At 44.9% G+C, this 286,210-nt stretch overlaps 7 protein-coding genes and 2 long non-coding RNA genes across 19 annotated transcripts in view; 6 read left to right on the forward strand and 3 right to left on the reverse strand.

Annotated features, from left to right (window-relative positions):
* Positions 1-3,343: 3,343 nt before the first annotated feature.
* Positions 3,344-22,659, forward strand: Wnt2b (Wnt family member 2B). The gene is made up of 5 exons (XM_021634215.2): positions 3,344-3,946; positions 9,868-10,088; positions 11,218-11,495; positions 13,114-13,378; positions 17,156-22,659. Exons 1-5 carry the CDS (start codon positions 3,765-3,767, stop codon positions 17,383-17,385), a joined length of 1,176 nt encoding a protein of 391 aa, XP_021489890.1. The 5' UTR covers positions 3,344-3,764; the 3' UTR covers positions 17,386-22,659.
* A 16,733-nt stretch (positions 22,660-39,392) lies between these two features.
* St7l (suppression of tumorigenicity 7 like) lies at positions 39,393-105,001 on the reverse strand. 4 transcript variants are annotated; one of them, XM_060392937.1, is made up of 14 exons: positions 104,234-104,992; positions 101,852-101,934; positions 98,594-98,759; positions 95,830-95,884; positions 94,378-94,493; positions 86,729-86,807; positions 79,069-79,223; positions 76,860-76,957; positions 76,063-76,177; positions 73,888-73,960; positions 72,294-72,396; positions 48,335-48,389; positions 44,820-44,912; positions 39,393-39,812 (listed from the first exon to the last, which is right to left on the reverse strand). In XM_060392937.1, the coding sequence occupies exons 1-14, from the start codon at positions 104,445-104,447 to the stop codon at positions 39,634-39,636; spliced, it is 1,584 nt and encodes a 527-aa protein (XP_060248920.1). In that variant the 5' UTR covers positions 104,448-104,992; the 3' UTR covers positions 39,393-39,633. The 4 variants fall into 4 exon arrangements, with proteins under 4 accessions (XP_060248920.1, XP_021489903.1, XP_060248921.1 ...); XM_021634228.2 differs by having other exon boundaries at positions 48,335-48,485; positions 104,234-104,984; XM_060392938.1 differs by lacking the exon at positions 44,820-44,912 and having other exon boundaries at positions 104,234-105,001.
* A 9-nt stretch (positions 105,002-105,010) lies between these two features.
* On the forward strand, positions 105,011-145,953 carry Capza1 (capping actin protein of muscle Z-line subunit alpha 1). Its single transcript, XM_021634230.2, has 10 exons — positions 105,011-105,193; positions 123,746-123,809; positions 126,136-126,187; positions 130,214-130,277; positions 130,978-131,184; positions 135,823-135,902; positions 136,486-136,564; positions 140,801-140,872; positions 143,415-143,477; positions 143,786-145,953. The coding sequence occupies exons 1-10, from the start codon at positions 105,155-105,157 to the stop codon at positions 143,924-143,926; spliced, it is 861 nt and encodes a 286-aa protein (XP_021489905.1). The 5' UTR covers positions 105,011-105,154; the 3' UTR covers positions 143,927-145,953.
* A 4,701-nt stretch (positions 145,954-150,654) lies between these two features.
* Positions 150,655-172,702, forward strand: Mov10 (Mov10 RNA helicase). 5 transcript variants are annotated; one of them, XM_021634223.2, is made up of 21 exons: positions 150,655-150,846; positions 151,082-151,264; positions 160,144-160,347; positions 160,621-160,856; positions 160,994-161,255; positions 163,415-163,549; positions 163,758-163,926; positions 164,960-165,114; positions 165,386-165,562; positions 165,683-165,830; positions 166,134-166,292; positions 166,510-166,613; positions 166,780-166,877; positions 166,966-167,182; positions 168,817-168,934; positions 169,094-169,285; positions 169,415-169,489; positions 170,286-170,411; positions 170,489-170,577; positions 170,829-170,950; positions 171,033-172,702. In XM_021634223.2, the coding sequence occupies exons 2-21, from the start codon at positions 151,128-151,130 to the stop codon at positions 171,116-171,118; spliced, it is 3,009 nt and encodes a 1,002-aa protein (XP_021489898.1). In that variant the 5' UTR covers positions 150,655-150,846; positions 151,082-151,127; the 3' UTR covers positions 171,119-172,702. The 5 variants fall into 5 exon arrangements, with proteins under 5 accessions (XP_021489898.1, XP_021489897.1, XP_060248923.1 ...); XM_021634222.2 differs by having other exon boundaries at positions 150,790-150,945; positions 151,047-151,264; XM_060392940.1 differs by having other exon boundaries at positions 150,831-150,846; positions 151,047-151,264.
* On the reverse strand, positions 171,800-177,605 carry Rhoc (ras homolog family member C). Of its 2 annotated transcripts, none has more exons than XM_021634226.2 (5): positions 177,467-177,605; positions 174,298-174,461; positions 173,690-173,810; positions 173,299-173,429; positions 171,800-172,361 (listed from the first exon to the last, which is right to left on the reverse strand). In XM_021634226.2, the coding sequence occupies exons 2-5, from the start codon at positions 174,451-174,453 to the stop codon at positions 172,188-172,190; spliced, it is 582 nt and encodes a 193-aa protein (XP_021489901.1). In that variant the 5' UTR covers positions 174,454-174,461; positions 177,467-177,605; the 3' UTR covers positions 171,800-172,187. The 2 variants fall into 2 exon arrangements, with proteins under 2 accessions (XP_021489901.1, XP_021489902.1); XM_021634227.2 differs by lacking the exon at positions 177,467-177,605 and adding an exon at positions 176,452-176,700.
* Positions 177,606-177,619: 14 nt separating this feature from the next.
* LOC132656939 (uncharacterized) lies at positions 177,620-179,496 on the forward strand. The gene is made up of 2 exons (XR_009594769.1): positions 177,620-177,960; positions 178,211-179,496. It is a non-coding gene; the product is annotated as an uncharacterized LOC132656939 (long non-coding RNA).
* A 79-nt stretch (positions 179,497-179,575) lies between these two features.
* Ppm1j (protein phosphatase, Mg2+/Mn2+ dependent 1J) lies at positions 179,576-185,776 on the reverse strand. 2 transcript variants are annotated; one of them, XM_021634214.2, is made up of 11 exons: positions 185,675-185,773; positions 185,064-185,592; positions 183,676-183,772; positions 182,970-183,257; positions 182,736-182,848; positions 182,384-182,468; positions 181,736-181,854; positions 181,471-181,534; positions 181,201-181,308; positions 180,930-181,081; positions 179,576-180,780 (listed from the first exon to the last, which is right to left on the reverse strand). In XM_021634214.2, exons 2-11 carry the CDS (start codon positions 185,384-185,386, stop codon positions 180,630-180,632), a joined length of 1,500 nt encoding a protein of 499 aa, XP_021489889.1. In that variant the 5' UTR covers positions 185,387-185,592; positions 185,675-185,773; the 3' UTR covers positions 179,576-180,629. The 2 variants fall into 2 exon arrangements, with proteins under 2 accessions (XP_021489889.1, XP_060248924.1); XM_060392941.1 differs by lacking the exon at positions 180,930-181,081 and having other exon boundaries at positions 185,675-185,776.
* A 2,898-nt stretch (positions 185,777-188,674) lies between these two features.
* Positions 188,675-206,619, forward strand: Tafa3 (TAFA chemokine like family member 3). Its single transcript, XM_060393339.1, has 7 exons — positions 188,675-189,044; positions 190,128-190,232; positions 191,709-191,797; positions 191,913-192,028; positions 192,777-192,926; positions 193,716-193,840; positions 206,389-206,619. The coding sequence occupies exons 4-7, from the start codon at positions 191,914-191,916 to the stop codon at positions 206,617-206,619; spliced, it is 621 nt and encodes a 206-aa protein (XP_060249322.1). The 5' UTR covers positions 188,675-189,044; positions 190,128-190,232; positions 191,709-191,797; position 191,913.
* Positions 206,620-279,479: 72,860 nt separating this feature from the next.
* LOC132657069 (uncharacterized) overlaps positions 279,480-286,210 on the forward strand; it is a 7,944-nt gene continuing 1,213 nt past the window's right edge. The window contains exons 1-2 of one of the 2 annotated variants that reach the window (XR_009594913.1): positions 279,480-279,609; positions 285,212-285,446. This is a non-coding gene — a long non-coding RNA (uncharacterized LOC132657069). Of the gene's footprint in view, positions 279,610-284,775; positions 284,863-285,211; positions 285,447-286,210 lie in introns of those variants that run through there. The other variant, XR_009594912.1, reaches the window with a different exon arrangement.

The raw sequence follows: 286,210 nt of genomic DNA on the forward strand, positions 1-286,210 counted from the left end.
GAAAAAGAAGGCCATCGCCAACTAGGGCCCAGGGAAAGGGGGCTTTCTGGAAGATAGGCCAGGGTGGGGGCAGAGTTGTTTACACACCGCAGCTTCCCTTAGCTCATCTCCACTCTCATCCATGGGCCAGGAACACTCTAAAGCCACTCGGCCACACAAGGCTGATCACAAAGCAAAGGAAGAAGCTTAACCCTACATGGCCTCCATAGAGACCAGAACATGAAGTGAGCATGAAGCCGAAAGTGGAATCTCCTCTTTATGGACTCATTTTATAAAGGCCAGGAGGCTGTGATGCCACTGCTAGGTAGACAGATAGCCTGGAAGTTATCTGCAGCAGGTCCCAAGGAATTCAGAATCGTGTGTGTGTGTGTGTGTGTGTGTGTGTGTGTGTGTGTGTGTGTGTGTGTTGAGGTAGGGTGGGAAGGGGCAGCCTGGGATTCCTTTGGTCTCTGTGAGTACTGTTGCTCATTATAGCTGCAGCATACAGCCTTGGATCCAAACAGAGCTTAGAGACCACGCTAAGGCTTTCTTCTCCTTCTGTGTCTATTAGGATGCCCTCCCCAGTGGTAGGAACATAGCCGGTGCCTACTTAGTGTGCATGCAGGACCCTCCAGGCCAGTGTCTGACTCGCAAATCAGAGACTTCTCCTTTGGGCTCCCATGACTCAGAGGGGTTGGGGATAAGCTAGAGGAGCAAGACAGAGCCTCCAGCCTTGACCCTCTTTCTGGAAGGGCCCATAACAGGCCCTTGCGTGAGGAGCTGAGCTCTCCAGTCATGTCTGGGACCTTGAGGCTGGAAGTTTATTTTGAGTTTTGAAGCTCCAAAGTGGCAGATCCCAGAAAACCTCTTCTCTGGCTCCGCAGTTGTTCTCCAGTTAAGTGGTTGAGTGCTCTTGCAGTCAGCTGGCTCCCACAGCCTGGGGATCTTGGGACAGGGTAGAGGGGGAGAAGGAGTGGAAGGAACAAAGTCTCTTCTAGGTTCCTACTACAGGGCAGAGGTGGCCTGTGAGCTGCAAGGGCTCTTGTCTCCTCAGTCCCCTCCCTTCTTCCTGGAGCTGCTGATGTTTTGGGCTCATATAAGAAATATACTTTAACAGTTGAACATCTGTGTTGTGCCAAGACATGGTCCCACTCAGCTATGATGGTAACTGAAGCCAAAGAAGGGGCCTCGGACGTGAATGTGGGGCCCATGTGGGTGAGTCCACCCAAGGCTAGATGCAGTCATCTCTCGCTCCCACCCCGCAGCCCAGGGCTCATATGTGCAAATGAACACGAGGCCAGAGTCACACCCAGGCCGAAACACACAGGGGAGACTGGGGAGCAGCCCACAAGCTGGGAGACAGGCCCTGCAAAGGGGTGGAGCTGGGCTGGGAGGAGGTGAGAGTGGTCCAAGGAAAGGGCTTCAGCCAGGAAAGAGCCTAGACTCAGTCCCTCACCTGGCCCTCACAGGAAAACCGGCCTTACTGAAGACAGCAGGCTAACAGAGCCTAACAGACGGCGGGAATGAGGGGAGGGAAACGCTGCTGGCTCTGGGAGCTCTCTGAATTCATCCTCTCCTCTTTCCCAGTCCCACTCCCACCCACACAGCCCAGCGATGGTGGGCACCTTCTCGCTTCTCCATCCTGACTGTCCCCCCTTGACTGGTCTGAACGGACTCTTCCTCCCTAGCGCACTCTGCTGCATTTGGCTGGCCTTTTGGATGGCCCCTGTGTACCAGCTCACTCCAGTTGGGGTGTGTGTGTGTGTGTGTGTGTGTGTGTGTGTGTATCTACTAACTCTTTCCTTCTTGCAGTGCTCTACACCGCAACCTCCCGGCTTATTTCCTGCCTCCTCACATCCTCCCTTCATCACCAGTTATCTTTTGCCCTGACCTGCTTCGCCTCACCTCTTGGCGCTTACCACTTCTCATGCTTATTATCTTGTGCAGTAAAGTGTAAGCTCCATGAAGGCAGAAACGCTTTTTTTTTTTTTAAATCCTTGTGTGTGTTCTCTGAGCCTAGCACAACCCTATCAGATGGAAGAGAATAATATCTGTGGGACTGATGCATAACTTGGCCTCTTACCACACAAACTGCGGGCGGAGGACTGAGTTGTGGGGAGAGAGGATAAAGGCCCTTCTGAACTTCTCTCTCTCTCTCTCTCTCTCTCTCTCTCTCTCTCTCTCTCTCTCTCTCTCTCAGATGTCTGCAGCCAGCTGTGCCCTGTCCTTCACACTCTGGCATCTCTAACACCCCCACCAGACAAGGACTGACAGTGAGTTTGGGGTTGGGTGGGCAGTCACCAGCATGATGTTTACATCAGGACTTTATGGTTTAGATAAAATCACGAGAAGAGGCATGAAAGACACCTGGGAACGGGAGGCCAGGCAGGAGAAACTGAGGCTGGGTAAAGATCTGTCTGTCTGCCCCTACAAGGTTTCTACTTCCTACACAGGGAAGTGCCAGCCCTTTGCGAGGTGGAGGCGTGGGGGGGGGGGGAGCATAGATAGAAAGGGAGCAAGGGGTTCTTTCAGCCCACAACACCTCTCCATCTTTTCCCAACTTCCCACACCCGCCCCCCCCCCCCCGGGCTCTGCGGGACCGAGGGAGGGCCAGTGGAGAGGAGGAAGGGTGGAAAGGGAGGGAGAGAAAAGGCACCAGGGCTTCCACTCTTTCCGCAGGACCCCCACTACGGCCTCTGGTGCGGGAAAGCCGCCCAGCTGTTTCTGATTCTTTCCTAGTCGCAGCTCCGCCCGAGGGGGTGGGGGACGGAGATAGCGGGGAGAGACCGAGCTCTGCCGAGCCCCGGCCACGGCGCGGGCGGCGGCGTCCCGCCCGCCGGCAGGTGTGTCTCTTGGGCGACCGAGCTTCCCTGAGCTGGGCAAAGCACCAAGGTGGATAGGAGCCGGGTCTCAAGGACGGGCAAGCCAAAAGGACGGTGTCAGTGCAGCGGATGGGAGAAGCTGGAGCGATGAGCCCTTAATGAGAGGGTCCCCCGCCCGAGGCTGACTGCCCACCGCGCCCCTGCAGACGGCGTGGCCAAGGGAGTCCCACTTTTCGACAACTGCTGGCCGGGTGTCTGTCTACCAGTGGCTCAGAAGCCCAAGGGTGGGAGGACGGGAGCGAAGCGCATCTTCGGCGTTTAGCTCCGGTGCCACCGTCCGTTCGAGGAAAGGGAAGTGTCCGCAACGCCCTCTCTCACCGGGTGCGCCTTGCCACCCAAGCCGGCGGTCCCCGCGTTGCCGAGTGAAGGGCGCTAGGACCCGGTGGCGTGGCGTGGGGTCGGTAGGGACAGGGGGCTGCAGACGGGGAAGCGCCCCGTCGCGGGTGGCGGAGCAGGTGGGGGTCCGGCGGAGCGGCGCTCCGGAGACCCGAGGGGAGGAGCGGCCGCCACACCTAGGGCGCCGCGGAGCACCCGGGCTGGCGCGGGCGGAGCCGCGCCGAGGGCCGCGCGTGTCGCCGGCCCCGCCCCGCCCCGTCCAATGAGAGCTTCGGCCGCAGGGGCTGTCGGCGCGCTCTGCCCCCGGCCGCACTCCGCGCCCCGGAGCCGCTGACACCGCACCGGAGCGCCTCCACCCGGCTCGGCGCCGCTCGCTCTCCGGGCCCTGCGGCTCGCGCGCTCTCGGGAAGCCTGCGCCCGGCTCCCGGACTCCACGTGCCCCGAGGTCCCCGGCCGCCCGTGGTCCCCATGGCCACACTGTGGGGCCGGTTAGGAGACGCCTGAGGAAGCCCAGCCAGCGCCCGTCCACGGCCCTGCGGGCTGCGCGGCGGGAATCTGTGCGGAGCTATGCTGAGCCCGCGGCGTGCGGACGAAGCCGCGCAGCTCGCCCCTCGGCGTGCCCGCGTCCCGGTGCCCGCGCCCAGACCCCCGGCCCCCGACGTGCCCCCAGCTTCCGCCCGCCTGGGTCTTGCCTGCCTTCTGCTGCTGCTGCTGCTGACTCTGCCGGCCCGCGTGGACACATCCTGGTGGTGAGTGGGTTCTCAGGGTGGGTAGGCACACTGAACCGAGGACGTTGCTTCGGCCACCGGCTGCTCAGGCACCAGGTAGTTATCTGGGCGGAACTGGAGGTGAACAGTCCCAGAGGTCTCCAGCGGCTGGTGAGGAGAGAATGAGGCGCCAGAGAGGGGAGCGCTGGGCATTTGGAGCGAGGTAGCTGGTGGTGGAAGTCCTCTAGCTTGCTACACTGTGCCCGTAGGGCAGAAGCTACTGAGTCTCTCTCAGGATAGGTTCGAGGAACCAGTAGCCTCTCCACATCCTGCAGTGGCATAGTCACGGCCCTCAAAAGGCCTTCAACAACCTAAGGCCCCCTGGGTACACGGAATAGGAACCATTTGGCTGGGACTCACATCCCTCTACTAGCGTAGCCCACAAAATGAGGCAGTAGCACCCACAGCAAGGCTTAGAAGTGAAATTGAAGCACAAACTACTCCCTTCCCCTTAATTCCCACAATTGAAACAAATTAAACACTTGGGGTTGCATAACCCAGGCATTTGTCACCAGCCTTGGCTTTGAGGGTATAATTTGGAACACCGATGTCCCTTTTTGCTTTCCTGTCCCAGATGACATAACCCCCCACCTTTTCCCGCCAAGGCCCAGAGGCTTCTAGAGTCTCAAGAGTTTTAAGACCCTCTCTTCAGATCTCTTGCGGGCCTTGGTCTTCAGATACCTCCAAACAGCAGCTGAGGCAAACACGTCCAAGGAGCCACTGGGTGCCTGCTGTGTTCTTTGTAGAATTCTCTACCCAGCCACAGGACTCCTCCAGCCCCTAGGATACTCATCCTCTTTCCAGAAAGGTTAAAGTGAGGGGGGTAGAATTGGACTGCAAAAAGATTGTTTCCTCAACCTTCCTCCTCACCCCTCCAGTCAAATTGACCTCTTGGGCTGGGCTCGCGCCCCTCTCTAACAGGCAGCGTCCCCTTCTGCCCCCCCTCTGCTCCTCCCCTGAAACAAGCACCCTCTCTGCACCCCCACCTCTGCTCCTACCTCCCACAAAGTGAGGTCTCCTCTCCTCCTGCACCCTGTAGCTTTTCTCCCCTTGACTAGGAATCTGGAAGGGTGAGGGGTGGCTGGCTGAGGGGCGAGCCAGCTTGGGCTGCAGATTCCTATCATTTCAAGATGCTGCTCTCCCCACCCCCACCCCTGTTTTCCTGTTAAGGAAAAAAATCTTTCTTTTGGATCTTTTTTATCTCTGCAGTGTTGGGGAAGACAAGGAGGGGGGTTCAGATGAGGAAGCGGAGAGGCCTGTATCTTACATCTGGCTTGAGACATTCCTTTAGAAAAGAAAAGAAGGAAGATGGGGGGAAAGCCTTTCAATGACCATAGCGAAATCAACCCCCCCCCTTAACCCTCAGCCAAACTCAGTTTGGCTGGGGACATATATCTTCAGGGTCCCTGTGAAGAAAGTATAGAAGTGCGCAGAACCTGGTACCCAGCTTTATCTGGCCTACACAGCAACTGGCTTTTTAAAACTCTTGATAGCCTTTTACCAGTTTGAGACAGTCTTGGTGACCTAAGGATGCTTAGATGAGGAAGTGTCACTGTGGACATTTCTACATCCTGATAGCAGTTACTAAACACTCACCTGCAGCTCTTCTAGCCTACATTTTTACCCTTGACCACCACTCCCTCTCTCATTTCCTTTCTCCCTCTCTCCATCCCCAAGTGGTTCATATGAAAGATCTTACAGAAGCTATGAGATGAAAGAGCTAGGTAGGGATGGAGGTGACAGAGGGACTGAGTGGTTCCTATGTCCCTGTGAAATAGAGGAAGGCAGCATTAGGATCAGGGTGAGTATAGGTGCAGAGCTCACTTCCATCTCCTTGCCCTCAACTTGTCACAATAGATGTCTGTCACAGTGGGTCACCACTTGCAGAAGGAGGAAACCTGAATCCTGAAGGCAGGTCTGACCGCCAAGAGGATTATCTCAAGCCCAATGAGACTAGTACTGGAAGAGATGAGTGCCTACTGACTCATTGTGACTATGTTCTACTCCTGAGCAGGCCGTCCCTATGACCAACCTACAGTCTGACCTCACAGCCCCAGACTCTTCCCTTCCCCTCCAACAGCTCCTTCTGCCTCTTCTAACTAGAAGAAGAGACAAATGATTTCTTCTTAGTCTATGACAAGAAATGTGGCCATATGGAGACCCATTAGGACTGGGTGTGTTCTTGGGCTCATAAAGAGAAAGCAGAGTAGGGACACATCAGTACAACTGTTACGTAACACACACCCTTTATTCGGCCCTTATTAAGTTCCAGCACCATGGCCAAGCAACTTATTAACATCCCCTTTAATTTCCACTGAGGTAGGTGAGGTAGTGACGTTGGTACTGTTATAATCCCTGCCTCGCCAATGAAGACACTGAGAGACAGAGGAAAGAAAAACAAAATTTGCTGGGCTGCTGCCACACGCCTTAAATCCCAGCACTTGAGAGGGAGAGGCAAGTAGATCTTGGTGCATTCTAGACCAGCTTGATCTGTACATAGCAAGTTTTAGGCCAGCCAAGGGTACGAAGTGAGACACTACTCAAAAATGAGAAAAAAAGACTGTTCAGCTTTATACTAGTCTCAGAGTCATATGGTTTTGTTTCTAATCAAACATTGTGTGCATCTCTTCCCCTAGAATAAAAATGAACCTTGGCTGGGTATTATGGCTCATTCCTGTAATACCTCAGGAGGCTGAAGCAGGGGAATCGTAACTGTGAGGTCAGCCTTGGATGTATAGTCAGACTCTGCCTCAAAAACAAACAAACACACACACACACACACATACACCCTTGAGTTTGAAGTCAGATGGCTGCCTTCCTCCTGGTTTTCCCCCAAGTGTCCCTTCACAGAGTGAGGTTTCCATCAATATTCCTGAACCCACTAATGTAGACTACGATTTCCCTGCCCTGCACCCTGTGGCATCATCTTGCTAGTTTGCTGTTGGTCCCTGGCTGCCCTGGAACTCCATACAGACCACACTGGCTTCAAACTCATAGAGCTCTGCTTGCTTCAGTCTTCTGAATGCTGGCATTAACTGCTGTTGCCAGCTATGTATTAGAATTTTTGTATGGAATGTCCTGTGGCCTGTGTACCATGCGAAGACTGTGGTTTAAGAACAGACCTGGGGGCTAACAGTCTTCTCTGCATTGTAAGTCCTGTTTGTGTTGGCTTACACTAATGGGTAGACACAAATGGAGTTGGGGACTGCTGCCTCTACTAAAAGGACAGAAACATAAAGTGTCTGCAAAAGGACAGGCAGTGTTGACAAGGAATCAGACTAACTGAAATAGAGCTGGTGGCTGCCTGGGAAGAGAGGGAAGCTGGGGATAATCAGTGCCAGCAGGTACTTATCAGTAGCCACTGAACACCAACTATGTGCCAGAAGCTCTTCTTAGCACTGGAGATACTGACATACATATTCAGCAGCCATGGAGAGTCAAAGTCTGGACTCTTACAAATCCTGAGAAGCAGGGGACTTTGACAGAGGAAAGAACGTGAACTGGTCAAAAGCCAGTAAAGAGATCTCTCTGGTACAGGAGGCTGGGGAGGAAATGAATTAATTTCTGAAGGGGAAAACAGGAAGTCAGGACTGAGGCATCCTCTCCCAGACAATGAGCTGAAGGAGAAATGTCATGACGTCTTTGTGCCCTAACAACTAAGCTCAGGGACAGGCATGTGGCAGGCGCAGTGCAAGCAAGTGTTGTGCTGAGGGCAATGGGTTCAGCTTCAGACTCGTATTCTTGGTGGTTCCCACGCTTGGCTCCAAGGTTCCGAGAACACGCAAGCCCCATGCACGGTCTTGAAGCAGTTACTTAGGAAGTAAGCATGGTAGTAGGAAAACCTAATTATCTTCCCAACTTATATACTGAACAGATGTTCCCATGCTCATTGAGAATGTAATAATAAGATCAGTGTGGGCTACAGCAGAATAGATTAAAGTCAGACCACAGGAAGGCCTTTTTTACCAGAGTTTGGCCTAGCCCACTCCAGACTGTCTATGAGGGCTGGATTATTGGTCTGCCATTCCCATCCAACCTCCTTCCCCCAAGCCCCAGATAAAAAAACAAACACCCATCGCCTCGATCAGTAATCTGGGGCTGAGTTGGGGAAGCAACACGGTGGTGAGACAGGGACGAGCTCCAACGCCAATGGTTTCAAGACTCCAAACAAAGCACCAGGGCAGTGGGTGTAACTCAAAGCTGTGCGTCAGGCAGGCCTTTCCGGCCTGGCCCAGCCTGGGGTGTTTATTTTGTTTGTTCCTGGAAGCTGCTGCCCTGATGGACAGTGCTGGGGATGCTGATTCCATGGGATTTGTTCTGGGAGGAACAGCCCTCTCACCCTTCCTTCAGGACAGATGGGGCTCATCAGCCCTGCTGAGTTCCCAAAGAGGCAAGAGCCTCCTCGTGTTTGCCTGAGTTACTGTCACTAGTGATGATCCAGTCTGGGGGTGAGGGCTGGCTGTGGGAATGGATAGTGGGGGCAGGGGGCAGGCCTGGTTGGCTTGCTCCTCCCTTGTTGGCTGCCTTCCCTTCTCCTCACTCACTTCTAGACCCACTCTGGGGCCATTCCCAAACCACTGGCTCATTCATAGTTCAGACCAAAGCTTTTCCATTTGCAGTAGCAACTGATCACTTCGGCTCCCACCTGTTCCCAACAGGAGAGAGAGTGGAGCTCCATTTCAGCGCCAACACAAGGGAATAGAACATGCTAAAAATGCCAAGGGAAGCACTGTGTGTGTGTGTGTGTGTGTAGGGTATAGGGAGAACAGAAAAGGAGAGAAGCTGACTCGGGAGGAAATGAGTCTTATGTCTGTGGGGGACTTTTGGGGGTGAAAGGCTGATATGCTCCTGTTTGCTCTCCAGAATTTCCTGAGGCCATGGTAGTGTCCAGGGGTAAGAGTGTTTGCAAGGAAGGGTCAACTGCCTTGAACAGTTTTGAATGATACTGGCAGCCCACCTGTCCTTCAGTGGCCATCTTGCTTGACCTCGTAAATTGTTCAGACTAGAGACTCTACCACAGTGTAATTAATTAATGAATCAATTAAAAGAGACAGCTCTCACTATGTGGCTCTGGCTGGCCTAGAACCTTCTATATAGACTAGGCTGCCCTGGAACTCAAAGAGAGCTGCCTGCCCCCCGTCTCCTGAAGGCCAGAGTAAGAGGTGTGTGCTAGCCTGCCCGTTAGACTCTTACTACTCTGTCCGATTGAGGCTTCCCGCTGCAAACAGCTCTTGTCCATGTAGAGCCTTCCTGGACACGAGGCTTATAGGTTGGGGAAATCGGTCAAGAAAAGCTCTAGGGCCCGCAAGTAAAGGGAATGAGGAGGAGGGTAAAAGATAAGGTCTTGTTCTATAGCCTCAGGATTAGAAGCGGGGACTTTAGCAGAAGTGTAAACAGTATTCGGAACTGCCCACGGTGTCTTCTCCAGCCCCTCCTGTCTTCCCCCTGCTGCGGCCACGCTATCTTCGTGGGCCAGCCTCTCCGTCGCGCCTCTTACATGTGCATGTGAGAGTGTTGTCTCAGATTCTCATTTTGTTAGTTTATTTTTCCGTGAGGCTCTTAATGTTTATTAAATAAACAGCCAGTGGGTTTGTATTACATGCCCACAGCTTCTGTGTATATGACACATGCCTGGCCTGTGTTCTAGAAGTGTGTGTCACTTTGGCCTTTGGCTAGGGAACTGGTAATGGTAGGAGACCACTCAATTACTCTTTCTGCAACTTTGTAGCTTTTTTTTTTTTTCCAGAGATTGTGGGTAATGGTTCTACCCATCAGCCTCACTGAATGTCTTGAGAGGGGAAGAAATCTCTTTAAGGTCTAGATACCAAATCACCCCCTTTTTATCCCTCTGCTGATCCTACCTCCTTTCAGGGTGCTATGCCAAGACCATTTCCACTCTACAGGTACATAGGGGCACTGGGAGCCCGAGTGATCTGTGACAACATCCCTGGTTTGGTGAGCCGCCAGCGGCAGTTGTGCCAGCGTTACCCAGACATCATGCGCTCAGTGGGTGAAGGTGCCAGAGAATGGATCCGAGAGTGTCAGCACCAGTTCCGTCATCACCGCTGGAATTGTACCACACTGGACCGGGACCACACTGTCTTTGGCCGTGTCATGCTTAGAAGTATGGTTCTCTTCCAAGCTTCCAAAGTCCCTTCTTTTCCTATGCTTGGGGTTGTGAGTTAGAAGGTTAGGCACGATCCCTTTCATTTTCCTACACACTACTTCATAATCTGAGAGACAATTTTGGGCAAATCTAGGAGGTAGGAACAGCTGATCACTAGCCTAAATTTGTGAGCCAGGGCCCTCTCAGCCTAAGTTTTAATTAAGATTGTGGGTCAAGGTAAGTGGGCATCCATGAACTATGGCTAAGGACTAGGACCAGGTCCTCTGCCTCTTACCAGCACAATCACCACTGTCACCCAGTCACCCTAACAATTCCAACTTATAACAAGGGACACAAGAGATAAACAGAAGGTGATATGTAAATATTCTGAGAGCCAGTGGCTTGTCCCCAGTTCAGCAAAAGGGTTCAGCAGAGCTAGACAAAAAAGGAAAAGAAAGAGAGTGAGATGGGACCATGCTGATGAAGGAGAACTGGAGGTGAGCAACATCGGTCTCCAAGGGCAAGGAGAGGACCAGAAGAGATTGTTAGTATGTTTCTCTGGACATGCTGACCCCTGGGCAGGGGTCCACAGTGCAGGGGAACTGTCCAGCAGAGGAGGCCTGAAACCCCTGGAATGTTGACCAAGGCAGCTGTAGCTGCATCAGGACCAGTGCTCTCTCCCTCTCCCCCTACTCTGTGTGTGGTGCGTGTATGCGCATGTGCATGAGAGAGAGAGACCTAGGGAAAACAAGAGGAAATAGAATAGAGGTCAGCCCAAAGTCAGTGGAATAGTGAGGGAAAAGGAGTGGAATAGTGACAGCTGGATGGGAGGAATGTTCTCAGAAGACAAGGACACTGATGTGGGGAGTGGACTCTAGAAAAGCTGAGGAGACTTCTCAAGTTGTGTGAACTGAAGAAAGGAAAGGGATGGACATAGTTGGGTATGTGGCCTGTCCCTGCAATCCTAGCACTAGGGAGGCTGAGAAACGAAAAATCTCAAGTTCAAGGCTGAGTTCCATAACAAGTTCCAGGCCTGGACCATTGAGTCAGGCACTATGAAAAACACGCAGATGTGTGTGTGGGTGTGTGTGGGGGGAAGTCATAGGCAGGCCATTCCTGTAATAAATCTCTGCCTCTCTCTGTGTAGGTAGCCGGGAGGCAGCGTTTGTCTATGCCATCTCATCAGCAGGAGTGGTGCATGCTATTACTCGGGCCTGCAGCCAGGGTGAACTGAGCGTGTGTAGCTGTGACCCATATACCCGTGGTCGGCACCATGACCAACGAGGGGACTTTGACTGGGGTGGCTGCAGTGACAACATCCACTATGGTGTCCGCTTTGCCAAGGCTTTTGTGGATGCCAAAGAGAAGAGGCTTAAGGATGCACGGGCCCTCATGAACTTGCATAACAACCGCTGTGGTCGCACGGTCAGTACTCATGTCTGGCTCTGCATGTTCATGTTTTCCAGTGTAAACCAGTTAGGGTGACCACAGGCTGAATTCAAAGGTGGAAGAGCTGATGGCCCCTGGATCAGTTCCAGCATCCCTAACATTGGCCACAGAATGCAAGGGAGCCTGGGAATGTATAGGCTCAACCAAGTTTTCATAAGACAGAAAAATAACTTTCGTTTTTCTCTTTCGTTTCTTTTGTCTTCCCCCTCACTTTTTTTCCTATCTCATCTCCTTTCCTTTCGTCATTTCCTTCCTGTTTGTTTTCTTTTGGTTTGTCTGTGGGGGGTGGGGTGGGGTCAGGAGTGTCGTTTCTTTTTGAGACAGGGTCTGTGTAGCCTTGGCTGGCCTTGAACTCACAGAGATCCACCTGCCTCTGCCTGATTGGTGCTGGCATTAAGGGCATACACCATGGCCCGTCTTTTTTGTTTTGTTTGAGACAGGGTCTTATTCTGCCTATAGCCTAGGCTGTTCTCAAATCTGAGGCAGTACTCCTGTCACAGCCTCCTGAGTGCTGGGATTATATGTGTGTGTGCCACCATGCCTGACTAAAATTTAAATTTTAAATTCTTACAAGTGTGATCGTATATGATTGCATGTGCACATGTGTGGATGTACATGGCTGTGCCCTGTCACACAGGCTGGAGGAGGATGTCAGCTGTCCTGCTCTGCCTCTCTCCACCTTATTCCCTCGAGACAGGGTCTGTCACTGAACCTGGAGCTCAAGCTCCAGACAGCTTCCTGTCTCCAATCCTCCTGTTTCTGTACCCCAGCCCCCACCACTGGGATTACTGGCCATGTACTCCCACGCCTGGCTTCTTACATGAAAGCTGTGAAGATTTAAACTCAGGTCCTCATAGGGACTGTAAGAACTCTTCCATATGGAGTCATTTCCCAAACCCCAAAGTAGCTTTACTTTTTTAAATTTTCATTACTTTGTTATTGTTGTGCAAGCATGCATGCATGATATACATGGATGATATACATGGATGATATACATGGATGATATACATGGATGGCCCCATGGCATGGTGTATGTGTGAATGTCAGGGGACAACTCTGTGGAACTAGTTCTCACCTTCCACTTACATGTGGGTTCTGGGGATCAAATTCAGGTTTCCAGGACTGCAAAGCAAGTGCTTTTCCTTGATATCAGTTGGACTGGCCCCAAAAGTAGTTTTGTTGTTGTTGTTGTTGTTGTTGTTGTTGTTTTAAGAAGAAAAACTTCCTTCATAAAGACCAAGAGATTTACGTACAGCTTTAGGCTACTCACTACCATTTGAGAATCTGCTGTATCCTGTGCTGAGAGATGGCATGAAAGCAGAAGGCATGGCACCTGGCTCCTTAAAAGGATGTTCGGGCTATAACCAAGAGCAGACTCCTGTGGCTTGACAATCCAGCAGGCAGTCATGAAAGGCAAAGCACTGTTGGTCCAGGAGGAGTTCCTAGAAGAGATTCTCTGAAGTGGTCAGGAAGAGTAGGTGGGATCTGATGTGGCAGAGACCCACCCAGGGCTCAGCCAGAACTCAGAGCGCTCCTGCTCTTGACCCCTGAGATGACAGAATCCTGTCCTGACCTGCCTCCTCCCGCCCCCCAGGCTGTGCGGCGGTTCCTGAAGCTGGAGTGTAAGTGTCACGGGGTGAGCGGCTCCTGTACTCTGCGCACCTGCTGGAGGGCACTCTCGGACTTCCGCCGCACTGGGGACTACCTGAGGAGGCGGTATGATGGGGCCGTGCAGGTGACTGCCACTCAGGATGGCGCCAATTTCACAGCAGCCCGCCAAGGCTATCGCCACGCCACCCGGACTGATCTTGTCTACTTTGACAACTCCCCTGACTACTGTGTCTTGGACAAGGCTGCAGGTGAGAAAGACGCAGGCAGAGAGAGACATGGAACCTAGATATCAGTGCAGGTACCTCTGCTTAATCAAGGTCTGTCTAGTTTGCAGGAGTTAAGGAAAGGAAAGGAGTCAGTCGCCTCCTCACATGAAAACCTGGTCTTGAGAGTTGTGCCTCAGGCTGCCAGGCCTGAGGTTGCACAAGAAGGTCATTACTGTAACCCTGGTGTCTGGGATACAGTAGGGACTTCTCAGAGAACATTTAAATTAGCCACCTGCTTTCAGTTCTGGGCGAGATGTGAGCTACACACACACATATGAAAGAGAGAGAGTAATCAATTGTAACTACAAAGAAAGGTGACTAGAGAAGTCAAAGAAGATTTTTTTTTTTTGAACATGTGGAATCTAAGCTGTTTCTTTTGTTTCATCACTTTTTGTTTTGTTTTTTGGTTGGTTGATTGGTTTTTTGGTTTTTGAGACCAGGTTTCTCTGTGTAGCCTTGACTGTCCTGGACTCGCTTTGTAGACCAGGCTGGCCTTAAACTCACAGAGGTCCGCCTGCCTCTGCCTCTGCTGGGATTACAGGCGTGCGCCAGCACACCCAGCTTTCAAGTTGCTTCTTGATGTGCTATCACTGCAGATTACAAAAGGAGTGAGGGAGACAGGAGGTGATCTCTGGGACTGCTGGTGAAGTAGCTAATGCTTGACAAGCAGAAAGCAGCTGCTCTTCAGTCTGTTCTAAATATGGGTGTGTCGGGGGGAACACCGCAAAGTGATAAGGTGTTTCTATGAGAGAATGGAAGCTCCCAACTTAGCTGATAGTTTCTGGTCCAGATAACTAAAAGCAGGGACAATGTGCAGCTCAATGCAGCCACTTCTCTTCCAGTTCCTGTCATGGGGCTTCCAGGTTCTTTTCTACAGATCACGAGTCAAGATTGAGTAGAGTAGAGCCCTATGCTTTGGCTGGCTTCAGTACCATTTGTTTTTGCTCACTATCATTCTTAGAGTCAAATGGCTCAGAGCCCTTCAGCCCACAGGAAGAAGGTGGTGTTCCACCTGGGTAGTGGAAGGCATATGTACTTTGTAGAGTACTAGAAGTCAGAAAGGTTTGGGGGGTGCCCTCTGGATCCCCTAGTGATTTACTGTCACAAGGTAGTTTTTCCATGTGGTCTCATTCAGAGGGTTCATCTCTGGATGCCTGGGAATAATTCCACACATCTGAAGTATAGACTCTTCTACACATCTAAAACGTGCTTTTGGAATTAGGAGTCAGGATGCATCATATGCTTATTCATTTTTCTCAGAGGCATCAATTTAGGTCCCATAAACCCCAAAAATCCAACCAGTAAAAGCCACGCTAGGAGTATGGCAGCAGGTATAATCTAGCAGGTGACTCACATAAGCCTCTCTTATCTATGGGGGATGTGCTCCAAGATCAGGGGATGCCTCAAAGTGCAGATTGTACTGGAACCTTATATATACTATGCTTCTTCCTGGACGTACACGACTGTGGTAAAATTAAATTCGTAAATTAGGCATGGCATATGATGAATGACAGGACAAATAATAAAATAAATAAGTGATTCCTTCTCTCTCTCTCTCTCTCTCTCTCTCTCTCTCTCTCTCTCTCTCTTTGTGCTGCTGCTGATCTAATCTAGGGCCTTGCAACATGCCGGGCAAGGGCTCTACCACTGCATCACAAATAGGACAGTTTTAATAACACTGTGATAAAACATAAGTTTTAATCATTTATTTTTAGATTTTCCATTTAATACTTTTGGAGCTACAATTGATGCTGTGTAAGAAACTACAGACAGTATAACCATGAGCAAGTGTGATGGACTACTGTAGAGTTGGTCGATTCAGAACCAACCCTTTCTAGTTTAGCCACTTTTAAGTCACTGAATTTAAGAGAACATGTGCAGCTAGTAGCTACTGCCCTGGAAAGCACAGCTCCAGACTGTAGAAGAGGACTCTGGGATTTGAGACCCGGGCCCTGGAGTTGGAACAACAAATAGTAGACTTCACAGCTGTTCACTAATATTTTGGATTCTATATTCTTGCTGTAAAACAGAAAATGGAGGGAGTGGTGAGGCAACCCAGTGGTTAAAAGTGCCTGTCACTCTTCCAGAGGACTTGAGCGCAGTTCTCAGCAACCACGCAGGCTTCTCAGAACTGCCTGTAACTCCAGCCCCAAGGGATTGACGCCCTCTTCTGCCTTATGAGGGCACCCACATGCAAGTGTGCATACACACAGACACACATATATGAACACACAAATACATAAATAAAACTTTAAAAAACTGAGAGCTAGAAAGATGGCTCAGCAGGTGAAGCTGCTTCTGCCAATCCTGTTGGCCTGAGTTTGACACTACCCCTCCCTCCCAGTGCCATAAGGTAGAAGGAGAGAACCAACTGCCACAAGTTCTTCTCTGACTTCTGCATGCATGTGGTGGCCTGTGTGTGTCCATACACATATATTCACACACATATACATACATACATAGGAAATTTTAACAGAGAAAATCGAGCATGTACCTCCACTGTATGTTTGTTTACTTAGACATTCTACTCATGGGGCTGTATGTTATAGTATAAGAGAGTCATGCTATCTATATTCTTGTTGTTGTCCTCATTATTGCACTGCTGGGGATCTAATCTAGGGTCTTCATGCGAAGCAAGTTCTTTACCACTGACCTACACTTCTAGGCCTAAATCCCAGATTTTAAACCAGAAAGTTGAAACACAAGGATTTCTGCATATTCTCCCCGTAACCTAATGGAATGTGGATATTACTGCTGTTGAAATCAGTTGATCCATTTTCTTTCTGTGAGTCTCAGGCTATGGGTCTATGTTACTAGGAAAAAGGTTGATAGGATCTTTTGTGCTGACATCTATTCCAATGAGGTCCTGAGCATCCCTGTGCTATCCTACTCTTCAAGAATCCCTCTGAAAGGGGTTTCACACAGTAACACCTTAGAGATAAGCCTTCAGCCAGTCACGCCAATTAGCCCACTTCTGTTGGACAGCAATGATAAATACACCATAACAATCTATTACATTAGATGTTGAGTTGTTTTGTTTTCCTGAGACACGATCTTGCTATGCATTCCAAATTGTCCTGAAACTCACTGCAGAGCCCAGGCTAGCCTAGAACTAAAGTGACTCCCCTACCTCAGTATTTTGCATGATGGGGTTACAGGCACCTGGCTAGGTGTTATTTTATATATACTTTCATAGATGGAAAATGGGGCCCAGACATATTCTTTAACTTCCTAACTAGCTACAGCTATTAAGTGACAAAACTAGAATTTAAATCCAGATAATATGACATTATAACTCCCATGAACTAGACTTCATTTTCAAGTTAGGTTCTGAAGAGGACATGGCAGTGTGCCTTGGCAGGAAAGGAACTGCAGAAGAAATAGGCAGCCTCTGGGGAGCTTTGATGGGAAACAAATGAACCTGGGCCACAGGGTAATGAATGATCATTTTGGTTATTGGTTATATTTTCAGAAAAAAAAAAAAAAAAAAAAAAAAAAAGAGATTGTTTCTGGCTTCTTAAGAGTGTAAGAGTAGCCAGGCAGTGGTGGCACAGGCCTTTAATCCTGGCCCTCAGGAGGCAGAGGCAGGCAGATCTCCGTAAGTTCAAGGCCGGCCTGGTCTACAAAGTGAGTTCCATGACAGCCAGGGCTACACAGAGAAACCTGGTCTCGAAAAATGAAACAAAACAAGAGTGTAAGGATACCCAGACTGGCTAAAACAAAATTAACTTGGTTCTCACCTCTTCTTCCCCGACACAGGTTCCCTAGGTACGGCAGGCCGAGTCTGCAGCAAGACTTCAAAAGGAACAGATGGTTGTGAAATCATGTGTTGTGGCCGAGGGTACGACACAACTCGAGTCACCCGTGTCACCCAGTGTGAGTGCAAATTCCACTGGTGCTGTGCCGTGCGGTGCAAGGAGTGCAAAAACACTGTGGATGTCCACACTTGCAAGGCCCCTAAGAAGGCAGAGTGGCTGGACCAGACCTGAACACACAGACACCTCATGCTGCCCTCCACTTTCCAGCCTCTGATTCAAAAGCACGAGATCCTTGCATGCACACCTTCCTCCACCCTCAATCCTGGGCTGCTACAGCTTCTGTTACAGACTTGGAGAGTGGTCCAGAGGGAGCCCAATGTCCCTGCTGGTTCCTTAGCCCTAGGAAGGAGTTGATAGGGGATGGATATAACAGACTGAGTGGCTCCCTGATGATCATCTGAGGTTTGAAGGGAGAGTAGAAGAGGTAGGAGGCTGTCTTCAGAGTGATTTGAGTTGCACTAAAGTCAAGACTCATTTTCCCCTTCGCTTGCACTGACTTTCTGATACTCTTTGGGTATGCGACAGAAAGGGAACTTGGAGGTAGCTTCCTTTTTTTGATCCTACTCTAGCCGAAGATAGATAGGATAGAGAGAAAACTGCCTGTCCCTTCACTGGAGACGGTTTGTGCAGATTCTAGGCTATAGTGTTCTGCTGAGACCCTGAGATAGTTAGATGAGTTAGCCATGGTGAACAAGGCTCCACATCATTTTATGAAGCTTATAAACTAGTGGTTTTGTGAGGAGGAAAATCACATAGCTGTACAAATACACATTCTTCCTGTCTCCCTTTCCACCTACATCAGACAGCAGCAGCCTGCTTGCTGGCTGCTGTTCAGGAGGTAGCTTGAAGTGGTTCAAGTCTTAATAGACCATCCAAACAGTACTGTGAGAGAATAACACGGCAAGCCTGGCTACACCTTGGGACCTTCCCCCATCAATCTTTCTGGAGATTTAGTAGGCTTGGAAAAGACTAAGTAAAAGTGGGTAACTCATGGGAGAGGGTAAGCACACCTGATCTCAAGGGCTATATGAGGATCAGTGTATACTAGGAAGGTAGAAATCTCTCATTTTTGGCAGTTCTTTAGGAGAGGATCTTCAGATCTTCAGCTTTGAGGTAGGAGCAAAAGCAAGTAGCTACACAGAGAAAGAGAGCCAGTGCTGGAGCAAAGTGGTAAACATCTTAGAAGGCAGTAGCCTTCCCCATTTATTTAGCATATCTTTGTGTGTGTGTGTGTGTGTGTGTGTATGTGTGTGTGTGTGATTCTCCAAGTCCTACTGATAACTACTGTCCATTCCATGACTAACTTAAACAGGGAGGTTCCCTCTATGCTACTAACCACTGTCTAACAAGGATATGCAGGAATGGAGTATACAGTAGGCATAGTGAGCTAGAAGGTAGGACATGGGGTTTGAAACCTTGATGGCTTAGTTTTATGTGACCTAGACAGTGGCCATCTTCTTGCCTACTGATAACTAGTATAGGAATCTGCAGTTACAACAGACCTAGGTTTAATTCCAGCTATTTTCTCACTCACTGTATTTTTTTATTTTTAGCGGGACCTTTAAATTCTCCTGGTACACGTTTTTATCTGCAAAATAAGAGTGCATGCCTCACTCAGATATTGAGAGATTTAACTGTGTCCTAAACTCCAGCCAACTGATACATGTCACCAAAGCTTCTGACTTGTCAAGTAAATCCTAACTTCTCTAGGAACTTCTAATTTAGGACTGTCTGGTCTTGACAACTGACTGTAGGTTAAGAAGCTTTCACAAGGAATTCTTGATTTAGATCCTCTTTCTTTTCTCAGGTTCTTCTTCATCCAATTGGGCTCTCAGATGTTTGTGGAGCAACTTCATTCTGCCCAGGCAGCAGGAGGCTGGGGAGGGGGGCTGCTCTGGCCACCGAGGCAGATTTATTTGGATGATAGGACTAATATTTGTGTAACCTGCTGAGACCTGTGTGGGAGAGTTTAGGGTGGTTTTTCTTTTGGTGAGGGGATTTACTCTGGTTTCACATCCATTAACACAAAACATGAGCTAGTCAGGGCCCTTGTGGTCTGTGGTGAGGGGATGACTGGAGAAATAGGACTGAATGAGTCAGGCCTAGAGAATGTCTTCCTTTCAGACTAGAGTCAACTGGATAACTGATGAGCCAGTGGTGGGATTAGGGCCGGGGAATGGGAGGGGAAGAGGAAAAGGAGAGAAGCTTTGGAGCAGGGTGAGAACACCAAGTTGCTACATCTATGATGGCACAGGACTTCTATGGGAAGGCAACCTGAGTTAAGTCGACCTGTGCTGTATTCTCTACTTTGAGTTTGGGTTCTTAGAAGTGGTAGAGCTCCCTGACGTCTCATATTACTCCATGCTTCTCCCTGGGCTCCAAATTCTAGCTGATAAAGATGTACAACCTCATATAAATGGTAACGAGAGAAATAGCTGTCCAGGGAGTGAGAAGTTTCTGAAGTGAGGTGTTTATGTGAGAGAAAAGATGTCTATCTGAGCCCTGCCACAGAAGCTGTGTGGCCCTAGGAAGGAATGACGGCCAAGCAACGCATTTTGCCGTAGAATTTAGCTTGTCTCCACATTCCAACTGGCTTTAGACAACTGGCGTTCATTCTGCACTATACAAACAGAAACTGATTTATTTGGAACAAGCAACAAAACAAGAACTTTATTTGGTGCCGGGGCTCCACATAGCTCTGCTGCTACCCCCTCATCTGTTCTGAAGGCCCCTTCTTCCATCTAGTCTCTATATGGTAGAGGCTGTCATCCGTCTGAAGTGGCTTAGCCTCCTTCCTCTTTTCCTTTCCCTCTTGTTGGTCCTCATTTCATCTTTTGATAAATATTTAGGACAGTGTATTTCAATAAGTGCTATTTGGATACAAGGTGAACATAAAAGACACTGTTTCTATCATTTATGGATAATAGGATCTTTTTAGAGAGATCTAAATACCTCAGCTGCATGTCCTGCAGCCAGTTTCTTTTCAGTAGAGGAGCCAGGGTGATGGCTCACACTTGTAATCCCAACACTCTGGGAGGCTGATGCAGGAAAAGTGCTGGGTTTATGATCAGTGAGCTCCATGTTAGCCTAAGAACAGAGTTAGACCCTATATCAAACAAACAAACAATAGAAAGTAAGAATGCAGGCCATAGTCCCATAACTTAGCACTGCAGAAAAGAACCAAACTTTAGTTTTCAGTTCTGAATGATGGCATTGATTCACATTCTTCATTAGATAGAGTAAATGTAAACCATGAACTTCAGATTAAAAGACGAAAACACTGTCCTATGGGTATGTTTGCAAAAAGCTTTGTAGATCTAACTTATGAGCATTCTCAGCCTCATTTTTCTTCCTCTCTGTTGCAGGAGGCTATTCTTCTCCTTTCTCTCACATCCCTTATCAAGAACACCAACTACCAAGCCCCTTGCCAAATTCTTAGACCCACTTAGGACATAAGTTTCTGCATGGCTTAATAGAAGACAGATAATCAGGATCCCCCTGCCCCCGCCTTTCTAAAAATCTCTATTTAAATGCTCTCAGTGGTCATAGGGCAGAAGCCCAAGCTAGCTGGGGATAGGGGAGGCCGCCAGGGAGAGTATGTTTCCCATCCCTGGGAGGCATTCAGCCTAGCTCCTGCAGCCAAATTACCGCAGCAAAGAACAATGCAGTGCATTCCTGGGCAGGTCGGTGGGCCCTGGGCGCCTGGGTCTGGTGGAGAGAGGTGCCAGACACAGAGTGCTCCATAAGCAACCCTGCAGAGCTGGCCCTGGGTGCAGAAATGAAATACAGAGAGCTTCACATTACACACCTGGTTATTGATGGCCTTGCTGGAGGCCTCTGCCCCCACCTTCACTTGGGAACTGCCTGTACTGCGGGGGTTGGGCATCTTTGAGGCAATGTTGGAAAATAAGAAAGACATGCTTCCTTTTTACTCTTTGCCCTTCCTGTCAGCCTGAGCACAAGCGTGAGGATACACATATACACACGTGCAGAAGGTGCACTCAAAATGGACTCAGCTTTTCTCAGGCTGCGGGGGAATTATAGTAGTCTCACCTCTCCAACAACTAAAAACACGCAACTAGATCCCCCAGAAATCATACCAACAACAGGGTCAGCTACAAGCAAGGAATGTTTCAAAACTACATTATCAACATGCAATGCAATGTTTGTTTTGGGAATTGGTACTCTCCTGGGAGGTGGCGGAGGAAGGACAAAGAAAGGGCATGGAGAAAAGAGATCAAGGGTGGAGAATTACCACCCAAGCAGAGTGGCTGAGGCTATACAACTTCTCAAACCTGGTTTGCACTGAGGACAAGGAGGAGTGCATCCTATGTGTTCTGAATGATTGGCCAGGCTCCTTGTGACTGCTTTGAGATACACACAATCATTGAGCTTGCTGCTTGTGACCTGTTGTTTTAAACTCTTGCCAGACTAGAAAATAGGATACTTTTGATTCCAGGAATGATCTCTGGAAAGGAGGTGCTGGAAAAGCACAAGCAGTGGCTTTACAAGGGTAAATACATAACAGTTGCTGACTGAACTAAGCTTTCACAGGAGCGGTTTTCATCTTTGGATGATTGACAGGTTTCAGGAAATAGACCTGAACCTAGCCTCTAAGTAAAAAGGGATAGGAGAGTATGTAAACTACTTTCCTCACCATAGCCTGGACTATCTCTGAGCATTGCTGTAGCTATTTACATAGAACGCTGTAGTCATCCAGGATTTGAAAATGCAAGATAAGCAATCTTTGCTCTGTCCCTAAACTCTGAACTATTTTCTTTGTTCACTTCCATTTTGCCCATGAATCTGTGGACAGAGCAGCTGTACGTAGGAGTTCTTTAACCAAAGATGGCAAAATCTGATGACATTTTGTCAACACTACCAGCCCCTGTAAGCAGCCATGGCCAAACAGAAGAGCCAAGCCAGTTTCATCCTTTGACAAATTCCAAGGTGGGGCTTCCACAAGAATAATAAAAATGCTCACAAATGCCTTTTGAACACAAAATGCTTGGGCATGTATATATAGATCTCACAATCACCCCAGGGTGTGTGAGTGGGGATTACTCTATTTTATGGAGCCATTCAGCCATAACGCAAACCTCGCTTTCTTTAGCTTCAAATACTACGTAAGCATCTCAAAGTCTGAGGATGCTAGGACTAAGAAGAGGGGTGCTGAGTACCAGCACTTCAAAACAGAAGTTGCTGCTAACAGGCCGAAGCCTTTAAGGGTTCTAGGCTGCCAGTGGAGGATCAAAGCAGAACTTGCAAAGGCTGGGCCTACATCCTCCTAACTTCGTCAACATGTCTTGTTTGCACTTACTTTGTTGCTGTCACCATTCAGTGCCTACTCTACATAGAACTGTGCTCTTCAACAGCTTTTGCTTCTCGTTCTTTGTAGCCCCACTCCATCCTTCAGATTAAAATTAAAATTTTTGTTTTACTGTCTCTAAGTTCTTTTCTAGTGGTGCTTAGTGCATAGGCAGAGGGGAAGTAGTCCTGAGGAGAAATGACTACACAGTGGGCTTGTACTGAATTTCCTTTGAGACTTCATTCTTTTAAAAAATCACTACCAAGTCCTTGGTGGGAAAGCTAAGACACCATCCCACCCAAGCCCACTCAGGACCTAGCATAAACCTCTGGACCACTAGCTGAGCCAGGCAATTCACCTACCAGCTGTGTCCAACCTTGACAATACAACATCTTCGTTCAAGAACTGCAGAAGGGTCACAAAGCCTCTCATGTTGTAAGTAAGCGTATGACTGTCATTTTGTGTTGTTCTGCATTTTAGTTACTCTCTGCCATGTGCCAGCAGACACATGTGGCTTATTGGCTACAGGCAAGGGAGATCTATGATGCAGAGGAAAAAAAGTTGAGGCAGATAGCAGATTTCGTATCATTAAAAACTTGCTTCTCTCAGTTGCTTCTGCCCTTATTCAAAACTGGGGCTGCAGTTTAATCGAAGACACAAGAAAAGGCAGCCCAGACAACTGTTCCCTGGCCTGCACTGCAGTACACTTGGTTAGAAAGAGCGTAAGCCCTCAAATACCCTATGCATCCCACTGGTGTACCCCAACTGAGAACTCAGAAGGAAAGCTGCAGAAACACTGTACTCATCAATCATGGACTGGGACATTACAGCTCTCTGCCTGAGCTAGGGAAAGAGCATCTACCTATAGTTAGGATTTCTCTGCAGCAAACCTTAGTCTGTGGTCCATCCATCTTGGCTCTCACTGCTCTCCTGCTTTCCACCCCCAACTGCCTCCACATGTGGGCTCAGAAGTCATCATCTAAAGAATTCCACTGCTCACCTCCTGCATAGCAGCACAGCCCCATGAGGCCGCACACCAGATGGAGGGGATAAAAGTACGAGGTCATGGCTTCTAGCAAGAGGTTTTTCTTAAACTAACCCTGACTCCTGGAAAAGAGTCAGAGCAGGAGTATGTCTGGTGAGCTGCTGACAACAGCAGCTTCATAGCTCTTGTGTAAAGAAGGAAAATTCTAACTTGGCTTTCAGTGGAAATTTCCCTACTTCTGTCTTTGGGTTCTTTCCTGGTCTATGTCTGTAGCTTGAAGGTGTCTGAGAAGAATGCAGGGATGGACAAATCAAAGGGTTAACTATTTCCTAAATGTAAGGACCTACCTGCTGACATGGAGGCCCAGTCCTCAACAGATTCCCTGTTTCTCCAGGAATACAACTATACAGTAAGAAGAAAGGGGATGAAGGTGCAGTAGGACCCTGAAGACATTGAAAAGGCTATCAGCAGGCCTTCAAAGAATGAAAAAAGGCAAGGCAGTTAGAGAATGGTCATCATTGTTAGCATCATGATTGTTGGGAGACAACATACAGAAACAGCAGTTATACAGAAACAGAGACTGGGAAACACATCTTAGAAAAAAAAGGAAATGTAAATGAGCTCCATCAGAGATGTTTTTTCCAAAGGAGGTGCTTAGAGCTGGAATGTTATAAGATAAGGCATGAACTGCTAGAGGGCAGTCAGAGGAAGGCATTCTATGTTGAAGGAACTGGTATGTGCTGTTCAAGCTTACAAGCAAGAATGTACAAGCAATGTATAAGGAATTTCAAGAAGGTATATACTATATACGTTGGGGAATATAGAGAAATCAGAATGCTGAGCCCAGAGCTTTACTATGAGGTGGCTATGCCGAAAAGTTCAGAGTTCCGTAAGAGTAACACACAGCCATGTCAGTGAACTCCAGGGTATCTATGGGAAACCACTGGGATGAATTCATCTGCTACACACATAACAACTCAAAAAGATGGGTGTTTGTGAAATCCACCAGAATGTTCTACATCATTAACTACAGATCCTTATCATTTGAAACGCCAGGTTAATCAAGTGATATTAAATAACCAGAGCTATGATACATGAATGTAGTTTTAGGCATAGAACCTGACATTAATCAAGTCAAATACATCAGAAATCAGAATGTAGAAAAGGAATAATTTATAATAGAAAATACATTTCTTTCCTTCACTCTAAACCTTGAAACTTGACTGACTCATATTCCATTTGGTACACTTGATTTTTGTGGCTACACATTTATCATATCTGAGGACACAGTGGAGAGAGGGAAACTCCAAAAAACTCTCGAGAGCAGAAAACAAGTTGACTGATAAATGAGAAGACAGTTCTAATGCTCTAGAGAGAACTGAACCAACAGCCAAAGATGGACACATTCTGAGCCATGGTCTCCAACTATGTCTGTGGTTGGTTAGATCTGTGGTTGGTTAGGTTGATAAAAAGAGCTGTTTAACAGCTTTCTGTCATACTTGACAGGCTTTCCCTAACTTACATGGACAAAAAGCACAAGGGCAATACTGTTCCTCTATTCAGTTTCCTGATACCACTTTCAAAAACAGCATAAATACTGGTTTGCACGCTGGACCCAGTGTGGTGCTCTGTACATGTATATTAAATGCTTCTTGAATAAGCTCAAGGGTGAGCAGTAGCTTAGGTTTCTGCTTCACCTAACTGGCATGAGTAGGTGCTAGAAGAAAGGCAGCAACTTCACAGCGATAGTGTTTTTTAGTGTCATCTGTTTTTTTTCCTCCTCTCCTAGGCAGTTTAATAAAGGTGATTTCTGAAACCCTTCACAAAAGGAAAGCTCAGGGGGTTATATTCAATTGTGACACCACTATGAATTCATTAAGCAGCATGTTTCAGGTTGCACTATAATTTCTCCATGTAATGTAAACCCATGGAATCTGACATAAGCTGATTGCTCGTGCTGGTTATTTTATTTACATTTCTGAATGGAGGGGATTTCAATACTCATAAAATATCTAACTGTCTTATTTTTCATCTGCTCTTTCAGGGAAGCTATTATAAAATAGGCCTACAGACAGAAGCCTCAACTTGCATGACTGGTTAAGCAACAAGGGAAAAGTTATTGCTCAAAAAGCAATTTTAAAAAATTCAGTATGGAATTTGAGGCTGAAACTCAGATATGGTTACTCTTAATGCCATCCAGAAGATAAAAGTTCAGGGAAAAGGCTAAATAACCATGTTCCTTATCTTGGTTCCAGTGCTGTGAGAGTGGGGAGTAGCTTTCCAGAGTTCAAAGGGCTGGAGTTAAGTCTTCCTAGAGACCGAATGCTAGCAGACACAGTGAGTAGTGTCACAGAAATGCCTGGGAGTGGGTTCCCTACCACACAGAAAGATGAGTGTGCCTTCTTACCATGTTACAAATTAGAATCTGCCATCACACATCTTACTCTCTAGACATGGACATTCTGTTAACTTACTCAGAGAGCAGCCGTTTCTGCTTATTCCAGTCGGTTCGGCAAGTAGAGAGAGACTTCCAGAGAAGTAACAGTCACCAGGAAATTCTAAAGCCTCTATCTTCTGCCTTCAAGTCATTGCTCAAATTATCTGGTTTCCTTTCTTCTGCTATAGCACTGAGTTACTTCAGTATATTCTTCAGCTCTCAAGTATAGCTGCATACTTCATTTGATCAGTTTCCATTTTCACTGATTACATAATCCACGCTTGTATAAACTCACAGGATCTGTGTCTATTTTATACCATGTACACTGTCATTCAGGAGGCTGAAGCAAGGACTGAGATTTAAGGTCAGCCTGGGCTACACAGTGAGACCCTGTTGCAACGCCCAAGCATTCTAAGGTCATAACCTCGGGAATCCAGTTAGTACATATTACTTGACTGGGGCAGCATAGTAAAGATAAAAACTATTTTCACTTACTTGGAAAGCAAATCTTAGAGATCCCTCCTATAAAGAAAGACTTGTGCAAGATTCAGAGCTGAACAGAAAAGTTCAGCTTGGAAGAGAAGACAATAGGAACTTACTTAATGCTGCATCCCAATGTCCTGTTTAGTTTTTTAATTTGCATGGCACATGCCTATTTATCAGAACTAGTGTCTTAGGAGACAGCTATGGGTGAGTGTGTGAGCTCTGGGAGATGTAGGCAGTGTCTCCTGTCCTCTTCCCCACATAAACAGAAGACAGTAACTGGTTCTAACTCACTAGTCTGCTCCCATGACATCGTATTATTTCATTTTCACCTGGGATGTCCTTCAGCCATTATTAACCTGTCACTATTAGGCAGAAGATGATAAGCCCGGTGTGGTGTCACATGCCTTGATCCCAGCACTTGGGGAGGCAGAGGTGGGCCTCTCTGTGAGTCTGAGGCCAGCCTGGTCTACAAAGGGAGTCTAGGACAGCCAAGGCTACACAAAGAAACCCTGTTTTGAAAAACAAAACAAACAAACAAAAAAAAGGAGTGAGATGATATAAAAGAGGAAAACACAGGGTAGGAGCGTTTATGGAAGTTACTATGTGACTAGGAGGTAAGACTTTTCTTAAATGTGTCATTGAGGAGCTCTTGGTTATGTCTTAAGTCCTAAAGTACCCATACAGACATTATACTTAATATTACATTTACAAAACTATGAACTTAGGCAGTGAGGTATAAAGATGAAAATATTCCATGTTGCATCTTTGAAAAAGAATAAAAAACTTCTGTACCTTGTTGGACTTAAGGACTTGGCCAGATGGGTTCTGAAAGGAGGGCCCTCTGTGAGTCTAGATTGACTTTTTACTCATTTTGGAGGCAACTGAAATAACTTGTCAGCTATAAGCAAACTAAAATGGAAGGATGCTCTCTCTACTATAGCACTAGTTCCTACCTCATACTTCCACGTCTTCCTCCCCTGCTCAGCCCTCCACCACAAAACTATGAGCTGTTTATGAACAAGAATTAGATCTTGTACTTCATAAAGTAAACCAAGAAATATTTGTTTATTGCATTAAAGAATTAACAAGTATGGGTTGGCTCCATAGGAAAAGTGCTTGCAGCATACACATGAAGACCTAAATTTGAATCCCTAGCACCTAAGGAAAAAGCCAGGTAAAGCAGTGTGTGCCTATGAGCCCAGTACTAGGAGGGTGAAGACAAGAGTCTAGCCAGATTAAAAAAAAAAAAAAAAGTCTAGCCAGTTGGTGTGTTCCACGTCCAGTAAGCAATGCTATCTCAAAATGGGGAGGAAGAAAGGAAGATATTCAGCGCTGGTATCTGGCCTCACATGCACACACTAGGCACTGACACTGCATACATAAACACACACACACAAAAGACAAAACAAAAATTAACAAACAAATCCAGTAGTAGTAGTACCTTGATGCAATGAATTTGAAGTGCAAAGATTTATAGTGTGCTTAATTGTTAGCATATTCTTTTTAATGCTAAGGCTCTTTTAAAAGTCTAAACTTTGAAAACAAATTAAGATAAGCCTTTTGGAAATTTTCCATTCAACAAGCTGAAAATGAAAGGTCTCCCCCTCCCCAAGGTATCCAGGACTCTCTGAACTGCATGTTCTAGTGTAGTTTTTGTTTTGTTTTTAAAAGGTGGCATTACAATAGCTAAAATAGACCAAGAGCAAATGAACAAGAACAGTCAAGGCTTAGCTAAATTAGAATCCCTGGGCTCCCAGTAAAGGCTAAACCCCCGAAGGGATCAGAGTCAAGTAAATAAAAAATCCAGCTGAATTTTATCAGAGGGCAGAGTTTCAGCTTCCTGTACCCAGCAACAGAGGATGAATTGCCTTTATCCACACCCCAGTCAGAGAACATTTTTCTATCTTGCTGTGACTGAGGGAAAAACAGCAATGCATTTGCCCGCCAAGAACAGCTGTGGCTGTATTCTGGATAAAATTTAGTTATATGCTGCTGCTATTGGGAGTAAAAGATTCAACTCTGGCTTCAGAAAGAAATTAGGATAGAGTTATACTGAACAGATAAGAACAAGAGGCAGCATGCTCCTGCTTAACTTCTTAACTTCTCAAGTGGCTTCTTTCTGACACACTGGGCATAGACACCACACACATTTCACCTCCAGAATGTTTGAAATTTTAAGATGCAGAGAACTCCCATAATATTCTTAACTTTGTTGAACATCAATGTGAAACCCAAGTAATATATTTCCTTGAAGCTCCTTACCAACAGGATGGACCCAAGACAGTCTTAAAAATTATGCCTATTTTTAAATTAAAAATATTGCATGTCTGTGTGCATATGCATGTATGCATGTGTGCACTTCTCTCTCTCCCTGTGCATGTGTGTGCGCACGTGTGTACCTGTGAGTGAATATGCCCTAGCAACATACACATGGAGGTGAAGGGACAACTTGATAGGATCAGTTGCATTCTTTCTTCTTTTACATAGGTTCCAGGGACGGAATTCAAGTCTCCAGGCTTATGCAGCAAGCACCTTTACCTGCTGAGCCGTCTTTCTGAAACCTTAAGGCAATCTTTCTTGTTTGATTTTCAGACGTTTTTCTACTTAGCCCTGGCTATCCTCTAACTCATGATATCCTCAAATTCACAGAGATCCTCCTGCCTCTGCCTCCCAGAGCTTTGGGATTTAAGGCTCGAACCGCCATACCCAGCCCCTAAGGCAATCTTAATGTTATTAATGACAAATAATTCATTCTCTCTCTCTCTCTCTCTGTATCTTTCAGAGACAGAGTTTCTCTGTGTAGCATTGGCTTTGTAGACCATGCTAGCCTCAACTCAGTGATCTACCTGCCTCTGCTTCCTAGAATGCTGAGATTAAAGGCATGTGCCACCATGCTTAGCTAATTTTCTCTCTTCAAATTGGCTAAATACCCATAAACACAAGCTTTTTTTTTTCTGAGACCCTATCAGTAGTATGAGCACATCCACTGATAAAACAATTAGAAGTCTAACTGCTGCCTGAAACCCCCATTTCAGCAAAAGAGAAAGTGATAGTATTTTAGGCCAAAAGTTTATTCTCTTCAGCTAAACTTAACCCCATAATCCTGCACAAACATAATTTGGGAGAAGTTTCATATTAAAATATAAGATATGCATTTATATTTCATAGTAAAACTTTGTTGTTTTTTGAGAACAGGTTTTTCTGTATAGCTTTGGCTATCCTGGACTCACTTTGTAGACCAGGCTAGCCTTAAACTCACAGAGATCCACCTGCTTCTGCCTCTCTGACTGCTGAGATTACAGGCATACACCACCTGGCTGTAAACTTTTTAAAACAGGGCTGTTGTGTAGCTCAATGACAGAACATTCCCCTGGAATGCACAAAGTTCTGAGTCCAAGCATGTACACAAGAATGAGTATGTGTGTGTATGTGTGTGATTTTAAACACAGGCTAATCCCAGTAGTCTAGAGGCTGAATCAGGAGGATTTCTGGTAATCTAGAATCTACACTTGGGCAGATAGATGCTCTATTACTGAGCTACCAAAATTACCAGCTCCAAAATTTGTTTTTACTCTTTGAGTTAATCAAATTCCTTTTGAACTGTTAAAAGCCAAGAGCCACAGTTTCCGTATACATTCTGTATATTTTAAGCAGAGACACTGAAGTGTTCATTTGGTTATGTACCTGGTGTAAATAGACAAAGAGCAGTCTTCATTCTTCAGTAGCTGATTAACAAGAGGATTGAGGTCTGAGGCAGACAAGCAAGTGTGCAGTCTTTATTTTAAAGCACCAGCGCTCAACAACAAACTCATAGATGGGAAGTTTCCCCGGCAGTGTACTGACCTATGGGGCTTTGTCTTGGAGTAAGCATTTCTTGAACCTAAATACCCTTCCTGTTTTTCTGACAATCCACATCAGCCTTGTATGTAAAATTCTTCTCTATATTCTACCCTCACAGGGAGACTTTTCTAACACACCCGTTTGTCAATTACCAGTTTGTCTTTTGTTGTTGTTTTAAGATGGGATCTTATGTCGTTCTGGCTGGCTTGGACTCACTGTATAGACCAGGCTAGCCTTAGCCTAACCTCCCGTGCCTCTGCCTCCTGAGTGCTGGGATTGAAGGTGGGCACCACTGTACTCAGCACCACTCAGCCATTTGATATTCCCCCATATTACTCTATTTGGTGTGAAATTTAATCTTTTCTACTTGTTTTGAGGTAGGGTGTATGTGTGTGTCTGTGTATTGTGTTTGAGACAGGGTCAAACTATGTAGCTCACTCAACTCCTTCCTCAACCTCCTGAGGGTTGAGATTACAGATACACATCACTTATGATATATTACTAAAACCAAAAATATACATCATGACTAAATGTAGCAGGCTGTCTTACATAGTATGAAATTTTAGGCAATTCACTTTTATGACTCAAATTTCCCAGCTATAACACTATAAAAGAATATGTCTTCCAATAAGAATATAACTATAATGTCTTTAAAAACAAAAATATGAAAATTAAAGTGTTTACTAACTTAAGTAATTTTACTAACTTATTTCTTTTGAATATTAGAAGTGTGATTTACTGAGTAAAGGCATGAAATTCTACTCTAAAAGAGAAAGCTAAAAGATATTCCTCAGGATTATAGATTTCTTTTATATTCCACTATTCTCTCCATTTGAAGAATGCATCTGCAAGACAAAAACATTTCAAAACAAAAAATAAGTAGATTTTCTGAGCCTAATTCCAATATAGGCAGCATGCTGAGTGTGGGATAAGCAACTCCTATTAATGTCTAAGTGCAAGTCTTCTCAAAACTGCTAAGCAGTACGCACAGCCAAATATAACTTAGCAATAGTGACAGGGTGTCCTAAATGTTCGTACTGAGGCTCATTTTGATTGAAGAAATGATTAAATACACTGCCAAGAATATTTGGGGATCACTTCTGAGCCTCCCATTTGACAGGTGTATGTGAAGAAGGGGCTCTCCATAAGCTTCAGATTAAGCCAGGAGGAAGTAATCTGCCTGTGACACATTATTCTGTTATTCTTTTTTCCCTGCATTCAAAGATTTCAGTACTTGAAAATTATGAAAAAAAAAAAAACAAAACAAAAAACACATGCAATTACATGAACATATAAGTCTGAATATTTATTTATTTACTGTGTGATGCATCTGTGTATATGTTTATGCGCAATAGGGGTCAGAGGTCAATGTCAGGTGTCTTCCTCAACTTCTTCCCATTTTATCTTTTGGGAAAAGGTCCCTTCACTAGACCTGGAGCTAGGCTAGCTGCCAATGAGCTCCAGGAATCTTCCTGTCTCTGCCTCCCCAGTATCAGGATTGCAGCTGCACCCCTGTACCTGCTTTAAACACACACACACACACACACACACACACACACACACACACACAAAACACACAGACCCAAACTCAGATCCACAAACTTGGGTATAACCCCTTACCAACTGAGCCATCTCCCCAACCCCTCAATCTGGACATATTTGAGGGAACACAATGAGAACGCAGCATATGAAATTTCTCACAGGAAGCAGACAACATCTTTTTGTTTTGCTAAGAGATCACAGAACTAGAGCTATAGCTCAGTGATAGAGTATTACACAGCATGAACAGGACTGGGTTTGGTTCTCAGCACCAGACTCAGAAAGGGAAGGAGGGAGGGATGGAAGGGAGGAAGAAAAGGAAAGAGAGAGGGGGAGAGAAAGAGAAAGTTGGATATCAGACTATCCAATTAAAGAATTCAGAGGCAATAACAATGGAATAAAATTGTAAACATTTAAAAATTTTGAGCTGGGTCTGGAGAAATAACTTAGCAGTTAAGAACATATACAGTTCTCATAGAGAACCAAGTTCAATTCCCAGCACCTACGTGGGTAGCTTACAACCACATGTAACTCTAGCTCTAGCTTAGGCACCTACAGTTATGTGCACATACACACACCCATACCATCACACACACACACACACACACACACACACACACACACACACTTTAAAATAATAAAATTGAGGGCTGGAAAGATGGCTCAGAGGTTAAGAGTGCTGGCTGCTCTTCCAAAGGTCATGAGTTTATTTCCCAGCAACCACATGGTGACTCACAACCATCTATAACGAGATCTGGTGCCCTCTTCTGGCATACACGTGTGCATGCAGACAGAACACTGTATAATACATACATACATACATATACACGTTAGATAAATAAACAAATAAATATTTTAAAAATAATTTAAAAATTGAAATCTCTAAAATTAAAAAAAATTGATGTGTCACACCATAGGCTCAGTCTGTTATCTCTAGAGTTTCTGGGGAATACCTTAGCTGCATTACTGTAGATTGCAGAATTATAGTATAATTACAGAATACCATTTTGCAGGAATGTAAGTTTAAAATATTTAGAAAATAATTTCCAAGTAAGTGAGGAAACTTTATTGGTCAGTTTCATGGGGGGGGTGGGGGGCAAGGTTTCATGTAGCCCAGGTTTGAGGCAAACCTGATATGTAGCTTAGGATGACCTTAAATTTCTGATCCTTCTGCATCTACCTCCCAAGTGCTAGGATTAAAACCACCATAGCTGTTTCATACAGTTCCATGGATCAAACCCAGGGTTTTGCTTATATAACTGAGCCAGATCCCTGGCTAGGGATCTTTCACACTTTTGAATATATCCTGCAATATTAGCAAAGAGGTATCATCTGTCTTCAGCATTAATTAGGTCAAATGAAGAATATAGGAAATATTCTTTCAGCTATTAATTCTTTCAGCTATTAAATATTCTTTCACATTATTGGTTATGATGATTAAAAAAAAGCCCAAACTAAAAACCTTTCAAAATAGTCATATATATTTTTTGTTTTACATACTCATATATGGTTATAATTGTTTATAAACTTCCCTAGTTCTTAAACAGATCTTTGCCCCTGGGAGGGATAATAAGAGATAGTGAATAAACCTTCCCCAAAGTTTTTGTTCAGTATTTGGCATTTATACATGCTTATTATTTTTTAAAATGTAATTTGGGAAGAAAATTTTTAATTATTTTTAGGAAGGGCCCAAAGAGTCCCCAGTGAGGCATTTTGCAGAGAGGTCCTTTGTTAGTGTAAGAACTGACCTTCTATATCTTTGGAAATCATACAACTTGGCTAATGTAGTTCTTAAGAATTAATCAAGCAGACTGTAAGGCCCTGGCTACAGTGGAGCCAGCCAATTATGAGTTCCTCTGAAATTCATCACTGGTACATCCAACTGCATTTTCCCACATAAAGATTAGTGGAAGTATGTGGAGACAAGGTCTGTTCCCACCCCAGTACAGCTACAGTGTGCTCTCAGTGAAAGTCAACAAAGTAAAGCTATATATTTGGTACTCTTTTTGATGCTTGCCTTAAGCCTAATACCTTTTTCTGCCAACATCACAGTGACTGTCCTGTTCAGTTAAAACTCAATGACGGACTTTGGCATTCAAACACTTCTCAATGCAAAGCATGAGAACCACAGCCCCAAGCCTGAGCTCACCGGGAAGTCAGCAGAATCCCCAAAGACCATCTTTATGTCTTTTGTGAAGACACCCTCTAATCCTTGCTAAGAAGAAAGCTCTTTCTGCAGCACAGAACTGGAAGGAGCCAGAGTGGGTGAGGCTGGCTTGCTAAGGAAAGGGTAGTGCTGCTCTTAAATAAAGACGCTCCTTTCAGATAAGCAGAATCAGATTCCCAGAGCTGGTTTGCTGGCTACCCTTTCTTTGAACCCTCATATTTAACCCAGCAGGCTTCAAAGCAGGTGAGAAAATGACCTACCACTTAAAAGCACTTTTTCCTTTTTCAGGAATCCTGGCCTTGGAGAGTATCAGCTCTGGTATCAGTACATTCCACGTCTCCAGGGATTCATGCAACCTTTCCATTGCTCTGTGCGTAATGTCAGACAAGGTTTTTATCTCAGCCAGGAGAAAAATATCCCAACTTGCTGAAAACTAAGTCTAGTTCCACATAGCTTTACATTGTGAAAAAGGGGAGAGAGTGCTCAAACCAACAGTCACTCTGGCTCATTCACTCTCTTCCATTTCTTTAAAACTGATACACAGTGAAATTATTAAGAATCATTAATCTTAGGGCTGGACCTATAGCTCAGTTTGTAGAGAGCAAACTTACCTTGCTCAAAGCCCTAAGAACTCAAGCCATCCTTAAATACACAGTGAGTTTCGGAATGCCTGGCTGCACTCCACCTTGTCTCAAAACCAAAGTACCCCAAGTCATTCATCTTAAGTGCCTGGCAACATAAAAACACATTTTTGTAACAAACATATTTTCAGAAAATCAAATAGAATTTGCTTTAACATGTGAGCTGACACAAAAAAGATACTAGAGAAAGAAGATGAAATGGTAACAACACTGTAGATTTAGTCAGGCATGGTGACATATGCCTATGGTCTGAAGGCTGCGGTTTGAGGATCATTTAAGCCCATGAGTTTATGACCAGCCCCAGGAACAAACTGAGACCTATCTCTAAAAACAACAACAAAACAGTGGGTGAAGTAAAAATGTGGTAGGGAGATGAAGAAATAATAATAATTTGTGAGTTTTCTTAAGTGTCTTTGCCTTATGAAAAAGTAGGACAAACAGACTTCATCAGTTTCCACGTTATATTGTCATTGCAGATCTGATCTAAGTGAAAATTCCTTCCTTGGGCCAATATATTCTGTTCTAAAACAACACTTTGTCAGTATTAGGAATTATAAACATTTTTTCCTCTTGTAATTAACACACACAAGATGTATCATCTGCATATTCTAATTATTTAAATGACATCCAACTATCATTTATACTTTAACCACTGTGGGAAAACTTATTTTGAGCTTATTGTTATCCTCCAAAAGTAAAAAGATAGGCTTTCCCACTGTGGTCTCTCCTTAAGTAGTGACAATGCTGGCAATGAGACAGAATAATATCTACTTACCCCTGATGGTGGAAAAACAAAGTTCTAAACACTTGATATTTGTTAAGCATTTACCCTCAACAAAACCTATGTAGTACTATTTCTCACTTTACAACTAAGGGTGGAGAAGGTGGCATAACTTACATTCTGGTGTTCCAAGTCCTCTTATTGGTGGTATAAGGTGGTGCAAGGCATCTCAAGCTTTAAATGTGCATGCAGGATGAGCTGGGTATCTTGTTAAGACACAGACTCTGATTCAGGAGGTCTGCAGTGAAGCCTGAGCCTGTTTTTTGTTTTGTTTTGTTTTGTTTGTTTGTGTTTGTTTTTTTTTGTTTTGTTTTTTGTTTTTTAATAAGCTCCTGCAGGAAGGTGGTGTTTCTCCACACTTTATAAAGTGGTGAAGAACAGCAGCCTCTATTTCCTTGCTGCATGTCTGCTGTCAAAGCGTTTTAAGTGTTGTATATTGTAAGAAGCAGGCTGCCCGCTTGCAGTCATTTCCACTGCCTCTTACACACCTGTCTTTGGAATAGCTGCCACATACTGATGTGCAGCTCCCATCCATAAGTATGTGGCTTTTTTTGTTTGTTTTTTGTTTTTCGAGACAGGTTTCTCTGTGTAACTTTGGCTGTCCTGAACTCACTTTGTAGACCAGGCTGGCCTCAAGCTCACAGCTCCCTCTTCCTCACCAAGTGCTAGGATAAAGGTGTGTGCCACCATGCCCAACAAGTATGTGGCCTTTAGAAATCTAAAATACAGCAGGGCTGTGGTGGCATATGCCTTTAATCCCAGCACTTGGAGGCAGAGGCAGGTGGATCTCTGACTTTGAGGCCAGCCTGGTCTACAGAGTGAGTTGTATGACAGCCAGGGCTACATAGATAAACACTGTCTCAAACAAGAAAGAAAGAAAAAAGAAAAGAAAAAAAGAAAGAGAGAGAAAGAAATAAAAAGGAAAGAGAGAGAGAGAAAGAAAAAGGAAAGAAGAAAGAAAGAAAGAAAGAAAGAAAGAAAGAAACCTAAAATACACATGCAAGAGCCATAGGGATAGTATGTGGCTGTAAAAGTACTTGCCAGCAAAAATACAAAATATGGTATAAAGATATTTATTGTTCAGCAACTTAATAATAATAATTAACTTTTGGTCTAAAAAAAAAAATGTCTATTTTATGTAACCTCAGGCCTCTCCTGTTGCCATTAGTGACCTCTTCAGCAAAGGCACTACAAGAATTTAATGGATTGAGTAGAATACAGTCCACATTCATCTCAGCCACATCTTCGGAAATACACTGTTGATTGCTATATCTCTGTTCCAGGTTGCAGAGCTCTCTCCTTGCTGTCCTCTGTTTTTCCTCATTCCTACTCCACTGCCTTAAGAAAAATTCAGGAACCATTTCTCTCATTGTGTGCATGATCTTTTTAAAAATTTATTACAATTTATTCACTTTGTATCCCAGCTTTAACCCCTCCCTCATCCTCTCCCAATCCTGCCCTCCCTCCCTCATCTCCTCCCATGCCCCTCTCCAAGTCTACTGATAGGGGAGGGAGGTTCTTTGCCACTTCCATCTGACTCTAGCCTATCAGGTCTCATCAGGACTGGCTGCATTGTCTTCCTCTGTGGCCTGTTAAGGCTGCTCCCCCCTCAGGGGGTGGTGATCAAAGAGCCAGCCACTGAGTTCATGTTCCCCTTACTAGGGAACCCACTGGAGACTGTGTTTCCATGAGCTACATCTGTGCAGGGGTTCTAGGTTATCTCCATGCATAGTCCTTGGTTGGGAGTATCAGTCTCAGAAAAGACCCCTGTGCCCAGATTTTTTGGTTCTGTTTCTCTCCTTGTGGAGCTCCTGTCCCCTCCAGGTCTTTCTATCTCCCCCTTCTTTCATAAGATTCCCTGTACTCTGCCCAAAGTTTGGCTATGAGTAGAATCTGGGTTAAGTGCCTTTTTCTTCTTCCCCTCTAGCTTTTAAGTGGATAGGATTCCCTTTCTGGTACTTTTTTTCCATGTCCTTACACAGTGAGGTCATGACAGTTTGAGATGCACTCACTCCCCATCAGCACCACTGTGGACAACAGTAAAAGTCATTACTAAGCTCCCTTTCTACATTAAGAGGAAATGAAATAGTCAGTCTGCAACCCACACATCTGTACTCCCTGAGCAGCACTTGGAAGTCATCTATCTTGGACTCAGACTCCTAGGCCTATAGCCAGTGGCATCTTAACACATTATACAGTTGACCTTCAAACACTGAAGCCATATGAACTAACTAATCCATAAAGTACAAAATAAACTATTCTTTTTCTGTTTTTTGTTTTTGTTTTTGTTTTTTCCTGAGACAAGGTTTCTCTGTGTAGCCTGGGCTGTCCCGGAACTTGCTCTGTAGATCAGGCTGGCCTTGAACTCAGAGATCCACCTGCCTCTGCCACCTGGCTCTGTGTGTACTACTACCACCTGGCTTAAAGTAAACTATTCTTTGTTTGTTGGTTGTTGTTTTTTTTCTTCTTCTTCTTCTTCTTCTTTTAAAAAATATTTATTTATTTCTTATGTGTACAGTGTTCTGTCTGCATGTATACCTGCATGCCAGAAGAGGACACCAGATCTTATTATGGATGGTTGTGAGCCACCATGTGGTTGGTTGCTGGGAAATGAACTCATGACCTCTGGAAGCACAGCCAGTGTTCTTAACCTCTGAGCCATCTCTCCAGCCCTTAATAATTTATTTAATTTTATTTTATGTGCATTAGTGTGAAGGTGTCAGATCCTTATATGGAATTACGGACAGTTCCATGTGAGCTGCCATGTGAATGTTGGGAACTGAACCTAGGTCCTTTGGAAGAGGTCTTAACCAGTCCTCTTAACCACTGAGCCCTCTGTAAAGCCCAAAGTAAACTATTCTTATGGCAGGAAAAGAAACTATGAGAAAAACAAGGAGTTACAATGGAATAAATAAATAAATATAGAAACATATATACTATTTCTATTATTCACATATATATATAGGAAAATAAGGCTGAGTAAACTGGATCTTCTGTGGCTCTCAGTGCAGGTTTTGTGTTTGGGAATATAACAAAACAGCACTTTCTTTTGGGTTTTAACCCATTACCTGGTAAAGATACTAGTATGTAAAAGGGATATACATTTCTATTTATTTGCTTGTGTGTAATTTATTATTATTGTGTTTGCATGATGTAGGGTTCACATGCATCATGGCATGTGTTTGAAAGTGGAAGACAACTTTGTAGACTTGGTCCTCTCCCACCTTTACATGAGTTCGCACTTAGATTGCTTAGATTAGACTTAGCAACAAGTACTTATCTGTTAAACCATCTTGCCAACTCACAAGAAATGTGCAACATTTTTAAATAAAAAAATTATTAAGAGAAAAAATTTTTTGGTGACATAAATTAATACATTTGTGTAGAGGAATGAATACCATTTAAAATATCAGTCCTCAGCTGGACTGTGATGAAGCACACCTTTAATACCAGTACTTTGGACTCAGAGGCAGCCAAATTTCTGAGTTCGAGGCCAACCTGGTCTACAGAGTGAATTCCAGGACAGCCAGGACTACACAGAGAAACCCTGTCTCAAAATAAATTAGATAGGCAGACAGACAGACAGACAGAAAGATAGATGATAGATAGATAGATAAATACATAGACAGACAGACAAATGAAGTGCCAGTCCTCAGTCAAGAAACAGAGAAGCAGTTCAAAATTAAAGAGTTCAAATTAAAATAAAGACTGACACATAGTTCTATACTTAAGACCAGAAAGGTCAATAAAAGGATACAGATACAAAAACTAGGACCTTTGAGCCAAGAAGAACATTCCATGCACAGGGCAAAAGTCCCACCTGTGCCTTTTACATATTTATTCCCTACCACAGTTTTATTCTTGAGTTAAAATCAGCAAATACTCTGAACTCATGACTTCATTTAAGTGAAAAAAAATCGAAAGGTTTGTTTACAAAATTAATACTTTTTAAATACCAATGAAAACACACTAATGATAAAGAAAAATTGTATCATTCTTTAGTTGGTAAGGAATGCTGTATTAATCACCAAAAGTAATTACACAGGCCAACTTCATAATGTTATAGCATTGTACTCTTAAACTTTTAAGCAACGGAAGTAAGTTCACATCACCAGAATTCATGTTTGACATATTTATGGTAGAATCTTTACAAACCAGTTCTTGCCTTTCACAAATATCTTTCACTGCCCACGTGGGGTAGCACAGACAGATCAGAGACGCTTTCCTCCGGTGGTTTATAAATACTCCACACAAGTCCTTGAGATCATACTCACAGCTTTTGCAAAAACACCCATGACTTCAGGAAACTGGTGTGTGAGAAACGCTATCATTGCTGTAGAAGAACAGAGTCCTGCTGTAAAGTGGATGAAAAAAGGAAGCTCCTTCTTTGGATAAACAGAGACATGATGAAAAGCTGCAAGGAAAAAAAAGTAAGAGGGAGTTTTATTTCAGCATAAACCGGTCTTAATATTTTAAAATTAATTTAGCTTTGAAAATTAAATATGTAGTTAAAAATAAGAGACAGCTATTAAAAGTAAGAGACAGCTATTCTGTGTATCTGCATAGTCAGATGACTGTACTGGGGTCTGGGAACAAGGTGGCATCGTGGGAAACAACATGGACTATAAAGTCCTGCTGAGGTGGTTCTGAAAAAGAGCTTTGTCACTTATTAGCTGTGCACTAAACACAGACGTTGCTATGGAGTTGTTATGATGAACAGTATAGGCACTTAATAATTGTGAGTTGTTATTAATTCTTGTTCTTTGAAAGCTCAGCAAGTAGTGTAGAGATAAAGAACAGACATGTCTTGGGAGATTGCCCAGAAGCACTGCTTAATAATTTTACACAGTTATCCCTATGTTCTATGTGTGACACTTCACCAAGTGCTATGGAAACAGAACTAGAAAACCAACTAGCAAACGAAGTCCTTTGGCTTATTTTATCACATCTATATTCATAGGTATTATTTTTCTAGTGTTTGAGAACCTCATTATTAACTTTATTCAAGCACTTATGTATTAATCAAAGTGCTTGGACAACAATAATCTGGAGCTAAGCCTTTTAGCATGGCCAATGCACAGTAGGTGCTCAATAAATTTCTTTTAAACTGAAAGCTATGTGAAGACTTCATTAGTCAAAAAGTTGACTGCTAGGACACCAATCCAGGAATTCCTGATGTAATATCCTGCAGCAGTAAGGAATGACTAATTCTATGCTGAACCAAGGTCAGCTATAAATTTCACTTTTTAAAAAACATAACGATTAAGAGAGAAGGTAATACCCAAGTTTCCTTCAATGGCTACAATATTTTATATATCTTTAACTATATTTAGAAAGGATATAACAAAAACTAAATTCATTTAAAAAATGCAGAAGATTTCCAGAGCCTCAAGCCACAGTTTGTATAAAAGCACAGCAGCACTGAATTTTATAAAGTCTAAAATCAGAAACTGCTAATGTCATTTCTCATCATCCCAAACCAGCAATCCCTCCTACCCTACTCCTCATACACAAAAGGCTGACTTCATCCAACAAACAAAGAGAAACAGACTCTGGTATTTCAGAAGACAGGGAATAAGACAGTAAAATTAATATTAGCTAAAGTGTAAAGCACTTAATGGTTTTTAAAGTTCTCGTTTAATTGTTGAAATAACTTTAGATAGTAATATTTTCATGTTGTAAGGTAGAAGACTGTACAACTTTAGTTAAAAAAAATTCCTAAAATACGAGACTTTCTATTTTAAGAGACCTAATTATTTCTTTTTGGATTGCTTTCTGTAGATTCACTTGTCAGTCAATGTTTGGCTAATACATCAATATAATGGATGACTGACTAGTACAGAAACACCCCCTTGGAACGAAACTTCAAATTTCATCACTGGCTTGTAGAGAAAAATTTAGCAGGAGGCATAAAAGATGACAAAACAGCTATATGAACTAGGGGGAATAGTTCAAGTCTCAACTTATGAGTCTATAAGCAAATTCCAGAAAGCTGTAAGTCATATCAAGGCCAAAGGAGAATTAAAAACAAGAACCATTAAGTACTCATGGGTATTAGGACTCCACATTATTAAAATTTCTTCATTCTACCACAGTCAGAAACAGGAAAATAAACTCTAAGGACATACACTGTAGCAATAAAGCCCTCCAGCAGATCCCTCTATGTCCTGGAGGTGCAAACCCTGTATAAGTTAAGACTTAAGACTTAATGAGTTAAGGCTCATCAAAACAAAGAAACAAACAAACAAAACCCACAAAAACAAACAAACAAGCCCTAACCAAGAGCTGGAGACATGGCTAGTGGCTAAGAGCACTGGCTGCTCTTCCAGAGGGTCCAGCTTCAATTCCCAGTACACACCTGGCAGCTCACAACCATCTGTACCTCCAGTTCCAAGGAATCTGATGTCTTCTTCTGGCCTCTTCAGGTATTGGGCATGTATGAAGACATACATGCAGGCAAATACTCATACACATAAAAATAATTTTAAAATTTAGAAATATATATTTTTAAAAACCCTGTGTGATCTTTAGCTTCTGGCTCTGACATAAGAAGTATTAATATGTATAGTTGGCCTTCAATAATAAAAATATACCTGTAATGCCAGCATTCAAGGAGGCAGAGGTGTGTGGATCTCTGTGAGTTTGAGGCCAGTCTGGTTTACAAAGTGAGTCCAGGACAGCAAAGGCTACACAGAGAAACCCTGCCTTGAAAAACCAAAACAAACAAACAAACAAACAAACAAACAAATTATAAAATATAAAGGAAGGCATTCTTTTAATACAAATGTATTATCCTTTGCAATAAAAAAAATTGTTATTTGATTGTATGTTCTGAGACAAGGCCTTGCTATTTGTAGCCCAGGTTGGTCTCAAACTTACACCCCTCACTCTCCAGCCTCCCAAAGGCTAGGATACAGCATGTGCTACCATGCCTGGGCATAACACACTTGTATACTGACTGACTTAAAAACTGACTTCTTTGCCCTAAAATATGTTTCTTTTAAAATGGAAAAATAATAGCTAACCCTACCCTAAGGAGGCAAATGCAATTGCTCTCCTTAATGACCTCCTAACTGCCAAAGTCAATAGATTGTTCTCAGTAATTGCCTTTCCTAGTGCCTCAGCTGCTCCCTCCTCCTCACAGGGAAGTTTCCTGCCGTTAATTTCAAGGATATCTAGTTCTTGACTCTTACTACGCCACCACTAAATCTTCACCCAGTTTCTTGCCATCAGCTCCTTAGAAAATTCTGTGCACTCTTGGATCCACCCTTGGGTTACTCCTCACACAATCCATTGCTCCTTCTAATATCAGCCTCGTACAGGACTCCTTGATCTCTTTCGTGAGATACGGAAAAAGAAATGTCAGGGCTCCGGGTAATTCTATTCAAATAACCTTTTCTGTTTCTGTATACAGCTTACTTGATGAGGCATGAACACCGAGATAAGGTATAAGCTCTCAGAGAGCAGAGGGGCTGCTCACATGGCTTAGTAAATGCTGTACAAGCATGAGCACCTGAGGTCAGAGTCCCAGCACCCACATAAAAACCCAAATGCCACATGCCTGTAATTCTAGAGCTAGGAAGGCACATCTGTGGTGCTCGATGGCCAGCCAGCCTCACTGAACCTGAGCTCTAGGTTTAGTAAAAGACCCTGCTTGAGAAAATAAGATGGAATGTCATTGAGGAGGATATCCAGTATTGACCTCTGGCCTCCTCATGCACATGCATACACCAATGTGAACACACACACACACACACACACACACACACACACACACGAGCTGCAGAAATGGGTCAGAAGTTAGGAGTGTTTGCTCTGGCTTGCAGAGGGCTTTAGTTCACAGCAGACACATCAGGCAGCTCACAACTTCCTGTATTTCCAGCATCCTTTTCTAGCTTCTGTGGACACCTGCATAAACATGTGTGCATCTATAGACATATAAGTAAAATAAAATGAAAAAATAAAAACTTAAGATAAAAACACTATGGTTTGTATCCTTTCACTATTCCTAATTGTCTGAGAAAGTGCCAGATTGATTTCCAAAGTGGTTGTACAAGTTTACATTCCCACCAGCAAGGAAGGAGGGTTGCCCTTTCTCAGCATACTCTCTAGCATGTATTGTCACTTGAGTTTTTTATCTTAGTCATTTTGATGGGTGTAATGTGAAATCTCAGGGTCATTTTGATTTGCATCTCCCTGATGACTAAGGACATTGAACATTTCTTTAAGTGATTCTCTGCCATTCTATATTCCTCTACAGAGAAATCACTGTTTAGCTCTGTACCCCACATTTTTAAATTGGATTATCTGATTTGTTGCTTTTGAACTTCTTTAGTTCTTTATATATTCTGGATATTAGCCCTCTGTCAGATACAGGGTTGGGAAGATACTTTCCCAGGGGAGCAACAGAACCAAAATATTTGGGTGTAGGGGTCTTTTCTGAGACTGATACTCCAACCAAGGTAACCTAGAACCCCTGATCAGATGTAGCCCATGGTAGCTCAGTATCCAAGTGGGTTCCCTACTAAGGGGAACAGAGACTGTCTCTGACATGAACTCAGTGGTGGGCTCTTTGACCACCTTACCCCTGAGTGGGGAGCAGCCTTGCTAGGCCACAGAGGAGGACAATGCAGCCAGGCCTGATGAGACCTGATAGGCTAGGGTCTTATGGAAGGAGAGGAGGACCACCCCTATCAGTGGACTTGGACAGGGGCATGGAAAGAGATGAGGGAAGGAGGGTGGGACTGGGAGGGAAAGAAGGCGGGGGCTACAGCTGGGATACAAAGTGAATAAACTGTAATTAATAAAAAACATAAAAACTTAATTAAAAAAAGAAATTTGGTCCCTCAGGGTGGCACTATTATGAAGTAGAAGCTTTAAGAGATGTGTCTAGTAGGAGGACCCTGTCCATCAGAAGAGACTGGGAAGTAAGCCTGCCTGCCTTTCTTTCTCTCGCCCCTTCTTACTGGTTCAAGATAGAGGCACTTGCTTATCTGCACAATGCTCCTGCCCTTGCTAGCCACTTCACTGGCAGATCTGCCAAGGGGCAGCCCCTACTGAAAGCCCAAGCTTCACCACCTTTGTAAACTTTGAACCTCAAAACTCAAGCTCAATAATCTTTCCTCACAAACCCTGTGTCATGTATTTCATTATAGTAACCAAATGGCAACTTATGGGACACCCACCTTTAATCCCAGCATTCAGAGGCAGGTGGATCTCTGGGAGTTCAAGGCCTCCCTGGTCTACCTAAGCACCAGACCAGGGATACATAGTGGACCCTGTCTCAAAAACACAAAACAAAACAACAAACAAAACACACAAAATGAAACTAACAAACAAAAAGGTGACTAACACAGAAACCAATCTAAAAGTAATCCAAATAATTACTTGTAAGTTGAAGAACACAGCAATATTTACTTACTGGGCAATAGCTCTCTATCAGCAGTCTCTGTGCAGCTGGGATAAGGGTAAAATAGATGTCCTTTCTCTAATGGGTATGGAATCATTCTAAAAGCTTAGGGGGAAAAAAAAACATTAGCAATCAATCTTATCTCATTTGCTATCTATGCTATAAATCAAAGCTATTCTGCAGACACATTTTTATAATATTTTTCACAAAACATTTTGTCTTCCTATCTGGAGAGATGTTTTAGATGAAAAAAAAAAAGTGACTAGAAGAAGAATGCACAGGAGAATGAAGGAGATTTACTAGAGAACAGTGAGTGGTCCGGTCTGAGTCACAGGGAGTAACCGCTAGAAGGTGACGCTGGCTGGGTCTTCCTTTGCGCCAGTCTCTTCACCACAATCAGGGTCTTAACTCCACAAGTATACATTCTGCTTCCTAGAGGAACCTTCCACAAATTTTGCTGTGTATAATTGTTGTGGCTCTGAAGCTAAAAGAGTTCACGCTGGCTTAGCCCTCTCCTGTGAAGCTCACTTAAGAACTTCTGCCAGAATGCAGACATATGCCCATACACATACAACAAATTACATTTTGAAAAAGAAAGGATATTCATATCCGATTCAGGCATCATGAAAGTCTTTTCAGTGTCATTCAGCAATCAGTGCTAACATAAGAAAAAAACCACTCATCAAGATGCACGAACTGCAGCATACGTTCTGTGCTTGGTGACAACCTCTCGAAGACCAAGCAGAATACCAGGCAAAAGAGAAATACACAAAATGAATGAGAAAGTCCCTGGGTTTGAGGGCCTTTCAGTCAACTGGAAGAAACCCAGAACTACTCAAAAGCATTCAACTCTTCAATTGCACAATTTCAATTTGATTGAATTCTCCATTGCCAATGTCAAGCACAGTACATGACTGCTGCTAATAAGTGGTTAATTCGGAGATTCCCAAACTTATTAAACAGGGGGTCCAAACAACTTTAAAAATCTATGTTCTAAGAACTCAGGAATATTAAAAAATAGACACAAATTCAACAATTTTATTCTTACTTCATTTTGAACTAAATAAACTTTCAGCTGGCTGTGGTGATTTGAACCTGTAATGTCATCTACTCAGGAGACCAGGGTAGGAAGACTGTACAAGCTCAAATTCAGTGCTGGCCCGAATGGCAACATAAAGCAATCCATCTCAAAACAAAACAAAAGGTTTCTTAATAGTAAAATATATTTAGGAACCCCTTGGATGCTGTGTAGTTTCTCAGCCGTGGGACTGGCTCAGACACCACCATTCTCACTTCCTGCTCCACACTGATTCCTGTCATGTTCCTTCTTTTTGTCATAGCAGCTTACAAAATGAAAGTGCAGAATTATGAAGCCCCTGGACAGAGATGGACCTAATGCTGAAACTGATCTCTCCCTGAGTTAACGGTTTGGGTAGTATCTCACAGATGCCAAGTGCTCCCATTAAAAATATATAATAGACTTCTAGTAGAGCGATAAAAAGAACTGTCCAGTGGGAGTGGCCTTTGGTAGCCTACCTCTGGGAGCTAACACTGTCCACTGGAGTAGTGAAGAAGGGAAGGAGGGGTAAAGGAAAGGTTCTTCGCTGGCATTTTATAGCAAGAACATGGTTTCCAATTATGACCACAGGTTTACATGTGCAATTTTCATAACGTACTTGGTTGACAATGTATGGCCAAAAGAAAAAAGTAGAGCTATAAATTAGCTAGCTTGTTTGCATGTTATAATGCAAAGAAACACTTTTCAGACATAGAATCAAGTTCTAGAGCAGCCAGTGAGATCCTGTTGCAAAGAAAAGAAGAGGAGGAAGATGTAAGAGAGGAGGAAGCAGGACAGGCTAAGTGCTAGGCCAGCTAGAGTGAGACTCTTGTCACAAATGAAAGAGCAAAACAAAACACAAATCAAAAAGTAGCAGAATACTGACACATACTACAACACTGACAGACATTGTTGATATTACATTAAATAAAACAAATAAAATACAAAATGGTAATTACTATGCAAATGAACTATAGGAAGTACCTAAACTCATATGCCAGAGCACAGAACACTGCAGATGGCCAGAATGATAAAAATAAATTAACTATTTCTGTGTATAGAATTTCAGTTTGGGAAGACGAAAAGGTTCTGGAGATGAGTGCTCATGATAGGTGTTCAGCAATGTGAACACATACAATATTGAACTGGACACAGAGCAGTCACAGCGATAAACTATTATACCACAATTACAAACTGAAGCCAGGCGTGGTGCTACATTCTCACAGTTCTAGTACTTGGAAGGTAGAAGCAGGAATCAGAAATTTAAGATCATCTTCAGTTACACAGGAAGCTTGAAGTCTGCCTGAACTATATCAGACACTGATGGAGAGACAGAATAAATAGAGTTGCTACACTGGCTAGTTTTTAATTTCAACTTGACACAAATCAGAGTCACCTGAGAACAGACAGCCTCCATTGAGGAATTGCCTCCATCAGACTGGCCAGAGGGAATGTCTATAGGACATTGTCATAATTGCTAACTGATGTAGGAGAGCCTAGTGGTGGTGTCACCTCTGGGCAGGTGAGTCTGTGCTGTGTAATAAAGCAAGCTGAGCAAACCACAGGAAGCAACCATGTAAGATGCTCCTCCTTCTGTGGTTTCTGCATGAAGCTCCTGCTTTGAGTTTCTGCTTTGGCTTCTCTCAATGATGGACTGTAAGCTGTAAGATGAAAGAAACCCTTTCCTCCTCAAGTTGTTATTGGCTACAGTGTTTATCACAGTGACAGAAACCAGAACAGTTGCTGTAGGTTATTAGAAGAATGATTTCATGTTATTCACATCTAAAAACAAAAAAGACCATTTTTATTTTTTTGAAAGAGTTCTGTGTGTATGGATGCTTTGCCTGCATGCGTGAGTGCATATCAGTGTATCTCTGGTGTCACTGGAGGCCGGAAGAGAGCAATAGATACCCTAGAACTGGGTGTAGGGCGGTTGTGTGCCACTGTGTGGACGCCGGGAACCAAACCCAGGTAGGTCCTCTCCAAGGGCAACAAGTGCTGAATCACCACTCCCGTTCCATAAACCAGATTTCTTTTTTTGAGTGTGTGTTTGTGTTTGTGTGTGTGTTAAAACAGGACTGAGTGCACAGCTCAATGATACAGCATGTGCTATTAGTATAATTAAAGCTTTCATTTCAACCTCCCCCACCTCATCACCAAAACAAAACCAAACCAACCAATCAACGAAAAACAATAGCAAAACTTAAACACATTTTAAAAGCTTATAAGCTAAAAGGTATACAATTTCATTTTTTCTCATTGGAAATAATACTCTAACATTTTCTTATTCTGCTTTTCCTAAACGTGGCACCAATATACATTAAATTATTTATTTCTTGTACAAAATATAATGCCACAGAGATCAATCAATGCAAGTCCTCCTGAAACTCACAGTCTCATTGAAAAGACTGTCTGTGGATACAATGAGCAGTAAGAGAGCTTAGCATTGCATCTGGCAAGGAACACTTACTGCCTTCCCACGTGCACTGCAGGAGACTCAGAGCACCTTCTATTCGTTTCCAGTGCTGCAGATGAAAGAAAGCATAGGCAATTGCTTCACTATCTCCTCGCTTCAGAATGTGCTCCGGAGGCAAGATTAAACTTTTCATCTCTAGTAAGTACTGCAAAAACAACACATCCATGCCAAGAATTTAAATTGTGTTAAAAGCAAACATCCACAAAACATTTACTCAAATGTTACAAATTGGTTTAAACACACACATTAAATCTGTTAAAATGACATGCAGTTCCAACTGAAAACCTGTTTAAAGTATTTGTTATACTTGCAAACCTCCTTTTCCTATAGGTAAAGACAAAGTGACAAACAGCTTATGCAACCTTGCAAAATAAAAATGGAAAGTTAATTTGAAGAAATAATGTAAGTAAATACTTTGCAAAAAGCAATTAAATATAAAATTATAAAATATGGTTTCTTGAAAATACTTTGTGTCAGACTTACAGGGCTGCTTAACTATAATTGAAATCTAAAATTTAAAAAACTACCCAAGCTCTTGTTTTACTTAAAAAAAAAAAAAAACTAATAGAAAAAACTAATAGAAGCTTTTCAAAAATCACATAAGCTAATCCCTTCTTTTTTTTTCTTTATTAATTAGACTTTATTCACTTTGTATCCCCCCTGTGGTTCTGTCTCTCTCCTCCCGTCCCAATCCCTCCCCACCTCCACCCTCTGCTTGCATGCCCCTCCCCAAGTCCACTGATAGGGGAGGACTTCTTTTCCTTCCTTCTGATCCTAGTCAATAAGGTCTCATCAGGAGTGGCTGTGTTGTCTTCTTCTGTGGCCTGGTAATGCTGCTTCCCCCTCAGGCGGAAGTAATTAAAGAGCAGGCCAATCAGTTCATGTCAGAGACAGTCCCTGTTCCTATTACAATGGAACCCACTTGGATAGTGAGCTGCCATGGGCTACATCTGTGCAGGGGTCTTAGGTTATCTCCATGTATAGTCCTTGGTTGGAATATCAGTCTCAGGAAAAACCCCTGTGCTCAGATTTTTTGGTTCTGTTGCTCTCCTTGTGGAGTTCCTGTCCTCTCCCACTTCTTTCCTAAGATTCCCTGTACTCTGCCCAAAGAGGCTTTTCCAAGGATAGTCCTTGCACTTTATTTCCTGTTGACAGTCATGTTTGGCATTGGAAAATCAGCTGTAGCAGGGATGTATGAAAAAAAAAAACAAAAACAGGTTAAGAAGAAAGAACACTGACAACTGTATGGGGTTGAGGGAGTTTTCACAACTCTACTTAAAATGGAAAAACTGGAGCAGACATAGATTTTCCCATCATTCTCTAAATAGAGTCTTCCCTCTTATCTACCATTATTTTATCTGCCCAGGATGCAAATATTGGAATGTCTTGTGCCCACATGTGTACATACACAAAGACATAAATGTCGGATTTCAGACCCAGAACAAGCCGCTGAGCTGCCTATTTAACATATCAGAGCAGACCTGGCCTCTGGATTCTCCCAGCATCCCACCCTGGCTAACTGTTACAGGGCATGGCTGGCATGCCCTGCCCTATATGCTGAACTTTCCAGCCCAGGGGCTGGGCTTCCACTTCCCCAGGGGTTCTTCACTATATAACTCTCTCTCTGTCTCTTTCTCTCTGTGTGTGTGTCTCTGTCTGTCTGTCTCTCTGTCTCTTCTTTCCCTCTCTGTGTGTGCAGGCTCTTTCTCCCTTCACCCCTTCTCTGTCCCCCTGTTTGTATGGCAACATCCCTGGCCTTGTTCCTTGGGAACTGTGAACCTTCCTGAGAACCCATCAGAGAGCTGCCCCCAATAAACATGCCTTTATACATTAAAAAAAAAAAAAAAGAAAGAAAAAAAAAAGAAAATACTTTGTGTCATCATTCAGTCCTGTTTTCTTTTATTTCCATTTTCTGGGTAAAACACTTAACTGTGGGGAAAGTCAATTGATTAATATTCACCAACTACAAGACAATATACTCAAACACCAAAAAAACTAAACCCACATCATAATGAAACATGCAGATTTCTTTAATAATTGTAATCAGACTGTGGTGGGGACCTTATCAATGTATAAGCAATTGAGCTGAGTGCAGAGGCACAAGCTTGTAATTCCAGCATTCGGGGAGGCAGAGGCAGGCAGATCTCTGTGAGTCAAGGCCAGCCTGGTCTACAAATCAAGTCCAGGATAGCCAAGGCTACAGAAAGAAACCCTAACTCAAAAAACAAAACAAACAAACAAACAAACAAAACCCCACAAAACAAACAAAAAAACCCAAAAAAAGTATAAGCAGTTAGTATGTGGGTAAAAAACTACCAATTTTATCAAGTTTTAAAAACAGCTTTGTTGAGATATAATTCATATAGCATGGAGTTAGATTATTTGAGATAAACAATTCAGTGGTTTTTATTATAGTCAAAATCATGTGCATCGATCACCACAGTCAACTTGTCACATTCTCATTACCTCAGGGAGGAACACTGGACCTTGTGATATCTTTCTCACCGCCTCTTCAGAGCCAAGCATTAACCTATTTTCTATCTTCATAACTGTCCATGTTGAACATTTATACAGATAAAAATATAATATTACACTAATGCTGTTATGATAATGTATAATATATGCAGAAACTTGTGACTGGTTTATTTTATTTAGCTCAGTTTGGAGGTTCATGTAGGTCACAGAATGTGTCAGTGCCCCATTCCTCTTTAACATCAAATAACATACCATCATAACTATACCACATTTACTTACCCAGTCATTAGCTGTTAGACATGTGTCCTCTCCACTTTTTGGCTTTTAGAGATAATAATGCTGGGCTGGGACATGGACTAGCTGGTTGAGTGCTTGCCTAGCATGCATGAAGCCCATGGGTTTGATATCTAGCATAAACCACATATGGTGGTGCATGCTCACCTGTAATCCTAATACTCAGGAGGTGGAGGCAGAAGGATCAGAATTTAAGATCATCCTTGACTATACTGTGAGCTCAAGGCTAGGGTGGCATACATGAGAACTTGTCTCAAAAACACAACACAACTCAGAAAAAGCAAGCAAACAAACAAAACAAATGATAATGTTAAGTATTCATACACAAGCTTTGGTATAACTATGTCTCATTTCTCTTGGGTCTCACCTTGGAGTGGTAATGCTGAGATATACAATAACTATATGTTGATTTGAGTTCATATTTAAAGATGATAAGAATATGGATCATTACACTGGGCATGAGAAGATATGAGAAGTCACATTCAAAGCACATGGCCATTATAAGTACAGGCAAGGCACCAGAAAGCACAGAGCATCACACATTAAAGGCATCAGTGAAGTGCCCATTATAGGGTCTTTTTTTACATATGAAACAAAATTTTATCTCATGCCATTCATACATTCATTCACACAGTCACTCACTCACTCATTCATTCATTCATTCATTCAGAGACAGTGTCTTAACTATGTAGCCCAGGTTAGCTTCAAACTTGTAATTCTTTTGCCTCAGCCTGTTAAGGGATAGGACTATAGATATGTACCACCATGCCCAGCTTATCTCAATGTCTTGAAGAAAACATTCCTTCTAATTTTGCAATCTATAGCAAAAACATGGGGCTTGAGGTTCAGCTCAGTGGTAAAGCACTTGCTTGGCAAGTTCAAAGCTCTGAGCTCAATCTTTAGCATGTCAAAAGAAAACCAGAAATACAAAAGCAGACACTAAAATCAGTAAAATCATAGTTATTACATTAACCAAGTTTATGACTTTTGGTAAGAAAGATATAAAAGTAGCCACTGGTGCACCAGATCTAATATTAAGTGGATGACTTTAAACAAAACCTTAAAAATTTAGTGAGCTAACTGTCCTAAGACTGAGATCTGTGCACTTTCCTTAAAGCAGGTCTGAAGCCGTCTCTGAGCTTAAGTAATTTGCTCCTAACAGATGTGTCATGAAGTCATATAGTAAATTCCATTTACTATATAAAATAAAAAATGTGTAAAAGAGGGTGTCTTAAAAGACATAGTCAGATATTTTCAGAGTATAAACTGTAAAGAACATAGTTAAAGCCGTTAATTTTTAAGCTTTCTTGTAAGCAATAAGATACAGGAAGAATCTTAAAAATAGAAGTTACAAGGATTTAAAAATTTAAGCTGTAAGTAATGAACATGCTCACTGCACTAACACACCTAAGATGATACTTCTCTGTTTACGAAGGACACCTCTCCGCGCAGTGCAGAGCTGACTGCCCATCTTTAATTACTCTACTCTTGATGTTTCTGGCTCAAGTGTAAGAATGCAGTCTGCTCATCAATTTATTTTAGCAGATGTCACAAACTATGAGATTATTTACTAATCCAGTTTGGGGACTTAATGTTTCCTATTCAGTGTCTTAAAAGGAATGCAGCAGAGGTTGGTCTTGGCCAGGGAAAGCCCATTTGCTGCCTGGTTGCATTCTCTCTCTGCAGCGCCCTGCACCTATATTCAGGAGGGTAATATTCTTTCTAATCCTTTCTAATCCTGGCCCATTTTTTTGAAACACAGTAAAAGATCACTCACACCAGGCAGCTGTGGGAAAATGGACTCCACTGCCTGACCTCTGACAGGATTCCGCATGCTCCTTGAACTGCACTAAGAGCTTCTTCAGGAGGACGCAGACAGTATAAGCACAGTAGGATGGCATCTAAGACTAGGTCACAGCTCCAGAGGAGAACTGCTAATTCTTAAATCAGGGCCACGTCTACTAAAATGCTAATTTAAAAACGTGCAGGGGGGAGAGGCAATCATTTCCATGAAAAATGTGAAAGCTTTAAACAAAGCTTATGACATGGTATTTAGTGTATGAGTACATGTAGGCAAAAGATATTTGGTTAATAATTCTATCAATTTAATATGTCCAGAAAATTTTTTTGAACAGCAACTATATAGATTTTCACTGTCAACTATTCTCAGTGTCAATGCATAGTACAGAAATATGACACACTTAATAGAAAATTGTAATTCAGAAGTTTATATTTTAAATTTTTATTTGTATTTGTTGCCACTGTTGTTGTTATTGTTTTGGGTCAATATTGCTATGTAGCTCAGGCTGGCTTCTAACTATAATTTTTCTGCCTCTGCCTCCCCATCGCTGGGATGAATGGCATATACCACCATGCCAGGCTCAAGTTAATGATTCATTTAAGTTATTTTATTTTATTTATATTGGTGTTCTGCCTCCATATATGTCTGTGTGAGCATGTCAGATACCCTGGGACTGGAATTACAGACAGTTGTGAGCTGCTGTGTAAGGTGCTGGGATTTGAACCTGGGACCTCTGGAAGAATAGACAGTGTTCTTAACTGCTGAGCCATCTCTCTAGCCCTGCCCCCAAGTTAATTATTCATAAAAATCCCTTTGACTGGGGATTTAGCTCAGTGGTGCTTGCTTACTACACATGAGGCCACAGATTGAACACTCAGTGTCACCAAGCAAACAATTAAAATGATGCACTGAACTTTCCCTTACACTTCTGATGTTTCATTATCATGTCATATATACCAGCAAAAATCCTTTTTACTTCTCTCAGCGTGTGCATGTCTGTGTGCCTGTGCGTATGTCTGTGTGTGAGTGTGTTACTGGGAATGGAACCCAGGATGCCCTGTGCGCTACATAATAACTTTTACCACTGAGCTAAATCCTCAGCCTAAATGTCGTTTTCAATTTGACTTTAAAGCAAAACATTTCTTCAGTTTTTACCAAAGTAAAATTTGGCTCCAGGTACTAGCATCACTTATTACCTGGTGCTAGTGAGTTAGCTCAGTGGTTAAAACACTTATTGCTCTTTCAGAGGATTTGGGTTTAGTTCCCAGGAGCCACATGGCAGCTCACAACCCCCTATGACTTCAGCTATATAACTTTAGTCTTTGTGGAGATCAGGAATGCACATGATGCACACACTCCCACACAGGAGAAACACTCACACAATTCTAAACAGATAAATCCTGTTTTTAACATACTTAATGGGCCTGGAGGGCAGTGCAATGCAGAACACGTCCTCAACACATGCCAGGCCTTGGCTTCAATCTCTAGCAAAAAATACAAAAGTGCACTTAAAATAAGATAGAAGGGTATTACAATACTTATTTTATGCTCTTCAGAAACTGCTATTCAAGAGTTCCTGCTATCCAGCTGCTATACAGCTTAGGCTGTAAATTAATGCACAACAGAAACTATCCTTCATACTTTCCTACAGTAACAAGCACATTCTACTACCTAAAACAGTCACTGAAATAGTGAACTAAGCTGATCTGATATTTACAACTAAATGTTTTCAAACTCATATATCAGTTTTTACTCAGAGACATTTTGAATATGGGTGTGTGTGTGAGAGAGCATGTATGTGTGCGTACATGTGTGACTGTAGAGGCTAGAGATCAATGCTAAATGTCTTCTATCACTACTTTCAAAATTTTTATTTACTGTTGTAGCTATTGTTATGAAGTAGTAGTAGTAATGTATGTGTGTGCATGTCTGAAGGTCATCAGAGAACAACTTTGCGGAGTGGTTTTCTCCTTCCACCTTTACAAGGGCTCTGTGCTGTGAAGCTCGCAACATCAGCAAACTTTACCTGCAGGACTATGTCATTGGCCTCCCCAACTTACTTTTTGAGACAGGGTCTTTCTTTGAACCTGGAGCTTATTGTTTTGGCTAGACTGGCTGGCCAGGGAGCCCCTGGAACTTGCCTGTGTCTATCAGACTTGACAACCCTCCCCTTCCCTTGTTGGGGTTGTGGACATACCTGGCTTTACATGGTGCTGGGGATTAGAACTCAGGTCTCTGTGGCTGTGCAATTAGCATTTTACCCACTGAGTCATCACCTCAGCCTTGAGAAATGCACTTTCTATCTCTGAAGAAACAAAACCAACACAAACAAATAATACAATAAGGAAGGAAAGAAGGAAAGAAGGAAGGAAGGAAGGAAGGAAGGAAGGAAGGAAGGAAGGAAGGAAGGAAGGAATCCATTCTGCTACCCAGAGTTAACTTTTATAAGGAGAATAAGGTGAAAAACTGAAAGATGATTTTGAGTCTTTTTCTGCTTAGAAAAGTACACATGTGATATATAAACCTACAGATATTAACAGAGCTATGCCAGGAAAAAAAGAAAAGTTTCATGTTTGGAGAATAAAAAGAAAAATAAAGATAATGTGTCCACATGCATAGAACATGTCTCGGCATGGTGCTGGAGACTGAGCACGAGACCAAGCACATGCTAACGAGCACATGGTAACTGAGCTATGGTCCTTGCTCCTATACCCACTATACTGACTGCTGGCTCAAACTGTCATTACTTCACACAGGAATCTTCTTCTATCTTTTCTTTCTTTCCTTTTATTTTATTGGTTTTCTTTTTTTTCTGAGAGAGTTTCTCTGTGCAGTCCTGGCTGTCCTGGAATTTGCTCCGTAGACCAGGCTGACCTCTAACTCAGAGATCTGCCTGCCTCTGCCTCCAGACTGCTGGGATTAAAGGCGTGTGCCGCCACCACCACCACCACCCTGCTTCATACAATAATCTTACATATCTCTTTCTGCATATATACAGAAACAACATTTTAATTAATATATAATTGTTTATTAAAAGTTGAACTATTTAATAATGTTAAGAAATTACATCATGCTAGAATTACACTATTATCCTTAAAAGTAAAATAAAATATTAAACAAAGTTTGTAAAAACTTAAGGAAATGGCTTAAAATATTAATAGGCATAAAATGCTGATCCTTATAATTTTTTTTTTATTTTTTGCTATGTGTTTTTGTTGTTGCATTGTTTTTCAAGACAGAGTTTCTTTGTGTTGCCCTGGCTGTCCTGGAATTCACTCTGTAGATCATGCTGGCCTCGGAACTCAAAGATCCACCCGACTCTGCCTCCCAAGTGCTGGGATTAAAGGTGTGTACCACCACCACCCAGCCTGATCTTTAAATTTTTAAAACATATAATGTACATTTATTTACCAATATTTACTGTGTTTTATATAGTAGGTAGAACACTGATACTAAACAATAACTAAGACAAGAGGCTATTTCATTTTTTAAGACAGTTTTCTGCAATGTATGAGAACTGGGAATTTTTTAAGGTTTATTTATTTTATGTGTGTTTTGCCTGCATGTATATTTGTGTACAACATGCATGCCTGGTACCTTCAAGAGGTCAAAAGAAAGCATCAGATCTTCTGAAACTGAAGCATCAGATCTCCATTAACTAAAGTTATGGATGGTGGTGAGCCACCATGTGGATGCTTCTATAAGAGCAACAAGTGCTCTTAGTTGATAGTCCATCTCTCCAATCCCCAAAAGGCCTTCTTCTTACTGACAGGGAATAGGGGCATTAAAGAAGGACCCCATCTGCTAAAATGTGACTGGGGTACTGAAGGAGCAGAGGACACTGAACCATACTGTATTCATTAGTTTATGCTACTCTTACCAAAAGCCTTACAGAAGCAACTAAAGGGAAGAGAGGTTTATTTTGGCTCATGATTTGGGGGTACAGTCCACCAGGGCAACGAGCACAGTGGCTGAAACATCAGGATCCACACCGGGGAGGCATGGACTGTGATATGGCTTGCTAAATCGTGAAGGGCTAGGAAGCAGAGAGTTCCAACCAGAAGTAAAGCCAGCCTAGAATCCTCAAGCCTCCCCTACAGCCTATGTCTGCCAGCCTCATGTTCAGAAGGTTCCACAACCTCCCAAATAGTGCTCCTAGCTGGGGAACAAATGCTCAAACATATAAGCCGGGGGGGGGGGTGTCATTTCACATTCTAACAATCGTATTCCTCTCTTGGCCCCTACAGGTTCATAGCCCATCTCATAATGAAAACTGCATTCATTCCAATTTCAAGTTCTCCACAGTCTTATAATTCCAACACTATTCAAAAGTCTAAAATGTATTCTAAGACTCAAGAATATCTCTTAAATATTAAGGCTATAAAAAAAAAACAAATTATAGGCTTCCAATGTACAACAGCACAGATTAAATATTAAACATGCCCAATCAGGATAGGAGGATAATGAGAAAGAAACAGACCAAAGCAAGCCTGACACCCTATGGCAAGCACACACAAACACTACAGTACCATTTCTGGCATCTAGGGTCCGTGGTAGCAGCATCTGAATCCCGACAGGCTCGGGTGGTCGCACCACTACACGCTATTTGCAGCACACATGGCCACTGTCTCGGGCCAAATCTACTGGGTGTCTGCACCGTTCTTTGATAAATATTTTATGTTCCTGGCATTTCTAATGGGGTCTTTGCTGCAACTTAAGCTTCATTTTCACAGCTTCACACATTGAGTTCTAGGGGCATCTGTGAAAACCGACCCTGTTCCATATTGCCTGGCTTTGGAGTTTTTCTGGAATTGTGTGTTGCAGACTTCACTCTCATGTCCTGCATGCCAGGAAAAGCAGCAACACAGGAAGGGTGCCAAGTTTTGCTGCCTGTTTGAGAGGCAGCCTCAAATTAAACCTGCTAGACTATGGCTGCAGTGACCTCTGCATGCCTATGTGGCTGAACCATGGGAAACATTTTCCTAGGTGGCTGTCTTCAGCACAGCACACTGAAGGTAGCCTTTTCAAACTCTTCTTTCATATGTTTTTTAAATGGACTCCAGTTGCCCAGTGGTGGTGGCATACCTTTAATTCCACCACTCAAGGCAGGGGAGGCAGATCTCTGAGTCTGAGGCCAGCCTGGTCTACAGAGTGAGTTCCAGGACAGCCACGGTTACACAGAGAAACTCTGTCTCGTAAAACAAAACAAATGGCCTCCAGTCTATACCCTGGTCACTTTAATGTGTGGGGTTTTAACTAGTACAAAGGGTAAAGCCTTTCTTTCAAGGTGGTAATTTCTTTTAACAATTATAGTGGCCACTTTGTCCTCACTAGCCTTGTCTGCAACCTTAACTGAGTTCAAGCTCCACCAAAACGCAGGTTTTCATACTTTTCTGCTCTACTTTTTGCTTTCTTCACTGTGACTCTGGAAGGAAACAGGGTGTGCTGATTATATCACAGCCTAACTGCTTGCTATGCTATCTTAAAATTTCCTCCATCAAACAAATTAATCCAGTACTTAAAATTTAAAAAACAAGAAGTCACCAGCTGCAGGATGGAGAGATGGCTCCATGGTTAAGAGCACTGTCCGCTCTTCCAGAGATCCTAAGTTTAATTCCCAGGAAGCACATGGTGGCTCACAACCATCTATAAAGTGATCTGATGCCCTCTTCTGGCATGTGGATGGATATGCAAACAGAATACTAATATACATAAAATAAATAAATAAATCTTTAAAAAACATTTGTTGTGTTTATTTATGTATGTTTGTGTGTGTGTGTGCATGCATGTACATGTTACAACACATGAATGGAGGTCAGAGGACAATTTGTAGAAGCTGGTTTTCTTTCCACCATGTATGTTCTGGGGATGGAATTTAGGCCATCATATTTGATAGCAAGTGTCTTTACACAGTGAGCAATTTTGTCAGCCTAGTCTATTACTTTTTAATTCAGTCTCACTCATATTTTCTAGAAATGGGCAAGTTGTTAGCCAGATCTTTTGTCAGAAATGTAACATGAATAGTCTCTAGTTCAATTTTCAATAGTCCTTATTCCTCTCTGAAACTTCATGAGCTTGGTCTTTATTGGCTGCGTTTCTAGATATGCTGATCTTCCACAATGGCCCATTAAGCTCTTCTAATGTCATTCTAAAACTTCTCTAGTCCATAGCTCCAAAGTTTTCCACATTCTCCCTACAAACCAGCTGTAAAGACATGGTCACGTTTCCCACAGCAAAGACCCATTGTTGGTATCAATTTTCTTTATTAGCTCCTATCGCCATGACCAAAATCTGAAAGAAGCAAACTAATGGAGGGGGTGTATTCTGACAGTATGAGGTTATATAATGTATTATTGAAAGGAAGGCATAATGGCTGATATGGCTGGTCCAGTTGAAGCAGGAGGTTGAGATACAGCCTGTTGCATCTCAGAACAGGAAGGAGAGAGTTGGAGCTGAACTAAATCAACCTACAACTCTCAATCCCTAGACTCTGCTTCCAAAAGGTTCTGTAACCTCCTAATACAGTACCAGTGGCTAGGGACCAAGTGATCAAATTCAAATACATGATCCTGTAGAGAATGTTTCATACTTCAACCAGAACACATGCTTTAGCTTATCACACCAACAAAGACTCCTTTAAAAATAAGACAATGGGTGATCGAGAGCTTAGAGAATGACTGATGGAAAAGACAGTGGAGATTTAAGATACCTAATCCAGGTACGCTGACATGAGCTAAGAAGCAGAAGGGGTGGTAGGAAGGCAGTAGGTATTGTAAGCAGACTGAAGAGCCCCCATCAGTGTAACACTAAAGCTTTGATTCTCATCCTTAACAAGGAATAGACAGAAGTCTTGAAGCAAAGTGAGATTTGTTAGTTGGGTAGAAAACTGGCAATACAGTGGAAAGGGGCTAACAGCAGGAAGATCAGTGGGTAGTTTGTCTAGTCATCTACACAAAAAATGGTCATGTTTTTGAGATCACTTCTATAAGTTTAGAGATTCATATAAAATACTTGGCAATTGTGTGGAATACTTGTAATCACTGTCCTTGGGAAGCTGAGGCAGGAATACCATGAGGTTAGCCTCAGACTTTTTAGCAAGCTCAAGGCCATCTTAAACTACATAATGAGATCCTACCTCAGGAGGGTGGTGGGGGAAAGGACAGGAATAGAAATGTCTGATAACATATACAATGAGCAAAAATAATGGTTACTTCCAAAATAGAAGTTCACCAAATAATTTTTTTTGTTTGTTTTTTTACTTTAGACATTTTTGAAATATTTATATTGGTTTTTCTGCTTGGTCAGTTGTTTTGTTTTTGAGGTAGGTTTCTTTGCGTATCCCTGGCTGTCCTGTAACTCACTTTGTAGGTAAGTCTGGCTTCAAACTCAGAGATCTGCCTATCTCTGCCTCCCAAGTGCTTTATAAAAGTAGGTAGTAAAAGTATATAATACTTAGTGAGAGTGGCGATGACTCTATCTGAAAGACGTTTTAACGATTATGCTAGTCTTTCGGAAAGGGTAGAGAAAAAAATTAGTGTAGGAAAGCCAGGCACAGTGGCATTCTATATGCACTTAGAAGGCTGAGGCAAGGGAACTGTTGTAAGTTTGAAGCCAGTCTGGTATACATAGCATATCCACCATCATCACTGTCTCTCTCTCTATCACACACACACACACACATACACACACACATACAAAGGATGAATGAAAAGAATGAAGTCATAAAATGAAGAAGAAAAAAATACTTTAAAATACATTTTAAAAATTTAGTTTGAAACCAAAAAATATCTGAAAAACTTTTATAGGATATAAATACAAGTCTGTAGCTGAGAAGCAAACCAGCATTAAAAAATATAGATTTGAAGTGGGCTTGATGGCACACGCCTGTAATCCCAGCACTCAGGGAGGCAGAGGCAGACAGATCCCTGTGAATTCAAGGCCAGCCTGGTCTACAAAGGGAGTCCAGGACAGCTGAGGCTACACAGAGAAACCCTGTCTCAAAAAACCAAAATAAATAAATAAATAAATAAACAAATAACTAACTAAATAAAAATATACAGACTTGGAAATTGTTAGCAAATAAAATACAGCTGGACACAAACCAAAGCCAGCATCCACTGTGTGCTGCTGGACCTCCTACATGACCTCAGAATGACCCATTGCTGTACTGGTAAATGAATGAGAGAAATGCCTGGCACCAATCTGGTTACTAAATACCTATTTTAGTTCCTTGTTTTTCACCATACATATCAAAATTAAAACTACTCTGGAAGCTATAATTAAAAGGCATAATGGTGTATGGGTAGGTATTTGCTCTCTGTCCCTCTCCCCACTTTTTCAGAGCTTGGGGATCGAACCCAGGGCCTTTCCACATGGGTGGTTTCTTTAAGAGTCTAAAACCATACCTAAGCTTACACTCAAATTCACTTTAATTTTCAACTGCTTTGATCTTTATAATTTATCCTTAGATTACTCTTTTCTATTACTTTGTAAGTCTTACAACAGCTTTTGACCAAAAGCAATATAATTCTGACCTGAAGTAATGATAATGCTTTATAATCTTCCTCTTCAAGGCAGAGGTTAAAGAAAAATCTCTCTGAAGACATCTGAAATTAAGGTACTTTGCTCTTGATCAGTCATGCACACAAAGAACCAATTTATCTCTGCAATTAGTGTTCTCAGTGCACATTCTATGAGATTAGACAGGCAGGATGAATGCAGAGTCTGTGTATATGTCCTGGGAATTAAACATAATTCCCATAGAGAAAATAAACAGAACTGCTATGTGAATAAAGGAAAAAAAAAAAAAGACACAATACCTACTAGCAGCAATAAAGAGGAGAAAGGGAAGGGAGGCTATGGAGGATTCGACACCTATGGAGGACACTTGGAAAACCACATCACCCTATAGAGGCAGAAGATTTTATAGTCCAACTCTCCCCTTTAGGCCACACTGCTTCATTATGGAAAGGCAAAAGTCTCATTGGCTGTAAATATGGACAATAGACTTCTACACCACTTCCCTATTTCTCCCTTTTCTCCTACTGTGCGACCTGGAATCTCGACTCATTGCCATATATAAAACCAGTGAGGTTTTATATATGCTGCTAATATGCCCACTTTAACTAATGAAATACAAACTAAGGAGGTACTATCTTCTACACTGGATGAAACTCAGAACATCCTACAGGATTCTATTTCTGATCTGCTGTGAGGATTTTACTTTGTTATTTTCTTTTTTACTTTTTTGAGATAGGGTCTAACCATGTGGCTCTGAGCCAACAGAGACTAAGCGGCTTTTGCACTGTGATTACATGTATACACTTCTATGCCTGGCCCAGAAAGTTTTTCACTTTCTGTTTATCAATATATTTCTTAAAAAACTCCTGTACTTACAGAAATTTCTAGGTGTAGTTTGCTCTTTTGGAAAGATAACACTAAAACCAGCTTGATTTGGAAAATAAGAAATACCTTTTAAAAGCTACAGGTGTCATATGTGCTCAGAATACAGAAATGTTAAGTTTTTATTACTGGTTTTATTTTTATTATATATTTTATTTTTGAGATAAGGTTTTAATCCCAGTCTGTCCTCTCAAACTTGCAATGTAGCTGCAGATGACCTTTTCATTTGTGATCCAGGCATTTTAAACTATAGTTTAATAAAGAAGGATCTGGTTCATCATGGAAATCACCAGGATTGCTGGCATGGGCCACCACATGCACAGTTTTTCTGGACCCAGGGATTAATCCCAAGATTCCATTCATGCTAGGCATTCAAATGACTGAGGTATACCCTCAGTCATACGTTGTTTTCAGGCAGGGTGTCCATACATAGCTCAGGCTAGCCTCACCTCAAGATCTTCCTGCCCTGGCACCATCATTCCTAGGTTGTCTAATGTTCTGCTCATCTCCTAACCCTAACAGCTTCTCCAGCAATGCACAAATAAACTGTCCTCAAGGTATTAACTAGGTGAAATTGGTTAACTGCTAACTCTCTCATTACTATGTTTACCTTGTCCCTCGTTTCAAGCAATCCCCAAACTTTTACATGCTAAAGTAGAAGTGCAAAAATAATAGTCACATGGAAAGAGTACATACAGGAACAGACAAACCAGAATGAGGTAATGAATCAGAAAGAGAAGGTCTTAGTTAGGTTTATATTGCTGAGATAAAGACCATGACTAAACGCAAATTTTGGAGAAAAGGGTTTTATTCCATCTTCTAGGTAACAGTCCACCATGGAGAGAAGTCAGAGCAGAAACTGAAGTAAAACCCACAGAGGGATGCTGCTTACTGATCTGCTCTTCAGAATTTGCTTTCTTATACCATCCAGGACTACCTGCCCCAGAAGTAGCACTACTCACACTGAACTGAGCCCTCCAACATCAGTCATCAATCAAGAAATGCCCTAAAGACATGCTTACTAGACAATCGGATGAAGGCATTTTCTCAAGATTCCTGCTTGCCAGGTGACCCTTGCTTGTGTCAAGAGACATATAAACTAGCCAGCACAAACAAAGATCTTTACCACAGTAATCAGTGCTACTGGTTGACACTCACACACTACATTAAGTACTTCATATACTACTGCATTTAGTAAGAAGGCATGTTTCTTTTACAGTGCTTTCCATCATGAGTCTGGTTCTACTTCGTTAAACTGTAATTTAAAATACACATATCTTAGACATGCAGGCCAATGACTTTCAACAAATGTGGTCAAGCAACACCTCAGAGTTATCGTATCACTTCAGAAAGTTCTCCTCTGCTGTCAATTACCTATCCCAAACTCAAGAGGCATTTCAGCCACCAGAGACCACTGTCTACCCTTTCTTGAACTTCCTGCCCCTGGAGCCCATCAGTGTACTCATTTCTGTATTATATTTTTAAGTTTCACCTGTGTTTTTCTACTGTGGAGTGAATTGTAGCTGTTTATTTTGTTAATGGGCAATTGAATTGTTTCCAGTTTGGCATTATTATGAATAAAGTTCAATTGCTAAGTGCATCCATGCCCAAGCCTTTTTGTAAACATAGGTTGGGGTATGGGGCTTGTCGCAAACCTAGTGAGCTGGCTTCAATACTTGGAGCCATATACAGGTAAAAAGGGAGAACTGACTCTATAAATCTGATCTCTGGCCTCCACACCCGAGTCATGGCAAGTGTGCCCCCTCCCTCACACACAGAGACACACACACATACACATTAATACTGCTATGAAACAAGGTCTCACTGTGTAGCCTTGGCTGGCCTAGAACGTACTATGTAGACACAGAGGAAGAAAGCCATGCTGGCACTAAGGTGCTGAGAAGAGATGAGAAGCCATGTGGCAGAATGTACATTAGTATAAATGGGATAACTTAAGAGCTAATTGGGGAACAAGCCTAAGCTAAGGCCAAAGCTTTCATAAAAATAAAGAGTCTCTCTGTCACTATTCGGGAGCTGGTGGTCCAAAGAAAATCTTGTTATACTTACGGACTGGAGGATGGCTCAGCCGTTATGAACACTGGCTTCTCTTTCTGATCTAGGTTCAGTTCCCAACACCCACATAGCAGCTCAATAACAAACACTCTCTAACTCTAATTCCAGGGGATCGGATGCCCTCTTTTGGCCTCTGCAGGTGCCAGGCGTGCATGTGGTGCACATACATACATGTAGGCAAATACTCAAACACATGAAATAAAAAATTTAAAAAAATCTTTAGAAAAAAACGCCCCAGCAAATTATTATAGCAAGCTACAGCTAGCCCCTAAAGTTGAACTATACTATTCTAGCTAGTAAAGTATCATAAGAACAATTCTATCTACAGTAGATCACTGAATTAGAGGATTTAACACTTACAATTCCAGTGATCTATGATAGTTTTGCAGGGCACAAATGGTCTGTCTTTGAGGCTTGTGCACAAATGTAAATGCCTAACCAAGTGAAACCCCCAAATATACATAAACAGAAGTACACACTGTTTTCTGATCTTCCACTGATGTCAGTTTCAAGAGACAAAGTAATCTATGGTGATTGTTGGCAAGGTTATAGGAAAGGATAATTAGTACAAAAGAACTTTCTATAGGTGGAAATTTTCCAGGTTTGTGTCTACAGCTGTATCTTACCTAATGAAGCGGCTTATCAACATTTATGTCATCAACATTTATGTCTAACTCAGAAAACCTATTTGGAGGTTTCATGGGTGAACATACATGTGATTATGAGATTCACAATGACATGAAACATATTAATTAAGAGTATAAATGGCTTCCCGTAAAAGTAATTCATGTTTTTTTTGTTTTTGTTTTTCTTTTGTTTGTTTGTTTGTTTTTTGAGACAGGGTTTTTCTGTGCAGCCATGGCTGTCTTCTACTTTGTAGACCAGACCGATCTTGAACTCACAGCAATCTGCCTACCTCTGCCTCCCTGCACGCTGGGAGTACAAGCATGTACCACTACACCCGGCCATTTTTTTTTTTTTTAAAGACAGGGTCTCTTTGTTGCCTAAGCTGGCCTCAAACTCACGAATCTCCAGTCTTTGCTTCTTTCTAAGTGCTGAGGTAAAAGGCGGGCAAGGCCACACACTGCTACCATGTTAAAGAGTGTCATCCACAATAAAAACAAATATAATACTTTCTATAAAAATGATTTTTTTAAAATAAAAGCCAGCACTTGGAAGGATGAAAAGGAACTACTTTTAGTTCCAGGTCAGCCTGAGCTATGTGGTGAGTTCTAGGACAGCTTGGGTTTCAGTATAGAATCCTGTCTCCAAAACACAGAAAAAAAAAAAAAAAAAAGAAAAAGAAAACCTGGGGTGGAGATTGAGAATTTCCTCAGAACAGCTAAAAGCCAAACCAACCCAAACCCCAAATACCAAAAAACAAGGGAAAAAATGTACAAAGAACTTGAGAGGATAGCTCTTTAAAAATAATACATATATAAAAACACTGAGCCAGGTGGGGTGGTGCACAGCTTTCATCCTAGCAGAGGCAGGCTGATCTCTGAGCTTGAGGCCAGCCTGGGCTACAGAGTGGGTTCCAGGACAGAGAGGACTACACAGAGAGACCCTGTCTCAAAAAAACCAACCAACCAAAACAAAACAAAACAAAAAGGTGTTCAAATCACTGGTCATTGGGGAAGCGGAAATTAAAATCATAAGGTCCTATTTCACTTGGAATAATTGCAATAAAAAAGACGGACAATAACAAGCATGGGCATGCCAAGTAAAGAATGAGAATCTTCAAACATTGCTGATAAGACAGTATAGTCATTTCAGAAAAAATAATTTATCACAAAATTAAGCCCAGAACCACCATACAAGCTATCAGTTCCAGTGAAGAGAATGAAAAAGGTACTCACACAAGCATTTGTACATGCTCACAGCAGTATTAGTCACATTCACCAAAAACAGAACCACCTCTAATGCTGACTGAAGAAAGCATAAACAAAATGTTACATGCTCATAATATAACAGTATTTATACATGAAAACAATTGAAGTACTGATACATTATGCTGGGACAAGAAGTCAAGCACAGAAGCCATACACTGTATAAGACTACTAATCTGAAAGGCCCTAAACAAATAAGTGGCTAGAAACAGAAAGTAGAATAGTGGTTGATGGGGACTGGTATGAGAAATGGGGAGTGACTAAGAATACAAGGTTTCTTTCTGGAATGATGAGTATGTTCTAGAATTAGATAACGGTAATTATTTTATAGTCAAGAGAATATGTCAGAAACTACTGAATTCTATACTTTCAAAGAGTAAATTATATGAATTATCTCAATAAAAAAATAAAATTATTTTATGGTAATAAAGACTATGAGGCAGGGACAGAGAGATAGCTCAGTGATTAATAGTAATGGTTTCTCTCCCCTAGGACCAGGGTTTGATTCCCACCAGCCACTGGCAGCTCACAAGAGTCTATAAGTATAGCTTCAGAGACCCAACACCCTCCTCTGGCCTCTATAGGCATTACAAACACACATGGTACACAGACATACATACAATCAAACACCCATACACATAAAAAATAAGTAAAATAAAAAATATGAGACATTAAAAACTAATAAAACAAAGCTGGGAGTGGTGGTACATACCTGTAAACCCAGCACTAAGAGAAGCAAAGGCAGGTGGATCTCTGTGATTTTTGAGGCCAGCCTGGTCTACAAAGCGCGTCCAGGATAGCTAAGGCTGTCCTGAGAAACCCTGAGCCAAGAGAAACCCTGTTTCAAAACTCCTACTTCCCAAAAATGAATAAAACAGAATGCTGTGTTATATGTAAAATATATGAAATAATTTCTACTAAAAATAAAAACATTTGACTATTCCTATAGTAGCTAATATGTTGAACCAAAGCCATAGAAAGGTAACAAAGAACAAGTCAAAAACCATGAAAATATGCTGACTATTTTACTATAGTACTATTTCATAGTTACAGTAAAATTCATACAGTAGAAAAAAAGCTATATAAACAATCAATATTAATGAAATACCTCAAAGCAAATTCATAGCCTAAAGAGATTTATATCATCTTTCTGTTGTGCTTCTAATAGCTTCCAGCTTTAACAAATTGCACAGCTCTAGCCATTTCATTATGTGGAAAGATGCCAGAAAATATTTCCTGCTTAAACACTTTCATCCCATCATTTTACTGCTAAGACTCATATAACTATTTGACAAAGCTGCATAATAAATTTGTAAGACAAAAGAAAATTTAAATGTATATATTTACTAACATAATACTCTTCAATTGTAAATAACTTATTACACTCCATGGTTGAAGTCTGAGGAAAAAAATCCCCTAAAGCCCTTAATGTTTGCTTGCTTCCAGCTGAGAGTCAGGAACACCCTATGACAAGAGAAAGAGCTGTGTCTACTTCATCACTTATAAAACCTGGCAAAAACAGCCACAAATTCCACATCTCTTCCAGTTCATATGACATCAATATTATTTGAGTGGGATATTACTCAAGTTGTTAGGGCTTACAGTTTCTCCAGAAAATTTTAACTATCACCCTGCTGATACTCAGTTTAAACCATCAGACTATAAAGAAAAAGTTTTCAGCACCATTATATTTAGCTGTATTTCCTGACAGAGCTGAATTGTCAACTGCTCTGACAGTTGGTTGAGGGAAACTAATTTCTACCTATAAATTAAAAATTAAAGTGTTAAATGTATATACACAGTCTTATAAAACATATACTTTACATATGATGAAAATTCACCATTGAAAAAACAACAGTAAAGAAGATAATCCCAAGAACTGACAAATAGCATTACATCAAATCAAGACGCTTTTGCACAGAAAAGGAAACAATCCCTGGAGTGAAAATACAACCTACACAACAAGAAAAATGTTTGCTAACCACACCTCAGACAAGCAGTTAATATCTAGGATATATAAAGAACTGCAAAAAATGAGACAACCCACAAATCCCAAAATACAATTGTGAATTATATTATATGACATAGTTTCTATTTGGCTACATATTAAATAAAATGGAATTTTGGGGGGGTTCTTAATATATATATATATTAACTCAAATGCATTTTGTATTTGTTCTTCTGAGAAATAGATGAGCAGATTGTAGCTTTCTGTTTTTACAATTTTTTTTCTAATTTTTTAAATTTTTATAATGTCCTCATTTCTTTTTTTTATAACTTTTATTAGTTATACTTTATTCACTTTGTATCTGAGCAGGCCCACCACAACAATGACCCCATCTAGGAACTGCCGGAGCAAGTGAAAAGGCTAGTACTACAGATCCAAAGCTGCAGGATCTTCATGACACATAGCAACACAGGGTATCTAAAAATAAGTCATGGTGAGGATCCAGTATTAATAGTATAGCAGAAGCCAGAAGCCTGGAGCCAGACCAACGACTCATTGCAATGAACATTTGCAAGAAAAGAAGTGAGGAAAAAGGGTACACTGTGTGATACACTGTGACGTTCTACAGCCTCCACACCAAAACACTTTTTTCTTCCTCCGGAGCAGGGAGAGGTTGTTAGGGCAGAGGCCAGGTATAAAGGGATGGGGAGATAAGGGGACTGGCGTACATGATGTGAAATTCACAAAGACTCAATAAAAATGGTTTAAAGATTACAGTGTACCATAGAGATTAACAGTATTAACACCATTTTTGTAATGCTTCCTAAGTGCCAGACTCTCTTTCAAGCACTTTGAACTATGAACTATTAACCTTCATCACATCTCTATGAAGTAGAGGATATTATTTTCACTTCAGGCAGGAGGAATCTTGCCAGGCATTATGGTGCACACCTGTCATCTCAGCATTTGGGAAACAGGCAGGAGGATTGGGAGTTGAGGCTATCCTCAGTTACACAGAACTGAGTAACTCATGAACTGCACGAGACCTGGTCTCAACACACACACACACATATGCAAGCATGAGAAAACTTAAGTAAAACAAAGTGAAGTAATTCATCCAAAGAATACAGCTAAGAAACAGTGGAGCTGGAATTAAAACTCCAGAAGTTTGGTAGTGGAATTCATTCTTTTAACTCTCCTGAAGCAAAATAGTGGAGGATTTAAAAAAAAATATTTATAGACTTGTATTTCCAGTAATGAGGGGCTGAATAATTCTGATCAACCCTTCCAGAAAAATTAGGATGAAAATAGTAAAAGTAAACGCACAAGGATTAACAGCACATGAATTACCCGACCACAGTCCACAGACAAATAACCAGACATGCAAGCAAGAGTTGAGTTCTCTTTTCCATGGAGGACATTCCAAGTGCGTGAGATGGGTAAAAAGCCATTCAGCATTGTCAGTTTCATAAAGCCAGGGGAGGGGTAACAGTGCTTTTCAGCAGTGTAGGTGCAGCTAAAACTAAGGACTAGAGCGAGGCCCTGAATGGCTGAATCCCAGGAAGAAGAGTGAACCAGGAATAGTTTCTAATTCATCAAGGTGGTCCAGAAAACAATCATCTCTTAGACATAGTGATTACAGTAATCCTTTCTCACTAGTACTTCTTGCAGCCATCTAAGAGAGAAACAGACAGGGTTTCAAACAGCCTAGCCTTGAACTCACAGTAATCTGCCTACCTCTGCCTCCTGAGTGCTGGAATTGAAGGCGTGCACCACGACACACAGCAGCTCATAGCTTTTTAAAAAGAAAACACCAAAAGCAGATGGTTTTATCAGAAAGGTCTACTAATCATTTGAGGCACAAATGTTTATCATTTTGTATATATTTTTCCACAGAATAAAAAATAGAGAGTCTATGCAGAATGCCAAGCTCTAAATAGGACATTTATATCACACCTCTTCCTCTCGAGGCTCAGGGATCATCACAAAAGAGGTAGAAACACAGAAGAGCCAGCGGTGATGGGTGACAACAGCAATGTATTCCAGACATAACAGGACAATGAAGTCAGCAACTGTGCAACAGACAAAATCCCAGCATGGAATGGGGAGGTGGTCATGAAGTGCCACCTCTAGCTTAGGAACTACTGGCGACTGATAGCTGCTGGGAGAGTGTGTTTTATTAAGGCTGTAGCCCTCAAGAGGCTACTCAAATTCTAGTAGATGGCTCTACACCCCGGCACATACTGGCAGCAGCACTAAGTGGACTCTGGTTTAAAAAACAACAAACAAACAAACCATGGAATTGGGAGGAAACAGAGGTGTAAGGAACAGGGGAAAAGAACTGGAGTAGAGGGAATGGAGGGTGGACCTAATCTTAATTCATTTATAACACCAGCAATAAAAGGAAACAAGAATAAGTATGTAAAGAAAGAAGGCAGTCAGCATAATTAATACTAAAATAGTTGTTATTCTACATAGGGAGGAGGTGTATATGGGGAAAAGCAGTCAGGTGGGCATCTGGGGGTTGGCACTATCCTGCACTTTACCTCAGAGGCAGTGTCCCACTATCTACTACTCAGCCCTGGGTGTCAGACATTCTTTTCTTCTTTTCTTTCTTTCTTTCTTCCTTTCTTTTCTTTCTTTTTCTTGAGTTATATCTCAATATGTAGACCTGACTCATAATTTTTCTGTCTTAGTCCCTAAAGTGCTAGAATTATAGGCCTATTTTACCATGTCCAATTCATTAACTTACTTCATCTATCTTTACTTATTCTAAAAGGTTTAGAACTTCTTGAAGATTTTCTTTTATAGTTTAATGTCTGTTTGTTACATTGTTTCTTGTGTCTGTGTATGTATAATTACATATGTTGAGGTAGGAGGACTTCTTGCAGGATCTGGTTCATCAGACTTAGCAGCAGGTACCTTCACCTGCTTGCTACCTTGCAGGCCCTTGGGTTAATGTCTTTAATGCCTACAACGTCAATTAACACTTACACACTAAATCAGGGCTGTACTTTCATAGAGTAGTAAGGGACTCTATTCCTGAATAGTCTGTAGTTTTTAAAATGAAAAACTGTTTGCAAAACCTGAATTTTAATCTTGGGTTTGAATGTTTCAGTATTTGGATAATATTACATAGATTAGCCAATCATTTGTATAAATGTAAGTTGTACAGTATAAAGACAAATGAAGCAGACATCATTAATTAATTAATTAATTAATTAATCTGAGTCTCAACAGACATCAATTTAGTTTCTCTACCTGGAGCAACCTATTCTTGGTTAATTTCCTGGATTTCAGTTTTTGCATACTCAGTTCAAAACCCAGCCATGCATCTGGAAAAGCCTTTTACAACACAGGAAAATTGATTCTGTGATCTGAAATGTAAATGATCTTCTGTAGCAATCTAGTCATTTAATTGTTTCTTCTCTGTAACTATAATAAAGACCAATTAAGTGGGGCTGGAATGCAGCCAACGATAAGTGCTTGCCCAGCGCATGCAAAGCACCGAATTCATCACCAACACTGAGGAAGGAGGAGTTAAGTACACACAGTTCAGAGTTTATTCTGCCAGCAATTACAAAGCCCATAGGGAACTAAATGCTTCTAACCAGGTTTTTTTTTTTTTTCAAATCAGGTTTCTTTTAATTTTATTTTTTTAAAACAGGGACTGAAGTATTATAGGCTGGCCTCAAACTCACTGTATAGTAAGTAGAGGGAGAATGACCCTGAACTTCTGATCCTTTTGCTTCCACCTCCCAGTTACTGGGATTATAAGCACGAGCCATCATGCCTGGCTTTTGATAACAGGCATGAACCACAACGTTTGGCTTTTGTGACACTGCAGATTGAAGTCAGAGCTTCATGTGTGCAACATTAAGCATACTACATTCCCGGGCCCTAATTGTTTCTGAATGCCTTATTCATATCTATCTCTTTTAAGATGAACAGTGAGTAAAGCAGGCTAAAACAATTCTGACCTAATGTATGGCAAACCATACATTTTGTTCTACTGAAGTAAGTTTGTTAAATTTAAATAAAAGTAATATTTTTTGTTACAAAATTTCTTACTTTTGGAACATGGGGATTAAATTCCACAGCTCTATGAATTGCTTCCACAGCATTAATTTCTGCTGTGCTTAACCCTCTTCTGGAGGCTGTTTCTGGAGAGAATCTGCAAGGAAAATCAGAAAATGGAGAAATGAACGAACCACATGTACAGAGTCTATTGGGAACTATATACATGGATTCACATTACAATACATCCCCCCAAATCAAACACATTTCTGGCAATGGGCAAAAAGAAGACCAGATAACCAATAAAAATGAAAGTAAGGCCTCTGGTTCAACATGCACACAAGGTCACAGCCTCAAGTACAGAGGCCATTGGAGAGAGCCCATTGGCCCACTGTGAGAAGAGTGGCCACAGTAAGAAATGCCACCAAGGGATCAGAAAATGTCACCAGCACAATACAGAATTTATAAAATGTTAGGTGACAAGAATGAACTGTGACTATTTTATTCTAATATATATCTAAAGGTAAAAGAAAGTGAGCACCATTTGGTTGGTTTCTGGTGCTGTTTGACTGTTTGTAGAGAGAGTGTCTCATCACTGAATGTGGACAGATTCTGAATAGCTCAACTTTCAAATAAAGAGAATGGACTAAGGACAGCCAAAACTGTAAGGAAGACCGAGTAACTTCCATGGTGACATGCGGTCAAGAGGAAACCGATGCACCGCTCTGTCACCAGCATCACTGCCTGCTTTTGTTAGTTTTTTTGAGTTTTTTTGTTTTTTTTTTTTCTGTTGTTGTTGTTGAGCCATATATAATCCAGGATGGCCTTTAGCTTACTATGCAACCAAGGTTAGCCTTAAACTCCTGCTTCTTCTCCCCAAGGCTGCCATTACAGATGTAAGCTCCACACTCCGTTCTCTGTGTGTTCTTTCTTTCTTGAAATTCCTATAGTCATTTGACACATATGCTCCTCACACAACCACCCTACAATATTATTCTTTTTTTATACTTTTATTTTCATGTGCATTGGTGTTTTGCCAGCAAGGGTGTCTGTGTGTTGGAGCCCAAGAACTGGAATTACAGAGAGTTCTGAACTGCCATGTGGGTGCTAGGAATTGAAACCAGGTCTGGAAGAGCAGTCAGTGCTCTTAACCACTGAGCCATCTCTCCAGCACCCAAATATTATTCTCAAAGAAACAACTTGCCCAGCTACATCTAGTATGTGGTAGAGTTTGAATTTGAGTACCAATTTACTTAACTCTAAAAAGTTCTATCATCAGGCTGGAGAGATGGCTCAGAGGTTAAGAGCACTGGCTGTTCTTCTAAAGGTCCTGAGTTCAATTCCCAACACCCACATGGTAGCTCACAAGCATCTACAGTGAGATCTGGTGCCCTCTTCTGATGTGCAGGCATACAATTGTATACATTTGTATACATTTACAAATAAATAAATCTTAAAAAAAAAAGCTCTGTCATCAAACCACATGCAATGTGAAGGCTCAATGTCACAGCAGATCAAGGGTTACTCAGAAGGAAATAGAAAGAAGAAAGATCATTGTTTAAAAGTTAGTGGAGAGAAAAACTTATTAAATGTTTAGCAGTCTTTCCAAATTATTTGAAAATAATTATTTGGTTTCATAAGCACTTACTTATCTGAGACAGTCCTTGTTTTCAATAGTGCTGCTGTGTAGCAGATGGCTGCTGACTTTGGAAGGCTTATATCTGTAACAATAATTGTCAACTTAGGTAAGGATTAAAAATTTTCACTCGTAGTACAAATTGATCAGCTGTAATACAGTAGATTAGGCACCTGGAATCATTGTTGGAAGGTCTGAGTTTGATCCTAGAGTCTTACTATTTATTAGTGGCAAATCCCTGGGCTAGTAGCAACTTTATTGATCTCTTTTTAAAATGAAAAATGGCACTTCCCAGTAGAGATTAAATTATATTGATGAAAGTCCACTGTATGATGGCAACAGGTATTCAATAAATGTCTATCATATTCTATTTACAATAAGACTAGTCAGAGAAAATCCACAGTATAATTAAAAGAATGTAAAAACTACCATTAGAAAAAATTTAAATCTTTAACTGCTATTATATCTAGATTGATTTTAACTTTTTCCCTAAGTTTTTGTCTTGTCTACATTTTCTGTGGCCACATTTCATAAAGTATAAAATTAATCTGAGATCATGAACAATATAAATCTTTTTTTCAGAAGGACACCTAAAATAGGAGAAAATGAAACAATCTCATGACATTCTCAGCCCCAGACTTTCAGAGAATGGAGATCCCAGGAAGTAAGCCAGTTTCCAACAACTTCAGGTCTGTGTAGTGATGTGCAGTGAGACCCGTGACTAACATCACACAAGCATACCAAACGAGGCAGGTTCTATTCGTTTTAGTGGATTTTACTTTATTCTAAACAGATCAGGTTTATTTTAAATAAGTCAGGCCTTCTGACTTTTTACATTCAGTCCCTAAGCTTCCACAGCACAAATATCACAACAGCTACACATCCTGTCAGTTACATATGGAAAGAATTCTTCACAAATTTCCCCATGAGCCTAAGCTAATATGAAGATCTGCCTAAGAATTCCAGATGTTTAAAAGAAATAAACTTCATCTTCCAAATATATCAAACTTCAACTTTACCAAGGTACAGGGATTCCTAAACTAATGGGTAGGAACCTTCAACAGGACAAATATGAGTGACTTTCCACATTCAGATGTAATGAAAGATATAAGCAGAAATATTATAAGAGCTAGGAAATTTGCATCATAGACTTTCACTAACTGTATATTAAAACTGAGAGTAAAATCAGAATAAATCATGACAGAAAAACTCAGAAGATCTGGACCAGGTTTATTAAAGTAAAAATTATTTTTAAATAAACTTATGAAGACCTAAACCTTAAGAAATATATATACATTAAAAATATATCTTAACTGGGCATGGTGTCATACATCTTTAATCCCTGGATTTGGGAGGTAGAGGCAGCTCTAAGAGGGAAGCAAAGTAAGTTGATGTCTTACTTTGAATGAGGACAGCGTGTTTAATATTGTCCCAACTCCATTTTAGTCAACTATTATTGTTATAACAATACAAACAGCTATGCACATGGAATTATTCTTACAAAATGACTAGCAAACAAAGAAATGAAACAGCTGCATTAAGATGCAGGTTTGTCACTCATTCCCTGGGAAACATTCCCTAGTATTAAGCCTTCTCAAACCCCAGTTTCCTAATTTAAAGAGTATAAGCAGTTATCCTACCACTTTACATGTTTATTATATGGATATAATATAAATTACCTTTTGTAACTAAAAATCACTATAAAGCTGTTACTCTGAATTATTTTTATAAAAATTATTATGCAACTTCTGTTGGTATTCTTTACATGCCCAAATCTGTGAGGTGCACCATTATGTACCATGCCTATGCTCTTCCAGTTTCCTCTCACTGCATGCTACCTGCTGCGCACTGTCCAATTCTCTGTGTGTTCCACTAAACCATACATACTATGATGGCTAAATCTGAATTTTCGTGTTTACTGTTACGTTCTGAGTGCCTCACACATATTACATACTCGGTTAATAAAGGATACATCCTCACCCAGGAAACACCCCTTCTTGTAATCTTCTGATGCTGGAAGGACAGATAAAGAAGATGCTGCGCAGCAGCTATAACTATAATTTGAAAACTGACTGCTAAGCCTGGAAAGAGCCAATACAGAAACACTAGAAGAGGCTGAACTGCTTTTTACACTATTGAAAGGGGTCCTATACCCATGTATGTATTAACACACACACACAAACTTACCATCATATTTTGCCAGGACTGCCTGAACATCTGCATAGGCCTGCAATTCCAGAAGTGATTCTAAGAGATTTTCATGGATGTTCAACATGGTAAGAGGAGGAAATTCTTTCATCAACTGTATATTAACAGGAAGAAAAAGAGACTACAATCAAATAAATCACAACAAAAAACTCGAAAGATCACAAGTATAGAGGTAAATGCCTCATTATTTTTACAAAAAAAAAAAAAAAAAAAACTCAAAAGAGTTGAACCAGTTTTTTTAAAATATAAATTGTTTTGCTTTACAAATTTACAAAGATCTAAGCCTTAAGAAATGTATACACACTAAAAATATTTGCCAGGTAATGCTGCTGCATGCCTTTAATCCCAGCACCTGAGAGGCAGAGGACAGAGGATCTCTGTGAGTTTGAGGCTAGCATGGTCTACATAGTGAGCTCCAGGGCAGCCAGGTGAGACCATGCCCTCAGCTAATACATACATACATACATACATACTATCCTGTTAGTAGGATGGGCAAATGAAAAACAGTGATTCGGGGGCTGGAGAGATGGCTCGGGGTTAAGAGCACTGACTGGTCCTCAGAGGAGTCAGGTTCAGTTCCCAGTACCGACATGGAAGCCCACAACTGTCTGTAACTCCAGTTCCAGGGGTTCTGACACCCTCACACAGACACAAATAAAAATAAATTATATTTTAAAAGATAAAAACAGCAATTCTTCATTAAAATAACTGATTAACTTAATATTTTTAGTTTGGGTAAGAATAAAAATAATGGTTCAGTTATCAAACTTACTTACATCTCTCATTATTTTCACTGCTTCTCTTATTCTTCCCAGTTTTCTTGCACACATTGCTAATCTCCTTTTAATATATACAAGTACATTGGTATCTCGCCCTATTTAAAAAAATGACACAACTATAATTTTTGTATTATGGCCTGACATTTCCTTAAAATATTACACACTAATTTTATTTTCTTATTCTGGAAAACTTAGTAAAAATTAAATTACATCAGAATGCATTATTATTAATGAATGCTAAATGTAGGTGATAAATAATAAATGTCCTCTATTTTTATGTATGCTTTCTCTATTAAAATCTTAGAATATGTATTTAATTAGTTTTTCCTCTAGTAGTAAGCAACTTGTGTGTAGTATATACAATTCACTTGATTGATGAGTTTAATACTGACAGAAAACAACTAGATATTAATAGGAAGATATATTTGTTTATCCCAAGTTTTGGCATAAACAATCTATAATCTTAGTAATATTATTTTAACTCAAATACTCTAAATGTCCTGAACAAAATTTCCATGAATAATATAAACTTTTATTAAGTTAGTAATTAATTTAAAAATATTTCTGGAAAGGGCTATGAGAAAATCTTCAACATGGACCAATGAGACAGCTCAGCAGGCGAAAGACCCTTGCTGCCAAACTTGGTGACCTGAGTTTGATCCCTGGGACCCATATGGTAGAAGGCGAAAACTGACACACCAGCTGCTTTCTGACTTGTATGTCTACATGTGCATGTACACATACACACATTCAAATATGAATACATAAGTAAGTATAATTTTTAAAGTTAAGAAATTCCACAACACAACCACATTCAATATTATGCAAGGACAAATAGCAAGAGGCTTTTATAGATGCAGTTTCATTACTTCCAGGCTGCAGAATTAACTATTCCCATAGTTTTGTATAATAACATGCCTTAATGAAATATATTGTAAACACAAGTATTTAACTGAGAGAAAACATTAGCCAAATTTTAATTTCCATAAACAAAAGCTGTAGAACTTAGCTGCTAAGAGATAATGCCTTGTATAAACATATTTCAATTTATTGCCTAGTATCTGCCAAAATCATGAAACTAACCCCCCCGCCTCAAGCCACACATCTCAGCCAGAAACAGCAACACTGCCGATTCTAACAGCTTTGGTAAATGTCGCAACCCTAACCAGAAGAGATCTACAAAAGAAAACAGTCCCCATGCCTTGTCTGATCTCAAGCACACTTGAGAAAAATCAACCAAAGAATCAATGTCACATGCAAATAAATGGCAGCATGGGCTAAGAATCAGATGGTGTAAAAGGAGTGATCCCCAAAAGGATCCCATCTTCAGAAACAACCTGCGCTATAAGGCAAGACCCTGCCTTAAAAACAAAAACAATAGAAGAAGAAAGGAAGAAAGGAAGGAAGGAAGGAGGGAGGGAGGGAGGGAGGGAGGGAGGGAGGGAGGGAGGGAGGGAGGGAAGGAGGAAGGAAGGAAGGAAGGAAGGAAGGAAGGAAGGAAGGAAGGAAGGAAGGAAGGAAGGAAGGAAGAAGAGCAGAGGAGAGCAAACAAAATGATGTTTGGACTGGGGATGCAGCTCAGGGTTAGATATTGCCAAGCATGTGGGAGGAAGTCCTGGATTCCCAGAAATGCAGAAAAGTACCACTCCCATTGCTCTAAACAAGTATCAGGGCAAAGACCATGTTTATTGTCTAGGGAGAATCTCGGTACTACCTGTATCATTAGAGGCCTCCCTTGAATGTTAAAAAGTGCTACTTGTCTAGTGACCAGCCAGTTCTTATGGAAAGAAAACACTTAGTCTCAAAACAGCATTATTTTTTTTCTGATTGACCAAAGCAGAATATTTTTTTTCTAGGTGACCAAAGTAGATCTGTTCCCTTCTACAAACATTGTCTGGATATTATATACTTCTTTCTGTGTTGTTAGCTTGTTAGTATTAACAGACTAGAAAAGAATATATCAGTTGTTTCATGAAACTAGCAAGTTTTTATATATTAATTTTTATTATTATTGTTTTATGTTTTAAACACAAAAGACACAAGTTCAGAAGTGAAGGACAGAATCTGGGCCTAGTAGCACATGTCTAGAATCCTGGCTCAGGAGGGAAGATAGTTCTGGGCCATCTTCATTTACATGGCAAATTTGAGGCTAACACTTAAGAAACCAAAAGGAAAAAAAAATAATAGTCAGTTCAAATGTGCTTACTCAGTTGAGCTTCATGCTGAGGACTCTGGTGCTGGCACTGCTGTGAGCGTCTATAAATTATCTCTCCTGCCCTGAGGGCCTGCTTAAATAATCTTTCAGCATCTACTATGGTTGTTGCTTCTTCTTCGGCCAGTAGAACATAGGCAGTGGCACAACTGTAAAGCAAGCAAGTTGATGCATGTTAAAAACAGTGGGGAAGTCCTCATTTCTCTTGGACAGGCCCCTTGTTATGGAATGTTTCCATTATCCCTACCTACACTTTCCATCTTTGAGGAGAAAAATAAAACATTATTCAGTGTTTTAACTTCTTAGGGATACACTAATACATTCATTATGTCCAACCTCACAATGTTTCTTCCACTCTTTATTTTCTGTCTTTTTTAAATTTCTATCTCTGTTCTCTGACCCTTTGTTTTCTTTTTGTGGAAGGGGGAAAAAAACTGAGCTACATTAAAAAGTTGTTTTGAAGAGTATTTGTAAGGACCACACCACCCACTGGTCACACCTGTTCCCAGGCACTGCCTGCTCTGTAAGGTCCTTATCACGTGGGCAACTCTGGGAGTGCAGACTGGGAAGACTCCCTTAGCTGGGAACCTCAAGTATCTGATCAGAAACAGTCCTACACTAAGCCTTTCTACAAACCCAAGTGCTCGCTCTGTGCCATGTCTTGAGCTTAACCACTACAAGTCTGCATTGCGATCCCTCCTCTCACATATCTAGGCTCACCCACACACCCATGTTTACCCCACACTTCCTTCTCTTCACCCTGCTGAAACACAGAGATTTTTGTTTGTATTTTTCAAGTCAACAGATGGCCAATAAAATAAACTGCTTCTTGGCTTTGGACAAGAAAAAAAAAGTTTCCCTTTCATTCAGATAAAGAGAACATTTAGTCTGAGGACAATGTATTAGTTCTGCTTGTCTAAGCCTGCACAGTCCAGCATTCAAGTCGGTAGCTACAGGTAGTTACTGAACACTTGAAATGTGGTTAAAATGAACTGACATGGTATACTAGTATATATCAAATTTTTTAAAAATGAGAAAATGTAAAATACTTCATTGATTGCTGGGCTTTTAAAATATTGATCACACATGAAAACATTTTATATTTTGAATATATACAACTGAAACACTCTAACTTCTTTTTTAACTTTTTAAATATGGCTACTAGAAAATCTAAAAAGTTACCACACATACTCCAATTAAACAGCAATTACTGGCAAAAAACGCAAGGGTAGGCACAAAATACAGTGCTGGTGAGTAGCTGTCATCCACACCTGTAATCCCAACGCTTAGATCCCTGAGGCAGGAGGACTGTGAGTTTGTGGACACTTTCACTATACAGGGTACCATGAACTCTGGGCTCTATGACAAGACCCTGTCTATTATGAAGAATAAAAGGAAAAGGTAGCTATCTTCAATTAGGGTCAAGAAGGGCCTTTCAGATATAAAATTGCACCACTGAGGCATTTTTTAAATAGTACTGCAAATTTATATACATAATAACTTTACTAATCAACACATTTCTCCAATATATTACATTAGATTTTTTATAGGATATTAGATATACTACTGGTTTAAGCACTAAATATCCTACTTGCCATTCCAAAAACAATTTCAAATTCTTGTTGTTTGGAACAATTATGTTCTGCAGTCCAGGCTAGCCTTGAAGTCTCATTCTCCTGACTCCACTTTCCAAGTGCTGGTGATTACAGATGTTTGTCACAGTGCTCATCATCAAATATCCATATCTACTGCTTTGTTTCAGATGCTTTTAAATAAACAGGATAGAAATATTTTTGTAGGACTGGGGATATAGCACAGTGGTAGAGCACTTGCCTAGCATGCTTGAGGCTCTGGGTTCGATCCCAGCACTGCAAAACAAAACAAAACACCACTTTTATAAAGACCTTGATAGATAAAATTGATAAAAATAGAATCTAAGTATAAACATAATTTTATTTTATTACTTAGTTTTGTGGTGCTGGGGATAAAACTCAGGAACTCACTTGATAGGCATTGTTTACCATTAAGAGACAACCCCAGCTTCTAACATAAATTTAAATTACAAGCCAGGTTTGGTGGCACAGGCCTGTAACCCCAGCATCACCGAAGGCTGAGGCAGGAGAGTCACAAGTTCAAGGACTGCCTAAGCAAATTAATAAGACTCTGTCTCTAAAAGTGGGAAAAAGAGGGGGAGCTAGAAATGTAGATCATGGATAGAGCACTTCTCCAGGATGTGCAAGGACCTGGGTTCTACCCCCATTACCACCAAAACCACAACAAATCACGTTATAGTTTATAGTTTGTGCTCCTTGGCAACTTTGCCTTCTATTCTTGCATTTAGATATGTTATTACAAGAAATTAGTTCTATGCATACCTAATGACTTTCTTTGGCTTAAACTGGGGTTAAATTCACATACCCGTGTAAAACTTATTTTTATTTCATGTATTTATTTTTGCTTATTATGTGTGCCTATGTGTACACCATAGCAAACATGTGGAGGTCTGATGATAACTTGTAGGATTCGGTTCCCTCCTTCTACCACGTAGGTCCTGGGGACTGAAGTCAGATCATCAGCTTAGCTCCAGGCACTTTTACAAGCTGAGCCATCTTGCAGGCCCACCACAGTAATACATTTTCAACTGCAGAACTCTGAAATGTTTACTATATTCTCAAGGTTGTGCAGCTGTAACTAGCCCATAAAGCATGTCCATCCCCCCCAAAGCACCATAACCATTCAGCATTGCCACTGTCTCTCCTACGTCCCCACCGACAGTCACAAATCACCCCTTTAATAGGTCCTTTGATACACAGAGGCTTTGGTTTTAATGAGACATGTTTACCTTTATTGCTTGTGCCTTTGCTGTCTATTAAACCACTGGAAAATCTAGGTGCATAAGACCTCCCTACCTTTTCTCACCTCCCCCTCCTCCCCTGATTTTCTCCCCACCCCTTTTCAGGGCAAAATTGCAGGGCCTCAAGCACACTAGGCAAGTGCTCTACCACCAGCATACATCCCTAGCCCACTCCATGTTTTCATACAAGAGTTTATAAATTAGTTATTTAATTTTTAATTAACTGATTTGCTTATGTGGGTAGGGGTCCAATTTCCAGCTTGTAGACGTGACTATCTAACTATTTTAGTAGTATTTGTTAAAAACATCTTCTTTTCTTCCATTGAATAGCCTTGGCACCTCTATCAAAAATCAACTAAAAGTCCATAGACATATGAGCTTATTTCCAGACTCCCAATTGGCATCCATCAGTCTAGGTGTGTAACCTTCTGGTTTAGCCATCTAGTTTTGTAGTAAGTTTTTAAATTGGAAAATATGAGTCCTCTAATGCTGTTCTAGGAATATTTTTGGCTACTTAAGAGTCTCTTGCAACAACACGCAAACGATAAGACCAGCTTGTCCATTTCTGCAATTTTAATTATTTTTTATTTTGTAAATGTATCAGTGTTTTGCTTGCATGTATATACCACATGCATGGAGACCAATAGAGTGTATTGACTCCTGAGGACGTGGCATCAGATGATTATGAGCTGCCATGTGGGTGCTGGAAACCAAACCAGGGTCCTCTGGAAAAGCAGACAGTGCTGTTAACCACCAAGCCATCTCTCCAGCTCCAGTAGTTGTAATTTTAACAGGGGCTACATTAAATCTGTAGACTGGAAGAGCACTGACATTTTAGTTAATGATAGTTAACTTATATTATACATGAACAGAAGATTCCTTCCTACTTGTTTAGGTCTTTTATTTTAACTATTTGAGCAATATTTTGTGGGTTTTTAAGGATTTTTAAATTACTTTGCAAGTATAGGTGTGGTATACTTATGCACTGTATACATGTGTACAGGAGTCAGAAGGTGACTGCTGGGAGGTAGCTCACTCACTTCCAGGGTGAAGCTTAGGTCAGCAGACCTTCATCTCCACACCTGTCTTCCAAGTCTCTAAGTCTCACACTTTCTTGGCTAATTTACCCCTCACCACATTATTATGCTTAATGCCACTGTAAATGGTACTGTGTTTATCACAACTGTTCAGAAATGAAGCTAACTTTTTACTCATACATTTTAAACCTAACTTATATGCACCAATAGGTTTCCGTTTATGTGAATTTAAGGCTTTCTAAACATATGATCACATCACCTGTGAATAAAGACAGTTTACTTCTTCCTTTCAAATCCAGATGCTTTTTCCCCCTTTTCCTGTTCAACTGTCCTTTTTAGGATTTCTAATAACATGTTAAACAGAAATAGTGAGGGCAAACATCCTTGCCTTACTGATTTTAAACAAAAAGGTTTCTTTTGTTTTCTTTCATCACTAAGTGTCCTTAGGTACAGCCTTTTTTATAGATTCTCCATTATTTTGAGGAAGATTCTTTACATTTATGATATTTTCTTTAGTATTTATCATAAAACAATGTTGGGTTTGTCAAATACTGTTTTAATGAACTGAGACAACTTTTGGGTTTCACATTTTGCTCTATTAATGTGGTGTGTTACATTATTAATGCAGTGCGTCACATATTTTCATCATGACATGGTATTGAATTGCCAGAGGCTTTTTCTGCATCACCTGAGATAATCATTCAAATTCTTTCCTTTATATGTTGAAATTCTTCAACTGTAGCAAACCCCACTTGGTTGACATGCATAACACTTTCCAAATGCTGCTGGGTGTGGTGGCTATTACCTTGGTTTTGGCCATTATTTCTTCAAATATTATTTCTGCACTGTTTTTTTTTTTTCTCTCCTATATTTTGGAGACTCCAATTATACACAGGGTGGCATGAATGTATTCCAAAGGTCTCATATTAGATCTCCATTTCTCTTCATTCCTTTAATGAAAGTTTCCTATTTCTTAGACTACCCAAGCTCAAGTGACCTCACACAGCTTTGCAGACTCTCTGTCTGCTCAGATATGTCACCAGAGCTCCTGCAGAACATTTTTATTTCAGTTGCACTTTCAATCCTAGGATTTCCTCTTAGTTCCTTATGTGCCTAGAAGCCCTTGCTGGAATTTAAAAATTGTATTGATAATTTTCTGATGATGAAACATCATGAAAGACCTTTCTTGTGGTCCTTTTTGCCTTTTGAACAAATTTAAAATAGATGATTTAAAGTCTATCAAGTCAAAAGTCCAGATTTTGGGGACATATTTCCATGAATACCATTTCCATTTTTGTTCTATTGTTCTTTGAATGCTGTGTTTTGTTGTTTTATTTCATAGCTGTAGCCCAGGCTATCCCAGAGCTCAGTTACAGCCTCCTGACTACTGAGATTAGAAGCCTGTACCACCAGGGGTAGGGAGATGGTTCAGTAGCTAGAAGCACTGGGTGCTCTTCCAGAGACCTGGGTTCAATTCCCAGCACCCACATGGCAGCTCACAACTGACTATAACTCCAGACCCAGGGGATCTGATACACTCTTACAAAGACATGCATGCAGGGAAAACACAGATGCACATGAAATAAATAAATCAATCTGAAAGAAAAAAAGAGGTATATACCACCACACCCACATTCTTTGCATGTTTCATAATTTTTTGTTGAAAAATGAAATTTTTAACTCCAATATTCTGGCAAATCTAGAATCAGATTTTCTATATTCCCTCTTGTTGCTCTTATTGTGGTTTTTTTACTTAGCAGCTTTCCTGACGATTTTGTAACCTGTATATTCTTTGTTTTGTGTGAGCAATGAGCTTTGTGTTTGGTTAGCACAGTGATCAATTAATGATCAGATAAAGATTTCTTAACTATCTACAAAGTACAAAAACCAAGACTCCACAAGTAGGCATTTAGTGTATGTATGTAGTGTGTGTGCATATACAGAAGTGTGTGTGTGTGTGTGTGTGTGTGTGTGTGTGCGCGCGCGCGCGCGTGTGTGAAGGCACAGATATATATATATTTGTGTGTGTGTGTGTGCAGAATCCTGGTCAGCATGTGGCTGTGACATCAGATACCACACCAACTGGGTCCCTTGTACAAAACAGTCAGTATGCCAACCTTACCCCCATGCTTCAGAATGTCTTGGGTGCCAAGGGGGCAGGGTGGTCACTGTCTCCCTTACCTTCTTACTGTAGCTCCTTTGCTTTTGTCTGAGCTGCAGCCTGGTGAATGGCCCTGATTTTTATACAGATCTGTACATGCCAGTGTAAGAAAAAGAAAAAGCAGCGTCCACACAACTTTATTGCAGAGCAGAGCTCATCTGGGTTGTTGCGACCATTCCCTTCTTATTCTTCTACCCTATGTCCACACTAGGGCACACTTGCAACGTTCACTCAGGTATTTTACTACTATCATAGCTTTCATTTCTTACTTGTGTCCAACCTAAATGTTATCCAGACAGGGCATTCCTTACATAGTTAACATTTTTTAGTATTTCTGTCATAAAATGTTGTTGGATTTTATCCATTTTTTTCATGAATTAAGATAATATATGGGCTTAAGAAGACTTGAAAACCAAATATTTTTTTCATGTGCCTAACTGTCAAAAATTGGGCCTTTGAGGCTCGCAGGAATTTGTGGAAGCTTTTCAAGGCCCTATTTACCAGTGTCTCATTCCCTAATCGTTCCTCATAAACTTTCTTGTTTGTCTATTTTCTTGTCCCTCTGTTTTATCCTTGGCATCATCAGACAGATATGCCTAATAACACATATTCTCTCAATATTTTCACCTTAGTATGGTCAATACAGAGAACTTCAAGGTAACTGAAATAAAGGCAAACGCTTTGAGCTGGTGCTTCAAGAACCATCATATTAATAAAAACCAACAACAATAGCTCTGTTCCCTGGGATAATAAACCTATATCTGGCATGCTCATTTTGTCTTCAAGTATGCCACTGAGCTAGACAATAGGGCAGGAACTCCCTTATATTGAGGTAATTTCTACTTGACTTAGCAATCACTAGGTTACTTCAGTAAAGCTCTGATTATTTTACAGTGCCAAAAGGTCACTCACTCTCTTGTCAGCTGGTCACTAGCATTATTTTGCTCCCTCGTGAGGGTCTTCTTACTGGTGATAAAAACGCTTCGAGAAAAACTCTAGCTTCATATTAGCCAGATAGCATTCTTTGAATGATCCCATCTGACATTCATTTAGGAACTACTGCACTATATTACTGTGGATAAATGGCACTGATCTGTGCCATGCAAACACTGACTTGGTGTTTTATATTTCTGTCTTAAGATATAAAGATAATACAGTGAGCTATGAAAGTAAATGCTGTTAACATGAACAAAAAAATTGACAGAGCTATTTTGCTAATTTTGAATCCTCTTTCCATGTCTCATAGCCCATTGCTGAGTATAAATTCCCAGGACTGGTGAGTGCTTTAAATGAATGATTTAGATGAAAAATAAAACAGTGGCATAAACATTTAAGTGTCCTTTTAACTAATAAGTATTATTAGCATTCTTTATTAGTACTCTTTATTTAAAAAGAACTTCTAAAATACTTTTATGTAAAACCATACAACAATTTATACTTTCAAAAGAAAAATAGAGATGTCAGAAAACACTGCAAGCCTTATCTCTAGTGTGCAAGATAAGAATGGAGACTGCCAGTGTTCCGAATCTTATGAGCAGATAAAAGGAAATACAAAATTATTTGCCTGGTTGTTTTTAAAACAAATTTATGTTTCCAACTTACTCATTGTTTAACTCTAAAGCTTGATATGCTGCTTTGATGCGAGCTGGAGGATTTCTTTCCCTCCATGCCTTCTGCATAACTGTGGGAAAAATATTTCAAAGAGTGGATGAGATGGTAAACATAAATCATCTTACGTAAAATGCATGAAGAATGAGCTAAAATAATAAACAAAGCTTTAAATATCATGTTTTTAAACATATGAAACTGGGTTACTAGCTCACATTTACATGAGAATTTTATATTAAATCTGGATACTTTCCTTATAATAAGAATATGATCTATTTTCTATGATCTATTTTCATGATAACATATGAAGTACTTAACTGAATTAATCACATCATTATTACACACGAACATTTATGTATCTAAGTGCATGCCAAAATTGAGTTTGAGTGACATTAGATTATAATAAACATCAAAGTGCTACTTTCATCATTCTGAAAAGGGTATATGGAACCACTAAAAATACACAAAAGCTTAAATAGTCGTTGTTTAAACGATGATTCAGTATAGGAAAAATGTGTAGATGTGTATTTTCTATGAAAACTTGGAAGGAAGACTGGGATAATTTAGAATACAGCACATCTCTGGAAAACCTCACTAACCTAAGTTAGGATTTCTTTAGAATAATGGGATGGGTTTTGCTATCATTTACTGAACCAAAATGAAGACATCACACTACATGATGTCACTTAAAAGCTAAACAAATACACACGCAAAGTAGATTTTCAAAACTACCTGGTTTAATTTACATTTGATAAGAAAAATGGAGAACTTATGAATGTTGACTTTGGAACAAAACCTCCAACTGTCCAGAAAGAAAAACGTGGAAAATGTTTGAGTTTTCTTTTGGAAACAAAATATTAGTCTTGGCTCAGAAAATGAGACAATATATTCCACATGTGCAACAAAAATACATTTTTCATATCAAACATGTCACCAGCTAGCTGACAGCTAATGCTTCCTGAACTTGACAAATTGATGCAAGGCAGCAACGCCTGATTCTGACCAGGTACAGAACATCAATCTGCCACAGCACTAAAATAGGATACAGAAAGAGACTGTGATATTAGGCTTGTGAACCTGTGATGATAGGATTCTCTTCTATGAACTCTATATCAGCATTTGAGGTGATTATACAACATTCTAGTATATAATCATAGTTTATCTAATTAATCCCCTTTCAATGGAAAGTTATTCCGAGTGCTAGCCTACTATAAAAACATTGTAGGTTATGTATAAACTTATAACCCTAAATCTTGAAAGATGAAAGCAGGAGGATCCAGAGTTCAAGGTCATCTAACATATGCAGAAAGTTTGAGACTAACCCGGGCTATATGAAACCCTGTCTCAAACATAAAAATCAACAATAGAAAAACCATTGTGATAACTATCTTTCAGCCAGGTATGGTAGTGAAAACTCTTATTCTGGTACTCAGGATGTTGAGACAGGATCACTGTGAATTTGAAGCCAGCCAGGATTATATAGCAAGTACCAGGCTAGCCAGTGCTACAGAGCAAGACCCTGACTTAAACAAATAAGCAAAACTGTCTGGGAATAAAGTTCAGTGGTAAAAAAAACCTTATATGTGAGGTTAAGGCTCAGTTCTCAGTACTGCAATACAAAACACCAACAACAAAAACACAAAACAGACAAAAAAGCAATCTTTTAGTTTCTTTCTTTGTACAGCCTACCAAATATTTCTTTGTAGAACAGTTTAAAATAGGTACAGCCCTTAAAAGATTTTGTCTACATACTCTCCAACTCCACTCAATAAAATTAATTTGTACTTCGAGTCAGCATAGGAAAGTGACGATTTCCCCAATTTATTACCCTTCAAGCCATGTTGAGCATCTCAATACAAAACTCCAAAGTACAAAACAGGAAAGCAAAAGTAGGGAAATCAACACCTGACTTCACAGGCTAGGCTGCAGTCAAGATGGAGGTACAATAAGAGGCCTACAGTAGCACAGGCTGTAACCCCAGAACTTGGAAGGCAGCGGCAGGTGGATCAAGACCAACCTTGGCTACTTAAAAAGTAAAAGGCTAGTCCAGATTAAAGAAGCTCCCCCCCTCTAAAAAAAAAAAAGAAATCACTTTCCAACTTTGTGTATAAGGTATATATGAAAAAAGAATTCTGAGTTTAGATTTGAGTCCTGTTCTCAAGATATATCATTATGCACATACAAATATCTCAAAAATTAAAATCTAAAAACCATGTCTGGTCCCTAGCATTTCAGACAGTGGATACTCAGTCTGTATTATCAATCTTAATTTAATGCATGAAGAAAATATCTTTTGTAATTTTATTTCTATTGAGTCTATATAATCCATCTTTAAGCATTTTTTTCTTATTCTTGTATTTTCAAATCCTCTATCATTCCTGCCTTTCAACTCAATCAAGGTGTTTCTAAGTCTAAAGTAAAAGGGGAAAATACAAGTTAAAAAATGTATATATTTCCAGGCACGCCTATAATACCAGCACTCAGGAAGGCAGAGATAGGCAGATCTCTGTGAGTTCGAGACCAGTCTGGTCTACAAAAGGGACCAAGGACAGCACTCAGCTAAACAGAGAAACCCTGTCTCAAAAAAACAAAAAGGAGAGAGAAAGAAAAATGTCTGTGTGTGTGTGTGTGTGTGTGTGTGTGTGTGTGTGTGTGTATGGCCTGAGAATAATTTAAATCAAAATGCTGAGCTCATGATATGCTTAAAATAATTAAAACATCCATTAAAACCCAATTCACTCAGACTTACCTATTTTTCAATTAATATCTGCAATATTCTCATAAGCACAAAAGAGAGCTGCACCTCTCTGCAGGTCAAGGCCTACAGATGTAAATGTCTACGAAATACCAGAAGGAACAAAGTGCCAGGAGCACACACACTGTGTGAGCAGAGCCGCCACTCAGCACTAGCTGAGCAGTGACAAAGGTCCACTGCTACATTTCCCAACTTTCTTCAAAGCATAAATTTGAATGCTAGTAAGAAATCTCTTGGGGTTTTTGCTTGTTTAATGTTTTGTCTTGCTTTTTGAGACAGGCCACCCAGTGTTACTGGATGTATCCTCCCACCTCAACTTCTTTAGCAGCCGGGACAACACGTATCTACAGCTCAGCTCCTGTCCTCATTTCTAAATATTCAATATGAAAACTGATCTTTCAAAGTGCCCTGCTGAGCAGCCATTGAGGGTATGCTTATTTTCAGACTTAAACCAGCAAGTCAACGAGATGAGAGCCAGCACTAATGACAATAGGTCAAGAGAAACTTGCTGCATCTTACTCACATGAATGCATAAAAATTACTGATGTACATACAACATTGCTTTTATGTGAGTGCCTGAAGGGATGAAAAGGAAACTGACAGTTCACCTGAATTCTCACTCAGCAAAGTCCACCTGTGAGTTCAGAATTTAACTAGATTACGCACACCTCTGGAAGTACATAAAACTACAAGGATGACATAGTACGTAAAACCAAAATGACACATGTGGTCTTAAGAAAATCGATATCAAAAGCCTCAACTTATTAAAAGTTACATGACTCTTTCCTATAGCTGACAGAATGTGAAAAAAATTCTCCTGTGACTAGCCTATTTATCCCTTCCTACCTAACCATGATCACTGACCCCCTCTCCTGAGAGGTGTGCTCACTTCCAGCTTACAAAAGAAAGGCTTGCTCCTTGGCCATTCTAAATCTTCTTAGATTCAGTGTGTATGAACAGCTCAAAACCTCTAAGGGTTGAGAATACAATGCAGTTTAGATTTGGAACAGTCAATTTGGGTGATGGGGGTATTTATTTGTTTGTTTATTTCTGAGGTAGAGTTCTCCTGCCTCAGCCCTCCAAATATTAGGATTACAGGCATGAACCCGGCTGAGGATAGCCATCCCAAACCCAGGCACCTGAGAATCAGGATTCCTGCCTTTTACTTGTCTTTGAGTAGTGAAACTCCGCAGTGAGGAACAATATTCTTCCGCATGGAGGTGTGGCTTTCTTGCAGGCTGCCGAGCATGCAGGAAACCCTGCAGTCAGTGCCAGCACCATGCAAAGTGGGTGTAATCCTAGCACTCAGGTAAATGCAGAAAAATAAAAAACTCAAGGTCATCATCAGTTCGTAGGGAATTTAAAGCCGGCAGCCTGAGCTACATGAGACTCTTTTAAAAATGAGAGAATGAGAGAGAGAGAGAGAGAGAGAGAGAGAGAGAGAGAGGAATATTTGGTTCCTAGAAGCTTTGAATTAAGGAGTGATAACCATGTGTATTAGTCCCATTAGCACCCCTCCTCTGTCATTTAAAAAAATGCATTACTCCTAAGGGAGGGTCCTTACAAGATGTCAAAAGAGTGCACTGGCAAGGAGTAACAGAATCAAGTGACAAGTATTAGGCAAAGCTCAAAAAATTCATCTTCTCATAATCTTAATTCAGAGCTGGGTTTCACAGTCCTAGAAACCTGGCTGAGGACAACTTGGGCTACAGAGAAGACCCTACCTTGCACAACAAAAACAAAAAAAAGCAAAAAATTTCATACGTAAGAGAAATGGTTAATGATGGAAACGTTGGCATGTCTATATGAACTGAAAAATAGAGAATAGGGTAAAATTTCTCTGTCAGTATGATTTGATTGACTGGCTTGAGAATGAAAACACCCAATTAGGTCATTAAAGGGCATATTCCATTTTTTTTAAGATTTATGTATTTCATGTGTATTAGTACTCTGCATGCCAGGGAAGTGCATTAGCTCCCATTATAGATGGTTGTAAGCCACCATGTGGTTGCTGGGAATTGAACTCAGGACCTTTGTCTGAGACATCTCTCCAGCTCCCTTAAAGGGCGTATTTTAAAGAGAAAAAAAAAAGAGCTAAGTATATAGCTGTTAAAGACTTGACAAGAATATAATTAAAGTATATCATAACAGTGAGAGGTGGTGGCACACCCCTTTAATTTCAGTATGTGGGAGGCAGAGACAGGAATATCTCTGTGAGTTCAATGGCTATCCTGTCCTATATAATGAGTTCCAGGACAGCCAGAGCTATACTGTGAGACCTGCCTCAAAACAAAACAACAACAACAACAACAACAAAAAACAAACAAAAAAGAAATACACTATAACATTCAGAATCTTATGGCTAAATATAATTCAAATTTATCTAAAATGGTTATGTGGAAAAGTTGCAAGAATAGTAAGACTCCCAAGCATAAACTAATTAAAGCTATTTATATATTCACATACACACACACACACACACACACGAGATAAGCATTCAAGAAGAAAGGAACTTACACTGGCATATATTTGCAAATTCCAAGTGTGTGGGAGGCTAAGGCAGGAGGTTCTAAAAATGTGAGCCAATCTGGACTATGTAAGAAAGCCCATTCATAAAAAACAAAAAGAAAAACAAAAAAAGACTTGTATAAGGTTTACTACTATTAGAGTGCTTGTTCCTATAGTTTTCAATGGAAAATGGTCATTATCAAATTCTTAGCTATAACTCAGTGAGAAATGCAAGCATCTATTCTGGCATGCACACACAGGTAAAACCTTCTGATTTTCATGGTATACATTAAAATACAGGGAATACTGGTTCATTTTTTTAAATGTCTGTATTTTCTAATATGCCAAAATTATATTCATTGCAATTATTTAACCTTATGAAGCTTAAAATGTGTGAAAAGGCTCACATATTTTCAAAATTCTCTGTGGAACTGTTCAAACAGAAATGGTTTAAAAAGCCCTGAGGGCTGTCTGAGGGTTGTTTGCAATTTGGCCTGTGAGAGGAGATGAGGTTTGATTTTCTAACATTAATGGACAATGCTGATGCTCAACTGCAATTTCCCTCAACACACACACTTGTGCTGTGACCATAAACAGTGAGCAGTCATACAAGAAGCACTTTTCTCCTCTTTTTGTAATTAAACCAGCTTATACACTTCGCCAAAAATCCTTGGCTTTTCTGCTGCCACCAATCCTTAGCATAGTTTATTCAGCAACAATGGGACAGAATGAGCTCACTTCAATGGTAAGAAACTGGCTTTCTTCAGACGCTCACTGCTGATTCCTCTTCTCACAATGCAGCCAGCTGAAGCTGAAGCAGTGCAGTGGTTGAGAGCTATAACTGAGTTTGAAGTCCAGTTTTATCACTTAGTTGTGGGTGCCATGTTACTCAACCTCCTTTTGCCTCAGTTCCCATTTGCTCATTCATTCATTCATCCATCCATCCATTCATCTGGGATTGAGAGAGTCTTACACTATAGCCCCAGCTGACCTAGGACTATGCAGCCCAGGCTGCCTTGAACTTCACACAATCCTCCTGCTTAAGCCTCCGGAGGACTAGGATTACAGACATAAACCACCATATCCAGCTTAGCTGCTTCTTTTTAAAAGGCCTCTGATAATAGCTCTTTATCTCATAATGTGACTGGGAAGATTTAGCACACATGCTATCCATGTGTTAATTATTATTAATGAAATTACTTAAGTGTGTGATACCAATGCCATCCATCCATTCATTATTAATCCATTCGTTCATAATTGCATCAAAGAATATATTAACATATACTATATTATAAGAGCTTTCAGAGGAGGCATCTTTAAGAATCTAACTAGTGATTCATCATGCAGATAAAGCAAAGATATTCAAAGTAGTGCAAAGTTGAGGGAAATGGCTCTGTCTTTAGGTTGTATACTCCCTTTGCCACTCCCTGGTGCTGATCTCAGACCCACGGCTTCACAAATGCTATGAAAGCCCATACCACTAAGCTGCATTCCCAGCCCGTAATACTGTTCTGTAGGGAACAGCTTAGAGAGATCTAAACACAAACACTTCTATAAGCTACCACATTACACGAATCTTCACTCTTGACTAGAATAAAGCATACCGTATGTTTCTTCTACCTATCATTCCTCAACTGTCATATCCTCCCTCTCCGTTTGTGTGTGTGCACACAAACATTCATGAGTACATGTGCCGAGGTCAGAGGACAATCGTGGGTGTTGGTTCTCACCTTCCACATCGTCTATGGTAGGGTCTAATTGTTCTAGCTGGCTTTTGAGCTTCTGTGTATTCTCCTGCCTCTCATCTGCCCAGGGGAGTGGATGGATCACAGGTCTGTGCAGGACTATGTCCACCTTCACACAGGTTCTAGAGACCTCACCTCATGTGATCAGATCTGCACACTAAGCACTTTACTCACTGGGTAATCTCCCCAGGCCATGCTCTATTGTCAGGTAATTGTTTCCCAGACCAAAGCAATGTATACTATTTTCTGCTATATTTGATCTAATTTTTTTTTTTTTTCCAAAACAGGGTTTCTTGTATACACTTGGCTGTCCTGGAACTAGCTCTATAGACCAGATTGGCCTTGAACTCAAAGAGATCTGTCTGCCTCTGATTTCAGAGTGCTGAGATTAAAGGTGTGCCCCACCACCATCTGGTTCTGAAATTGTTTTTTAATTAATAAAATCACATAAAACATTTAAAATTCTTATAAACTAGTCATTAATTTCATTTATAAGCATATTTTAGTTTAATTTAAACTGAATTTCTTATCTATAACATAAATAATTTCAAAAAAGTAAATTTATATTATCATACACAGCTCTAAGAACACTTGAAATAGTTTTCACAATCACTATCTGTAACATGAATACGTACCTGTGTCTGAAGGACGTAAAAAGTCTGTTTCACAGGTGAAAAAGGTCTGGTGATCCTGGGCAGACAAGTTCATGTCATAGTAAGTAAGTGGCTCTTTACCCGTCACCCAAGTGTATCTGTAGCAAACACAAGATGTTAACAGACACTTAAGTCATAAAAATAAGTGATTACAAGTTCTATTTCAGGGTGTTTTTAAAGCTTATATCAGTAAGGGGTAAAAAAGTACTACTCTATGGTTCAATAGTAAAACACTAAAACAGGAAAAAATAAATAGTTCAGCCTGGCATGGTTACTCATGCCTATGAGTTTGAGGCCAGCCTACACCACATAACAAAATTCAAGATAGCCTGAGTTACAATATGAAACCTGTCTCAAAAACAGAATAAACCAGTAAGTTATTCAGCAAAATGTTCTAAAAACTAGATACTAAATATAAATGTTTCAAATAGTAAGACATTCTCATAAAGATTAATATGAAATGGATACTATAAAAGGAGGCTCCAGGAGACCCTGTTTTGGCTGGGCATGGTGGTCCATAACTTTAATTCCAGCACTAAGAAGGCAGAAGCAGGTAGATCTCTGTGATTTTGAGGCCAGCCTGGTCTACATATTGAGTAACAAGACAGCCAGGGGTATATAGAAAAATTTTGTCTCAAAACAATAACAACAAATACACAAACAAGCAAAAATGGTCGTGGTAAGCAAATGCACTCTGATGTGGCAGAGACAGATAGATTTCTATGAATTCAAGGCCAACTTGGTGTATATAAGCGTTCCAAGACAGCCAGAGTTGCAGAGTGAGCCTCTATCTCAAAATAACAACAGAAACAGAAGGGAAAAAAAAAAAAAAAGCCCCAGGACCTCTATCACAGAAGAGAAGGCAGAAAAAAACTGTAAGATCTGAACAATAGGGAAGAGACCTGTGAAATGCTGTCTTACGGCCATGATGCTCATGACTGGCATAAGACTGAGTCAATTAACTTTCAGTCATAGATGAGAGAGGGGCTAATGGACCTGTCCTGCCCAGAGGAGTTAATGGCAGTCAAGGGCTTGGGGAGGAGCCACTGGTGACTCATGATCCAGTGGATAAATCCAGTGGGTCACAAAAAAAAAAAAAAAAAAAAAAAAAAAAAAAACATGGAAGAAGAATTGAGACTTAGTGGGAGAAAGACAATAAGAGAACATGAAAGGATCAGCCTGACCACCTGACCACATGTATTATATACATTTATGAAAATGTCAAACAAGAAGTTTTAAAGAGATGTTATTTCCTTTAATATTAAAAGAAGTAAACACGGTGACGATGATACCTACTCTTAAGCTAATCGTTCACTTTAATATAGTCATTATCTCCAATTAGAAAAGGCTGTGATCTATTTATAAAAACAAGTGCTTCACAGAACTTTTACTCTAAGACTCACACCACATTTATACTGAAAGGAAATGTCTTACCTTCTATATTCTGCTCCTCTAAAGAGGTTTAAAGGGTTTCTCCAGACCTTACACTCTAAAAAACAAGACGAAAGAGTAATTTAATCAAATACAGGTAAATTTCCATTAACCAACACTGTTGATTCTTTGCTCTAAATATAGTCCAATCACAGACACCACAAATATGAAAGAGGTATAGTTCACCCTTGCTCTCTGGAAGCACAGAATCAAATACAGTTATTGTTGTATTTCTGTCTCAACAGTGTTTAGTTTATAATTCAGTTACAACTCTTACTGTTTAACAATGTAGTTATCAGTTCTTTTCAGTTTCCTCTCTAAAATAGGATCTACTAAAACTTCATCTACTTATATTCCTAGATCCTCTCACAGATTCCGGAACTAACTTCTATAGCATGAGAATTTGTCACATAAACAACTACCTGAACTATGTGACATGTACTATACTAGACCTGTCTTATTCCAAGACCCAAGACCTTTTAAAAAAACAAAAAAAAAGTAGTCTATCACAGAAGATTTTAGAGCAAATGACATTTGAACTAACATTAAAAACCTAAAAGAATTGGAGCTGCTCTTAATTCAGTGGTTAAGAGCACTGGCTGCTCTTCCAGAGAACCTGGGTTCAATTCCCAGCAACCACATGACATCTCATACCTGTCTGTAAATCTAGTTCCAGGGCTTCTGAGACCCTCACCTAGATATATATGTAAGCAAAATACCAATGCACATAAAACAAACAAAAAACAAAAACAACAAAAAAGCCTAAAAGAAGAAGCTTCCAGACACAGAACATTCCAAGCTGAGGAAGTATAAGCTATACATTGGGCCTAGAGAGATGGCTGGTGTGTAAAATGTTTGCTGTACAAGCATGAGGACCCAAGCAGATCCCTCGCATCTGCATAAGAGTCAGATGAGGCAGCACGCTTCTGTAACTCCATACTAGGGAGGTAAGACAGGTAGATCCTGGGGGCCTGACAGCCAGCCATTCTGACCTAAATGATGAGCTCCAAGCACATCATGAGACCCTATCTCAAAAAATAACATGTAGGGGGCTAGAGAGATGATTTGACACTTGCTACTCTTACAAAGAAGCCTGGTTTGTTTCCCAAGACCCATGCGATAACTGACAAACATTCATAGTTCCATTTCCAGGGGATCCGATGCCTTCTTCTGATCTCCTTGGGCACCAGGCACACACATACCTGCATGAATGTCTACATATTAAATATTAAAACAACATAAATAAATCTAAAAAAATGAGGTAGTAACCTATAGGTTGTTTGTGCATGCATGTATGGGACACCTATGCACACATACATACATACATACATACACACACACAACTGTAGAGCATGCTAAGGAGGACCCGTCATGGTGGCTCACATCTGTAATCACAGCAATTGAGTTGTCCATATTTCAGGCATGCATCTCAAAACTCTTCAGCCCTAGACAGACTTAGAGATAGTAGGTTTTTTTGCTGTCTTTGAGAAGTAGTGAGACGGAGAATACTCTCCCCTTTCTCTTCTTATAACAATCCTATTAGATTAAATGTTTACCTTCATGATGTTATTTAACCTTTATCCTCTTGTGTGAAGACCAGTGTTCCTTCAAACTTAGCTAAGGATGACTTTCAACCCCTGATCCTTCTGCCTCAATCTCCCACATGCTAAAATTACACAGCTGATACTTTTTGTTTGGTGGTGTTGGGAACTGAACAGAGCCTTATTTATGCAAGGCACTTCTGAACAGTGTAGGCTGAATTAGGAGAAGTGAGGGTTTTTCTTTTCCCTACTGACTAAAAGGTAGATATTATGGCTAAAACCAGAACAAGTACCTTGGACCACAAGTTAAAAACTGCATCTGGGGGGCTAGAGAGATGGGTCAGAGGTTAAGAGCACTGGCTGCTCTTCTAAAGGTCCTGAGTTCAGTTCCCAGCAACCACATGGTGGCTCACAACCATCTATAATGAGATCTGGTGCCCTCTTCTGGAGTGCAAGTGCACTTGCAGGCAGAACTCTGTATATATAATAAATAAATAAAATTTAAAAAAAACTGCATCTGGCTGGGCATTGTGGTGCATCCTTTAGTCTCTAGGGGTGGAGACAGAAGGATCTCTGTGAGTTTGAGATCAGCCTGGAATATAGAGAGCGCCAGGCCAGCCAGGGCTACATAGTGAAACTCTGCTTCATTGAATAAACAAACAACTGTATCTAGAGATGACAGGCTACAATTAGACTTTGATGATAATTGTGCTCTATACTACGCACGGGTTAACTATATTTATAGGAAAAAAGGCTGTCTCTGTGTTTTTTTTCCATTTGGACTACTATGACAAATTATCACAAACTGAGTATCATAAAAATAACAGAATTTATTTCTTTAATTTATTTCTTTAATAAATTTAATTCTTATACTTTTGGAGGCTGGCAAATCCACATTCAAGGTGCTGGAACATTTAGTGCCTAGTGCTAGGCACTAAAGATTCCCTTTCTGGTTTGTGAATGGAACTCTCTTGCTATTTCCTCATAAAGTGACAGGAGTAAGTAGCTTTCTGGGGTCTCTTTCCTTAGGATATGAATTCTATCCAAGAGAATTCTACCTTTGTGATCTGATATTATCCCAAAGCCCCTATCTTTTAACATCATTACATATGAAGAGGACATGAACACAAAAACTACTGTATTCTGTGTTGAGACTGACTTTCTTATCCTCTGTAATGAAATCAATCTTAATTACACAGTTCTAAAAGCACCAAAAAAGTAATCACCTGATAGATGGTGGTGTCTGAGGGTTTCACTTTCTCTGTTGCTGGCAGGAGAGCCCGGCTCTGAAATGTTACTCTCTGTTCCTCCCATTAGTGGTCGCAAATGGCTTATAGATACTTGCTCAATAAAAGATGTGCCATGCTTATGGAAGTACCACCATTCAAATATCTATGAGGAAGAGAAACATTTTCACTTGAAATGTAATTCATAAATTGGAATGAAAGAGATGTTCCTATTCAATTCAGCACTTTAAATGCATAATCTGTTCTTGGGTGGGTGAAGTGCAAGTAGAAGAAAAAACCCAAACCCAAGATTCCCTAAACACAGAATACAGATGCGATGTAAAAGTGAAATACCTTTCTTATGGATATGTCACGAAGTTCAGACAAGCTTAGGCAACATTCTACACTTGTTAAAGATATTAAAGAATACTAAGAGTGAGTCAGATGTGATAGCACATGCCTTTACTCTCAACTCTTTTAAAAATTTATTTATTTTTTATTAATTATAATTTATTCACTTTGTATCCCAACTGTAGCCTCCTCCCTCCTCTCCTCCCAATCCCAATCTCCCTCCCTCTTCTCCTCCCATGTTCCTCCCCAAGAGTGCAGGGAATCTTATGAAAGAAGGGGGAGATAGAAAGACCTGGAGGGGACAGGAGCTCCACAAAGAGAGCAATAGAACCAAAAAATCTGGGCCCAGGGATTTTTTCTGAGACTGATACTCCAACCAAGGACCATGCATGGAGATAACCTAGAACCCCTGCACAGATGTAGCCCATGGCAGCTTAGTGTCCAAGTGGGTTCCCTACTAATGGGAACAGGGGCTGTCTCTGACATGAACTCAGTGGTTGGCTCTTTGATCTCCCCCCTGAGGAGGCGGGCAGCCTTACCAGGCCACAGAGGAAGACAATGCAGCCAGTCCTGATGAGACCTGATAGACTAGGGTCAGATGGAAGGGAGGAGGACCTCCCCTAATCTCAACTCTTATGAGACAGAGGTGGGAGAATCATAAATGCCAGGCCAGCACAGGCTACAGAGTGGGACATTTCAATACAGAAAGAAGAGTATCTAATAGATAATGTAACTCTTCATGCATGTTTCACTGTCATCTGATTTGACCTGCAGCATAATTAACAACCATTTTAAAGCAATTAATACTAAACTAGGATCAAACTTCCAAGCTTTATACTAGATCCATTATTTATTAACTGTGTGTATTGGGCAAGACAATTAATCTCAAACATCTCAGAGCCTCAGTTTCCTCACCTAGTAAATTTAACTAACAAGAATCCTAAGAAAGTGCTTTCTGAACCTAAAAGTACTGGTCTAATGATATGAACATGGGTTGAGACAAGTTCTTCCCCAGGCTGAACTATTTAAAAATCAGGATATTTATTCATTGTATTTCTGTTTCTTATGCTCATAAATACAAACTAAACTCTGTTTTGAGACCTTATCTCAAAGATTTTAAAAAGTTAAAAACATACTGTACTTTCTACTAAAGCTGTATAGCACCACCTACAGATGAGAAGAAAGAACAGGAAAAATGGCATAATAAATAATACTTTCATATGTAGCAGAATTTTCCCAAAGCATACAATAAGAAACACTAGACTGTAAAGATGCTAATGAAGAACATATTTTTCAATATTTTTTAAATTAAAAGTAGTATCTTATTGAAGCAAAAGAAAAAAAAAGTTAAAATCAAATGGGGTCTCTTATTGTGTGACTTCCGGAATAACAGCCAAAATTCAGTCCATGCTCCCTGAGCCTAATTCTATATTACAAACTTCTACATGTATTATCTCGATTAGTTCCCACTGTGAAATGAATACTATTATTTCCCCATCTACAGAGAAGATATTGGGTCTTCACTAAGTGAATAAGTGAAGGCTAAATTCCAGACACAAATTATAGTCTGCCCAATGCTGTCAAAATTAAAATGTTGCAAGATTTTAAATAAAGCCTGCATATTCAGGGGCTGGGGATAAAGTTCAGTTGTAAAGTGCTTGCCTTGTACACACAAAGCCTTAGGTTCTGGCCCCAGCACTGCACAAACTGTACGCGATAGGTTATACTTGTGTAGCAAAAGGAAGACCAGGCAGTCAAGGCCACCCTGGACTACAGAGTAAGTTCAAGCAAACTAGCTTACAAGAGATCCTGTTTCTAACATAAATAAATTCTGTACATTCAGATTCTCTTGAAACCATTTGAAAAATCAAAAAATTTGGTAACAGTAGTTGTACATGACCCATTTCATTAATTCCAGTGTAAAGGATGGATGCTGACATATATGTGTATGTGTATGCACATGTGTGCAGAGGCCAAGTGTCTCTTCAATTACTCTCTACCTTACTTTCTTTTTTTGTGGGGGGAGGTGAGACAGGGTTCCTCTGTAGCCTTGGCTGATCTGCCTACCTCTGCCTCCCCAAGTACTGAGTGGCCCAAGGTGGGCACCACCACACCTGGTTTTCCCTTACTTTCTGAGATAAGATCTCTCACTTAATCTGGAGTACACTCATTTGGCTGGTTTAGCTGAGAGTAAGCCCCAGGGACCCTCTTGACTCTACCTCCCAGAGCTGGGATAACAGGTATGCAAGCATCCCCAACTTTTTATGGGAGTCTGAACAGATCTTCATGTTTATGTAGCAAGCATTTTACTAAGTCATTTCCCCAATCCCTCATTCATTTTGAAATAATAATGTAGGCCCTTTGATCCATCTCAACCCAGTATTACAGTATACAGGTCTTTTTAACAATTACACTGGGGTGTGTGTGTAAGCATGCAAGCAAGCATGAGTGCAGGAGCTGGCTCTCTCTTTTCACCATTTGTGTTCAAGAGATTAAACTCAGGTTGTCAGTCAGGCATGGCTGCAAGCACCTTTACCTGCTGAGCCTTCTGCCATCCCTGGATACAAGTATTTAATACATAATAAATGAAGTCGGGCATGGTGACTCACCCTTGCAATCCCAGCACTCAGGAGGTAGAGGCAGGAGAACCACCTTAAGTTCAAGGCCATTAGGCTACATAATGAGACCCTATCTCAAAAAGAAACCTAATATATAATAAGTACTACTTACCACTCTCTAAAAGAAGAGAAGGAAACATGGCATTTCTCAAACTTGTTTCTCTAGGTAACTTTTTCCAAATATCAAACATATTTTGGAAATCCTGGTGAACACTTATAAATTTATACACACATAAATGACCTTTAAATGAGAATCAAAATAGGGATGAAGAAAATAGAAACTACTTACAAATATTAGTCCAGATATCAAAGAAGATGTCCCTGTGAGTGCCACATAGAACTTGGGCGTCAGTGAACTTAAAAACCCTGTCACTGTTAAGAAAGAAAAACAGCAAAGTTTTTACAAGGTACAAATTTGAGGTACACTGCAATTATGCAAGGATCTTTAGATGGAAGTAAGTAATACAGATGTTTGACTTCTGGTAAGGTTATGTCCAATTAAGCTTATAAATTAAAAATGCTGCAAGGAAAAACTGTAGGTTACATCTTTAACCTTACAATTGCCACAGCTTAGCAGCATACTGCCTTGGCCAGCACTGGGTGTTTACTCTCCACATTGATGAGCGGGGAGTGGGAAGCAGTGGCTTACTGCTGCAGCCCAGCATCATAGACATCATGTTGCTAGTTCAGAAAGAGATCAAAATTTAAAAATTCTACCAAATACAGATGTTTTTCCACTATTGCAGAGCTCAAAAATTCTAAGCTGACCACCCTGTTAGTAACTGCTTATATTAATACATAAAGTGAAACTCATTTGGAAAAAGTTATAAAAACAAAAGGTATAAAGTGACTTAAAATCCCCATTGTTTTATATCTTAAGAATCTTCTCATGTATATAAAAACAACTACACTGTTGCTTAGTTAAATAAGAAGTAAATCATAATAAGGCTTAGCATGTATGTGGCCCTAGGATCAACCTCTAGGTTCAAAGAAAGAAAGAGAAAAAAAAAAAATCAAAAGTCAAAATGAGATCATTTAGCCTGCTTTTCTAAAAATCTAAAATACAAGTCATAATTTAGACTAGAATTTTATCAAATACATAGGATAAAAAACTAAACACATTTACAAAGTGGTCTAATATAGCAGTCCAAGTTGGTCTCAAATTCACTATGTAACTGAGGACAACCCTGAACAACTGATATTCCTGTATCTATCTCCAATTACTGGGATCACAGGCATGCATCAGCATTCCTGGTTTATGGGTGCTAATGATCGAACCCCACAGTTTCCTGCATGCTATGGAAGCACTCTACCAAGTGAGCTACATCCCCAACCCCAATTTTGAGTTTTAAAAGAAACAAAAATCTGTAATAGTCAACTGCTTTCATCTAAATGGTCTATGTAGTTAAAAGGTAGAAAATAAAACCAAAGTTAGAAGACTTTGTAGTTCAAGCCTACAATGCTAGCATTCTGGAGGCTGAGACAGGAAGGTCTCCAGCTTGAGGATATCCTGGACCATACAGAGATAAAGTTTATAAAAATAATTTCTTTAAGCCAGGCTAGTAGTATATGTCTCTAATTTCACCACTTAAGAAATGGTGCTCAACTCAGGAGCTCAAGGCCAGTCTTGGCTACAACCTGGCCTCAAAGCAACAATAAATAGAAAAACAAATGACAAACTCAATGCATAGCATTTAAATGAGCATACAAACTACCATTAAACACTTCATCCACCTGTTATGTGGTACCTATGTCTAAAACATCCAAAGCATTTTAAAACATCATCCTGCAGTCTTTCATGTCATCTCATGGAATAGAAAAGGGAGACTACTGCCTTCTCAAGGAACAGAAAACTTAAAAGAGTCACCGTCTAACAGAAATACTTCCATCTTCTGAGGCTGCAAAAAGAAATACTGCAATAACACCAGAAAACGTCCAGGACCCCATTCTTTCATCCTACCTATGGCTATGGAATAGTATTTGCAGAATCCACATGGATCAACATTGCTTACAAGTCTTTATCTTGTAGCCCAGGCTACATAACACTGTACAAATGCTGAAAGAACATATTAAACAAACCCACTGTTATTTGTGCTTCTCTCCCCTCTCCCTTTCCTGTACCATATTTTTACTCAAGATGAAGTCTGAAGGATAAAAATATTACAAGTAACGTTTCTTAATAGAACCGTTTTACAGTAAAAGTATGATTCCACTAAAATCTTAGTATTTTTCTATCTTGTATTATGGATGTGCTTATCTTGATTTTCTGGGTGTGGGTTCTTGACAGCTGGAGACTGAAAAGGTACGATTTTCAAGGAGACCGGCAAATTATAACAACGTATATAAATCTGTGTGTCCATATCCGGGAATGCTCTCTTCTGCCTTACTACCTGAAGCTTGCAGCTTGTCAGGTAGCTTTCCCTGCCGTAACGCACACAGAACCGAGAGGGCGAACCTTCCAAGCTCTAGGGAGGGGCCGATAAACTGCAGCACAGGTTTGACAATCAGCTGCCGGGTTGTTGAGGCCCGAGGGGGGAGGAAAAAAAAAAACAAACCTAACGCACTGGAGCATGCACTACCCATTCCTTCTGCAAAAGCCCTCCATGACTCCCTGAGACTCTCTGATCTTTGGCGCCAGCCCACGACCGTCCAGGAGGTTTGGGCCTCTCACCCGCTGTCACGTTGTCACACAGCCTTAGCGGGACCCTCAGGGCGTAAAGCAGCCCCAGCCCCGCCAGGAACCACAGCGTGGACCCTGAATTCGCCAGCCCGGCTTTCAGCCGCTCTTTCCAGCCCAGCGGCGGGCCCAGGCCTAAGCCGGGAGCAGGTGCATGGGGACAGCCCACGGCTCGCGCGGCTTCCGCGAAGTAGTCTCCGTCCGCCATCTTGCGGCTCCGGCAGGCGCCGGGACCTGGGAGGGGAGAAGGGCAGGAAACCCGGAGTTGGGAATCCTGGGATAGTGGCGGACTTGAAGCTGGCCTCCGACAAGACTCAGTCTTGAGGAACCGGACGGAGACCCGGAATGTGGCGGAGCGCGGTGGCCGACCGAGGGGCTACCTAGTCCGCTAGGAGGGCGGGGAAGATTCCGATGGTGACACTCATTCCGCAGGAAACGGACTCAATGTGGCGCCGGAGGGAAGTGGTTTTGGTTCCCTACGAGGTTGTGGGTCGCCTTTCGCCCCGTTCCGGGGTGGAAAGGTACTGGTGTCTCCTAGAGCCGAGCAGCTCTTAGCGCACCGGACTCGGCTGCCCACGAGACCAACGGGACCAGGAAAACAAGTAGGTGTAGCAACTGCTACTTGGCCGGAGGGATCCCAGGCACCACGAGACACGCCGCCACCCTCCCGGAATGAACGGGGAAATGCCTGAAACTCAGTGAGAAAGATGTCGAGACTGCAAGACGTTGAAGGCAAAGCCACTTCCTAGCGCGCTTCCCGCTCTAGGCTGTCACGCCCGCGCGGAACTGACATGGCGCCCTCTTGGCCGGAGCTTCCGGGCGGGTCCTTCCGACGGCCCCCTCGGTGATTCCACCACTCAGCTTCCTTCCCGGCCTGCCTCGCGCCGGCCGCCGGGCTGGGCCAGAGCAGCCAAGATGGCCGACTTCGAGGATCGGGTGTCGGATGAGGAGAAGGTAAGGGGTCCGCCTCTCTCTTTCACCTCCACCCCCGACGGGGCTCAGGGGTCCGAGCCGGCCGCAGTGGGAAGCCCGGCGGGGTCCCCAGGAGAAAGAAGGTCGTTTCCCGGTGCTGGCATATTCCCCCTGCACCCGGGACGCTTCCTTCCTTAAAGGGGCTTTCGTTTGCCTCACGGTGGCCCCAGTTCCCCATTCCTCAACTCTTCTTTTCATTCTGGACTGAACACAGCCTTCCTTCAAAAGAGGAAACACTTTTAACTGGTCGACTTTTGACTGTGGAGTCTCTTCTGTAATTATAAGAGGGGAGGTGAAGGTGATGTCGGGACGTGTTAGGCAGCAGTTGTTTGACCGCCTTTGGCTGTTGGGGCTCACCCGTTCCCCCCATATATAGGAAGGATTGGGGCTAGTTGAGGACGAGTCACTTCCTGATCAGAGTGACCTCCTTAACTTCCCTTTTGCTCCTCCTTCTTCAGGAAGTGATTTTTCTGTCAGGACTCCTTGACAGGGAGAGGTCCTCTGGTGCTGTCTGTCCACCTAACTACATACTCTCATCTTTTCTCAGCCACTGACGATTGAACTAATTCAATAAAAATAAATCAGCATATCTCAGGGCACTTGCTTAAGAATTTGACCAGCACCTTTATTCCTCTTGATACTCTGTGTGTGCACATTTGGCCCCAAGGTGACACCATCCCTTCTCTCTTAATATTCTTAACTATAATTTTTTCAAAGTAGTTTTTGGCTTTCTGTTAAACAGTGAGAAGTAGCCAGTTGACTGGTTTTGTTTTGTTTTGTTTTGTTTTGTTTTGTTTTTTCCAACTCCAGGAAAGTTATGTAGTAAATTACCTCACATTAACACATTCAGTTTAGGTGAAACATCCCAACCCTTTTGATGACCTTTATAACTGGATTTGTCAGAGTGGTTTGTGTGCTTAGATTTTTGCAGGTGTCTTAAATACAAGGGTGTGTTCTAAATCAGATGGGAGAACTTTTTTTCTGACAACAGCATCATTTGCTAAACAGTTTGTCCAAAAAGGAAAGAAGTCTCTGGATCTTCGGTAAACACAGCATCTAACTCCATGTGGGGACAAAAATATGTCTTTTGTTTTTGCAGTAATTATTAGGAAGTATGTGCTCTCCAGTGTTCTGTAAAATCTGCTTGGTTTCTTATAATAGAAAAAAAAAAGAAGAAGAAGATTGTTGAGGGGAACCAGACTGTTTTTGATCACTTCTCCATAAAGAATAATTTAACATACACCTGTGTATGTATGGGTCACCATCTTTAAATGCTGAAAATGGGGCTTAACACTGTTACAAACCACTTAACATCTTTACAAACATCTTAACAGGGTACAGGATGGCAGTTTATTGGTAAAGCACTTAATGTGTGGAATGTCCTGTGTTTGAACTTCAGCATCACAAAAAAACAAAAACAAAACACCAAATAACACTTTAGCATTATTTTCTCTTATTTGGACATTGAGCATTATAAATGTTAATGACCTGGGAACAAAAAGACATCCCAAAACTAACTCTGGAAAGAGAACGATGACAATGTTTATTCTAAGGCAAATACTTGTGGTTCACATAACATTAAGTTAGAGTGAGATTTTATTATGTTTCTAGAGACTGGGTCTTGTGTGGTTCAAGTAAGCCTCTAACTCACTGTATAGCCAAGAATGACCCCGACCCCTAATCCGCCTGTCTGCACCTCTCAAATACTGCTGTAATAGGCATATACCGTTCACACTTACCTTTGTTGCTTACTTTTAATAACGATAGAACAAGCTATCATAATTTAGTAAGTCTGCCCCAGAAGTACTGATAAATTTTAATCCTATTTTCTAAAGAAATTTTTGTTTGTTTGTGTGTTGTTTTGTCATGTATTGGGATAGAGTCTTCCTATGTAGCCCTAGCTGGTCTGGAACTTGTTCGTTAGACTTGTTCGTTAGGTTGGACTGGGCTCCAATTTGTTCTGTCTCTGCCTTTCTTGTGTTGAGATTATAGCTGAACCCCATAATGCTGGGTATAATAGAGTTCTTTTTTTGTTTGTTTGTCAATTGACTACATTGTCTTTACTGTAGATAATGAAGTATAATAATAAAGTAAAATCCTTATGATTTGAACCAGGCATGGTGGTGCATACCTTTAATCTCAGTACTCAGGAGGCAGAAGCAGGTAGATCTCTGAGTTTTGGAGGTCAGCCTTGTTTACATAGTGACTTCTAGGACTACATAGAGAGACCCTTGTAATTTGAGATTCCTGTAGTTTTATTAGCTTCCTTTCCCCAGAGCTAACAGACACACTCATACCTCTCTAGATCTATGAGTAGAAAGAAAGGGCTGCTGGGTAGTGGTGGTGAACATCTTTAATCCCAGCACTTGGGAGGCAGAGGCAGGCAGAACTCTATGAGTTCTAGGCCAGCCTGGTCTACAGAGTGAGCTCTAGTACAGCCAGGGCTACACAGAGAAGCTATCTTGAAAAAAATGGAGAGGGAGGGAGGAAGAAGAAGGGGCTTTGTAAGACTTCTTGATTTTTCAGCTTCTTACGTGCTTTTCTTTCTAATCTTTAGATTTATTTTAACTGAAGTCAAGAATTTAGAAAAGCTAGGGGAAAGGCTGGGCCTGAGGGTGCCTGTCTGTGATACTCTCTGGTCATGGGAGGTAAATGCAAAGAGGATTCGGAATTCACTCACACTCCTCCTTGCCTACATGGATGAGACCCTTTCTCAGAAACCTGTTTTTAATTTTATTTTACTGATTTAAATGTCTTGAGATTCATAAGGAAGTAGCCCTTGATGATTTTTGCACTGCTTATTTGTTTATTATTTTGTGTGTGTGTGTGTGTGTGTGTGTGTGTGTGTGTGTTTTAACTGTCCTAATTCTGTAGCTCAAGCTAATCTGTAGCCAGACTTAACTCCCAGTGACTCTTCTGTCATTGGGTTCTTGGGTCAGGTTTATAGTCGTGAGCCACCATCCCAGCAGTACAAACTAATCCTAAAAATCAAAGTAGAAGATAGTTTTAATCTTTTCTGGCTTGGTGACCCAGGCCTGACATCAGTTTAGGAAGCTGAGACAAGAGAAAATGTAAGGTCTGTTCAGACTACAGAACAAATTGAAGTTCAGCTTGGAAAAGTTGGTGCACCATAAAGACATTAAAGCATTACAGACTGTCTCAGAAATGAAAGGGAGGTGGGACATGGGTTGGATACACAGGTCGATGGGAGAGCATTTGCCCAGCATCTGCAAAGCCTCTAGGACCAGTCCCCAGGACTGCAAGATATTTGAGCATTAGGTTCTACTTTGAGTCCTTGCAGGAAATCCAGAGTTTTCATTTCCTTCTTTCTTGTTGGAGACTTCAAATGCATTTGATTTGGAATAGGTATGTTTTGTTTTTATTGTTCTGTTTTGTTTTAAGTGTTATGTTGTGGTGCTAAAAGGAGTAATTTAATATTCTTTTTTATCTTTGTTATGTTTTCTGAAAGCAGTAAACCCTGACCTAAGTTTGGCATGTGAGGTCTTTGATTTTCTTTCAAGCATTTCTATAAAAGCAAGTAAAATCATGTTTATAACCAGCTGCTAGAGCTTTTATCACTTCTAAAGAGGAAGTTGGTTTGGCTTGGTGTTTTTTTGTTTGTTTTTTATTTTTTGTTTTTTCACTTCTGCCGTTGTTACCTGAAAATGGTCAGAATGAGCTGCCTAAAGAAAGCAGGAAGTGAAAAATATGGTAACAGGCAAATAAATGCTTCTAGTCTTATACTGGAGTTGTTTCTGGAATCTATTCTAGGTACTTACACTCTTCAGTTAACTCCATTCTAAATGCTAACCAAGACCAAGATGGCCTAATTAGGAAGTTTGAATCGTGAGATGAATTCTTTGTTTGGGTTCTCTACTTATCTGTTTTCTTTATTTCATGATTCAGCATTGATTTGTTGGTTTTTTAATGCTGTTTTTTGTTTGTTTCCAACAATGTAAAGAGAATTCTAAGACTTAAAAAAAATGATTAGACAGTGTTATCCTTTGTAAGTCTTTGTTCCATTTTATGTTTGAATTTTGAAACAATCTCATTCTGCAGCTCAACTTGTCCTCATACTCTCCGGGTATTCCCAATTTAGCTTTGTGGGGTGCTGAGATTACAAGTATGTAGCTATTATATCACACCTGATGCTTAAAGGCATTTTTTTTTTAAGCTTTTTTGTTTGTCTACTTTGTTTTGCTTTTAGAACAAGATCTTAGAATATAGCTCAGGCCAGCCTAGAACTGGTTACATAACCAAGGCCGGCATTGAAATGTCATCCCATCTCAGCCTCCAGAATGCTGGAATTACAAGTGTAACTGTTATGCCCAACTATATTTCCTCCTCCTCCTCTTCCTGCTCCTTTCTCTTCCTCCTCCTTTCTTCTAGAAACAGGTTTATCAAACTGTGTAATCAAGATGTAAAAAATACAAATAGGCCAGCGAGAGATGGCTCAGTGGGTAAAGGTGCTTGTTCGGCACACCTGGTAACTTGAGTTCACTCGCTGGAACACATGTAAAGGTGAAGGGAGAGAGATGACCTCATAGAGTTTTCCCCTGACATCCACATATGCGCTTTGACAAATGCATACCCCCTCCCAACTTTAATAATAGCAACAGTTTTTAAATCTTGTAAATAGAAGCTAGGATTTAAGATTTGTTAAGAGTTCGTGAACATCTACTTTTAAGCTGAATATCCTCAATTATATATTTTACTAAATGAGTTAAATCTTTGTAGGATGAAGTAAGCTCTCAGTCTTATTTGCCAAGACTTTCTAAGAAGTCATCAGTTAACATTCTTTTTATTGTTTTCATCTTCATGCCCTTTAGTTAGCTCTGCTGTTGGTAGTAGTCTTATAATTCATTACAAAATCCTGAACCAGAAAAATAAATAAATCCTGAACCAGAACACAAAACCTAAACAGCTATAACTCATGTGATTATAGGTTTATTATTTCTTCTAGAATGCCAAACTGTTTTATTAAAACAAGCTTTGGTGTATTAAACGGGGTAGTATAATAACTCATAAAATATAGACCCCAGATTTGTCTGCTTCTCGGCCATTGCTTTTGTACTACACCATTTCTTATGATCTGTGAGCAAAAAGCCAGTGCTGAGCAATGGTGATGCTCACCTTTAGTTCTAGCACTAAGGAGGCAGAGGCAGGCAGAGCTATGTGAGTTCAAGACCACTCTGGGCTACAGAGTGAGTTCAAGGACAGCAAGAGCTACACAGAGAAGCCCTGCCTTGAAAGAAAGAAAAAGAAAAAAAAAAAAAAAAAAAGAGGAGGAGGAGAATAAGGATAGAAAGATAAACCAATCAAATGATTATTTAAGGAATTATAAATGAGGTATTGTGATGTAGTAGAAAACAATGATTCTAAATGTTAGGAGTCTGTCAGTGGGCCTCAGTTTCCTTTTGAAATGAGAGGAATTTGAAAAGAGTGTTCCAACAAAGCTTACTGAGCTTTCTCAGTCTTATAAAGAAATCTCACTTTAAAAAATTGAAACATTAAAATGTTCTGGAGGTTCTTAGATTGTCTACATTCCTGAGCTTGCTGTGATAACAAGCAGAGTTAGTTTTTTTGTAACTGGAATCGTGCCTTTTTATCTGGTGCTTAGGACAGTACCAAGAACACAGTGTTGTTACAGTTTTAACTGGATGAAAAAGAGCCTTGCTTTGTTCATTCCTGTATTTCTTGCTCAGCTCTTCTGAAGTACTCTTTCCCCCAGGTATTTCTGATAGTATCTATGATTTGAATACCTTTTTGTGTATCATTATATGTGAGCACTGTTTCTGATGCTCTGCCATGCCACTGCTGGGAACATTGAATGCTGCCCCCGGCAGCATTTTCCTAATAGATTCCATAAAGCTGCAACACCTTGTGTGTGCCACTGTGACTATGTATGTGCACCTGCAGTAGCCTTGCAAAGACCCTCAGGGAAGTATTGCCTTTGATATGAGTCCTTTCCTTCAGAGCCTAATAGAAAAGACTTAGAACCAGGCATTCTTTGCATCTCCTTGCCAAAAATGAATAAAGTCCTTATATGGATTATGAAATTAAAAACCCTAGATAGAAGAAATTATAGTCATAATATTGAAGACAAAAGACTACTTGGAAGGGGAGGAGATGAGGGAGGGAGGATGGGATTGGGAGAGAATGAGGGAGGGGGCTACAGCTGGGATACAAAGTAAATAAACTGTAACTAATATTAAAAAATAAAAATTTATAAAAAATAGAAAAAAGACTACTTGGGTGTTTTAAAGCTAGATTTTAACATTCATGTACTATTCCTTTTCTCTTTCCTGCTGCATGTGATCAGGGTCTGGACCTGGTGTTTCCAGGTTCTTGGCATCTTATTCAAGGAATTGAAATAAACGCATGAAGATTTTCAATGGAAGAAAACTTAATTCAAAAAGGAAACCATCATACAGATCAGGAAAAATAGTCACTCTACATCTGGCCACATGAGTGAGACCACTCAAGGGCCCCAGATTACTTCCGGGGGCTGCATTTATGGTTTCTAAAGGAGGGAAGAGTTTAGGTACTAAGGGGTGGGCCAAGAGGTTTCCTGTTTTGATTAACAGGCTTGCGTTATGTGAATCTGCACACTGGCGTGTCCCATCCCATGATACTTTTGATTTTTATTTATATTTATGACCAATTATTCTTAGCCATAAGATGATAGATTTCCCCCAAACGTTAACTTGGAGGTTACAGATTACCTTATTGGAAACACACCCAAAACTAGTTAGGTCTTATCAACTTCCTATCTTCCCTACCTGAAAGGAGTTTTTGATGATTTGCCAAGGGGAGAGAAACTTACTTGGAGCGAGTGGGAGTCCTAGTTGGCCAGCAAGTTGCTAGGTGAGCTGTTGGAAGATGGATGTGTGTCTAGTTGCTAGGTGAGCTGTTGGAAGATGGATGTGTGTGTCTAGCACATTCAGGTTAAGGGTCTGGGTTGCCGGCTGTGCATTGATAGAAAAGGAGTCCATATAGGCTGGGCATGGTGGTGAATGCCTTTCTTAACACTCTGGAGGCAGAGGTGGGGAGATCTTTGTAAGTTCAAGGTCAGACCAATCTACGTAGCATTTTCCAGGCCAGTGAGATTCTGTTTAAAAACAAAACAAAAACAACACAAAGGTAAGTTTTTGTAGCCCAAGGCAAGTGGAGTTCCAGGTAGCAAAGCTATTCCTTATGTTTGTCTGTCTTATCTTCGTTAGAGCCTTCTCTGGAACTTTGCCTTTCCATTCATCCCTCCATCATTCTCTTACTTGCAAAAGAACACAGAATACATTTTTTTGTAGTACTGGGGATTGAACCCTGGGTCTTGTGAATACTAACGAAGCATCCTACCACCAAACTATATCTACCGTATCTCCAAACCAAGAAATCCTTTTTCCTTTGTTTTTTTGTTTTTTGTTTTTTGGAAATGGGAGTCTCCTGTAGCCAGGCTGGCTTGAAATTCAATGTATAGAAAGGATGATCCTCCTGCCTTGTCTCAGTTAGGTTTTCTATTGCTGTGAAGAGACACCATGACCACAGCAACTCTAAGAAAGGAAACTATTTAATTGGAGCTGGCTTACCTCTTAATTTGAAGGCAGCAGGGAGTGACAGTGACACTTCTGAGACATCAAAGCCAGCCCCTTTAGTGACACGCCTTCGCCAACAAAGCCACAGCTACTCCAACAAGGCTACATCTTCAAATAGTGCCAATCCCTATGAGCCTGTGGGAGCCATTTTTATTCAAACCATCCCATGCCTCCACCTCCCAAGTGTTTGGGATTGTAGGCATTCACTACCGTGCCCTACCTCTACTTTTACTTAACCTGTCCACACTCCCTTTGCCGTTGTTTTCCTTGGGGCCTTTTAGTTTTCATTGTTTGTTTGGCACGCACTCCACCACTGAGCTATATATCTCCAGTCCTTTTTCTTTGTCTGTTTTTGTTTTTCAAGACAGGGTTTCTTTGTATAACAATCCTGGTTATTCTGGACTCGCTTTGTACATCAGACTGGCCTTGAACTCACAGAGCTCCACTTGGAGCTGCCACCCTGAGTACTGGGATTAAAAGCATGTGCCACCATGCCCAGTTTAAAGGTCTTTTTTGTTTTCGTTTTGTTTTGTTTTTTTATTTTTTGAGAAAGGGTTTCTTTGTGTAGCTTTGGCTGTCCTGTATTCGTTTTAATCTATTTTGTTTTTTAACTTCTTTTTACAGTGTGTGTGTGTGTGTGTACCATGACAAATCAAAGACGACAATTTGCATGATGTTGGTTTCTCCTTCCCTTGTGTGAGTTCCAAAGATTGAACTTGAAACATCAGACTTGCCAGCAAGTTCCTTTTCCCACTGAGCCAACTCCTTTGCCCTTTTGGTTATATTTTGTAGCCCAGGATGTCTTTGAATTCACAGAAATCTGCCTCTGGCTACTTATTTATTTTGGTTTTTTAACAGGTTCTCTCTATTACGTAGTCCTGGCTGTCCTGGAACTTGCTGTGTAGATCAGGCTGGCCTCAAATTCACAGAGATTTGTCTGCCTCTACCTGCCTCCAGAATACTGGGATTAAAGCTATACATCACCATGCCAGGCTCTTTAACAACAGTTTATGACTTATTTTCATCATTATTTGGGAGGAGGAGGAAGGTATGTGCACATGAGTGTAGTGTCTGCACAGAGTTGGATCCCATGATAATTCCATGTAGTTGGAATTACAGTCAATTGTAAGGGCCGCTACCCCACTCCCCATGGAAACCAGAAACTGAGCTCAGATCTGCAAGACCAGTCTGTACTCTCAGCTGCTGAGACATCTCTTCAGCCGCCTTTACAGCATTCTTAATTGTTCGCTGCCTCTGGCAGAGGAGAACAATTGTTCTCCTTTCCAGCTGGGTTACTATAATTCTTCACAGCTATGTTACTCAGTTTTGAGCAATATGTAAAGTTTATCTTTATTATTGCTTGTGTGTGCATATTTTAAGTCATTGTGAGATGCAATAGGCATCTGAGTGAACCATACATTACTGTGTAAGACAAAAGCAAGAACGCTGCATCAAAGAAAGATGGTGGTGTTTTTTTTTTTTTTAATGGAGAGACTTTGCTTTGTGATTGTATTGCATTGAAATAACCTGTTCGGTGTTTATTATGTGTTAAGTCCTTCATAAATATGCATTCCTGTCAAAACATCCCTAGGAGTAAATTGAATGTAATACTAATATAATAATAATAATAATAATAAATAGAACCAACTGTCCAGAACTAATAATTAGTAGGGTGGATACAGTGTTGATAATCTGTTTTCAGAGCTTGTATCCTCCGTAGGACCTTGGCTAGGTAGTAGGTGAAGATGCTGAGCAGTTCTTCTGATACAGTGGCACAGCAGACCAAGTTGATACCATGTCAACACAAATACCTTCATAGCTATTGAGACATCCAGATGCTCTGGTAGCATCATAATTATTGTTAAATCAAGGTACTGGTCTTTTGAACTTCTTTAAGCATGCCACCAAAAATTATTACATAAAATGTGCTAAAAAGACACTTTGAGAATCATGGCTTTACAATTGGAAAGATGATGAAAATGGCCATAGGGACCGGCTTCCACCTTTAATCGTAGCACTCAGGGAGGCAGAGACAGGCAGATCTCTGAGTTCAAGGCCAGCCTAGTCTGCAGAGTGAGTTCCAGGACAACCAGGACTACACAAGAAATCCTGTCTCAAAACAAACAAACACACAAACAAAAAGTTTCTTCTGTGGGTACCAGACATGCATGTGATGCATGTACACACATGCAGCAGAACACTCATGCACATAAAATGAGTCCTCTTTTAAATAAAGCTTTGTGCTGTGATGGTTGATTAGAACAGTGCTTGCCTACAGCATCATTCTGGCTAACTTCTTTCAAAAGCAAATTTCAGTGTTCTAATGATTCTTTGTAGAGTCAAGAAACAGTGAACTTGCTGTGGCTCAAATCTTAATTTTCCTGTTATGCTAAGTAGTATGATTGATCAGGGTACTAAATCCATCTTTTTTGGGTACTCATTTAAGTTGAAGAAACTAATTATAAAAATGAAATAATGCAGGGGATGGAGAGATGGCTCAGAGGTTACGAACACTGGCTGCTCTTCCATAGGTCCCGAGTTCAATTCCCAGCGACCACATGGTATCACACAGCCATTTGTAATGAGATCTGCTGCCCTTTTCTGGCAAGCAGGTGTGCATGCAGGCAGAGCATTGTATACATAATAAATAAATCTTTAAAAAAAATGAAATAATGCTAAGTGAATACAAAAGAAGCTAGATTTCTTCTAGCTTTGTAGGCACGTGGGAAATTATAATTTTTAGCATACAGCTATATTTGTTCTATAATATATATATATATTCCATCCGTCCCTGTAGTGCTGCATATTAAACCTAGGCCCGTGTTCATATTGTGGAAGTGCTTCACCACTGGTCTGTACATGCAACCCTTTTTTAAATTTTATTTTTATTTTGTGTGGTTTGCCTGCATGTATGTATGTGCACCATATGTGTGCCTAGTACTTGCAGAGGCCAGAAGGGGTCAAGGATTTCTTGGAACTGGAGGTTACAAACTGTTTTGAGCCACCATAGGTTCTGGGAAGTGGCCTTAACTACTGAGCCATCTCTCCACGTTACCTCAGTGCAAAACAAAGATAGCTTTGAATTTGTGGTCTTTCTGCCTCTCTCCTAAGCAGTTAGGATTAAACCTGGCCTCACAATACTTTAAACTTTTTGAATATGAAATTAGAAATAGGGAAGATATTTATGTGATCCAAAAAATGTTAATAGTTAAAATGTTTTATAAAGATTTACCAACATGTCCCCACAATTTTTCTTTGTCTCTGTAATTCTGCCTCAGCTCTTTAAATATTCAGGTGGATCTGCTAATTAAACCACTAGTGTCCTTTCCACCCTTCTGTACATACTTGTCGCATTTATGATAAGATTTGACTTTTCTTAATCTCCACTGAGATTTAAATTTTATTTACTTAAAAAAGTGGATGGCTTAAGGCATAGCATTTACTTTAAATGCCTAAATGAACATTTAAGATACATGCTCAGAAATCTTACTAAAATTCTGGGTGTTTTAGAGCCCAGAATGAGAACTAGGGGATGATTTCCTTCTAACTCAGTGCTTAGAGACATAAATAAAATGAAAATGGTTGGGAACGATAACTATAAAATAGACAGCTGTTGTGTTTTGTTTGAGATGGGGTCTCTCTCTATGTAGTCCTAGCTGCCCTGGAGCGTACTATGTAGGCCAAGCTTGCCTCAAACTCACAGACATCCCCCAGCCTTCTGCCTCCTGAGTGCTAGAATTAAAGGCATGTGCCATCACGCCCAGCTTTTTTCTTTCTTTTTAGTAAACTTTTATGCTTAAGTATGCCATTTTTAGGCAGTATGATATGAACTGGTATACAGTGTTGACTTCTATTAAGGAAAAAATATTTGGTATGCGTTAAAATGTAAAACACTGTGCAAGATTGTTGCCATGAAAAAAAGAGTATGCTCTACTCCTAATGCAGTAAGGACAGCTAGGGTTTATAGCCAGTGGGCAGAGATTTGGGATCAGTAGATAGAAAATCATTAGAAAGACGTCAAAGACAAGGCAATTCTTGGTGAAGGCAGGCCAAGCTTATATGTAACAAGGCAGTGCAATGAAGTGCTTGTTAGTAAAAATGAAGATGAAGTTTAATAGAAGACAACAACTTGTGGCAATCACTTCTCCCACCATGTGTGTCCTGGGGATTGAACTGGGATTGTCAGGTGTGGCAATAGGAGTCCTTATCCATGGAGCCATCTTACCACCTCAGTTCTGAAGCAAAATGATCGTTTTGACTTTTAAATTTACTATTTATTGTTTTACATATCCCTCCTTCCCATTTTTCTTAGAGCTACAGATTTCAAAAGCAAAGCTTTGAGTCAATTTTTACCAAAAGGAGGGGAGGGGACATGACACATCATAGGCCAGAAGATTGTCACAAGTTCAAAGCTACCCTGTGCCACAGAGCAAAAACCTGCCTCAACAAAACAAAAATAACCCAAAAACAAATTTTAGCCAAGCATCATACTCTCTCTTTCTCTCTGCGCCTCCCTCTTCTCCCTTCCAACTCCCTCTGTCTTTACACATACAACATAAAAAACTAAAAAGGCAAAACAGAATCTATGACACAAAAATACTCTGGATTTTTACTCTCTGTTAATACGTATTATAGTCAAATGCCTAGACTTCAGTTTCAGCTCACCCCCTAGACTTAGACAATCTCAGATTGTGGTCTCTTCCTGCTTACCTTAATAAAGATCAAAAGAAAAGCTTTAATGAAAGTTATGTAAACATAAAATGGTATTCATTTGTTTGCATTAATATAGGGCACTCACCAGGACAAACATAACACTTTGGCCAGAAGTTTGTATACCATGACCCCATGGGGCAAATCCAGTCTGCTGTTTGCTTTTACAAAGCCTGAAACAAAACCAAAAGAGTATTATCTCTTGATGTAAAAATTTTGTGAAATACACATTTTTGCATACAAAGGTTTTTGATCAGTCATGTTTGTTCACTTTGTGGGACAGAAAACGTGACTAACCATCCCGAAAGCACTTACCCTCTGCCTCCTGCATTAGCTATTTGTTGACCCCTGCTGTGCTTTGCCGGGGGGGGGGGGGGGGGGGTGTTTAGAGGAACTGGGCAATAAACAGTTATATGTTTAGCCATGACAAGTTCCTTAAAGAAAAAAGCAGGTAAATGGCCTAGAATTGAATGGGCAAGAAAGGAACAACAGTTAATTTATATGTAAGGTAGAAGAATGTACTGTATTAAATAAATAACGTTAAAAGAGAGCCTTTTTTTTGGCAGTTCTGGGGATCTTTGTATGTAATGCAAGTACTCAATCACTCAATTTCTAAGATAGAAATTAATGACTATGCAGTCTAGAACAGTGATCCTCAGCTTTTGTAATGCTGTTCATGTTGTGGTAACTCCAACCATAAAATTATTTTCATTGCTACTTCATAACTGTAATTTTGCTGCTGTTATGAATGTAATATCTGATATGCAGTTGGTGATCCCTGTGAAAAAGTTGTTTGACCACTCCAAGAGGTTTGCCCCACAGGTTGAGAACCACTGCCCTGGTAGCTTATTTTTGGCAAAAAGCAACAAAACTGCAGGTAGTTCTGAGACAGGTTCAAAAGCTAAGTAGTAGGAAATAGAGCTGAGGAGGAAGAGGAGCCTAATAGGCCATAGATCCAATTTTAGTGTTCAGTTTAGACTGGGTATATAAATTCCTACTACTTTGAGCTACTTTTATGGCATTGCATTCAAAGAATGAAAAATCAATTTACACTTGAAAGGCTGTCGATATTCTTGATGATCTCAGATGCATGGCGGTTGCTTTTTTCCAGCACTTGAACCAGAATTCAATACTGCTACTTGATGTTCTCCTGTCACTGTTACACACTTGAGCTCTTTTCTTTAGAAAAAAAGAAGAGAACCTTTGGAGTACTTTTCTCTTTAAATGTAATCTCATTTAGCAGCCTCTCAGCCTAAATTTCCAAGACCCTCTTTAGATAGGAAATGAATATGGCAAGCTCTTGGTCGAAGAGACTATTTTACCTTCCTTGCTGCTGTCAGCATGCTGACATACCTTCTTTCAGTCTTTTGCCTTCTTTGATGATTTTTATGTTTGTTTTATGTCGTGTGTAGAAGTGTTTTGACTTATGTAAGTACACCATGTGCATGCAATATCCAGAGGCCAGAAGAGGGCATCAGAACCCTCTGGAGCTGGAATTACCAGAAGATGTCTCTGAGTGGCCATATGGGTGCTGGGAACCAAATCTGGCTCTTCTGCATGAGTATTAAGTAATCCTAGCCTCTGATCCTTTTTCCAGCCTTTCTTAGTTTATTTTGATTTTGAGACAAAGTCTCACTCCGTAGTCCAGGCTCAAACAGCAATCCTCCTGCCTCAGCCTCCTGAGTGCTGATATTAGGGTTGTGAACCACCACATGTGCAACTTGGTTCTTTTCAATTTTGATGCCACTCATCTTTTTGTTTGGTTTTGGTTTTTGGGTTTGTTTGTTTGTTTTTGTTTGTTTGTGTGTGTTTGTTTTTTAAGACAGGGTTTCTCAGTGTAGCCTTGGCTGTCTTGTTGTAAACCAGGCTGGCCTTGAATTCACAGAGATCCACCTGCCTCTGACTCTGGGATTACAGGCGTGTGCCACCATGCCCAGCAAAGGAGGCAGATGTCTGTGATTTTGAAGCCAGCCTGGTCTGCGTTGTGAATTCCATTAGGAGCAGGACTACATAGAGAAGCACTCTTTCAAAAAAAAAAAAAAAATCAAAACAAAAAAAAAGGAAGGAAAGAAAACAGATTTCATTGTTCAAAAAATATGTACTAATTTCTTAACTTACTGATATCAACAGTCAATGAGTGCTTAATATTTCTGTGCCCATCAACCATTGTTTTATATACTGAGGAGGATATACATTAGAAAATAATATTTCAGCATTTAATCTTTTAGTTTTGTTTTTACACAGTAACTGGCTGGCTTGGATGTCACTAATGTCACCCAGACTATCTTTGAACTTGAGGCGATCCTCCTGTCTCAACCTTCCAAATGCTGGGATTATAGGATCAAATGAGCCACTACATTCACAACTACATTTAGACTTTTTGTTTGTTTTGTCTTATTTTATTTTAAGTTTTCCCGTTCGTGATTTAATTTTTAAAACATTTCATTTACTTGTTTCGTATGAATTTGTATGAGTAGTTGCAATCCACACAGGTTAGCAGACAATTTGAGGGAATGGTTCTTAGCTTCCACTGAGTCTGAATTTCAGGGATTGAACTCAGGTCTTCAAGCTTGCCATTAAGTGCTTTCTCTACCCACCGAGCCATCTTTGTGGCTCCCATGTAGGTTTAAGTAGTGTACTAACACATTCAGCTTCCAGCTTATTTTCAAAAGGCTTGTGGGACTGTTTTTTGTTTGTTTTGTTGGGGTTTTTTCCTGCTTAAGAATGACTTGAAGACCTGTGAGATAACCCAGTGGGTGGAGGTACTTGTGTACAAGCTGATAACTTAAGTTCTTCCCTGGATCTCACAACGTGGCAGGAAAGAACCAACTTCGGAGTTATCTTGTGAGTTCCCTCCACATACCTTCCATAACAAGTGCATACCTGTGCATACACACACACACACACACACACAATGACTTGGCTTTCATATAATCATAAAGAACTTAAAATTGTATGAAAGTGCAAATCTGGAAATAGGAGCTGCCTTACCTGTTAGATAATCATCTTTGCTCTACTTCAGGAAATTTAACATCTTCTTGAGTGGCACATTAAATATTAGGGAGTTTTCACTGTCGTTTTTGCCATAGTATGTTAGAACTATCCTGAGAAATTCCTTTGAAGTTAGGTATTGCCTTAGTCAGGGTTTCTATTGCTGTAGCTAAATGAAACACTATGACCAAAAGCAAGTTCTTCATCATTGAAGAAAGGCAGTGCAGAAAACTGAAGGCAGGAACTGATGCAAAGGCCCTGGAGGAGTGCTGTTCACTGGCTTGTTCCTCCTGCTTTTTTATAGAACCAGGACCACCAGCCCAGGTATGGTACCACCCACCCTGAGTGGGGCCTTTCCCCAGCAGTCATTAAGAAAATGCCCTACAGGCTTTCTTTCATACAGCCAGACTTATGGGGGCATTTTCTTAGTTGAGGTTCTTTCCTATGTGTTGACTCCAGCCCATGTCCTGTTGACAAACATTAGCCATTCCAGGCCTGCTAATTATCATCATTCCATCATGACTGTCACTATCTCGATCTGTGTGCAGATATTGTCAAATGCCAAATAGAAGCACATCTAGAGGAACTGCAGGAATAAGGAGAAAAGACCTAGAACAGCCTTAGCACATCCTAATTAAGGGATTGCTATCTAGCCTTCCATTTACACAAAGCTGTAGGCAAAAATAGCATTTATTCTCAAAATATAGCATCGAGAATGAACACTGAGCTAGTCAGAGTGTCTCACACCTGTCTCACATCCCAGAATTCATGTGGCTGAAGCAGTAGTTCAAGACTAATCTGAGCTACATACTGAGTTTGAGGCAAGATTGGACTAGATGAGATCCCATCTCAAACCCTTTTCCTTTACCTACCACACCTCCAAAAAGGCCAGCAGCCCTACAGGTGGCCTACTGCCCTTAGGCCTATTCAAAAGATCAGGTGTTCCTGGAGGGTGTGATGGCACATACCTCTGGGAGGCACGCAGGTGGATCACTCTAAGTTTGAGACCAGCCTATTGTATTTACATAGTTAGTTCCAGGGCAGCCTGGGCTATACAGAGAGACCCTGTCTAAAAAAAAAAAAAAAACAAAAAACAAAACAGAAGCAGCAAGTTTTCTGTTAAAAGAACTAGGGACAGGTTATATAGGTCAAATGAACAGGAAAGCTAAAAGGAGTGCCAAACAAGGAGAGCTGATATTCTCAGAGAGACAGTTGTACATACTTAAAAGGAAATCCCTAAAAATCAGGAAAGTAAAAACTTGGGAGTCAAAATAATCTGAACAGCAAACTGGGCACAGCTGAAGAGCATGTTAGCAAACTGAAAGTGAGCTGCTCAAAACATAAAATGAAGTTAAATATAGAAGAAAGAATGAAATGCACGATCGATTCTAACACATTTAGAATGGCTTAGGTTGAGCTTAGAAGGAGGCCAGAAGAAAGTTTCTCCATAATGCTTTATTCCTGTAATGAAGAGTTTGAATAGAACAAATGATAGGAGTCAGCTTTGTCCTGCCTTTAAAAATGATGCTTAATTTTCCTCATTATGTGGGTTGCTTTGGAATTCTAACCAGTTATCAGATCAAGGAAACTTATTCTGACGCTTCCAAAACCTAGTAATTTGTTGGTTTCTAAGATACTTAGTGTTGAGTTTTATCATCTTCTTTGGAGTAAAATTTAAAACAATCATGTTTTTGCTCTTCCTCCTCCCTCTCCTCCCCATCCTTGAACTCACTCTGTAAGCCAGGCTGGTCTTGAACTCACAGAGATCCGTATGCCTCTGCCTCCAGAGTGCTGGGATTAAAGCCACCACTGCCTGGCAGTTTTGTTCCTTTTAATTTGTAAATCACATTGTTAGTACTAAATCTTGCATTTAGATAAATGCTCTTTGATATTGGTATTTACTTGAGAGATCATAGATTGCTTTATTTGTGATTGTTTTACATTTTGACCAAAACTGATTAATCAGTTTTTAAAAGAAAAAAATTCAAGAAGCTGGAAATACGGCTCTGTGGATAAAGGTATTTACTGCTGTTGCGGAAGACCCACCTTGGCTCATTCCCCAGCACCCATGTGGCCATTCACAAGCCACCTGTGAATATGCCCTCTTCTGGCCTCCTCAGCCTCCAGCACAAATGTGGTACACAAAAACATGCAAACACACACATATTTAAAAATAAATGTTTTTTAAAATTCAAAGTGGCTGATAGCACATATATTATAAAATATATCTGTAATTGATAGAAATAGCTTTGGCGTGTTTGTGGGAAAAATCTAAAGGCTTCTAAACAGTTAAGGTTTAAATGAATTTTTATTTCAAGAGCTATTGTAGGCAGGGAATGTAGCTCAGTTGGTAGAGTGTTTAGTGTGCAGAAAGCCCTGAGTTATATCGCAGCCCCACATAAAGTGGTTGTACACACCTATAATTCTTGTAGAAAGAAGGGTAGGCAAGATCAGTTATATAGCAACTTTGAGCTAGCCTGAGCTACAATGAGATCATGTTGCAAAAACAAAAAGCAGGAGAGATAGTTCAGCTATTAAGAGTCTTTGCTGCATCTTGCAAACAAAGATGAATTACTGGTTATGGACAACTTACAGTTGCCTCTAACTACAGCTCCAGAGATCAGACAACCTCTGCTGGCCTCTGGTACCAGCACACAAATAAAGATAAATAAATCTTTAAAACAAACAAACAGCTGGGTGCGGTGGCACAGGCCTGTAATCCCAACACTTGGGGAGGCAGAGGCAGGTGGATCTCTGTGAGGTCAAGGCCAGCCAGGACAGCAAAGCCAGTCCAGGACAGCCAAGTTACACAGAGAAACCATGCCTTGAAAAAAACACAGTTGCTGGAAAGATGAGTCAGTGGGCAATAGCACTGGCTGCTCTTCTCGAAGACTGGTATTTGCTTCCCAGCACCCACAAGCCAGCTCAGCTGTCTATAACTCCAGTTACACGGGATTTGACAGTCTATTCTGGCCTGTGGGCGCTGCATGTGTGTAGTGCACAGACACGCATGCAGGGAAAACACCCAAACATGTAAAATAAAAATAAAAGAGGGAAAATTTTTAATTATTTGTCTTGTTTGGCCTTTTTCCAGGGTGGGGTGTAGATAAGGCTCCATATATGTCCAGGCTGCCCTTAAACTCAAGATGTTTCTACTTGTGCTAAGATTAGATGGTGCCCAGCTACATCCAGCTATGTCTTTTCACAGTATACACTTATTATAAATTTTATTTTTCTGTAGGTACGCATAGCTGCTAAATTCATCACCCATGCACCCCCAGGGGAGTTTAACGAAGTATTCAATGGTAAGTAAAGATTAATATTGAGCTGTTAGGAGTCCTCCTTAATCATTGTCATTATTTAGCTTTCCCTTTTTTTATTTTATTATTTTTTTTCCTTTTTAAATTTTTATGCCATTTATTTATTTGGGGGCGAAGGGGGACCAACTTGTGAGAATCGGTTCTCTTTTCTACTGTGTGGGCCCTAGGAACTGAACTCAGTTCTCAAGCCTAGCAGCAAGCTCCTTTATTTGCCAACCTGCCTCACCAGCCCTTTCTCTTCTTAAATTTTGCTCTTTTGTGGCCCAGGCTGGCCTTGACCTCTAGAATGGTGGAACATGGGCATGCATCAACACACTTACCTGTGTGTGCTTGCTGTTTCCGATAATTACAGCCTGTTACAGCTTTCCTGAAGAAATCAACATTCAGAGACATTGAAATAGTTTGTTCAAGGCCACTCAGCCACTGAATGTGGCCAGTTGTAGTGGCGCATGCCAATAATCCCAGCACTCTGGGAGGCAGAGGCAGATGGCAGATTTGATCTCTGGGAGGCAGAGGCCAGCCTGGTCTACAGAGCGAATTCCAGCACAGCCAGGGGTACACAGAGAAACCCTGTCTCCAAAAACTAAAAAAAAGGAAAAAAAAAAAAAAGGACTCAGTTCTAGGTTTGAAGCATGTACTTAGCTTTGCCAAGTCCATCAGTTAGGATCCCACTCTCAGGTGAGGAAAGACTTAGGTAATTGACAGCTCACATGTGCAGTTCCAGTGCTGGGGAGGCAGGAGGATTGCTACAAGCTCTAGTCCAGTCTGGACTAAAGGCTGTCTTAAAACTAAACATAAATGAAGAGATTTAAAATAGCTTCATGTTTTAAAAGAATGACAAAAAATTGCCTTTTAAATTTTTTCACTTTTTGATTCCGCCTATGCCTTTAGTTTTATCACAAAAGGTAAAAGCTTCAATTCTCACTGCCTTTCCTCAAAAAGTCTATACTACATGACATTTCCCAGGACTAATATGGCAGAACTGATTGAATCTGAAGTTTATTAAAATTTCAGATTTACTTGGACAGTGGTAGCACATGTCTTCAATAGAAGCACGTGGGAGGCAGAGGCAGTCAGATTTCTGAGTTTAAGGCTAGCCTGGTCTACAGAGTTCCAGGAAATCCAGGGCTACACAGAGAAACCCTGTTTCAAAACAACAAACAAACAAAAATAAATTCAGATTCATCCAGAAGTGGTAGCCCATGCCTGTAACCCCAGTACCTAAGAGACAGAAGCAGAATTACTCTAGTTCAGACTAGCCTAGGGTACACAATGAACCTTTGCTTCAAAAACAAAAACTAAAGACAAAATTAATTAAATTACAGGCCCACCTTTATTTTCTCCTTAAGATTTTCATTTATTAGATCTAATATTAGGTGAGTATGGTGGTACATACTTGTAATCCCAGTACTTGGGATGGATGCTGAGACAGGAGCATTATAAATTTAAGGAAACCTGCTTACTACATATTGAGACCTGGTCGCAAAACCAAACTCAAAACATGAAAAGAGGTCTTGGTTTTCAGATGGTTTCTCTGTACCAGGTATGGTGGTGTACACCTATAATCTGAGCACTTGGAAGGGGGAGGCAAGAGGATCAAAAGTTCAAAGTCTTGCTTGTCGGAGGAGGCCTTTAATTCGAGCACTTTCGAGGCAGAGGCAGGTGAATATCTGTGAGTTTGAGACTAGCCTGGTCTACAGAGTACATTTCAGGATAGCCAGGAGAAAGAGAAACCCTGACCGCCCCCCCCCCCAAAAAAAAGAAAAGAAAAAATACAAAGACAGAGAGGCAGACCAAGAGTTCAAAGTTTTAGCCTTAGCTACATAGTAAGTTTGAGGTCAGCTCAGTCTGCAGGAGACCCTGTCTCAAACAAATTCACAAAAATTTTCTAATGTAGTTCAGTTGGTAGAGGGCTTACTTAGCATGCACAAAACCGTAAGCTCAGTCTCTACCACAGCATAAACTGAGCATGGTGATCATAAGTTCAAGATCATCTGTAGCTGCTATGAAAAGGGAGTTTGAAGCCAACCTGAGTTTGAGATACTGTCAAGAAGGAATGATGGGGAGCAGGATTGAGAAATGAATAAAGTCCATGAGAATTTTTGTTGGATTATGATAGCAGACATAATTCTACAGGAACCTATGAACACTAGTGTTCATTACTTGTTAGCATGTTTAGAATTTCCACACGTGGAATGTACCTGAAGACTCATCTTGCAAGCCCTGAATTTTTTAAAAAAAGTATTCTAAAAGTGGGCTAAGATGTTTTGAGTTTGTTCTGTACTCAATATTCCAATGCTTTCCTCCTCAGATGTCCGGCTACTGCTTAATAATGACAATCTCCTCAGGGAAGGGGCAGCACAGTAAGTACCTCTTAAATCGGCGGTTGGGAATACAGCTCAGTAACGGCGTGGCTGGCCTGCGTGAGGTACTCAATACCATTCCGCACTGTAAACAAGTGTGAGGTACTCAGTACCATTCCGCACCGTAAACAGTCTCAGTCCATCCCACCTACAGTGTTGTTCTAACATTGGATCAACTGGCGAGTTTTATTAATCCACAGTTCATAGCCCTGTTGATTCTGGTCCGGATGAGATAGACCATCATGGTGTCATAAACATGTGACAGAGATTTCTTGCCTAATGGCAAACAGAAAGCACAGACAGACAAACAAGGCCTCAGACAAGATACAGCCCCCAAGTATGTGCCCCTAGTGACCCACCTTTTCCAGCTAGGGCCTACCTCCTTAAGTTTCTAGAAACTCCTAAAATCACTGCCAACTGTGGACCAGGCCTTCAAAACCAAGCCAAGACGGTCTTTTTAGCTATAGAAAACTGTTTTAAGAGCTGTTGCCTAGGAAACATTTGGGGACCTTTTGTGGTTAATACTTCGTGTCCAAACCATAAGTCTTGTTTGCCTTTCTTTTTCTTTCTTTCTTTTTCTTTTTTTCCCCTCTCTCTCTCTCAAATTTATTTTGGTAGAGGAAACATGTTCCCCCTAAAATGTTTGCATCCTTAAAACTTAATATATAAAATTGCTTTTTAGTTTTGACTACATTTTTTTGAATAAAGCAGAATGTTTGTAGTCCATTTGGAATTTTTTAGTTTTGGAAGGCAAGGTCTCATTATGTAACTGTAGGAGCTCTGAGCTTGCTATGTAGACCAAGCTGGCCTCACTTGCTCTCAAAGCAATCTTGCCTCTGACTCTGCAGTGCTTAGATCACAGGTGTGCACCACCACGCCTAGACGTAATGTAAAATCTTTTTAAACTACTTACAGAAAAATTAGCCTGCTAATAAGGATTGATGAAGCTTTGTTGGCATGCTTTTTAAAAAAACTTTTATTAATGTTTCTTATCTTTTTCTCCCTACTCCACTCCAATCTCTTTCCAACACTAGGTAGGAGAGAGAAAAGGTTAGTGGGAGAGAAGGTATAGTTCTCTTAGCTGCTTCTTGCTGGTTAGGGTCGTAGAGTTTCTTGGAGCCGGTCCAGTCCTCCTTTCAGGAGATCTCCAACTTTATCTCAGAAGCAGCAAGGGGGAAGCAGGGGCAGCATTGTTCTTTCTCGGAGCTCCCACACTCTCTGGGTTCTGACATTTAGTCTCTCTCCAGAGTTCTCAGATTTAAACTATCTGCAGCTGGCAAAGAGCTCCTCTCAGAGCCCACATGAGGCAAATAGTCTACTACTGTGGACCATCTGAATCATTCCCATATCCCACACCTCAGACCAAAACAAAAAGATGTTTATATCTACAACAAAGCTTCACAAACTATAGAACTAATTATAGGATAAAATCATGATTATTCTCTCTGGCTACAGCATCCTGTGACCAAATGCTGGCAGGCTAGCCTTCCAAAATACCATTTCCAGCCAGGTAAAGTCGGGTGTGCCTGTAATCCTCACACTTACAAGGCAGAAGCAAGAGGAAGAGGAGCTCAAGGCCAACCTCAGCTACAGAGCAAATTGTAGGCAGATGAGATAAGTGGGATGATGTCACACACACACAATATTATTTTCATTCCTTGTCCTCAAAAACATAGTGGTGAGGCTTGTTTGGTTTGGGGTTTTGTTTTGTTTGTTGTCTAAAATCAAATGTAAACAGTGTGGCTTTCAAGGATCCTTGATAGCTGGAGTTGTCAGTTCTTTCTTCTTCCCAAAGTTACTGTTTACCCAACTGGCCTAGAGTCTTTTTGTAAAGAGGAAATCTGAATTGGATATTGCTGAAAAGAGGTGGACTGGGGAGAGCAGGAGTATATACATGCAAAACACATAGCTATCATAAAGTTGTTTTGGTTTGTTGTTGTAGTTACTGAGCAGGGTGCCACAAGAGCCATCAAAGCAGTGGTACCTCCTTCCTGCTCCATCCTGCAGCTGCCTACCATACGGTACTACCACAGAAACTGCCAAGATGGCGGCACTTCTTTAGCCCACAGGCCATCATGGATGCCCTTGCATTGGGACACAGTCCCACCTTAGAGCTATGTGGTTCCTAGACTCCAAACCCTAGGATACCTTTCCTCAGAGCTTTAACAGTTTCATTGGAGAGGCCTTCTCTCCTCAGAGCTGTGTGGTTCCTGTGTTTTCAAGTTCCAGGATACCTTTCCATTCAAGAAGGGAGGCCAAAAGCTACATCATTTTAATTTTGGATATAGAAAAGTGTTTTAACACTTGTTGCTTAGTAAACAGTCATCTGCCTTGTCTATGCTGCTTTTGTGAGTAGAGTCTGTTAACCTAGGTTTTCTAGACCATCACTATAATTCAGATCATGAATGATACTGTAGTTGTAATTTACTTAGCAAACCAAGGAACACATTGAAGATAGTCTGTATATGACTTGACAGATTACCACTGATACTGGGGTGGAATGCCACTCAAGTGATTGAAGGCAACCATGGTATTGCAAGCTTGTAATCCCAGCATTGGGTAGTTGAAAACAGGATGATTACTGTGTTCAAGGCTAGCCTGGGCTAAAGAGTAAAACTCTTAACTCAGTGGTTCTCAATCTTCCTAAGGCTGAAACCTCTTAATATAGTTCCTCATTTTGTGCTGACCCCCAACCATACAATTTTTTTCATTGCTACTTCATAACTATAATCTTGCTACTGTTGTGAATCATAATGTAAAATATCTGATAAGCAAATAGTCATAGGCGATCCCTGTAAAAGGGTTTTGAACCCCACCCTTCCCAAAAGGGGTCATGTCTCACAGGTTGAAAAAGGCTGCCCCAACTTAAAACAAATGCAATAATTGTCCTGATTTCTAATTAGGACTGGTAGCCAGGTGCAGTGACACAGCCTGTAATCCCAGCACTTGGAGAGGCAGGGGCAGGTGGATTTCTGTGAGTTCAAGGACAGCCTGGTCTGCAACTTGATTTCAGGACAACCAAGGCTACACAGAGAAACCCTGTCTCCGAAAACAAAACAAAAGCATGATTATGTCCCTATGTAGTTCAAATGATCCGGCTGTTTTGATTGCATTGACAAATACTAAAGCTGTGTGTGTTCATGTTCAAATTCTTACAGATTTCTTGGAGAACCTACTTTTTAAAGAAAATTTTTCAAGAGCCCAAGTCTGTACTTATATATTTATCTTTATTTATTTATTTTTAATATTTTAATAGGGATGAAAAGTTTATCTTTAGCTGGCCAGTGGTGGCACATACCTTTAATCCCAGTACTTAGGAGGTAGAGGCAGGTGAATCTCTGAGTTTGAGGCCAGCCTGGTCTATAGAAAGAAGTTCCAGGACAGCTGGTGCTATAGAAAGAAACCCTGTCTTGAAAGAAATAAGAAAAGTTCACTTTTATCTGCAATGTAATGCTCCAGTCTCTTGGCTAGACTCTTCATGGTGCCAAGTACATGTTATTTCAGTAACCCTCACCATCATTATTGCATCCTTTATAAGCTGAAGGAGGCTTTATTATAGTTGGGTATAAAATATGCATAGATAATCCATTAGATCTGCCTAGCATTTACTTTCTTTCCTTTATTTTGGCACCAATGCTTCTTATCGTAGATCCTTTCCCTGATAGTGCCTAGCACTTCTGGTATAAGTAGAGTGTTTTAGGTCACATTAAAGAGTGCGTTTTGAGTAAGCTGACATTGTTAAGAGTGTTAAACAGAGAGTGACATGAGAGAAAGGACTTAAGGTTTAGAATAGTCACCAGCTATGTATTCTGGTAACCGTGTAAAGAGGCAGAGGCTGAATTAAGGCAAGGCAGTAGTTTAGATGCGGTGGGCATGCAGAGTCAGATTTTGATTATACCCATAGAACTGGTGGATTGGATATAAAACGTCTGAGAAAGAAAAGTTAAAAATGATCCCAAAGTTTTTGAATTAAGTATCTCGTAAAATGGAGATAATATTTGCTTTTTTGATTCTTTTTTTAAATAGTGCCTTTGCCCAGTATAACATGGATCAGTTCACACCTGTGAAGATAGAAGGCTACGATGACCAGGTAATAACTGCCTGTTACATAGTCTTGAAGATAATAGAGATGTAAAAGTCAAAGCAGATAGGAAAGTAGGTGCTAAATATATTTATTTATCTTAGTTTTTAAAATAGTCTGCATATTAGGAAATTCTTCCTCTTTTTGGTAATACCAGGTGGGTTTGTAAGTAGAAAAAAAGAATGCCATTTACTTGCTATGTAGCTCAGTCATAAATTGTGTCTGTGCAACCCCTGGGTTCCAGAGAGGTACAGAGAAGAGTCTAACAAAAACACCAGAAGACATTAAATTTGGACTAGCCTAAGTTACTCAGTGAATTTGTTGGTTAGGAGATAGGGATGAGAAAGATTTCATTTAATACATTTTTGAACCATGTATCTATATTATTTAAGTACTCAAATAATACAATAGCCCTGAAAAAAATCCATAAAGTATGTGAAAACAAATACATGGGAGTTGGTAGTATAGCTAGAAGTAAATGCACACATGGATAATACATTAGATTGAAATCAAGATGTGAAATTTATTGTTGGGAGGAGGAAAACACATTTTTATGAGAATAAAAATGATACATGGTTTAAAAGTCAATGTGGAAAAGAAATTAAATGAAGTTAACTTTTTTCATAGGATATGTATTTATTTTGCAAAACATGATGAGAATTGTCTTTTTTAAATAGAATTACTCATATTTGTAATTCTTTTCTGAAAGGTCTTAATTACAGAGCATGGTGACCTCGGTAACAGCAGATTTTTAGATCCAAGAAACAAAATTTCCTTTAAGTTTGATCATTTACGGAAAGAAGCAAGTGACCCCCAGCCAGAGGATGTGGACGGAGGCTTGAAGTCTTGGAGAGAGTCCTGTGACAGTGCTTTAAGAGCCTATGTGAAAGATCATTATTCCAACGGCTTCTGTACTGTTAAGTATCTGTTCCTCAATGAACCATTTGGACTTTTTTAAAAATTTATTTATTTAGTTCACATCCCTATTGCAGCCCATCTCTCCTCTCCCAGTCCCACCCTCCCACACTTCTTCCCTTTTCCCCCCTTAGACTTATTTTTCTTACATTTACCTTAATGTTTTGAAGCTTTGGCCCACCAGACATTGCTACTCTTGGTTATGGTCACCTCAGTATTTTATTCCCTAAATCGTTTCTAAAGGAATATAAGTATGTGAAAAAACCTTTCTTAAATACTTGCCTTTTTAATTTTTTAAATTTAAAACTAAAACATTTTACCAATAAATTAAAAAAAAAAAAAACTTTAAAGTTTTTTAAGACAGAGTTTCTCTGTGTAGTCTCTGCTATCCTGGAATTCTCTCTCTGTAGACGAGGTTGGTCTCAAACTCACAGAGATCCGCCTGCCTCTGCCTCTTGAGTGCTGAGATTAAAGGCATGTACTACCAACACCTGGCTTAAATATCTACTTTTACTATTTTTAATTATATATAATTGAGGCAGAGGCTGCCTGTGACTTTGGGTACCCCTGGAGGCCAGAGCCATTTGGTCCCCTGAAGATGCAGTGCGGGTGTTTGTGAGCCTCCTGACATGGATCCCAGGGACTGATCCTGGTCCTCTGCTAAAGGAGTACCTTCTAATTACTGAGCCATTTCTCAGCCCTAGAAAATTTCTTTTTAAAACCTCAGTTCGTAATAGTTTAAAATATTCATATATTATAGTTTATATTTATTTACTTACTCACAAGAAATCACTAGTACCCATCAAGAAGTTTTAAAGCCAGGCTTGATGGTATATACTTGTAACCCCACAACATTTGGAAAGTTGGAGCAAGGGCATCAGGAGTTCAAGGTCATTCTCCACTATAAAGAGAGTTGGAGGGCAGCATGGACTGTGAGAGATCTGCTGAGAGTGAAAAGTGGGTGATATTTAGAGTTGGTTACATCATGCTTAGCTTTATTGTGTTTTAAACTTTTTTTAAGTAAAGACTGACTCTAGGAGCTGACACATGCTGGGCAAGCACTGTGCCACTTGCCTGTATCCCCCGTCTTCATTATAGTTTTTTTTTTGAGACAGGGTCTCGCTAAGTTGCCGGGCTAGCCTTGAAACTTATTCTATAGTCCAGGTTTGTTTGTTTCGTTTTTTTAGATAGCAGTCTGGCCTTGAACTTCAGATGATCCTTCTGCCTGAGACTTCTGGTGTGCTGGTATTACGGGTTTAAGCCACCACACCTAGCTAATGTTTGTGTGTGTGTGTGTGCGTGTGTGTATATGTATGAACACAATCTATTCTCAGCAGTCTTCAACTATACAGTACATAGTTACTAGTTAGATTTTTAAACCTGTGGTGATGATGGGTTTAATAAGAATATAGTTAAGAGCACTTTGAAGTCTGAGTGGTTTAAATCCTAACCAGGTCAAATAACTAGTTGTGTGACCTTAGGTATAAATTACCTAACATCTCCCACCTCAGTTTCCTCATTTATATAATAAAACAAAGTATTGTTATGAGAATTCAGTAAGTTAAGGAAAGATGTTAGAACAGTGTCTGGCATAATGTAAGCTATACATTAAGTAAAAGGTGCCATTATCTTACAGGTTTGCTCTTTTCTAAATAACAGAGGAAACACATCATTGTGACTAAGGACAGACTTCCTTTTCAAACATTTTCCAGGAAAAGAGAATACATTCTCTTAAAAATCAGCTATCCAATATAAAGATACTTGCATTTTACCATTTCTTTCCATTCAAAGTTTATCAGCATTTTTGTTTAAGACAGGGTCGCACTGTATAGCCTTGGCTGAGCTGGAACTCACAATGTAGACCATGCTGACTTCAGATTCAGAGGTCTGACATGCCTCTGCCACCTGAGTGCTGGAATTAAAGGCCTGTACCACTCTATCTGGCCATTTACATTTTTATTCTGGAGAGCTCAATACCAAAGAACCCCCCTGAGACCTCTTTTTCATTTCTTTTAGTTATATGAGCAACTGAAGGTAATAGAATTGCCCTAAAGCTGCCTGCAGTATCCTAGTAACCTTCAACCTTAGCCTCCTCAGAAGCCCCTAATTTCATCTCATTCTGTGTTGAGTTTTCTGTACAGTGTGTTCCAGACATTTTCTATTGTCTGATGAGCATCTAACCTCCTACATCTAATTAGAATTGAGACTGCCTGAAATCTTATTTCTTTTTCTTCATACTGAGAAGCCTTATTTATTCTTCCTTCCATTATACTTGAAACTGAGGCAGATGGATCCTTATTCTTGATTTTATATTCTCCTGTGTCTTCAGCATAGCTGTGTGTACTTTATTTTCTCTTCTGGTGGATTCCCCATTGCCTAGGTATAAGGTCTTGTTTTTGTTTTTGAAACAGTCCATTGTAGGCTTTCTTCCATCTTCCTGTCTCTACTTTCCAGGTACTGGGATTACAAGCATGTGCCACTCTGCCTGAATTTAGAAATAGTCCTATCTCTCTTGTCTTTGAAGGGAAGTAAAGCTGCCTCAATCACAGTAATTACCTGTAAAGTACTTGCTTCTTTAATCTCCTCTTTCTACCTCTTGTTTCATACTCTTCTTTGCTTTCTCCTTCCCCCAGGTTTGCACCCTGTGTTCCACCAGGAAACCAAGGACATTTTTCCCTGCTAGTGTATTTAGTCATTAGCAGTACAAGTCTGAACCTTTGACTTTTCACTATCTTTGCCAGTCTGTACAAACTATTTTCTGAGCATACTAGCATACTGAACCAGCATTGTCTTTTGGATCCTTTTTTTTTTTTTTTTTTTTGAGGCAGGGTTTCTCTTGGTGGCCTTGGCTATTCTGGACTTGCTTTGTAGATCAGGTTATCCTCAAACTCACAGAGATCTCCCTGCCTCTGCCTCCCCGAGTGCTCGGATTACAGGCACGTGCCACCACACCTATCAGGGTCCTTAATTTCTATATAGTATTTCACACTGAACCCAACCACTTAGTTCTAGGAATAATCTTTTGCTTAGGTTGCTTGTCAATACCATCAATTCTAGTTACTTTATAACTATTGCTTTTCTCTCCTCCCAACCCCCAGTTTAGGCACTCTCCAGAGTTGCAATTCTCTGTCCTGGAGGTCTATAGTTTAACCAGGTATCAGGGCTCATGGCTGTAATTCCAGCAATTGGGAGCTTGAAGAAGGAGGATTGATGTAGGTTTGAGGCCCAGCTTAGTATACACAGTGAGTTCCAGGAGTAAGCAACAGACTTTATAGTGCGGTTTGTATAGGCAAAACCTGAACATGGGACTCAGACCTAGATTCTCAGCACTTGCAGTGAGGAACAGGCAGATTGCCAGCCAGGGTCTTTATTGAGTGAGACCCTGTCTCAAATAAACAAACGAAAAGGAAAACACATTACAAATGCATTTGAGATTCTAAAGCACCATTTTTTTTTCTTTAGTTATTGCATTTCTAGTCACATCTCCACTTCTTCTAAGAGTTGATACTTCTAAATGAAAGTTAGGCCTCTCATCTGTGTTTCCCAATCTGCTGATGGCACCATGTTGGTCCACATCATTCAGGTGTAGAAATACTTTGACTTCTTTTTTCCTTTGCCCTTTGATTACAACATACAACTAGACTTCCGAATTAGCTACAGTTACCACTGCTATGATGAAAAACAAGGTTAGTGGAAAAGGTTTTGTTTGATTTATGCTTCCTCATCATAGTTCATTATTGAAGGGAGTCAAAACAGAAATTTACACAGGTCAAGAACTTGGAGGCAGGACCATGAAGGGGTGCTGCTTACTGGCTTGCCCTGCCTGCTATCTTATAGAACCCAGGACCACCAATCCAAGGATGGTACCACCTGCAATGAGCTGGGCCCTTCTCCATCAATTGCTAATTAAGAAAATGCCCTACAAGCGTTCCCACAGCCTAATCTTACAGAGGCATTTTCTTTATTGACGTTCCCTCCTCCCAGATGACTTTATCATGTGTCAAGTTGACATAAAACAAACCAAAATACCTTCTGACTCTACTTTTACATTCTGCATAATATCCTTTCTTTCCATTCGCATTCACAGTGCCCTAGACTACTGCCTAGGTTGATTTGTGGCCTCCTAACTGAACTCCAGCTTTTTTTTTTCTCCCATTTTATCCTCTGTACCAGTATTGCTATTTCTAGACTTGTTTTGTTGTCTCTTGTCAGTAGAATATAGTCCAAACTTTTTACCTGCTGTGTAATACATGGCCTAGTTTTTTCTGTTTTGTCTCTCACTAGTAGACCTCACACAGCTCCACTAGCCTGGCAGAACCAATAGCCAGTTAGTTAGCACATCCTTGTTTTCCTCCCTGAGCTGTTGACTGTCTTTAGCCCAGTCTATGTCTGTCAAAGTTGCACATGTTCTGTGAGGCCCAGCCTACCCGGTATCTCACAGTATAATAAGCCAGAAGAGTCACCTCCTGGGATTCACTGCAGCCCTGTTCCTTCTGTGTTTTGTGTTCACATCCCAAGAAGGTCTGTTTTATAATCCTCTGACACTTTGTCCCTTCAAGGATTTTGATTTAGTGCACTGCTTTTATACAGTTTATTATGGAGTAAATGTTTTTCATGTCTGTTTTTCCCTCAACAATAGGTTTACGCTAAAACTATAGATGGGCAGCAGACCATTATTGCATGTATTGAAAGCCATCAGTTTCAGCCCAAAAACTTCTGGTAAGAAATAAGATGCTCTCTTCTTTTGTATCTAATTTATATTGGAAAGAAACAAGTGACTAAATTTTGATTTTAAACTATCTTGTGATAGATTATTTGATTTAGAGATTTTAGTTCTCTATCTGTAAAATGAAGGATTTAAACATTGTTTAGATTATTTCCATTTCTAAGACTTTTGTAATTGTATCCTTTTGAAAAATAACTGTAATACGGAGTGAGAACATATGATTTACAAAGTATTCAACTGAGAGTCTTGGGTTTCCTGGGTTAAGGCTACCCATTCCTGGGGCTAATTGTACAGTGCCATGCTACCAAACAGCCTCTCCGAATGTGAGAAGAACCTTCTGTGATCAGGATAGGTGAGCCTCTACTTAAGAGTGCAGGAGGAAAAGTAGAGTCCACAGACCTTAGAAAGGCTTGTTTATCATTAGCCACTTGGAGATAAACTTTTATGCAGTGACGATCTTGACTTTGTCACATTGAGAATGGCTCCCACAGCCACCATTGCAAACTTCTGTGTCAGGTCACCTTTTGTGCCTGCTGCTAATGCTGCACTATTATGTGTGTGTATGTGCTTTTATAGGAATGGTCGTTGGAGATCAGAGTGGAAGTTCACCATCACACCACCTACAGCCCAGGTAGTTGGCGTGCTCAAGATTCAGGTACAAGTCCAGTGTTTATAAATGATGGTTACAGTGTTATGTGTTAAAATAAAGGTGCCACTTGCTCTTTGTTCTGGTACTAGGAATAAAGACTAATAGAGCACTTCCCTACCAAGAGCAAGGCCCTGGGTTTGATCCCAGTGCCACACAGAGATTAGAGGAATAAACTGTATAGTGATGCAAAAAAAAACAGAAGAAGAAGTCAGTGGCAATGAATAGAAGTTAGAAGCCTCCTTCCTGGGAGTTACTTGAGGAAGAAGCTATTCTGGGTTGATGAATACTACCAGACCCCTTTTTTTCCTTCAAGGATTATAAGATTGTTAGGAATAGTCAACTCGTTTTAGGAAAGACTAAAATAAGTGAGTATTAAGTAGTTGAGAGCTGGTCGTGGTGATGTACACCTTTAATCCCAGCGGGGGGAGGGCAGGGGTGGGTCCCAGTGAGTTTGAGGCCAGCCTGGTCTACATAGTAAGTTCTAGGACAGCCAGGGTTATGTAGAGAGACCAAGTGGGTTTTTATTTTGTTGTTGTTACTTTATTTTGTTTGTTTGTTTTTATTGGTGGTGGTAGGGTTCTTTTTATAAGTTTTATAGTTGAATTTTCATTTTTTCTGTTTTTTACAGAAACGTTTTTAATTAAATAATATCAAATTTAAACAAAAGCAGAGGGATTCTAGAGAACTTCCAGATGTTGTCATCTTCTGAAATAGCATTAGTCAACCAGAATAGGTTTTTAAGGCTGGTGTCAGGACAGAGGCAGCTAAATGGCAGCTGTTAGCTCCTTTGCTATCTGTCTGGACTGAAGTCTCCTGGTATCTTTGAAGAGATTTGACACTCTAGATGGTTTATTTTCAGTCTAGCTAATAGGTCATAGTAAATAATTCTGATAAATTAAACAATCAGTATCTAATCATACCTATATTATATTGTGTTATCTTTAATAAAAAATTAGCAAAAGTCACATCTCAAAGTATGATTTAATCAGTAGCATGCTTCGAGAACAAGGGCATAGCCCAGTGGTCGAGGTCTGACCTAACATGCACAGGCCCAGGTGCTATCAGCATTCATCTTTACTACATGTGCAGTATTATCTACTTCCTTACCACCCTGGCCTCAAGAATATACCCAGCCAAGGTAGACATAGTAGAAACGCTGAATCTTTACTCTGAGAACGGTCTTCAGTGAAACCCAAGAGCAAGAAATACAATAGCCTGTAGCCTGTAGGTGGAACAATACTGGGAATGTTCTGCTTTGTCTGCCAGTTTGGTGCCCACAGCCTACCAGCTCAGCAGTTTACTTGCAAAACTTCCTTCCTTAACATTACCTCACAAATAAGCTACTTCCCCTCAAATCTTTTTATTAGGGTCTACTTCATTCAGAGCACAACCAAAAATAGCATAACTATCTTTGTTTTTTTATAATTAAATATACTGCATGGCCTAACACTCCAGACCTTTTACAACTGTGGCATCAACTTTAATCTGGCAAATTGCTATATATTTATGTAAATATTTCTTTTTCAAACAGAAGTAGTTTTTGTGCATTATCTTTCCCAATGTAAGCCTATAGTTGAAACATGCAGAGTGACAGCTCCTGACAAAATGTATGACAGGGCCTAATGCCTCTTTGCTTACACTTGCTTTATTTGTTGTCTTTTTGAGACAGGTCTCCTATAGCCTAAGCTGACCTCAGACTTGCTTTTATATAGACTAAGATAACTTGGAACTGATCCTCCTGCCTCATCCTCCTGGGATGTAGGTATTGGCCACCAAGCAAGGCTTACTTATATGTTTGGGATGAAATCTAGAGTGCTAAAAAAAAATTCTCTACTACTAAGTACTTCCCAGCGCTGAGTTTAGGGATTGTTTTGGTTTATGTGTTCTGTTTGTTTTGTTTAGATAGGGTCTTTTGTATTCCTCTTTTGACCTAGAGCAATTATAAAACCTGAATACCTGATCCTCCTGCATCCACTTCCAAAATGCTGAGATTGCAGGCCTGTGCCACTACATGGCTTGTTTTTCTAATTTTGAGATATTATTCCATATACACAATCTCATGCCTTGCCCTCCCAAGTTCTAGGAGCTGGAGTGTCACTTACTTACCTTTTAATAGTCAGAATGAGCACTATCAAGATGGGTCAGCAGATAAAGGCATCTGTTCTCAACTCTGATGGCCTGAATTTAATACCCAGTTCCACAGGGTGGAAAGGAGACCTAACTCCCACAAGTTATCCTTTGGCCTCCACACATGTACACATATATGCTCATTAAATGGTTTAATTACTTAAATAAAGTAAAATGTCATATATGTTGACTATTATTTGGAAAAGTTATTGAGATACTTACCCTTTATATTTTCCATTGACAAATTTGCTATCTTACAGGCAAAAAGTAATTCTGAGAAGTAATAATTTCTGAAAACTTAAAGCAGTCACATTAAAGTTTTATTAGTCAATGGGACTTTGTTGTGTTTTGGTTTTGTTTCATTAGGGCATGCTCGTGAAGATGGTTCTGCTTTAGAGCGAGAAGAGTTGAATTTCTAAAACTGCATCATTGATACATGAGCTCATAGAACTGGTGTCTTCATATTTTCTTTCTAAGTTTGTAACAATGAAGCTTACTGCCCTTACCTTCTTTTCCATATTGTAGTTCTTAAAAGCATAACAAGTCGCTGTGACCCAGGCCTATAATCCCAGCTGTTCAGGAGGCTGAGGCAGGAGCTAGACAGTGAGACTTTGCCAAAAGAAATTAAAATAAAAAGACTGTCACAAATTCAACTAGTTACATGTTCTCTTGTTGCTGTTTTGTGGCCTGGGGTTTTGGTTTTTTGGAGGTAACGCTGTGGCCCATGCTACATGGATAGTCCGTGTTGGCAGCAGTCCTTTTGCTTTAGCTTCCTACGTATTACACCATACTTCCCCTTTTCTGTTAGCTCTAAACACATGTCTTGGCCTTGCATTGTAGGTCAGTGGCAAGGTGTTTGCTTAACATGTGTGAAGCCCTATGTTTGATCCCTAAGTCTAGAAAAGAAAAAAAAAATCATTGTTGATCTTCAGCTGCAGGCAGACTAAGGGAGGCAGAGGCAACAATGGTGGGCTTGAAAAAAAAGAAGCAATGATGTGTCCTTGCTCAAATGTATGCCAGTAGTAAAGACTGTATATGCTGTAACAAAACACTTCTGATTGGTAATTTATGAACAGCAAATTTTTTGTTCCCACTTGCATTAGTTGCTTTTCTCTTGATACAACACCAAGACCATAGGCAAGAGTCTTTACCCACTAAACCATCTCAATAACCCAGCACTTATTTTTGTAATTTTGTTTGCTTGATGTTGGTTTTGGTTTTTCAAAACAGGGTATCTATGTATAGCCCTGGCTGTCCTGGAATTTACTCTGTAGTCCGGCTGGCCTCAAACTTTCAGAGATCCACCTGCCTCTGCCTCCTGAGTGCTGGGATTAAAGGTGTGTGCCACCACTGTTTGGCTTACTTTTGTAGTAATTTTTTTTAATTATTTTTATTTTATGTGTATGAATATTTTGCTTACAAGTATGCCTGTGTACCTTGTTATGTGCCTTTTATCTAAGAAGGTCAGAAGAGGACATTAGATCCTTTATAAATTGGATTTATGGATTGTTCTGACCCACCATATGGGTGCTGGAAACAGAACCCAAGTACTTTTCAAGAGCAGCAAATACTCTTAACCACTGAGCCATCTATCTCCTTTTTTTTTTTATAATTTACTAATAAAATTTTTGGTTCAGGCCACTCTTTAACCTTCAAGCTTTTCCTGAACTCAGTGGGATTTACTTGGTAATAATAATGATCACATAGATAGAGAAAAAGCTCAGATGTTTGGTACTAGGGTACTTGATTTTCATAGAGAAAAACTATTGCTCAGTGATTCTTATATTAATTTTTTGTGTTACTGTTAGACTAGGATCTTGTCATTTGTGGGACAGTGTAGGATTACCTCAAGTTCTAGGCCAATCAGAACTCTATCAAGACTGTGTAAAAAAGAAACAGAATATTAGCTATGTTTATATGCATAATGTGTAGCCTAGCACCTAAAGTGGAACAAGCATACATTTATTAAACTTAGTAATCCATTTTCTTCTGCTAAAGAGATTTTTTTATTTCTTAAATTTATTATGTGACTTTTCATACCATTACAATTGTTCTTTCAGCACTGTGCTTCTGTATTAACTATACATAACCCTTCTCAAATATTATCTCTCACAGGTTCATTATTATGAAGATGGCAATGTTCAGTTGGTTAGTCATAAAGATGTGCAGGACTCAGTAACTGTTTCTGTGAGTATGAAGTGTGGGATGTTGACCTTACTTGTCTTTTTCTGAAAAATTAACTTTGCATCTGACAGACAACGGGTGCAGATTTTAACAGTTTCTGTTCGTGTTTTTTATTACCAAGGGTCTACACTGGTTTAAAGTCTTTGACTAAAGGTGGTTGTCATGTGTTAAAAGAACTTCTTTTCTTTGGTTTTTTTGGAGCGTGTGAGCCAGGATCTTTAATATCCTAGGTTGTCTCTGAGCTTGTTTTGTAGCCATTGATGACTTAACTCCTGTTCTTCCCGCCTGTGCCTCTCCACTACTGGGGTTGCAGGCATGTGCTACTAGGCCTAGATTGTAAAGTTCTGGGAATGGAACCCAGGCCTTATGTGTACTAGGCAATCACTGCCAACTGAACTGTGTCCCTGCCCTATTTTGATTTATTTATTATTCATTTATTTTTGGTGTGAGATTTTATGTAGCCAAGGATGACTTTGCATTCCTAATCTTCCTACCTCTACCTTGTTAGTTTTGAGATTTCAGGTAAATGTCACTGTGCCCTGCTCTGGAAAAAAAAAAAAAATGTGTATTCTTTCTTTTTCTTGCTCTTCCTCTTTCTCTTTCTTAGTTTTAAGATTTGCTCAAGGACAGAAATGCTTCCTATCAGTAAATGTGAGGTAAATGAACAGTTTGTCAAATGAATCCTGTAGGACTATATTCAAAAGACGAGAGGATTCAGGCAGGAAGTATTGTGAAAGGAGAAGTAGATGTTCTTTAATTCTTCCTTTCATTACTTCCTTTTAGTCTTAAAAATATTACCCAAAGAGCTTTTGGTTATGTGTTATATTTATCAATATTATGTTATTAAAATATAAAACTGCTGGACATAGTAATACCTGTAATCCTCACACTCAAAAGACTGAAGCAGGATTGTTGCAAGTTTGAGGCCAGTGTAGGCTACAATGTGAGATATTTTCTCTGTAAAAAGAATAATTTTTAAAATGAAAACAAGCAATGTTAAAATACTCAGTTAAAAAGAATGAAACTAGGTGTGGTAGCACAGGCCTATAATCCCAGCATTTGGAAAGTAGAAACAGGAGTTCAAGGCTTGGCAATAGGAGACCTTGTCTCAAAACATTGAAACAAACCAACCTAAACTACAGAAGAACTTTAAGGTAAGCCTAGGCAACTTAGTGAGATTCTCCCAAAATAAAGTTTGAGTTTGTGGCTAGCCCAGGATTTGCAAGTCTCTCAAACAAAAGAAAAAGATTCTAAGACATAAGGCAGGTGTGGCAGCCATACTTGTACATATAAGCCCTGCTCTTCAAAAAGCTGAAGCAGAAAGATTAAAAAGTATCTCTCCAGGGCTGGAGAGAACAGTTCAATGGCTAAGATCCCTGAAACTCCAGCTCCAAGGGATCTAGCACACTCTTCAGGGTCCACCACTTAAACATGCGTAGGCCTGCATACAGATGCACACAGACGCACATAGTTAAAAATAAAGCGACTCCTTTAGCAAGTTCAAGGCCTGCCTCAGCTGCATAGCAGATCTCATAACTTGTGAGAGGAGATGGGATTGGGAGTGATGGCTCTCAGCAAGGAGAGATGCTTGCCGGTAAGCCTAACAACCTGACTTAACAACTGGAACCTACATGGTGGCAGAAGAAAGCTGTCTCCCATGGATTGGGATTACAGAGGTGGCTCACAACCACATGTAACTCCAGCTCCAGAGGTCTAAACCTTCATTTGGCCTCTAAAGGCAAATATGCACACACATATACACATAAATGAGAAAATAAAAAGGGGACGGAGAAACTGAGTGTGGTATACACTTGTAATCCTAGTGCTTGAGAGGCAAGGCCAGGAGGATCAGGAGTTATGGTCATCCTTGGCTACACGGCAAGTTCAGGGCCAGGCAGAAATACATGAGACTCTGTCCAAAAAGGTGAAACAGGAAAAGGCGCTGAGGATGTAGGTCAGCAGTACATCCTTTGCGTAGCATGCGTAAGGTCTCTGGTTCAGTCCCCAGTATTACACACTACACACACAATTTCACGACAGGATGCTATGTTTGGGGAGTATATAGTGGTAGAATGGAAAGAACAAAGATTCTTCTGGCAAAGTCTTAGATTTAGGTCCCATCTTCCCCACCCCCATTGTTAATAAGTTAATTTATTTGAGGGTGGTAGAGACATCCCATGTGTGCAAAGGTCAGAGGTCAATCCATGGGAGTCAGCTTTGTAGGTTCCAGTTGTTAAACTCAGGCTGTCAGCTTCAAGAATCTTTACCTACTGAGCCATTCCACCAGTCCCTATTACTTATAAGCTATATAATTTTGGTTAGGTCACTTCAGAATGTTCTGTTTTGTCATCTGCCAAATGAACATGCTGATAATAGCATATCCACTTCACAGTGTTTTCTTGGGAATAAAAAGAGATGATGTGTATACGAACACTGGATAAAGTAGAATCATCATACAAGTGTTAGTTCATGGAGTAGGCTTTTCAGTGTCTTTTCATTGCTTACATTTTTTTTTAAATATTATTTTCCTCTTTGCTTTCATTAGAATGAAGTCCAGACTGCCAAGGAGTTTATTAAAATCATAGAGAGTGCAGAAAATGAGTATCAGGTAAGAAGGTTTGGAAGTTATTTCTCTGTAAACATAATTTTGTTCAGTCCTTTGTGCCCCTTAACATCAAGCATACACTGCTGGGTGTTACACAGTGTGAGACTTCACAGACCCTGCAGTCTGGCTTCTGTTTACAGTTAGGAGACTGCAGCAGTACAGGTGAGTTTGATTTGCTTCCAAGATTGCAGAGGAGCTCAACATACATACTGTTCTCCTGTGTCCTTTCTAGCGTGTCCTTTGATCCCTTCCTATGCACAGACAATGCTATTTCTATTCAAGCGACTCATCATCACCCTATCTTTTTGCAGACAGCAATTAGTGAAAACTATCAAACTATGTCAGACACCACATTCAAGGCCTTGCGCCGGCAGCTTCCAGTTACCCGCACCAAAATCGACTGGAACAAGATACTCAGTTACAAGATTGGCAAAGAAATGCAGAATGCTTAAGGGCCGACTGTACAAGTCTCCAGTACATGGAAAGAAAAGGATTCAACACGGTGTGGTCATGATAAATAAGTGATTTGTAAACAAACAAGAGTGATATTTTGCTAGTTAACAAAGTTAACAGATCTTCTAGCCTCATGGAATACTGTTGAACCTACAGCACTGTCTTGATTCTTTTGTGTGTGTTCTCTGCCTTGTAACTTTCTGTTATCACTATATCTACTTGTAAATCTTTTGTTTTTACTTCTGCTACATTTAATGTTGAAGAGATCTGTCCTGAAGTCATTTTACTGTTTAGAAAATTTCCTAGCCATGAAGTCCTATTACTGGTTTTTTACAGAGTATCTGTTCAGTAGGTTTTTACCCCTATGCTTTAAAGCACTTCCAGTGTTCTGTGGCTTTTAATGATCCACCAGTTGCTAAAGAGGCTACACTGCAAACTGTAGCTAAGTGGACAACACACTCCTTCTCTGTCTGACTGCTTTGATCATTTAGAGCATCTCACAACTGTAGTTATTAGACATTTGGATTGGGGCCTTTGGGGTCCTTAGGAGGCAAAGGAAGTTTCCTGGAAATTCCATGGCAGCAGCTTCTCTGGGGCTTGTTTTTAAATCCAAAGACTTGAACCACATCCCCTGCACATGATCATTTGCTTATTTTCACTTTCCTCCCATCTACTTCTGTTGTAGCCGTGGATGTCTGTAGGAAGCGCAGCTTAGAAAAAACATTGGGGGAAACAATTGCCAATCATGTGGAAGGGGAAATGATTGATGCCTCATCACTGGAATGCTGGTATGATCACACAACCTAGTGATGCTTTGCTCTTTTATTAGGAGCCAGCCTGCACATGAATCTCCAGCTCCATCCCCTCCATTCTGAGCGTTGTTTAGGCCCTAAGGCTGAGCTTTGTCTTTAAGAAGAGAACCTATGCCTATTACATATCCTTCCTCTCTAGGCTCTAGCCCTAAGGTCTGCTTATCAGTTGTTAGAATTCCTTCCTATTAAAGGCCACAGGTGCTTTACTATTTTGCAGGGGAATTTAGATGTCACCAGCCCTGAAGCTTTGTTATGAGATTTGTCACAAGGAAAATTTCCCTTAAAGTTCTACTATATTTAGAGATGTGGAGAAATTAAAACACAGAATCAGATTCTAGACATCTTGATTCACTCTGACCAAGTCTGGCTGCACCAAGTTTTCATTCTTATCTCTCCTCCACCCACTTTCCTGCCAGTAGTAACACATGCAGGGACGCCTCATTAGATTTCAGCATTTTTAGAAGAGTTTTGCCCATTTGTATTTCTGTTTAATATTCAAGATCTGGTGACATACTCTGGATGTAGTAGAGTATAAAACTTGAAAAAAACGCAGAATTGAAGGAATAATATGTATCTGTGCTTTAATGCTCTCTGGCGGGATTATTCAAAGCAGATGAATAAACAGTTATGTCACTCACAAAGCTGGAATGAACCAAAGTGAAAAGGAAAACTTCCAGGCAGTGTCTTTCTGCCATAGCCTGGGATTTCAGCAAATGCTAGTGCTTTCTTCTAAACAGGATGTAGAACTCATTCCAAATGATTCTTACTCCATCATCCTGCCTGCCAAAAACTCATAAGATAACTGTGATATAGCTACCTTCCCAGGTATATTGGCAGGTATGTGTGTGTATGATCTCAGAACACACAGGTAATGTGATATGACCTATGACAACTGGTAATGGTGGATTCATTTACATTGTTTACACTTCTATGACCAGGCCTTAGGGGAAGGTCAGTTTTTTAAAAAAACCAAGTAGTGTCTTCCTAACTGTCCCCAAGTACAAGTAAAAACAGAAGAGTTTTTGCTTCAGCTTTGTTTTTTGCTCAGTAATACAGTCAAGCAGGAGTTTGTTTGCAAATGAAAGCTGTGTAAGCATTTTTGTTTATTTCAAATAAAATATATTTGTATTATTTGTCATTCATACTATCCATCCATGCCACACTATCTTCTGTATTAGGTAGTCCAATAGAAATATACCTGTTTTGTTCTAAAATTGTGTCTGTCCTTTCTGTCCTATCAGCCTTTGTTCTCAAGGTAAGATATTCCACTATAATCAATCTATTTGTTGAAAAGTCTTTAGAAGTTCTGAAATTGTGTCCTACTTTGGACTGCTATGGACTCGGTAAATATGCAAAGACTTGCAAAGAACAGTTCCTTTTTAGGTGTGAATAAAGTCTGTGAGACTGAGGCAAGAGGATTGTTGAGTTTGAAGCCAGACAAGGCTATATAGTGAGTTTCAGGTCAGTCTAAACTACAGTGTGAGGCCCCTGTTTCCAAGAAAAAGAAAAAAAAAGAGGTGGGGGTGGAGGGGAGCTAGAGAGACTACTCAGCTGTTAAGAATGAACACTGGGGGGGCTGGAGAGATGGCTCAGGGGTTAAGAGAGCACTGCTTGCTCTTCCAGAGGTCCTGAGTTCAATTCCCAGCAACCACATGGTGGCTCACAACCATCTATAATGAAATTTGGTGCCCTCTTCTGGCATTCAGGTGTACATGCAGGCAGAACATTGTATATATAATTAAGTAAATCTTTAAAAGAAAAGAGTCCACACTGCTCTTGCAGAGGACCCTAGTTCTTGTTTCCAGCACCCATGTCAGTGGCACACAACCACCTGCGACTCCAGCTCTTGGGCAGCGTCTGGGAATCACCCATGTGCGTACACACAAACATATTTGTAAAAATAAATACTAGAGAGACCAGGCAAGGTTGCACACACCTTTAATCCTAGCACTCAGGAAGGAGGCAGAAACAGGCAGATTTTTGAGTTCTAGGACAGCCAAGACTACACAAAGAAACCTTGTCCTGAAAAGCCAAAAATATTAAAAAATAAATGCTCAGAGTTTTATTTAAAAAACAAAATTGTAAATTTTACCACTCTCCACCCAAAAGCTATCAATGACTCAAAAGATTTTGTTTGGGATTTCCACCAATGTCAAAAGGAATCTGTTTATGAAAAAACAGAGCTAAATATGAACACAGTCACTAGGCAGGAGGTAAAATCGGAAGAATCCTGGCAGCTTAAGCCTGTGCTATTTCACAACGGCTTAACCTTAAATGTTTTTCTCTCTTTCAAGTCTGGTTAGCTACTGATAGCCCAAAGAAAAGATTTTTATCTTGATTCCCAACAGAAATAAGGGATTTCTATGCTTTATCTAAGATTCCCTCCTTTTGCAGGAACATTTAACTGTGTTCCGTTTTTGTAAAAATTAAAATATTTTTGCCTGTAACTTGTAACCTCTACTAGCCTTTTCCAAATTTTAGCCATTGATTTCCTTGTTCCGGGAAAACTAAAAAAGTTGACAAGTTGGTGAGATGCTTAACAGGTCAGGGTGCCTGCCATCAAGCTCATAGGCCTAAGTTTGTTCCCAGGACCCACATGGTTGAATAAAAGAACCAGCTCCTAAAAGTTGTCTTCTGACCTCTCTACTTGTACAGTTGTGGATTTCTTAACATAAACAAGAGGAAGTCAACACCTTGCCAGGTCCTCAGAAAATCTGACTTCCTAACAATTGCTTCATTTTATCATGTTGGAGAAATCAGTCTGTGGTGGCCTAGACAGAGAACAGGAGTTTTCTGTGAAGCCTCTGGTGTTTGGAGCCTTAGGGACACTGTTGAACTTTGCTTCTTGGTCATCTGAACCACCAATTGTTCTGTTCATTCCCTAATTCTAGTGCCTCGTCTATTTTATAATCTGAAATTTTGCTGCTGGACTCACTTAAGTTCATGGCACACTCCAGATTCAAACAAGACAAATTCACACATCTGAATACCAGTTTATAGTTTTTTCGTGTGTTTATAATTGTACTGTGTTTGAGAGAGGATCCTGCTATGTAGCCCAGGCTGGCCTTCTAAGTGTTTATACCACCATGCCCAGACCTAGTTTAGAGTTCTATGTTGGGCTACCTAGTAAACCAGTCCATGACCAGCCTCTTGTTTTTGAACAACCCACCAGTGAAATGCAAAAAAAAGTTTGTACATACAGAGTAAAACTGGATGGTCCTAGAGCAGTTAAGATAAATTCTCCTTTAAACATACGGTGTCTGTAGAAATAGAGCTGTTCTGAGGATAGAAATGAATTGCATACCTCTTTAAACCCAAAGTATCAAAAGCATTCCAAGGCTGGTGGTGGTGGTGCACATGTGCAGTCGGCAGGAGCATCACTGCAGCTCGCGGTCCTGGGGGAGAGGAGGGAGAACTGCATAGACAGCCCTCGCCATTCAGGGTAATTCTACCACATGTAAAGTCACTGAACACTGACTCAGTGAATGAAACTATTTTGAGACAGTCTTCACCCTCCTCCTGAATGAAGCTATGTAACAAGAACTTCATAAAACTTTCTATACTTAAAAGAGTATTAGACCACATTTCGACACTACCCACGGGAGCCATTGGTAAGCAGTAAAATTACCACCAAAAAGCACAAAAGGGCAAAAGCCATGGCATCGAATAGATCATGAGAACAGTTGTTTATGAAGGCTGAAGCAAGGAGACAGTGCTCCATCTCAGATAGGGACATGGACACAGAAACTGCTTTGCTGCTGCTCTGTAGGCTTATTTCTTTATAAAATGAAAGTGCTCTGATGGTGGGCTTGGGTTGCAAATAAATGTTAGTGAGTAGGTAAACTTGCTCTTTAATGAAGACCACTGTACCTGCTATGGCCTTCTCCTTGGTATGTGGTAGGCGAACCAATTTCGGTATTCTCATTTCAGAGCTGTTTTTAGTTGCTTTGGGGAGTATACTCTAATATGAATATAAAGGTTAGAGAGAGACTACTCAAATGATGGTTTATAGAATCCCCCCAGAGTAGTAAGAAAAAAGGTGAGTGTGGTGGCACACTCAGGAGACAGGCAGGCAGATCTCTGTGAGTTCAAGGCCAGCCTGGTCTACAAAATAAATTCTAAGACAGCCAAAGCTATTACAGAGAAACCTTGTCTCTCAAAAATAGTTAAGAAAACAGAAAGCTGCCTTGAGGAGCTGTGATTTATTCCACATGAGGTTGGTTGGTTAACTTTCACTCGCAGGCTGCTGCTGCTGCTGCTGCTCTTCGGACTCAGCGCAATCAACATTACTACTGGGAAGTGCAATGCTTATGAAAGCTTCAGGAAATTGCTGAGCTGATTTTTAGTGGGAGCAGCCACTCTGGACACCTAGAACTGTATGCATGCAAACAGTAACTTTCCAAGTAGAGCCCTGCAGAAGACATTTAGAGAGATCCCGTTGTAACCAGAGCCACTCACCATAAAATGCTTACCTAGGTTTTTACATGGACAACCATCTGAGTTTTGAGAATGTTCAGGAGATGGGCCTGACCAGAGAAATGGCTGAAGTCCTCCTGTGGCCAGATTTGCTGGTCAGAATTGTTAGCGTGTGGAAGTGTGATAAGCACAATTTAAAAAAAAAAAATGCCTTTTTAGACACAGAAATAGCTCAGTTTAGGAATCATGGAGTTCTATTAGTCATGTGTCTGGTTATCTTGAGTTAATGATGTCACTGGATTCTAGTTAGCAGGTGTAGCCCTGGGTGTATTGGGTGTATTTTTGTATGTCTAAAAGGCATTTTTATTGTGTTCATCACAGATTGTGGAGTTTTGAAATGGTAGACAACAGCAATGTTCTCAAAAACAGGATGTTCTCAAAAACATCCTGCTAGGTAGACCAAAGTGGCTCAAACTCAGCAGTGCAGCCGCAGCCTCCCAAGAAGTGGGGTTACAGGCTTGGGCCACCATGACCCAGTAGCAACAGCAATTTTTAGAAGTCTATTATCTTTGCTCTCTGGGGTTCATCAAGTGAAAGGGATGGAGGAGGTGTGACGGTGGTAACTTGTTTTTTTTCCTCCAGTTCACATAATCAATTTCCACGATGTCAAGTTTTCCCTTGCTCCGCTCGCCCATCCCTCTAGACCTGATTCATGCTCAGATGGCATTTCTTGCCGCTAAGGCCTGTTTATCCCTGGCCTTCTTGGCGGTTGGCTTAGAAAAAGGTAGTTAACCCAGCTGGAGCCTGACCCTGATCAGGACAGTCCTACACTAGGTTAGACTGTGTGGCCCCTGTGAGGGACCACTTAAGGACAGCAGCAGCTTTGATGCATGTGGAACTCTGGTACATTCAGTATCTTTCTCGCTGTCTCGTTCTTGCGTGCGTGTGTATTTCATTCCAGAGTAAATAGGTGCAGAAGGCTTGTTCTGCATTTGTTGTCATGGTAGCCCCACCCCCTTTGGTTTGTCTAAGCACATTGGTCTTATTTCTTTTCCTGGTACTGATGCTGTTGCTGTGTTAACCATTTATTGCCTAACATGCCTTGCGCTAGGGGTGCTGGGGTGCTAATTTTTTTTGATGGCTGGGCAATCATGACTTAACCACTAACAAGTAGTGAAGAGTAACACTAGCCGAGCGCGATTAAGTTCCCAAATACATGGCTCAAGGGCAAGAATTTCCATTCTTGAAATATAGTGAAGCCTGTGTGGCCCTAGAAAAGTAAGGACTGGATCTTGGCAGAAGCTCTTGTCCCACTCTCCCACACGCGTGCACCTCCATCTAGATAGACATTTGCTCTCCCTCCTACCCTCCAACTTTGATTTCTGCCTTCCTTCTGTGTCGGGAAGCCGGAGCAGGGAAATGGGGGAGGGGGCGTGCCGCTCGCTTCCGTACTGGTTTATGTCTCTGGCAGTCTGGGGGAGGTGCTGGACGAGCTGCCCCAGTCCAGCTGCAGCCGACCCATGTCCGGGGCCCTGCCCTTTGCTCTTGCAGCTTTCCTAAGTCCCGAGGCACTGGAGAGTGGGCGTGGGAGTAGCCCTAGCTGAGGCTCCAAGGTCCTCCCGGCTGTTTAGGGGGCCCCAGGCGATAGCCACGTTCGGATCCTGGCTAGCAGCCAGGGGAGGGAGCTTGGGGTAAGGGGAGGGCCCTGAGGGAGGGGTCAGACTCCTTAGGAAAGAGTTAATGCGAAGAGGGGGAGGGGATAGGACGAAGAGACCGAAAGGAAGGCTCAGGTAGGAGAAGGACGGAGGAGGGGAGGCTGGCGGGGAGAAGGTGGTTGGCAGGAGCAGTCGTCAGAGGTAGGGGTCTTTTCCCCTTTGCACCCTCACCCCAGAGCAGCCAACTCTAAACCGCGGCGGCGACTTTCAGTTTCATTTCCACGGACCCTCCTGCCTGGGCCGCAGCGGCCGCCGCGATGCCCAGCAAGTTCAGCTGCCGTAAGCTCCGGGAGGCCGGCCAGAGGTTCGAGAGTTTCCTGGCCGAACGGGGACTGGACCTGGAGACAGATCGCGAGCGGCTGCGGACGATTTACAACCGCGACTTCAAGCCCAGGTACGGGCCGGCCCACCGCGGGCCCCAAGGCGCGAGGCCAGCGCCCGGGCGGTGGGGCCACCTTCCCGCCCGGGGCGCACAGGGATGCAGCCCCGGGCCGATCGGGCCGGGTCGGTCCTGGCAGACCAAATGCGGCGCCTGCCCACGCCCAGCCAGCGCCACCCCAGCCCGCCCGCTCCGCAAAGCCCGGCCCGGCGGGGAGGGGTCGGTGCCCACGCGCGGCTCGCAGCGGCCGGGGCTCGGCGGTGGGGGAGGGGAGCCCCACAGGGAAGGGGCTGCGGGCTAAGCGGGGATCCCCGCCCCCTCGTTGAGGGGCGGCCGCCTCCAGGGTCCACGCTGCGGGAGAACTGAAGAGGCCCAGGGTAGGCGGGAGAATCTCGGGGAGCTTCAGGGAGAAAAGAGCACAAACTGCGTAGGCAGTCAAACCTCCATTAGCACCTGTGGCTTCTCCATGGAGACCCAGGGCCAGGGACAGCCTCCTGGAGGCCCCTTTTCCCCCACGGCTGAAGATATTTGGTTTCCTTTTCCTGTTACCACCCAAGTGAAAAATCAAAGAGACTTCTGTCAAACCGTAGACTGTGCTTCAGAAACACCTCTATCAACAGGCTGCTGCCTTGGATGGAAGACCGAAGAAGCAATTCAGCTGGGATGAGTGTAAAGAGTCGCACTAATAAATAGGGGAATGGGATTGGGGCTAAGATTTTGAGAGATCAAAAAGCCAGTATGGGTGAGATGTGGCTGCTATGATTTGGGGCGAGTCTTAGGCGGAATTAATAATGGCAGTGTGGCTTGAAGTTAGGGGAGAAGGTAGGGGTTGCGCATGTTGAGTCGAGTTTTACTGTAATTCATGAACATGCGTCTTGAGCATTAAGAGGGCTGAGCAGCTTCTGAAAAAGAGGCAAAGATGGTGATGACCTGTTCGCTGCTCCACGTTGTGCTGGGCACTGTGGGAACACACAAATGAAAACTCTGCAGTAAACCACAAAGGTTATGGATACGCATACAGAGTATAGTCTAGAGTGGACCATACCGCACGGTGAAATGATGCTAACGATAATATGGGAAATGTTGGAGGATAGTCGGCACTTCCCTACCCACGTGTTCACCCATGTCCACCAAGTGCGTGGTGGCTCTGCATGCAAGTACTCTGGCAGCCCGGGGAAGAGCTTAACTCCAAATACACCAGATTGCTAGGGATTCTCTGCAGATGGCTGTGCGTTGTTTGCCGAACAAGCACAGTTCTTTCCACAAGCAGGCCAGAGAGTTACATATCAAAGGTGGAGGGTGCGAAGGCTGACGGGATCGTCCGAGCGCCGGAGCCTCTCACTAGGCTAACTTACCAGGCTTCTTACGAAAACTGAGATAGGCAGGATGAAGGGTTGTAGGGAGGCCAAGCTCAAGGCCTAGTCAAGAAGAGGAGTCTTGTCAGCTCCAAAGCTAGTAAACTGTTTCAGTACCTGGCAAAAGGCAGCTATGCTAGGATGAAGAAAAAAAAACTATGCGTGGTAGATAAAAAATTTTGCATATTTATTTTAGTCCAGTTTATTACCACCCAGGCTGGCCTCAAACTTACAGACTTAAGTGGCTCTCTTGCCTCAGGCACCCAAGTGCTGGAATAGCAGGTTTGACCTAAACCACCGTTCCTGGCTTCTATACTGTTGGGTTTTTATCTTTGTTGATAGAGTCTGGTGTTTTAAGAATTTTTTTTTTTTTTTTTTTTTGCATGTGCACACTCTCCCACAGAGGCCAGAAGAAGGCCTCCGAGCAGTTTTGAGCTGCTCATCATGGATGCTTGAGAATCTAACTCCAGTCACTGAGCCGTCTCTCCAATCCCGTTTGGCTTTTGAGACAGGATTTTTTTTTCCCCAGACAGGGTTTCTCTGTGTAGCCTTGGCTGTCCTGGACTCACTTTGTAGACCAGACTAGCCTTGAGCTCACAGGGATCCACCTGCCACTGCCTTCGCCTCCCAGAGTGCTGGGTTTACAGGCATGCGCCACTGAATCTAGCTTGAGACGGGATTTCATGTACCCAGGCCAGGCTTAAACTTGCTCTGTAGCTGAGACTAACCTTGAACTTTTGGTTTCTCCTTCCTCCGCCTCTTCTGTGCTAGAATTGTAGGAACACCCCACCACAAGTGGCTTTGCACCTTTTTTTTTTTTCCAATTTATTTTGCAGTGCAGAAGCTTGAACCCAGGGCCTTGCATTTGCCAGGCAAGCAAACATTCCACCACTGAATGCCATCTGTAGCCCTAAGGGTGACTCTTTGTGCACTTGTATTTTACCCAAATAAAACAGGGGAGACTGGCCTTGGCCTTGAAGGACAGATAGTCTTTGTGCACAGAGGAGGAAGAAAGCCTTGAGCGTTGGATTTGTAAACTGTCATGAGACCTATTCAGCAAAACCGAGGAATCTATGACTTGGGTATTTTAGAGGCCAGCATGATGGGTAGAATGTTCCCCGCATCACTCCAGAAAGCAGAAGTAGCAGGTTTTCTTGCCTGCCCCTCTCACCCAGCTGGCAGAAATTCCTGCTTGGATGAAGGCTAAGTTTTCTCTGCATCCCCACCCCATTTTAATAGGGTCCTTTGTATTTCTGACCTTGAACTCCTGCTCTTACTTCTCCAGTACTTCGGTTCTACTCATGAGGGCTTTTCATGTGCCCCGCGAACACTCCAATGCAGTGAGTGTATGTGTGTCTGTATGTCTGTGTCTGTGTGTCCGTGTGTCTGTGTGTGGACTGAACCTGAATCCTCAGGTTTGATAGCAAAGCACCATGTTCCCCGGTCAGCCATCTCCTCTGCCCTCCTCTGCATTCTTTAAACCCAGACCATGACTAATCGTCTTCTTCTGGAGTCGCCTAGCTTACTCTTTCCACGTTGAGTATAGCGTGTTTACAACTAAATTACGCTGTGCTTCTCACTACAACTCTCCTGCCGCCTTCCCCACCACTCTTTCAAGTTCCCTGCCTTGAGTCCTGTGTCTCTCTCAGTCCTCAACATAGAGTCTGTATGTAGAAGATGCCCAGTAAGTGCTGGCAGAGTCCGCTTGGATCCAGTTGACCAGGAACTGGCTTTGTTTTGTTAGTCTGTCGTTGTGGTTAATTTAAGGTATGGTCTAATAATCCTTATTATTAGTGCTATAATTATTGTGGCAGTCCGTCTAACCCACTATCATAATCAGTAAAAGACACAGACACCTGATAGATAGATTCTAGGATAGCCTTATCTTGCCTGAAGCAAGACAACTCCTAACCCTCAACCACCTTTACCTCCCAGCCCCTCCCAGGCCACTTCCCAGAATTCCATAAACACTTGCTTAGTCTCTTGTCTGGGACGCTTCCTCCAGCCATGCCAGACGTGTGCTTCTCCCACCTAAAACAAGGCAGCTCTCCTCTCTCCCTCCTCCCCTTCCTCTCTGCTGTGATCCTTCCGTCTCCCGAGAACCTTAGCCACGCCTACCTCCTGCCCTTCCCAGGTATAGGCCTTTTAATCAGCCAATTGGGGATAATTGGGTAACATTCCTTCTCATCACATGGTTACAGAAGCTAGTTCAACATTATAATACCCTTGGCGGGGCGGTAACCAGATCTCAAGGTACTGAAATCAGCATTTTAATACATAGCACCAGACCGACCACAGTCTTTTTTTTTTTTTTTTCCTGTACTTGGGAAGAAACCTAGGACCATGCATGGGGCAGACAAACACTCTCCAAGTGAGGTACACCATCCGTTCTGTTGTTACTCTTTTTCATGGGTGAGGGTGGTGAATTGGGCCTGCTAGGCTGGCCTGAAACTCACTGCGAAGCCCACATTGGCCTCAGATTTGAGACGATTCTTTTGCCTCAGTCTTCAGTCTCTTAGCTCAACATCCTGAGCCCTACTGGGATTAAAGATGGAAACCTTCATTTCCAAATAGAAGACTGACAGCCTGGCCTACTGTCACCTGCCTGTAATGCCAGCATTTGAGAGGAGGGGAGCGGCGTGATCGGGAGCTTAAGGTTGCCTTTGGCATATAGCAGGTTTGAAGACTGTGTCTCAGAAAATCAAAAGCACCTCCCCAAAGCTCAGGGAACATCTTAGAAGAGGGGTGAGAAAAGCATGCGAGTGGGAAGAGAGGAAGGGTGCTGTGAAAGACTGTCTTCTGGACATAACAAGACCATGAACTCACAGGGGTGGTGGGGACGGGGTTCAGGAGGCCCCACTTCTAGCTGAGGGTTTATTGGAAATTGGTGGCTGCTGGACAGGAGAGACTCCTTTTTTAAATTTGGGGGCAGTGGTAACTGGTAAGGTTGCACATGGTTCCAGTGGGTGGCACCACATTTGTGCCCATATGAGACTCGGTCTTTTTAAGGTGGTAAGCAGTCTGCAGAGGTGGCTCCGCTGGTTAAAGGTACTTTAGTGCCAAGCCTGACAGCTCTGAGTTCAATCCCCGGGACCTATTTGGCGGAAGGAGAGAACCAACACTCACAATTCTGTGAGTTGGCCTTTCACACTCCCCCAACACACACACATACAAGAAAAGTGAATGTTTAAAAAAAAATTATTTTTTTTAATAAATAGGCTTAAGAGGAAGATACGTTGGTAGAAAGTGCAGGGAGGCGGAGTGGGGGGCAGATACGATCAAAATATATTGTATACATGTGTGAAATTCTCAAAGAATGAAAGTAATTAATCAAAAGTAGGGGCTGGAGAGATGGCTCAGGGGTGAAGACCACTTGATGACTGACATAATCAGCGTTTTAGAAATAACATTTCCTTGGCTTCTTGTATGGAGGGTGGTTTGGTGTCTTTCCCTCCATCCCCAGTGAAAACATCACTGTGCTTGGTGGCTTACTTGTATATACAACCTGTGTCTTCCTTAAAACAAAACAAAAAACAACAGTTCACCAGGCAGTGATGGTGCACACCTTTGATCCCAGCACTCAGGAGACAGAGGCAGATGGTTCTCTGTGAGTTTGAAGCCAGCCTGGTCCTAGGGAGTTCTAGGACAGCGAGAGCTACACAGAGAAACCCTGCCTCAAAAAAGCAAAACAAAAAAATATATATGTCTGTCTGAAACAATAGTCATATACTTTATTCCTTTTATGACTCCTGATTGTATGTGTGTTCGGCAGGCAGACAGACACTAGGGCTACGTAATGTAGGTTAGGCTCAAACTGGCAACAGTTCTTCCTCAGATCCCTAAAGTGCTGGGATGCCATGCATGACTCACGTCTATAACTCCAATGGTTGGGAGGTAGAAGCAGAAAGAGAACACAGGTTTAAAGCTAGCCTAGATTACATAGCTAGGCTTTGTCTCAAAAATCCTAAAAAATACATTCAGCCTGGTTTTGACCCACTCACTACTGAGAACTGTAACCTGAGTTTGTATAGCTAGATGTCCCTTTAAGATCGCTTGCAAATCTGATACTAAGTTGGGCTGGCTTTGGCTTTATTTGAACAACAAACAACAGAGGCAAAGGGCAGGGCAGTGGAGACTAAGGATGTCTGCAAAGAGGGGAAAGCCTGCTAAGGAGCTGTGGCAAGAGGGGCTGGGAGTAGCTAAAGTTCTTTGTGGGATAGGTGGCTTATCCGCACGTGTGGCGATGATGGGTGCTTTCACAAAGGCTTGTGAGAAATAGATGACCCATGCACTTGGTGACTTAGCACAGCACTCAGTAAGTAATCGAAAGCATTCTGCTGGTAGAGATGACGTTACTGCACTGGTATTGTCATGGTAGCTGTTAAGTGTGACCTACCTACGGGTTAGCTGGGTTTGTGCAATATGGAGTCGTCCGTGGTTGGATCTGTGTTTGGTAATCCTGCCTGTGAAAGGGATTGACAAAGCATGGGAGGGGAGATGTCAGAGCAGAAGTAGGGTCAGCAGTTAACAGAGCCTAGAAAAAAAAAAAATGACAACAGATACGACAGGCAGCTGTCGGAGGCAATACAAAAGACAAACTAGGCGGGGTTTGTGTATGAGGTAATCTCATCACTTGAGCTGTCGCAATAGGACAATCTGCAAGTTTAAGGCCTGTCAGAGCTACATAATGAGACCGTGTCAACGAGGTGACTGACTGAGGAAATAAGGATTCAAATAAGATACCTTTTAATTTAAAAAACAAAATGTTAACAGATGGCGAAAACTAGCCAGTCATGTGTCACAAGTTTGGTAGCAGCAGGAGGATCAGAAATTTAAGGCCAGCCTGAGCAACAAGAGACCTTGTCCCAAAATGATTTTTTTTTTTAAAAAAGACTAAAAAATTTAAACGGTTGAAATTTTGTAATATTAGGGACTGGGGGAAGAGCATTCTGAAATCCTTACTAATGAGAAAATAAATTTGTACAGCTCTTTTTAGGAGGCTTTTTTGTTTGTTTGTTTCTTTGTTTGTCTCTCTGTTTGTTTTGTGTTTTTGAGACATGGTCTATGTGTCCCTGATTGTTTTAGACTCGATTTGTAGACCAGGCTGGCCTCGAATTTACAGAGATTCACCTGCCTCTACCTCCTGAGGTGGTCTTCAGCCTTTACCTCCCAAGTGCTGGGATTATGGGTGTGAGCCACCATGCCTGGTTCTACCAAATTCTCTTCTGATTCTCCTTCCTCCCTGGCCTGGGTTGACCTTTGCTGTTTGAAGACTGCTGGAACCCAGGGAAGGTTTGAAGCATGGGTCCGTGGTTGTTAACTACCACCAGGGGACTCCTTGATGTTCTTAGACTCTGACCTTGACTATGAGGGGTGAGCTCTCCGCTCATGCCTCACATAACCAGAACTCGCCTCCGTCTTTCCATTACTCTCCCTCCTGTCAGCCACCAAATTCTGCTAATCTGTATTCTGAATAGGATCAGATCTGCCCCCTCCTCTCTTTCTGCCACTCCCTCATTCGGGCCTTTGGTGTCTTTTAACCAGACAGCTGCAGTGGCCTTCTTCTAACTGGTCTCCCTGCCTCCAGTCTTGCCTCCAGCATATCCATCCTCCAATCCTGATGCCAGAGCGATCTGAAATGCAAATATGATCTTGCCACTCCCCTGCTTAAAACCCAGCAGCCCAGTGGTTCTGTACCCACAGGGTTGTGGGCTAAAAGTAAGTCGCTGTTGCTCCTCCCCCCTGCCCTGATTAGACCTCTTCCACTAATACGGTACTAACCGTAGCAGCTAACAATGACCGAGCATTTCTCACCGTGCTTTCAAAAGACTCACCACCCTTTTAAAAGAAATAAATCATGGCCTCTTTGATGTTATCTGAATTGCACTGCTCCCCTTTCTCGGGATGAAGGAGAGAGGCAGAGTCACAGGTGTGGGACACAGGGAGATGTCCTGAGCCGCAGGACCTTACCGTGTGCTCTTCCAAGCTGGTTGTGGCCCCAGGGGTGGGTTAATAAGCATCACCAAACAGTTGCTAGGCTGTGCTAAGAACCCCACTGTCCCGACAAGCATTGAGGGAGGTTATCATTCCTCCAGAGCTTGACTGTGTTCACTGAGTCACATATTTGGGAGCATCCTCAAGCTCCTGGGTACCAGGAAAGGGAAGTGAAGGGATGCTGAAAGTCAGGGTCAAGTCCAGGCTCCTTGGCCTGCCCGTCTCTGCCAGCTCCTGTCATCCCTTTCTTTGAACTTTTCACTGTAGTGCAAACCAACTATATGTGACACTAACCATCACTCTCCCTTACTGAGGTCTGCTTTGTGCCAAGCACTCGGCTAAATGGTTCCCTGCAATGTCAGTATCTCAAGTGAGCCTCATGGTGGTTCTTTAAGGCAGGTCTTCAATCCCTATCTTATTCATTTGGTTTTTGGTTTGGGGGTATTTTGGCAAGGGAAGGATTGATTTTGGGGGGTGGGGTTGGGTTTTGTTTTTCTTTTTTTTTTTTTTTTTGTTGGTGCTAGGGGTTGAACCTCAGGCCTCACAAATGCTAGGTAGCACCCTTACCGCTGAGCTCCATAGACCTCTGTTCAAGAGAGGAAGAAAACAAGGTGCTGGTGGGGAAGCCCAGCTGAAGTAGCTGGGATGACAGCCCCGTCATACACACCCATCAGTTTACTCACCCTGTGCCTCCTTTTGCTGGAGTGATTCCTCAGAGATCACCCTTGCCCCAGACAGGCCCTCAGTACCCCTGGCTCAGTGAGCTGCTCTGTGCAGTCTCAGCAACTATGCTCCATCACCATGCTGGAATGTATAGTTTTCTCCTCAAGGCTGGAGTAGGCCTGGCAGCTTGGAACCACCCAGCCTCAAGTGCAGCTTCTGGCACCTAACATGCCTCGGTCAGTGTGTGTGGAGTGGAATGCGCTGAGCAGCCAGGTGCTCAGCCCTGAGGTTGTCCTGCTGACCGCTCTTCCTGTCTTCGCCCCTCCAGGCACAAAGCCAGGCTATTTGATCTCGGGAGAAGGATCCTTTCCCTTCCTGCTTGGGTTCCACCTGCACCCTTTGACTTCCGGTGGAAACTGCTGTCTGATCCGCCACCTTGCCCACACTCTGGACATCTCTGCTCTCTCTGACCTCCTTTCTCAGCCCTCCCCACAGCCTGGGCCCTGTCCATTCCTATGAGCCATCTTTCTCAACTTCCCTTAGCCATAGCTCTTTCCACTGCACTTTTTTTTTAATGTCCCCAAAATAGTCCCCCTTTAAAAAAAAAAAAAAAAATCTGTTTTTCTCTTTGTCTTCCCAGCCAACAGCCCAATATTGGACTTTTCTTCACGGTGCTATTTAAGCCGATTATTTTGTGTTGGAAAGCCCCAATGCCTCGCTTTAAATTGTCAAAAATTCCTACCATCCCTAGCTGGAGTCCCATCCTGCCTTGAAGCAGGGCTGGTGTGACCCTATAACAGAGCAGCCTACAGGCCTTCCCCAGCACCCTCTCCATAGCCACCCTGCCTTCCCTCACTTCCCAGTATCCTCTGCTTCTGGCAGCTATGGGACCCCTGCCCCTGGCTTCTCCTCCATGCTGTATGGAATGAAGATTGCAAATCTGGCCTTCGTCACCAAGACTCGGGTCAGGTTCTTCAAACTAGACCGCTGGGCTGATGTGCAGTTGCCAGAAAAGAGGCGAATAAAGCCAGGGTCGAGTATCAGCAAGCAACACAGATCACTGTTGGCCAGGATCTTTCATGACAGGTGTGTGAGCGCATGCCCCGTAAGTGGGCAGGAGGGCAAGGGGAAAGGGATATCTAGCTTTAAAAGCACTGGCTTTCCTTGGGCTGTGGTAAACCCCCACCGCCTCAAGAAAGGAAGAGAGGCAGGCAATTAATCCAGGGTAGAAGTGGGTTCCCAAGCAATCCCATGCTTGACGAGGTTCCTAAGCCTGAGACCTTCCCCAGGGCAATTCCCAGTCCAAGGTCCTCCCTCCACATTCTTCTCCCCTCCCCCCTTAACACCCACTTTCCCCAGGGCTGAATATCTTCATGGGAAGCATGGGGTGGCCGTGGAGGTCCAGGGACCCCACGAAGCCCGAGATGGGCAGCTCCTTATCCGCCTGGATTTGAACCGCAAAGAGGTACTAACTCTACGGCTTCGGAACGGAGGAAGCAAGCCTGTCACCCTCACTCATCTCTTCCCACTCTGCTGGACACCTCAGTTTGCCTTCTACCATGGTGAACAGGACCTTCCCTGTCCACTGAGCCCAGGTGAGTGGTCTGAGGAGAAATAGCCCTTGGGTAGTCAGAGCTTCAGAAAAAAACTACTGTCTCCATCCAGTGGATTCCTGCCTTGGAATGGGGGTGGTGGGGTAGGGTCGATACCTCACTCAGTTTCCTTCTTCCAGGTGAAAGCTATGAGCTCCATGTCTACTGTAAGACCAGCATCGTGGGTTACTTCCCAGCCACCGTCCTCTGGGAGCTGCTGGGACCTGGGGAATCGGGATCCGAAGGAGCAGAAACTTTCTACATTGCCCGCTTCTTGGCCGCCGTTGCCCACAGCCCGCTGGCTGCGCAGTTGAAACCCACAACTCCCTTCAAACGCACGCCCCGGCTCAGTAGAAACCCTGTGTTGACCAACCGGATAGAGGAAGGAGAGAGGCCTGACCGGTAACTAGATAGCTGACAGCGTGGGCGCTTGGGGAGACTTCCAAGCGAGGAGACAGGGCCCCCTTTCTGAGCTGCAGGTTACTCCCTCCTGTGGGTCTCAGCTCCCTGCCATCTTAGAGAAGGGAGCTGCAGGAGAACAGCAGATCCGAGGACAGTGTGAAAGCTCTGTGTAGAGAAATGGCCAAGTAATGTTTTACCCCTGAGCTACACCTAATCCCTCCCCATTTGTTTTTAAAGGCTTTGTTGTTTGTGTGTGCATGTGTGCCTGTGTGTCTGTATCTGTGTCTGTGTGTGTCAGAGGCCAGACCAGGGTGCCAGATTCCCTGAGCTGGAGTCACACGCTGTCGTGAGCCACCCCACAGCTTCTGCAAAAGAAGCAAGTGCTCTTAACTGCTGAGCTATCTTTTTGTTATTTTCCTTTTTCTCATGACAAGGTCTTGCTGTGTAACCCTGGAAGACCCGAAGCTCACCATGCAGACTAAAATGCCTTGAAACTCAGAGAGCTCCACCTGCTTCTGACTCTCAAGGGTTGGGATTAAAGGCCTGCACTGTCGTTGTACCACCACGCCTGGCACTCGCTATTAGATATAATCATTTATGAGGGAGGCAGCAGAATAGAAGGGTGGTGGCGAAAAAGTGTCAAAAATGTTCTAAAGCTGGCCATAACGATGGTTGCACATATGCTTGAATACGTTAGACAAATCACAGAAGCGTATGTGAATTTTTCCAACAAAGCTGTTACAAGAGAGCCAGGTATGGTGGCCTGTGCCATCAATCCCAGCACTCAGGAAGCAGAGGCACAGGCAGGCAGATCTGTAAGTTCAAGACCAGCCAGGGCTACATAGTAAAATCCTGTCTAATAAACAAAACAACAACAACAACAACAAAAAAAAAAACAAATCAGAGAGCAAGGTATGGTAGTTCAAAACACTGTAATTCCAACACTTAGGAGGCTGGGCCAGAATCAGTACAAGTTATAGTCTAGCCTGTGCTATAGGAGAGTTCTAGGCTAGCCTGGATTTCTGAGAAATACTCTGTCTAAAACACACAATGAAGGAGCTGGAGAAATGACTCGAGTTACCCTTTCAGTGGGCCTGAGTTCAGTTGCCAGCACGCAATTTGGGTGGCTTACAACTGTCCGTAACTCCAGGGGATCTGGCACCCTCTTCATACACACATATTCATAGAAAGGTAAACATTTTTGGTAAACATTTTAAAATAATGAGTAATAGGGGCTGGAGAGCTGGCTCAGCAGTTAAAAGCACTTTCAGCTCTTCCAGAGGTCCTAAATTCAATTCCCAGCAACCACATGGTGGCTCACAACCATCTATACTGGAATCTGGTGCCCTCTTCTGGCATGCAGCTGTACATGCAGATAGAGCATTCATACAAAAATTACATAAATCTTTTCTTTAAAAATAATGAGTAATAAATGCAAATCATGTAATAAGATCTCCATCATTATAACATGTTTCTTTGGTTAACAGTACATATGTGTAAAACAAATGTACACCATGTGTGAGACCCTGGATTGTAGCCCCAGCACACAAACAGGCAAAGGCCATGGGTGCATGCCTGTAATTCCAGCACTTGAAAGGTGGAAAGCAGGAGTTCAAGGTAAAGTCTGGCTACTTAGCGAGTTTGAAGCCAGCCTGGGCTATCGGATAACCTGTCTCAGAAAGATGATATACCAAAAAGTTAAAAGTTGACTGTTCCTGAGTAAGAATTTTACGTGTTATTTAAAATATTTTGCCTTAAAATATATTGCCTTGTTGTTATTTCCTCAAAAGAGCATATATTGCTTATATTTGTTTATTTTTGAGAGAATCAGACCAGGCTGGTCTACAACTCATAAATGTTTTGTGCTCTTTTCCATTACTAAGTGCTGGAATTATAGGCCTGTGCCATCACACCCAGCTTACCAAAAAGATTTTTTTTTTTAAGTATTCCAAGTATTAGGCTTTACAAAAAACGAGAGTGAAGCAACCTCGGACCAAGCAGCTGCGTGAGCTAGGGAGCACTGTATCCCTAAGTGGCTGCTGACCACACTAGAGAAGTTACTGTACAAGTGTTTCTCGAAGGCTCCATGGGGCCATTTCCAGAGTCTTTGAAGATGATGAGGGGGTTCTGTGTTCGTGACATTTTCTTCCCTCCCACAGTGCCAAGGGCTATGAACTAGAGCTAAGTTTGGCCCTGGGGACCTACTACCCACCCATCCGCCTCCGGCAACTGCTCCCTACCCTTCTTCAGGGACCAAGCATCTTCACCTCCCCAAAGGAGGTTGCGGAGATCAAGTAAGTACTGGCACCTTGTGCCACACACTCCCTTGGCTTCTTTCCCTCTCTCCACTGGCTTCTCCTTGTCTGTGCTCACTGCACCGGTTCACCTTGACATCCGCAGTGTGCTCAGTGTGGGGATGAGTGAATGGAGAGGGTAGAGCCCCAGAGCAGTGGGGTTGTCTGATCCACCCTGATCCTGCTGCAACCCAACCATCCCTACCAGGGCCCAGCTGGAGACAACCCTGAAGTCCCGGAACTATGAGGTGAAGCTCCGGCTGCTGCTGCACCTGGAAGAGCTGCAGATGGAGCATGACATCCGGCACTATGACCTGGAATCGGTGCCCATGACCTGGGACCCTGTGGACCAGAATCCAAGGCTGCTCACCCTGGAGGTAAGGGCTCAGGTCCGTGCAGAGGGGGGCCCATGACAGTCTGCTTTAAGGAGGTGACAGGCCATGATCCCTGACAGCAGAGCAAACATACAAAAAGAATGAAATGGTACCTGTTGCAGAGGGTATGGACAAAGAGCAAGGTAAGCTTCTAGTCCCCCAAAACATGCCAGGCTGTGGGTTTTGTTTCTTTTTTATTTGGGGCAGGATCCCATGTAGCTCAGGCTAGCTTCCTACCCTCTGTGTAGACAGGGATAAACTTGAACTTCTGATCCTCCTGTGTCTACTGGTCCAGTGCCAAGATGATAGGCACAGCCCATCACACTAAGTTCCTATTAGTAGAATTTTAAAATTTAGTTTTGCCACCCATTGTGTGACCTAACAAGACCCTTGTTTTCCCAGATTTGTGGATAATTTACCAGATAATTCTGAGACCCTTTGCAAATCTTCATGTTTTTATTCGTTCGTTCGATTGTTTATTTAGTTTGTATGTGCTCAACATGCATGGCACACATAAGGAGGTCAGAGAACAATTTGCGGGAGTCTGGTTTCTCTTCCCACCACGTTGGTCCCAGGGATTGAACCCAGGTTGTCAGGCTTAGCATCTGGCACCCCTACCCACTGAGCCATCTCACCAGCCCTCACATTTTGAATGTATACACACAAACTCAGTTACTTGTGAGAATGGATTGATGTACAGGAGTGCAGGTAGGAAGGGAGAGAGTTAGGATGATCAGGGAAAGGTTATAAGAAGTGAGTTTGCACCAAAGACAAAACTGGAGCTGAACTGGCCAAAAAAACAGCTAGCTGGTCTGGGGACATTGGCCACCACATCTTAAAAAATCTTACCCTGGAGGTTCTTAGACTCCCAGTGTATGTGGCTCTAGCAGGCTGTGGTCCTTCTAGTGATTCTTGCTTTGCCTTGTAGAAGAGGAAAGCGGGGATAAGTTGGGGCTATGAGGCCAGAGCCTGGGACTACGGCCCTCCACTGGTCAGCTATTGGGTAGAAAAGTTGACTTCTGTTTACACCTTGCAGGTTCCTGGTGTGGCTGAAAGCCGTCCCTCAGTGCTACGGGGTGACCACCTTTTTGCCCTTTTGTCCTCTGAGACCCACCAGGTGGACCCTGTTACCTACAAAGGTTTTGTACACAAGGTAGAACTGGATCGCGTAAAGCTGAGCTTTTCCACAAGGTGAGTCTTGGGAGAACCAAACCACTGAAGCGACCATTAGGCTTCTAAGGCCTGGGGAGAGGAGGTCTTCCTTTCAGAGATGACTAGGACCCCTGAACACAGGGCAGGGGGACCCCATGCTGGGTAAACTTACTTCATCTCCCAGAGAACTTTGTAAGGACCTCTTGGGAAGTGAATGGGAGGGAGTGGAATGGTCGGAGGGGGAACGGCTCCTGGCTGATTACTGCCCGCTCCACCTAACCTGGACTCAAACCTAAATCTTTACCTACAGCCTCCTGAGCCGATTTGTGGATGGGCTGACCTTCAAGGTGAACTTTACCTTCAACCGCCAGCCCCTTCGGGTCCAGCACCGGGCCCTGGAGTTGACGGGGCGCTGGCCTCTGTGGCCCATGCTTTTTCCTGTGGCCTCCCAAGGGGTTTCGCTGCTGCCCTCAGATGTGAAGTTCAAGTGAGACTCTGGGCATGGGCCCTGGGGCAGCTTGGGGTGTGGCTATCGGGAACAGAGTCCCAGAAGCCTCTGGGGTACTGGATGATTTCAAGTTCGTCGTCTTTCCGGACCCTTTGCCAGGCTGTATGATCGGAGTCTGGAGTCGAACCCTGAGCAGCTCCAGGCCATGAAGCACATTGTGAGGGGCACCACCCGGCCTGCCCCCTACATCATCTTTGGGCCTCCAGGTACTGGCAAGACCGTCACATTAGTGGAGGCCATCAAGCAGGTGAGGCTGAAATATAATCCCAAGGCCTGTACCCACTCATGCAGCCCCTGCATGTGTCTGCAGTTCTGATTCCCTCCTGTCACCTCAGTGTTCCTACACATGAAAACAGCCAGGCAAAGAGGAGGTTGGGAGTTAGGGTTATTATGACTGTTGAGTGTTGGTGCGTAAATACGTAGGCATGAATTTACTGATATCCAACACTAAGGTGGCACGTGAACCAGCAGGCGTCTGGGAAGCACATGCAGCCTGAGTCCCCTGTCGTAGCTAGCGTCTGCCCACACTATCGTTTTCTTTGTCTCTCAGGTGGTGAAGCACTTGCCCAAAGCCCACATCCTGGCCTGCACTCCGTCTAACTCGGGGGCTGACCTCCTCTGTCAGCGGCTCCGGGTCCACCTGCCCAGCTCCATCTACCGTCTCCTGGCCCCCAGTAGGGACATCCGGATGGTACCTGAGGACATTAAGGTACGTAGGAAGTGCAGAGGGCCAAGGGACAACGGATACCCGGGGGGTTCTCAGAGTACCTGAAGACTTGTTGTGTTGTGTGACTTTGGGTGGGTGAGGACCCCTCTGGGGACTCCAGTTTCCTTAAGTAGGTAAATATGTGTTAGTGGTCCAGAGCCAGGGTGAGAGTAAGAAAGGGAAGAGCCAAGCTGATTTCTCCTGCTTTGGGAACCCACAGAGCTGCTGTAACTGGGATGCTAAGAAGGGAGAGTATGTGTATCCTGCCAAAAAGCATCTACAGCAATACCGGGTCTTAATCACCACCCTCATCACTGCCAGCAGGTAAGGAAGGTGTAGGCTTTGTTTCTCAATGGCTAGGAAAAGTAATGGGGTGTAGGGCTAGGGAAAGAGGAAGGGCTCCTGAGGGCAGGATGAAATGAAGGGCCAGAATTCAGGTTTTGGTCACTGGGTGCCTGGGAATGACCCCTGCTTGGCCTGACACTCCCAGGTTGGTGTCAGCCCAGTTTCCCATCGATCACTTCACACACATCTTCATCGATGAGGCTGGCCACTGCATGGAGCCTGAGAGTCTGGTGGCCATAGCAGGTGAGGGGGCTCAGGATGGGCTATAGGTGCAGCACCCCACACCAATTGGGTAATTCCACCATTTAACCTTTCTCCCCATACCTCTCAGGACTGATGGATGTCAAAGAAACGGGCAACCCAGGAGGGCAGCTGGTACTAGCAGGAGACCCCCGGCAGCTGGGGCCCGTGCTTCGGTCACCATTGGCCCAGAAGCATGGACTTGGCTACTCTCTGCTGGAGCGCCTGCTTACCTACAACTCACTGTACAAGAAGGGCCCCAATGGCTATGATGCCCAGTTCATCACCAAACTGCTCCGCAACTACAGGTATCACTGTCCCCTCCCCTGCTGCTTGTCTTACGCCCTTCCAGTGGCCCTTAGCAGGGAGTCTCCTTTGCAGCCCCTCTTATGATCTAGCAGGTGGCTTCTTTTTTAGACCGGTGGTTTATCTGCATATTAGAAGTCCTCCAGACCAGGATGTGTCTAGATGGATCTAAGTTTCTAGGCTGTCCAGCAAGAAATAAGAAAGGAAGGGAGCATAGCTTTTCCTCAAAACCACTGTTAGTTGAATGGCATATACAACTGAGGCCTATGTACTTGTGATTTGTTTTGTTTTTCCAGACAGGGGTTTTCTGTGTAGCCTTGGCTGTCCTGCATTCACTTTGTGGTCCAGGCTGACCTCAAACTCATAGAGATCCGCCTGCCTCTGCCTCCCTGAGCGCTGGGATTACAGGTGTGCACCAGCATACCTGGCTGCACTTGTAATTTTTATTTCTCGTGTGGTGCTAGGGCTTGAGCCCAGGACTTTGCACATTACTTTCAATTGTCCCACCACTGATGTACATCGCCAATGCTCCTCTCCCCTTTGAGACAGGCTCTGTCTGTGTTGCCTAGGCTCATTTTAACTTGAGGTTCAAGCAAACCTGCCTTCGGCCGAGTAGGACTGTAGGCTCATGCCACCCTTGCCACCTGCGTACTTGTAGTACGTGAGTTTAAACACCAGTGCGTTTAAAGTTCTAGATGAGTTCTAGACCATTAGTGAGAACTTGGTAAATGTGGGACAGGACAAATGGCTCAGCAGTTGAGAGTGTAGCGGAGGACCTGTATTCAGCACCCATGTCACTAACCTACTCTAACTCCAGCTCCTGGCACCTTTGGCCTTCCATGGTCACCTATACTCACAGGCACACACCCACACAGAGACACATAATTGAAAATCATTTTAAAATCTTTTAAGAGTTTAAAGTGTAAGCTGGGCCATGTTGCACATTCCTGTAAATCCCAGCATTTGGAGGTTGAGTGAGACAGGAGGATTGGGAGTTTGGGGCTAGACTGGGCTACACAGTAAGACACTGTCTCAGAAATGCAGGGTTGAGATGGCTCAGTGGGTAAAAGAACTTGCTGGACGTAACTAGCCACACGGGTTGGATTTCTCAAACCCATGAAGCCACTTACAGGTGGGAGGAGAGATTCCACAAGGTTGTCCTCTGACCTCCATACACGTGACACAGCATGACATCCCGCACCACACAATAATAATTGTAAAGGTTCTGTAAGTGCTTTTGTGTTGACACTTAATAGTTTTGGGGTTTAATTAAATAGTAGTGATAAAAGATGATAAAACCTAATTGAATAGTAGTGATAATAGATGATAATTTGTTTTTGGACTTTCCTTGTTCGGTAAACTAAAACCTGAGAATGGGTCCTAATTTCTTGTGGTTTTTTTGTTTTGTTTTGTTTTTTGTTTTTGTTTTGTTTTTTTAAGAGGAATTTGGCTGGTCAGAGCCCTAGCCTGGCAGCATATTAGAACCACATTTGGCTTAACTTTGTGTGGTTTGCAGCACCTGGCAGCAGACACTGAGGAATGTGTCCTGAGAACGGCTGAACGCATGGTGAGGAGCACGCAGAGCAGGGCTCCCCGAGAGGCCTTTGACCTTGTTCTTTCTCCTCCCCCCACCCAGGTCTCATCCCACCATCCTAGACATCCCTAACCAGCTGTACTACGATGGAGAGCTGCAGGCCTGCGCAGACGTGGTGGATCGAGAACGGTTCTGTCGCTGGGAGGGGCTGCCTCAACAGGTGAGGCCTAGTAGGGCAGGGCTCCAACCCAGACCCCGGCTCCTTCCTCCCCCAGGCATGCAGCCCTCCCTTTGCCATTATGACCTGGAACCCCTAGTTCCCTGGCTGGATTGGAGGCAGGGAGATGAGCCTGAAGGTCTCCCTACCATCTGTATCCAGGGCTTTCCCATCATCTTCCATGGTGTGATGGGCAAAGATGAGCGAGAGGGCAACAGCCCATCCTTCTTCAACCCTGAAGAGGCTGCCACCGTGACTTCATACCTGAAACAGCTCCTGGCCCCTTCCTCTAAGAAGGGTAAAGCTCGCCTGAGCCCCCGGAGTGTGGGCGTCATCTCCCCGTACCGGAAGCAGGTCAGGCTGCCAATCCAAGGCTAGGTGTTCCCTCTCTGCTCACCAGCACCCTAGCCAGCTGCCTGCCTCTGCCTCCCTCTCGTGTAAAGGGGATGGTATGAGAGAAAGGCACCTGTCCCCTCCCTTCAGGTGGAAAAAATCCGTTACTGCATCACAAAACTTGACCGGGAGCTTCGAGGACTGGATGACATCAAGGACTTGAAGGTGACACGCCTCCCACCTTCCACTCCCAGCATCCCACGTGCCTCTTATCTCAGCCTACCTAGAGTTCTGCCCCACCCTGTTTCCTCAAAATGGAACTGGGGTTTCCCGGGGGGGGGGTAGTTCTGAGATGGAAGCTGGCGACCTGCCTGCTTAACGAGAAGCCACGTCTTACTTATCCGTCAGTCAGGTGTGTGACCTCTGCCCTAGGGATGAAGTCCGAACTCCCTAGACCAGCCCTGCCTGTCATGTGATATTGTCTCCTCACTGCCTATTCCGTAGCTTAACTCTTCTGGGAGGGGTGTCTCCCCACTGATTCAGATTAAAATATCACTCGGAGAAGTTTAATAATGCCACTACTTGGGTCCCACCCAGTCAACTAGCATTACTGTCCGGAGGCAGAACGGGGCACTGGTGGGGTTTCGCTATTGTTACTGTCTGGTTTTTTGTTTTGTTTTGAGCTTCAGGTGACTCTGATAGGTGAGCCAGGGTTGAAAACCAACCCTTTACGATTTAGAGGCCCGTCCCTCGGAAGGTCCGACCAAATTGGTGGCCATCTCCAGGGAAGAGAACTCTGCTCAGTTCGTTCTTTGCAGTGCCATTCTTTGCTCTGAATAGTTTCCAGGACCCACCCTCTAACTAGATCTGTCCTTCAGGCCTCCACAGTAGGCCTCCTGTCTTCTTCTGGGCCCTGCACTAACCTACAAGTGCCCAGTGACTCGCCTGTACCCTCCTTGCAGCTTTGACGCCATGGTTCCTCTTAGCCTACCTGGTCTTAACACTTGCCTCTGCCCTCTAGGTGGGCTCTGTGGAAGAGTTCCAAGGGCAAGAACGGAGTGTCATCCTCATCTCCACCGTCCGAAGCAGCCAGAGCTTTGTACAGCTCGATCTGGACTTTAACCTCGGTTTCCTTAAGAACCCCAAGGTTTGCAGGCTCCTGGGTGGCATGAATTCTTCCTCGGGGCCTGTCCCTTCCGTGACATCGCCGCTTCTTCCTTCCAGAGGTTCAACGTGGCTGTGACCCGGGCCAAGGCTTTGCTCATCGTAGTGGGCAACCCTCTCCTCCTAGGCCATGACCCAGACTGGAAAACGTAAGCATTCCCACCCCATAATTTCTCTTGGTGACTAGGAGCTATAGTCTAGGGCAGGTGTGTCCTTGCTAAGCATCTGCTCACCGCTCTGTTAGTCCTCAGATTTGTGGGTGTTCACAGAGCCCGCCTTGTATTAATAACCGAAGTGGACCAACTCTGCCTCAGATGCTGCAGCACCGAGCGCTGGCCTCCAGCCTCTGCTCCCCAGCCAGGCCTACACAGCTTCCCATGCCATGTCCTGTATCCCACAGATTCCTGGAGTTCTGTAAAGAAAACGGGGGGTATACCGGATGCCCCTTTCCCGCTAAACTGGACCTCCAGCAGGGACAGGATTTACTCCAAGGCCTGAGCAAACTCAGCCCCTCTACCTCAGGTATGGTCAGGCCATGGTGGGCCAGGCACATGAATGGTGGGAAGAAGAGGTCAGAAAAACTAAACATCTCTTTTCTTCCTAGGGCCCCGCCGTCACCAGAATGTCCCCCAGGATGGTGAAGAGGGCCTGCCCTTACAAGTGGAGCCAGAGTGGAGAAATGAGCTCTGAAGACACAGTTGCCGTCTTCTCACACCAGCCAAGCCTTATTGCTGCCTATCCCTGACCCTGAACCCAGCTCACCTGTCCCTCAAGAGATGGGAAGGCTGGGAAGTTTACAGCCCAAACCATTCCACCCCTTCCTCTGCTAGGGAAAATAACCCAAGCTGCTAAAACTTGGAGGAAGGGGGAGGAAGAAAGCTTTTTTTTCCCCTCTCCTTTGCAGTACTGGGGATTGAACCCAGAGCCTCAAATACGCTAGGCAAGCGCTCAGGCGTTGAGCTGCTCTAAGAAAAACAAAATGCTGTTCTATGCAAAAGCCTCTTGCTTAAGTCTCATCAGCCTGGTCCTGCTTCCTGTGCTCCCACGCTGACCCTCCAGGAGGGTATCTGCCCAGGGCCACGCCCCTTCATAGCTGGGAGGGAACCCAGTGCACAGGGAAGCCACCCACAGGCTTCTATGTTTAGCCAATGGTACAGAGCACTCCCCTCACCCACCCAGGCAGTCAGCCAAACATGACCTCATCCTTTACTCTAGACTCCACCCCATCCCCTCCTGCCTCCCCTCCCACCCCCCACCAGCCCTGCCTCTGCAGACAGGGGCCCAGCCTAACCAGCAACTTGGAAATGAAGAAAAAGATGGGACTCCAGGCTCACAGCCAAGGTAGGCCAGGAAAGACAGGAAGCTGCCACACGTGGTGCAACCTTTGACCTTTATTCGTATCCTGCCTTCCCACCAAGTTAAGGCTATTACCCAAAGCAGAAATCCCAGTCCTTACCCTAGACTCCTCCTGTGAGTCAGAAATATATAAAGTGCTGGTGTGTGATATGGGGAAGGCCAAAGGGACTAAGAGCCCCACCCCTGGACCAATGCAGCAGGAGGAGGGGCTCTGCTCAGGAAGGGCAGGGCACCAGCCTGGTTCCCAGAGGCAGGGAGGAAGGGACTACCAGCTCCAACTTGGGGCTGGGAAAACTCATGCAGTCCTGGGCAGGAAGAAACCAAAAAAGAAACTGGCAGCATGGAGTCCTACAAGGATGGAGTGGGGGGCAGGAGGGAGGCAACTGAGGAGATTTTGAGGAACTCAGAGAATGGGACAGCCCCTCCGGCGCTTATTCTTGCGGACCTGTAGACCAGCCCGAGTGGCCATCTCAAATACCTCCCGCACCCCTTCCTTAGTCTTGGCTGAGCACTCAAGGTAGCCGAAGGCACTGATCCTGTTTGCCATGTCCCGGCCTTCCTCAGATCGAACAGGCTCCTGATAAGACAAGATACGGGGTCAAAAGAAGGGGCCAGTGAGCGTCCTCCAGACTGGCCCTGCAGAACACCCAGGTCAGCTGACCACAGGCAGTTTCCAGGCTGGAGACATAAGACCCAAGTTGCCATTTCAGAATTCTGTCCGTTCCTCTCCTCCCACCCTGCTCTGTTCCCACAGCACCCATCCCTCCTCTGAACAACTGCGCAACTGGCCTCTGTCCTCGCCCTCCTCTAGTCCAGTGCTTTTCGACCTTCCTAATGCTGCAACCCTTTAATACAGTTCCTCGTGTGGCGGTGACACACACCCCCATCATAAAAAATATTTTCATTGCTACTTCATAACTTCAGTTTTGTTGCTGTTATGAATTATGACATAAATATCTGATGTGCAGGATGTCTGACGAGGGGTCACAAACCCACAGACTCTGAGAAGCGCTGCTCTAGTCCATCCTACATAGCTGCCAGACTGGGCATCTGTTCCCCAATTAAAACCTTAATTGGCCTCCTCCAGGGTGGCCTACCTTCTTACCTTCCTCTAGATAAAATAGGCCTCTGGCTAGAGTCATTTAACAAGCCTTTACGTACACAGCCAAGCGTTCCAGCCATTTATAATGTCCTCCCTCCCCAGGGCACTCTTAACAGCACAGCTTCCACGCCCTCATTTGACACAGCTGCTGCCTGAGGTGAGGGTCCTTCATTCATCTTAGTAGCCCCAGCCGTAAACTGGAATAAGTTCCAACAAATGCCCTTGGACTTGTTGCTTCTCTGACACTTTAGTTACTTGAGGACTCTTCCAGTTCCTCCCAACATTGAGGCATGGGACAGCAGGAAGTGACTAAAATATCACAGTCCCATCTAAGGCTGGCTATTAGCTGTTTCCATCCTGGCTGGAAAGTTTGTCCGAGGAAGTTTCCTCACCGTCTAGCGGCCCCACCCACCTGTTTCATCTTGGCCAGCTCTCTCCTGGTATGCTCATCTTGCCTCAGGTCCTTTTTATTCCCCACTAGGATGATGGGCACATTGGGACAAAAGTGCTTCACCTCCGGGGTCCACTTTTCAGGAATGTTTTCTGCAGAGGTGTCACAAAAGATGTAAATGAACCCATTTAGCAACAGAAGTTCTGCCTTCCACAGCAGTCACAAGACTGTTGAACAAGCAGTACCCTGCGCAGCTCAAAGCCCCTTGCAGTGGAGACCCCTGATCCCAAGGGCCACTGTCCCCAGAGCAGAGGAGACCTACAGGGACTACATGCTCCCAGCACTCCCCCTAATCCCCAGAGCCTCTGAAGATGGGAGCTACCAAATGCTCTCAATCCCACCAAAGCCTTACCAAGGCTGTCAGGACTGTCAATGGAGAAACACATGAGGATGACGTCGGTGTCTGGGTAGGAGAGAGGCCGCAGGCGATCGTAGTCTTCTTGTCCTGCTGTGTCCCACAGAGCCAGCTCCACCTGACACACAGGACTAGAGCTAGCCCGAGGGCCCCAACCCTACAGCCTCAAGGCCCTCTGAAATCACTGGTCCTATAAACTACCCGAACATCTTTTTAGCCCTTGCTATGTACCTGGTTGTAGTGACCAGTCACAAAACCAATGATAGACTTTTTGAAAAGTCTAAGATGGCTTTGATCCTTGTGTAATATGAGCTGCTACTGTAAGCAGCATTTAATTCCTCCAGCAACCCTTTGGGGGAGATCTTGTCCTGATTTACATTTTGCAGTGGGGAGAGGTTAAGCCCAGAGGCAAAGGACTCGGCTCAGACTCCAGAGCCAGTATGTGGTCAAACCAGATAGTAAGTCCAAGTTTTTCTATGGCTACAGCTTCACTTTATAACTTTTGCTGGTTCCGGCAGGGAAATGAAGCAAAGATGTACGTGGGTGGTAAGAAAGAACATACTAGGACCCTACTTGACTGGGGGGCCAGGGTTGTTGGCCTTCACCTGCTTGCCATCCACCTCGATGTCTGCGATGTAGTTCTCAAAGACAGTGGGGACGTAGACCTCTGGGAACTGATCCTTGCTGAAGACAATGAGCAGGCAGGTCTTCCCACAGGCACCATCGCCCACGATCACGAGCTTCTTTCGGATTGCGGCCATGACTGAAACTGGCAGGCAAGAGGCAGTGGGGAGTTGAAGAGGGGAGGAAATCCAGTAAGTCCAAAAACTTATCTTGGGCCCCCCAAGCCTGCCTGGAAACCACAACAGCCAGCAGAGGAAGGGAAGGGGGTTTTGCCAAGAACCAATCCTGCAGGCAAAAGACCTTGGAATGCTGCTCAGGACAGGTCTTCCTGGATAGGTTACAAGTGATCAGAAGGAGAAGGATGACTCTTGGGAGCCAAGAACAGTGGCTTAAATCTTGCCCATTCAATTGCAGGACCCAGACCGTCTGAAAAGTGCTCAGGTGTGCCCCCGAAGACCTAGATTTATCCGCCTTGCCCATCAGTGTGATGTGTCACCAGGATTTGGGCAGTATTAATAATCACTAAATGCAAACTAGAATAGATTGCCCCCCAGTAGGAGCCTTGCTTGCCGGGTCACGAAGAAGTCAGCGGCAGGTAAAGCAAGGAACACCTGTGGAGCCCCTGGGGGTCTGTCTCTCCCTGGATATACATAAACTTTGTTGCAGGCATTTTGAGAAAAATAAATAAATCTTCCGATCTCTAGTTGCCTGTTAGGTAGATGTTGGCCTTCCTGTTTGATAACAAAACCCTCTTTATTTATTGGGGGGCGGGGGGGTTGTGGAAGTCAAAAGAACAACTTTGCAGTCAAGTCTACATTTGCATGGGTTCCCGGGATCAAACTCAGGTAATCATGCTGGCAATTGAGCCATCTCACTGACCCCAGGCCTTCCTACTTTGACCAAGTAGGAAACTGAGGCGCAGTGAGGTTTAGCCACATCTTTAAGTCTGACACGTGAGGTGCAGGGATGGCTCTCAAAGCAGGGCTGTTGTGATCCAGTCTGTCTTGCCTACATGGCACTCCACAGGTGAGAACCGAGGCTGAGAAAGTAAGCCGGAGGACAGTGGAAGCAGCCGGCTGCCTTCGCCAGCTCACCCCATCCCTTCCCCAAAGTCTCAAGTCACACAAAGAAGGCTCAGTCCTGGCAGCTCACGGTCAGACAGCCTGTGCCCCCCCCCCCCCCCCCCCCCCCCGGGCCTGGCAGCAACACTGGGTCACTCAGCCCCTGACAGGGGACAATGACTACGCTGTGGGGAGCCACACATCTATCCGCAGTGACGGGAGCTAATCCACTTGGGAATCACCTCCACCCACTCCGGAACAGCCCCTTCCTCCTTGTGACCAGCCCACCCTTAGGCCCTGCAGGCACCTCCCTGTGACTCAAGGCAAGGAGCCAGCCTCTCTCAGGCTCTGCTTGTGTCCTGCACCCCAGCACATACGAACAAGCAGCCCACACCTTCATGGCTTCTCTTCAGGGCCTCTGACCAGGCCACTGAGGTCCCTAGGCCTACCCGGCCTGGGAAGGAGAGTGCCAGCCACCTCTGGAGTAGAGATGAGGTGGAAGCACGGAGGGGGAGGGGGAGGGGGCTAGAGCCTGGGCTGGGAGGAGCCCCAAAAGAAAAGACTAATGAGGACCAGTCTATACTTTGACTAGGCAGGGAGCAGTTAAGAAGGGGACAGTAACATGATCTCTCGGCCCCAAACTTGGCTTTTCCTTTCAGTCCCATATCCTGTCTGGCTCGGCTGAGCTCCCTTACTCCCAGCACACCGCCACCTCCAACCCTGTCCTGGGCCTACCTCTTAGGAAGCTGAATACTCCAGCATCAGGCCCCTGAGCGGTTCCTCCCTCCCGTACACACACAAACATACACAACTGGGATGTGAGGGAAGAGGACATGAGTCACAGAGAATTTATAGGAGTTGTGTATGAACAGCCACACTTAACACCACCCCCACCCCACTCCCCGCCACAAGGGGCTCTCCCTGGTACCCTCAAGAGACAGGGGAAGAAGGCATGTACTCTGCGGCATATCTCCATAGACAGTGAGGTCTGGGTGGTAGGCCCAGGTAACCCCCCAACTCCCATTAGTTCAGCTAGTCCCAGGGTGGACAGTGTTGGAGGTGACGGATACAAACCCTAGTCACTTCCGCATGCAAGTGCCACTGTTGTCCCACGGCAAGGCAGTTGGCAGCAGATGGTGGGAAGCAGAGGCTGCAACTTCGGGGCAGGGTTGGAGCCCCAGCTCAGAAGATTTCCCATCTAGCCTCTGCTGGGGCCAGAAGAACTGAGGACCCAGGCCAAGCCAGGACGTTAGGCCCAAGGCCAAAAGGGCATGGCTAACACTCCCTGTGAAAGGCGGCCCCAGAGGAACTGCCCCACTGACCCTAAGAGAGACAACGAAGTCTCACTCAGGGCCTGGAGAGGGGTCTGGGACAGGACACTAGCCCTCCTTATTCTCTTGGTTTCCCAGGTGATCCAACAGGCCTTTGTACTCTGCTCCCCTGAGATCTAGGCAAGGAATCACTCTTTGGGCAACACCTTCCTTAACTTTAAAGCCAGAAGTGAAGGAAGAACTGGGCCCCAGCTTCCAGCCCAACCCCCTAACACTCCCAAACCTCCCAAAAGGGTAGGAGGCAGAGTTGGGAGATTTGGGTGTTTTGTTCTGGCTTTCTCCTCACAGTCAGACTCACACACACAACACGGTAGCGGGATCTTTCCTAGTCGTCTCAAGCTCTTAGCTCAGATCAGCTCCAAAAACCAGCCTAGGGCGGAGTCCAGACTCGCCAGGCAGTGGTCACATCCCGCCCCTATTCCCGCCATTCCCCATCCCAGGCCAGAACTCCCTCCTCGAGCCGGTCTGAGGCCCTGTTCCTTACGCCGCGCCCAAAATCGGAGCTTCTGGATAGGGTCGCTCACGGAGATCCAAGTATGTCCCTGTCCCGGCTAGGGAGGTTTGAGAAGGCAAAGCTCAGAAAGGAAGAGACTGGTTCGAGAGCCCAGGAGGGGAGAGCGCCTACTGGGCGCCCTCCTATGTCCGGCTCGAAGGCCCCTCCCGAGCCTCTCCCCGAGCGATTGGAGAACCGGGAAAGTGCTATCCACCGAGGCCAGTTCCCACGACGCCTCGCCACCCCCCAGCTCGGGCCCCGGTACCTTCCGCTCCGCCGCCTCCAGCTGCGCTGGCCGGTGCCGGAGGCTCAGACTGACCCGGGCCCCGCCCCACTCTCCAGCACCGCTCTGGGGCGGGCCCGTCAAGGGGGGCGGGGAGGGTCGACGGGGGCGGCCCTTGGCTCGGCCCGCCTTCGCTCCGGCCCCCGGTGGCCGCAGGTCACCCCGGCCGCGGGCTGCGCAGGGAGTGTAGGGTTGAGCAGGAGGGACCGCGCCCGGAAGATGTCTGGATTGCTGGGTGGTGAGCGGGCGTGTGGGACCCCCGGGAGGACTCGGGCTCGCTCCTCCACTTCCAACCCGTGGGGGGCGGACCCGTGTTGGGAAAGTTGAGCGTACTCCCAGGGTGGGGTCAGAGAGGACCGCTGCTGCCCTCGCGTGGCCAGGCAGCCCTCGAGGCTCCTGGCCCTCCCACGCCCTAGCTGTGACCGAGGGGACGGATATTGCCGAAGCTGCCTGCTCTCGCTTCAGGAATCACTGCGGTAAGTGCAACCGGACGCTATCCTGAGCCTCGGAGGCCTTTTGTGATCTGCAGTCCCCAGCCTCCGTTGCCTTAAAAGTCCCTTCCTTCCTTCGCCGGGAATTTCCCCACGTCCTGTCAAGAGCACACTCCTGGAAGTGCTTCCTCGCCCTCCCGCTGGGAACTGAGCTCACATTCCTATTGTGCTGTTGTGCTGTTAAGCCCAGTCTGACGTGTTCCTTACCTGACCGTGTTTCTCCTTCCTTATAAAGGGCCAAAGAAGTGGGTGTATGAGGAAGTCTACCATTATTTTATTTGCTAGTGTTGGACACTTTAAACGGGCAGGTCTCTGGAAGAAGTTCGCCAGATCCTTTTGCCTGTAAAGAAGGTGAGGCCCAGAGAAGCGTTTCCACAAACAGTGTGTGACAGCACGAATTTACAGTGAGGTGGGCCTTGACGACACACAGGAAGCGGAGGCAGATGATCTCCATGAGTTAGTTCCAGGCCAACCTGGGCCACATACATGATATCCTGTCTCAAAAACCAAGCAAGCAAGCAACCAGTCAGATTTACACTCAGGCACGTGAGGTGCCCACGCAGATGATGGCTCCCTACTGCCTTCCGTGCGCCTCTTCCAACCTGCCTTGTGCACCATCCAACCGACCTCTGCTCGGAACAGGTTTCAACAAAGATTTGCTGAATAAATGCATGTTAGAACTCAGACGGAGTCCACTGCAGGTGCTGCTGGGCTGGTGGCTCATGCCTGTAATCCCAGCACTCCCGAGGGAGCAGGTCAACATTGGCTGTGTCATGAAACTGTCTCAAACCCAGGCAAATGCATACACAGACGCTCACTCAGGATAGGACGCACAAAGCATACATTTGGTAAATCAGGTAACCGGGGTGGTGAAGTGCAGTTTGGCCCTCAGGCCTCTTCATTCATTCAGTAAGCGTCGGCTGAGTGTGAACTGAAAGCTCTAAACTAACCAAGAATTTCTGCGTAGTCTAGCTGTGTGGTGGCAGCCCACATCTTTAATCCCAGCACTCAGGAGGCAGAGCAGGAGGATCTCTGAGAGTCTGAGACCACCCTGGTCTACAGAGCCAGTCCTAGAACAGACGAGGCTACACAACGAAACCTTGTCTTGAAAAAAGGATAGACAGACTTACATTGTGAAGAACACAAACAATCAAACAGAGCTAACAGTTATTGAAGCTTTATTACATGAACTTTGCCCCCAACCCACACTATGTTTAGTGTTTATGTTTAGTTCTTATGAGGCCATACTTCATTATCTTCATTTTACTGAGACATGGAAGCTCAGAGAAGTTATAGTGTCTTTGGGTCAAAACAGACCTAAGAGTCCCTGTTCTTGGGGCTACGGATGGCTCAGTGGTTAAGAGTACTGGCTGCTTTTCCAGAGCACCTAGAGTCAATTCCTAGCTCACATAACAGTCCCTGTCTATAACTCCAGTTCCAGGGAGTTCCAGTTTCCCAAATATATATGCAGGTAAAACACCAATGCACATGATAGTAAAAATAAATAATTCTTTTAAAAAAGAGTCCTGCTCTTACTAGCTACTGCCTATTGGTTCCTCCTATAGACAGTTGTAACCCTGGCCTTGGTGACATACAGGCACTGCAGCATACCCAGTCCTGGAGAACAGGTAAAGCAGTCAAGGAAAGATAATGTGAGGTTTAAATAAGTTGGAGCTATGGCAAGCTACAGAGTTGGGAGGAGGGTGTTGAAACTAGAGAAAATGAAGGTCCTTGGATGCCATGCTCAGGACTTAGCCTCAGTTTTGTTCTAGGCATAACAGTGAGTCACTGAGGTGAGGAAGCTTGTGTAATAAAGATCTAAGGTGGTGGTGAGGAAGGCAGGAATAAAGGCAAATATGAAAGATCTTTTAAATAGTCCACCGTCTAGTCACACATCCCTTAAAAAGAGATGTTATGAGAATGTGTTGCTAGGGAGTTCCATCATTGTGTGAACCACAATAGGTAAACTTACACAGACGGAGATGGTACAGCCGAGGACACAGCTCGGCTACATCGTGTATACCGGCATAGAGGTGGCTGATTTCCTGAAACACTAGCCGGCCTGCATGACTGAAGTAGTTGAGAATTGTAATGGAGATGCATAAGCCAGGTGTGGCCAGGAGTTGCATTACTAACTCAAGCAGCCATGATGGTGCCCGCTGAAAGGATGAAGCCGGAGAAAGAATTATTGACGGGGGAAATTGTAAATTCAGTTCAAGGTGCATTGCTTGGAAGCACCAGGGTACTGTGGCAGGGACGGCCGGGAGATGTGTGGTCCTCAAAGCTCAGCAAAGGTTTGGACTGGACACACAGACTTGGCAGACGCCAGCAGATGGAAGGAGCCACTCGTGGCAGGTAAGTGGGCCGAGAAAAGGAAGAGCGGAAGAGCCTGGGGAAGCCACATCTTTAGGAATATTCCGGGGTTCTTTCCATGCCCGCTTTTCAGGTTCCAGTGGAAGCAAATAATGACACACACCTTTTTCTACCTGGTTTATTTGCCGATTGCTGTGATTTTGGATCCAGTTGGGTGTTCCGTTTCTTTGTCAATTAAGTGGCCACTCAAGAGTCAGGGACACAACTTGCGTTGTTTGGGCTGGGAGAATGGTAATAACGGAGAGGCTGGGGTGGCAGTGAGAGGGATGGGGCTGAGCCCTTCAGGAGTAACTGCTGCCTGGCCCTCCCAGGGGGATGACGAAGACCGAGATGTCATCCCCGGAACCCAGCTTGTTGTTTGGGAGACGCCAGCCACGGTCCCGGGGGATGCCCCGGGCCCCCAAGACCAGAGTTTGGGCCAGAGCTGTATACCTGCCAGGAGCACATGTGCACATTCATGTACCAACATGAATATGAGAAGACGGATGCAGGCCCACATGTGGGGCTCCAGTGTTTGTCCCCCGTTGCCCCTTCCTTCACCAGGACAAGCCCCCGCCAACACCTTGCCAGGAACCCCCTACCTGCTGGGATCATTGGGCTCATAGACTGACAGCACCCTGTCCACAGTGGCAGCTACCTCACTGTCATTGGTCACATCCCACAAGCCATCTGTTCCCAGGACCAGCACATCATCTGGACAGTGCTCATACTGTGTCAGGTCATACACACGTACCTGGTAGCGAAAGAGAGAGAGGACAGTGGTGTAAGGGTTGCTAGACAGGGAGGTTGGAAATAAAAGAGCCCTGGGTAAAAGCCAGTCGGATCCTCCTGAAGGAAAGGAGGTGTGCTCACCTCGGGGAAGCAGGAGAGGAAAGGCTTGATGGGCAGAGTGGAACTGCAGACCTTGAGGTTGTGGTCTCCCAAGCCTCGGGTCACGCCAATGGTGGCCATTACCCGGGCCTGGGCAAAGTGAGAAAGAACACTGCTCTTTAGTTCCTCTCAGACTCACTGAAACCACAGAGCCTTCCCACACCTGCTAAGAAACATCCACCTCCCTGGATGAGCTGTGGCGGGTCTTCCTGCCCTCTCCCACCTCTACCCGTGGGGAGGGCCCTGTTTTACCTTTTTGCCCTCTCCGCAGACCAGAGGGAACCTGAGATCTTCCAGCTCAATCTTTTTGTAGGCCCTGGGGAGGGAGGAGTAGAGGAGGTATCACCTAGGTGGCAAAGCCCCCACCCCCTATGAATAGCACCCCCCCACACACTCAAACCCTTCCAGGGAATGGCCATATTCTGAGCCTGACCCAGCCCCCAGCTTCCACCTTGCTGCTGGCGAATGGCTGGTTGCATTGCCATGGGAACGGCCCCAGCTCTAAGGGAAGTGTTACCAGCCAGTCATATTCTGGTCCCTGTACAGCATCCTCTGCCCCAGCTCCTTGGGCTGGACTCTTCGGGGGAACTCAAGGTGGGTGAACTCACTTCCTAGCAGTTCTGGTTTCAAGAAGCCCTGAAGTTGGGAGGGGACAGCCGGGAGAGAGAGCATAACACTCATCACACAGCCCCGGTACAACATATAACTGTTAAATTACAACAGGTCCTTAAAAGAAAGTTTACTGAAGGCTACACACTCCTCTGATATTAACATTAATGAACTCAGTCACCCCTCACAATGACCTGGGAGGCAGGAACCATTGAGTAAGGGACTTGTCAGAGATTACACAATTAGCAAAGTACACAAAGCAGGTTTCAGCGCTCCTCCCCCTACCCCGGCAATCAGGATAGAGAGCCCACACGAGTATGCACTAAGATAACACCCTTGCTTTGGCCTTTGTTGTTCTCATCCCCCACCTCTGACTCTACTTCCTTCCTCAACTGGGGCTACAATGGCAGCCCAGGCTCCTTCGGGAGGCTGCATCATCTCTCCAGCTCACCCAGCATTCCACAGTCCACTCAGCACCTTCCCAGGAAGTTCCCAGTAGGAAGCTTTGAGAGGCGTTAGAGGAAAGACTCAGGTGGGGAGTTTGGCCCCTACTTACAAGCAGCTGAAGACGCTGGCGCTCAGTCTCCGGTGTGAACTCCCGAGACATCGGAATGATTTCACCATTCCTGATAATGATGGCCCTGCCCAGAGAGGAAAAGATTTGGACCTAGCTTTCTCCATCTGCAAGAGGAGCAGGCCCTCCCCAAAAGGAACCTGATGATTCCTTACCCAGGTCCTCATCCTTCCTTCCCTTATGGATATGTACAACTTTTCCTTATATCTGTCACCCCACTGAGCACTCCAGTCTTTAATACTTAACCTACCTCCCACTCTGCATTCCCCTCATCCTGGAGAGTGCAGCCCCTTATGCACAGCCAAAGCAGCTTCGTTCAAACCTTCTCACTCACCTGCTGTCACCCGCATTGGCCACATACATCTTGCCTAGCAGGTAGACCACGACCAGTGCGCAGCAGCCCCCTTCCACTTGGTGGCCGTGCCGCTCCTGAGCCATCTGCTCATCCTGCCGGGGGAGGAAGGGTCAAAGGGGACACAAGGTGGATTCTGGGGGGTCACCCCCCCATCACACAGTGCTGACTGGAGGGTCTATGATAGTACATTCCTGGAGCAGGCCACCCACTCACCATGAGCTGGAAGGCGCTCTCAATAGCCCCTATTACCAAGCTGTCATGTGTCACTTCCTTCTGTGGAGACCAGCAGGACTGAGGGCTAACCAAGTGTGAGTGGTCAGAGAAACCTGGGGTCCCCGGGGTGGACGGGAGGCACAGGGGAGGTGGCGAGCGATCCTGAAGGATTTCTACTATATCCTTTAGCTGCTCCCGGATGTGGCGATGCAGGAGGCGGGAGGCCATTTCAGCTGCTCCACCACCAGCGTGTCCATCAAACAGGCCCCAGTAGTAGAAGCAGAGTCCCTGGGGAAGGCAAAGTTGGAAGTCAGTGGGGAAAGGAGGGTGACAGGGCAGATCCAGCCTGTAAGCAGCCATATAGCCATAAAACAGGAGATGTGAGTGTGATATTAGGTCAAATTAGATCCATTCACTTGTTCACGCACAGCCTACCGTGTCAAGAGAAAGAAGAGCCAAATTAAAAACGTGAAGGATGCAAAGATCAGCACCGATGATTAGTTAAACCATCCACAAACACATGAGCAGCTATATTTTAAATGGAACAGTAAACATTAATAGCGGAAGTAATCTCATTGATGCCACTTAGGGCTTCTGTGGCAGAGCGATAACCTCCACACTTCTCGGATTTAGAACCGATGCCTGAAGTCTGCAGGGAGAGGCGTCACCACATCCCTGGAGGTTAGGAAAGGGGATGACATTTTACCTGGTTAGCCCCTGGAACACTCCTTCGGCTTTCCACATAAACGACCTCGCAGCAAGCCTGGTCCTCATTGTGCCTGCTCTTGCCAGCATTGATGACCCTGCCAGGCCAGAGTGTCCCACATCAGGTTAAACACCAGACTAGGTCCTGGAATAACCCCCACCTTAGACACACCACACACACACACACACACACACACACACACACATCCTCTTCTGCCTGCTGGCCAAGCAGAAAAAGGTCACAGCTGCCTGGGCTCCGAGCCAAAGGGAAGAGGAGAAGGCAGGGGCAACGAGAAGTACTGTCTGGGTGGCAGAATGTACAGCCCCAGAAAAGGCCCTAGACAGTGACTGCCTGCCTCAGTTCCTCCATCCTCGGCAAAGGAGGCTTTCTGGAAGACGGCGCTGGGAGCGGGGAGGGGGGCTGGGGAGGAGGGCTGTCTACATGGGAGCAGTTAAGTTTTGCTTCCCTACGAGTCAAAAATCCTACATCCCACCTCACATCTCAACCAGCTCGGCCAGCGATTATGGACACGTTCATCCTCAAGCCTAAAAGCACTCAGTGAAAGTTCCCTCTCTCTTGCAGGGGGGGAAGTCCTCCAGCCCAAATTGGGTAAGGTGGAAATGTAGGCCCGCCTGGACTGGGCAAAGATTCTCTCAGCTACGAACTCCTCTCACGTGGGAAGCTAAGAGAAGAGGTGAGGGGCCGCCCACCACCTCCCTCCACGACCTCAGTGCCCCCATCTCCCTGGCAGCTTGGCTTTCCCCAAAGATTCATTAAAATAATAATAATAATAATAAATACGGGTTCTGGGAGCACGCTACCACTCAGGCTGTGCGAACCAACGGGTCTATTTCCTTGCCCGACCAGCACCTGTCTGTCTGCAGACCCCCACCCACCCAAGGGTACCATGGCGTGCGGCGGGCAGACCCTTCCCCCGCCCCGGGAAGCTGGCCGCCTTCTGGTGTCGCGGGCTATTTCTGGGTGCGGAGGGGGAGGGGACCGGTAAGAAGGACAGGGAACTGGGGCGCTGGGGCCAGGAAGCGGGTGAGCGAGTCTTTCCACCCGCGATCTCCCTGGCAAAGGGAACTGCCCCTTCTCGAACCTCCCCTCCCTTAGCCTGTGAATCGCGGGCCCGCGACTGGGGAAGCCGCCAACTCATCCTCGGCGCTACGCGCCCTGCCTGGGAGGGGACTGTCCTGAGCCGGCGAGGGGTAGGGTGGGCAAGGTCCTGAAGAAAGCGGTGGAGGCTGCACCCAGTCGGAGGGATGGCTGGAAGGGGCGCAGGTTCCTGGGATGGTCCCCGGAGCATCGTAAAGGGGACGCATCCCAGCAGCCGGGTGCGAGGGTGGGAGCCCCATCCTCGGCTGGGAGCCCCGGGGGGCGCTCACTCGGCATAGCCTGTACTCCAGGGCAGACGGCGACCGGTTTCGGGGGGGCTTTGCACAGCCCGGCCTGCGTGGTCGTCAGCGCGTCGCAGTCCCCCGGGGCTCAGCTGCAGGAAGGTAGGTCGGGAGAAGCTCGCCCGAGTCTCCGCGGTCTTCGGAGGCGCGCCGGCCTCCCTCCCAGACCTCGCCGGGGGGCTCCTAGGCGTTTCTGGGGCAGAGGACGGCGCTGAGGTCGTGTTGGGCAGATCTGGGGACTTGGGGCGCTGGGACTGAGTGCCACTCGAGCTCACCAGGTGCGCCACGGCCGAGCGGACCCGGTTTAGCATGCTGCCTCCGTGCCCCGCCCTCGGCCGTGGCCCCGCCCCCAGGGAGGCCCCGCCCCTAGGGCTCCAGGTGGGCGGTGCCCGCACTTGGTTCTTGACAAACTTGCCCAGGCTCTAGGCCACGCGGGAACCGCCCCACCGGCTCCCCCACGTCTCTTCTCCGCATCCTTGCTCGGTTCCGCCAGAATGTCACCGGGGAAGGGTCCGTCCTGGGAAGGAAGCGGAGCAAAGGAAACATTTCGGCCGAGCTGTAGGTTGGACATCCGTTAGATTCAATCCGCTAGAATTTACCCATTATGACGGGGGTGGGAGAGGCAGCCTCCTCGCGCTCCGTTCGGGTTGGCCAGCCAGCACGGAGAGTTATGGAGCTGATGACTTCAGAGCGAAACATCCACTTGGGTGTGAAGAACTTGGTGTGATAACACCTCGGGCTGGGGCTGCTGAATCCGGAGAAGAGGGGGAGCTGGTGCCGGTTGCCATGCAGAACAAGCCCAGCGGCCGACCTCCAGGCTCCTGGAGGCGTAATTCTCTCCAAAAGTCCCCTCCACCTTCGAGAGCACAATCGTCGCTTCCATCCCACTTTCTCAGAGCCCCTCCCTCACAGTCTAACTTCTGCTGACCAGTTAGTAACGCTAACGGCATAAGAAATAACCACGATTATTGAGGACTTGGCTTCACACTAAGCCCTCTCCGCAAGGCGCGAGCTAGTCATTAAGTCACTACACCAACCCCGCAAGGTGGGCTCCGCCCATTTTACAGATGAGGCAGGGACAGTCTCCTGTTATTTTGCTAGATTTACCCAAGAGTCACGCAGCCACTTAGAGAGACATACCCGTGTCAGAACCTGCTGTTACTGACGCTGGTTTTTCTGGGTTAGGAAAAGGGCACAGAGGGGCGTGGGACTCCAAAATTTCCACCCTCTTGAGGCTTCAAGCAAAACGGGGCTGCTGAGCAAGTTCTCTGGCTACCGCCAGGGGGAGGCAAAGGCCAAGCTAAAAGCTGGTTTGGGCCGCAGGAAAGCCCGGCGTTCGGAGCCAGCACAGGTGGGCTGTTTTCCTGCCTTCTCTCTGTATACTTGGATTAGAGAGTGGATCACTTCCCGCTCCCTCATCTATCCTCAACAGTTTAACAGAAGTCAAGGCCCTTGAGGGAACCACAGACTCCCCAGTCATAGCTGGAATTCCACCTCCGGGCACACAGCTAGGTGCTTCCGGATCATACCCTGGGCCTCCTTGAAGGGGTGGGTGGCTTTCTTGAGCACGTCTAAATAAAAATTCTACAGTGGTCATTCAAAGTACACAGCCTTGCTGTAATTATGTCTGAGCTTTTTTTTTTTCTTTTGATGGGGGGGGGGGGAGAGGGAAGATGAGGACAGAGAAAAATGAAGTCACCAGGGTGGAGGAAGGGTGAACGCAAAGAGAGCAGCAAAGGCAGCCAGGGACAAAGAACATACTGCTGCTATGGGTGTTTTCTTCCTGTTTGAGAAAAACTGAAGCCAACTGTCTGATAAATGGCATAGTGTCAGTGGAAAGCCAAAGACTGGAGGAAGAAAAAAAAAAAAACCATTGGCTTTATTATTCAGTGTTTCTGGGACAGTTTATCTATCACTTTTCAGTGTCACCCAGCTTCCAGGCTCTTCACAGCATCCACGGTGTGGCTGTAGAAATGGGCCACAGAACTAGGGCCTATAGACCCCAAGACTCCAGTCCCAGATAATGGACAGGGATGCCAGCTGCTCCCCTGTTCTCTTGAACCAATCGGGCTCCCATCCATAATCAAATTCTAGGGCCTCCATACCTCTGAACCCCTCGCCTATTTCTGGACCATCACATCGCTTCCATCCCAACTGACCCACACCTGGTGAAAGGACCTTTCCCTCAGGTGTGGTAGCACATATCTGTAATCCCAGGATGCAGAGGCAGAGACAGATCACAAGTTAGGAGCTAGCCTGGGCTACATAGTAAATTCCCAGGCCAGCCAAGGCTACATAATGGTATTTTGTCTTAAAGAGGTAGGGGGAATGGCTTAGCAGGTAAAGGTGTTTACTGCCAAGCCTGATGACCTGAGTTCAATCCCCAGCACCTACACAACAGAAATAGAGATCCAGAGAGAAGGGGAGAGAAAAAAAGAGGGAAGAGCCCCACCCCTTGTCCCAGGCTGTATGCTCAGGGCCCTCAGAACCAGGCTCCTCCTCCTTCGTTTCTCCTAATCACGTCCCCAAAGCTTCCTTACTACAACAGCTGTGTGCACCCCTCTTCTAAGAGACAGAGTCATAGAACACCTCTCCCCTCGAGCGTTTAATGCATCCAAAATATGAGCCTGTCAAAAAAAAAATTGTAATTGGGATTATTTACCATCTTTCGGATGAAGATACTAGGAGCTTCAGGTTTGGTTCCCAAGGTGAGAGTCATACCCATTAGCCACGGGGCCAATCACCTGCCTCTTGAAGCCTGGTTCTCCACCCTGGTACTGTCCCTAGTCCTCTCAGGTAGAAGGGCTGCACTTCTGTCCCGGAAGTATTTACTATTCTGATGTCAACCAGGAGCCTCTGGGGTAAACAAACAAACAAACAAAACAAAGCAAAACCTTCGTGCAACATGGGAATCTCCCAATACAGTGGTCCTAGCTTCCGGTGCAGTGAAAGCACCTTAGATAACATTTGATATCTCCCACCTGCCCCCCCCCTTCCTTTTGAGATACGGTCTGGCTAAGGCAGCCCTAGCTGGTCTAGAACCCTGTGAGAAACCATATAAACCAAGCTGTCCTCAAACTTTCTGCCAACTTTCTGCCTCCCTGTCCCCCGACCCCTGCTGCGTTTGTTTATGTACTTGTTTTTTGTTTGTTTGGGTTGGGAGGGTTGTTTTGGTTTGGTTTTTGTCGTTTTAGATAGGCTCACGCTATAGCCCAGATTCACAAGAATCGTAACAATCCTCCTGCTTCGGTCTCCCGAGTTCTGGGATTATAGGTATGAGCCATTGTATGTGGTCTGAAGAACTGGATTTTAAGATTTAATGAACTCGGATTTAAATAACAGCCGACTGCTGGTCTAGGTGAATACTATTACCTACCTAACTGCCCACTCCCATCCCAGAACACAGGACTAGGGCCCACATTTCCTGGAGGATTTAGAGACCTGCTGTAATTGATGCGTTCCGGCTAGAGAAACTACATGAAAGCAGAGCCCGTGGGATTTTGTCCCTGGTCTCGCCCTGCGCCACAAGAGGCCGCTGCCTGCCAGCTGTGCCCATCCTCCCGGCAGAGCGCCCCACGCTGTCTCGAAGGAGGCGGCGGTGCCCGCAAGGGCTGAAGCAGCGGGAACGACTCCCAGCTAAGCCGCTGCGCGCTTGCTTGCCTGTGGGGCGGCAAGCTCGGAAGGACCCGGCTGAGCCGGGGAGCTGGAGGGTCCTGGCCGGGAGCACCCAGGTGCTCAGAGCTGGGCTCACTTGAGTCAGGGACTCCAACTTAGCCAAATCGCTCCCTTACCCCTCTCTTTCCGGAGCAGCAACTTAGTGATCAGATCGCGGGGAGCGCTCAGAACGAGACAACACCCGAGCTGGCCACTCCCACGGAGAGCCCTGTCTTTGGGAGTCTATATGCGAAGCCCAGAGGCAGCGAGGACCTCAGGCCGGAAGATTGAGCCAGGACCAGTGCTGTGGAGCAGGTGGGTACCTGGAGTAAGAGTGGGCGCGGGAGGGAACCGGAGCGAGCCAAACAAGGTCGAAGGTTCTTGCTGACCCCTTGCTGGTATGCAGCCTCACCTTAGCCTGAATTGGCCACTGAGGAAACAGCCCAAGGAAACTGAGGCAGACTATGGACACCGAAGATCAAATCCCAGAAGCTTCCTTCTCCAGGACCATTTAAGGGACGGGGTGGGGTGACATTCTGGGTGGAATGCCAGAGGTCCTGAGTACCCATCTTGCCCAGGTTCTCTGGTCGTTGGAGTACCTAGGAGGAACGTGTGAGTTGTGTTAGCCGCTGCGAGAGCTCAGCCAGAAATAGGATGCTCCCAAGAGAAGACCAAGCGGCACTTGCAATGGTCAAAATAAGGGCTTCTGACACAGCCTGGGAGAGGACCACTGAAAAGAGAGGCGTGTCTAGAAGGGTGGGAACACACCCGTGTCCAGGGCGGGTGGGCACGCTCTTCCATCCCCCACGCCCGTTCCCCTCTGCAGGCCTTTCCTGAGATGGCCAGCCTATGTGTTTCAGTTTTACTTCTCACTGGAGACTGAGAGAGGAGAGGACCTTGTGGGAGGATGGAGGCGCTCTTGTGGGCTGTGCCCAGCTAGCCCTCAGCAGTGGGACTGAGGGACAGCCGCAGAAGGGAGCCAGTTCCAGAGGAGTCCAGGAGGCAAGGCTCGCGATGGCTTGGAGGTGGAGGCAAAGAGAATTTGGAGATCCAGGGACTCTTTCCCGGGGGCCGGCTTCCAGAAGGCTGGCAAATTCTGCACCTTCTCTGACCCTAACTTTGTCCCAAGACCAGGAAGAGGACAATGGCACTGATTCCTAGACCTTCCTGCCCTTGCTTCCGTCCTAGGAAAAAGAAAGCCCAGCCACTCTTCCCAAGGCCACTGCCCCTACAGGTTTCCATAGTCTGTGGAGGAGGGAGGGAAGAGGAGCAGGACAGATTCCTAGAGCAGAAGTGACTGCCCTCACTGAGGGAACAGCCGAAGGTGGACTTCCTTTGGTGCTCGGCCCATTCCCATATTCTGTTCTAAGCTTTCTCTTATGCACCTCCACCCCCCAGGGATCTGCCCTGCCTCTGTTCTGAACAACCTTTATATTGTTGTCCAGATGGAATGAGTCTGAGACCAGCAGATGAACAGATAAAAGCCTAAAGACCCCAGGAACGGTAAGTGAGAAATCTGGAGATAGGACTGGAGGAGTGGACATTACCCCCAAGGGAGCAGCGGCATCCTTTGCTTTAGCACCCGGTATTCCTACAACTGTGCTGGCACTTGCCAGGGCCAGTGACCCAGGCCAACCCTTGACCATGTGACCTCAGGGGGCTCTTTCTGTCCCCTTCTATGTCTAGTTTCTCTCAGCTTTGTGTGTGTGTGTGTGTGTGTGTGTGTGTGTGTGTGTGTGTATGTGTGTTTCTGCTTTTCTGGTTTCTCTCTGGTTCTTATCCATCCATCCTCTGGCTAGATGTTGGAGGCCCTGTTTGGTTCACAGAAGAAAGGAAGAGAACAGTAGGCCGAGGGCAGGCCTCTGGGTCCTGTCTCATGCCAGTCAGCCTTGGGCAAGACATTCAACTTCTAGCCTGGGTTTCTTTTTCTCCCATTTATTTATTTGTTTGTCTGTTTGTTTTCATGTGTGTGCATGATGTATGCATGTGTGTGCCCATGTGACAGCCAGAGGAAGCCTGTCTGATAGACATCCTGCTCCATCACTCTCCACCTTCCTCCTTTCAGGCAGGGTCTTCCACCGAGTCTAGCACTAGGCAGTCCAGCAACCCAGCGATCTTTTTACATCGTCCAGCTTTTTACATCTCGTGTTGGTGTTCTCATGCTTGCTCAGAACTCTTACTCACTGGTCCATCCCCTTCAGCCCTGTGTTTTGTGTTTGTTTGTTTGTTTGTTTGTTTGAGGCAGGGTCTTCCTATACAGCCCTGGCTAGGCCTGGAACTAACTATGTAGACGAGGCTGGCCTCAAACTCAGAGATCCACCTGCCTCTGCTCCCCTGACTGCAGAGTACAGGTGTGCGCCGCCGAGCCCAGAGATCATTTTTTTTAAAGCCCATTTCTTTTTTTTTTTTTTTTAATTTAAATTGTGTTCAGATGAAATTGCTACTATAGTCTTATGGTTTGAAGCTCAAACATGTAACTGGGGTGGGGATTCCCTTCTTAATGGCAAACAGAGCTGGTGTGTACACACGAGGCAACACGAACTTCCTCCCTGGTACACACTGTCTGCTCCCAGGGTGTACGCCTCCTCCTTTGCTCTTTTCCCTCCTGTCAGACTGGCTCTTCACTGCAGTCTACCACACAGGTCCTTACAAAGTTCGGTGATGATTTTGGTTTTCGTTGTGTTGTGTTCTGTTCTGCATTCCCAGCGATCTAGAGGGAGCTGCATTTCCAGATTCTCCACCGTACTCAGCTCCTCTACTGATGGCTGTTTGGGTGGTCTTTATTTTTGTTTACAGATGAAGACTCTTTGGGCTTTATTTGGAAAAATGGATAATAGCAATCCCTCTATTGGGATTTAATCAAGAGCACACGAGTGAAGTGACTGGGTCAAGAGATCAAAAAAACTGGAGTCAGCGTCGCTGTCCAATCCATGGCACAGCCCTTTGACTCACTCTGCAAAATCTCTCAAATGTCCACAGGCTCTGCCTTCCTGTCCCTTGGTCCTTCTGTGTCACTCATCACTTCCGACAGTGACATCATACCTGGCTGCAAGCTGCCTGGAGTCAAGGTATGCATCCTGCTTAACCTTGGGCCTCTAGAGCATGGCGTAGAGAAGGGGCTGAGTCTGGGTTCAGACGGAGCATCTGCCCTGACCTAAGCAGGGTGTGTACTTCTCTCCACAGAATGAGTGAGAGGGCCTCAAGCAGCTGGAGCCCCGGCAGCTGGGTGCTCGCACTGTGCCTGGCCTGGCTGTGGGCACGTCCGGCCTCTGCCTCCTTGCAGCCACCAACATCTACAGGTTTGGGGAAGGTGGTGAGACCGGGGAAGGTGGTGAGACCAGGGAAGGGGTTTTCTGGGACATCTAGAGAGTTAGAAGGCATTCCAACCCATCCCACAAAGCAGGCAGATGTCTGGGGGGCAGAGTAAAATTTGCAGAGGTGACTCCTCTGGTCATTACCCAGGAAACTCTGTCTTCTTCCTCTGCCCGGTTCAGAGAAGGACTGGGTAGCCCCGCTGGCACCATCTCCTCCAGGGGGAAGGTGTTCTGCAGTGAGAGGCCCTCGGTGGAGGCTTAAGTCTAGTCTCCTGGCCTAATTCTGGGGTTTTCCTTCTGGGATGGCTAAAGCCTCTGTAAGCGGATGATCCTCCCCCACGTATTGTAAGCTCTGAGGCCCTTGCCCTCACCCTGAGAAAGTGGAAGGTGGGGGCTGGTGTGGGACTCCAGCTTTCAAAGTGTCATGAACATGGCCTGGGGGCAGGAGCTAACATAAAGGTTTCATCTGGCCTTTTCTCCTTTACCATTAGCTTTCTCTCTCTCTCCCTCTGTGTGTGTGTGTGTGTGTGTGTGTTCTGAAGGTTTGATCCCAGCCCTCGCCCCTATGCTAGGAAACACTTCCACTGACTTCCAGTCCCAGCACCTGATAGCTCTTAAATGACCTTTCCATGAAGCCAGGAGGAGGGACTCGAGGGCCTGCAGCAGGGTGGGAGATAGGAGAGCAGGGGTGGCAGCCTGGGGTCTCCTGACCTCACACTGCCGGCCCTACCAGTCCTAGTGAAGCAGGGCACCTGCGAGGTGATTGCTGCACATCGCTGCTGCAACCGGAACCGCATCGAGGAGCGCTCCCAGACGGTCAAATGCTCCTGCCTCTCTGGCCAGGTGGCTGGCACCACAAGGGCAAAGCCCTCCTGTGTGGACGGTGAGTGAGCGGCCAGGTCCTTCCTGGGCAGCCTGGGCAGAGCAGAGATAAGAAAGTCCATCTAGGCCTGGCCATCTGCTGGGGATCTAGTGTCAGAACCATCTCAAGGCTTGCCTTATCAGCCTCTTGCAACGGGAATCGTCTCGGAGGAGAGGGCAGACAGAGCCCAGAGCCGGCCCTGTGTCACAGAGGAAGAAAGCTCTTGTTACAGGGCCACTCACACACCTACCACCTGGTCCCTCCGCTCACACCAACTCCACCTGGCCGCACGCTGCTCCGGTGAGGTCCTCTTCCACAGACCTCTTATTCTCAGCCTCCTTCCTGTGGACACGTGCGATCACCCATATCACACACCCACCTCTCCCTCCCTTCTGCTCACACCTGTGCTCTCACGCTCTGGTGACATCCATATCGCCACCATGCTCGTGCTCACTGGCTCACGCGCCAGCTGTGCTCTCCTGGATGTGGCTTGGATGCCAGCTCATATACACGGAGGGCATTGAAGATAGCGCCTTTGCGCTGATGATGGCTGCTCCAGAGTCAGCCTCACCCTCCTCCTGACTTGATGTCCTCCTCCCCTTTTGGTGTGACGCAGTGATGAAGTTGATTGTAATAGTGCCTAGATCTCAGCCCACGTACAATGTTGCCTCCTTGGACAGCCCAGAGTAGGGGGAAGAGAAGGGGAAGGTGGCAATCGAGGCCTGTATGTGGGAAGGTACTCCTCATTCACAGGCCAGCTGTGCCCAGTGCCCTCAGAGCTCAGAGCCACACCTGCCTCCTGCCCCACAGCCTCCATCGTCCTGCAGAAGTGGTGGTGCCAGATGGAGCCATGCCTGCTGGGGGAGGAGTGTAAGGTGCTCCCGGACCTGTCGGGGTGGAGCTGCAGCAGTGGACACAGGGTCAGAACCACCAAGGTATTGAGCTGGATACCTCATCCTCCCCTCCTGTTCCCCCTTCACCTGGGGTAGCACAGGCATCACAGGGTAGCACATCCTGGAGGGCCAGGATGGCGTTCCGTAAGATGGGCGTGAGAGCCACAGGAACACATTCCAGACAGTCCTCTAGGCACTACTGCTGAGGGTACGGTTCCCCGTCGTAGGCAAAACTGATGTTCTGCCTGCCTTGGTTTTCTCCTCTTTGCTTTGCATGGGTTCACCACTAGAAAATACTGAGCCTTTTAAAACAAAGCAGAGGCGCACATCTGTAGTCCTAGCACTCAGCAGCAAGATCAAGAGTTTAAGAGTAGCCAGGGCTACATGATACCTGTCTCAAAAAATAAAAATAAAGAAGTAGAGAACTGAGGAAATTGTATAGATCATCCAGGGAGCAATTTCTCCTTCTACCTGAGTTTCAGAAACCGTAACTGCTCTGCCTGCCACTTTGCCACAGCCTGTCCCCTGTCACCTACACCACTCCTCACTCCTTAACTTCCTGCACTTCCTACCTGGCCTCCTGTAGTCAGATTACTTTGTCCCCAGCGACAGCACCCAAGAAGAAGATTATTATCATCATGGCTTGCTGCCCGCCCCACAAAACAAGGGGTGATTAAAATTTTATCAAACTCTTTAGCAGTTCCTGAGTGCCCTGGCTAATTAGTTGCATGCCTTTGTCAACATCATCTGTGGGAATGAGTGACACTTCCCGGCAAGCCACCACAGTGAATCTGTCCCCTTCCTACCCTGCACAGCCAGCAGGCTAACAAATGGAACCAAAAACAAAACAAACAAACAAACAAACACCTGGTTCTAAGGTTCTGAGGAACACACAACTCCAGGAGCTACATCAGGAAAAGGTTTGGGGGCTGGGGAGATGCTCAGTGACTAAGAGCACTTATTGCTTTTGCAGGGGACCCAGGTTCAACTTCGGCACCCACATGGCAGCTCAGTACTGTCTGTAACACAGTCCTAAGGGATCTGATGCCCTCTTTTGGTCTCCTTGGGCACCAGGCACACATGTGGTACACAGACTCTCATGCAGACACACAAAACTTAAAAAAGTGTGTGTGTGTGTGTGTGTGTGTGTGCAGGGTGTTGGCTGACTAAAAGGGAGGGCAGCCCATCCATAGGCAGAAAAGGGAGGCAGCCATTTTGAGAATGTTTATTAAGATGTGCCAAGTAAGACCTATCACAGACCTTGGGACATTTGCCATACTGTTACAGGCTTGGGTGTGTGGCCTAAAAGGTAGATCACTGCCTTTGCAATTTGTTAGGTTAGTGACTCAGAAGCAAATGGTGGTGAGGCTTGCCCCACCGGTGTCAGCATGGACCACCAGGCCACACATGCTCAGCTTGGATGGCTTTAGGAGACAGCCAGCAGTGACTGCTCAGTGACTTGCCTATTCCGGGGCTCTCTGGCAGGCTACAATGGCTGGTTCCCTGTTGCCTTCTCTAACCTTCTTCTACCTGCTCATTTGCGTTCTAGGTCACACGGTAACTCTTGGAGGTCATGGCTTAGGCAGGACAGCCTTGACTGGACTTTGGACTGAAGAATGGCTTCTGGTCATCAGATAGCAGATATGAGAAAACTCACTTCCCTGGACATGTGTCCCAGGTCGGATATAACATTAAACCTGCCAGGGCCCTGTTACTCACCCTGCTCAGCAGAGATGCTTGGATCTTCGGCCACATATTTGAGACCTGCACTCTTCTATGAACAAAGGCCAACACACACAATCCTGTCCTTAAGGAAGAGTTTGTCAAGTTAGGGAGTGGATGGCAGATGATTTAAACAGTTTAAAGTACCATGGCCTCTGAGCTACCTGCAGTGGGTGTGGTATGGATGAAATTCTCATTGATCTGCAGCTATCCCCTGATCACAGGACACAAAGTCATGAAATCACAGCAGTCCCTTCCCATCCCGTCGTTCCCATCAGTCCTGCATCCCCCAGCCAGATGCTAAGATGTCAGAGGAAGCACTGTGCCCTCTGAGTGCTGAGCCAGTGAGATCTCTTTTGGATAGTACTAGAAAGTGGAGATGAGTTTTTCAGCACAGCTTTGCAGAGGCAGGGCGGGGCTCACACCCTTGCCATCTATGGGAAGCACAGGTCCTCAGAATCAACCCACCCTAAACTTCAGGTGTTTGCTTGTTTTAATGGATGGGAAAGCCGAGTCACAGGGGGATGAGATGATTTGCCGGAGATCTTACATCTTGGGCTTCCAAAACATGGACGTTGAGATTCCAACCTAGGCCTTACAAGATAATTTTATGTAGAGAGCGGAACCCTGCAGCACTGTCTGGATAGCAGCAACGTGTTTCCTAGGAGATGGGACTTTGACTTTGACCACTGGGACTTTGATTGAGGCTACTGATCTCCCATCCAAAGTAGTCCAGAGTACATACACCCACTGAAGAGTGGAGCCACTTCCCAATCCCCCAAATAGGCCCCCAAACAGCCCAGAGGTCACTCGGCACAGTTACAGCTGGAACACTGTGAACTGACGTCCTGTGGCCCTTCTGACCCTTCTCTTCCGGGAACTTCAGCCAGCTCCCTATATAGGTACCTGCCAGGCCAGAGTAGAGCCCTAGGTCTTCACAACCAGGCTAGCCTCGCAGATGGCTTGGGAGTAGCATGCTGGCTCCCTCTTATCACCGAGGCCTTAAGGAGTAGGGTGTTAGAGACCAGCTAGGATGATGCCTGGTCCCTGAGAAGGCATCTCCCTTTGCATTTGACTAAGACTCTATGATCACCCCACCTCATGGCACGTTTTTGTTTTTGTTAAACGAGATGAACAGTCATGTTAACTTCAGAAAGGCAGGCCTCTAACAGTCTCCTCATGGAGCAGGTCCGCAGGCCAGGGTCGCCATGGAGAGGTCAAATGCTGTGGCGGCCTCCTTCTGAAGAATGGAGGCTGGAGGCTAGGGGTTGGCAAATATTTTCTGGGAAGAGCCACCAAGTGAATATTGTATATTCTGCAGACCACATTAAGTCTCTGTGACATATCCTTTCCTTGGTTTTGTTGTTTTGTTTCATTTTGTTTTAAAAACATTTCAGAACCGGTCATTGCCATCTTTAGCCCAAGGGTTTGGAAAAACACACTGTAGCTCATGTCGGGTGTTTGTCACCGCTCCCAGGGGACGGTTGAAGGCCTAGCATGGCCTTCCCAGCCTCCTTGCTTGCCCTCTATGCCATGGAAACCTGAGCACAGGGCCGGGGCTGGTTTTGTTTTTCTCCTAATGCTCAGAGAGCGATGGGTGAGTGAATTATTTAGGTTACAGCTTCAGCAGAGCCAGACAGTAAAAGCCTGCCTTCCTGGAGGCCAGAATGTAGGCTCTGTAGGCTGGCGTAGAGCTCAGTGGCAGAACAATGGAAGGAAAGGTGGGCTCTCTGATCCCTCCTTCCTGAGCACTGTCACCCCAGTGCCCACGCCCCCTGCCCTTCCCCAGCTGTATCATCCATATGAGCTGGTGTCGGAGTGGAAGGTGTGGAAATGAAGGCTCCTCACAAGCTCTTGAGAGCTGCCAGCCCCCACCAGCTCCCACCTGCCTCAGTGTCCTCATTCTGTGCCTTCCCTGACCCCCGCTAAAGTTGTTAATTCCTTGTATGAAGTCCTCCAAGCTCCCTCCCTCTTCGCCTAACCATGCATTTATTGGGTGGACTCTGAGGGGCTGCCTGTACATGGCCAGGAGAAAAGCACCACATAAGAAGCTCTAGCATAAGGAGAGAAAAGGTTCAGCCACCACCCCAGTCCCCCAACTCCAGCTTCCCAAAATTCTGTATCCAACCGAGTCCAAACCTGCGTCTGTTTTGTAACTATCCAAATGACACTAGAAATAAATGGGTTTCCTTGGAGTAGAGGGGCTTCTGGAGTCATTTGTCTTCCTCCTTGTCTTTGGTGAGAACATCTCAGTTCTCTGAATTTCACTAGGACCCCATCCCCTCAGCTCTGCAGGCCTTAGGAAAATTGGCAGCTATAAAGCACGTGACTAGTTTCTGCTGGCCTCCTGACAGTTTCATTAAGGTCTGTGAGTAATCTCCTGACTAATGACCCCAGACAGTTCCACTACCTTGAGGCCACAGCTCCCCAAAACCACAAAATTAGAGTTGCAGGGGGCTTTAGAAGCCAGTTAGGCGACTCTTCCACTTGCCAGCCAAGGAGAGGGCAACTAGGAAAGGTTATGTAATTTGCCCAAAGTCACACAACAAGACATGGTGGCGTGCCCTGCCCAGCGATGCAGCACGGAGCTCTTTCCACTGTTACACAGCCCCGTCGCCCCCAGAACAGGGAGAACCTGGAAGGAGGACGCGGCTTTTAGCCATCAGGACTGTGGGAGTCTCATTCTATAACTGCCCAGCAATGTGAGTGCCGGGAGCAGAGGGAAGAAGAGGGAAACATACACAGAAGAAGATGAGTTCACATACACGGAGGGAGGGGAAAAGGAGGGGAGGTCCACATCATCGCTTCCGAACTTCAAAAACAAAACTGAACGAGACTGAGGCCACATGAAGGGGGCCTGATCTTTGTCCTCTCTGGAGGAGGCAGCATGGAGCCCTTCTCAGTCCTTGGCAAACTGGACGTGCTGACTCATACCTCTAGCCCAGGCACTCAGGAAGCGAGCAGGAGGATGGCAAGATGGAGGCCAGCGTGGACCTAACAGAGTCCCTGTCAAAAGAAAAACAACAACAGAAAAAGAACGGAAAACCTTGCAGAACCGGGAAGTCATCTTGACAACCCCGGTTTCTGCACAGGGGACTGCAAACTAAAGCACACAGGCTACACTGTTTTTAATATATAAATAAAGTTTTATTGAAACATGAACCATGCTTACAATTATCTATGACTATTTTTGTGCTATGACAGCATATGTGAGTCATTGCAAAGAGACCACATGACTCTCAAAACCTAAATAACTCCCTGGAAACTTTTTGCCAGCCTTCGCAATAGTGTTTTACTGTAACCCTCTGAATGTGTGCACTGCCAGTCTGGAAACTGATGGCTGCATTGGAGTTCAGCATTTGGGGAGGTTCTTTTTTTTTTTTTCCTTTGACCTTGTGCTTGTGTTTTTTAAATCCTTTCCAGTGCCTCTTGTGATGTCTAGCAACAACAACAAGACAGCAGCAACAACAACAAAACACAGACCTAAAGTATAAGACAGAGTCTAGCTAGGAGGAGGGTTCAGAGCTTCTCAGATGTGCTACAACCCACATCCGTTCTCTTTTCCAAGTTCAGGCAATTACCATTTTTGGACTTCAGGAAGGTAACTGCACATGCACCCTCGTGTAAAGATGGGATTGGGCGTGCATGTGTGTGGCTGGCGTTTCTATGTCTGTGGGTGTTAGCATCCCCCTGTCCTCAAGCCAGGATGATATTCAGGATGCATAGAAACCAGCTCAGTGTTGACACTGACGAGAGATGGCTGGACTAGAGATCACTGGCTGTTCACAGCACAGCACCCAGCAGCGTATATTCCCCTTCTCTCTGTGTGGCTGAGACGGGACGGGGGGGTAGTGTTCTTCCCATCTTCTACCAGTGTGAGTAGCTAAGCTGGTTCTTGATGTCCTTGGGTTGGTCACCTCGTGTGAGTGTGGGGTGGGCACAGCCCCAGAAGTTGCTGGACTCAGGGGGCTGTAAATGTATTTGGAGTAGATGTGGGGGCCGAACTTTCAGGGGACCAGAAAACTACTTTTCAAACTGCTCTTGGGGGCACAAATTCCCTTTATCCTCCTCTACCCCATCAAAGCCGTAACCCTCAAAATTGCTCTTGTTGTCTGTGACACCCACCATAGGGCCTCCCAAATGAGCACCCCAGTTCCTAAGCACAGACTTGAAGGTAGTACAGCTGCTCTGATTTGTTCCCTTTTTGTTGTTATTGATTTTGTATTTATTTATTTATTTGAGACAGGGTTTCTCTGTGTAGCCTTGGCTGCCCTGGATTTAACTTGTAGACCAAGCTGGCCTTGAACTCACAGAGATCTGCCTGCCTCTGCCTGAGTGCTGGGATTCCAGGCATGTGCCACCGGACCTGGCTTCTGTTCATTTTTTAAAGACAGGATCTTCCTACATAGTCTGGGCTGACCTTAAACTCATATGAATCCTCCTGCCTCAGAAATCCCAAGCCAATCTCCGGATGTGGAAGACAGACTTCCTTGAGCTTCCGTCTACAACTCTTACATGCCTGAGTTCTGAAGTTTGGGATGTAACATTGTCTGATCCTCTGCCTTCACAAAGTCAGACCCTGATCCTCACAGTCTCTTCAAAAGTTGTTGCTGTAGGTGCCAGAGGGGTGCTCAGTGGTTAAGGAGCACTGTCTGCTTCCCGAGGACCCTGGTTTGATTCCCAACATCCACAAGGGAGCTTCTAACCATCTGTAACTTCAGTTCCAAGAAATGGGATCTAATGCCCTCTTTCCGCCCTGCAGGCATTGCATGCATGCAAAACACATATATCCACTAATAATAATAATAATATGTTGCTGTGATTTGTCTTCTTCAAGATTCATTGGAAATTGATTGCTGTTTATGTTGGGAAGTGGGCCTTTGAAAGTGATTAGGTTGTTAAGAGGAATTAACACCTTTCTCTTGGGGACGGCTTTAAGGCGGTCATCTTACACATGGCCACTTGTCCTTCCCCTCAGGAGGCTCTCACCAGATGTTGAGAAGATTCAGGCTTGGTGCTCTTGGACTTTCCAACCTCCAGAGCAAGGGCATCCTATGGCTACTAAGCCTGTAGCTAGTGACCTAGCAAACTTTATTGTTTTGTTTTGTTGTTTGAGATAGGGTCTCTACTTAGCCCAAGTTGGCCTGGAACTCACTGTGTAGCCCAGGCTGGCTTTGAACTTTTTAGCGATCCTCCTGCCTCTGTTTTCAAAGGGGTGGGATGACAGCACACATCACATCTGGCTTTGGATGCTGATCTTGATACCTGTCAGGAGAGATCACCAGAAGCAGCTCACTTGCAGGTAATCCCAGAGGCGCGCCGTCAAACATGCCGTCTTCATACCCCACCCCAAAAGCGTTAATGCAAATCAGGTCATCTTTCTAAAAGGGCCAGGCAAATAGGATGTAGCAATTAGCCCACCCACCTGGGAAAGACACAGGCCTCCAGATAGTAGTAAAGAAGTCCTGTAGAAATTTAGGAGCCTCCCACCCTGAAAAGCCTGATGGTGGTATGATGGTGATGGTGGTGTGTGTATGTGTGGAGGGTGCTCAGTTGTCCAGGGTACATTAAAATATCACTCTGAGGTAGAAAACAAGTTGCCGCCTCTGGCTTCTTCTACAAATAGGAAAAGAAGGTGTTGCTGTTTGGAATTTTGTGCAGGGGAAAGGGGGTTTGAGACAGGGTCTCCTATGTAGCTCTTCCTCCCCACCCCCCACATATACACTGGCTTTGAATTTGGGGAAATTCTCTTGCCTCTCCTCTACATGCTGGGATTGTGGGTGTGTGTAAGCAATGGTACAGTGAAACAACCAAGGCAGACCACTCTGTCAATGGAAAGAAAGGTTTATTCAAAATGCCACAGCCATCTCTGGGGGCAAGGAGGTGGAGGTAGCAAAACAGCCAGAGAGCCTTGGCAGTTTTAGAGAGACAGGTGTTGAGGCCGGAGGGAACCTGTAAGCTAGAACAGCCTGGAAGTTAGAGTAGCTGGGGGGGAGGGGGCACAGAAGAGCCTGGGAGCTAGAGAGGACTATCAATATGAGCTTCAATATATCTTACGGATGTGTGCTAATAGGGAGCTAGATGCCCCATTGCCAGAGGTACCCACATACGCTTCATTTGGTTGTTCTTGTTACTTCATTGATTTGTGTGTGGTATGTGTGCATATGCAGGCCACAGGTCGACAGCAAGTCTCCTCCCCTGCTGACCTCCATTATTTTTTGTGTTTGTTCGAGGCAGGGTTTCTCTCTCTCTCTCTCTCTCTCTCTCTCTCTCTCTCTCTCTCTCTCTGAACACAGGGCTCACAAACTGTCTAGACTGTCTGGCCAGTGAGTCTCTAGGATCTTCCTGCTTTCATCTCCCACTTGGGGATTACAAGAGTGCCACCATTCCCAGTGTTGTTTTTAATATTTATTTATGTAGATGAGCGCTCTAACTGCATGTACACCTGCATGGCAGAAGGGGGCATCTGATCCCAGTATAGATGGTTGTGAGCCACCATGTGGTTGCTGGGAATTGAACTCAGGACCTCTGGAAGAGCACACAGTGCTCTTAACCATGAGCTATCTCTCCATCCACTCTTTTCTTTTTTTAAACCTATATAGGTTCTTGGAATATGAACTCAGGCCTTCCTGCTTACACAACAAGCATTTTACCACTGAGTCATCTCCCCAGACTCCCCAGACATCTATACGTATGTTTAAAAAAAATATTCCTTTAAAATTTTTTTTATTCCACCTTGTTTTTTTTGAAATTATTTAATTTATTATTTATACAGTATTCTACCTGCACTTGAGCTTGTGCACCAGAAGAGGACACCAGATCTCATTATAGATGGTTATGAGCCACCATGTGGTTGTTGGGACCTTTGAAAGAACGGCCAGCGCTCTTAACCTCTGAGTCATCTCTCCAGCCCCTTAAAAACATTCTTATTGCCTCCAACACAATCTGATTGGCCTGCTCTTTGATCACCTTCCCCTGAGGGGGTAGCAGCCTTACCAGGCCACAGAAGATGACAATGCAGCCACTCCGGATGTGATCTGATAGACTAAGATCAGAAGGAAGGAGAGGAGGACCTTCCCTATCAGTGGACTTAGGGAGGGGCATGCATGAAGGAGAGGGAGGGAGGGGGGAATCGGGAGGGGAGGAGGGAGGGGCTTATGGGGGGGATACAAAGTAAGTAAAGTAATAAAAATAATGTAAAAAGTAAAAAAAAAAAAATAATGAAAAAAAATAAAAATAAGGAAATCATGAAAAAAACATTCTTATTGTTTTCTTTTATTATTTGTGTTTGTGTGTGTATGAATGTCAGGAGCCCAGAAACACCACATCTCCCAGGAGCTTGGCTTATAGGCAATTGCGAGCCGCCCATTGTGGGTTCTGGGTGCCACGCTCAGGTCCTTTGGAAGATCAATACTAGTACAAGCTCTACTGCTGAGTTATCTCTTCAGACCTCCTATAGATACACTTTTAAAAGCACACACACAGACACACAGACACACAGACACACAGACACACACACACACGCTAACACACGCTAACACACACGCACACAGGATTTTTTTTTTCTTTCCCTTTCCTACTCATGAAAGAAACCAGAGCCTTTTCTTACCTGAAAACAACCAAAAATATACGGAAGCAGTGTGAGATTTCATCCAGAACCATAAAAATGAGCACCAGTCAGGCTCAAAGGCAAAGGTGTACTAAGAACAGCAGCACCTCCTCCTGAGCCCTGCTGAGTCACAGCCATTCCGTGAGCTGGTCGCACATACCTTGGTCATTTTGCCCTCATGAGAAGCTGTGAAGCAAGCGTTATTAACATCCACTTACAGGTGTGGTGGCTCGGAAGGAAAAAAAGAGCCACGGCCTTCACTGGCTGGCATCCTGCCTGGGTGTCTGGGACACAGAAAACGCTCGCAGAAAGCGAACAGAGGGGATGGGCAGTTGTCCATGTGAGACTTAAACCACAGTTTTGACCCGAGCTGGATGCGCTGTACAGGCCTGTGATCCAGGACTTGGGTGGGCACCGTGTTGGGGCGATTGTTAGAAATAAGGAGGAGGAAGAGGAACAGAAAATACCAGGGAAGATATAATAAGCTCTTGCTTGGCCGGCCTGGGGAGTGGAGAGGTGGGCAGCAGGAAAATGACAGTATTTTCCAGTTTGGGGCTTCTTTTTTCTTTTTTTTTTATTTTTTATTCCTAGTCCAAGCAGCCTTTACTCTCTCCCACAAGCACAAAGGCACCTTGGTCCCATGCACTAGAGCTGTGGACTGTTTGGGGGACACTGGAGGTGCAGCCTCCCCCAGATCCCACAGCCTTTCCACCTTGCCCAGGTGTATTCACAGAAGGAAACCCTGAGTCAGCTTGGACACCTTGGTTAGTGACTTTCACAGAAGCCACAATTCAAATCTTAGGCAGGAAGAGGAGTTTGTGGACAGACTATCAGTTCTAGAGGGTTAGATGGCCTGGAATTTCTGAGGCAGGGAGGGAGACCTAGCGCAAGGGACACTGGGCTACCATGGTGGATAGAGGGTCCTTGGTCATAATTTCCGCTCTTTGGTTTGTGGGAATTTGAGGACCACTTTTGCTCTGGCGCAGTAGAATATCTGTTATGGACTTCCAAGTCAGTCGTGTATCTGTGCTCCGGCCGAAGCCAGCCCAGTTGGAGGCTGAACCTCACGGAACATATCTTCCGGGATCCCCACTTGAATCCAGAGATGGATGTTCAGAAGGTGGTCCTATCCCAGACTCTGAGAGATGCTGGGGCTGATGGGCTCCTAAGAGCTTCCACAAAGGGCTCCAGGGGACTCACCAAGGACAGGCATCAGTTGTCGAGAATATATTGAGGGGTTTTACGGTTGGCTTGAGGTGGGGAGTCGGGGAATGTGTTTGCCTGATGCATACATATTTGTCCCTGTGTGCACATACATGTGGAGGTCAATGTCAGGAATCCTCTATTGGCAGGGGCTTTCCACTGAACCCAGACATGGACACTCCAAGGTTAGATGGCCTGTGAGCTCCAGGGCCCTCCTCTCTTTACCTCTGCATCACTCTGATTACAGGGGCAGTCTGGTTTTTAATAATGTGGGTGCTAGGGATTCGAGTGTGAACAGGCTAGCAACCGAATCATCTCCCCAGCCTGTTAACTGAGTTTGTTTGTTTGTTTGTTTGTTTTAATTTATTTATTTTGTGTATATGGGTGTTCGATCTGCATTTACACCTGCCAGAAGAGGGAATCAGTTCACATTACAGACGGTTGTAGGCCACCATGTGGTTGCTGGGAATTGAACTCATGACCTTTGGGAGAGCAGACAGTGCTCTTAACCACGGAGTCATTTCTCCAGCCCTGTTAACTGAGTTTTAATCAACAAAGAGACCCAGGACAGCTTCCCAGGCTAGAAGGTTGAGCTTTCTCTGTTGATCCTAAGAGGAAGGAGTGGGGCTGGAGTGTGGGTCCTTGCCTCCTCCCCGAAGGAACTAGGGCTGGTTAGCCATCGACTTGCCAGTGGGATCTGCTTTAGTTGCTGATTGTTAAAGAATAAGCTGCTGGTAAGCTGATTGGCCACCAATAATCTTTCCTGAGAGAGAGAGGGAGGGAGAATCTTTTAATTAAGTTTACATAGAAACAATTGGTTGCAGGCAAAAGCACCAGAAACAGCCCCACTCCCTCTCTTAGGAGTCCCACAAAAACGCCAAACAAGCTACACAACTGCATCATATATGCAGAAGGCTTAGGTTAGACCCATGCAAGCTCCATGATCTTGCTTTAGTCTCAGTAAGCCCCTGAGTCCAGGTTTATTGATTCTGTGGAGATTTTGGTGTTGTTTGTTTGTTTTGGTTTGGTTTTCTGGTATTTTTAACTCTTCCGGCTCCTACAATCCTTTCTCCCCTTCTTCCGAAGGCTTCACTGAGTTCCAACTGATGTTTGGCTGTGGACCTCCGCATCTGTTTCCCTCAGCTGCTGGATGTAGCCTCTCTGAGGGCAATTAGGCCAAGCTCCTGTCTACCAGTATAGCAGAATATCATTAGGAATCTCTTTTTCACTCTTTTTTTCCAGGCATGTTTGGTTCTGCCCTAGGTCTCTAGGTCATCTGGCCTCTGTTTCCTGATCAGTATCAGGGAAGTGTCAGGGGCGGGCTTCCCCGCCTAGCATGGGTCTCAAACTGAACCAGTCGTTGGTCAGCTGCTCCCACAGTTTCTGTGCCACCTTTACCCCAGCACTATCATGCTGACAGGACAAACTGTAGGTCGAAAGTTTTGTGGCTGGGTTGGTGTCCCAACTCCTCCACTGGAAGTCTCTTTTGAGCCCTTGTCCTCACTCATCTCATCTTAATATGAGGGAGGTGTCTAGTCTTACTGCAACTTGATAGGCTATGTTTGGTTGATTTTTCTGGGAGGCCTGCCGTTTTCTGAAGGAAAGCTGTGGAGGAGTGGAAGAGGGAGAGGGGGAGGGGCTGGAAGGAAAGGGGCGAGGAAAGATTTCGGTGGGGATGTAATATTCGAGAAAATAAATTTATATATATATATATATATATATATATATATATATACACACACATATATATAAAACAATTGGTTGCAACTGTAGACTTTGGTCAATTAAAAGATATCAGAGAAAGAGAAGTAGGGCCTAGGGTGGGATGGGTACAGAAACAGGACCCGAGGAGGTTGAGCAAGATTTGGGGAGGGTCATTAGTCTCCGGTTTAAGAGAAAAGCAGCTGTCCCAGATGCCCTCCTTCCCCCAGCCTGTGGGATTAGGCTTTCACTCCCAGGGATTCCTCCCGCCCTCCTTCCCCCCACCGCGGGGCGGAAGGTGCAGTCTCCGATGGGTGGAGGGTCTCCACCTAGCCACTGTCCATGGCTTCTTCAGAAGCCAACGCTCCCGCAGGTCTGCGAGGAGCTCGCGACCTGGGCGTCTGGACGCGCAGCACCCCCTTGCGGCGGGACGACCTGGTGCCGCAATCGCAAAACCCCGCTCGGAGGTCCCGGCCGCTCGTCTTGGAGAACCGCTCCCCGGCTAACCCCGGACTCCTCTCAAGGCCGAGCCTTGTGGCTCCCAGAGAAAGTCTTCAGGCAGCAAGATCCAGGCCCCTGGGTGTAAAACGATGACATACAACGGTGCGAATAATGTCTGTTGACGCACACTGGAAAGCTTTACCTCCTTGCTTTTCTTCTGACCAATGTTGAAACGTGTCTTACAGGCAATAAACTAGCCTTCTTTGAAGTGGATGTTCAGCTGAGTTTTCTCGCGCTTGCATAGAACATCCATGATCGGGATCTCATGTTGACGCTGAGGACGTCACTCTGATAGCCTGTGAGTCTGTCCACAGAGCAGAAGCCTAGCGGTATGGTGGTGCATGTTTGCAATCCCAGCACTCAGGAGGCGGAACAAAAATATTCCCCTCGCTTCAAGAGCTACCAGCCTCGCTCAGCTGGCAACCATTAGAATGATGGTCTCACTGAAGGAAGGCAATCAAGGTAACTCCCCCCCACACCAGGCATGCCCAGAGGTCATCTCCCAAATGATTCTAGGTTATGTTAAGTTGGCAATTAACACCATCACAAATATCGGTCTTTGCTTTGGAACCAGGACAATGTTGGCCTCAGAAAAGAGCAGAGAAATTTTCACTCTATTTGTATACTCTGGGAGGGATATGTAAAGTTTGTACTGTTCCTTTTTTCAGTTGTTGGTAGAATTCACTTTGAAGCCATCTGGCTTTTATGTCTTTACTTTTAAAAACATATTTATTTATTATTTGTGTGTGTGTATAGCCTGTGTGGATGTAAACCCACCACAGGCATGGCTGGAACCCTTGTAGGGCATAAGAGTAGGTAGTAACCCCTAGAATCACAAAGATGTGAGCCTCCATGTGGGAGCTGTAAATCCAACCAGAGTCCTCTAGGAGAACACCACTGGGTCGTCCCCCCCCCCGTTTCTTTCTTTCTTTTAAATTGTCATTATTTATTGTGTGTGCCACATGAAAGCCTGGTGCCTTGAGAACCCAGGGGAAAGCATCCAATTGTCCTGGAACTGGAGAGACAGACATTGGGAGCCACCCTGTAAGTGCTGGGAATCCAACCGGGTCCCTCAGAAGAGCCACCGGAGCTCTTGGCCCCTGAGCCATCTCTCCAGCCCTCAGATGAATTTTTAATTGTTATAGAGTTGAGCTGCTCCAACTTGTTACAGGATCAGCCACCCCTGCAACACAATACACTAACTAAATATCAAATGAAACAAACGAACAAACAAAGAAGGAAGGGCATGACTGGTCCCAGGTTTCGGCACCAGCTGGATGAGGAAAAGAAATAAACAGGACAGGACGGGACTGCTCCTAGGTATGGTGGAAGAGAAGGTTTGTTGTAGAGATGAGGAGAGCATAACCAGAAGCAGAGACATCTGGGAGAGTCCAGAGTGGACATGATTTTCAAGTATGTTCTCCATGTGTGCTACATGCTGGGGGAATATTTATGGTGTAACTGTCACATGCTTAGTATCAATAGTACACAGGTTGGTATCTTTAGTATCAACCAGATAAGTCTCACTATGCGCATGCGCGCACACACACACACACACACACACACACACACTCATATATACATGACATGAAAATGAAAGAGAATTATTTAGGGAGGAGAAAGTGGACTTAAGGATAGTGGAGGGCAGAGAAAAATGTCCCATTTTTCTCTCACATGCAAATTCTAGATAAAAATCTATATATTTATGTGTCATGAAACACATACAATGTATTTGTACGTGTGACATGACAGCAGAAGAAAGGCTGCTTGGTGGGATTTGAGAAGTGGTGGGGACGAGCATAAGTGAAGTACAATGATACTCACGTGTGAAAGCAACGCACTCCATCATTTTGTACGGTAACTGTAACAACAGACAGGGGAGGGGTGGAGCTTCAAGTTGTCAGATATCAAAAGATGCAGCCACGCTCTTTGCAGTTGTCCTGAACCGACTATTGCCCAGGGTCTAAAAAAAAAAAAAAAAAAAAAAAAAATAGTGCTTTTATTTATTGTGCCTGCTTTTCCGGTTATTTTTAGCGTGAGGGTAATGGCCATAACAGTTAATCCTTCATGGAGGAAGCAGTGGTCTCTGTGCTCCATTACCAACTGGGTCTGAGGTGACAGCTCAGCCAAGTCGGGAGAGGAGGGAGTTCTTTATCTGATGGATTGACAGGTAGAGCCTGGAGTAAGTGGCCGCCAAACGCCAAACGGCCTGGGCCAGGTAGATTCTCTCTGGGGAAATCTCTGTCTGCCTCTCCTGTCTGCCTCTGGCAAGGAAGACAAAGGCTTGAGAACTCTTTGATCTCCTGACACTTTTTCCCCCCACAGGAGGTCTTGGGTGTGTGTTTAACACTTGGAAGACATTTGGAATATTTTTGTATATTTTGTCTCCTGCAGTTTCTACTGTAACAGGTGGGGGGGGTGGACAGAGAGCTGGGGATGGACATAGGAGGGATGACCTCTGACTGAGGCTCAGCTAACAGACCAGTAGGAGTAGAGAAGATGAGAAGGCCTGACCTGGAAGGAAGGTAAAGAGATGGGCAGTTAGTGTCTTGCACTTAGATGGGCATGACTTCCGTTACTATAACAAAGAACAAGCTCCGAATCGTCTGAGCCTCAGACGGAGAGCCTCGAGAGAGCTGCGCGCTTGAACCTGTGAGGACCACAGACCTCGACGTGGGGTTTCCGCAGAGCAGGGATTTCAGGTATTGCCATGTGATTGTCTGTTTCTGGGCCCTCCTGGGTTGAGCGCCTCCTGCGGCTCCCGGCAGGTCATTCTGGGTGTTAGCTAGAGTTCCCTCACCACTCTGCCTGCCTGGTGTCTCAGGCTCCAGCTGAGCCCTCTCCTCCCCCAGCAGATGTTTTGGAGATCGTGTTAGCTGGGCTTACGTTTTATGCCTGTTGGGTGTGAGGAGCAGAATTATATCCGAACGTGAGGGAAGGATAGACGCCCGGAGTGGGAGGGAAAATGCGTGAGGTGACTGTGTGAACGCAGCTCCAAAGATCTAGGAAGCCATGGCCTCTCTGTGGAGTCTCAGCTGGGCAGTGGTGGCACACACCTTTAGTCCCAACACTCAGTGACTACAAACACACACGGCTCACACCTGGCTTTGCCCCTCATGAGGTTTTTTTTTTGTTTTGTTTTGTTTTTGTTTTTGATGACAGGGCTGTCTCTGTGTAGTCCTGGCTGTCCTGGATCTCACTATGTAGTCCAGGCTAGCCTCGAACACACAGTGATCTGCCTGCCCTGCCTCCCGAGGGCTGGGGTTACAGGCTTGGGCCGCCAGCCCGGCTGCCACTTCTGTTTCTAAGAGTCCTGAGTGCTCTGCCTGTATTTACACCTGTGTAGCCCGTGTGTGCAGTGCCCCCCAGAGGCCAGAAGAGGGCGCTGGATCCCCTGGAGCTGGAGCCGCTATGTGGATGCTGCTGGGGACCAAACCTTGGTCATTTGGCAGTATAAACTAGTTTAGTCAAGTGCTCTTAGCTGCTGAGCCGTCTTCACAGCAACCTCCCTGATATTCCTAAAGATCTGTTTATTTTTGTTTTGTATGTATGAGTGTTTTGCTTAAAGGAAAGGGGGGCGTTGTATCCCTTAGAACCAGACTTAAAGATGGTCAAGCGCTGCTTAATCTCTGAGCCATGTCTCCAGCCAGGAAGTCCTGATATCACCATCATCATCATCCTCTAATCTATCTTAGATGAGCTGCTGCGTAGATGCTGGGAATTGAACCTTGGTCCTGTGGAAGAGCAGCTAGTGCTCTTAACCACTGAGCCATCTCTCCAGCCCCAACTCTACCAACTTATCTCCTCCTGTCAAGTATGGGGATTTCCGGTATGCACCAGCACACCCAGCTCGATGAAAACCATTTCTTTGTACTGTAGCTACTGACTTCAAGATATTAGAAACCTTAACTCACAAAATGTATTTGTTCATATACAAAGTACCATTTTCTATTTTAAATCATCATTATTATTATATTTTATTTTATTTTATTTTATTTTATTTTATTTTATTTTATTTTATTTAGAGAAGACTTACTATGTGGCCCTAGCTGGCCTGGAACTTACTAGGAGAACAAAAGGCTGGCCTACAACTCATGGAAATCCTCCTGTCTCAGTCTTCTGAGTGTTGGGATTTCAGGTAGGTACTAGCATGTCCACTTAAAACGACATTTTGTTCTGTTTTCAATCATGGGGTTCCACATGAAGGTAGATTTTGAGACACCCCATTGTTTGCCTTAATCTCATATGATCCTTCAACAACCTTATGTGGCTGAGAATGGCCTTTATTTCCCATTTTACAAACATGGAAATGGAGAGTCTCGGAAACTGACTGGTTTGCCTAAGAGAAAATAAGTAGATTGCAGAGGTGGGACTCAAAGCAGCTGCAAATTCAGACTTCTTGATGCGCTAGGCTCCCCGTGCATTCCCATCTGTGAGCTCCTGGGAGGCTGTGTACCAGCACTGATTCCCGCTCAAAAAGCAGACAAGCCAGGAACAAGGATGGCCCTTTCGGGTAGAGGCTAAGAGCCACAAAAACAGCAGTGGCGGCGGCAGCTTTTCCAGCCTGGAGCATCCTCCCTCACCCCCACCACCCAGGCGTTCAGGGAGTGTAAACTGGTGACCTATACCCTGCTCAGGAGAGGGGAACCATTGGGGAGTTCCACCCTGCCAGGACCCGGGAGAAAAAGCTGTTCCAGGCATTCCTAAAGAGGCTGTGAACGAAGCCCAGCCTGGCTAAGGCTCTGCTGAAGAAGAACAGAAGTGCTGAACCTTTTCCAGGGTGGGGCATTAATGCATCCCTTACTTTTGGAGGTCGAGGCAGGAAGTTCTAACATAGGTCTTCTGAGTTCTTTGGGATTAACAGGCTGTCCATCTTCCAGGAGAGAGCCATTAGGTGCCGCACTGGCCCCATTTGTGGCTATTTTGTTTCATCTGGTCACGGGCAATGCCCATTAGAGGGTTGTCAATAAGTGGGTGTGTACTACCCATGATGCTTCCTGGCACAGAGCTTCAGAGCCCACGTGGCGGGAAGAGAGCATGTCAACTCTCATATGTCAGGGCATAGGTCGTCACACACCCACTCTGTTCCTGATAACCTCTCAGGCTGGCTCCTAGCCACCCTCTCATTCTGTCCCACTTATTTCCATCTCTCATAGGGTGTCTGAATCTCTTCAAAGTCATTTATTTATTAATTTATTTGCTCTACGTCATCTGGCTGGTTAGATCTGCTGATGCCTTTCCCATCCTCTTGGTCCTCAATTCTAAATGCCCAATGTGGTGTTTGCTGCCAAAGGGCTTAACTTTTTTTTTTCCTTCTCACTGTGAAGCCCACTCACCTGTACCCAGGACAAGTCAGTCAAGCAGGGGAAAGAACATCATCACAAGCAACAGCAGAAACACACCATTGTTGGGTTTTTTTTCCTAATCAATTTTTAGAAAAATAATCTCTTATCCCGGAAACTTCCAAAACTGACAAATCGTATCTTGTTCTTTCTTCTTCTTCTTTTTTTTTTTTTTTTTTTTCAATGCAGTTTATTCAGGAACATTGAACAATCCTCGGACCCCGGGGAAAGCCAGCCCACAGCTTAAATAGCCTCTGGGTAGCCAACCCAGGCGTGCCACGGGGGCAATGCAGATAGGTCCACATACATGGAAGCGAGCCAGATCCTCGGCCTTAGCCAAATGTGGAGTTGTTCGTGACAGAGAGCACTCACCATTGGGAAGGTGGAAGGCGGAAACCAGCTCCATCTTTAAGGCATAGCATTCCGCAGCTCTCTACAGTTCCCCCTTTTTGTTTTAGACGCATCAGGCAAGAGTAGAGGTCTGATCTCTGATATTAGAAATAAATTGGGACTTTGTACAGATGTTCATTTAGGTGTCATCTACCCAAAGAGCATCAGACCTGTTCGATACCTTTTTCTCAGAGGCGGGACCTGGGGCATCAACCCGCATGCAATCAGACATGCTCTTCTCTGGGTCCAAAGCGGCTGACCCTGAGTGCAGTGCTTAGCCTCGCATCCTGAGCGTATCATTTTAGCTTTTTATGGTATCCAACCATGGCAAATCGCTCAACCTGGCTGTCAATGAAAGTATGCTGGACTTTGTGTCACTAGCATACAACATGAGAATTTTTCCGGTGCTGCAAATCTGTCTAAACAATTGTCGAGCTATATTTTAGGTAATTGGACTGGAGAACTCGATACTATGATGGAGCAGCTGAGAGTGGCCATTGTCACAGTAAATTCTACCAGAGTGGACGCAGGACTAGCCACAGGATTATCAACATGGATTGCTGCAGCCATGAATCATCTGAAGGCATGGGCGGGCATGGGAGTGTTAGCAGGCCTTCTGGTGTTGGTCTCCTTGGTTTGCCTGTGGTATATGCAAGATTAGAGTCTCACAACAGTGTGATGCAGCCATGATCATTCAGGCCTTTACAGCCATTGAAGCAGGACATTCTCCCCAAGCATGGTTGGATACCATAAAAAGCTAAAATGATATGTTCTTTCTTCTTAAAAACCGTAGTTGTGGGCCAAGGAGATGGCTCAGTGGACGAAACACTTGCCTGTGTTTGGGTCCACAGAACCATGTAAAAAGCTGGAAGTGAGGCCGGCAAGATGGCTAAGCAGGGTTAAGGCACTTGCTGCCAAGCCTGAGGACCAGAGTTCAATCCCCAGGGCCCACAGGCCGGAAGGAGAGAAGCACCTCCTGCGAGCTGCCCTCTGACCTCCACATATGCTGCCACATGCATGTGCCCACACACATACGAAATAAATAAATACAATTACAGTATTTTTAAGAAGCTAGAGACACATGCTAGGCATGGTGATGCATGCCTTTAATCCCAGCACTTGGGAGGCAGAGGCAGGCAGATCTCAGAAGAGACCACAGAAGAGACCCTGCCTCAAAACAAACTAGACCAAAGACCAACAGACAGCTGAGGTGGTTCTCCCTCAGCGTGCATGCCACGGGACACTGTGCTCACACACGGTAACACACGCACGCCATCATCCCTGCTTCTTTCCTACTGCAGCCCAAGTCTTTGTAGGAAGCAGCAGCGGAGAGTGCCCAGTGAAGGGCTGCCTGCTCCCACCAACGCAGGGAATCTTTCTGTTCGCGCCTACCCCAAGGAGCTCACGTTCAAGCAAAACGCTGTAGAAGTAGAAGGACACAACAGAACCAGCCACGTCTCATTTCATTTTCTCCATTTTGTATGTCAAGTACGGGAATCACTGAAGACCTCACACTCAGGCGGTATGCAGAAGCAAGGAGTGTCTCCAGAATGCCAGGGCCACCATTCCTTAGAATGGGACCCAAAGTGAGCAAGCAGGCTCAATGTAAAGGCAGTTAGGGGGATTTTCAGGAGTGAGGTAACCTTTCATTTGATTAGTTAGCAGTGACTCAGGTAGGGGGTCATTTAGGATTCGCTAGACATTTAGGAACTTTCCGGAGTTGCAAAGGACTTTTCCTCAAGTTTGCTAAATCATTATACTTAGCTCAAGCCCATGTGTTAACCTTTAAAGCTGATGGGCTGCCTTTGAGCTTCAGGTTTTCCCAGAAACTGTTTTTCTATGTTCCGAAAAAACAGAAACTCAGGCCTAGTTACACAAAGCTGAAAATGAAGCCTGTCATGGAGTCAGATTAGCTAAACAGATTGGGGCCTTCCGGGGGTCTCTCGGGGGCCTTGGAGTTCTTAGACCTCTCATGTAGAGACATTTGTCCAAGCTTGGTAAATGATACGACTAGGGTTTCAGTTCAGCTCTGTGTGGCTGCAGTTTTCCAGCTTTGGGTAGCCGGAAGTTCCTGCCCACAGTCCCTTCGGTGGTCAGGTCTCCTCCACTCCTGTCCCTGACTTAATTACAAGTCATTACCCTTCTCCTGGCTGGCAACATTTTTCTGGTGGTGATGGCCTCCTTGCCTCGCTGACTCCGGTTCAACCTGTATGTCACTGCCAAAGTGAGTGACTTCAGAAGCAGAAGTTGGTCAAGGCGCTCTATGCTCTATGACACGAACTTCATACTGCTTAACAAGTGTCCAGGCCTCTCAGGTCTCAGCGCCCGCCTGTCTCTCTGTCCTCAGGGTTTCAAGCCCACTCCCACCCCCCTGCTTCTAAACTCCAGGCCTACTGAATCACTACAGCCTCCCCAAGCTAACCCTGGGCAAGTTGCTTAACCACCCCGGGCCCCCATCGTTCCTCGTTTGTAAAAGAAACCTTTCTACATCCAGGCTGTGGCAGGCAGTACGTGAAAGCATGTCTCCACAAAGCCTTGTAACTGCACCTGCTGTTCTCACGCATCCGGTAAGAATGATAGTAGCACTGTGACGGAGGCCGGGATAGCCTTCCCCTTCTTCGCCTAGCAAACCCTAGGCATCTCTCAGGGCTTACCTTCCTACCGTCCAGTCTTTTCAGACCTCCTGGATCAGAGCAGACCATTGCTCATACATAAGTTACAGAGCCTTTCAGGGGAGATTCAGCTCTTTGTCAACCCATCTGTCTTCCTCTACCTGAAGACCCAGATTCCAACAGCTGGGTCTCACTGGCTTTGCTTCTTAGCACACAGTGAGGCATCTGCTTCCTGGCCCCGTGGTCAGGACACAGGTCATATTCAGCTAGTGAGAAGCAGGGTAGCGAGATCCGTAATGAAGGGTTTGGGTATTCAGACAGGGGGTACCCACGGCCATCACCCCAACATGAGTGTAGACTCTTTCTGCAGTGCATGGCCACTTATGCTTCCCACCCCTGGAAAAGAGGCTGCTGACCTGTCGTTCTACCCTCCCAGCAAAGCCTCCACCCCACGACCCAACATCTGGCTCAGCCCGAGGAAATGATGGATTACTGATTCCCTTCGGCATACCCAGTTAAAGCCACTGCCCACAGCTGTTTGAATTTCATCAGAGCCTTTGGCAACTTTCCTCCCCAGCCCCCAAAGCCCACGGCTAGAAGGGGAATTTCAGTGAACAACCTTCAGGTCAGCAGCAATCTGTTGGCGGCTTCTTTTTATCTGACTGTCTTCTAATTTCCAGGCACGGGTGAGGCAGATGAGAGCTATGAAGGGATCTAGATGGCCAAGGACCCCACTGGTGCATTCTCTCCTTCTAGAATATTAGTGTCTGAGAAGAGCTGAGTTTCCTGGAGGAGACGTGTATCAGCTACTTTTTTCATTGCTGTGATGCAATACATAACAAAATGACTTAAGGAAGAAAGAGTTGATTTTAACTTACAGTTTGAGGGAACAGCGCGGTACCAGGAGCTGAGGCAGCTGGTCCATTGCACACAGAATCAGGAAGCAGAGAGAGAGAGATGAATGCTGGCACTCAACTTTCTGCTTTGTATTCAGTCTAAGACATTCAGGGTGGGTCTTCCCTGCTCTGTAAAACCACTGTGGAAACAGCCTCCTAGACACAGGCAGAGGTGTGCTTCCATGGTGATTGATTTACTTTATCCAAGTTGACAGTCAAGAGTGACCTTGACGCGGTAGGTGGAAGTTGACTTGGGAAATGAAAACCTTCTTGCCTTCAGGTCTGCAAACATCTCAACTCAGCTATCCGTTCTTCCCAGAGGAGACCGTCACAGGGGTGGTTAGAGGATTACTGCTTTCTTCCACGTGATACCTTCAGAGGCCCATGGATGTCCTTTATTTTAACCTTGGTGACCATGGGGATCTGCCTACTGCTGGTCTCTGCAGAAAGACCACAGCTGGCTCAGCAGGTTAAAAAAGTTTGTTGCCCAAACCTGATGACCTTACTTTGATTCCTGGATCTTATGGTGGACAGAGGACCAGCTCCTGAAATTTGCCTTCTGACCTCCAAATGCACATATAAAAAATAATATATATTATATATATAATATATATATATATAATATATATATATATTAGAATGACCATGGCTGGGGAAATGGCTCAGTGGTTAGGAATATTGGTTGGGCAAGGAGGTGTTGACACATACCTTTAATCCCAGCACTTGGGAGACAGACAGGTAGATCTCTGAGCTCTAGGCTAGCCTGGTGTAAAAAACACACTCAAGGTCAGCCAGGGCTACACATAGAAACTCTATCAAAAAGAAAGAAAGAAAGAGAGAAGAGAGAAAAAAGAAAGAAAGAAAGAAAGAAAGAAAGAAAGAAAGAAAGAAAGAAAGGAAGAAAGAAAGAAAGAAAGAAAGAAAGAGAGAGAGAGAAAAGAGAAAAAGAATACTGGTTGCTTTCCAGATGACCTGGATTCAACTCCCTGTACCCACGTGGTGGCTCCCAACTGTCTGTAACTTCAGCTCCAGAGAAATCCAATGCCTTCTTCAGGCATCAGGTAAGCAAGCAGTGCATGTACATGCTGTCAAAACACTCATACAATTTAGATAGATAGATAGATAGATAGATAGATAGATAGATAGATAGATGATAGACAGTCTTTTAATTTAGAGGGACCATGACTGGGAAGGTATCAGAGTGGGCTTTAGCTTTTTAAGTTCTATCATGAGGCAGTTGTGACTTTGTAACCAACTAAGAGTCTCATCTCTGGGCCTCGGTTTCCTCAATTAATAAATCAGAAGGTGGGAATGGCATCTCGGTCCACTCTCTGTGGCCGCTGTGAATGTGGTATAAAATGACATGACAGAGATGGGCTATTTCCCATCAGCCCTACCCAAGCTGCCTTTCCCACTCAGCATTATGCTCCCAGCACCTGCGAAAGTGCTAAGCGTGAGGGAGATGCTCCATAAAGCCATGCTGAGCAAGCCGCTTGGGAGAGCTGGGTGTGGCGGAGCAGGCCTTCAGTCCCAGCGCCCAGGAGGCCATCCTGCTTTGTTGTCTGTTACTGTGATGACCAAAAGCAACTTGGAGGAGGGGCGGTGTGTTTCAGTTTACACTTCCAGGTCACAGCCCATCATTTCAGGAAGTCAGGGCAGAAACTGACAAGGACGGTGGAGGAGCATTGCCTACTGGCTTGCTTCCTTTAGCTTGCTTAGCTACCTTTCTTATATAGTCAAGCCTGGGATGGCAGCATCCACAGTGGGCTGGGCCCTTCCTGCATCAATTAGCAATCAAGAAAGCATCCCAGAGACATACCCAAGTCAACCACCTTAATGGAGGTTCCGTTCCCTTGTCAAACTGACAACCAAGATTAGACATCACAGAGGCAGAGGCGGAAGGATCAGGAGAAAGACTCTAGCCTCAGCTACACAGCAAGGCTAGGCTGCTGCAGTGCATGATGTCCTGTCCCAAAACAACAGCAAAAGCAACCTTAAAGCTCTTTAGTCAGGGCTGAGTGTGGTGGCACACCCCTGCAATCCCATCACTCTGGGAGGCAGAGGCAGGAGGATCTCTGTGTGTTGGAGGCCAGCCTGGTCTTCAAAGTGAGTTCCAGGACAGCCAGGGCTACATAGTAAACCCCTGTCTAAAGCAAACAAAGAAAGAACAAACAGAAAGTCTTGCCAACTGTTCCATAGCCCAACCCCATTCTTCAGGACTGTGTTTACCACTGCTCAGTCTAACATAATCCACGCTGGCTACTTCGGTAAGAACGGAGAGCGTCTCTCTCCTGCTCCCATCTTCTTCCCAACAATGGCTGGGAGGGTTTGTCATCTCACTCTCTAACTCCTCCTCTTTCCAGAGTTTCGCTCACTGCATGTTCATATGTGTTCTGCTCTCACATCTAGTTTAATAGCAGCTAACGAAGAAGGCAGGTCAACGGTGGAAGCCAAGAGCCAGCACAGAGCAACGAGCTGCTCAGAGGCCCAGTGTAGAAGCAGCCACAGCTGGCCATGGGCTCTCTTCCCTGTCCATCTGCTCATGTATTTTTCCTGCTGCTGAAGATGCTTTTCCCTTTGCCAACTGATAATATAAGACTCATCTTGGTTGGCAAATATCCAGGAACCCTTTCCTGGCTTTCTCAACTTTAAAAGTAACTGTCTGGGAGCTGGCAAGATGATCCAGTGGTAAAGACGATTGCCACCAAGCCTGAAAACCTGAGTTCGAGTCCCAGGACCCACAAGGTGGAAGGAGAGAACTATCTCCTGGTACTTATCCTGTGACCTGCACATCTGGACCATGGCATACATATACTAAATAAACAAGTAAATACTTTAAATGTCTGAAAGGTTAGGATGAAGGTTAACTTAATGCACTTTCAGACTGTATTATGAAAAACTAACTTTATTAAAGGGATTCACAGGGAAAAATATTTTAAATGCCCGATAAATGTAAATACCTAGTAAGAACGGGCAGTGTAGGTCAACAGTAGAGCACCTGGCTGACATGCACAAGGTCCTGGTTCAATCACCAGTAACCATAGGAGAGGGGGGAAGAGGAGGAGGAGGAAAAAGAGAGGGGAGAGAAAGGGCCTGCACATATATGGTTTGCCTAATATCACTCATCCAGGATTATGGACTATATACATATGTAATACATATTATATCTAATATATAGTATAATATAATATATATCATGGAAAAAGGTTGAATGAACATCCATAGATTCAGGTTTTCTCCAGTCACTGTCCAGTGTCTCTTGACAGGGGTCTTGGCTCCTAGTGCAGTGTTCCATTCTCTCATGAGTGGCCATTGCACAAAGGGAATGCTGGTCCTTAAGTCTCCCAGACCTGTCATTTCCAGCCAGAGCCAGTGCTAACCCAGGAAGGTTTGCTTCGGCCGAAGGGAGTGGCCAGGGTCTTAGGATCCATGCCTCACAAGGCAGATGGTGGGCGTGCCAGCTGTGGGCTGTGGGCTGTGGGCTGTGGCGCTTGAATCCTGGGCCTCCCAAATCCTCAGCAGGCTAAGTAAGGGCATCTGTGATCTGAGACTGTCCATTGCCCAGGACAAGAGTGGCACTCAATATGAGGGGGCTTGTTAGCCCTGGGCCCACTGTGTGGACCCAGCTGGGAGCCCACGGCAGGGCTGGAAGCTGGGGGAACCAGATATCAAAGCGCCTTGTATTTGTATCCTCCTGAGACAGACCAGAGAGAGACATGAGGGTGATTGCAATCCTAGGAGGCCTCACTGTAGGATAAAAAGTCAGTCAGAGCAAAAGGAAAACTTTAATGAGGAATGTTACTTGGATAGGGGCTGGGTTGCGTGTGCATGTGAGGGGGAGGGCACACGTGTGCACGGACCAACCTCAGGTGTTGTTTCTCAGGCGCCATCTACCTCACGTTTTGAGACGAGGACAATCACTAATTCAGCTTTCTTTTCTTTTCTTTTGGTGAGGCTTGAACTCCGGTCCTCATGCTCATGTGGCAGCCATTTTACTGACTGAGCGTTCGTTCAGCCCCTAAAGGGATGCAAGTAAGTCCGCCACTGGGGCAACCGAGCCTCGTCGTGCTGAGCAGTTTTAGAAGAGGAAGTGGGGTATGCTGTGGAGTCAACTAGGTGAAGCTTTGTGAGCACACCCTACCCACCCCGTTACCATTGGCTGCAGGACTCCTCGGGGCCTTCAACGTGCTGGCGAATCCGGCCCTGCTGGGTTTGCAGATGTTCCTAGTAGGCAGCCTTACGTATGCAGAGGTGAGTGCCAAAGGCCTATGGACACAGCCCGGATGCCTAAACGGCTGAGTAAGGGTCATTTTGCTCCACTAAAACTTCCTTTTCGTTGGAATCCATTCACCCCTGAGTATCAGAGACTTACAGGCCTCCCTTACAGACCTAGGGACTTAGAGATCTAGACCAGTGGTTCTCAATCTTCCTGACGCTGTGACCCTTTCATACAATTCCTCGTGGTTCGGTGAGCTCCCCCAACCATAGAATCATGTCATTGGTACTTCATAACTGTAAGCTTGCTACTGTTACGAATCGCAATATAAATGTCTATGTTTTCTGATGGGTTGGGGGTCTTGACCCACAGGTTGAGAACCACTGCCTTGGACACTTTCTGCATAGAGAGGTGCTCTCTGCACTTGCTGCCCTCGGGTTGAGAACCGCTGCTCTAGGCTGGGAGAACTGGCAAATTCTGGCTCCAGGCCTGAACCACCAGTGGCTGATGTCTCTTGGACCTGAGAACTAGGGGCTTATTAGTCCAAGTCTTCAAATCCAGAGTCAGTTCTGGGTGCCCGGGTCAGGGGTTCATTGTTGTTCTGGGCCTTGGCAGCAGTCCAGCCCTCAGCAGCTGGACCTCCACTTTAACTCCTGACAGTTCTCAGAAACGCCAGACCTGGGGGTTTAGACGCAGCTCTTGCCTCGGCTCTTCATAGCCTCTCACCCTCCCTCATCTCAGCTTTCCAGAGCGGAAATTGGCGGCTGCTCTCTGAAACTCTTTGGTTGCCTTCTCAGTGCTGCTGGGTGGGCCCCATGCGAACACCGAGGAACCTTTTTGTTCTCTGGGCAACCAGTTTAACCCACTCTGTGGGTGATGAAGACCACACAAGCAATTAAAAAAACAAAACCATTCAAGAGAAGCCTTTACTGGGAACTAATGTTGCAACTCTAGGGCCCAGCTCTGGGAAGAGAGATCTCCCTGACTGATTAAGAAACAATCTGCCTAAAAAGCTGGAAAAGGGGGCTTGCACGCTTGAGTTCAGATTTGTACATCCGCCGGTCAGTCTTTAGCTTTCACTGCTTCCGTCAGTCAACAAATTTCACATAGTCAGCAACACCTGAGCCAACCAGAGCCTTGCTTGCGTAAATCACAGGGTTTTTGCTGAGCTGCCGGGGCGTGTCTCCCTCCAGCCCTGAGCGAGCAGGACCACCTGCCTGGGACAGAGCCTTCCTAAGCTGCGACAGGTTGCCTGGAGTGACCAGGACCCGAGCAAGGCCTCCTGAAGCAGGGACTATAGCTTCAGCAACAGCCATGATTTCAGTGTCCTTCCCACTTGCGTGGACTCTTCTTGGTGTGACTGTTGAGCGTTCAGAACAGCTGGACAGCCTGCTGAGCTGATAGCTCCCAGCTCATAGCAGCTAGGCAAAACGGAACGGTCTTCTATCAGATGTCCTTTGAGGGGCAATACTTTTTTTTACAGTGAAAACCTTTGAAATTAATATTCCTAACAGTATTTGACAACACCCAACCTATAATCTTTGTGATCTGTATTAGGCAAAGGCCCTGAGGTCTCACCAGCCCAGTGTCTTCCTTTTTTTTTTTTTTTATGAAGTCTTTTTTTTTTCTATTTATTTATTTATTTTTTACAGCATTTTGCCTACTTGTGTGCCTATGCATCAGAACAGGGCACTAGATGGCTAGGAGCCACCATGTGGTTGCTAGGAATTGAACTCAGAACCTGGAAGAATGGCCAGTGTTCTTAACCTCTGAGCTATCACTCCAGCTCCGGTGTGTTCCTTTTAGGTTCCAGCCTCATCTTCTCTGAAGGGGAGGTGACAATTCATCTCCCTGGGATGGTGGCTAGTGCGGTTGAGGAAATGAAGGTAGGTATGGTAGCATGAAGCACTCATTAGTTTTCTGTCGCAGAGAAGATGTCATGACCCAAAGGTGCGTAAGGAAGAAAGGTTTTGTTTTAGAGTGTGGCTCTAATGGGATCGCTGTTTAGGTTTTGTTTTTTAGTGTGAAATGTTCCCCTTAGGCTCATGTGTGTGGACACTTGTCCTCAGCAGGTGACCCTAGTTCTGGAAGGACTGTGGAAACTTTGGGAGTGGAGCCTTGTGGGAGGAAATGGGTCTCAGGGTGAGGCAGGTCAGAGGTGGAGACTTGAGTTCCGCTTCCTATCCATTGCCCTCCGTTCCTGACAGAGAGGTCATGTGACCAGCAGCCTGAAGGGCCTGTACCTCCCTCCACGCTTGCACACCCCCCTCCCCGTGCTCTCCTGGCCGTGACAGGCTGGAGCCTCTCAAACGGTAAAGTAAACCCTTCCTGCCTTAAGCTGCCGCTTGTCAGGTACTTTGTCATGGCAACAAGAAAAAATAGCGGATGCATATGGCGGGGTGGAGGGGTGAGGACCATTGACAATGAGGGCTAAGGATGACTCTGTTTCTAGGCATGTTAGAGAGAGAGGTTTAGAAATCAAATACCAAAGAGGATGTCAAGCAGGTTGACTCCAAGGGGAAAGGCCTTCAGGTTTTGATCTTGACTCCTCTGAGGTCTTACTGGAGGTGGCACTTCCTTAGGCTGAGCCATTCACTGGTTGCCTCACACTGAATTCATGCCTAGACCACAGGAAGGGAAAAGTCTCGTTCATCCCAGCTTCAATTTTAGATTCAATTATTACCCTGTAGTTGACCAGAATCGCCCAAGAAGCCAAGCGGCTGAGGTACCGAAGGGTTGTTCATCTCTCTGCAAGAAGGGTTTCCAGACTCACTGTAGTCAGTGGCAGGTGAAACTGTGCCCCTTGGGATGTGAACTGTTGAATGGTGGCAGGTGTGATTTCAGGCCTTCTCTCTGGATGATCTAGAAATGCCAGGGTGGGGTAGGAAGATATGGAGAAGGAGGAGGAGAAGAAGAAGGAGAAGAAGCAGCATTCTATTTTGTTTTCCCCGTCACCAGCCATGACAGCTGACAATACGTTCAGTAAACCTTCTTGGTTCTCATCTTGGAGGAAGAATGAACTGTCAGTCAGTTCACTGTGAGGATGTTCAGGCCATATAAACTTTCCAGATCATCATAGATGCTTCCTACATCTTGACAGACAGGATCTCAGGATGGGATGGAAGCACAACAGGCCGGAGAGAGGTGTGGTTTTGTGGCTTAAACAGGTATTTGGACTTGTGGGTTTTCCCTGCAACTTCACTCCAGGCCTGCTCCAAAGCCCATGGGGTGTCTCTGATGGACAGGCCTGAGAGTGGCCTGGGTTGGCAAGAAGGGATCTCTTTCTCTGTTTTTTGTTTGTTTGTTGTTTTTGTTTTTCAAGACAGGCTTTCTTTGTAGCCCTAGATATCCTGGAACTCCCTATGTAGACTAGGCTGGCCTTGAATTCTCAGAGATCAGCCTGCCTCAGCCTCCAGAGTTCTGGAATTAAAGGCGTGAGCCAACACCATCTGGCAAAAAAAGAAAGAAAGAAAGAAAGAAAGAAAGAAAGAAAGAAAGAAAGAAAGAAAGAGAGAAAGAAAGAAAGAAAGAAAAATCTCTTAAGGTATTTCAAACCCCTCTTGACTGATCTGGAGTATCTGGCTCATAATTGGTCCATGAGAAAGACAATTTTTTTTTCCAGCCTTGAGGCACAGACCTATAATCCCACCCACTTAAGAAGCTGAGACACGGGGTTGGAGACATGGCTCAGCCATTAAAGGCTAGGTTCACAACCAAAAATATAAGAAGCTGAGGCATGAAGATTAGGTTCAAGGCCAACCTGAGCTGTATAAGAAAGGCAAATTTAAGAATTATTATTCAAAAGGATGCATAGAAGTTGTTAAAGCTAGTACTTGGGCAGTACAGGCAGAAGACTCAGGAGTTCAAAGTCATCCTTGGCTACGTAACAAGTTCAAGACCAGCCTGAGCTATACAAGAGCTTGCCTCAAATTAATAATAATAGTAATAATAAACTTAATCAGGTACAGTAAAATGTTAAGGACTTTGTTTGAGCAAAACCATTCATGAATTCTCACAAACACCGAATGATGCCATGTGAACTTTGATCCCCAATATTTTGTTGCTACTTTATAACTGTAATTTTGCTACTGTTATGAGTATATCTGATTTTCGATCCCCCAAGGGGGTCGCGACCCACAGGTCGAGAACATCTGCACTGGGGCTTTCCCAGCCGGTGGTTCAGGGTCTTGGTTGGCAACCTTGTGTGGCATTCTTCCCTTTGGGGCAGGACATCTGTTTTTGAGAAGGGAGAGACCTCCCTGCTTTTGCCTGTCAATGCAAGAAACACCTCTCAACTTAGAGGGTCCTGGAGTGTATTATATAAAGCCTAACTGTGAATAACCATAGCCCAGGAACGCATATTTAAGCTGCCTCAAATGCCATGTCCCGACGCGGTTAAGGTTTCATGAAGTCATAAATCAAGAACCTTCTCAGATGCAGTTGGCGGAAGCCTCAGGTGGTCAGTTACAACCAAGAAGGAGACCTCTGCTTCGGGCCTCTGGTGACACTGTTAATCTGTAGGTTGCTGGAAGTGAGTGATCTGATAAGTTAATATATTCCTAAAAGTTTCACCTGGTAGTCACGAAGATGTTAGGCCAGACACAGAGGTGGGAAAGAGGCCCTATGTAAAAGGATAAAGGCAACTCAAGGTAAATTGTAATTGGCTGTGGACTGGCAACATTCCAACCTTACCACAATTGCTGCAGCTCGGCTAATCAGCCTTGTGAGGGTTCTTTCCCTGAACGTCACTTTTTCTCAAATGCCAGTGTGCCGCGTTTATTCCTGTACCCCATACGTGTTACTGTAAGGAGTGCTGGGGCACTGACAGAGCACAGAGGCCACACTTTCTGTTCAAACCTGAAGCAACACACTAGGATTGTAAGCAACATGGCTTAGTCAACCAGGGAGCGGTCATTTCTTCTCTTGCTTCTGTTGCTTCCCTGTAAAAGTAGCCATTCAGGCCAAAAGTGATGACAGGTGAGATGGGAACAATGTCACAATCCTGGTTCCTTTTCTAGTTCTTAAGTCAACAGTAAGTGTGGGCAGGATATGACTGTCTTGAGAAATGGAATAAACTGGGCAGCTTGATGATTCAGGCCTGTCATCGGTCCTGGCTGAGGCAAGAAAACTGTCGTGAGGTTTGAGGCCTACATTGCTAGTTTTTAGGCTGTAGAGTGAGAATCACAAAATAATAAAATAATAATAGTAGTAATAAAGGAAAAAGAGGAGAAGGAAAAGGAAGATAATGGGAAGGAAGAAATGAAAGACAGGGATGGAAGGGGAAATATTTGAGTTGGTTTCAAGTACTATGTCCAATTTTAGTCAGAAAAAAAGATATGGACACACAGCTATAAAGGGTGAGCTTTATAGCTGTTTAATTGTGGTTAGTTGACACGTGAATTAAATGCACCTGTTTGCATCCAGAAGCGGACTATAAAGGTGAACATTGGGTAATAATAATGTTGAAACTAATAATGTCGTAGCCTGCTATTTCCGACAAAGCGGCAACCATCATGTGTTCAGCTTCCATTTTGTTTCTAAGGTGAAATTAAGTTCAAATTTTTAAACCTTTCAACTCTGCTTCCTGGAAGCAGTTGTTCATAGCTGGCACTAGCAGGCGCTTCCAGAGGGTCAAGCTGACCTTGTATTTTACTACCATTCAATAGTGATAGAACTCATGCTTTGTTATCTATTCACCTGGCTACACTCTGGTTGCATCCTTCTGATCTACACACCTGCCTACACTTTGGATGGACTCTAGAAGACCCTAAGCCCTGCCTCCCTTACCTCACTTAGGACCAATGAGCTTAAAAGTTAGCTGAAACTTTGTTTAGTTGGCCAAAATGTGTTCCTGCCCTCCCCATGTCTTTTGCGTCTGGTTCTTTCTATAAAAACCCTGCTGTGAGACATTGTAGATGTCACAGTCAGGCTCCCAGTCCCTGATCGATCAGCTTGGAAAAGCGTTCTAATAAACCATCCATAGCTGAGACCAGAGTCTGAGTGGTTTGTGTGGCTATTCTAGTACTAGAACAAGAATTCATTTGACTCTAACACAGAATGACGTTAAATAACAAACACTGTAAGAGAAGTGGTGACACAGAGCAAAAGGCTCTGCGCTTTGGTTCTTTGTGTTGTTCTGTTCCCATTTGCTGGTTATTTTGAGACAGGATCTTAAATTGCACTCCCTTCAATATCCCCGCCTCAGTCTCCCAAGTGCTAGGATTGTAGGTATGTTCCAACACACCCAATCCTCTACTTCAGTGTGTGTGTGTGTGTGTGTGTGTGTGTGTGTGTGTGTGTGTGTAGAAGCCAGAGAACAACCTTAGGTATTGTTTCTCTGGTGCCGTGGATCCACCTGTCTCTTTCCCCAGCAAGGATGACAAGTGTCTACTGCCACACACAGCTTTTCTTACATGAGTTCTGAGGATCCTGACCTCAGGTCCTTTCTATTTACACTGTGAGACCCCGTCAGCTCAAGCTGGCCCAAACCTTGATTCTCCTGTTTCAATCTTCCTCCCCATGCTAGGATTATAAGCATGAGCTGTCACACCCACTGATTTTTGTTTTGGTTTTTGGTTTTTGGTTTTTTGAGACAGGGTTTCTCTGTGTAACAGCTCTGGCTGTCCTGGAACTCACTCTGTAGACCAGGCTCACAAACTCACAAAGATCCTCCTGTCTCTGCCTCCAGAATGCTGGGATTAAAGGCTTGCACCACCACCTCCTGCCTTGAATTCAGTATTTTAATCACCCTGGGTTTTTTTTGTTTGTTTGTTTTGGTTTGGTTTTTTTTGTTTTTTGTTCTGTTTTTTGTTTTCTGTTATTTAAACCAAATGCACATCATTTCAACTTGTAATGACTTTTGACTCCACAAATCAAAGACCAGCTCTGGGGATGTGCCAGACTGGGGCTTCCACGAGTAGAGAGAGCTCAGCTGTGAACTGTGTTCAAATAACTGTGGGCTCGTCACTGAACCATTTCCTCTATAAAGAGACAATCGTGCCCACATTATAGAGCTTTCTGTGGAAGTCAAATAAGAATATGGGAACATGTACATTGTACAGGACTGTCCTCAAAACCAAACAACTTCCATCTTGGGGCATTCTGCTGGACCTGCTGGGCTTGTTTGCCCTTTACAACCCCCTCACGGGGGCCAGGGAGGATCACAGGCCCCTCACTTGAATGTCTCACCATTCCATATCACCTGCGGCATGCAGCTCTCCCCTCCCTGGTAGAATCAGTGAAGGCCTGGAGTAATAGACTGGGGAAGACCAGAAAAGGGGTGAACGGGGCTCCATCGATCTAGCTATGAAAAAGCTGCCACCCCTGCTGGGTGAAGACTTTCCAGTGTGGCCTTTGAGTAGAGCGGTATCCACACCCCTGCAGGTAACCCCTCACTTATATTGGTAAGGTCAATGTATTCATTGATTCCCCAGAGTAAACTTTGGTGGAATCTCACCTCAGTTGGTGGTTGGGACCTTAGAAGGAAGCATAAGCCTTGTTTATGTCTCTCCCTAAGAAGGAATTTCAGTAAAAATAAATGAAATCTCTCATGTATGTTGTTTGCCTACTCATTTAAAGGCAGAAGTAAGTGAAGATGACTCCAAAGGGGAGACAGGCTTTAGTACTGAAGGATGGAGAGTCTTAGCTGGTACAGGGGATAGAACAAACTATGCTAGGATGTTCTAGCAGAACAGGGACCTTGTTTATCTTGGTAACTGCTGTGGCTCTAGAATGCAGAACGTTGCCTGAATAGAACATTTGTTGAGAGAATGAAGTTAGGTGTTTATGTGGAAGCAGGAGGTTGGAGGAGGGAAAGAAGTCTGGAGGAGAGAGATTCCTGTTCTCTGCTCCCCAGATGCAGATTCCTTTCAAGCCCAAGACTGGGGCCCTGGAGGAATGGGATATCAGTGCTGGGAGGGTTCATTTGTGAAGAGGGCAGTATGGTTCTATGGCTACTCAGGGCAGGTGGCCTGCACCCAGAGGCAGCTATGTGTGCCCAAATGCATAGTGTGCACACACATACGCACTATGAATACAATGCAGCTTTAAATAATGTTGATAAAAAAACTAACACGGGCTAGAGAGATGGCTCAGCAGTCAAGAGCACTGGCTGCTCTTGTAGAGTCCCCTGCTTCAGTTCCATCACCCACAGAGTGGCTTACAACCATTTGTAACTTCAGCTCCATTTCTTAAAGCGTCAAGTGTAGCCAGATGTATATCTGCAAGCCCAGCACTGGGTTACAGGAGGTTAGAGACCAGAGGATTGATGAGTTTTGCTATCAGCCCAACTCTGGGCTCAGTGAGAGACATTGTCATAAAGAAACAAGAGGTGACCCCTGACATCCTCCTCTGGCCTCCTCGGGCACACACTATCACATAACACTGCTGGAGGAGAATCTTGTGCACTGCTTTCAGATGCTGATTTCAGTGCCCTGAGATCTGCTCACTACTTATGTTGAATCATCTCTTGTATGTTATGTAAGGAATGTTTCCCAGTTATCTCTGATTGGCTAATGAAGTTGCTGACAACCTGGGCTGGGCAGAAGAGAGGTAGGTGGAGTTGAGGTTCTCATTTTTGGAGGTCTGAGGAGGATTACGAGGGGAGGAGGAGGATGGAGAGGAAGAGGAGACAAGAAGTCCTCATGCAGTAAACAGGAGTACGTGGCCAAGAGCATTGCTCTGAGAACTGATGGAGCAGAAGCAGCCCAACTAAAACATGTGCAAGTATTTGGGATTTTGGATGGGAAGCGGACAAGATAGCCTGGAGGGCTGATATCTGCCCAGCTTTAGTGCTTTAAGGCTTATTATAAACCTAACAAGTTTCTGTGTCTTTTATTTGGAGAATAGCTGGTTTTTTAATAACTGCTGCCCTAATACTCTCCTATATAGAGAATAATTATTCTTTTGACATACCACAGTCACATACACACTCACTCATGTGTACATACACTACACTACACACACACACACACACACACAAAACAATAAAAGCTATATTTGTGGTAGAAATTGGGGGGAAGGCAGTTTGTGTTAGTGACTTTTCTATTGCTGCGATGCAATGCTTTAACCAAGGCAATTCAAAGAAGAGATGGTTTATTTGGATTTATGATTCCAGAGGGATAAGAGTCCATCACCACCGTGGTGGAGGAATTATAGCAGCAGGCAAGCATCTGAGCTCACATCACAAACACAAACAGGAAGACAGACCACTTCCTGCTGTTAGCAGTATACAGGAGTTTCCACTAGCCTGCCTCTCTCAGGGACCTAGCAACCTCTGATGTCATCACCTGCCTCCACCTCCAGGAGTTTGCTGGATAAAAAAGGACCGGCTTGCTTTCTCAGTCTCTCTCAGTTTCCCTTCCTCTGTCTGTCTGTCTGTCTGTCTGTCTCTTTCTTTCTGTCATGGGCGCCCTCCTCTCTCTCCCCCTCCCCTCCTCCTTTTCTCACAATAAATCTCCTTTATACCAGGTCTGTTGTGTTGCATTTTAATCATTTTTATAACACCATATACATACCTCACCCAGCAAGGCCACGCCTCTGTATCCTCCCCAAACAGTTCCATTAACTGCAGTTTATTATGCCCAGATTTTAGGGTCCCCGAAGACCACCAGAAGCCAGACCACATATCCAAGAGCAAAGAGCTTTATTCGGGTTTAAGGTTGGTCTCTCCACCATCACCAGCACAGTGCATCAGAGTGAAGGAGCCCGGAGCAACTGCACAGCAGGATTTTTATTGGAATTTCCAGCTTAGCAGTTACACTATTGGGTACGATTGGGTGACATTCAGCAAGGGCAAGGTTGTTCCAAAGTGATGGTCTAACTAACATAGCTAACACTGAGTGAGCTGCCTACAGACCTCAGGAATGTTAGGTAGGTAGGCTGCCCATCACAGATGCCCCACCCTGAGATAAGATACCTTCCCAAGGTATAATTCCACCAAAGTTCACCCCAGGGAACCAATGAGTTTATTCTGCTCACTTACAGAGCTATGGGGAGGTGATGGGCAGGAGCAGGGGTGATCTGAAAGCAGCCACCGCCTGCATTTAGCAGGGAGGATGAGGTCTCCATTCCTGTCTGGAAGAAATATCCTCCCCTTATTTCTCCCCACCTGTATCTGCCGGAGCTGTGGTTCTCAACCCTCCTAACGCTGCGACCCTTTAATACGGTTGCTCATGCTGTGGTGACCTCAACCATAAAATTATTTTTGTTGCTACTTCATAACTGTAATTTTGCTACTGTCATGAATCATAATGCAAATATCTGATGTGCAGGGGGCGGGGGCGGGGTCTTAGGTGACCCCTGTGAAACTGTTGTTCGACTCCCCGCCCCCACGGGGGGTCACAGTCTACAGGCTGAGAACCACTGTTTTAGACCTTCTCCAGGACCACATGCAATTAGGACAAATTGCATACAACTGGTTAGGAGGGGCGGCTGGGTCCTCAGGTGATAGCCCCACCCTCTACATCCTTCTTTTATGAGGGATAGTAAAAAGCCAGCAGGCCCCAACGTGACGATCTTCTGTGAGCAGGCCTAGCAGACCCCTGAAAATGACAGTAGTTTGACCCAGAGGAAAAACCTGTACAACAAATGTTAATGACCACACCTGATTCTGGAGAAATTAGAACAAAGCAACAATGAAGGACTGTAGCCTTATAAGCTATTGTGACTCTTTTGAAAAAAGCCAGAATTAAGAATCATGAACTGGGGCTAGAGATGGCTCAAGGGTTAAGAACACTGGCTGCTCTTCCAAGAAACCCAAGGTCCGATTCCTAGTATCTACACCTTCTGTAACTCGAGCTCTTAGGGGATCCAACACTCCCTCCTGAACTCCATGAGCACTGGTCATACATGACACACAGACATATATATGCAGGCAAAGCATCCATATACATAAAATAAAAATAAAGGTTAAGGAACTAAAAGAAAGCCTAAGCATAACTAACCCTGTAAGCACAGAAGGATAAGGGGCCCCGTTAACTCTTTACAATGCAGGAGACCTGTTAGACATGTTCCTCTGCAGAAGAATAAAATTCAGTGAGGGACCACGTAAATAGACGCTGATGGGAGAAGCCCAGAAAGATGTCTCTAGAAGAACTGAGCATGCGCAGACGACCCTGTAACCAACTCATCTCCTATGGACACCAAGGGACGACTCTGCAGCCTTTCTTTTCTTAACGGGTTCTCATATGTGCCAGGCCGGTTGGAACTCAAACGTGTTAGCAAAGGATGGAACTTTTGATCCTTCGGCGTCCACCTCCCCAGAGCTACAATATCAGCGGTGTGCCGTTACAGCTGGTTTATGTGGTGCTCAGCGCTGAACCAGGGCTCCAGACTCAGAAGGCAAGCACTCTGCCAACTGAGCCATAGCCCCAGCTCCACGGCTGTTTTCTATGTGGGGTTTAGTTTTTATTTTTGTTGAACATTTATTATTATGTTAATTTCTTTATTGTATGAGTGTGAGCATGCGCTTATCACGGGGTGCGTGTGTGGGTGTGTGTATGTGTGTGTGTATGTGTGTGTGTGTGTGTGTGTGTGTGTGTAGAGGCCAGAGCAAGGATGGGGCTCACATTCCATGAGACTGTGTGGAGGCCAGAGCTTTTCAGAACCATTTCTTTCTTTCCATCTTGTGGATTCCAGGGCTATCGCTGAGTTTTGTGACTTGTTCTGCCCAGTTCTCGAACCCCAAAAGACCAGGAATAACTAGACTCCACTGTAAATACATGAGGTTCTTTTTATTATAAATCATTACAAGCTGCAGCCTGGGCTCATACCCCACCACCACCACCACCAAAGCGGTGAGAGCCCAGAGAGCCACGCTCAGGTTAGTTGGGTGATTTAAAGATTCTGGTCCCTCCCAGCATGCCCAAGGCAGGGGCAATTTTTGCCTGGCAAGTATCTATTGGTCAAAATGCTACACTTTGAATTGATTGACTATAGGAAGGTCCCCAGACCATTAATGACCTGGTGTCCCTCCTTAGGGGGATGGGCCAGTTTCTTAGCATTCCTGGACTTCTCCACCCACTTAGTTCAGGCCTTAAATAATAGCTGCTAGTTTTTAATCTTTTGGTCTCTCAGACTCAGGTCCTTGGGTTTGCTGGCAATCACAGTTATCCACTGAGCCATCTTGTCTTCTTCATTATGTAGATTCCTAATATCCTTCATAGTAAATTAACATTGGCAATGCCATAAAAAAAAACAAAAAAAGCTTTGCTGAATCAGTTCTACAAAGTTCCATGAGCCTTTAATCCCAGCACTCAGGAAGGCAGAGGCAGGCAGATCTCTGTAAATTTGAGGGCACCCTGGTCTACAAAGAGAGTCCAGTACAGCTAAGGCTACACAGAGAAGCCCTGTCTCAAAAAACAAAAAACAAAACAAAAACCAAAAACAAACTTCCATGATAGTTGCCTGGAACTGACTCCTCCAACCCGGACACATCGTTTTTAAGGGTTTAATTCTCTTGTGGATTTTGTTTTTGTTTGTTTGATTGTTTTTTCCTGCTTGAGTGTTTAAAGACTTTTTTTTTTCCATTTAGGGGTGGAAGACACAAGCCACTGCATATGTGTGGAAGTCAACAAAGAACAATTTGTGGGAGTCGGTTCTCCCTCTCCACATGGGTCCCAGGAATCAGGCTCCGTTCATCAGGCCTGACAGCAAGCACCTTTCCCAGCTGTACCATCTCTTAGGCTTTTTATGGGGGGGGGGGGGGGAGTTTCAAAGCTGGGAACTGAGCCAAGGGCCTTGAACAAGTTAGTCAAATGCTCCATCACTGAACTATACCCTCAGCCCCCTGTGTAAGGGAATTTGTTTCCTGAACAGACAGTGTCTGATAAATGGGTTTGAGTGTCCTGGCCAAAGGGAGCAATCAATGTCAGCTTCTCGGTGATGAATCTACCATGCCAGCAAGAGAGTCTGGGCTGCTCACGGCTGTGAATTTCTTTTTTCCTATCAATCAAGTCCTCTCCTTGTCCAGTAAGCCAACTTGTTCTGTCACCCCCCTCTGCAGAAGCGGGCCCGTTACTAGCTGCTGGAGAGAACTGCCAGATCTGGCCTATTCATGTGGGGTAAGATGGTGGAACTCCCAGAATCAGATGGTCATGGGCAGGCTCTCCTGAGGAGCCTCCCAAAAGTTTTGTTAGATGCCAGAGTGAGGGCCAGCAAGACGTTTTAGCTGGTAAGGACATTTGCCTGCGTAAACCCCAGGCCCCGAGTAGAAGGAGAGGACTGGTGCCCCAAGTTGTCTTCTAGCCTCCGAGTGGATTGAATGACTCCCCTCCCCTACACACACCCCTGCCACACCAAACAGATAAATAAATGTCTAATGAGTTTTAAAGAGGTCAAAGTGAGATCATAACACGGGATAATAACATGGGACCATACCTTCCATCTACACAGGATGCATTTAGAGTTTCTTGGGAAAAATACCTAGGAAGCCAAAAACTCCCCACATTGCCCCCTTGAAGCCAGTTTCCCACTGACTTAATACCCAAGATGGGCGATCAGCCCTGAATAAATCATCTTCCTGCTCTAATGTACCTGGCATGAAATATTCAGAGACATTAATGCATTTTGCCTTAAGCTGTCCTCATAGCCTTTGTCCAAATCTGTGGTGAGCTTTGGTTCTGTTATCTTTGTTTCTCTATCTCAGTTATAGAGTGTAGGCTCAAAGTTCCAGGAAGAGGGACCGGGCAATTGGCTCCCTACTGCTGGGGAGCTATGCCATGTGGGGATCCATGACGACCTGAGTGGCCAGAGTTCTGGCTCGGAGTCAAGGATTGCTAGGTCCTGAGTCCAGTGTACTGACTACCTTGATAGAGCAGATTGGAATATAATAAGACGTCTTTCCCAGTCCTTCCCTGACCGTAGGCATTTAAAGTGTGTGGAGACGCGCAAGAGGGTCAAGACCATAAAAACTGAAAGTAATGTCCAAATTACTAAGCAGGTGTGACTCTGCCAGGAACTTCTGTCAGTTCAGGAAAGAAGGCCCGGCTCAGATAGCCTTTTGATAGAGAAATAACTGACAGGCTATAAGTCATGCTTGAGAGCCGTGGTCTTGACTGGCAGGTAGTGAGATTGAACAGAGTCTGAAGGGTGAGCTGGCACTATGCCCACTGTGGGAGAGAGATGCTTCCTACCGCCCTTGCCTTCTCATTCATTCATTCATTCATTCATTCATTCGTTCATTTGTTTATTTAGGGGTATCGCACTCACAAAGGATCATTGGTATGGGGAGCTGCCTTGCTTCCCTATTTCCTGCCCCCACTCCTCCTAGATCTTGTCTCCCACCCTTTCCTGCCCCAGATGGGGTCCATTGAGACCTAACCTGAGGGTCCTTGAAGACAAGGGCACAGTTATTTAATTCCACTAAGACCTCCCTGTCTCCACTCCCACGCTTTACACATTCAGAGACTAGGAACAATAGAATTTGCCCTCTGAGCCCTGCTGAGTCCCAGTTCTTCCCCTTCCTCGTGGGGAGTGCTGGCTTTCCTCGCTTCACCATCTTTAAGTCCAATCCTTCAGTGCCTGCCGTGGGAGCTTCTTCGCCTGGCATTTTGTATCAGCTCCATTTCGGTCTTGGACCTAGTTGGTGGATCTGCTTCCCTACCACGGCAGCTCTCTCCACCAAAGCCTGCCTGTGTTCCCTGAGGTTTGCCATAGGCAGCCCCCGCCCCAGAGGAGTATGGGAGAAAGCCTCAGCACTCAGACACTACGCAGGTACCTCAGGATGAGGGCCTACCGCTCAACCAGTATCTCTCAGCTTCAAGTCCATCCTTCTCCACTAGAACGGGGATGCTGGTGTGGGACGGGGATGCAGGATTGGAACTGTGTACAGTTCTCCGAGACACCTAATTGCCTATGACGACCCCACAGGGCTCAGCCCAGATAAGTGCCCAGGCACTTTAAGATAACAGCTTTTCTTTCCTTTGTATTCTGAGCCTGTTAGCTTTCTGTATTGACTTGAAAGGCACTTTTTAAAAACATGTGTACATTCAATAATTAGGTCCTGGATTCTTTAAACACGGATAAGCTTCTGGATTCTGGGTCCAAACAAGAGAAAGAGCTAGGGGGGGAAAAAAGGATTCTTTTCCAAATGAGTTTCTAAGATGCAGAGAGGGTGTGGTGGTTTGAATAGGTATAGGTATGGCCCTCATAGACTCCTGTGTTTGAATGCCTAGCTCATAGGGAGTGGCACTCTCAGGAGATATGGCCTTGTTGGAGTGTCACTGTGGGGGCAGGCTTTGCATTTATATATGCTCAGGCTGTGCTCAGTGAGACACACAGTCTCCTTCATGTTGAAGCGACCTTCCCTCCATTCACAAGGCAAACCTTGATTTTCTTATCTCCTTCTTAGAGCCTACAAACAGGTTATCAAACTAGATAAGTTTTTTTTTCAATTTTTATTATTCTGTGTGTATATATGATACAGGATTCTGGGTGGTGGTGATGGCACATGCCTTTAATCCCAACATTTGGGAGGCAGAGGCAGGCAGATCTCTAAGTTTGAGGCCATCGTGGTCTACAAGTGAGTTTCAGGATAGCCAGGGCTACATAGAGAAACCCTATCTTGAAAACAAACAAACAAACAGAGAGAGAAATATGGTTTTGTATAGATTTTGTATAGCTCAGGCTAGACTTGAACTTACTACATAGCCAAGGTTGACCTTAAATACCTGATCCTCCTGCCTCCACCTCCCAAGGGTTGGCATTATGGGTACTCGCCATTGTACCTCTCTCAGTCCAGCTACCGATGCTCACGTCTTTCACCTAAAGAAAAGTGAAGCTTTTGAGGACAGAGAAGGGACAGAACATTCCCATGATCACACAGTTGTATAAAGTACCCCCCAAAATCAGATCTTGGCTCAGTTGGTAGTATACTTGCTGTTGGGAGCATGATAGCCTGAGTTCAAATCCCCAGCACCCATTGGGGGAAGAAAACTGTACTGGGCATGCCTTTAATCCCAGCACTCAGGGAGGCATAAGTAGGTGGATCTCTGTGAGTTTGAGGCCAGCCTGGTCTACAAAGTGAATTCCAGGACAAGCCAGGGCTACACAGAGAAACCCTATCTGGAAAAAAAAAAAAAAAACCCAAAAAAGAAAAATAACAAAAAACTGGATGTAGTATTGTGAATCTGAATTCACAGAAGAGGTTGTCCTCTGTCCTCCTGTGGCATCTGTGTGCACACACACATACACACACTCACACACTCACAGATATATCATATAAACAACAACAACAAAATCCACAGGTTTTGGCTACTCCAGATTCAGCAATGTTTTGTGTCCCTCCTGGGATCTCAGAGGCCAGGGTTCCCGGCTAGCTGGTAGTCAGGGGTCCTGGGCTTCATGCCCCAAGCAGGTTAGCATGGCCAGGCTGAAACACCTCACCCCACAGAGCCCAGGAGAGGAGGGAGGAGGTGAGAGGCACTTTAAGATGCAAAACCAGTCCAAGCCACTGCTTGCGCTTTCTCCCAGGAGGCTGGGTGCAGCTGCAAGTTCAGCCAGCAGGAACCTCAGTCAGGACTGGCAATGTCTCCATTCACTTTCTGCATTATTTATCTCTCCTCTCCCCATCGCACCCCTAGACCTCTTGTAACATTAAAGCTTTAAATAGGCCCGGGTGTTGGCTTGGGCTGCTGTGTTTCACCAGCCCTCCTGCCAGAAGGCACATCTCCTAGCAGATTGGTTTTCCCTTCAGCCAGGCCTTCTCAGGGTCATGGTCATCGGTCATCAGCTCAGCCTCAGCCAGGGTCAGGCAGAGACCCAGCTCTCAGCCCAGTCCTGCCTGGGGCTCTTCTGCTCATCTCCGCTAACACATGCTGAATATTTCAAACCTTTATTCTGCTGGCTGATGGCAAATTTGGGGCCAACAGTTTGTCCCCCTCTGCTCTGAGGCTGGGGCGGGGCTACCCAGCATCCACAGGTGACTCCCTGACTATGCAGAGACTCATCCCCGCCCTCACCACTCTGCCCTCGGAGGAGTTAGGGCTCCCCCCCCCACACACACACACAAAGACCTGGTGAAGCTTTTCTTGTGAACCACCCAGAAATTGCTACTGTAGATACTCAAGGAACAGGGGTTGACATGGGGACAGAGTCAGGTTGGAGACATGGTGTAGGAAGTCTCCAAGGGCCAGAGGGTGTTCTACGGCTCAGGAGGGTTCAGGCCAGACTGGAAACCTTAACATCCTGCATCTTTTTGGTCCAAATTGTCCGTTGCAAGCGGGACAACATTCACTGTCCTACCCTCCTCTCTGCTCTCTGCCTGGCTTCTGGGCCCAGTAGCAAAAACCAACCAACCAACCAAACAAACAAACAAAAACACTACAGTCTAGCCTCAGCCCCTGATGAGAACATTTCTTTCTTCTACCCCTTCAGCATGCCCACTCACTCTGTTCTTCTGGGAATCTCCCAGCTTGTTTTCTGTGACTGTACTGAAATATACGAGCCTGGATGTTTTTGTAAAGAAAACAGGTTTATTCCGTTCACAGTTTGGGAGGCTTAAAGCCCAAGACTTGGTAACTCCGTCTATTTGGTCTCTGACGAGAGCCTTCCTAATGACTCCATATCGTGGTAGAGGGCATTATGAGAGGAAGGAGAGAAACAAGAGCGAGAGGGACTCACATGGCAGAGACTAGGGAGGGGCCAGGCTTGCTTTTTAATATCGATACTCTCAGAACCCCACAGAAACTGCTTTAATCCCTTCTCAGGGCAGCGCCCCAAATGGTCTGTCTTCCTACCTGATCCCCACTTGCCATCACCACACTGAAAACCAAGCTTCTGATTCTTGAGCCTGGGGAGAGAGACAACAAACACATCCAAACAAACCCCTCGGAGTACTCATTTCTCGCCACACCCTCTTCCTACCAAGTAATGGTCACTGGTGTCACTCATCATGTCCAGTACTGCAGCTGACCATCGTGGCCTGGTCTTTCCTTTTTCGTCCTCCACCCTGCAGATGACCCTAGAGACCCTGGCAGGCTCCACTGTCCCAATTCATTACTACCATGCTCAGCCTGGATGTTTTTGCACAGAACTGGCTTGAGTCTCTCTGGCTACAGTTTGCTCTGTTCCCATTTCCCCTGTGGAAGGGTGTTGGAAGAGTGTCTCATATGGAATATGATTCCCTTGCTTTTCTCTGAGAGTCAGAAAAAGTTTAATTATTTGCTCAGTGTCTCAGGGCTGGGCCACAGGGCTGTGTCCTGGGACCCCAGATCCACTCCCTCCCAGCACAGCCTACCACCCGATCTAGAAGGAGGTTGAGCCAATCCCAGGGAAAGGGGCGCTCTTTCCCATGATTTGAGCTCTCCATTCACCTCTCAGTTCTCACATTAGCCATGAAGTCAATGAACCCCTGGAGATCCAGGAACCCAGAGCAGGAAAGGGTCCGGGGCTCCACTTTCCTGTCAGACATCCCTGCTGGCCTGCACAGGCTCATCTGGGGGCAGGGACAGCGCTGTCATCTCTTGGGGCAGCAGAAATTGGGCTTTCAGCGTCCCAAACAGCCCTCGCCTGTCAGAAAGACGAGACACACAAGCTATGACTGTGCAGGGATTCCAAGACCTGGCTTCTCACCAAGGCTTAGCGGCAGAGGGTGGTCCCTCACCCATCTCCCTGGTGAGGGTCTTCAAACTGGCCATGACCACAGCCTCAGGGACAGTCCACAGCTGACATTCTGGAACCCCGTGTGGCCCTCAGCTTCCACATAGTCATAGAGCTGAGTGCGCTTGGTAAACCTGGCCAACCAGGCAAGGGAGGGCATCTGGCGTGGTAGCACAGCGCCACCTGCCTGTGGCTGGAGCGAAAGCAATGGCAGGGATCAGCCAGCCTGGCCAGAGAGGGCCTTGGACGCGAGTAATTCCTTATGGAGCAGTGGCCTTTCCTGATATATACGGCATGACACAATCTCAGTGAGTTGGTCTCCATTTCAGAGACCAAGGCTATTGTAAGGAGCATCCAGTGTGTTGCTGAGGACATGATAGAGAGCCCACAGTTTCCAGGCTGCTTACAGAGACAGTGTGCGGCGTTGGTGGACTGCTCTGCTGCGCGCGCGCACACTCGCGCATGAATATGTGCATCTGTGTGTGAGCATGTTTGCACGTGTGTGCGCAGGTGCGCGTGCATGTGTGTGCCCACAGGTATGGAGGCCAGGTGATGTCATTCGTTTTTTGAGACAGGGTCTTTCTCCCTGGCCTGGAATTCTCAAGTAGCTTGGCTAGCTGGCATGCAAGCCCCCTGGCTCCGCTTGTCCCCACCTCCCCAGCATTCCATCTGCACTACCGCACCAGGCTTGCTCTGACCACACAGGCTCCACCACAGCAGGCTGGTTTCTCAGGTTCTGGAGATCAAACTCTTTGCAAGCACCTTACTGGCCTTTCTCCCTAGACCCAGCAGAAAACTTTAATGTGTCCGAGGACAATGAAGGCGTCTAGAAGCCGGAGACTGTTCCCACCTTACTCAGGGCCTAGACGGTCCTGAGCGCAGCCTTTGCTGCTTCTGCCTATAGAGAAGCTAAACAACAGAAGAGCCCCCAGGAGAGCAAGGCTAGAGGAGGACCAGGATTCATTTCTGTTTCTGCAATAAGCGCTCTAACAAACAAGCACCTCAGGGGAGAAAAAGATTAATTCCCACTTTCAGCTCCAGGTTACAGTTTATTTCATTGGAGTATATGTCACTGTGGAGAAATCAAGGCAGGAACTTCAGACCGCTAATGACTAATCACATCACATGCATAGGTCCGGAGCAGAGAGAGGGGGGTGGAGAGATGGCTCAGCAGTTAAGTGCCTGCCTGCTCTTCCAGAAGACCTGGGCTTAATTCCCAGAACCAACATAAGAATTTACACCCATCATAAATCCAGTTCTAGGGGAACTGACAGTCGACAATGACCTCTCTGAGTACAAGCACGCACGTGGCACACAGACCCATGCATGCAGGCAAAATGTGCATGCCCATAAAATAATAATTTAACTTTTTTTTTTTTTTTAAAGCAGAGAGAGCCGGGCAGTTGTAGTGTACACCTTCAATCCCAGCACTCTGAAGGCAGCAGATCTTAGAGTTCAAGGCCAGTCTGACCTACAAAGCAAGTTGCAGAACAGCCAGGGCTGTTACACAGAAAAACCCTGTCTCAAAAAAAAAATTAAAAAAAAATAAAAATAAAATAAAACAAACAACAAACACCTGCCTATGGAATATTGCTGCCTGCAGCGGGCTGAGTTTTCCCACATGAATTAACTGTAAGACCATCCCCCACAGGCCAACCCAGTGTGGACAGTCCCTCGTGGAGACTCTCTTCTGGATGATTCTCACTTGTGTCAAGTTGACAATTAAAGCCAACCATCCCAGACCACCCCTCAGGCCCCAGCACTGGCCTACGTGCTGAACTGAAGTCATTGTGTTGGGAGGGAGGGTGACCTAAATGTCTTTTGAGCTTATCTGGGCTCCATGACTATAAAACATGACTCAGCTAGGGTATATATCACTTCCTTGCATCTTCACTTTGCCCCTAAGGTTCAAATCTGCATTCCCTGCCGGAGATCCCCAAGAAGGAAGCTTTAAGATGGGGCTAAGCCTTCAGGACACCAGTTGGAAATCATCACCGAATACACACCGAGGCAGGGGGGAAGCTGGGCTGTACATAATCCAGCCCCCAGCCCCAGGTGACTTTGCAGGGAACTCAGGGACGAAAGTGACCTGTTGATCTGTCATCTTATGCAAGCTGATCTGGGGAGGGCTGGCAGCTCTCTCTTCTCTGCAGCTGAAAACGTGTCCTGCCTTCCTGGAGGGGCCTGCATGCAGAGCATCAGTGGGAATCACAACTCCAATGTGACACCTAAGCGGTAGTGAGCCAAGCAGGAAAGGTCATTTGGCAGGGGTCCCTGACGGGGGGGGGGGGGGGGGTATCTTTGTTTTATTTATTTATTGCATACATGTAAGTGTGTATGCATTAATTTATGTGCTCCACGTGTGTGAAGAAACTTGGGGTGGCCAGAATAGGGTGCTAGACCAAGTGGAAATGGAGTTATACAAGCAGTTTTGCTTTGCCCTGTGGGTGCTGGGAATCTAACCCAGGTGCTCTGTAAATGCAGTCAGTGCTTTTAACCACTGAGCAACGTCTCCAGGCCTTGGTCCAGCTTTCTTCATCCCTGCGCCCCCCTAAGAGGAGACAGCCAAAGCCTACTTTGTCTGTTTCTTCTCCCAGTCCCTTCTAAGAGGTGGCCCATGACCGGGAGACCAGAAGCTCTCTCTTTAATCGCCAATGGTCAGATCTGAGCACAAGCAGTTCATTCTTATTTCAGTCACACAGGAGCCCAGATTAAAATTCATACTTACATTTCCTTTCTTCTTTCTACACTAGGTAATTAGCTTTTCATTTTCCTGGGTAAGCAATCAGTTAATGCTCTGTTAATGACAATGGAGATCAGAAAGTGAAACGAGCTTAGCTCGTTTCTTTCTGCGTTCCAGAAGAAAGAGGAATAGGAATGTGAAAAGAAAATGAGGGGGCTTGTCCCAGCTCAGGTTACGATTGCTGTGATGAAACACCATGACCAAAAGAGAGAAAAGGGTTTATTTGGCTTTGTTTCTACATTACTATTCATCATTGAAGGAAGTCATGGTAGAAACTCAAACAGGACAGGAACCAAAGGCAGGAGCTGATACAGAGGGGAGGGGTGCTGCTTACTGACTTGCTTCCTCTGGCTTGCTCAGCCTGCTTTCGTATAGAACCCAAAACTACTAGTCCAGGCACGGCCCCACCCGAAATGGGCTGGAACCCATCAATCATTAATCTTAATTTTCTTAAAAATGCCCTACAGGCTTACCTGCAGCTGGATCTCATGAAGATTTTTTTTTTTTTTTTTTTTTTTAATTAAGGAGCCCTTCTACAGGATGACTTTAGCTTGTGTTGACATAGAACTGTCCAGCACCGGGCTGGAGAGATTATTCACTCACTGAAAGCTCTTGTTCTTACAAAGGACCAGCCTTCCTGTCTCAGCATCCGTGTTGGGCAACTCACACCTGCCTGCTTGTTACTCCAACCTGAGGAAATCAGAACCCTCTTCTGGCCTCTGAAGGCGTGAAGACAGAAAACCAACTACTTCATATTTCCTCTGATCTCCACATACGTGTCATGGTGTATGCACACACACAGAGACACACTAAATTTTAAAAAGAGAGACTAGAGAAGGTGATGGGGGAGGAAGGAAGGAAGAAGGAAGGAAGGAAGGAAGGAAGATAGATGCCTAAAGAAACTTCTCTGTTAGGACGGTCTTGACATCCTTGCAATGTGAAGGGCTCACCTCAGCAGGGCAGAATGGACCCACAACGGCCACTGGGTACAAAAATAGAGCTCTCTAAGTGAGTCTTCATGGGATGGGGGTGGGGTTCAGCCACATACTTCTCCAGGCGCAAGCCAAGCCAAGTGGGGCCCTCCCACTGCCAGCCCCTGAGCCTTCCACATTCCCTCCCTCCCCAGGCCCCAGCCCATTACCCCCACACATGCTGAAGGAGAGGATCCTGTTGCCCAGCAACAGGATCTCGTGTCACCCCTTCGGAAAACAAGTTGGCATTACCTTTGAAGCTGGAATGTTTGCTCACCATGGAATGCTCCCTCCTTTTTTTTTTTATTTTTATTTTTTCCTTCAAGATAGGGTTTCTCTGTGTAGCCTTGGCTGTCCTGAACTTGCTTTGTAGACTAGGGTGGCCTCGAACTCAGAGATCCGCCTGCCTCCCTGTGTGGTACCATCGAGTCTGGCATCCCACTTCCTTTTTATAGAGAAACACCGGAAATGTGTATGTGGCCCCAGCAGAGGAGGACAAAGGAGTGGATTGATCCACACCTCCATGGGCAAGAGCGGATAAGTAAAGAAGCTAAGATCACCCAGAAATAAGAGTGTCAAGGAAGAGCTGCTCTCGCCAGCATGGGAGAAGAAAAGGGAAGAGTATTATTGAACCTCTGAGCTCAGAGGAGGGGAAATTGAAGCTCAGATATCTGAGGCAGGGTGCATTTCCACTGCATGGAGACAACCACTTCTACAAAGATCAAAAAGCAAAACCAGGGCTGGTGAGATGGCTCCTAGGGTAAAGGCATTTGCCTTCAAACCTTATAACCTGGAGGGATATCTCAGTGGTTAAAAGTGCTGATTGTTCCTTCAGAGGACCCGGGTTCAATTCCCAGCACCCTCATGGCAGCTCACAACTGTCTGTAACTCTAGCTCCAAGGGATCTGACACCCACACACTAATACCCATTAAAAAATAAATAAAATTAGGAGCTGGAGAGATGGCTCAGCGGTTAAGAGCACTGCCTGCTCTTCCAGAGGCCCCAGGTTCAATTCCCAGCACCACATGGCAGTTCACAACTGTCTGTCCCCCTGTTTCAGGGGATCTGGCACCCTCATGTAGGCAAAACATCAATGTACATAAAAATAAAAACAAATAAATAAACGAACAACAAAACCTTACAACTGTAGTCCAATCCCAGAAACCCACAAGGTGGAAGGAGAGGAATAAGTGCTGAAGGCTGACCGCCAACATACCACACACAAATAAATAACATGAATGTTAAAGACCGTTTCAAGATTTAAAAAAAAAAAAAAGTGAAACAAACATCTTATTTAGTCACCTCTACTTATGTGGCAGAAGAAATAAAAACTCACAAAATTCAGGAAGTTGATTTGTCTTTTACACGGGCATAGACAGAAGACACCTGAGCTTCTTGTGTATGATGGGTTCAAGGGCTAATCACATTTTATTTTATATATATTTTTTAAAAAGTTAGCTGGGCGTGGTGGTGCATGCCTTTAGTCCCAGCACTTGGGAGGCAGAGGCAGACAGATCTCTGAGTTTGAGGCCAGCCTGCTCTACAGAGTGAATTCCAGGACAGCCAGGGCTACACAGAGAAACCCTGTCTTGAAAACAACAAAAAAGTTGTTTTGTGATAGAATCTCACTTTCACCCAAACTTGGCGTCAAACTTGGAGAGTCCTCCTGCCTCATCCTCCAATATCGACATATTGGACATTACACACCACACGGAGCCTCTATACACCCAGCTGTAACTAACACTTTCAAATAGCTTTGTGAGACTCTGACATAGCTCAGTTGGTACCTACCATGCCCTAGGCCCTACGTTCAATCCCCAGTCACTGCACAAAACCCAGAGTGGTACCTCATCCCTGTAATATCAGTATTCTAGAAGCAGAAAGATAAGAAAATTCCAGGTCATCTTCTCATCCTCTGCTCAGCCAGTCAAGGCATCTTGGATCGTATTAGACTCTGCTTTAAAATAAAATAACAAATAACAGAGATGAGGAAAGAAAAGTCGCTTTACGGTAGTTTGCCTCATAGAAGGTCCTGATGCCCTTGGCCCTGGGATCCACACTCCCTTACACTGGCTGCTGCTGATCTGCATTGGCTGGTGAAATCCGCACAATAGGTGAGAACTGTGACCTCCAAGGCTCCGTTTAGGAGGACACTATGGTGGCCCTGGAGAAGTACCCTCCCATGTTCCTTGCAGTTTTTATAGAGTTCCTATGAGGCCAAACAAAGGGCTGGGTCTTAATACGAAATGCATAAAATGTTGAATTTTAAAACGTCGGTGAGAAAATGTCTCAGGGTGGAAGGAGTCAGGGAGTCTAAAGTGAGGAAGAGCCAGTTGGACTGAAGGAGCTGTGCCTCTGCTGGGGGACAGCTCTGGAGGGAAGGGAAGGCGGAGGGAAAGAAGAGGAACCGAGAGAAACTGAGATCCTGCTACCAAGGCTGCAGGGCGCATCGTGCCCATACGGGGGCGCCCCACTCTGCCACATCAGGGCTGATGGCAGACTGGGTTAAAGGTAGCCGGGGAGGGAACTGTGGGGTCCTTCTGGCCAGAAGAGAGCCCTGACTTTGGGGCCCTGAAGAATTCATGCAGCTGGAAGCCAGGGCTTCGTGCCCTGCGGGTAGTTGGTGTCAGGCTGGTTTGTTAAGGGATCTACGCTGAAGGTGGCATGGGGAGCTAGGTACCTAGAAAGACTCTTTCAGTCGTGTCCAATAGGAGTTCCCAGATGATTGCTGATCCTTCTCGCTCAGGTAATCCGGTGTGGGAGCAAAGAAATTGCCAGCCTCAGTGGATCTCTGAGTTCGAGGACAGCCTGGTCTACAAAGCAAATCCTAGGACAGCCAGGACTACCCAGAGAAACGCTGCCTCAAAAAAAAAAAGAGCCTCAAGGCTGAGGGTAAAAAGTGTCACATGGGGATGCTAATATTTTAACATGGAGGCTCCAGCAGTGGCAGCTGGTTTGCCCCTGGCCTTTTCCTGTTCTCTCGTCTCTTTTTTCTCTCCTTCTCTCCTTAAGCTACTCATAGAAATAGAACCTTTTTCACCCCGAAAGAAGCCACAACATCTTAAAAGGTCACTCTCTTCCCTCTCCCTTCTCCCTGGAAGAGAGGGCTCCTGCCCGTCCAAGAGAGGAACGGAGATTACAGGAGAAGCTGAAAAAGATCTTCACAGACAGGCCTTAGAGCTCCCATAATCTGTTACATGTCACTAATAAAACAAAAACAAACGAGCAAACAGAAGCTCAAGGCTGGAGAGATGGTTCAATGGTTAAAGGCACAAAGTGCTTTCGCAGAGGGTCTGAGTGGAGTTCCCAGCACCCACACTGGACATTGTAACAGTCTTTAAGTCCAGCCCCCACGGCATCCTTCCACTCTGGGCTCCTTAGGCATTCACACACACACATGTACAAGCACACACACACATTTTTTTTTTTTTTTAACCCAGACTCTTATGTATCCCGGGCTGGCCTTGAACTCCCTAAGCAGCTGAAGATGATCTCAGGACCCCTGATCCTTCTGCTCCACCTTCTGAATGCTGGGGTTACAGGTATGTGTCACTCACTACACATGGTTTAAGAAGTGCTAGGGGCCAAACCCAGGGCTCTGTGAATGCTAGGCAAGCGCTCTACGGAGCCCCAGCCCTAGATCATAATTTCTTGTCCAATATATTCTTCCTTGAACCTAAGCATTAAGAACAGATTTCCCTGCATCTTTGGGTCTTTTCTGAAGGCTTTCAGGATTACATAAGCTTTTGATTAAATAAACTTGCTATGCTGTCTTTGATAACCTGTCTCTTGCTCCAGGAGTGTCAGTTGGGACCCTGAGGTTGCTGGAGAAGGTTTCCCACCTTCCTGCCCTGGCAGAAGCAGGACTTTTGATGGACTCTGTGGGAAATGGATCTGTCTTGTTTGCTGTTGAACCCCCCTGGGCTCAGCACAGCTCACACGGGCAGACATGGAACAGTAACAGCAGGGATAGGATGGGAGCCCACACTCAGAGACTGTGGTTGAGGGCCAGGAACTGTTCAGGGAGCCCTCCGGGCACAACACAGTCCAAACTGGCTAAGGAGCAGACCAAGCCCACCCCCACTGTTTCCTGCCTGTCCCTGGCAGAAGGCTCTTGAAAAGCAGCACTTCCTAGGCACTGCCTTAGACAGGGCCCTGCAGGTAGGGTCAAGGCTGAGACCCTCCCATGGAATCTGGAAGGAGGAGGAGGGACAGGGCCGCCCCTCCCGCTGCTGTGGCTGCTTCTCTGGCAAGCTCCGCCACGCACATTGGGTCCGCACCTGAAGCGGGGTCTGGTACCCAGTTACCACCCCTGGGAGCCAGAGGACAGTGGACAGCTGCTAGGAAATGACACTGTCTTCTGGAGCAAGGCCAGATGGGTGGAACCTAGACCTCAGCAGGCCTCCAGGCAGCTTTGGGAACTCAGCAGCAGCTGACCCTCTGGGCCTAGCCCTGCCTCTGCCTCCAGCCCCACCTCTGTCTCCAATCACCTTTCAGTGCAAAACTCCTCCAGGGGCTGCAGTGCACTGAGCCCTGCTGAGTCACTCAGCTGCTGTAACCTTCATCGTACAGGCAGAGCCACGAGGCCAGTGAGTGAAGGGCTTGACCTCGGGTTTTCCTGACCTCATTGCTTACTTCCTCCTCACAGGAGACGTTGATGTTGGGTACCAGACAGAAGAGCTCCTGGGCAGAGGGCTGGGCTCACCCCGTGCCAGCAGGTCCTGCCAAGATGCCTTCCATCTGAGCACCCACCACAGCACAGTTTCCTGGGGACAGTTCCTAGGCTGGCCTGACTCCTATGGACTTGGGTGGAATATGAAGGCTGCCGGGAAGAGCCAGGCTGACCCGACACCAGCATGACAGAAGAAGGATTTGGCAACCAAGATCGGGTAGTGTTTGTAGAGTCCCTTCAGAGGTCATTTCAAAATTGAAAGAGATCAGGGCTAAGGAGGAGTGTCACCAGGTTCATGGCTTAGGAGGCCAGCTTAGGTGACTCCACCTTGCTTTCCTCAGTACCTCAGAGCTGAACGGCACCCAGGATCCCAATAGGCATGTCTTGTCCCCACCTGAGGCTGTGCAGCAGGACACCAAGTGGAGACTAGCCCATCAGACGCTTGGACTGAAATGTTCCTTCCTGTCGATGGAGCAGCCAAGGCCTGTTGTGTGGTCAGGACAGTCAATCAAAGTTGCTGGTTCATGCTTAGGTTGTTAAAATAACACCCACCCCTGCCTGAGCACACCAAAGGTGTTGAAATAAGGCAGCCAGGTGGGCCAGTCTGTTCCTGCCAGGCCCAGCTCCATCTCCGGAGTCTCCAGCTAGTCATTCATGGCCTTACACATACAACAAATATTTGAGCCCTGCTACATGCCTCGCCCTTGGCTGCTAGCCAGAAATGGCCAGTCTAAGCAGAGGCCAGAGGCGATTGCATTCCCAGCTGGAAAGCACTTTCCTGTTTCCTTGTTGACTGACTTTTCCTTTCACCGACTATCTCAGGCAGGTGAATTCCATTTCTCTTTCTTTCTTTCCATAATTTCTCCAGATGTGTCCCCAGGACCCACCTATTTGGTTACCAGGGCTGGTAAAGGTGCACTTTATCAAATTAAGGCTCTGGCTTAATTTGATTCCTGGCCCAAAGGGAGAAAGGGAGAAAAGAGGAAAGGAGGAAAGGAAGAAAAAGAAAAGTGCCATTGAAATAAGCCAGAACATCCATCAACATTTGGACAGCAGAGGCAAACACACACACACACACACACACACACACACACACACACACACACGGGATAGGGCAGAGGTCCTATATGATGAAGGGAATCAGCAAGGGTGGAAGGAATGTGAAGGCAAGGGGAACCAGGATCAAAATAATCCTATATATGTGTAAAAATGGTCACATCGTATTTAATTAAAAAGAGGAAGGGCCAGTAAGGTAGCTCAGCGGGTAAAGGTACCTGCCACCAAACATGACAACTTGAGTTCAGTTCCCAGGCCCCACGTGGTGAAGAGAGAAAACCAGCTTCTCCTGCATGTTGTCCTTTGACCTGCACTCCCACACCGTGGCATGTGCAGGCTCACATACGATTTTCATTTAAAATGGTTAGCTCTGTGTATATGTCTTGCTCGTATTTGTGTATGTGTTCCACGTACATGCCAGGTATCTTTGGAGATTAGAAGATGATGTCAACCCCTCTAGAACTGGAGTTATGGAAGATTGTAAACCTCCGTGTGGGTGCTGGGAACCCAACCTGGCTCTTCTGCAAGACCAACCTGTCCTCCTAACTGCTGAGCCATTTCTCCACGTACACCAGGCTGGCTTTGAACTCAGGAAAATCTGCCTTAAAAGTGTGTACTACCACACCTGGGCTCCAGTGGAGATGTTTAGGTTTTCATCAACTTGATACAAGGGACGGTCCTCTGGGAACAAGAAACCTCAACTGAGAAGATGCTTCTACCAGGTTAGTCTGTCGGCAAGCCTGTGAGGCAGTCTGTTTTCTTGATTAACGATTGAGGAGGGAGGGCCCAGCGCACTGTGGCCAGAGGAGACCCTGTCTTAGAAAAAAGGAAAAGGAATACAAGTCAGCAGAGAAGAGTTACTGCTCTCATTTCCCCATATCTTCAGGTATATAAATGTATATGTGAAACGCATAGTTTCTTTCCACCTTCGGCCTCCAGGCTGGTCTAGTTAAAGTTCTAAAGCAGCCGGGTTTGGTGGCACATGCCTTTGATCCCAGCGCTTTGGTGGCAGAAGCAGTCGGATCTGTGTGATTTCAAGGCCAGCCTGGTCTACAGAGTGAGTCCAGGACAGTAAGGGATATCACATAGAGAGATCCTGCCTCAAAAAACAACAACAACAAAACAAAAACAGTAAGTAAAATTGTAAAGCACACTTTTTCTTGGGCCATTGAAATGGCTCACAGGGTACAGGTTCTTGCTGCACAGGCCTGGAAACCTGAATTCAATCCTCAGATCCCATGGCATGAGAGAACCAGCTCCCAAAAGTTACGCTCTGGCTTCCACATGCATACCACGGCATGTGTGTACACGAACACGGTGATAACACACAAACACATACGCAGCAAATCCCCACGGGGTTTTCTCCCGTGGAATTTTCTCCTACTTGGAAGGTCTTTGGCGTCATCTGAGCAAGGTATGCGCCTGCTCATTAGCATCTCGTTAGCTCATTAGCAGAAGGTTTCATTAGCCACTGCCCAAGCCATTTGTGAAAGATGCTGTCCGTCTGTCTCAGAGGAAGCTGATGCTGCTGCCTTGCTATGTGTGTCTCAGCGCCTGGAAAACAGCTGAGTGCCCCAGGTTCTTTCACTTCCCTGTGTTCCTGCCTCATAAGCCCCGGGAGAAGTAGAATAAAAATGGCACCAGAACAACTTGAAATGCATGTGGTCAAGCACAGCTTTAATCCTAGCAGCAGGCCGCTCTCTGTGAGTTCTCAAGGCCAGCATGGTCTTCAAAGTGAATTCCAAGAGAGCCAAGGCTATGTAGAGAGACTCTGTCTCAAAAAACAAAAAAAAAACAAAAAAACAAAAAAACAAAAAACAAAACAAAACAACTTTTTGAAAACTCAGCAATGGATTTCCGTAGTTCATTTTTGCAACTCTCGTATGCTTATTCCATCGATGGCAATTAATTGCCCTGCTACAGAATGTTCTTCAGTCCTTTCTTCACGCTCCCCAGACTGTTATGCATGGCTGCCCTTCGCCTCATCATGGCTCTTACCTACAATTCAGCCTGAAAGAGCAAACCCTGCAAGTGCTTAGACTTCATTTTGCTCACTGCTACTAGCCCCTCCTCCCCCTGCATCTAGCAACACTGAAACACCACGGGGATGAAAGAATGTAGGCTAATCATATCTATTAATACACACACACACACACATACACACATATATATATATGTATGTATTTGTTTTTGAGACAGGGTTTCTCTGCACAGCCTTGGCTGTCCTGAAACTCAATCTGTGGACCAGGCTGGCCTTGAACTCATAAAGATCTGCCTGCCTCTGCCTCCCCTGCGCTGGGATCAAAGGTGTGCACCACCACTACCCAGCTTGGTGGTTGTTTTTGAGACAGCTTCTCACTCTAGAGCCCACACTGGCCTTGAACTTTCTAGGGTTGTTTTTCCTTTTCTAGGGGTGTTTTGTTTTTTTCTTGTTGTTTGTTTGAGCCAGGGTCTCTCTCTGTAGTCCTGGCTGTCCTGGAACCCAGTCACTGTGTATACCAGGCTGCCCTCAGACTCAGAAAGATTCTCTGTCTCTGCCAATATTAAAGGCAAGCACCACCACACCCGGCTCTCTGTGGTCTTCTTGTCTTAGCCTTTCATGTGCTGACTAAGAATCCAGATGTGAGACATCACACCTCGCTGTATTCTTGAGACTGCTGTTCCTTCCACATTACTGTTTGTCTTAGTTAGGCTTACTTATTGCTACGATGAAACGTCAGGACCAAAAGCAAGCTGGGGAGAGAGGGTTTACTTGGCTGACACTTGCCCATCATAGTCGATCACTGAGGGAAGTCAGGACAGGAACTCAAACAGGGCAGGAGCCTGGAGGTGGGGGCTGATACAGAGGCCATGGAAGGGTGCTGCTTACTGACTTGCTCCTCTTGGCTTGCTTAGCCCGGCTTCTTATAGAAACCGGCACCACCACCCCAGGGGGTGGCCCCACCCACAACGGGCTGGGCCCTTCCCAGTCAATCATTAATTTAAAAAAAAATGCCCTACAACCAGGTCTTATTGAGACATATTCTTCCAGTGACTCTAGCTTGTGTCAAGTTGACACAAAAACCAGACAGCAAACTGTTCATGATCTGTCTTCCCCTAAAGTCTGTAGCAGGCCGATGACTGTGTTTTGAGCCTGTAAAATACTGGAACTGTACGGTGTCTGTGATATTAATATTTTTTTTTCTTTCCAGGGTTTTTAATAGTCAAATGCAGAGGACTGGTTCACCTCAGCTCCTTCACTGCCGAACCAGGGGGCAGGAACTGCTTCAGCTTCTCTGCCTTTGCCTTGTCTGTGATGACCAGGGCGTAAAGGTACCTGCTGCAGCGAACCTTGAACTTCACATTATCCTTGCTCTTCTTGCTCTCGACAGACATGCAATCCTTGGAAAAACAGAAAACAGTGACCTGCCTGAGAACCCACGAGCATCACTGCTTTCGTATCTATTTCACAACCATCCCCCGCAACAGTCCTGGCAGTTCCTGTTCCTCATAGTGACTCACCTGCCTCTGCCTCCCGAGCACTGGGATGACAGGTGTGCGGCACTGCCGGGAGCCAATGCTATCTACGGAAGCCAGAGCCAATGCCATCTACGGAAGCCAGAGCCAATGCCATCTACGGAAGCCAGAGCCAATGCCATCTACGGAAGCCAGAGCCAATGCCATCTACGGAAGCCAGAGCCAATGCCATCTACGGAAGCCAGAGCCAATGCCATCTACGGAAGCCAGAGCCAATGCCATCTACGGAAGCCAGAGCCAATGCCATCTACGGAAGCCAGAGCCAATGCCATCTACGGAAGCCAGAGCCAATGCCATCTACGGAAGCCAGAGCCAATGCCATCTACGGAAGCCAGAGCCAATGCCATCTACGGAAGCCAGAGCCAATGCCATCTACGGAAGCCAGAGCCAATGCCATCTACGGAAGCCAGAGCCAATGCCATCTACGGAAGCCAGAGCCAATGCCATCTACGGAAGCCAGAGCCAATGCCATCTACGGAAGCCAGAGCCAATGCCATCTACGGAAGCCAGAGCCAATGCCATCTACGGAAGCCAGAGCCAATGCCATCTACGGAAGCCAGAGCCAATGCCATCTACGGAAGCCAGAGCCAATGCCATCTACGGAAGCCAGAGCCAATGCCATCTACGGAAGCCAGAGCCAATGCCATCTACGGAAGCCAGAGCCAATGCCATCTACGGAAGCCAGAGCCAATGCCATCTACGGAAGCCAGAGCCAATGCCATCTACGGAAGCCAGAGCCAATGCTATCTACGGAAGCCAGAGCCAATGCTATCTAGTGGAGACAAAGCTATCTGCTGAAGCAAAGGTCAATTAGTGAGCCAAAGCTATCTAGTGGAGACAAAGGTAGTTACTGAAGCCAAAGCCAAGTAGAGAGCAAAGGTCATCTAGTGGAGACCTAAAGCTATTTAGTGGAAGAGTTATCTAAGACCCTAAATCATGGGTGATAGGTTGTAAGGACATCCGTTTGTTAGAGCATCCATAAGATATCTTAAGAAACCATCCTTATGGTATCTCGCAGGTACAATATTTAACCCATGAAAGCACTCTTCCTATTTCCTGCAGCAGTAGATTAACCTTCCCCCTTTCCTGCCTTCTCCCTATATAAGTTGGGTAAAAATTTCTAATAAACGGAGGCCTTGATCAAACAGACTTGGCCTCATTCCTGTGCTTCTCATCCCTTCCCCCCCCCATTCCTTCCACTTTCCACCTTAGGAACCCCATTGAAGCCCCTCGGATGGGGGTACAGCACCGTAATTTCAATTTCATATTATATGTGTGCCGTTTTGGCCTGTGTCTACATATGTGCATGCACACATGCCTGGTACCAAGGAAGCCAGAAAAAGGTGATAAGGCTCTTCTAGAAAATGGAGTTACAATCAGTCCTGAGCCATCATATGGGTGCTGGGACCTAAACCTGGGTCTTCTAGAAATTTTCCCCCCATTCTGAAATGTAAACCAGGCTGGCCTCGAACTCAACAGAGATCACCTGCCTCTGCCTCCACAGTGCTGAGATTAAAGCCCTGTGCCACCACTGCTGTCTTAAAAAATGGCTTTACCACTGAGACAACTCTCCAACTCTCCAGCCCAGGCTCACTGCCCCCACCACTTTTTATTTGTTTGTTTGTTTGTTTATTTGGGACAGGATCTCATTGTGTAGCTCTGAGTGGCCTAGTGAAATCCTGGAAGCCTCAAAACCACAGAGATTGCTTGCCTCTGCTTCCCCTGTGATGGCATTAAAGGCATGAGCCTCCACGAAACTGTTGACTTAAAGATTGAGCTGTTAACATATACAGGCCAATGAGCAACCAGAGGGGAGGCTAGGAACTGAACTCCACTCATCACTGGGACAGCACATGATCTGAACTGTGGGCCACCATCCCTCCAGCCCTGGAATTTTAAATTTTAGTCAAACACAGTTATCTGTTTTCTAAATTAGTTAACTAGTCAGTACTTTTTGTGTCCTACCAGATTTATTCTAAGCGGGGAGGTGGTGGCATATAACTTTGATCCACTTTGAGGCAGCAAAAGGCATATCTCTGAGTTTAAGGACAAGCCAGGGCTACACAGAGAAACCCTGACTTGAAAAACAAAAGCAAGAAAAACAAGCAAACAAAAATATCCAACCCCTAGTTCTCTACATATTTCAACTAAGTTAAACATGGGAGTAGTTGGGTGCCATCTCTTTCTCTCTCTCTTTCTCTCTCTCTCTCTCTCTCTCTCTCTCTCTCTCACACACACACACACACACACACACACACACACACACACACGCACCTTTAATCCCAGCAAAGAGGGATCTCTGTGAGTTCGAGGCCATTCTGATCTATATAGCGAGTTCCAGGACAGAAAGGGCTACATAGATCCTGTCTTTTAATTAGTTGATTAATTAGGTAATCAACGAATTAAGAATAATTATGGAAGTGTACGGTACAAAGGTATTTGCTCATTCTAAAGCTTTAGACTTCCAGCTTTCGTGTTTATGCCTACAGCCTACCACAAACTGCACAGTATGCTGACAGTAAAGCTAAGGCTGGGAGTGTGTATTCGCTTATTTTTTTCCCTCGCCTACTGATGTCTAGCGGTCTCAGCCCTGTTTATTGGCATCCGCCCCACCCCCTTTAATTCTGGATTAGGAGTACCTAAATCATCCTCTGATTACCCAAAGAAAGACGGTTCTTACCTTGCTCTTACCCAGACACTACAAGCCAGCCCGGGACAAATGAAGGTGTAAGACAAGGACGGGTTCCTGCGGGCTCCGGATCTAACTGCATCTGCGCTACAAATCGTACCCTGAAGCGGTCCCTGGCATGGAGCGCCACCAAGGGACCCTGGACTCTAATGGGTTGAGCGGTCCCCGCAGGGGTTGGGGTCGCTGCACCTGGTCGCTCCTGCCACGAGGCGGCGCTGCGTGTCCAGACGCCCGAGGCCCGCAGCGCCAGCGTGTGTCGTCCGCTGCGTAAGCCAGGGAGCCTGTGAGTTAAGGGGACCCGATATCCATCTGCGTAGTGGCGCGAGGGCTGCACGATCGCGCCTCCTGCCCAGGATAAAGCAGAAGGGAGGAATCCTTGGGACAGGTGTCCTCAGTGGAGAGAGGAGGGCTCACCTGCCTCTGGCCCCAGAACCAGAGGAATGATAGCAGTAAGCGGCCCTGCTTTCTGTCTGCCTGGCATATTGTTTATCGTATACCATTCACTTCGTGTGGGGGGTGCTTGTGGGTGCACCTACACGCAGCAAGCCCGGCTGTAGAAACCACAGCACAGCTTGCAGGAGCCAGGCAATCTTCTGTCCTTCCACCACGGGTGTCCCAGGGATTCCCAGGGATAGAACTCAGGTCACTGAGTTTGAGTTACGCACTGAGCCATCTTGCCAGCCCAGCTTCATCCACTTCTGCCAGCAAAGGCAGAAAGCCTGGACTTCTGCTAGGATAAGAGCAGACAGCCTAACCTTCCTTCCTTTGGGGGCACTTTCAGAGACCTGCCAAGCGGAAGCACGCTCTCACTTCCCCACGTATTCCCACCCAGAAAAGCCGGACTTCCATTCACCCTACCAGGAGAGAATGAAGTGGCACCCCCACTTTCTTGCTGGTGGTAAAGGCCATGGACACTAGTTAGAGAATTAGAACTTCCCAACGGTAGCGAGGCTAAATGAGAGTATTTGATAAAACCCAGCAGGTGCCTAGGAAGGACACCGAATCCTTTCTTCCAGCGATGTCATTCCTTGAATACCAAAGTGGCACTTTCCCTTGCCCCATCCTGATAGTGTCACGGTGAGAGACCAAATGATTAAAAATCAGTGGCTGTTATTTTAAAGTTTAAAGCACAAGCCTGAACTAAGGCCAACTAGGTGGAGACATGTCCAGCCACCTGTGGGGAAGAAGTAGCCTCAACGTCCTGAGGGGAAGAGCTAGCCCTACCGCATTCTTTCCCCCACTAGTTATGAAGTTGCTAGGAAACTGGCACTTATGGCCAGACCAGAACTATTTGTGGTCTTGGCGCCTAAAATGGACCAATCATTTCAAAAGTCCGTTTCCCTTACCCGATCATGTAAGTCCCTGCTTGCTTTTTTTCCCTTTAAAAACCTTGTTCCCCTAGACCGCAGGAACTAGGGGAAGAACTTCTGCAGGAAGTTTGCATCCCGTGTTTGAACACCTATACAATAAAACAAACAAACAAACAAAAACCCTCCTGTATTTACAGTGGAGTCTATTCCTGGTCTTGAACTGGTTAGGGCAACTAGAGGCTTGTTACAGTTGGAGAGTTACAAAACTTTGTACCCAAAAGACCATGTTTCCATAAAAACCACTTACATTGTTACTCAGCAACAACTTAAGTTCATTAACCTGCCTCCGTTTCCCCATATTCCAAAGAAATTAGGAAACAGAAACGGAAAATAGAAGAGGAACTTCTTTCTATTTGAACTTAACCAAAATGAGAGGGACTCCTGACTTCTCTCTACCTTTCCCAGTCTGACTGATTAATGGGGGGGGGAGGGGCAGAGAAGAAAATTAAGCAGAGGCTGAGAAATCTCAATCAGCTACGAATGAAGTGTCAGAACTGGGAAATCTCTTCCAGGGAAGAAAGCCCCACCTGCTGAGCTAGGGCTTGGAAACTTTTTATTCTTTCTGCTTGATATTCTTGAAAAAAGCTTAATTAATAGGACCTCTATTTCAGCTGGCCTAGCTAAAAGAAAAGCCAAGGCTTCGCTCAGTGTGACTGTTCTATACAGTCCAGAGCATGATCTACAATATTAACATTTTTTTCTTTTATTAAGTATATAGCAAGCCAAAGTAAAAGAATAAATAGTTAATTGATAGATGATAGACAGACAAACGAACTTCATTGACTCAGGTGCTCTAAATATACCGAAGGAACCAGGTGGAAAAGTTGAGGCAGTCAGCTGAAGTTCCCAGATGCATTTTCCCTATATGGCTGGGCTTCCAGCTTCTCTTTCCTATTATAGGAACTTTGATAAAGAGTAATGACCTCTGTTGGCCCTGGTTTGCCCCCCCCTCTGATTTTAAGGATGTGGCATCTTTACTCTCGGGTTGCCTTGCTGTTCTTGCTCTTCCTGTCACAGACCGAAAGACATTTGGAGACAGACAGACTTGAGTCTGAAATGAGGAGTAAGTAATTTCCAGAGCCTTCTTCTCAGTGAGCTCAAATAACATAAGCAATTTATCAGTTTAATGTACATTGCTATAACCTCACTGGGCACAGGGTTTTAAACTCAAAGCATCCCAGGGTGAGCACTAAACTCATAGACAACCTTGGGTAAATAAACTTTTGAAAGGACCAGGCCTGGCCCCCTCCCCCAAAAGTCCTCAGTCCCAGGAAGTAGGCCATAGGTCAACAATTCCAGGAATAAGAAAACCATAAAATTCCCTACCCAAGAGATAGCCTGGAGGTAACCACAAGAATGGTAAGGTATCTTGTCTCAGGGTGGGGCATCTGTGCTGGGCAGCCCACCCACCTAACATTCCTGAGGTCTATAGAAAGCTCACTCAATGTTAGTTATGCTAAGTTACTCAATCACTTTGTAACAAGCTTGCCCTTGATGAATATCATTCAATCGTGTAACGGCTAAGCTGGGAATTATGGGTTCTTGCTCAAACCCCAAATAAAAATCCTGCCATGTAGCTGCTCAGGGCTCTCCTCTCTGATCCACTGTGTTGGTGACAGTGGAGAGACCAAGCTTAAGCCCGAATAAAGCTCTGTGGTCTTGTTGGGGACCTTAAGATCCAGGCACAACATTTTAAATAGTCCACCATGGGTAAACTTTAAGATGAACATTTAAAAATATCACTTGTACCTAGACCTAGGAAAAGATCAACATGAATTTAAAAAGATAGAGACAAAATAGGTAAGAAAGGGAGGATTTGGGAAAGGAAAGAGGCCCTTTTCCCTGGGATCTAGTTTCCTGTTGTCTTGGAGTCAAACACTTCAACACAGCTGATAAAATCTAAATTGCCTCCAGAGATACGGCTAAAGTCCTTATAAGTAAGAATGTTAAGACCAACCATCTAAGCTTACCTGGCCACAATGTTTGCAGTTGTGACTTTAGCAGAATTTGCACCGTCTTTCAGCCCTGACACCTGAACAATGCTCCTCATAAAACCACCTTTGCCTCGTTTGCTGAAGGAACTTCCTTAGAGATAAATCAACTGACTCATGTTTTCACTTTACTTTAAAACACTACTTCAACTTTAAGCTTTGCATAATCTTTAAATCTCGCTATAAATTATATCCTTGAACAATGTGCCTTAGAAAGCCATGAGATGATACTGTCTGCCATCATTTCTAGAGTGGTAGCCTGCTGGCAGCTGCAACAGGCAAAGCTTGGCTCACCCTCAATATCCCAGTTAAAAGAGAGGCAGAGAGGAGGTTTATCCAATATGGCCATATGGGGAAGAAGAATAAACAAAGGGGATCCAATAACCCCAAAGTCCATCTTCAGTGTGCTGGTATGTTTAGTTTTAACTGGGGGAAAGAGCTGTGCTTAAATAACTAAGTGGTCCTGGACCTGGGCTGCTCTTGTCTATCACCGACCCATCCTTGTTTCTGTTCCAGTTTCTCCTGCAAGGAAGTCATTGTTAGAATATATTTTAAAATGCCACATATAACAGATCTGATATGAAGGATATTTATTGGATGAAAATATATATGGAGAGAGAGAGACATGGTGGGATCCCCCCAGGAGAGAAACAAGGCAAAGAGAATGCAAGAGGAACAGAGAGAGAGAGAGAAAGAGAGGGAGGGGCAGATGGGCTATATCGGAAGCACCTGGCTGAGGTGATGCCATAGAATTCAAGTACTGACATAGGATATTGTCAGGACCCTAAAGGTTCCTAAGGGAAGGCTAGTTGAATTGCCTGCACAACATAGCAATCTCTCCCTTTTTGTCTAATTAAAAAATAAGGAGCTAGGGAGGGGTGGCAAGGCAGGAATGAGGACATTGGACTGCTTCTCATGTAAGGCAAGTTAAAGTCTATAAATGTATGTTCATTGGAAGTGGCTCTTGGTTGCCATGCAATGGGGCAAGAGAGAGAAAGAGAGGAAAAAATAAGCACCAAAATGTCTGGATTACGTGATGGGAAGGGGAAGTCCCTGTTCTGGAAAGCTCAGGGTAGAGGGTGGAGTTTGCCAGCCACGCCCAACAGCAGATAGGGACTGAGGAATGCTGGGAGAGTCTGGAGCTGTTTGTTCCAGGTCTGAGGCACACCATCCAGCCTTTTGTTGATAACAAATTGATAAAGGGCGAAGAATCTTTTCTGGCTACTACCTGCTGGCACTGGGGCAGTGATAGGGAGGCCAAAAGGCTGAAATGTTGGCTGAGTCCAGGAAGAACAGGCTGTTTTGATGCTGTCCAGGGTCTGTGAGAACATCCATGGCTGGGAGGGAAAGTGCAGGTCTGGCTTGACACAGTCTGTGAGGTCAGACTGGAACACTTGCGGTAGCTGCTTTGACCCTGTCATGGACGTAGGAAACACCCGGGTCTGGCAGGATACTGAAACATATATATGGGCAGAAGACAAAGCTAAGTACGTTACAGAGAAAACTTGTTTAGGTGTACATTTGAAACTTTGGGGAGCATGAGCAGAGACAGAAGGTTTGGCTCGAAGAAGAGACTTGAACAGGGGAACCAACATTTACCTAATCATTGGCAGTAATGAAAAAGGCTTTGTTTTGAATCTGTCATCTAAGGAAAATTGAAGTCAAGTTTGTTTGCAGAGACGCGTAAGCTTAGAAGCCCTTAAATCAGGTCCTAGGCATAGGGATTTGAAACTATCGAGGAGACAACCCAAGAGAGTCCTGGAAGTTCTGATTCCCAGAGAGGAAAGTAAGTCAGTTCTGCCAGGTTTTGGGGTGTCTCCACAATGTAGAGGAGAACCAGTGATGCAATGGCGCAAGCTGACAGATTAGGTCATCATGAGCTATGCCAGGGGCCACGTGGCAGATGCCCAAGAGACACGGCCTCACTTAGTATTAGGCTTTTCGTTGCTTGAGAAAAGAAAGTTGGAAACTGTGTTGGTAGAAAAAGATTATTCACCTAAGGGAAGGAGTCTGTATGAGGGTCAGTGAAAGGAACTAACAGTAGCCTTGAAGGCCATGACTGGGGGTGCCTCCCCCACTGAACCAGAGAGTTGTCAGACAATCAACAATTAGACTCTTGAACAAAGGGTTCACGACGACCATTGAGGGGAACTCACCAATCCACAGATGTCGGATGTTCAAAGGTTTTGATAGGTAGCCAGAAAAGGGAAGTCCCAAAACCAGGGAAAGGGGGAAGGAGTCCCACCCTGAGATAGGCAACAGGTGGAAACCTTAGGCTGTTGAGTGGCAGGACTTATCTGGATTCCATTTGACTTGAGAGGTGGATTCAGGTGGATTTCCTGTAGCTTACAAGAATCCCTTTAAATTTACAAAGGAGATAAACTTAGACATATCAGCATCACCACTGCAATCTGCAGTGAAATACACACTGTAGAAAAAGGTGGTGGACACACACCCTTGTGTTAACAGCATAAACCCTCTTTAAGGTGAGCTCTGGAAAGGCAGAGGCCTTCTGTGAAGAAGAAGGGGCAGAAGGTCACTTGATCTTGACTCTTAGTGTGATTACACATCATGGAAGAGAGGCTTCCTCTCTCTCTCTAGAAGACTGGATGTATCTAAATCTAGCACAATGAGAAACAACTTCTAAGTCTATACTTAAAAGACAAACTAAAGGAGATTTAAAATCTTGAACTTGGACCCATGATAGTGGATCGTATAGTAGAATGTTTTTATCAGAGTCAGATTAATAAATCAGGTTTAGTGATAAATGTCAAAGCTCTGGATAGTTAATGCAACAGTAGCATAGCAAGGGGAAGAAATATTTTTATCTATTTAGGGTACCTTAAATCACCTTAGACCCTCCGACCTTTATAACTTGCATTTATCAACCTTAAAACACCTTTTTAGACCCTCAAACACTTTTTTAGAAGCTTTTCATTATAACTTGCACATACCAACCTTGAAACATCTTCTTAGACCCTCAGACATTCATAACTTACATTTATGAACTTTAGAACACTTCTTAGATCCTCATAACTTAAACTTCTATATCCTTAGGCCTTGTGTCCAATTATTTACCATGAGACATAGGTGAGACTGCTGTGAACATTCATTGTCCTTTAGCTAAAGGAATGATAAAAGGTTACATCTGAGACCTGTCTTTTGAGTCTGATATCAAGGTAAACTGTGAATAGACCTGACAGTAGCAGCTCTAGGGGTGAGGCTTAAGGCCTGGTCTCCTGCATACGAAGAGGACTGAGAAGGCATCCAAAGCCTCCCATGACAGAGGTCGGCAGTATGACCGTGGGATCCGAGTGTGAGTTTAAAACAGACCTGCAGTGTTTACCCTGGGCCCAGCGAGAGTAGCGGAGGAGCTGGAAGGCTGGAATTGTCCATGGCGCTTGCGCTGGTTGAGCCTCCATGGCTGAGCACAGAGGACAAGACTGAATGGAGCATTTTGACTTCCAGAGGCCAGGCTGCTGGCAGGTAGGGCATGGCTTGTTGAGGCAGCTGTGGACCAATGTTCTTCCTGGCTGCATTTGAAACAGGTCCCTGGCAGGCCTGGCTTAGGCTGGAGCCCTGCGGGATGGAGCATTTCAGACCTCTTGTTTCCTCTGGAGGAATGCTGACAGGCTAAGAGCGGCGGCCAAGGTCTGGAGCAGTTGGATTTCCTGCATAACATAAAAGTCATGAGTTGTCAGAACTGTGTGAAAACGTCTTCCTGGGAGGCAAGCTTCTCCTGCAACCAGTGCTGAGACTTAGACTTCAGTCTTTTCCTTCTCCCAGCATAAGATTCCCGGGGAATTTTTAACTCTTTGGGGTTGGCTTTACTGGGTTGTATCTTTTTGCTACTGCTGACAAGATAATTGCCAAAATGTAGATGCTAAAACTCTCTAACAAAAGTTTGGCTTCTATTTTTGGTTTTGCATTGCTGGGAATCGAACCTGATGCATACTAAGCAATGCAATCATTTGTTCCAACACATAGTGGTACTGCCAGCCCTGGCAGCCGTCATAACAGGGTTTTGGTGAGCACAGTTAAAACAAAGAAGAGCCAGATGGAGATTTTATTTTTATAACATAAGCATCAACTACAAACTCTCACTCTCTCTCTCTCTCTCTCTCTCACACACACACACACACACACTTCTGTGGATGGACTTGGCAGCTTGACTGAGGGACCAAGGAAAGACCAAGAAGAACAGACTTCTGAATGGATCAGGAAAGAAAGCACAGCTGGGAAAGGACCTAAAGAAACAATGGCCAGTATTTTTCTGGCTGGCCTCAAACTCACAGAGATCTGCCTACCTCTGCCTCTGCCTCTCCAAGTGCTGGGATCACAGATCTGTGCCATCGTGCCCAACTAGGCCAATATTTTTCTAAAAGTGGCAACAAACATAAACCTATAGCTTTAGGAAACCAAGTAACCCCCAAATGTGACAACCCCTCAGATCTATACCAAAACACATCATAGTCAAACTTCTGAAAACTGAACACAAAAAAGAAAGCATCTTTTTAATTTATTTTTTTGATTAATTACAGTTCATTCACTTTGTATCCTAACTGTAGCCCCCTCTCTAGACCTCCCAATTCCACCCTCCCTCTTTCAACTCCTCCCATGCCCCTCTTCAAGTCCATGACCCTAGCCTATCAGGTCTCATCAGGACTGGCTGCATTGTCTTCCTCTGTGGCCTGGTAAGGCTGCTCCCCCATTAGGGGGAGGTGATCAAAGAGCCAACCACTGAGTTCATGTCAGAGACAGCCCCTGTTCCACTTACTAGGGTACTCACTTGGACACTGAGCTGCCATTGGCTCCATCTGAGCAGGGGTTCTAGGTTATCTTCATGCATGGTCTTTGGTTGGAGTATTAATCTCAGAAAAGACCTCTGGGCCCAGATTTTTTGGTTCTGTTGCTCTCCTTGTGGAACTCCTGTTCCCTCTATCTCCGCATTCTTTCATAAGAAGTCCCTACACTCTGCCCAAAGTTTGGCTATGAGTCTCAGCATCTGCTTTGATACCTTGCTGGGCAGAGTCTTTCAGAGGCCCTCTGTGGTAGGCTCCTGTCATATTCCCTGTTTTAGGGAGAAAGTCTTAAAAGTGCAAAAGAGAAGCAGAATCTACCAGAGAAAAACTATGTGAATGATACCAGCACTCACCAAAACCTAATTCAGGTGCTGAAAGAAATGTCCCATCCCGACCCCACCCCTGGCCAAATTTTATATTCAGCAAAAATATCTTTAAAAGTGAAAAGAAGCAGGGCATGATGATGCACACATTCAATCCCAGCACAGGGAGACTGAGGCAGTAAAGTGGTAAGTTGGGGGCCAACCTGGGCTATATAGCAAGACCCTGCTTCAAAACTCCAACACACCCTTATATTCTCAGCACTTAGGAGTCCAAGGCAGTAACGATCAAGAAGTCAAGGTTAGCCTGAGCTACATGAGACACTGTCTCCAAACAAAGAAACCCAAACAACAGCAACAATAAAGTCTCGATTTTTTTAAAAGTGCCTAATCAAAGAATCCAATCTGATGGAGTCATGATAGAATGGTCATGTTCACGTAAGCCACGACAGCTCAAATTAATACCAAATAGGACTGAAAATGAGTTTCACCAAAAAAACTGACACAAAATAACATAGGCTTTGTATTATGCTATTCTCTACATATTTTTTTTTCAGGGAGGAGGAGTGTTAAAACAGGGTCCTGGCTAGCCCAGGCTGGCGTTGGCTTCAGATCCCCCTGCCTCAGCTTCCCTAGTGTTGGTAGATCAGCACTCCCAGCTCCTGGGAACAGAAGTTTAGCAGTTTCCTAAAACATTAATACAACAACCAACTACAGAAAGATGAAGCTTGGGCCTATGATTGTACTGGTAGCCTCAGAGGCAGGTCAGGTGAGCGGAGTCTGGGGAGTCAGCCCACTCCTTGGGTCCCTTCAGCAGTCCTAAATTTCCTCTGTGGAATCCTTTCTGCTCCGAGTACCCAGAATTCCTCAGGTGGCTTGGGCTCCTGCATGGAGCCCTGCTCGCTGAATGGTCTGACAAGGGTAAGAGACTCAAGAGGATGAAAATAGCCTTCCAGCAAGCCCTGAGAGAGCTGCTTAGGCCAGCGAGTTTCCCTCAGGTCACCACAAATCCCTTCTAATACAACTAAGCCTATTTACTTCTTTTCCACCCATTGTTGAAGAACTTCACAGTAGGTTTCAAGGCAAATGCCGACGCTGTGGTGTCTCTCTTGCCTACAGAGCATGTAGTCCAAGATTCCCACAAGAGCCTGACACTGCAAACCGATGGAGGCTATGATTTCTTTTCCTATATCTACACAGTGTAATTCATAACTTGGGCTCGATTAAGTGATCAACAGTGACTAATAACAAAATGTGACTATGAGACAGGGAGATGGCTCCGCAGATAAAGATGCTTGCCACCAAGACTGAACATTCCCAGGTCCTACAGGTTTAAAAGAGAGAGAGAGAGAGAGAGAAAGAGCCCATTTCCACAAGCTGTCCTCTAATCTCTATGTATGTGCCATGACACACTTACCACCCATCAACATACACAGTAAAACAAATAACTGTAACAAAAGATAAAAATAGAACTATCACAGCGATATACTATAATGAAGGTTAGATGAATTCTCTCTCCACCACATGTTTAAAGCATTTTGGAATTTATTTTTACTTGTGTACAGTTGCCTGTTTGTATGTATCCCGCATGCACGCAGGTGCCTGCGGAGGCTAGAAGAGGGCTAGTTCCCCTGGAACTAGAGCTACCTGTGGCTGTTCGCCATCCAGTGTGCGTGCTGGAAACCAGTCCATTGGCTCTATGTGAACGCAGATGAAAATGCAGACGGAGTGACGGCTAAGAGTGGTAAGGTTTGAGTGAGGGTCCTGAAAAGCTTCTCGGGTTCAAACCCGGGCCTTGAGGGTAGAGATACTGAGCACCGTGGGGTGCTGGGGCCTGGTAGGAGGCTTGGGTCATGGCGGGCACGCCCTTGAAGGGAGCCTTTCTCTCTCCCTGCTTCCTGGCTTTGCTCCCACCTCCACCATGCCCTGCTGTGTCAGTGATGCCAACTGATCACAATGTGAAATCTTTAAAACCTGGGGCCAAAAGAAAACAAAACAAAAACCACAAGAAAACAAAACAAAACAAAACAAAAAAACAAAACAAAACCACCCTCTTTGTCCTCTAAGTTAATTACCTCAGGTATCATGACATCAGCATGTCAGAATGCTAACCTGAAAGAGCTTCTGTATTGTTCCAACCAAAGAAGGCTGCATCTTAGCCCAGCTTTGCTGAGCCTGCTGGACCATGACCATGCTTCCTCTCCCTTACCTAATGGTGGCAATGAGTCCCTGGAAATGTCAAAAGCCTGAGTGAGTGAGATCACTACATTTTGCCACATTAGACTTGACCCTTAAAGCTAAGGCCCCCGGGCTGACACTTTGCAGCAGAATATATTAATACCTATGATGGGTGACCGAACAGCCATTAATAAATAATGCTGGTTATTCTACTCTAAACTCAACTATCATGAAATATTCAGAGCTTTAAGGCGTTTCAGTCTAAATCGCCACCAGGGCTTTAGTCCAGTTCAGCGGTGAGCTCAGATTTCATTCTATTTTTACACAGGTCAGATGTACAGAACAAAATAATTGTTCCAGGAAAAAGCACCAAATGATGCTCTCCTCACAGAAGGTAAGAGCTATGCCATGCAGGAATATGAGATGGAGGGTAGCCAGAGGCCCCTCTCAGGGTCTTAGGTTCCTAATTCTCCACTCAAAGCTGGTGCTAGACTCAGGCAGGGTTCCTGAGGTCATGGAGCTGACTGGGACATTAAAGAGGTCCCCAATCTTCCAAGACTGCATAAGGAGATTTGGGATGAACAGAACTCAAATTATGTAGCAACAGGACCACAGCAAACACCGGAAAGCTGGAGGTTTAGGAGGCTAACCTCAGCCTGTCCATATAGAGATGATTGGCAAGGCTGTACATCGTGTCTGAAGACTTGTGATGCTGATGGGCAGGCAGTGAATGTGGGAACTATCTAAGGGATTAGTTCTGTATAAAGAGAGAAAAATCGCTTTTCCTTGCCCAGCTGAGGCTCACAGTGGAGGTCCCAGTAGCCAATGAAAAACCCACAAATGTATTTAATGTAAGTTCTGGGTGACACAAGAGGCTTCATGTGTAAAGAGTCCTCCCAAGCCAGGCATGGTGACAAACACCTTTAATCCCAGCATGTGGGAGGCAGAGGCAGGTGGATCTCTGTGAGTTCGAGGCCAGCCTGGTCTACAGAACAATTCCAGGACAGCCAAGACTATATAGAGAAATCCTGTCTTGAAAAAAACAAAACAAAACAAAACAAAGCAAGCAAGCTTTTAATGGAAGGTTTGTAGGTGGTTGTGAGGGGATAAGAACAAAGGTCACCTGACCTGATGGTAACAACCTGGAAACTTCTCTGGATCCCCATCATCTTCAGAGATAGGGTGGTCCTTTCTTCTCATACAAGGTTCGGATGAGGCTCCAGGGGATGTCAGAAAGTCCTGCCTAGAGCCAGTGGTGGTGGTTCAAGTCTTTAATCCCAGCTCTCAGGAGGAAGAGGCAAGTAGATCTACAGAGCGAGTCCAGGGCAGCCTTGGCTACACAGAGAAACCCCGTCTCAAAAACGAGAGAGAAAGAGAGAGAGAGAGAGAGAGAGAGAGAGAGGAAGGAAGGAAGGAAGGAAGGAAGAAAGGAAGGAAGGAAGGAAGTCTTGTCTAGGTTTTATGACCTGCTTCAAGAAAGAAGGACAAAGGAAGATTCTAGAAACCTGAACATGCTGTCATTTGTTCCCTCAGCTTAACACAGTAAGACAAGATGCCCTGTCCTGAGGTGGTGTGCCCCTGAATCCCATCACCTCGCTCTAGGAGTATCCCTTCTGCTACATTTTGCTGCTCTACAAAGTCCCAGGAGCCAGTCTGACAGTAAGGTTGAGGAAAGAGAACTTCTCTCTAAAGGGGAATGCAGGAGGGACTTTGTGGCCTTATTTAATCCACCACACGAGGAGGCTGGGGTACTGGGAGGATGTCTTGCTGAACCGGAGTCCTGACTGAGTCTCTCACCTCCTACCCACTGCAGGATCTAAGAGTTTAAGAGCTAAGTATCCAGAGCTGCAAGCCTCCAAGTTTCCTCCACCTGCCAGTCCCCTCAATGCCTGGAGACCAACAGCAGCCAAGCTCTAGAACCCGATCTAGTCTATGTCATATTTCCTCCTCAGGGACCCAATTCAGGGACCCATTATATCTGCCTTCTGACCCCCACAGGCCCTCAAGCCTCCCAGTGAGAGAAGGGATTCCAGCTTCCAGTCAGGTGGAGAATCAGGACAGTCCTTGATGTTTCTGGAATTCCCCACAACAGAAGGAAACTTGGGAAACCTGAACACTGAAAGGTGAGAGGTGGGGGCAGTCAGAGGGAGCCAAGCCAAATGAGAAGGGATTCACCGCAGAAAGCTGCCCTTCATTTTCTGGCTTGGGAGGGATGGGGGAGAGGAGGCCTCCCCTTTAGGCTGCTAGTAGTTGGTTATGCAGCCAGGTGAGAACATTTAACAGCCCATCATTACCCATAATGACTTCCCAGGGCTCAGCGAGGTAGGAGCCCGGGCACTTCAAGATAATGGCTTTTCTGCCCTTTTTATTCTGAGCTTGTTCGTGGCTGACAGGCCTTATTAAGAGGAGGGAAGTGGTAATTAGGTCGGTACTCAGCCCTATCGTTAAATCCTCTGGTTACTTCAAGCTAAAGTTCTTCTGGCCCCAGCAATGGAAGTCCCGGACGTGTGTTTGGCCTGCATGTGTGCCCGTGCATCATCACGTGTGTGCCTGGTGCCCACAGAGGCCAGAAGAGGGAGTTGAAGGAGTCCCACGGAGCTGGAGTTGCAGATGTCAGCCACCACGAGGGTGCCGGGAATCAAACCTACAGTCCCCTGCAAGAGCAGCCAGTGCTCTTAATGGCCCCTGCTTCCTCTTCTTTAGCTCCCAGGTTAAGCCAAAGGAAGGGAAGAGGCAGAGGTCCCCTAAAGAGGTAAGAGGAAGGACAGGACTTAATTTGTCACCACCACAGGCCAAGCCTCCATTTTCTCATCATTTCTCATGTATGGGACTTAGGATCAGAGAATGCTGGAGTCACAGTGGGTCAGAGGTCAGTGACCATACTCTAAAAACATTTTTAGGTTGTTTTATTTTACGGATACACGTTTGCCGGGGTATCTGGGCACTACATTATGCAATCCCCTCAGGAGCCAGAAGAGGCTGTTAGATGCCCTGGGACTGGAGATACAGCCAGTAATGAACAGCCAAGTGGGTGCTGGGAACTGAACCAGGTCCTGTGGAAGAGCAGCCCATGCTCTTAACCACTGAGACATCTTTCCAGTTCCCTCCCCTCTCCCACAACACAGGCACTTACTTACAAGTGCTCTGGCACAGGCATGCACATTTTTATCTTAGTGAGGTAGGGAAAATTGTGAGACTTTGAGATTCAGTGGGGTTCCCAGACAGTTCATCCATCTCTCCAGACTGCCTCTGCCCGTGTAACCACAGCGCTATGCTGGGTTCCCATAGGAGAGAGAAACTCTAAGAGAGACATTTGTGCCTCTCCCGTTGGCTGACAGACCATCAGTTTCTTTTTTTGGGGGGGTGTCACTTCCAAAGTTAGCATCTGGCTGTGAGTTTACGTGTCTTTGACAAGGCTGCTTTAGAGCGCTGAAGGAATAGGCGTTGACTTGTGAAAAACAAAACAAAACAAAAAACTTGGGGTGGTGTGTGATTAATTTCTTTCTAAGGCATTGTACTCTCAGGACTTGGGATGTAGAAGCAGGAGGATCAAGAGTTCAAGGCCAGCCCCTGATACATCGTGAGTCTGAGACCAACTTGAACTATATAAAAACTTGCCTCAAGAAAAAAAAGGGGGTAGAGAGATGGCTCACTGATTAAAAATACTTCCTGCACTTCCAAAGGACCCAACTTTAGTTCCCAGGACCCACATTGGACAGCTCACAATCATGTGTAACTCTTGGCCCTCTTGAATACTCCCACACCCACACTCACACAGACACATACAGACATATAAAAATAAATAATTTTTTTTTTTGAAACAGGGTTTCTCTGTGTAACAAGTCCTGGCTGTCCTGTAACTTGTTCTGTAGACCAGGCAGGCCTCACCAGAAATCTGCCTGCCTCTGCCTTCTGAGTGCTGGGATTAAAGGTGTGTATCACCACCACCTGATACAATGTTTTTAAGATGTATTCTTTTAAATGTTGGGCATGCTATTGCACACCTTTAAACCCAGCACTTGGGAAACAGAGGTGAGTTCGAGGCCAGCCAGGTCTACAGAGTTTCTGAATAGTCAGGACTCCACAAAGAAACCCTATCTTGAGAAACCAAACAAGCAAACAAACAAAAAATTTCAAGCCATAGCTATTTCCTGGTGGAATTTCACTGTCATCTTCGAATCATCATCATCTGGTCTTGTATCAAGTTGCCACAAGCTAGGGTCATCAGAGAGGAAGAAGCCTCATTTGAGGAAATGTCTCCATGAGATCCAGCTGTAAGGCAATTTCTCAATTAGCAGTCAGTGGGGGAAGGCTCGGCCCTTTGGTGCCATCCTGGGCTGGTGGTCCTGGGTTCTATAAGAAGACAGGCTAAGCAAGCCAATAAGCCGCTCCCTCCATGACCTCTGCATCAGCTCCTGTCTCCAGGATTCTGATTTCTCTTCCGATTTTCTCTGGTGATGAGCAGGGTGATAGAAACATAAGCCAAATAAACCCTTTACTCCCCAACTCGCTTCTTGGTCGTGGTGTTTATCGAAGCAATAGAAACCCTAACTAAGACAATCTCCCTCTGGATATTGACCAAAGCTGTTAGGTCTGGGGTTTGTTTGTTCATTTATTATATTTTAATGTGTATGAGCGTTTTCCTGCGTGGATGTCTGTACACCACGTGAGAGGCCAGAAGAGGGTGGTTGGGCTCCTGGGCACCAGAGTTACAGATGGTTGTGATCCACTGTGTGGGTGCTGGGAACTGAACTCAGGTCCTCTGTAAAAACTACTAATCCATCTCTCCAGCCCCCAGTTTTTCTAGTTTTACATCCGTTTGTAAATTTGTGTTGCCTTACCTAATAATAAATGTGGGTGTTTGCTTTCAAATTGATAGTAATATCTTGGGGGCTCCTCACTAGTTAAGGAGATAAGGGTTTTTGGGTTTTTTTGTTTTTGTTTTTTTGGTTTTTTTTTTTGCTTTGTTTTTGCTTTTATCTGTGTCAATCATGATTATTAAACCTTTAACATCCTAGAGAAGAGAATAAGGAGGTGTGAAGAGAAACTGACACTCTCCCAAAATCACCAGCCCAGCTGCTCCAAAGCTATAAGGAGCAGAGCTCAGCTGGGCTGGGGCAGCGTAGAATGTCTGTAATTCCAGCACTCAGGGAGGCAGAGGCAGGTGGATCTCTGTGAGTTCGAGGCCAGCCTGGTCTACAGAGCGAGTCCAGGACATCCGAGGCTACACAGAGAAACCCTGGCTCCAAAACCAAAACAAACAAAAAAGGAGCGGAGCTCCTTTGTCAGCTTTTTGTATAAGGAGAGTCTTTAGTGGGAGCTGCAGAGATGGCTCAGCGGTTAAGAGCACTGGCTGCTCTTCCAGAGGACCAGGGTTCAAGTCCCAGCACCCACATGGCAACTCACACCTGTCTATAACTACAGTCCCAGGGGGTCTGATAGCCTCACCTGGATACACACACAGGCAAAACACATTAAATAAGTAAATGAATTTTTTTTTTTTTAAGTCTCTGACATACTTACTGGGACATTGTTGGGAGAGAGGAGACAAGCCCACAGTGCTGGCTTCCCAGCTGAGCTGTGCTGGTCAGGAGGTCTTATCCTCAGGCCTCATGATCCAGAAAAGTGAGTGTGGCCACGTTGATTCTCCTCACCTGCCCCGCTCAGGGTGGTAGGGGTGAGGTGAAAGGAGAGGCTGGTAGAAGTGCCGCAGTGATTTGAGAAAACGTGCTGGGCGGTGGCGAGATGGCTGCTGCCAGGCCTGACCACCTGAATGCGATCCTTGGGACCTCCATGGTGGAAGGAGAGAGCAGGCTCCCTCGAAATAAATACACTGTGTAATAAATATTACAAAGAGGATCACAGGGCATGGTGGCTCACACCTCTAATCCCAGCAGTGGAGAAGCAGATGCAGACAGATGTCTGTCTGTGAGTTCAAAAACAGTTTGGTCTACGTAGCCACTTCCAGCTCAGCCGGGCTACACCGTGAGACCCTGACTCAAGAAAACAAAACAAATACAAACAGCAACAACAAGAACAAGAAGATGTTGGGGTAGGTAGGGGTGGAGCTTAGTGGTGGTGAGCGTGCTTCGCTCTTCGAGGACATACAACCTCAATCACCTCCCTGAGTATGGGTTAATTAAGGGATTCGCTTCTAACAAACAGAGTGGTGTTGTGTGTGCGCCTAGCGCATAAGGCAACACAGGCATCCTCTATCGTGGCCACACTCTTTGGGATGTTTCAAAAATTCCTGGGAGACACTGAGACCCAACGTCAACTCTGTGAGGTAAGTTCAGAACATGACCAGCAGGCGGCAGTAGCACACAGCGGATGTTAAACAGACTAGCTTCTCCAAGAACTACACCCGGGAAAGACTCCAGCCGGGAGAGGGGGTTCCTGAGGGCCAGGGGTCTTCAGATGGCCAGGTAATGTTCCTCATTAGCACAAGGTGGTGTCTTGAGGTCAGAGAAAGGGCAGCAGTGGCTTAGGGCCTACTACAGCACTAGGTCCATTGTGTCTGTGACTCGACGATGTGCAAGGCAAGTTAATACGTGATGGCTAATCTCTGGCTGCATGGCTGGGTGTAGAATCATCATGAGAACACACCTTTCTGTGTGTCTGTAAAGGCGTTTCCAGACAAGCCTAGCAAAGCAGGGAAGACCCAGCTGGTGTGAGCCGCAGTGTCCCGGGATTGGGGTGGGAGAGGTCGAGGGGGGGGGATCTTGGACTGGATAATAGGGAGGAATCCAGCTGAACCTTAGCACCCATCGTTCTGACTGTGGATGCAAAGTGCCCAGCCTCAGGCTGTGAGACAAAGCCAACCTTTCTTTTCCTTCCTCAGCTTGCTTTTGTGAGGTATTCTGTCACAGCGATTAGAAAAACAACGAATACGTGGAATTTGCAAAGCAAGAGGTCTCTAAGTGACCGGCAGTTATTTACACGGACTCTGAACTCTAAAGCAGCTGAGGATAAAAATATTTGGGTTCGAGCCAGGTGTGATGGTACACACCTGAAACCCCAGCACTCAGGAGACAGAGTTCAGGTTCACTTTGGCCCACATAGCAAGGTACAGAACAGTTTTGGCTACATAAAGAAACCTTGCCTCGACCGGCATGGTGGTGCACGCCTGTAATCCCTGCACTCATGGAGGCAAGGCAGGTGGATCTCTATGAGTTAGAGGCTAGCCTGGTCTACAAAGTGAGTCAAGGAGAGCCAAGGCTACATAGAGAAACCCAGTCTCAAAGAAACTAACCATCCAACCAACCAACCAACCAAACAAACAAACAAACAATAAATAAAAGTTTTTGAGTTTGGGCCAGATAGTGATGGCACAGGCCTTTAATCCCAGCACTCAGGAGGCAGATGCAGGTGAGCTCTGAGTTTGAGGCCAGCCTGGTCTGCAGAGTGGGTTCCAGGACAGCCAGGGCTGTATGTATGTGTATACGTGATATATATAGACACACACATATGAGTTTGGACCTGGTAAGACTGATTGGCCAGTGGTCCTATAAAAGGCACTTGTGGTTCGTTTGGACCCTCAAGGTAACTGATAGTAGGATGAAAGTCTGGTGTCTCTGCTCTTTCATTTTGACTGTCCCCTCTACCCTAAGCATCTGATTTCCTCTGTATGTGGCCATGTTAACCCTTCCAGGACTGTCTACCTGAAAGCCTCACCCATCTCATTCTTCAAGACCTAAGCCACAAAGGTCAGAGTAACTAAAGCAGCTCACCCGGGCCTTTCCAGCACCTTGCTCCAATCAGCTCAAAATCTCTCATGCTTAGCCTAAACTACAGTCACCTGGGTTCTAGGAAGAGCAAAGCCTCACAGGATGAACCATCCTGTGAGAGGAATTGTCCACAGCGGTGAGACTTCACCCTGAAGAGAGATAATAGTCATCTTCCAGGAGCTGGTTTGCCCCCCTCAAGCAATGAAGGACCCCTTCCAGTCACTGTACAGCTAGAAACGAAGGGCTGATCAACAGGGTGCGCTTTTGAGGCAGGCGGGCGGGCATAGGGATGGTTTAGCAATCTGGGACTCCGCTTGACTTGGGCTACGTATACCCACCACTTTCCTAAGAATGCACCTAGCAACCTGGGCTCCCACCTGCCTCACACTGCACTCACACCCCATGCCAAACAGTGCAACAACCGGCTCCTCCCTTAGCATCCCCTTGGTCAGTCTACCACGCCCTGCAACACATCCACTCAGTTGAAGTAGGGTCCTGAACCAGCCCACACTGGTCTGGGGTGCTCGTGCGGTAAGGTGAACTGTCTTCTGGATGAACTTGTAGAGAAATCTCCTGTGAACCATGTCACGCCTATACACACGTGCCTGTACACACGATTAAAATCGGATGCGTTGCCGTGGTAGCACTAGACCTGAATCCCAGCACTCAGGAGACCCAGGCAGGAGGCTCTCTTGAGTTTGAAGCCAGCCTGGCCTCTATAGTGAGGTCCAGGCTGGATCACATAGTAACACCCCGTCTCACAAAGAAACAAAAACTAAGTAAATAAAGTCAGGTGAATCCTGGGAAAGAAAACACATGTTGAAGAAAGGCTTATGTAACACAAGCCTGTCAATCAAAACAGAAAACCACCTGTGCCCCACCCCTAGCAACCGGTTCCTGTTCCTAAACCCCATAAAAGAGACCTGATTTAAAAAAAAAAAAAAAAATGTAACCTTACGTTCCCCTGCTGTCTCTTTTAAATGGCTCCTTTGCTCTTTGTGTGTCCTTGAAAGGCACCAAGTCTGGGAACGCCCAGCCAGATGAAACCAGTAACGCTTTGACTAGAAACCATTTAATTCTTCGAACCTCTTTCCTCTGCTCCAAATCTTCCTCTATGTCTGTTCTACGAAGATGGACCCCACACACACACACTACTTGCTCCTCTTTCCAGGGTGCACATGGCTTAAATCTTTCTCTGCTTCTCACCATCGCTTGCCTCTCTAGCTGGCACTGGTGGCCAACCCTGGTCCCCTGGGGCTGCCAGAGAAAGAGGCTTTCGTCCTAAAACTCTGGGGAAAGTTCAAGGTTGCTTGACTCATGGTATGATAGATGCCAAACTCAGTCTTAGGAGCGTATTCCTTAGCCCAGGTCAGGCCTTGAGATGTCTGTGGTGGTTTGAATGAAAATGGGCCCCTAGGCTCATGGTGGGGTTTGGGGGTGGGAGTGAGGGAGTGGCACTATTAGGAGCTGTGGTCTTGTTGGAGGAAGCATATCACCGGGGGTGGGGTGGGGTGGGGTGGGGTGGGGGGGTGGGCTTTGAGGTTTCTGATGCTCCAGCCAAGCCCAGTGTCACTCTCTCCTCCTGCTGTCTCCTGAGCCAGCCGTAGAACCCTCTCAGCTCTCTCCAGCGCCATGTCTGCCTGCCACGATGCTTCCCACCAGGACGATCATGGCCTAAACCTGTAAGCCAGCTCCAGTGAAATCTTTTCTTGTATAAAAGTTGCCATGGTCATGGTGCCTCTTCACAGCAATAAAACCCTAAGTAAAAAAAAAAAAAAAAAAAAAAAAGAAGAAGAAGAAAAAGAAAAAGAAAAAAAAAAGGAAAAAGAAAAAGAAACCCAGCACTCAAGGAGGCAGAGGCAGGCAGATCTCTGTGAGTTTGAGGATAGCTAGGCTACACAGAGAAACCTTGTTCCAAAACACAAACAAACTAACAAAACAAAACCCTAAGTCAGAAGTCTGTAACCCTAAAAGACAGTTTATCTTGGGTGACTCTTAGCTGCTACCCGTTACCTCAAACCACCTACCTCCCCGGCTCCTGACCTCAGACCCTGTGAGAAGAAATAAACACCCACTTGATAGGTAGCTAAGCTTTGGGCTACTTGTTACTCAGCAAGAGATAACTAATACAAGTACCCTGAGAAAGTGGGCTTTGTGCTGACGTGTGCCTTGTCTGCCTGAGTCATCGCTTGTGTTTTCTCCCAGGAAGCGAGGGAGCAGCTCCAGGCACCAACCTCATCAGCACTTCTCCATCAAGAGTTCATCTCCATCTGCTTTCTGAATTATCACCACCACCCCTCCCCCATTCTCTACCACATCCCAGACCCCACATCAAGCTTCTAAATAGACCTGTGCTTTGGCTCAAGCGATGCTATCTCCCTGACACCTTCTCTATGGCTCCAAGCCAGGAGGATCTTAAAGAAGATGCATTTCTTTCAGGACTGATCCCCTGCTGTGTTGTGGTTTCTGGTAACCAACTCTCGCTGGATCCTAATTAGAGAACTGACTTCATCATTTTCCATCCTCTCCCTGAAACGGAACCAAAAGAGTTTCTTCCCAGCAAACACAGCCTCTGCTTGCTCAAGCTTCTGGGGTTGTGTTATAGCTGGAGTCCTGAGGCCCAGACCCTCTCTCCCAGCACAGCCCACCATCCCATCCCAGGGAAAGGCATGCTTTGTTTCCCATGACCTCAGCTCCGCATTCACCTCAGTGCTCACACTGGCCTCGGAGTTGCTGAACCCCTGGGGATCCAGGAACCCACTGCAGCCACGAAAGCAGGAAAGATGGTCCTGGGCTCCGCTTTTCTGCCAGATACTCCAGCTGGACTGCACAGGCTGACCCTGGGTGGAGACAGAAACTCTATCTCTTGGGGCTGAAGAAGTTGGGTTTTTCCAGTCTAAAATATCTCTTGTCTGTCAGAAAGCAGAGACGCACAGGCCATGGCAACCATGTGGATTCACATTTACGTTTATTCAGGAGAGGCAGAAAAATGTTGCTTAGAAGGCCTGATCCTTGACAGCTGCACCCTAAATTCTGAGAACCACCAAGGAAGTTTCTTTTTTAAAATATTTCTTTTTATATATATGCTCTATCTGCATATACACCTGCATGCCAGAAGAGGGCATCAGATCACATTATAGATGGTTATGAGCCACCATGTAGTTGCTGGGATTCAACTTGGACCTCTGGAAGAGCAGATAGTACTCTTAACCACTGAGCCATCTCTCCAACCCCCAAGGAAGTTCCATATCAAATCAGCAGCCTTTCCTGCTCACTGGATGACAGACAACTCTCAGGACTCTTGCAGCTGCAGCCTGGGGCCTAGTGGCTTGATCTTCTGTAAGAGGGGCATCCTTGGGGGCAGCTTTGGGTCAGGACTGGGCTGAGGACACCTCCACAGACACTTAGAAATGAGCAGTCTGAGCTCATCATAACAGCTGCTTTACAGAGGCAAAGTCTCTGGGCGGTTGGGCTGGGCCATCCTACTGTGCAGCGATGCCCATGACCCAGGGCAAAGTGCATGCCCTAGGCCTGCTGAGCCGGTCAGAAGCTTGGGCCTGTGCCCTCCTCACTCTGGACGCAGTCTGTTGGAGCTCCCCAGCAGAGCCTGGCATAGGTTCTGTCCGAAGAAGCTGTGAGATAGAAGAGCCTATAGCAGTCAGAGCTGTGTGGGCACCAGGAAGGCTGGGCTGTGGGAAGATGGGCCTCTCACTGTTGGCACAGCCCGGCCCCTTGTCTCTGGGCCAGGTGCTCTGTAGGGAGGGAGGCTGGCCTAGATGCCCTGTGTGAACGTTCACTAACTTCACATGCATCCCTTCCCTCAGGGGAGGAGGGAGGACTCTGGGCAGATGAGTGGGATGCCAGTCCACGTTTCTAAAACTGCTGCCCAGGGATGCCTTGATAGTGTTTTTGCTTGTTTGTTTTGCTTTTGAGACAGGTTCTTACTACATAGCTCTGTCTGTCCTGGAACTCACTATGCAGACCGGGCTGGACTTGAACTCACAGAGAGCTGCCTGCTTCTGCCTCCCTAGTGCTGGGGTTAAAGGCGTGAGTCAATATGTCCAGTTGATAGTCTTGTAATTGAGGTTGTCTCCGTTAAGCAGGGCCAGAGGAGAAGCAGCCGGAGTGCTGACAGGGAGCATGGGCCTCCCCCATGCCCTCCTGAGATCAAGTCCAGGAAGAGTGGCAAAGCAGTGAGGGCCAGAAGCTCGTTCCATTATCAACAGGGTGCTCTAGGACATGGCAGCTCTTTCCCATTCCCACTGGGACTTTTTGTTTTTGTTTTTGTTTTTTGAGACAGGGTTTCTCGGTGTAGCTCTGGCTGTCCTGGACTTGCGATGTAGACCAAACTGACCTCGAACTCACAGAGATCCAACTGCCTCTGCCATGAGAGGTGATGGGATTAAAGGCACAGGCAGCCACCACTGGACTACACTGGGATTTTAGTCAAATATTAAACTCATGTTTCCTCTTTTTCTGTTCTGAATTTCTATGTATGTATCAGAAGAGAAAATTTCACCCTTGTGTGGCCAAAGGACAGTAGGCAGTCATGGTCATTTCTTAAGTGTGTAAGAACTTCTTTTGGGGAGGGAGGGGAGGTTGAAAAAGAGCCTCACTGTATAGCTTCCCAACTGTTAGGATTACAAGTGTGTACCACGAAGCCCAGGTTTGCATAGGAGCCTGTAGTATAAAAGAGAGAGGGTGAGGTAGGGGATTTTCCATTTTGCCTCAGTTGAAACAGCAGTCACTGAGAAAATGCATAGCAACAGAAGGCTGTGGCCAGAAAGGAAACTTATAAACTGCTGGTGAGAATGAAAATGAGTCTAGCCACTATGGAAATCAGCATGCAAAAAAACTAAAGATAGACAGACTCACCATTCAAAACAGCTGTTCTATCCCTGGGCATGTGCCCACAGGGTTACAAGTCAGCCTAGCACACAGATCTTGCACAGCAGCCTCTCTTGCGGTGCTAGCCACCCTTGCCAAGTTATGGAATCAACCTGGGTGCCCACCTGCAGAGGACTGGAGGAAGAAAATGCAATAGACATGCACCAGGAAATTTTCTTTTCCAGATGTGCAAATTGAGCTAGTCTCAGAAGAACAAATATCAGGCTTTGTTTCATTTGTAGTTCTTTCAGAAGAAAAAGGGGAGGCTAGAGGGACATGGGAGGGATACACTCAAAGTATGTTAACTTTCTGTGTGAAAATGTCCTTATGTAACCCAATGCCATGTACACTATGCCAATGGAGAAAGAAAGAAAGAAAAGCTAAGTAAAGGAAGGCAGTCACTAAATAATAATAATAATAATAATAATAATAATAATAATAATAAAGAAAAGAAAAAGATGGTGCTGGAGAGACAGCTCAGTGGTTAGGAGCACCTGCTGCTGCCTCGGAGGACCCACACGGTGGCTCACAAACACCTCTAGCTTTAGTTCTAGGGGAGCAGATGCCCTCTTCTGACCTCAGATCTGAGTCAGAAATGTGACACATGAACATACACACAAACAAGACACTCATACATTTAAAATAAATAAATCTACGACAAGGTTTCATTAGGCAGCTCTGTCTGGCCTGGAACTTGCTAGGTTTACTTCCGGGCTAACCTTAAACTCACAGAGAGCTGCATGTCTGGAATTAAAGGCATTTGCTACCATGCCCAGTTAAAAAATAATTAAGAAAGCTCAGTGAGCCTCGAGTGGTGGCACACGCCTGTAATCCCAGCACTCAGGAGTCAGAGCCAATCTCTGTAAATTCAAGTTCAGGGCCAGCCTGGTCTACATAGTAGTGAGTTTCAGGACACCCAAGGCTACATAGAGAAACCCTGTTTCAAAAAAAGGAAAACAAACCCAAATTTCCTAAAGAAAGTTACAAAAGCCCGTCATGTTATCTGTCATACACTTGTAATCCTAGCCCTTGGGAAGTGGAGGTTGGAGGACCAAGAGTTCCTACAGAAGACTGATTTTAAAAGGAGAAAAACCATCAACAAATAAATACATTTATTCATAGGCCTCTTATTTGTGATTCATGAGTCACAGCAACACATCCTGTGAAAAGAAGTAAGTTTCAGATGGGCTGGGCAGAGGAAGTTTCCTCAAGGAAAAAGGGTCTGAAGAAGCAGAAACAGAATGAAAAAGCAGATTTGCTTGAGGGAGCTGGGGCTGCCGTTCAGCAGCAGCAGGTTAGTGGATAGGACTCTGATCTGAGTTCCGTCCCTGGCATCAACCAATCATAAATCAAAAGATTATTATTTAAATCTCAGGACTCTGGAGGCAGAGGCAGGTAGATTTCTGTTAGTTCCAAGCCAGCCCGGGCTGCATAGTGAGGCCAAAACCAAAACCAAACCAAACCAAACAAAAAAACCAATCGAACAACAACAAAACCCACAAAAATAAGTTAATTGGGCTTGTACAGATTATCCCGAAGGGGATTTCCTATTCATATCAGCTAAACTAGCCTACTTGGGGTTACAGCTATTTCTCTTTTATTATTGTTGTTGCTGCTATCATCATCATCATTATATTATCATCTGTGAACAGCTTGGTTTTGGCACCATAGTGTGGAAACTCAGCACGAGTGCCTTACTGTGGCTTAACTGTATGTCGCCAGCACAGGAGTTCAGTCCAAACCAACAGACTCCCATCAATTTTAACGCTTGAAAAGCGATTCACATTCCCTTCCGGGCGTAAGCTGTTTAAAGTTCAGTGAATGATGATGAGCGACTCTGATTTTCTTGGGAACTTGTTTTGACTTTGTAATTTTTTTTGTTTGTTTGTTTGTTTTCCTTTCTTTCACTTCCTCGACAAAACAATTTCAGAGTGGGCAGGGAGAGAGAGGAGGAAATTCACCTCAGCAGGGCATCTGCTAAGTGTGGCACGATTCCTGCTCGGGACTCTCAAAGCCCTTGCAGCGAAGAAAATAGCAGGTTGACCCAGTCCGACCGACGGAATGCCACAGTAGGAGGAATGGGTGGAGCCTGACATCCGGTAGGGACAGCTGGGGGGAAGCGGGTGGGGGAGGGGACGCCCAGGTGTGCGAGGGAAACCGAGGTGAAGCCCGGAGTTGAGGTCCGCGTGGCCAACCTGCAGGGTGGCTATGGGCCACACGAGGGCGCCCCACACTGCCACGTAAGGGCGGCTCTAAGGAGCTAGCTAGGTCGGAGGACAGACCTTGAGGGGGGGAGAGAGGGTGGGAAGGGACCGTCCTGGGTGCCCGGCGACAGGCCCCTCTCGTCGTGTTTCCTGAAGGTCGGCGTGAGGCCTCCCTGGACGCTAGCAACAGCCGGCGTTCACGTCCTGAGGAATTAATGCCTCTGTGGGTCAGATCCATCCGTGTGTGGGAGGGAGGATGTTTGCGGCTCCCTTGGGTGTGTTGTGTTGGGAATGACTGCCGTGCTGGGGTGCTAGGGTGGGAGTGTGGATTTCTTTGGGGATGTAGGTGGGAGGGAATGGACGGTTCTACTTCCCGAGGGCTGGTGCTGCTGTCTTGGAGGAGCAGCGCTTGAGGCAGGATGCAGCAGCGCCCAGTAGAATCAGGCCGGCTTCCCACCGGAGGAAGTCCCCTCTTGCACACAGGGGAAATGGACAGTTGCTTCAGCTTGCCACGCTGCTGGGGTAAATGCCTCCAGCAAAAGCTGCGATCCCGAACGGTGTCAAGGCCTGGAGCCTGTCCAGCCATGCAGCTCAAGGACCCGGTGTCACCAAGATTTGCCCAGGGGCACAGTGGAGATCTTGTGATTCAAGAAATAGCACTGGTCTTAGTTTAGATCAGGACATTTTTCCCCTGAAAGCTGCGTGGGGCGGTGGCTTGGAGCCCAGTTTGGGGGGGGGGTGAGAAGGATGAGGGGGGAGGGGCATGGGAGGGGCAGCTGGAGGCTTCTGCCCACTCTCACCTTTGACACCCAATCGCCACTTCACATGAATCAGCTCTGCAGCTGTACCCTGGCCTGGAGGCTCAGCCTGGGATTTGAAGGCATTAGAGTTGGTAGAAATTAACCCCAGGATGTGAGCTGCAGGCCAGTAGGCTGAGGCCCTTGACAGTATCACATAGCAAGGGGAAGAAAGGAAGTCCTGGGGACTGGGTGTGAGCAAGCCCCGGGATCCCACATGCTGAAACACGGGGAGAAAAACGGACTCTGTATTGCCCCAGCTGGCCAAAGAGCACCAGGTCCGTGTGAAGCCAGGGCTCTTGAGAACTTGGTTCCTCTCTGCTTGTCTGGATAGCCTGCCCACTCAGCCCCTTCACTCACCAGGCCGGCCCAGGCAGCTGCAATTCCTAAGCCAAACGAACTGACACAAGTGTGAGAGGAAAAACTGCTGACTGAGGCTGGCTCTAGGGGGAAGGAGGACTGTACTGAGCAGGGATCCTGGGCACAAGGTCATCCGGAAGCACTCATCAGCACTCACCAGCGTCAGGCGTGATGGGGTTGCGATTTCAGGTCAGAAAACTGACCTGAGTACTCAGTCATAGGAGGCCCTGGCAACATTGTTCAAAGCCTCAATACTGAAAAAGTTCCTCTCAGCCTAGGTACAAAGAGTCACATGATCTTGATCACCAAGAATGGCCTAACCCAACTCAACCTCAGTTTCACCGGCTGTAAAAGCAACTGCCCTGCAGCTGTTTTGAAGATTTAGGAAAACGGAGAGTAAAAGCATGCTGTCGGGGCATGGTGGCTCACACCTGTAATCCTAGCACCGTGAGAGGGTAAGGCACTTTGAGAAGGTAAGGTAGGAGAACCAATGTGAGTTCAAGACCAGCCTCAACTATAGAGTTCCTTCCAGGTTAGCCTGAGCTAAGGTAAGACTGCAAAAACAAAACAACAAAAATTCTGTTAGTTATTGTCTTTCAAATGGCCAGACCTCCTAGGATGGATGGGCCTTCCCTCTTTTCTAAAAAGTTGGCCTGGTCTCCACAGAAAGCAACCCTACAATTTGTCTGCACAAGTGTGATAATATTAATTTGGGTGTGATGGTGCACACCCAAAGTACCTGCCGCTCAAGAGGTAGAAACAAGAGCCCAGAAGTTTTAAGGCAACTACACAACATCTGGAGACGCTGAAGGAAAGAAGAGAAGGAAAAAGAAAATTTAAAAAACAAAAGCAAGCAAGTTGTGATGTCATGTGCCTATAATCCCAACACTCCTGAGACTGAGGCAGGGGAACATCTAATTTAAGAGAAGCCTGGGCTATACACGTCAGATCCTACTTCAAAAAACAAATAAGCAGGGCTGGAGAGATGACCCAGTGGTTAAGAGCTCTGTCTGTTCTTCCAAAGGACCTGGGTTCAATTCCCAGCAACCACATGGCAGCTCACAACTGTCCGTAACACCAGTTCCAAGGGATCTGCCACCTTTACATTAATACATATAAAATGAAATTAAATTGAAAACAAATGGCAGAGAAATGACTCAGCAGGTAAATGAGCAGGTAAATGCCCTTGATGACAAGCCAACCGAAGTTTGATTACCCAGACACATGTGGCAGAGAAAGAAAACTAACATCAGAATGTCCTCTGATCTCCATAGAGGCGCACACACACACTTGAGTGCACACATGCATACAAACACATGTAAATAAATATAATTAATTTAATTATAAATAAAATATTGGCCTGGTGGGAGGCTAGTAATAGGAGTGGAAGTTGAAAGGCAGCTGGATGGCAATGAGTTCAGTTCAGCCTGAGTAACTTAGCAACCACATTATCTAACAAAAAAAAAATAATAATAATAACTTAAAAACAGATGATTTTTTTAATTTTAATTTATGTATATGTCTGTTGGGGGTTATCTATGGATGTCAAAAGAGGGCATGGGACCTGGAACTGGAGTGACAGTGATTGTGAGCTGAATACCGGTGCCAGGAACTGAATTTAGGTTTTCTGGGAGAACGGCAAGCAATCTTCACCACTGAGCCAGCGCTACAGCTCCTCAGAAATGAAAATAAAAACCTGGTGGTAGCACAGGCCTTGAGTCCCAGCACTCGGGAGGCAGAGGCAGACAGATATCTGTGAGTTCGAGGCTGGCCTGCTCTACAAAGTGGGTTCCAGGGCAGCCAAGCCTACACAGAGACACCCTGTCTCAAAAACACAAAACAAACTTAATAATGACAACAACCAAAAGAACCTCCACGTAAAGGGGATACATTTTTAGTTCACGGTACCTTGGCTGGAAGTGCAGCTTTGTGGGAGAGGCACAGGCTTTGGGTTCAATTCCAGCAATAAAATTAAAAGTTAAAAAAAAAAAGTTATTGCGTCACCCTGGCAGCGATAGGCTCTTGTCATGTTGACAGGAGAACCTCTGGAAGACTGCCCAGGTTGGTAGGACTGGATTTATTGACTAGAGGCTGAGTCCAGGAGGCAAAGGGTCATGTGGGATGTCCCTCTTCTGGATCTAAGAAGAAGGGAACCACAGGACATCAGGCCTTCTGGTTAGGAAGAGGCTGAGGACTTCCTGCTACAGTCTAAGGCCTTGAGGTGACCCTCTTAATATTTCCATCATGGCCTCGAAAGGTCTAGGATCTTTTAAGAAAGAGGGGCCTGGCTATGGGAAGGGTTTGTTTGTAGCTGTCTTCTCCCCTGCTAACCCCATCCTCCCGTCTTTGCTTCAGCTTCTGCTCAGCAGAACTCCACTAGGTGAATCTGGAGAGAAGCCTCCCAAGCTAGCCTAGCACAGAATGGGTACTTACTAATGGTTGGTGGAACTAAATTGCGTGGAGGTCAGAAAGGGGAGGGGAGGAGAGGGGAGGGGCTGTCTATGAGTCCAGGAAAGGGAGATGTGAGTGGGTGCCTCCCTAGGCTCAAGTGCCAGGAGTAGATGAGGGCCCCACCCTATCAGGCAGCACTTGCTGCCGAAACTAGCAGGCACCCTGGGTTCCTCCCAGCCCCCACCCCCCACGCCTGCTGCTCAGCCTCTTCTTAACCTCCTTAGGCTCAGTCTGCCTTCCTCTTCACCCCCACCCTCCTCTAGACTGCATTTATTTCCAGACCAGATGGCCCAATTTTAAATGAAATCTTGCATGCAGTCCTGCCTTCTTCCAGTCTGGTGCACAAACTACATCAAACTACATCAAAGTGATATGGTTGAAAACAGAACAATGGTGTTCTCCCCTAAACCCCCCCAGGTTAAAGGCCTCCCATGGCTCTTCATTGCGTATCAGCTAAAGCCCAGATTCTCCAGAATGACCTGATATGCCCCATTTGGTCACCCTTCCCCTGCTTTCCTCTCTGGCCTCATCTTGTACCCACTCCCCTCACCTGTCACACTAGCACCCCCTTAGATTGACCTGTCCGCTCCTGACAAACGCTAGACCTCCCATCTTCCAGCACCTGCGTACATGAATGAAGGTGGAGATGTGTATTTTCATGTTGGCCGTATTAAGAGGTCCCTTCTTCAGGAAGGCTATCATTGGCCTGCTCACCTGTCCCATTTGAGACAGGCCAGGGAGTCCCCTTTTCAGGCTTTCACGACAGCACCCTTACACTCACCGATTTACTTTAGGCTCTGCCTGTCCCCCTTTAGTCTGTATGCTGTTCCAAGGTATGGCTTTGTCTTGTGTGCTTTTGAACCCCCCCTGGGCTCAGCACAGCTCACACGGGCAGATATGGAGCAGTAACAGCAGGGATAGGATGGGAGCCCACACTTACTCAGAGACTGTGGTTGAGGGCCAGGAACTGTTCAGGGAGCCCTCCGGGCACAACACGGTCCACAGAGGGCTGAGGAGCAGACCCAGCCCACCCCCAGTTTCCTGTCTGTCCCTGGCAGAAGGCTCTTGAAAAGCAGCACTTCCCAGGCACTGCCTTAGGCAGGGCCCTGCAGGTAGGGTCAAGGCTGGGACCCTCCCATGGAATCTGGAAGGAGGAAGAGGGACAGGGCCAGCCCTCCCGCTGCTGTGGCTGCTTCTCTGGCAAGCTGCGCCATGCACATTGAGTCCACACCTGAAGCGGGGTCTGGTACCCAGTTACCACCCCTGGGAGCCAGAGGACAGTGGGCAGCTGCTAGGAAATGACACTGTCTTCTGGAGCAAGGCCAGATGGGTGGAGCCTGCACCTCAGCAGGCCTCCAGGCAGCTTTGGGCACTCAGCAGCAGCTGACCCTCTGGACCCAGCCCTGCCTCTGCCTCCAGCCCCACCTCTGTCTCCAATCACCTTTCAGTGCAAAACTCCTCCAGGGGCTGCAGTGCACTGAGCCCTGCTGAGTCACTCAGCTGCTGTAACCTTCATCGTACAGGCAGAGCCACGAGGCCAGTGAGTGAAGGGCTTGACCTCGGGCTTTCCTGACCTCATGGGGGGCCTAGTCCATCTTCTCACTGTATTGTGGGCCATGAGATACTGGATGCCAGGTGACAGAAACGTTACAGTTATGGAGGGCTCCTGGGCAGAGGGCTGGGCTGACTCAGTGAAGGTGAGTACCCAAAGGACTTAGCATTTTCTGGGGTGAGCCTCAGCTCAGTATCCTGGGATAGTCTCTAGGCTGGCCTGACCCAGAATGGGATGTGTGGGGTGCCTGGGAGAGCCAGGCTGACTGGTCCTGACGTCATGCTCATGGGAGAAATACCCCTTTGTTGTTCATCTCATTATAGTTGCTTAATTACAGTGACCCAATCTTTGTACCATGGATGCCTTGAACACGCAGCTTAGACCTTGAAAAGACCCAGGGAGACAACTACAAATATCAGAAGGATGAACCCAACAATGGAGAGTGTGTTCCTCAGCCAGAGGCCTCGTGCTCTAAAGCAGCCGAAACAGAAAACTGAAGGTCAATGTGGCTGGAACAAAGTATAAACTCAGTCTCTGGGAGGAAAACAAATCTGATGAAAACTCATGGGCTGGTGAGACACTTGGTGGGTGAAGGGCCTGTCTTGCAAACATGAGGACCTGAGTTCAGTTCTCCACACCCGAGTAAGAAGCCATCGAGGGGGACCACATCTGTTAAGCTGGGTGCTGGGAGGGAAGCAGAGGCAGGTAGATCTCTAGAGCTCAAAGGCCAGGCAATCTGACCCATCTGTGAGCTAGAGAGAAGGGAGAAGAGGGAGGGAGACAGAAACCAAGTAAATAAACCTAGGCCCTCTGCACATATGTAACAGTTGTGTGTGCGGCTCCATCTTCATGGGGGATGCCTAACAGCAGAAGTAGGGGCTGTCTCTAACCCTTGCCTGCCTTTGGGACCCTTTCCCCAAGCTGGATTGCCTAGTAGCCTCAATAGAAGATGTACAACTTAATGGGCCAAGGCTGGCATAGGAGGCCTTCCCCCTCTCCGCCTCCACCCACCACCACCCTCCACCACCCCCCCCCCCTTTTTTTTTTTTTGGACAGGGTTTCTCTGTGTGGCTCTGACTATCTGACTACCCTGGAACTTGCTCTATAGACCAGGCAGGCCTCGAACTCATAGATAACTGCTTGGCCCTGCCTCCCAAGGGCTGGGATCAAAGGCATGCACTACCACCGACTTGAGGCCTCACCTTTTCTGAAGAGAAAGAGAGGAGGAGTGGATGGGAGCAGGAGAGGAAAGGAGTGGGAGGAGAGGAGGGAGGGGAAACTGTGGTCAGTGTGTAAAGTAGATAAAATAATTAATTCAAAAACTTTAAAGCTGGCA

The sequence above is a fragment of the Meriones unguiculatus genome, chromosome 10 (genome assembly GCF_030254825.1).
Source record: "Meriones unguiculatus strain TT.TT164.6M chromosome 10, Bangor_MerUng_6.1, whole genome shotgun sequence".
Classification (NCBI taxonomy): domain Eukaryota; kingdom Metazoa; phylum Chordata; class Mammalia; order Rodentia; family Muridae; genus Meriones; species Meriones unguiculatus.

Excerpts from the sequence above, each read along its gene's own strand:
- Wnt2b (XM_021634215.2), top strand. The coding sequence starts at position 3,765 with ATGCTGAGCCCGCGGCGTGCGGACGAAGCCGCGCAGCTCGCCCCTCGG. Across the intron at positions 10,089-11,217 it reads TGGCCGTGTCATGCTTAGAA|GTAGCCGGGAGGCAGCGTTT; the intron begins GTATGGTTCTCT and ends CTCTCTGTGTAG. Across the intron at positions 13,379-17,155 it reads TGTCTTGGACAAGGCTGCAG|GTTCCCTAGGTACGGCAGGC; the intron begins GTGAGAAAGACG and ends TCCCCGACACAG.
- St7l (XM_021634228.2), bottom strand. The coding sequence starts at position 104,447 with ATGGCGGACGGAGACTACTTCGCGGAAGCCGCGCGAGCCGTGGGCTGT. Across the intron at positions 76,178-76,859 it reads CAGTGAAAATAATGAGAGAT|TTGATGAAAGAATTTCCTCC; the intron begins GTAAGTAAGTTT and ends GTTAATATACAG. Across the intron at positions 48,486-72,293 it reads TTAATCCCCATGTTCCAAAA|TACTTACTAGAGATGAAAAG; the intron begins GTAAGAAATTTT and ends TTGTTTTTGCAG.
- Capza1 (XM_021634230.2), top strand. The coding sequence starts at position 105,155 with ATGGCCGACTTCGAGGATCGGGTGTCGGATGAGGAGAAG. Across the intron at positions 135,903-136,485 it reads TTTCAGCCCAAAAACTTCTG|GAATGGTCGTTGGAGATCAG; the intron begins GTAAGAAATAAG and ends GTGCTTTTATAG. Across the intron at positions 143,478-143,785 it reads GTGCAGAAAATGAGTATCAG|ACAGCAATTAGTGAAAACTA; the intron begins GTAAGAAGGTTT and ends ATCTTTTTGCAG.
- Mov10 (XM_021634223.2), top strand. The coding sequence starts at position 151,128 with ATGCCCAGCAAGTTCAGCTGCCGTAAGCTCCGGGAGGCCGGCCAGAGG. Across the intron at positions 163,927-164,959 it reads CAAGGCTGCTCACCCTGGAG|GTTCCTGGTGTGGCTGAAAG; the intron begins GTAAGGGCTCAG and ends TACACCTTGCAG. Across the intron at positions 166,614-166,779 it reads ACCCTCATCACTGCCAGCAG|GTTGGTGTCAGCCCAGTTTC; the intron begins GTAAGGAAGGTG and ends TGACACTCCCAG.
- Rhoc (XM_021634226.2), bottom strand. The coding sequence starts at position 174,453 with ATGGCCGCAATCCGAAAGAAGCTCGTGATCGTGGGCGATGGTGCCTGT. Across the intron at positions 173,811-174,297 it reads TCGAGGTGGATGGCAAGCAG|GTGGAGCTGGCTCTGTGGGA; the intron begins GTGAAGGCCAAC and ends CCTGTGTGTCAG. Across the intron at positions 173,430-173,689 it reads TGACAGTCCTGACAGCCTTG|AAAACATTCCTGAAAAGTGG; the intron begins GTAAGGCTTTGG and ends ACACCTCTGCAG.
- Ppm1j (XM_021634214.2), bottom strand. The coding sequence starts at position 185,386 with ATGCTAAACCGGGTCCGCTCGGCCGTGGCGCACCTGGTGAGCTCGAGT. Across the intron at positions 182,849-182,969 it reads AGAGCGCCTTCCAGCTCATG|GATGAGCAGATGGCTCAGGA; the intron begins GTGAGTGGGTGG and ends CTCCCCCGGCAG. Across the intron at positions 181,309-181,470 it reads TCTGCGGAGAGGGCAAAAAG|GCCCGGGTAATGGCCACCAT; the intron begins GTAAAACAGGGC and ends CACTTTGCCCAG.
- Tafa3 (XM_060393339.1), top strand. The coding sequence starts at position 191,914 with ATGAGTGAGAGGGCCTCAAGCAGCTGGAGCCCCGGCAGCTGGGTGCTC. Across the intron at positions 192,029-192,776 it reads GCAGCCACCAACATCTACAG|TCCTAGTGAAGCAGGGCACC; the intron begins GTTTGGGGAAGG and ends CGGCCCTACCAG. Across the intron at positions 193,841-206,388 it reads ACAGGGTCAGAACCACCAAG|AAGCCAACGCTCCCGCAGGT; the intron begins GTATTGAGCTGG and ends TGGCTTCTTCAG.